At 41.3% G+C, this 215,111-nt stretch overlaps 4 protein-coding genes across 6 annotated transcripts; 2 read left to right on the top strand and 2 right to left on the bottom strand.

The window, feature by feature from the left end:
- Positions 1-39,894: 39,894 nt before the first annotated feature.
- On the bottom strand, positions 39,895-56,909 carry DDN (dendrin). Of its 2 annotated transcripts, none has more exons than XM_070740592.1 (2): positions 56,537-56,909; positions 39,895-42,504 (listed from the first exon to the last, which is right to left on the bottom strand). In XM_070740592.1, the coding sequence occupies exons 1-2, from the start codon at positions 56,542-56,544 to the stop codon at positions 40,704-40,706; spliced, it is 1,809 nt and encodes a 602-aa protein (XP_070596693.1). In that variant the 5' UTR covers positions 56,545-56,909; the 3' UTR covers positions 39,895-40,703. The 2 variants fall into 2 exon arrangements, with proteins under 2 accessions (XP_070596693.1, XP_070596694.1); XM_070740593.1 differs by lacking the exon at positions 56,537-56,909 and adding an exon at positions 55,302-55,358 and having other exon boundaries at positions 40,213-42,504.
- Positions 56,910-61,316: 4,407 nt separating this feature from the next.
- PRKAG1 (protein kinase AMP-activated non-catalytic subunit gamma 1) lies at positions 61,317-80,450 on the bottom strand. 2 transcript variants are annotated; one of them, XM_070740594.1, is made up of 12 exons: positions 80,315-80,450; positions 76,966-77,014; positions 75,277-75,383; positions 74,006-74,087; positions 73,403-73,461; positions 70,708-70,753; positions 70,453-70,507; positions 68,752-68,878; positions 68,428-68,593; positions 65,848-65,885; positions 63,729-63,875; positions 61,317-62,616 (listed from the first exon to the last, which is right to left on the bottom strand). In XM_070740594.1, exons 1-12 carry the CDS (start codon positions 80,321-80,323, stop codon positions 62,506-62,508), a joined length of 996 nt encoding a protein of 331 aa, XP_070596695.1. In that variant the 5' UTR covers positions 80,324-80,450; the 3' UTR covers positions 61,317-62,505. The 2 variants fall into 2 exon arrangements, with proteins under 2 accessions (XP_070596695.1, XP_070596696.1); XM_070740595.1 differs by lacking the exons at positions 61,317-62,616; positions 63,729-63,875; positions 65,848-65,885 and adding an exon at positions 66,411-66,679 and having other exon boundaries at positions 80,315-80,400.
- A 3,030-nt stretch (positions 80,451-83,480) lies between these two features.
- On the top strand, positions 83,481-101,334 carry INPP1 (inositol polyphosphate-1-phosphatase). Its single transcript, XM_070740591.1, has 6 exons — positions 83,481-83,710; positions 89,996-90,200; positions 91,319-91,379; positions 93,389-93,589; positions 94,444-94,618; positions 97,642-101,334. The coding sequence occupies exons 2-6, from the start codon at positions 89,997-89,999 to the stop codon at positions 98,135-98,137; spliced, it is 1,137 nt and encodes a 378-aa protein (XP_070596692.1). The 5' UTR covers positions 83,481-83,710; position 89,996; the 3' UTR covers positions 98,138-101,334.
- A 10,449-nt stretch (positions 101,335-111,783) lies between these two features.
- ESYT1 (extended synaptotagmin 1) lies at positions 111,784-214,545 on the top strand. Its single transcript, XM_070740590.1, has 31 exons — positions 111,784-112,219; positions 165,062-165,103; positions 165,189-165,323; positions 167,248-167,321; positions 170,074-170,146; positions 171,719-171,808; positions 173,132-173,187; positions 174,173-174,296; positions 174,383-174,559; positions 174,768-174,850; positions 175,514-175,562; positions 176,769-176,858; positions 180,264-180,356; positions 181,162-181,233; positions 182,575-182,661; positions 182,746-182,895; positions 184,150-184,302; positions 187,087-187,263; positions 188,695-188,777; positions 189,265-189,313; positions 190,019-190,108; positions 191,684-191,779; positions 193,507-193,578; positions 195,391-195,477; positions 197,824-197,967; positions 200,202-200,365; positions 202,729-202,827; positions 205,694-205,825; positions 208,439-208,541; positions 208,640-208,689; positions 212,662-214,545. Exons 1-31 carry the CDS (start codon positions 111,875-111,877, stop codon positions 212,693-212,695), a joined length of 3,273 nt encoding a protein of 1,090 aa, XP_070596691.1. The 5' UTR covers positions 111,784-111,874; the 3' UTR covers positions 212,696-214,545.
- The last annotated feature ends 566 nt before the right edge of the window (positions 214,546-215,111 follow it).

Here is a 215,111-nt window from a genome sequence, read left to right as displayed (position 1 = left end):
AATCAGGTACAACTCATTAATGACCATATTGCTTAGCAATGGAAGTTCTAGCCCCAATTGGAGTTTTAAGTCAAGGACTACCTGTAATCATGCCAATTAAGGAACTGGAAAAAGGATTTTAGATGCCAAGATTTCCTTTCTTTTTAAAGAAAATAATGATCGGAAAATGGTGAACCCTCATTTTCCCTAACTGTAGTATTTAAGTGTTTTTAAAAGCTTTCCACAATTTAACTCCCTCACTTTTGAAAAGAAAAAAAAGGGTGCATCTCCATCAAAATAGAATCTCGTGAGGAGGTGAGATGATATTCTTAGAAAAGAATCAAAAGTTTCAATGAGGCTTTGGGGTTTTCCCAGGTGGCTCCAGGCCTTACTGATCAAGTGTGGAAGACAGCTCAGAAGGAGATCAATTATCTAGCTCCTCCTTGGATTCGTTACAAGAGTTAATGATACAGCCATGCATGCGGAGAGCGATGCATAGGCAGCAACAACTGAGAGATTATTATCAAAGAAAATGAGGCCACCTGTGGTTGGGTGGGGCTGTGGTAATTAGTGAGGCTGCTATAAATAGCAGCCTGTGGGTTTGGCCATTGTGGAGGATTATCTGATCATTGTGTTTCGTGACTGCTTTACTGACTTGGACTTTTTGTGCGCTGATTTTTCCCCGCTCTGAAACTAAACCAGAGCAAAGTGTGTTTCACTTTGTGAAAGAAGAAGGACTGTAAATTGCCTCACAGTTGCAAGCTAAGTATCACAGAACTGATAAGGGACTTGTACAAATTACCAGTTTGTTTGGAGACGAGGGCTCTTTGCTATACCAAAAGAGGGCTTAGTTTAAGTGAATTTTCATTATAAAGCACATTGTTTTGAATTTTCAAACATGTGTGTGTCTGAAATTTGTACCTGTGAATTTTTGGGAGGATTCTACCAGAGAGCCCGACAGAACAAAACCTATAGTGTTTAAACACATTTAAACATACATTGTTAGTTTGTTTATATATTGCCAACCCCAACCAGTTATGCACATAGTACTAACAGCAGTGTTCCAATGGGTCTGAGGGGGTCTGAGGGGATGCCACAGAGAGGAGGGGGTCGGGCTGTTCTCTATGGCACCAGAAAGCCAAACAAGGAATAATGGTTGGAAGCTGACTAAGGAGAGATTCAAACACACTGGAAGTGAGGGGAAACTTTCTGATGGTGAGAGCGATCAACCAGTGGAAGTTGTGAGAGCCCCAACACTTGCGACCTTCAAGGGGAGATTGGACTGCCACCTGTCTCAAATGGTGTAGGAGCTCCTGTTTGAGTGAGAGGTTGGACTAGATGACCTGCAAGGTCCCTTCCAATTCTAATAAATAAACAAATAATAAATAATAATAAATAAAAAGAGTACAAAGTGGTTCTTTACCCCTATAAAGTTGTATCTATAGGGTGAGTGGTTGGATAAACCTTTTCCAAGAACATTTTTATTTTCTAATATGACCTAAATTGGCATTTTTTCCATGTAAGACTACTATTATTATTATTGCTGTTTTTGCACTCATCTCTGTTCACTCTCTGCAATTGACACTCAATGTGGTACAATGGTTTAATGTTGGCCTGATAGTGGGAAAACCCAGGTTTTCTTCTCCTTTCAAAATAAAGTGGGTAACTTTGGGCCAGTAACTTTCAGATAGGGACCATAATACGTAACGACAAGGATCCTATTGTCTGTAAACTGGTGATCAATGTACAATATGTGTGTGTAACTGGTGATCAGTGTGTGTGTGCATAATATTTGATATATCCAGTGGTAATTTTTTGCCAACCATGTGCACCTTTCTACATTATTAATTTTTAGGTGATGTACGAACTGAAGATAGTTTACCCAAACTAAGCCGGGGTGGGCTGCTGAGGGTTCGCAGGGGTTCGAAAGAACCTCTAGCTAAGATTCTGTGCAGTTCAGAGAATCCTCAGATCCCACTCCTGACTTGCCCCACCGACCCGCCCCCTCCTTGGAGCCCCACGCAGTTCATTTTGGATGCAGGTAAGTGCGGGGTGCATGTGAAGTATTGGGGAGGGTGAAAAACGGTCTGGCCGGAAGTTTGGGGAGGCCGGAAATGGTCTCATTTCTGACCTCCAGAGAGCCTCTGGAACCTGAGAAGTCTGTGTTCGCCCTCCCACCCTCAAGAAAAGCCTCCAAAGCCCCGGAAGAACAAAAATGTTCCCCCATCGTACAGGAGGCCAACTAGGCCCCGCCCACCATGGCCCCGCCCATCCAGTTACTGGTCATAGAACCCCTGCTATAATTTTTGAAGCCCACCCCAGACTAAGGCAATCTAATTAATGTCTATTCAGAACTTCGCAGTATTTTTATTTATTTATTTATTTATTTATTTATTTATTTATTTATTTATTTATTTATTTATTCATTCATTCATTCATTCATTCATTCATTCATTCATTTATTCATTGGATTTGTATGCCACCCCTCTCCGTGGACTTTCTGTGAAGCCTGGTGAGATTTCTACCTGTTTCAAAGTTCATTTGAGGTGATACACATGCTGTAGATAGAAACCTGGGCCTTCTAGAAGTTTATGAACTGCAGCTTCCATTGGAGTCCCACAATTAATTATCCTGGACTGAGCTGTTGAAAGTTGTGGTTCAGCAATGTCTCCAGGGCTGACCACCCCCGGGAAGGAGCAAAAAAATGTTCATGTCCAACATATTAGCTGCTTTCGTACTGTTTACAACCTTCTGTATCTGTTTTTGGTGTCTTGACGCTTTGCTTTATCTTCCACCTGGTTTTGGTAGCATTATTTATTGTCTCTTGGCTCCTGATACAGTAGGTTCTTGGGGTGAGAATAGAAAGGAGGATGCCCTGGCATCAGGCCGGGTTGAATTTAGTAGAAGGTAATTTTCTCAGCAGGGAATTGGAGGGGGAGGTTTGGACAGAAACTCATGAAAAAGCACCCATCCATCAGCTGCTTTCCTGGTCCCTATTTCAAGCAAGTGTTGACACTGAGAGAGACTCAAGACCGTATACAGAACTTGGTGCCCTATTTCCCATGAGATAAATATGCCCCAGTTTATACGTGTTCCCTTGAAACACAATTCTCTGTGTACACAGGTAATAAGCAGACAGCAAATAGGTCTGAGTGATAATTGAGTGATAATTGTTTCTAGGCAGTCTAAGTAGTCCTTGCCTTACAACCTCAATTGAGCCCAAAATTTCTGTCATTAAGCAAGAAATTGCTTAAATGGGTTTTGCCCCATTTTACAAACTTTCTAGCCACAGTTGTTAAGGGAATCCTAGTTGTGAAGTTAGTAACACGGTTGTTAAGTGAATCTGTTTTCCCCCATTGATTTCATTCGCCAGAATGAAATTGTGAGATGATTGTGAAGTTAGTTACTCGGTTGTTAAGCGAATCTGTTTCCCCCCATTGATTTCATTTGCCAGAAGGTTGCGTGGAACTCATTACCGGACTCAATAGTGTCAATCCCTAACCCCCAACATTTCTCCCTTAGACTATCCACGATTGACCTCTCCAGGTTTCTAAGAGGTCAGTAAGGGGCATACATAAATGCACTAGTGTGCCTTTCGTCCCCTGTCCAATTGTCTTTCCTTTCTCTCACTTATCATATATATTTTCTTCCTTCCATATATCTTCTCCTCTATTTTTACATATTATCTTTATATATATGACTTCATGTCTTTTCTCTTCCATATGTATTGTGTATTGGACAAATGTTTAAATAAAAAAATAAATAAAAATACATGATCCCAGGACACTGCAACCATCATAAATATGAATTAATTGCCAAGCATCCAAATTTTGATCCCCTGACCATGGGGATAGTCATTAAGTGTGGGAAATGGTCCTGAATCACTTTTTTTTCAGTGCCATTGTAATTTTGAATGGTCACAAAATGAATTATTGTAAGTCGAAGACTACCTGTAACAGCAAAAAAGCAAAAGAAAAGTCGGGACATTTAACAAATAGTAATATACATCGACTCCGAGCATGGGATCAATGCCAGATTATGAAAGCTTTCTGGAAGCCCAGGTGAGGAATCAAATTTCTGAACGATAAAAGATGGTGGCATTTCTGATCCAAGGAGTCCAAACAGCCACAGCTACTCACTTTTGTTGGGAGTGAGCTGGTCTGTTCTGCCCTAGCCAGAACTAAGTGATCATCCAGTCACAGAAGTAAAATAAATAAGTACTAAGGGACCCTTTTCCCCAACCTGGTCTTCTTCAGATGTGTTGGAATTGTAACTGCGGTATGAACAATTAAGGACTTCACTAAAGAGACTGAACTACTGCTTCAATTTTGAAGGAAATGTAAGAAAGAAGAAGAAAAAGAAAGGGCTAATTAACATCTTCTGAGTCTAGATATCTGTATTAGATGTGCACAAACATAAATATACATTGAGATTTAATCAAAGAGATTAACCTAGTGTTACAAAAAGAATTGGTTATCAAAAGTTTCCCCCATTTCTTTTCCATTTCTTAATGTTTGTTTGCTGGTTTGTTTGTTTGTTTGTTTGTTTGTTTGTTTGTTTGTTTGTTCAGTTATTCATTTATTCATTTATTTATTTATTTATTTGACTTTTTGCCGCCCTTTCTCTGGGGACTCAGGGCAGCTTTTCTTTTTCCTTTTTTTAAAGTTTTATTTATGGTTTTCAAATACATTAAAAAGAAAGAAACATCTCAATAATCTTTTGCAGATCCCTTACCGTTTTAAATACATTTTGTGAGTTATCATAACTTCACTGTAAGGTATAATCCCTTCAATTTGAGACAGAAATGTTGCTTTTCAGACTTTAATGATAAACTTATTAATTATTATGAGTTTACCATTCTGGTTAATTAATTTGACTCAAGTATTCAAGTGGCTTTTCCCACTTTTTTTGGGGGGGAGAGAACATGGATTTTAATGCTCAATGGATCATCCCAATGTTTGAAATCAGAAAGATAAAAGAACAGACATGAACTACCGTAATATATTGACCTGAAATTCTAAGAAGTCCTGTCCCAGCATAGCTGAAGAATGCCAGCTTGGAGAATGTTGACTTATAAAATAGCATGGTGAGCAGATGAACTTTGTTCAGGATTTCTATAAAAGGAGAAGGTGGAGGAGGAGAGTATTCCAAGAAATGAAAATAAGCTGTGACTCCTATTCTTAATTAAGTGATAAAAATATTCTGCTGAGGTCTTTTGATATTTTACGCAGCCACCTTTCAGGAAGCAATATTGCCAGCAACAATTTGGGAGGCTTATGGGAACCCTGACTTCCTATCAACACACAACAGAACAGCAATCTTGAAAGGGATGATGAGAACACAGGAGTTGCATCAGAGGGCAGGCAAAGTTGTGCCCGCCCACACCCACCAAATGCTACCCATCAAGATCCCACTCATTTTCTTTCCTGTTTCCCAGACGCTGACCCTCACAAGTGGCAAACAATTTGAGCATTGCTTGACTGCCTGGCAGCATGAAGCCTCCATTCCCACAGCACAGTCTGCTTCTCTGCCTCGACCTCTATGAACTATACAGGACTTCACCTGTATTTTGTTGTCTACACCAGTGTTTCCCAACCTTGACAAGTTGAAGACATTTGGACTTCAGCTCCCAGAATTCCCCAGCCAGTGAATGCTGGCTGGAGAATTCTGGGAGTTGCAGTCCAGATATCTTCAAGTTGCCAAGGTTAGGAAACACTGGTCTACACACCCTCCCTCCTGTATATTGGAATAGCACTTAAGGTTATAGGTGAATAGCCTTGGAAAGGGTAAGAACACACTTGGAATATTGATTCCAGTTTCTGTCGCCATTATATAATAAAGATGTTGAGACTCTAGAAAGAGTGCAGAGAAGAGCAAAAAAAAGATGATTGGGGACTGCAGGATAAAACATATGAAGAACGGTTGCAGCAATTGGGTGTGTCTACTTGAATTATCTAAAATAAATGAATGAATGCATGAAAAGAAGGGTGATAGAATAGCAGTGTTCAATCTATTCTTAAAGTAGGGGCTGCCGCCAGGGAAAGATAAAAAGCAACATGAGAAAATATTATTTTACTGAAAGAGTAGTAGATCCTTGGAACAAACTTCCAGCAGACGTGGTAGATAAATCCTCAGTAACTGAATTTAAACATGCCTGGGATAAACATATATCCATTGTAAGATAAAATACAGAAAATAGTATAAGGGCAGACTAGATGGACCATGAGGTATTTTTCTGCCGTCAAACTTCTATGTTTCTATGTTTCCATGGGCTGCCAAAATGGCTACTGCCACACTGTGGACGTGGCTTGTTTTGTGCATGTGGCTTGATGGTCATGTGATTGGGTGGGAGTGGCCTATCCATCAAGACGAGTTTTCAAATAGGTGCTTGGACTCTTTTTCAGTTGATTAAGTCACATTACTATCCACAAAAATGACAAATGAGAGCATTATTTATGAGGAGCACAGTAACTTTTTAAAGTTTTGTACTGAACCCACAAGGTTCAGTATGATAACAGATTAATAATAATTAATAATAATAATAATAAATAATAATAATAATAATTTATTAGACTTGTATGCCGCCCCTCTCCATGGACTACATTAGGCAAGTAGCTCAATTTTCTTTAATTGCTATAAAAGTTCAGTTCTAGATAATGATTAAAATATTAAAGTGTTTATGGGTAAAAACATACTATTTAATTATTTCCTATTTTAAAAGTAATTAAGGACCATACTAAGGTACTAGAGAAGGAAGGACAATAAGAAAAACTATTAACTATTCAATAAATAGTGCACAAACTTACTACACCCACTGTGTACCCCCAACCCCGTGGGGGCAGCAACCCATTACTGGCTGCCACAAAGAAGAGGGGGTCAATCTATTCTCCAAAGCCCCTGAGGGCAGGACAAGAAGCAATGGATGGAAATCAAGGAGAGAAGCAGCCTAGAACTAAGGAGAAATTTTCTGGCAATTAGAACAATTAATCAGTGGAATAACTTGCCTCCAGAAGTTGTGAGTCCTCAACACTGGAGGTTTTAAACTTAAAGAATAGATTGGATAACCATTTATCTGAAATGCATGGGGTTTGCTGTGTGAACAGGGGGTTGGACTAGAAGATCTCCAAGGTCTCTTCCAAGTCTGTCATTCTTTTATTTCTGAAATTAAAGAAATATCACCTGCATGTTTTTGTACCTTCCCAACCACTTTGTAGCCATGAGAACTGATAATCTGGAAGGAACGTACATATATTTTGAAGACACCAACTTAGGAGAAGCAGGACTTGAACCAAAGCAGGGCTCTTGGGAATCTGCTTCTCTATAAAGATGTGTTGCTCCCACACATGTGTCTATGTGCAGATGTCTTGTGCAGAGGAAAGCAAGAGATATTGCTGTTCGTTGATCTACTCTTAATGTATATCACTTGTCACCTTTTGTTACATTCTCAGACTGAAGCACATAGGCTTCAGTCAGGTCCTCCATTCTGGAGGGAATATACTGGCTGCTGATTGGCTAGAGTCCAAGGGTAGGCAATATGAACTTCAATTCCCAGAATTCCTGAGCTAGGCATGATTGGTTCAGGAATTCTGGTCCACAAGTCATAGAAACATAGAAACATAGAAGTCTGACGGCAGAAAAAGACCTCATGGTCCATCTCGTCTGCCCTTATACTATTTTCTGTATTTTATCTTAGGATGGATATATGTTTATCCCAGGCATGTTTAAATTCAGTTACTGTGGATTTATCTACCACGTCTGCTGGAAGTTTGTTCCAAGGATCTACTACTCTTTCAGTAAAATAATATTTTCTCGTGTTGCTTTTGATCTTTCCCCCAACTAACTTCAGATTGTGTCCCCTTGTTCTTGTGTTCACTTTCCTATTAAAAACACTTCCCTCCTGGACCTTATTTAACCCTTTAACATATTTAAATGTTTCGATCATGTCCCCCCTTTTCGTTCTGTCCTCCAGACTATACAGATTAAGTTCATTAAGTCTTTCCTGATACGTTTTATGCTTAAGACCTTCCACCATTCTTGTAGCCCGTCTTTGGACCCGACTTTACCTATCTTTGGGCTTAGACTGTCCGGCAACTCCTTAAAAAGGGGCTGGTTGTCAGACAGAGCCTTTGCTGAATTATAAATAGTTGTCAAATAAAGAGCTGTTATTTTAAAGTCACTTCTGTCTGCCTTTTCCATTCACCCTATTCAATACTTTGTTAATTCGTCATGGATTCTACCAAGTTAACCTGGGATTGGAGGTAATGAGAATCCTAAGAACTGAATCAAAGATCTCTTCCCATATTCACTTCACATAATGAATGGTCTCGGCATTTCTATCACAGAGGGAATGGCTAATAACAAATAAAGTCATTTGTGCATATTTATGGCATCTACAGAATGGTACAGAACAAGAAGGTATCCCATGTAGATCATAATAAGAAACATTGAGGGAAATGATTACACCAAATTGCATGTTGTGGGCAATGGGATCTTGCTTCGGGCACATTCAGCATTTATACAAGTTTGATGTTCCTTTTTTCTCTGCATTCTGAACACACACACACGAAACTAATGGTATCACAGCACCTCAACCCAGCATATTGTTGTGGTTAGCTCTGGCCCTGCTCCTGCCCCAAGGACTGTGGATGTGAGGGAGACATCCACATGCCGCAGGCCTGTTTTGCCCCTGGTGGAATCTGCTGATGAAGGCTCCTCTGACCAAGAAGACATGAGTGACAGGGAGGAGGAGAGTGGGGCAGACAGCTCAGAAGGAGATCAATTATCTAGCTCCTCCTTGGATTCAGAACAAGAGTTAATGATACAGCCACGCATGAGGAGAGCAATGCATAGGTAACAACAACTGAGAGATTATTATCAAAGAAAATGAGGCCACCTGTAGTTGGGTGTGGCTGTGGTAATTAGGGAGGCTGTTATAAATAGCAGCCTGTGGGTTTGGCCATTGTGGAGGATTATCTGATCATTGTGTTTCGTGACTGCTTTACTGACTTTGACTTTTTGTGTGCTGATTTTTCCCCGCTTTGAAACTAAACCAGAGCAAAGTGTGTGTCACTTTGTGAACGAAGAAGGACTGTGAATTGCCTCACACTGCAAGCTAAGTATCACAGAGCTGATAAGGGACTTGTACAAATTACCAGTTTGTTTGGAGACCAGTGCTCTTTGCTATACCAAAAGAGGTCTTGGTTTAAGTGAATTTTCATTATAAGGAACATTGTTTTGAATTTTCAAACGTGTGTGTGTCTGAAATTTGTACCTGTGAATTTTTGGGAGGATTCTACCAGAGAGCCCGACAGAACACATATTAAATCTTAATATTAAATATTAAATAGGGTTACTATATTTTTACAGACTTCAGTTATTTTTTAGCACAAACAAGACATAGGATTAATATCCAAACTCTTTTTAAAAATTCATTTAAATGACTTTAAGTGTAATATGAGGAAGAGACTTCTGTTCAACTGTAATCCTGTGGGAAATGACCTAGTATGAGACATTTGATCTTGAACAAACCTAACTCTCAACAAGGCAGAGAACATGGAAGCTGGCTTTTTGGCAAGTCTATCTTTTCTTTGTTGTTGAGTTTGTGGGTGAGAAATTGTGCTGTCCTATCTTGTAGAAGGTGACCCATGAAGGGAAAAACAAACACATCATCTTGCAACTCTATTTATGGCTTAGATAAAAGGTTTCAACCCCATAGAATAATGTTTGAGTGTTATATACAATTACAGGGTTTTCAAGGCATAAATTTGTATTTTGGCATAGTAAGATAGTCACCCAACAATGAATCACATCTTAGCATTCATTTTGATATAAAGACGAAATTAACTATACTATCCATTTAAAAATAGAGCACAAAGGCAACTAAGGATCTTGTTGCTCCTTGAAAAGACTAATGTATGACAGCAACTTCAGCTTTCATAGACTACAATTGACCATATCAGATGCAAGAAGTGGTACCTTCAGAGGTATACTGGAGGTGACATTATCCTCATAGTAGGCAAGACCTCCAAGCTAGATCAGGATCATGGCAAGGGAAGGTTTTTCTTCAGTATTTTTCCTTCTTTTTAATTTTTTTTACTTCTTTTTAATACAAAACCATTCCATCTTCCCTTAAACAGTGTGTCGTCTGGGTACAAGTATCTCTGTGCAAAAATTTACAAAAGTATTCATTACAATGATATTAATTCTCTTTTCCTACAATTATAGTATTGAACATAGTAAACCTATTCATTTCTCACTCTTAACATATCTTCTAATAAGAATATAATAATAATATTAAGCATAATAATCCTAATAGTCATAATAATAACAATCATCATATCGTTTACATTTCCATCTCAACATATTTTCAGTATTCAGTATTATTCAGTATAAACAACTCCCCCCGGAGATTAGAATCGCCCCTACTCTCCTTGCCTTCCGTAAGCTCCTTAAGACCCACCTTTGTCGTCAGGCATGGGGGAACTGAGACATCTCCCCCGGGCATATATAATTTATGAATGGTATGTCTGGATGTATGTTTGTTTAGAAAATGGGGTTTTTAAAATATTCTTAAACAGTAATTTAGATTTGTCATAAATTGTTTTTCACTTTGTTGTGAGCCGCCCCGAGTCTGCGGAGAGGGGGGGGCATACAAATCTAAATAATAAATAAATAAATAAATAAATAATTTTTTCAGTGAGCCCCTTTTTGCTCATCATTCCTAGAATTATCATTCCTCAGCCCTGTTATTTATTTCCAATTCTAATCAAGGTCATAGAGAGATTAAAGTTAAGATTTCTCATTTCATATCATGGTGCCAATCTGTCTTACCTAGCTGTGCTTGCTTTAACATTCCTTTGTTAGAACACACAACATTTAAAAAAATAATAATGTGTCTAGTCTGACTTTCAGCTGCTAAGTACTGGTATATCAATATGTGTTACAATAGAATAGAATAGAATTCTTTATTGACAATTGTGATTGTACACACAAGGAATCTGTCTATGGTGATCTGAATATAGCTGTGTAATTCAAGATATATAAATATCAGTTCATAGTCCTTCTAAAGAATAATTGGTGGACATGTCAAAAAGTGAAAGAATATGACTGGAAAAAAATGATAAAACAGCATATAGATTTGAAATCAGATACATGTTTGCTGGGCATTTTACCAAACAAGTGCATGTATTGACTGCAGCAAGAATAGTATTTGCAGAAAAATGGAAAAGTGAAGTGATCCCAACAGATAAAGATGTGATTAGAAAAATATTAGAATGTACAGAAATGGATAGGGTAATACAATTAAGGAAAAGAAAGAAACTTTATATTTTTTGACTTGGGATTTATTTTATCAATGACTGACTGACAAAAGCAGGAGCTACAAACAAAGAAATATATTGAAGGATCAGTGATATAATTAAGATATGTTAACTTGGTTAAACAAATAATATGGTTAGTATCAATAGTAATATACAGTGATCCCTCTATTATCGCGAGGGTTCCGTTCCAAGACCCCTCGCGATAATCGATTTTTCGAGATGTAGGGTTGCGGAAGTAAAAACACCATCTGCGCATGCGCGCCCTTTTTTCTATGGCCGCACATGCGTAGATGGTGGAGTTTGCGTTCCCCGCCGCCCACGCAAAGGGGAAACCCGATTTGGCTCCTCGCTGCTGCTGCGCTACCGAGCAGATCAGCTGCTGGGCGGCCGAAGGAACCTTCCCTGGGTCTTCCCGGCCGCCCACGCAAAGGGGAAACCCCGGCTCCTCGCTGATGTCCGCCGCTCGCCCGCCCGCCAGCAAGAGGGGGAAGACCCAGGGAAGGTTCCTTCGGCCGCCCAGCAGCTGATCTTCTCGGCGCAGCAGCAGCGAGCAGACGAAGATCGGGGTTTCCCAGCCGCCCACGCAAAGGGGAAACCCCGGCTCCTCGCTGATGCCCCCGCTCGCCCGCCCGCCGCCCGCCGCCCGCCAGCAAGAGGGGGAGAGATAGAGAAAGAGAGAGAAGGAAAGAAAGAGATGAGAGAGGGAGGAAGAGAGTGTGAGAGAGGAAGAAGCAAGATAGAGAAAGAGAGAGAGAAAGATGAGAAAGGAAGGAAGAGAGTGACGTCATCGGGTGGAAAAATCGCGATATAGCATTTCGCAAAGATCGAGATCGCGAAACTCGAGGGATCACTGTAATTGATATTAGTATCAATAGTAATATTAGTAATATTATATTAGTATCAATAGTAATATAATTGATATTAATACAATGAATATTGTTGTAAACATTTTGATTATTATTTCCTAAAAATGATTTTTACCCAGACAATACAGTAATCAGTGGAAATTGGAATGTTTGTATGTTATAAATAAAATAAAAACTTATTACCCCCCCCAAAAGAATTGTTTTTAAAGTTGCTGCAAAAAAATAGTTGTCCCTGAAAATCTTAAAACGTGGTTATATTTATATGTCTGAAATTATTTCATAATAAAAAAGAAGTAAATATTCACAGATTAAGAATTTCCTGTCTTCAAGAGTCAAAAAGTCAAAACTTTTTACAAGGCTTTTGTTACATCTTTTGCATGTTGGTTCTTGATCCTTTCAACCTATAGCAAGCTGACTGAGTGAGTCTCTGGTGTTTTTTCAAGCTTCACTGGGAAAGTCTTAGCAGAATTTGCTGTAGTAATACTTATCAGTTCTTTTGATTCTTCATGTCAAAGGTGCATGATCTGCAGGTGAGTTGCGTTAATTAAAAAAACATGATTTCTTGGGACAAACGTAAGAAAAGGAGGAGCTAAAAAAATTCTTTATGATTTGAAGATAATTTCTTCAGTGCAAGAACTCACAGGGAGGTCTGAACAGTTATTGTTCTGCAAAAGTATTAGCAAGATTTAGATGGATGGGCAGCTCACACAACTAAATAACATTCTGCAAAGAAAAAGACCAGTGGATGTCTCATGTCGAAATTTTCAAAGTTTGAAGCTACCACAGCAGGATTTTACCAAACATCTTTCATCAGAATATCTAAGTCATTTAAACTAACATAGCAACCCCCAGCTCAGGAATCGCTAGATGTTTTGGACTACATTTCCAGAAAATTTGTCCAGTGTAGGGGCCTCCACTGAGTAGATTTATGACTTTACACAATGAAGGTTATAGAGGATATAGTAGAGAAGAAATACGAGATATAGGAGAGACTATAGGACAGGGGACGGAAGGCACTCTAGTGCACTTTGTACTGCTTTAGATGTTGTTTCAATTTTATCGTACTACAGTTGTTATTTATTGCAGTTATTTTTATATATATATATATTTTTAATATTAGATTTGTTCCACTGCTATATTGTTTTTATTACTGTTGTGAGCCACCCCGAGTCTTCAGAGAGGGGCGACATACAAATCAAATCAAATCAAATCAAATCAAATCAAATCAAATCAAATAAATAAATAAATAAATAAATAAATAAATAAATAAATAAATAAATAAATGCATGGATATGGATATGGATAGGGATATGGATATGGATATGAATTTTGAATATAAATATAAATATAAATATAAATATAAATATAAATATAAATATAAATATAAATATAAATATAAATATAAATATAAATATAAATATAAATATAAATATAAATATAAATATAAATATAAATATAAATATAAATATAAATATAAATATAAATATAAATATAAATATAAATATAAATATAAATATAAATATAAATATAAATATATAAATAAATAAAATAAGTTGCAGTTGTTGTTTATTTCAGGAAAGCTCTGCATGGCTGTCCTATATGTGCAGGGGTAGAACGCAGTTCCACCGGCGGAAATGAAGATGTGCGCGCAGTTCCAGCTGATCAGCGGCTGTCACTTCCTGGATTACTGATCTTGGCTCTGCTCTCCATTTTTTCCCTGCTGTGTCTGCGCTCCTTGCTTTTTTCCTCTTTCTTCCTTCCTGGCCTCAGATGAGCTTCCCCTCCGGCCTCACGCGGCCACCTCCCACCTGAGGTGTAAGCAGAAGGCGTGAGTGGAAGCAGCGCTGGCAGCATTTATGCTTCTGGCAGCACCCATTCACCTAGCTACCCAGCCTGAGGTGGGGGGGTGACCCACCCAGCACAAGAAACACAAAGCAAATTGTCAGCCCAGTGAGCGGCACTGGTAAGGTTGCAAGTCAAGGACTTAACAGTTCACTTGAACGATGATGATCGTTCATGCCATTGGTCACATGGCCAGCAAGCCACTCCTACACAGTCACATGACCATTAAGCCACACCCACAAAATAAGCCACACCCACAGTGTGGCATTAAAATTTTGGCTGCCCATTACTGTCTTTGGAGAGGGGCAGCATACATATCTAATAAATTATTATTATTATTATTATTATTATTATTATTATTATTATTATTATTATATGTGCTCCAGGGTGGTTTCTAGCTTACCTTGCTGACAGTTCACTTTCTCCCAGACCACATGGCTGCGACTCAGGGGCGTGTGTGGGCGTGGTGCATGTGCACACATGCGCAGTGCAGAAAAATAAAAAAACATTTTAAAAAAGATGGCGACACATGCGCAGTGCTGGAAATGAGGTTTCTGTGCATACAGAGAAGGAAAAAAATCCCCCCCCAAAGAATAAAAAAGATGGTGGCATCCATGGACCAGCATTGACAGAACCAGTTTACCACCAGTTCAGAACTGGTCCGAACCAAGAAGAACACACCTCTTAGGTGCTAATATTACATGCCATAACTCTGTGCAGCTCGCAAAATAAGAGAAACCCAAGAAGAACCGTAAAACAAGCTTTCAAAAAAAAATCACCTTGCTAGGATATTTGATTACAATGTCCACAATTCCAGATCTAATATGTTATCCGAGCATTATAACAGTCCATCACTCTGGATTATTACACTACACGAAATTTGGTGTATAGCAAATACAGGAATAAACATGATCATCTGTGTGCAATTTTGAAATGCTTCCTGTAAGTGGGACTTATTTCAACTGGGAAATTGAATTTGAAAACTAATTGAAATTGGGAATTTGAAAGGTAATACGTTTGGAGGACACACAGCAAAAAGGGAATCCCACATGATTGAGGCAAATTGATGACATCGCTTCATCAGAATTGAGGGATATTCTAACTTTAAGACCACAGGTAGATGTCTTAATTTCTGAAATTGATATCTAAATTTGCCAAACTCTAAGGTGGTCTGATTAATGAATAATGCCCAGAAATAGGAGAGCTCCTACCCAGCCTCTGTTAAAATGATAAAAAGCTTGAATATATTCTAGTAAAATATTCAGAGGTTTACTAGTAACAACTAGTACTTATGGGATGGGATTGGCCAGTACACTTGCAAAGCTAGCCGAAATATATACATCATTAGCTCTCAAATACATGCATTATACTACAAGCAAGTAGTGACCCTTTTATTTGGTTACATTCTCTTCTTTCTGCTACTATATGTGTTGATGCAAAGATACATACAGTAGTTTCTATCTCTGAACTAATCTTTCTAATTCTACTAAGACACTACACTTTATAAATGTTTTTTCATAAAATCATGGTACTTTTTTATTTTATGAAGAACCAGCTTCTGCCAGTCATTTAGCACTAATTGCTAAATTGTTAGAAATGTGACAGCACTACAGAGGGTTAACATCATTGCCCAGAGAATCATTGTGTTCTGTCGAGCTCTCTGGTAGAATCCTCCCGAAAATTCACAGATACAAATTTCAGACACACACACGTTTGAAAATTCAAAACAATGTTCTTTATAATGAAAATTCAAATAAACTAAGCACTCTTTTTGTATAGCAAAGAGCACTCATCTCCAAACAAACTGGTAATTTGTACAAGTCCCTTATCAGTTCTGAGATACTTAGCTTGCAGCTGTGAGGTAATTCACAGTCCTTCTTTGTTCTGGTTTAGTTTCAAAGCGGGGGGAAATCAGCACACAAAGGTTGAAGTCAGCAAGGCAGGCACGAAACACAACGATCACATAATCCTCCACAATGGCCAAACCCACAGGCTGATATTTAAAGCAGCCTCACTAATTACCACAGCCCCACCCAACCACAGGTGGCCTCATTTTCTTTGATAATAATCTCTCAGTTGTTGCTGCCTATGCATCGCTCTCCACATGCGTGGCTGTATCATTAACTCTTGTTCCGAATCCAAGGAGGAGCTAGATAATTGATCTCCTTCTGAGCTGTCTGCCACACTCTCCTCCTCCCTGTCACTCATGTCTTCTTGGTCAGAGGAGCCTTCATCAGCAGTTCCACTGGGAGCAAAACAGGCCTGCGGCATGTGGATGTCTCCCCCACATCCACAGTCCTTGGGGCAGGAGCTGGGCCAGAGCTAACCACAACACATTGGTTGTTCTCTCCCTTTTTGGAAGAACTTTATAGTTCCCACTGCCTTAAGAAAGTTCAAAACATTCTTAAAGATCCATCTCATCCTGAGCACCTTTTTTTTTTTTGAACTACAGTATTACCATTTGGCAGGCGGTACAGGATAATAATCGCAAGAATAAATAGGCTGAAAAATGGCTTCTATCCCAGAACAATAACTATATTGAATTCTACTGTATAGTGCAATATTAATGCAACATCGGGTTTTCCGTTCAATTGTGCAGAATGTGTGTTTCTGTTTTATTTTTATAGTTATAATATACACTGAAGATGGCATTTAATTTCATTGTATGAGGTAAAATGGCAATAAAGTAATCTGAACTAAATTAAATGGGCTTATCCCTAACAGAGGAATACAATCACATATAGTGTTAGTACCATTTTATGATGCCTTGTAAGACCACACTTAGATTATTACACCATATATATATAGCTGAAGGGATTGGATACTGTAGCCCAGAGGATAATTCTCTGCCTTACAAGGCAAAGGTTGCAGGTTCAAGTCCCAGTGGGTATGGCGAACTGATGAGGCCAAAATAAGGCCGAAATAGATGTATCCTAGTCTCCCTTAATTTTCAAATTCAGCAAAAAAAATCTTATTTAACCCCTCCTGGGATTCCCCTACAGCATTGCAAAAACGCGGAAGTCCGGAGGTGGGGTTTTCTATGGAGGGGAGCTTCAGGGGAATCCCACCAGCACAAAAGCGGGAGACATTGTTTCGTCTTATGAACTTTTCACCTTACGAACCTCCTCCCGTAACCAATTAAGTTCGTAAGACAAGGCATCACTGTATAGGGGTGGCTCACAGAATAAATATAGAAACAAAGCGTACAAAGCAAATCTAATACATTAAAAAACTACAACTAAAAACCTTATATATTACTCAATCAAACAATCTAATTACACCATGCATCACATTTATTGGTCAGGGGGGCAAGATCTAATTGCCCCAGGCCTAGCGACATAGGTGAGTCTTAAGATTCTTACGGAAGGCGAGGAGGGTGGGGGCAGTATAAATCTCTGGGGGGAACTGATTCCAAAGGGCCAGGACCACCACAGAGAAGGCTCTTCCCCTAGGCCCCACTGGGACCTGGAGAAGGCCAACTCTGTGGGACCTAACCAGCCGCTGGGATTCGTGCGGCAGAAGGCAGTCCTCTAAGTAATCTGGTCCGATGCCATGAAGGGCTTTTTAGGTCACTTTGAAATATATATATATATATATATATACCAACACTTTGAAATATATATATATATATATATATATATATATATATATTTCAAAGTGTTGGTAATGACCTAAAAAGCCGGATAAGATGGAGTGGCTGTGGGTTTTGCCTCCCAAGGACAATTCCATCTGTCCTTCCATTACCCTGGGGGGGGGGAACTTTTGACCCCCTCAGAGAGGGTCCGCAACTTGGGCGTCCTCCTCGATCCACAGCTCACATTAGAGAAACATCTTTCAGCTGTTACGAGGGGGGCGTTTGCCCAGGTTCGCCTGGTGCACCAGTTGCGGCCCTATCTGGACCGGGACTCATTGCTCACAGTCACTCATGCCCTCATCACCTCGAGGTTCGACTACTGTAATGCTCTCTACATGGGGCTACCTTTGAAAAGTGTTCGGAAACTTCTGATCGTGCAGAATGCAGCTGCGAGAGCAGTCATGGACCTACCTAGGTATGCCCATGTTTCACCAACACTCCGCAGTCTGCATTGGTTGCCGATCAACTTCCGGTCACAATTCAAAGTGTTGGTTATGACCTTTAAAGCCCTTCATGGCACTGGACCAGAATATCTCCGAGACCGCCTGCTGCCGCACGAATCCCAGCGACCGATTAGGTCCCACAGAGTGGGCCTTCTCCGGGTCCCGTCAACTAAACAATGTCGGTTGGCGGGCCCCAGGGGAAGAGCCTTCTCTGTGGTGGCCCCGACCCTCTGGAACCAACTCCCCCCGGAGATTAGAACTTCCCCTACTCTCCTTGCCTTTCGTAAACTCCTTAAGACCCACCTGTGTCGTCAGGCATGGGGGAACTGAGACATCTCCCCCGGGCATATACAATTTATGAATGGTATGTGTGTATGTATGTGTGCTTAGAAAATGGGGTTTTTAAAATGTTTTTAGTAGGAATTTAGATTTGCTGAAATTGTTTTCTGTTATTCTGTTGTGAGCCGCCCCGAGTCTGCGGAGAGGGGTGGCATACAAATCTAAATAAATGAAATGAAATGAATGAAATGAAATGAAATGGTATAAACATGGTTATTAATACATGAATAAAGAGGGACATTGGGATAGGGATGGTAGGTACGTTGGTGCACTTATCTAAGGGGCTGCCACAAAGAATGGGTTGGGTGCTAACCTTTCCCCAAATGACCTGAAGGCAGGACAGAAGCAATGGAAACTAATCAAGGAGAGAACCAACCTAGAATTAAGAAGAAATTTCCTAGCAGTGAGAAGAATTAATCAGTGTAGTGACTTGCCTCCAAAAGCTTTGGAGGTTTTTAAAGAGAGATTAGGCAACTATTTGTCTGAAATGGTAAAGGGCAGTAAACCTATGGTCCCCTGGCACAGGCGGCATGCAGAGCCATGTCTAGTGGCACATGAGTCATTGCCCTAACTGAGCTCTAACATGCATGTGTATGCCAGCCAGCTGATTTTTGGCTCGCACAGAGGCCCTGGGAGGGTGTTTTTGGCTTTCAGAGAGCCTCAAAGGGGAGGGGGAGGGTGTTTTTACCCTCCTCGGGCTCCAGGGAAGCCTTTGGAGCCCGGGGGAGGGCAAAACACAAGCCTACTGGGCCCCACAGAAGTTGGGGAACAGGCCATTTCCAGTCTCGAGAGGGCCTCTGGGGGGTGGAGGAAGCTGTTTTTGCCCTCCCTAGACATTGAATTATGGGTGTGGGCACATGCTCAATAGTGCGCTCTTTTGGCAACCAAGGAAAAAAAGTTTGGCCATCACTGGTATAGGGTTTCCTCCCCATGCAAAGGATTGAGCTAGAAGACCTTCAAGGTCTCTTCCAATTCTGTTAGTCTGTTATTATTCATCCTGTGCCTTTTAATGGGAGATTGGTCTGCAAAAATCAGCAGCAGACCTTTTAATGGTGATTTTTAAAAAGTTCATCCGGCAGTAGTTACATAATATGTAAAGAGGATTGTGTGTTGTTAGTATGATTTATTGGGTTTAGGGATTTTCTTTCTTTCACTGTGAATTATTGATTATTATTTTATTTATTTATTTATTTTGTTGGTTGGTTTTTTGTTTGTTTGTTTATTTGTTTATTTATTTATTTGTTTGTTTATTTATTTATTTGTTTGTTTGTTTGTTTAGCCCAATACACAATGAGGGTTTTAGTGGGTATATATCTATATACACATAGTAAAATACATGATGAAGATTATAGAGGAGATACTCATAGTAAAATATATCTAAGAAAGAATAGAAAAGAAGGTATAGTAATAGAACATATCAATGAAAGAACAGAAGAAGAGATATAGGAATAGAAGAAAGGTATAGGAGATGTAGTTGCTATTTTTGTGTACCTTTTCTCTACTGGAACAACTTTGTGATGCTGAAATTTTCAAAACATTTAACAGTGTGCTGAATGTAATTTTTTAAAAATTACTTTTAAATTACAACTTTTATATTAGTGAAAACTGATAGTTTTATCCATTGAATATATCATGAAATAGTTTAACCCCCCCCCCAAAGTCTGGGGTTATCAATACACTTAATCTAGATTTAATCTGAAACCTTGAAGCACCAGTATGAGCCCAGCAGACATAAAATAAATATCAATAAATAGAAAAGACTTTTAAAACCCTTCAAATAAAACGATGCAGCAATATACTGTATTGCATACATCTGTATCACTTTGAGTTATATATGCTTGTATGCTTGGCATACTGTTTTGTTGTTGTGAGCCGCTCCGAGTCTCCGGAGAGGGGCGGCATACAAATCTAAATAATAATAATAATAATAATAATAATAATAATAATAATAATAATAATGTAGGAGAACAATAGAACAGGGGACGGAAGGCACTCTAGTGCACTTGTACTCGCCCCTTAATATGTATGATATATATGATATGTATTCATATTGGGGGAGGGATGCTCAGCCAATTTCATTGTACACCTGTTGTGCATTGAGAATAAAGGTTGGATTCAGGGGTGGGCTGCTAGCCGGAACACTAAATTGGGCTCGCCGCCACGGCTCATTAGTACTTGCAGGACCAGTGTGATTTTGCTTCCATACCTGTGGAGATAGCAAAATCACGCATGGAGTCACAGGTGCACCCGTGTTTTGGCAAGGTTTTTTTGCTTCTGCGCATGCTGAAACACGTGCACACCTGTGGCTCTGTGTGCAATTTTGCAGAAGCAAAATCGCGCTGGCCCTGCAAGCAGTCATGAGCCGCCGCTGCGAGCCCAATTTAGCGTTCCAGCTAGCAGCCCATCCTTGCTTGGATTGAATTGAATTGAAGTATAAGAACAGGACCATTGCAAGAAACATGCTTACAATAAATCCTGAACTCTCTGATTTTAAAAAATGGAAGTAGACGGTGCACCAGGGAGAAGCCCTCGAGTCAAGGTTGAGTCAACTGAGAAGCCCTCAAGGTTGAGTCAACTCAACCTTGAGTTGACGCTTTGTGAAAGATATTTGTGTCCATGGCTAATTGAATGTGGCTCCTTTAAGAAGCCAGGGGAGGCTGCTCTGTGGTTCTGAAACAGCGAGTGGGGCCTGTAATTTGGAGAGCCTTTGGCTGTCCCCTGAACCTAGAGCAGGGTGCATGAGAAGGGTAATGTAATGGCCATGAAGCTTTTGTTGTCCGTGGGCAGAGCCGCCCGTAAAAAAAGAGCCTGTGAGAAGCAATTGCAAGCTATATTTACTCTTATGATTCAGAACTCCCCCTGCCCTGCCTGGAATTTGTGACTTTACAGAGAACTTGTGCACCCATCTACAGAAGGGGCCATGGACCAGGACATGGAGTAGGCCCTCAGGATATCAAAAGAAAAGCCAGGAGGGTTTTGGGGGGTTTTTGGTCACCAGCTGGAAGGGAGGATGTTTGATTAAAAGAAAAAAAATGAAAGAAATTGTTAAATAGTGCTCTAAACCAGTGTTTCCCAACCTTGGCAACTTGAAGATATCTGGACTTCAACTCCCAGAATTCCCCAGCCAGCAACTGCTGGCTGGGGAATTCTGGGAGTTGAAGTCCAGATATCTTCAAGTTGCCAAGGTTGGGAAACACTGCTCTAAACAAGCACTAATGAACACCTGGGATGATGACAATGTTTACTAATAAGTACTTGGTCTAACCCAGAGATGCCAGCTCCCATTTCTAATTGTTCTTCAAGGGCTCCAGTAGGATTTGGACACCAAGAAATTTCTTTCTTTACAATTGTAGAGGATAGGAATCAAACCAGAAAACTGTGGGCTCTGTGGCAGAACATGAATAGCAATCCTATTTAGATTTATAGACTGCTTTTATAGCCCTCTCTAAACAGTTTACAGAATCAGCATATTGACCCCACAATCTGGGTTCTCATTTTACCCACCTCGGAAGGATGGAAGGCTGAGTCAACCTTGAGCCGGTGGTGAGATCTGAACTGCTGAGCTACAGCTAGCAGTTAGCTAAAGTAGCCTACAGTGCTGCACTCTAAGCACTGTGCCTAACAAGCAGTGAAGGGCTACCAAAAGTTTTACTACCACACTGTGGGCGTGGCTTATGCAGGACGCCCTGCATTTTCTTTCAACATCTTTCAGTGCAAATTGGGTGCTCTGGGGTGGAGCTCCATTTTCGCTACCCCACTGCGTGTCCCCCCCATCCAGGCAGCAGCCCACCTCTGCTAACAAGTCGCCCCATTCCAGCTGATTTCCATTTTTGAACCCAGAGTTATATATCTGCCTAGAAAAACTGTTTTAAAAAACCCAAAGTTAAGTTTCTTCAAATAGCTTTTTGAAATCCCTGACATTGTGATCACAACAGATCTGATACAGGGCAGGTTTAAGATAACAGCTGAGAGAGAGAGACCCATTTTTGATGAACAACATTTATGGCAGATGGCTACAGCAGTGGTGTTCCTGGCGTCCAAAGATACTTCACCATAAGAGCCCTTCACTCCTCTACTCGAAATAGAATACCCTACGAGACTAGACTTTCAATCCTGGGCCTAGAAAGCCTAGAGCTAAGATGCCTTAAACAAGATCTAAGTATTGCCCACAAGATCATATGCTGCAACGTCCTGCCTGTCGGCGACTACTTCAGCTTCAACCACAACAACACAAGAGCACACAACAGATTTAAACTTGATATTAACCGCTCCAAACTTGACTGTAAAAAATATGACTTCAGTAACCGAGTTGTCGAAGCGTGGAACTCATTACCGGACTCCATAGTGTCATCCCCAAACCCCCAACACTTTACCCTTAGATTATCTACGGTTGACCTATCCAGATTCCTTAGAGGTCAGTAAGGGGCGAGTACAAGTGCACTACAGTGCCTTCCTTCCCCTGTCCTATTGCTCTCCTATATCTCCTATTCCTTTCTTCTATTCCTATATCTCTTCTTCTATTCTTTCATTGATAGGTTCTATTCCTATAACTTCTCTTCTATTCTTTCTTAGATATATTTTACTATGAGTATCTCCTCTATAACCTTCATCATGTATTTTATTATGTGTATATAGATATATACCCACTAAAACCCTCATTGTGTATTGGACAAAATGAATGAATGAATGAATGAATGAATGAATGAATGAATGAATGAATGAATGAACGAACGAACGAACGAACGAACGAACAAACAAACAAACAAACAAACAAACAAACAAATCTCGCTCTGATGCGCATGCGCACACCAAAGTCACAGAGCTCTGCGGGCAGCGCACCGGTAGCTGCGGTAAGTGGAATCCGCCCCGATGGACAGGTACCATAATTTTTGACTTACCAGTTCATGTAGCGACCAAAGTTACAACAGCATTGAAAACTGACTTATGACAGGTCCTCACACTTACGACTGCCATAATATCCCCATAGTCACATGATCAGAATTCAGAGGGTTGGCAAACCAGCATGCATTTACAATGGTGGCAGCATCTTGGAGTCATGTAATTGCCCTTGGAAACCTTCCCATGTGGCTTCCAACAAGCCCAGTCAATGGGGAATGCTGGATTCAGTTTAACGACCATGCAATTCACTGAACAATTGCAGTGATTCACTTAACAACTGTGTCAAAAAGGTGATAAAAGTGGGCGTATTTCACTTAACAATGTGTTTAAGTAACTAAAATTCTGGCCCCAATTGTCCCTACCTCGAAAAATTGTGGTCCATACCTCTAGAGCACTGTTTCCCAACCTTGGCAACTTGAAGCTATCTGGACTTCAACTTCCAGAATTCCCCAGCCAGCATTCGCTGGCTGGGGAATTCTGGGAGTTGAAGTCCAAATATCTTCAAGTTGCCAAGGTTGGGAGACACTGCTCTAGAGTTCACATTATCTTCCCTGGAAAAATATTGATTGGAGATAAAATCAGAAAAGTGATCAATTTAGTATATTGCTTGACTTCATAAAAGGCTGTGCACAAATCTCCCAGCTCTGGCCAGTGTCAGGTCAGGACACACCCTTGGCATCATCATTCTTTGAGGGTCTACAGAGGCCTAAGACTGCAAACCAAAAATGTCCGATTTTCTTTTTCAACAAAGCCATTCCAGACTTTTTCTAAGCTCTTGGGTTTCTGACCAGCTTGGGCTTCGGGTGGTTTTTTTTTATTATGAACTCTTCAGACCTCCTGTTCGCTGGGATAATGACAGGGTCACTGATGGGAGGGGGAGGCCTGGCTGGTTTTAAATAATGTGCAAAATTGGCTGAGCTCTCAGTGCGGTTTGCTGTCTTTCTACGGGGGACTCCTTCCTGCTGGGACCCCCAGACAAGGAAGATGATTCAGCTGTGGTGGCTGTCCCTGGTGAGAAGTCGTTCACATCCCTTTACTTGATGACTCAGCCAGCAGAGCCCCATAACTGTAACCCCCTACACCCTCTCACCCCACCCTCCCTGGACATTTGTGCACCTGAAGCAATGAAGTCACACTTGCTGCTCTGGAGAGAATGAGGGAGAGGTGGAGGCAGGGGGATGCCGCCCTCTCCTGGAGGAAAACGGAAGGTCCAAGCAAAGATATATTTGAAAAACGCATGTTTTATTCAAACATTTGCTTTCTCTTTTTTTAAAAAAAAATCTTTATTAATTATTTGCATGTAAAAAACAGACAAAATCAAATACAATTACAAAAACAAACCAAAAAGAAAAAGAAAAAAGAAGAGGAAAGAAGAAAGAGAAAATGTGTACAGGAAAGGAAAAAAGAAAGAGAGAAAAAAAGAAAGAGACAGGCTCAACTAATATGTTGACTATCGTTATTAACACAGCCGTTAAGTAGCTATTTTGAGTAGCTGTTTTACATTTTATACATTTTTTAGCCAAAAGCAAATGATGAGGTTTTGTTTCAAAGAAAAACATTGAAGTAATGAACTACCTGATGCTTTCACCTTCCAATCTTCCAATAAGAGAGGATGGGATTTTATGCTGATTTTTGTTTTGGAGTGAAAGCTAGGGCTTCCATCCTCATATTGTTTCTTCATGCTAGTTTTCACTTCAGTTTGCTTCTTTTTCAATAAATCTAAATACTATAAAGCAACTATGATTGGTTCCTCCCCTTCAAGAAATGAATAAGTTCTGTCCTCTCTACGAACTCATTGAAGCCCACCTCTCAACATTAAACTGGAAAACTCTATTCTCTGAATGCTACACTACTGATGACCTCTACAACACATTCCTACTCGAAATGAAAATTATCATCAGACTTCATGTACCTCTAACATGTACCATAAACAAAAAAAATAACCTCCCCATCTCAATAAGAAAATTACAAACAAGAAAAAAATCTCTCTGGAGGAAAAACAAAAAAGGACAAGTTTCCAACTTCAAAAGCCGATATAAAAGCATTTGCAATCAAATAAAAGCAGAATGCCTTAACTACTACAGCAAACAAGAGGAAAACCTCCTACACACCAAATCTAATAGAGCTTTCTACAACTTTGTCAACAATAAACTCAAAGACTCTAGACCAATCCCACCTCTCAAAGGACCCAACAACAGAGAATACCATGATGATTCATCCAAAGCCAACCTCTTCAACTCTTTCTTTGGCTCTGTCTTTGTTAACAGCAATGGCTCATCCCCCAATTTCATCAATCGCACCTCAAACTCCCTCAATGATTTAACCCAAGTAGACTTCACTGAAGACCAAGTTGAAAAAGCATTACGTGACCTTAAACCTTCTCTATCAGTTGGACCAGATGGTCTATGTGCATACTTTCTAAAAAAGCTCTCTTCTGCCATAGCTGAACCACTAAGCATAATTTTTGAAAAATCCTTCAGAACCAGCACACTTCCTAAGCTATGGTCGAAAGCAATGGTCATCCCCATCTTCAAAAAAGGAGACCCCTCTCTTGTAGATAACTACAGACCAATTTCACTATGCTGCGTCCCATGCAAAGTCATGGAATCAATTATAAACAAATCAATTACTCTCCATTTAGAAACTAATAATTTGCTCTCTAATAAACAATTTGGTTTCAGAAAAAAACTATCCTGCAACCTGCAGCTCCTCCACTGCAAAAATATATGGACAACTCATCTAGATCAAGGGAAATCTACAGATGCAATTTATATTGACTTCTGCAAAGCCTTTGATTCAGTGGTCCATGACAAACTACTCCTAAAACTCAAATCCTATGGCATCTCAGGATCCCTCCACAGCTGGATTACAGCATTCCTATCAAACAGACAACAAGTGGTCAAAATAGGAAGCACCATATCCACCCCCGTCCCAGTTAAAAGCGGTGTTCCCCAAGGTAGTGTACTGGGACCAACGCTCTTCATTCTCTACATCAATGACCTTTGCGATTACATCACAAGCAACTGTGTCCTCTTTGCCGATGATGTAAAACTCTTCAACACCACCGATAACACAACTACTCTCCAAAAAGACCTTGACGCTGTTTCTGAGTGGTCTAACACATGGCAACTCCAAATCTCAACTAGCAAATGCTCTGTCCTACACATTGGGAAGAAGAACCTGAACTCCAAATACGAACTGAATAATCAAATTATCACAGATAATCCCCACTCGGTTAAAGACCTTGGTATACTAATAACAAAAGATTTAAGTGCCAAAGCCCACTGCAACAATATAGCCAAGAAGGCTTCAAGAGTTGTAAACCTAATCCTACGTAGCTTCTGCTCTGGCAATCTCACACTACTTACCAGAGCTTACAAAACTTTTGCCAGACCCATCCTCGAATACAGCTCATCTGTTTGGAACCCATATCGCATCTCAGACATTAACACCCTTGAAAATGTCCAAAGATACTTCACCAGAAGAGCCCTTCACTCCTCCACTCGAAATAGAATACCCTATGAGACTAGACTTTCAATCCTGGGCCTAGAAAGTTTAGAACTAAGACGCCTTAAACAAGATCTAAGTATTGCCCACAAGATCATATGCTGCAACGTCCTGCCTGTCGGCGACTACTTCAGCTTCAACCACAACAACACAAGAGCACACAACAGATTTAAACTTAATATTAACCGCTCCAAACTTGACAGTAAAAAATATGACTTCAGTAACCGAGTTGTCGAAGCATGGAACTCATTACCGGACTCCATAGTGTCATCCCCAAACCCCCAACACTTTACCCTTAGATTATCTACGGTTGACCTATCCAGATTCCTAAGAGGTCAGTAAGGGGCGAGTACAAGTGCACTAGAGTGCCTTCCGTCCCCTGTCCTATTGCTCTCCTATATCTCCTATATACCTTTCCTCTATTCCTATATCTCTTCTTCTATTCTTTCATTGATATATTCTATTCCTATATCTTCTTTTCTATTATTTCTTAGATATATTTTACTATGAGTATCTCCTCTATAACCTTCATCATGTATTTTACTATGTGTATATTGATATATACCCACTAAAACCCTCATTGTGTATTGGACTTTTATATCCTTTCTTTATACATAATAACTCATGTCTATCCTCTTCAATATGTATTGTGCATTGGACAAAATAAATAAATAAATAAATAAAATAAAATAAAGAGGAAACTTAACCAGAATAGAAACTTGGGTTTACAGATGAATTGAACATGAAATGACATATACCAGTAATCCACAACAAGGTGATGCATATTGTCACTGTGACCCTCCCTCTGTTGTACCACCAGAGCCATCAAAGAGATGCAAGTTATTTCAGCCACAGAAGAAATCTTCAGCTTTATTTTGTTGGCTTGTTTATTCATTTGTTTTATTACCTGTTCTGCCGGTGTGTTTCAACCGCCCGTAATTACAGGGTAATTAGTCCAGGAAGACACACACCACACGATAAAAGGAAAACCCAAAAGTTTTTATAAACAGAAAAACAGAAACAGCTCCCTTTTTAAATGTCAAAGGGATTTTCTGGTACACACAAGACACAGGTTAAATGCAACCCAATTGCTCACCCAATAACTGGGAACTTGAGTCCAATTCTAAAGTCCAGAGAGTCCACACACAATCTTGAACAGCACAAAAACCACGATTTTGACGAAACAATGAATCAGATAAACTGCCATGACGCTAAAACACCAGGCTGCACTTTTATCTGTAGCACTAATTACAGCAGCCCCACCCAACCACAGGTGGCCTCGTTTTCTCTTGTAATAATCCTTCAGTTGTTGTCTCCTATGCATCACTCTCGCATGCGTGGATGTGTCATTAATTCTTGTTCAGAATCCAGAGATGATACAGATGATTGATCTCCTCCTGGGCTGTCTGCCAAACTCCCCTCTTCCCTGTCACTCATGCTTCCTTGATCAGAGGAGGCTTCGTCGGCAGATTCCATCGGGAGCAAAATAGGCCTGCGGCATGTGGATGTCTCCCCCACATCCACATGCACATTCCTTGGGGCCGGAGCTGGGGCAGAGCTAACCACAACATTACCCAAATGAACATGTTATCTTATTCACCAGTGTTCTCTTCATTTATAATAATGTATTGTTGTTATTTTGAATACTGGGAGTTGTTGGTTTTTGGTTTTTCTTCTGGCCCCTTCTAAAATGTCTCCATGCTCATTTTCTACACTATTAGCAGTTTAAATTCAAAATTATACTTCCGAGAGAGGACTTTCCTTTCTTGGGGTCTGTTGTAAGATCAGGTGGCATTTTTATATTGTCCTCTTGGTACCTTATTTTATTTATTTTTTATTTTGTTTATTTATTTGTCAAACATGTATAGAATAGTAGTAGTTTGTATAAACATAAATAAAAAGTAACAATAAAAGAGGACAATAGGACATTAGGACAGGGGTGGTAGGCACAGAGGTGCACTTATGCACACCCCTTATAGACCTCTTAGAAACAGGGAGAGGTCCACTGTAGACAGTCTAAGTTCAGGTTTTGGGGTTTTGGGGAAGCAACCACAAATTCCAGACATTGATCAATCTGTTGCTGAAGTCCTATTTTCTGCAGTTGAGTTTGGAGTGGTTTACATTGAGTTTGAATCTATTGTGTGCTTGTGTATTGCTGCAGTTGAAGGTGAAGTAGTCATTAACAGGAAGGACATTTTGGTGGTATATGATTTTATGAACTACATTTAGATCAGATCAACGTAATTGTAAATTGTCTAATCCCAGTATTTCTTGCATCCCTTTGTTTCCCTCTTCTCTCCTTCTCTCTCTCTCTTTGTGTGTGTGTGTGTTTCCTGACTACCACAGCTCACAGAATATTGTTTCCATTGTCTTCTATGATACACCCCTCAGAAGGACTATCTGTGCTGCAGTTGCTAATTGAAGCAACTTTGCTTCTATAAAATATATCAAGGGAAGTTTTACATTAGATCCAGCACAATTTTTCTTTCATCCCATTGCAGTGTTTCCCAACCTAGGCAACTTTGAGATACTGTGGATTGCAAGTCCTAAGGTAGGATTGCAAGTCCTAAGGTAGTGATGGCGAATCTATGACACGGGTGTCACAGGTGGCCCGCAGAGCCATATCTGCTCGCACACAAGCCGTGGCCCTAGTTTAGCTGCAGCGCGCATGTGCGCACCTGGCAACTGATTTTGGGCTCATGCGGAGGCTCTGGAAGGGCATTTTCGCCTTCCGGAAGGTCTTGGAGGGACGGGAGATTTTCGCTCTCCCCAGGCTCTAGGGAAGCCTTTGGAGTCTAAGGAGGGTGAAAAACAGGCCTACTGGGCCCACCAGAAGTAAGGAAATGGGCCATTTCCAGCCTCCAGAGGGCCTCAGGCGGGAGCCATTTTTGCCCTCCCAGGCATTGAATTATGGGTGTGGGCATTCACACATGTGCAATAGTGTGCACGCATGCACTTTCGGCACTTGAGGAAAAAAACGTTCACCATCACTGTCCTAGAGTTTCCAGGGAATGTGGCCATTACCAAGAATTCCTTACTTTTCTACGAGTTGAAGTCCACAAATCGTAAAAGGGTCTTCTAGATCAGTGTTTCCCAACCTTGGCAACTTGAAGATATTTGGACTTCAACTCCCAGAATCCCCCAGCCAGCGAATGCTGGCTGGGGAATTCTGGGAGTTGAAGTCCAAATACAGTATCTTCAAGTTGCCAAGGTTGGGAAACACTGTTCTAGATTACGGCCCTGACGACTGCGTGCCCACTCCTTTTTTGGCACTTGGTGCTGAAAAGCTTCTCCATTACTGCTCTATAATATAAGTAGCCCTTGATCTTCGACCACAATTGAGCCCAAAATTTCTGTTCTTAAGTTGAGGCATTTGTTAAGTGAATTTTGCCCCATTTTATGACCTTCCTTGCCTCTGGCGAATCACCACAGTTGATAAATTAGTAACCAGATTATTAGGGGAATTTGGTATCTCACTTGATTTTGCAAGGTTGCAAAAGAGGATCACTTGACCTCGGGACACTGCAAACTTCATAAATATGAGTCAGGTGCCAAGCATCTGAATTTTGGTCACATGATGAGCTGGAAAGGTTGTACAGTAGTCCCTCGCCTATCGCTGGTGTTACGTTCCAGACCCGGCCGCGATAGGTGAAATCCGCGATGGGGAATTTCTCCTCCTTCCCAGCTCTTTCTACAACCCCAAGCACACCGCCGCCGCCGCCAACCACTAAGCGCGCCTCCAAAGACTGCCTTCTCGGCACTGGCGAGGTGGGTTAAACGAGGGGACGGGCCTCCGCCGGAGCTCAGTCCCCACCCCGCTCATCATTTGCCCAGCCACGGGCTGGTTGGCTTGTCCTGCCCTTCCAAACTTCTAAGCACCGTATCTGTGCCAACGCTGACTTCAAAACCCGCGATGAAGTGAAGCCGTGGTGGGTGAAGCGCGATATAGCAAGGGACTACTGTATCTGTAAAAAAAAGATCATGTCACCATTTTCAATGCCCTTGTAACTTTGGTCACTAAATACCCATGCTGAGTTACTTGACATTAGAAGTTGACAGGGTGAATTAGCACCAGGTTTGGGGATTTTCTATTTTCTTTTTTTGTCAGTAAGCAAACCACCCTCTTAGATAACTATTACAAGACCATTTCTTTAGTTTTTGTATCATTGCAGAGTGACGATCCTCCGTTCCGAATCTGTGCAGATTTACTACATTTGATGTTGTCCATTTAAGCAGTAAGGTTGTAAGGCTATAATTCTGGTCATTCAAACCTAATCAGGGAAAAAGACTTTCCTTTCCATCTGGGATTCTCTTTCTTCCTGGGGATTAATCTGAGAGAATATCAAAATATCCAGAGTGGCTTTGTTCACCCATCCAGATAAAAACTGAGGGAACGAATCAAAATAAATAAAATGAAATGAAATGAAATGAAATGAAATGAAATGAAATAATAAAATAAAATAATAAAATAAAATAAAATAAAATAATAAAATAAAATAAAATAAAATAAAATAAAATAAAATAAAATAAAATAAAATAAAATAAAATAAAATAAAATAAAATAAAATAAAATAAAATAAAATAAAATAAAATAAAATAAAATAAAATAAAATAAAATAAAATAAAATAAAATAAAATAAAATAAAATAAAATAAAATAAAATAAAATAAAATAAAATAAAATAAAATAAAATAAAATAAAATAAAATAAAATAAAATAAAATAAAATAAAATAAAATAAAATAAAATAAAATAAAATAAAATAAAATAAAATAAATAAAATAAAATAAATAATAAAATAAAATAAAATAAAATAATAATAAAAGTACATTAAAATACTATACAACAATAAAAAAATAAAATAAAACAATGTAATGGGATTATAATGTAATGTAAGGTAATGTAAATATAACATAACATTACATAACACAACATAATATAATATAATATAACATAATATAACAATACACAATACAATATGCAATGCAATACAATATATGTCTGGTCTGGTCTGGTCTGGTCTAATACGGTATGGTACAGTATGGCATAGCTTCCAGTAGTATTTATGTGAACAAAAAGCTTTTCACAGTCATTTCTCATCTTCCTAAGGTGCTATGCAGCCCACACCTGGCTTTCCCAAATTCACAGCAGGTGCCAGCTATGAATTCTGGGAATTGTAACCTGACAACGTATGAGAACATCAGCTAATCTTTTGGTGTGGGTACCATTCCAAGAATTGCATTGCAGACAGAAAAATAAGCACTGAAGACAGAGTACCATCCAGTGGCTAACCACAAAGAGTGCAGTTTGCAGAAGGTGCTAAGTTTTTGAGCGAACTTTTTCTATTTTTCTTGGTAAAATCCCATTTGAGTGACAAATTCACTCTTAGAGAGCAAAATGGACATCACCAATGGGTTTTGGAGCATTTTCTTCTCCAGGCATCCAGGCACGGTTGATTTTTAGAAACAGCAAACATAAGTACTTTTGTTTTCCATGGTTCAGAATTTTGTGCTTGTTATGGGGAAAAAAATAACCGTGACTTTGAGTTTTCCAGTTTAGATTGATAGATCTTTATTGAAATGACTTGTTCTTATTATTATGGAAAAACAAAAAACTGCGATTTAATGTTAATGCCGTATTCTACAGCAACAGAGAGAGTTGGAAGTCAATGCTTCTTTTTCTTTTCTTTTCTCTACCTTTCCTCACTTCTCTCTCTCCCTTTCACTGCTGTTTTATTTACTTTTGTATTTTGCATTTTGTAATACTTTATAATTTAATAAAAATGTTTGAACTGGGAAAAAAGATATTAAAAATAACAACTCATCACAATGTTGCCTCCGCGTCTGTTTTTGTGTTTGGGTTGAATACAATTTTTGGCCTCCTGGCCATTTGCTTCCCTGACTTTGGCATTCGGAATTTTCTTCTCCTGGTCCACAATATACTATTTTTGAAAAAGAGCAACCAGCATAATTTTTAAGCATGAAATTCCACTCCAAAAGTCTTACATCAGATGCCCATCTGGTGTTTGTTTCTGTGGTTGTGTTGAATAAGATTTTGGCCTCCTGGCAACACACATCCATGATCCTGGCATCCAGAACTTTTTACCCTGGGCATCTGATATGGTCAATTTGGTGGTGGCACAGTGGTTAGAATGCAGTATTGCAGGCTAATTCTGCCAACTGCCAACAAGTTGATTCTGAGTGGCTCAAGGTTGACTCAGCCTTCCAAGGTCGGTAAAATGAATCCACATTGTTGGGGGCAATATTCTAACTCTGTAAACCCGCTGAGAGAGGGCTGTAAAGCACTATGAAGCAGTATACAAGTCTACAGGCTCGTGCTATTTTTAAAAAGAGAAACCACCATTTTTAGGCATGAAAATAACACCCCATATGCCATTCTGGTGTCCATTTCTGCATTCGGGTTTGGGGGAAAAATTGCCCCCCTGCCCATTTGATTCCCCTGACCCTGGAATCAGGAATTTTCTACCCCAGGCATTGGAAACGCTTGTGTTTTTAAAATAGCAAGTAGCACCCCTTTTAAGCATGAAATTCTACCTCGAATCTCATTCTGGCATTCTTATTTCTATTTGGGTTGGGGGGAGGCAATTCACCTTCTGACAACCTCCAAATGCCTAGCCCCAGCATCATCAACTTTCTTTCATGGGGACTGTTGTGGTTAGATCGCAGCCAGGTCCATTGATAACAGACTTCGAGCCAGATGAACTGGGTCTGTCTGGGTATGGTCGGCCTGTGTGGCTGTCAGAGGAGTTGGACAGTGAGGAGAAGGGAGAAAAGGAGTGTGAGGGTCCTGCAGAGACTATAGAACTTCAAATTGGGACTTTGCCTGGGTCTGATGAGGAAAAGAAGGTGAGGAATCCTATCCTGGACTCAAGAGTGAGAAGGATGCGGGGGAGGCAAGAGCAGTTACACAGACTCAGAAGAAATACTTGAGTACAGCTGTGTGCAGTCTATAATCCCAGGGTGTATAAAAGGGGAAGAGATTGGGAGGTTCCTTTTGCAAAAAATCAACATTTGATCCTTCGAAGGAAAAGAGCACATAAAGAGTTTTTGCCCTTCATACAAATATATCTTTTTGTAGTTCTGAACAATTATAGGGTTAAGAAGCCTGTGAGTAATTTTGCTTTGGAGACTTTGTTTTGAAACCTTGCTTATCAGTTCTGCCACTCGCTTTGAATTTTGGCAGCTGAAGGACATTCCTTTGTTCTAATTTGTGTTTTTCAACAAACCTGGTTGTACAATAGACTATTTCATTTCAAACCTTGTGTCTGAGCCTTAATTGGAAGTTAATTGCTGCTCATTTGGAGTGTTAAACAGAACAGGAGCCAGATATGGTCGCTTTAAAAAAAACCATAAACCAGCAGCATTTTTAAGTATGAAAATCCACCCAGAATCTTGTCCTGGTGTCCTTTTTTGTACCCAGGTTCAACAAATGTTTGCCCTCTCGGCTACCCGCATCCATGATTCTGGCATCAGGAGTTTTCCTCTCCTGGCACCCAGTGAGGGGCTCCTATGGGTATGATCAGGTACGCAGTACCGGTAGCAAAATTTGGAGCTCCACCCAAGAACACCCAATTTGTACTGAAAGATATTGAAACAAAATGCATAAGCCATGCCCACAGAGTGGTAGTAAAAATTTTGGTAGCCCATCACTGCTGGCACCCTATATAGTTGATTTTTGTGGAAGGGAGAAAATATTTCTCCAAGGAAGATTCCCAATAAGTGCATTGTAGTTTGGATGAAAAGATGCCCTGCTTTATATGCTGGAATACAGTACATAAAGTTCACATAAAGTATTGCCCACAAGATCATATGCTGCAACGTCCTGCCTGTCGGCGACTACTTCAGCTTCAACCACAACAACACAAGAGCACACAACAGAGATTTAAACTTAATATTAAGCGCTCCAAACTTGACTGTAAAAAATATGACTTCAGTAACCGAGTTGTCGAAGCGTGGAACTCATTACCGGACTCCATAGTGTCATCCCCAAACCCCTAACACTTTACCCTTAGATTATCTACGGTTGACCTATCCAGATTCCTAAGAGGTCAGTAAAGGACGAGTACAAGTGCACTAGAGTGCCTTCCGTCCCCTGTCCTATTGCTCTCCTATATCTCCTATACCTTTCTTCTATTCCTATATCTCTTCTTCTATTCTTTCATTGATATGTTCTATTACTATATCTTCTTTTGTATTCTTTCATAGATATATTTTACTATGAGTATCTCCTTTATAACCTTCATCATGTATTTTACTATGTGTGTGTATATATATCTACGAAATCTATGAAATCTACAAAAACATATACAGTATATATATATGATAGAAAAACATCCCCAAAATATGAACAAGCGGGATGATACCTCCCGCCTACCAGACATCTGGAAACCAGCCCTCAAATGTAACCCAGCCATAAAAACAGAAACTAGACTCAGAACACATATTGCAAAACAATCAAGTAGCCTGCAAGCTCCAACTACTCAGGATATCACGCCTAATCAACAACCATTAACTAATCAGCATACTTCAGCTACATCAACGACCCCAGATGTTACCCCATTGACTCACCAGGAAGTTTCTACACAGCAGGCAATTGCTGAGCCATCAAACCACACCCAGCCACTAGTATTTATAGAAGGAAGGCAGCTTAGGTCTCGCAGTGTTCGCCTTAGAACAAGGACAGAAACACCAGCCTGAAGATGATGAGTGGGACCTCATCGAAACGTCGCCAGAAATTTCCAAATCCTACACGGGAAGAAACCCGAATATACCAAGACCGTCATATATACAGTGATCTCTTGAGTATCGCGAGGGTTACGTTCCAAGACCCCTCGCGATACTCGATTTTTCGCAATGTAGTGGTGCGGAAGTAAAAACACCATCTGCGCATGCGCGCCCCTTTTTCCATGGCCGCGCATGCGCAGATGGTGTTTTTACTTCCGCACCTGGGAAGACCCAGGGAAGGTTCCTTCCGCCGCCCAGCAGCTGAGGAGCCGCCTGCCTGCCCGCCTGCCCGCCGCTTTTCTGCCCGCCGCTTGTCCGCCGCTTGTCCGCCCGCCGCTTGTCCGCCCGCCACTTTTCCGCCCGCCGCTTGTCCGCCCGCCGCTTGTCCGCCCGCCGCTTGTCCGCCCGCCGCACGATCAGGGTTTCCCCGTTGCGTGGGCGGCGGGGAATTCTGGGAGTTGAAGACCCAGGGAAGGTTCCTTCGGCCGCCCAGCAGCTGATCTGCTCGGCAGCGCAGTAGCAGGGAGGAGCCGAAGAATTCCCCAGGCCAGACATAGAAACCAGCCAAATGAGGGTGGGATAACCCCACACGAGAAACAAGGGAACATACTGGAGCAATACGGAGGTAGAGGTGGAGGGGCACAATTTAAGTCTAACATAGAGGACAAGGGGGGATTAGAACAGTGTAGACCTAGGACGAGGACATGGGTAAAAAAATTGCAAGAGCAGACATGTACCACTATAGAAAGTAACAACGACAATGGGGGGAAGAAAGGAATACCAAACACCTCCGAAGCATTGCCTCACAACTCCACCCCCTCCCTTGGGGAGGGAAAAAGGCAACAGACACGAGTAAAAGCGGTAGATCTCCCTACAGCCAGCAGGATTAAGCCTCACAATTCCACCCCCTCCCTTGGGGAGGGAAAAAGGCAACAAACACGAGCAAAAGCGGTAGATCTCCCTTCACCCAGCAGGATTAAGCCCACAATTAGGCTTACCGCAGGGGGGAGGGAAGGGTGTGGCCCCGTGACGCGGGCAATGAGCAGACTGAGTAATGCTTTATAAAGATGTTTGTCTCCCACGGCATTTTAATACTCTGACGAAGTTAGCAGCACGCTAACGAAAGCTAAGTGGTTTTATTAAAGTTTCTATGCTGAAGTTCCAATCTTTGTGTTGTTGTAAATGGAATATGTAAATGTGTATATATATATATATATATATATATATATATATATATATATATATATATATATATGGGTTTTTTTTATGTCGGATCACCCTGGTATATTGAAGGAACGTCACAGCTCCTTTTTGCCTCTAGGCCCAACCCAGGACCATTTCAAGGCAGTTAATTTATTCATAGCCGACAACTATATTCTGTATGTATCAAATGTTTTTAGATGATTTTTTTTTTAAATTAAGGGAGACTATATATATACCCACTAAAACTGTCATTGTGTATTGGACAAAATAAATAAATAAATAAAAATAAATAAATTTGGAGGCAGCCCATATTCTGGTTCATTGTGGCCTGATCCTGCCCTTAAATTTGAATTGTAGGCCACCCAGAGTCACTTGGTTGAGTTGGGCGACTGTAGAAATTGAAATAAACAAATATATATCAATAAAGAAATGAAATGAAAAATTACATCATTTAGCCCCCAACAAACAAGTGACCAAACAAGAAAATATATTACCCAGTGTATTTGGTTGCACAGAATTTTATTACAGATATCTGTATTCAATTTTAAGAAGAGCAATACTTACAACACTCTCAAAGGCCTGTCACATACAGCTTGTGTAGCAATAACTCTATAGACACTGCAAAGCAGTAAAGGTCCTGACAGCATTTTTTTTTTTTTTTTGCCTCCTGCAAGTCTCTTAGCTACGTAATGAAAGTCGGCACCCACCTGAGCATCTCTGTGCCTTCCTGGGCTCTCTGTCGTCTTCTGCTAAGGCTGGGCTGGGAGCATCCTGAGAAGGCCAGTGTTTCAGGATATTACATTGAGGGCCATTATTCCTGTGGATTGTCCCTAGCATTCACCAATTGGAGGCTTACTATCTGGGGATGTATTGATTCCACTCTTAGCAGTTGTGCTACAAAACAAGCAGAATACTGAGGCGAGGACTCTGATACTTTCTTCTTCAGCGGAGCAGAGGGACACAGTTTGTTGCAATTTCTAACTATGATGTTGGTGGCAGGACCTCCAGAATTCCCAAACAGAAGAGCCAACATCTGGCTGGGACTTTGTCGAGTTGTTGCTCTAACCTATGAGAGATGGGGAGAAGATTGCAGTGGTGTCCCTGAGCTCCCAGCAAGGATGCAGGAAGCAAGATAGAAGTGTGGAGACAGTGGGTGCTTTAGAGAGGGAGTTGGGTTAGAAGAAAAGGGTCTAAATCAGTGATTATGACACTATGACTAGTGTTGGGCGAACCGAACCCGCACAATTCGGGTCCGTACCGAATTTTGCGGTGTTCGGCATGCCGAACCCGAACCCAATTTTTTAAAAAAATTCATGCTCCGGTTCAGCGTTCGTGCCGAGCACCGCGAAGTACCACCACCCGGCTGTCATCTGATGAGAAGAGGAGGAGGAGCCGGGCGACGGTGGCGGCTGAGGAAAGCGAACACCAGAGAGCTGTCGACCGGTCGGGAGGCTGGGAGGGAGGCACAAAAGGAGCTGGGAAATCCCACGGAGGGATTCCAGGGGCGGAGCTTTGACATCACGTATACCAGCAGGTTGCTAAGCACGCCAAGGTGATCAATTCCTGGATTCTGGGGGCAGCACTAGAATAATGGAGGGAGGATGGAATCCAGGAAGTGATCACCTTGGCGTGTTTAGCAACCTGCTGGTATATGTGACGTCAAAGCTCCGCCCCCGGAATCCCATCGTTTTTTATTTTTACGGATTTTTTATTTTTACTTATTTTTATTTTTACGAAAAAGGACGCCACAGCGGCCCCACAAGCAAAGGGAGGTCCTTTCATGTAATTTTTTTTTTTAATTTTTACGTGAAAGGACCTCCCTTTGCTTGCAGTACCGCTGCGGCGTCCTTTTTCGTAAAAATAAAAATAAATAAAAATTAAAAATCCGTAAAAATAAAAAATGATGGGATTCCAGGGGCAGAGCTTTGATGCCATGGAGCGTTCTGAGTTCAGGTTCGGGTTCAGCCGAACTTTGCGTGAAGTTCGTCCGAACTCGCCGAACCCGAATACCGTTGGGTTCGCCCATCACTAACTATGACATGTGTCAAAGGTGACACACCATGATGTTTTGGATGACACGCCAGCATTCATCAATGCCTCACAGCAAATATTCTCAAAAGCATGCCTTGTTCTTGGGCACATACCATCATATGTGGTGGATCTGTGGTAATGCAAAGAAGTTTTGGGGGGAAAATTCATAAATTGATAGAAAAGATGATTGAAAAGCATGCAGATTTTTAAACCTGAACTATTTTTACTAGGTGTAATATCAGGTAAATTTGATAAGAAAAGTATCAGGGTTGAAATTCAGCCGGTTCTTTCCAGATTATGCGTGCCGGTAGGGCCGACTGTGCGAAGCCCCACCTACCCCTGTGGATGTCCTAATGTCACTTTTTTTGTGACAATTTTCAGGCTCTGCATATGTGCGGAAGGCATAGCATATGCGCAGACGACGGTGCCCGAGAGCAAAATGAGAGCGCTGCGCACACATTTGCGAACCAGTATGGAAGGTAAGTGAATTTCACCCCTGAAAAGTATGTATTTAACATTGCAATGTCTTGACAGCAACATGGATTGTATCTGCACAATACTGGAAAAATGAAGAAACACCATGAGATGAAGAAATAATGAAGAATATACTAGGCAGAAATGGATAGACCGTCATTAAAAATGAAACAGAAAAATATATCATCAAACATGGAATCTATTTTATCAGTGGTTGGAAAAAAAGCTGGGCGATTAAGAATGGCCTTCTCTGTGGCGGCCCCGACCCTCTGGAACCAGCTCCCCCCAGAGATTAGAACTGTCCCCACCCTCCTTGCCTTTCGTAAAGTTCTTAAGACCCATCTCTGCCGTCAGGCATGGGGGAACTGAGACATCTCCCCCGGGCCTATACAGTTTATACATGATATGCTTGTGTGTAGGTTTGCTTTTAATAATGGGGTTTTCAGTGTTTTTTAAATTATTAGATTTGTTCTTACATTGTCTTTGTTATTGTGAGCCACCCCGAGTCTACAGAGAGGGGCGGCATACGAATCTATTAAATAATAATAATAATAATAATAATAATAATAATAATAATAATAGTTCAGCAAATTAAATACCCAAATAACACGATGTGTATTAAGCACTGAGAAATGTAATTAATAAAAAAGTAATTTTTACAAAAGCATGCTCTGTTCTCATGGCATTTTCTGTAGCTGTGGAGACCATGCAAAAATGGGCTGTGCCCTCACGTCCTCTCTAGAAATTGTGGGAAAACGGGATGTGCTTTTGTGCCATTTGGAAGGTTTCAGAAGCTGCAGAAGAGCATTTTCCGCAGCTGCTTCAAGAACGAATGCCTTGTCCCAACCCAAAGCAGCTTTTGATAGGCCGCAGAAGCCTATCAAACGAAAGAAAATACTGCCTGAAAATAAACAGACCATGAGAAATGCTGGGGCCGAAGGAACAATTGCACTGTCCCTGTTGGCTGGCATGCTTTGAGAAATGACACACAAGGCAAACTTTTTAAGTGGCAACAATTTCTCTAGTGGTGAAGTTGAGGCCTCTACTTCAGGTCCAGCCTTGGCACTGCTGCTGAGGGTGCTCTTCAGAATGGCCTAGATGGGTGGGGAGGAAACAGAGCAGGGGTGTCCAACTCAATTTAACTGTGAGATGCATTAAGGCTGTGGTTGACCTCGGGCAACTTGGTGGATATGGTCAACAGGGTAGGCGTAGCCAGCTTCACACCATTCCTCAAACAGTCTCCTCTTCGCGCTGGATAGACCAGGCCAAAGCCATGTGGGAAGGCCCCTTACATTTTCCAGTACGGGCTAGATTTGGTTCGAGGGCTGTGTGGTTGACACCCCTGAAATGTTGAATTTTTGACATGCAGAATCTGAAAAATCCGCTATCACTGATCTGTGTTGGAGTTTCGCTTCTCTCCCACCTTCATTCCTTGACTGGGTCCGACCCCTCCCTGCTTCCCCTTGAAGTCTGTGGCCTGAGCCTCCAGGCAAGAGTGGCATTTCCTGGAACTACTGTGGCATTGGAGCTGCTGCTGTCAAGACTGCTGCTGCTGCTGCTTCTGTACGTCAGCACCTCATGGTTCAACCTTTCTCCCCACGACGGTCGCTCGCAGCCGGCCTGGCCTTCCTTCTCCAGTTCCTCATCCGTGTCTGAATCTGGGGCTGTGTGCCGGCGGATCCTGGACATGGCTTTCTTCAGATCGCAAATATAGGAGGAGTGGCTTTGGGCAGAAATCCCCGGCTCTTCTTTCCTTGGTGGCAAGCCATCGGTTCTTGGACAAGGGGGCGTTGTAGACCTTCTCCCTTCCAGGTAAGGTGGCTCCTGCTTTGCAGGCCCAACCTGGGAACGGTTTGGTGTTGAAGGTCCAGGAGGTTTCCTAGGACTGCCTGGAGCAGAAGACACCCTCTTCATCTTCTCTCTTCCAGAACTGTCCCCGGGCATAGCGCCATTCTCCGATCTGGGGGTCCCGGGTGCCATAATCCCCTGCTCTGCCTCTGTGACTCCCAACTCGCCCAAGGGGAGGCCCAGTATGCGAGCAGCCCGTTCCTCCATTAAGGTAGGGCCTGGAGAGCCAGGAGAAGTGGGGTTTTTTATGCTACCTGCCTCTCCCTGGGCCAGATAGCAGACTTGCTCCATTCGGGGCGATGGAATGTAGTGAGCCTGGATCACCACACAAGTGGCATCAATTACAAACAGACCCCCATGCCTTTGAGGCAGGGGCTTGGACAAAGCTGGTTGACTCCCTGCATGTTTCCTGCAAGGGCTGGGTTTCTTCCACCTGGGGGAGAAGTCCTGGCAGCGTTTCTCTTTGGCGTTGTTCCCACCCCTCTTGGGTCCACACCAAGCAGCTGCATGGCTAAAGCCCCATCCAGCAGGAAGGGTGTATTGGGAAGGGTGGCAGGGCAGTGGCATGGCCTGGCTCCTTTTATTCACCAGAGGAAGGGTGTGGCTTCGGTGTTGGGGGCTAATGTCCCAGTCAGAGCCCGAACGGGATGGGAACTTGGCCTTCTCCGGCAGCATCCTTGGGCCATTCCAGGTTCTGGCTCCTGAGAGATAACTCCAGCTGCCTGGCATCTTAGCCTGCCACCTGCCTGCTTTTCTCCCAGGCGTGGGAGTCAAGGGCTCTGACTCACAGCCCGCTTCTCTCTCTCGGTATTTCTTAGCCACTCCAGTGTAGATAAGCTTCCCTGCTGAATCGGACTTGCCTGCCCGATGCTGGGGCTGTACTCTATGGTGGGAAGCCTCATAAGAGGGAGGAGCAAGGTAGGGTGGAGGATGGGGCCAGTTCTCCTTGCGTGGGCTCTGTTGTGCCCGCAGGCGCAAAAGCATGTGAGCTTCGTAGCTTGGGGGTGCCCTGGCAGGGAGCTCCCTCCTCTTCTTGGCACAGGCTCCTGGGTTCCATCTGCAGCTGACCAAAGAACCTCCAGGCCCTGGGCCTTTGGCATCACCACCCTGGATAGCGGGGTTGGCTCCCCAGCTCGTGTCCCTTTGGCAAACTGGATTGTACCCATTGTAGGAAGAGCTATGGTGCCGCGGGGACTTTGGGGAGGAAGCGGCCCTCTTCCCCCATCCCTTCCTTGAAAACCAATGGCCTTCCTGCTTCAGAGGGCCCCAGCCAGCTGGAAATTGAGGGTCATGCCAGTTGGTTGAATCCTGAAGCACGTGGAAACTGGGACAATGGTGGCGGGGTGAAAAGTCGGACATGAGTCGCTTCTCCAAGAGGCTGCAAAAAGACAAGAGAAAAAGACAATGAGACTCGAGCAGAAAGTCCATTAAAAAATTGACTATCTCGGCACCGCATAAAGTTGCTATCAAGCCTTCAAGGCAACATTGGCCCTATTTTTAACCCAACTCAGAATTGGTCCTTTTTCCTTTGTCACTGTTTTAGTTCAGCCCTTTACCCATGTGTCTGTTAAGAAGGAACAACAAAGTTAGAAACCATTTATTAGATCATTTATTACAGTGGTTCTCAACCTGGGGGTCGGGATCCCTTTGGGGATCAAATGACCGTTTCACAGGATTGCCTAAGACCATAGGTAAAGACAAATTTCCCATGGTGTTACTAACCAAAGCTTCTATTCTGGCACCTTGGAACATATTTTTACAATCTGACCAATCAGGTGTTTATAGTGGGGGTGTTCCTCTGACCTTCCTGCCAATCAGCTTAAAACTCTGTTGGGAGAATTGGTGCTAGACTTATGGTTGGGGGTCACCACAACATGAAGAAATGTATTAAGGGGTCACGGCATTAGAAAGGTTGAGAACCACTGTAAATTTAGATCAGCCATTACTTAAGCTTGCTCAGTGCTCAGTGCTCTGCCAACTTCATTCTAAGACGGTAAGCCAGAATTCCAGTTTTGCCTGTGAAGGTACCAAGCACTAAATCTGCCACTTTCTGTGTGCAAAGTAGATGTTCTATAATTGAGAATTACATTCAAGTCGAGTTAGAAACATAAAAACATAGAAGTCTGACAGCAGAAAAAGACCTCATGGTCCATCTAGTCTGCCCTTATACTATTTTCTGTATTTTATCTTAGGATGGATATATGTTTATCCCAGGCATGTTTAAATTCAGTTACTGTGGATTTATCTACCACATCTGCTGGAAGTTTGTTCCAAGGATCTACTACTCTTTCAGTAAAATAATATTTTCTCATGTTGCTTTTGATCTTTCCCCCAACTAACTTCAGATTGTGTCCCCTTGTTCTTGTGTTCACTTTCCTATTAAAAACACTTCCCTCCTGGACCTTATTTAACCCTTTAATATATTTAAATGTTTCGATCATGCCCCCCCTTTTCTTTCTGTCTTCCAGACTATACAGATTGAGTTCATTAAGTCTTTCCTGATACGTTTTATGCTTAAGACCTTCCACCATTCTTGTAGCCCGTCTTTGGACCCATTCAATTTTGTCAATATCTTTTTGTAGGTGAGGTCTCCAGAACTGAACACAGTATTCCAAATGTGGTCTCACCAGCATTCTATATAGCGGGATCATAATCTCCTTCTTCCTGCTTGTTATACCTCTAGCTATGCAGCCAAGCATCCTACTTGCTTTCCCTACCGCCTGACTTCACTGTTCACCCATTTTGAGACTGTCAGAAATCACTACCCCTAAATCCTTTTCTTCTGAAGTATTTGCTAACACAGAACTGCCAATACAATACTCAGATTGAGGATTCCTTTTCCCCAAGTGCATTATTTTACATTTGGAAACATTAAACTGCAGTTTCCATTGCTTTGACCATTTATCTAGTAAAGCTAAATCATTTACCATATTACAGACGCCTCCAGGAATATCAACCCTATTGCACACTTTAGAGTCATCGGCAAATAGGCAAACCTTCCCTATCAAACCTTCCCCTATGTCAGTTTTTCCACGTTGTCTTTAAAAACAAAAACTGATTATGGAGCATCAACTGATAGCCAGCACAGCACCCAGCTGGATTGCTGTATTTACAATTTTGACCAGAATTCCCTAACTTCCCTATTGCTCCATGTGTAACACCTTTTTATTTTATTTTATTTATTTATTTACCGTATTTATTTTGTCCAATACACAATGAAGGCTATAGAGGATAGACTCGTAGTAAAATATATCAAAGAAAGAAGAGAAGAGAAGATATAGGAATAAAATATATCAATGAAAGAATAGAAGAGAAGATATAGAAATAAAATATATCAATGAAAGAATAGAAGAATGCCATTGGAAATTATTATTTGATTATTTGAAACCTGAGTTTACAAACTTCTACATTTTCAAGAAGGGCTGATGGAGGAGGCCAATGAGCACATAAAAGAAAGTAATTCTAGACCTAACAATGTTGTATGCCGCTCCGAGTCTGCGGAGAGGGGCGACATACAAATCTAATTATTATTATTATTATTATTATTAATAATAATAATAATAATAATAATAATAATAATAATTTGCACCAATCCCAAGTCTTACAATCTCCATTCTCCATTGTTAATGTTCCATTGTTAATTAAACTGGTAAGCATGCAGAACCATGTTTTTAAGATACTCAACTTCCTTCAAATTGAACCATTATGCATAAATGTGAGTTTCTGAATTGACATTGATTGGTTGATTGATTGATTGATTGATTGATTGGATTTGTATGCCGCTCTTCTCCGAAGACTTGGGGCAGTTCACAACATATCAAAAAACCATAACAATACATCTGGATCCAATTAATGCAATTGAAAAAACCTAAAAGTTCTAATATAATTAAAAACATCCATTATTCACTCTGTGAATGGTAAATATCATGGTAAATACTAACATTTGCTGCAATAAAGTACTTTCTATTTCCATGACTTTCCCACACTGCAACCTTTGACTCCTATGGATAAACTGGCTGGAAATGAAGCTGGCTTAGGGGAAAAAAAACTTTTGGGATTCCCGCCTTTCCTCTGCTTTGACCCAGATGATGGCTAGTGTATTCTGTCTGGACCATGCTTACTGATGGATTCCTCTATTTTATTACTCCTTCCAGCTTGGCGCTGGGAAGCAAGCACCAAATGGCTTCATTTCCAGGAGGAAGACATAATAAACCTTTCATATGAGTCACCCTCCTTTGATTTCCCCTTATACTTAACACCTTTCCATCTGGTGCGTCTACCAATGAGGAAGGAAGAGAAGGGAAAAGAAAGCCAGCTTTATCATTCTTTTTGTCACTTGAGCTAAAAGAGAAATTTGGCAGAACTGTTGACAGTTTCAGCTGGTCCCAAAAGAAAAAAAGAAGAAGAAAAAAGATCCATGTTTTCACTGTTCCATCAATGAAATTGTTAAAAGGGGGGGGCAGTGTGGAAACAATGAGGAACTGTGGGGACCACAGTCAAAGAGGGAGGTATTCCTGCACTAGCAGATAGTCACCAATTGGAAGGGAGACATTGACCTAGATCAAAAGAAGGCACAGGTGGTGAACAGGACAGCCCACATAGATTGGCACAAGTTAAAAGCCATTGCTTTTGATCCAAAATAAGAATACTAGGGGGAAGCTCCCTTTGGATGGACTGTGGGTAGGTGGAAGCTGGCATTTTCTGTTTCCATCTTCTAATCACGGTTAATGGCCCCGTACCCTGGCTCAACCTGGCTGTGCACATCGGCCAGCAGGATGAATCCAGCTTCCCTGGACATCCTTTTGGATTGCAACATCAAGATAGTGGTGTAACAAATAATAATAATATGTCCCTTTTTCTTCAAAGCATTTTTTTTATACTTAGAATTCTTACAACTTATGGAAATCCATGATGACGATAGTAATAGTAACAAGGGGACACAATCTGAAGTTAGTTGGGGGAAAGATCAAAAGCAACATGAGAAAATATTATTTTACTGAAACAGTAGTAGATCCTTGGAACAAACTTCCAGCAGATGTGGTAGATAAATCCACAGTAACTGAATTTAAACATGCCTGGGATAAACATATATCCATCCTAAGATAAAATACAGAAAATAGTATAAGGGCAGACTAGATGGACCATGAGGTCTTTTTCTGCCGTCAATCTTCTATGTTTCTATGTTTCTATGTAATAATATTAGCAATGTTTGCAGAGAGCAGGAATAAAAGTAATGGTTTATTTAAGGTCATTCTATGTTGCCAGCAGAAGAGAAATTTGATTCGAGGATCCCTTGCCTCAAGTATTTGCCCTCCAGACAATTATGCCCAGTCACAATATTCATCCTCTTCCTAATCCAGCCTGTATGCTGTATAAGCATCATAGCTGTAGACTGCGATATTTTGGGTTTGTAGTGTATATACAGTACACACAGCATTTGTCATTAACCCTATCCTCTTAACCAAGGGTGTCAAACTAACGTTGTCATGTGACGTATTGGGACTTTTTCCCCCTTCACAAAAATGGGTGTGAGCCTGGGCAGGGTGTGAAGCATCTGGTCAATAGGCTGCGAGTTTGACAGCCCTGCCCTTGACCTTTCCTCTTTTACGTAGGAGTCCTAGGTAATCTTGTCCAGTCAGTGAAGCAGTGGAAGTGATGTGCCAGTGTCTGGAGGCTGTTGGGATCTGGATGGGTGTCAACAGACTCAAACTCAACCCTGATAAGACGGAGTGGCTGTGGGTTTTGCCTCCCAAGGACAATTTCATCTGCCCGTCCATTACCCTGGGGGGGGAATTACTAACCCCCTCAGAGAGGGTCCGCAACTTGGGCGTCCTCGATCCACAGCTCACATTAGAGAAACATCTTTCGGCTGTGGCGAGGGGGCGTTTGCCCAGGTTCGCCTGGTGCACCAGTTGCGGCCCTATCTGGACCGGGACTCACTGCTCACAGTCACTCATGCCCTCATCACCTCGAGGCTCGACTACTGTAACGCTCTCTACATGGGGCTACCTTTGAAAAGTGTTCGGAAACTTCAGATCGTGCAGAATGCAGCTGCGAGAGCAATCATGGGCTTCCCGAAATATGCCCATGTCACACCAACACTCCGCAGTCTGCATTGGTTGCTGATTAGTTTCCGGTCACAATTCAAAGTGTTGGTTATGACCTATAAAGCCCTTCATGGCACCGGGCCAGGTTATCTCCGGGACCACCTTCTTCCACACAAATCCCAGCGACCAATTAGGTCCCACAGAGTGGGCCTTCTCCGGGTCCTGTCAACTAAACAATGTCGTTTGGCGGGACCCAGGGGAAGAGCCTTCTCTGTGGCGGCCCCGGCCCTCTGGAACCAACTCCCCCCCAGAGATTAGAATAGCCCCCACCCTTCTTGCCTTTCGTAAGCTTCTTAAAACCCACCTCTGTCGTCAGGCATGGGGGAACTGAAATATTCTTTCCCCCTAGGCCTCTACAATTTATGTATGGTATGTTTGTATGTATGATTGGTTTTAAAACAAGGGGTTTTAGCTGTTTTAGTATTGGATTGTCGCATGTTGTTTTTACCACTGTTGTTAGCCGCCCCGAGTCTACGGAGAGGGGCAGCATACAAATCCAATCAATCAATAAATAAACAAATAAACAAATAATCCCTTCTTCTATCAGTCCACCCCTGTGTTTCACCAACTTCTTCAGTTCTCCTGACTTCCGTCCATCTCTCATATGCCACACAACTCAGCAGCTGCGCGTTTCAGTCTAAACACCAACACTCTTCTGTCATTAGAGCTGCCCCGGCTTAAAAAGAGCACTTGGCAACTAGCTGGTAGGAGGGATGAGCTAAATTTAATGCCTGTATTGATTCACACGACTGTGCCATCGTTTTAAATCTCCTTTGGCGTTTTTGAATGAGGTGATTCAGGAGGCATTACCCAATGCTGGGATGGGAAATAATCCTCAAGTTCAATTGTTGCTATTTATTTCATCCGCAGATCTTTCTGCAAAAATGGTTTGCTGGTCTTGAATCTCCCCATTGAATCTTAGCGTTGCCAGCCTGCAGAAGGCAAAGGATCGAAGGCTTGATCGAAGACTGTTTGCCAAACAGTGATTTGAATCTGAGTCCACCTCCCTTTTCCAGCCCCGTGCATTTCCCATGCCCCTCTACTCTAGGAATCAGCTCTGGATGAAGTGAAACAATACAAAAGAGTGCGTCTGAACAGGTGTAGAACAAAACCTTTCTCCCTTTTCTGCATCACTTTATGTAGTTGCACCATGGATTTAAGCAAGCTAGAGTTTACAGTTTTCATTTATGATTTAAAAATAATAATATCCGGGCCGTCAGGAATTTTTTTTTTTAAAAAAAACCCTGCTCCAGACCCCAACCACCAGTAAAAACCTACATAATAAGAGCAGTTGTTCTCCGGCACAGTTGCACAGCTGTAGGGTAGCAGTTAAAAAGATGTGCTATGAGCTCACAAGCCCTCAGTTCAAATGCCAACCCAGCTTTAGCCTGTTTTTATTCTCTCGGTTCTCAGTCCTTAATCTATACTGCTTTGCCTTTTCTAATGTTGTACACATAAAGTTATTCAGGAAAGGGCTAGATGGGTGACACTTGGCCAATGAAGAATTCCATTATGTTAGAAATGGAATAAAGAATTGTGTTCTGTTTTGTTATTCTATTCTCTCCTTTCTATTCTATTCTATTCTCTACTTTCTATTCTATTCCCTACTTTCTATTCTACTTTATTTTATTCTATTCTCTACATTCTATTCTATTCTATACATTCTATTCTGTTCTATTCTGTTCTGTTCTATTCTATACATTCTATTCTATTCTATTCTATTCTATTCTATACATTCTATTCTACTTTATTTTATTCTACTCTCTACATCCTTTTCTATTCTATACATTCTATTCTACTTTATTTTATTCTATTCTCTACATTCTATTCTCTACATTCTATTCTATTCTATACATTCTATTCTATTCTATTCTATTCTCTACATTCTGTCCTATTCTCTTCTCTACATTCTATTCTCTACATTCTATTCTATTCTATTCTATACATTCTATTCTACTTTATTTTATTCTACTCTCTACATCCTTTTCTATTCTATACATTCTATTCTACTTTATTTTATTCTATTCTATACATTCTATTCTCTACATTCTATTCTATTCTATACATTCTATTCTATTCTATTCTCTACATTCTGTCCTATTCTCTTCTCTACATTCTATTATCTACATTCTATTCTATTCTCTACATTCTATTCTATTCTATTCTATTCTATACATTCTATTCTACTTTATTTTATTCTATTCTCTACATTTTATTCTATACATTCTATTCTATTCTATTCTATTCTATACATTCTATTCTATTCTATTCTAATTCTATTCCCTTCTTAGTATCTCATTATTGGACTCATGTTATCATCCCTTACTCCCATCTGAGCAAACCCTCTGGTCAGATCAGCCCAACCTCTCTGCCTTCCTGGCAAGTTCGCAGAGCCCCCTGCTGTTCAGCCACTTCCCTCCCCAAGATTTTAGCACTCACGTGTACTGCCCAGCCACACTGTGGTACATCGAGGGGGCCCAGTAGCCTTGCCTAGTCCACGCCCCTGGCTCCATGATACTCCGACTAGAACAAGAGACTGCGTTAAATTCAACCAGGAGCAGGTTTTGCCTCTCGCAGACTTGAAGCCGCCTGGCATCTCCCTGATTCAAGCACTCAAACATCATCTTAGTTGCCGGGACATGTAGCAACGGCACGAGCCTGCAGCCGTACCACACGAGGAAAGCTGAGAGTGCATCACACCCACACAGCACATGGCAGTCAAGTTGCCTGTACACACGCATGGAGAGGAAGAAAGAGGGAGGGAGGGGGGCAGATTTGCCATCAGCAGCAACAGCAGCAGCATCTAAGGTCACGGAGAAAGCAGGATGCTTGGGGACAGAGAGCTACAGGTGGAGAGAGAGAGAGAGAGAGATACAGCACAAACGTGCATAACTCAAAGGCGGTTAGGAAACAAACTACATCCAGTGAGAAATTTTGACATGGCTTACAGGCTGTTCCATACAAAGATAGCACCTCTCCTATCACAAGCTGCTGCAAAAGCAGTTACACAGCAACGGCTACCCAAGATAGTGCAAGGGCATACTACACATAGAGAAAAGCTCTCTTTCCTCTAGGGGTTGAAGGGGCACAGAAGGATTGCACAAAGAGCTCGGTACTCAATCCAGCACCCATCCTGGTGCTCCTTCCTTTGTGTGGTTCATTTACGAGCCTTCTGGAAACTCTTTGAATTACAATATAGTACAGTCTCTCCAGTGGTTCCTGCTTTTCTTTAATTATGGGTTAAATGACAGCTAATGGGCAAAGCATTTTAGTCAACTGTATATGTGCTGTCAGAGCAGTTTATTTATTTATTGATTGATTGATTGATTGATTGGATTTGTATGCCTCCCCTTTCCAGAGACTCGGGGCGGCTAACAGCAATAACAAGACAGCATACAATAATAATCCAATACTAAGAACGATTAAAAACCCATTATTATAAAAACCAAACATACATACAGACATACCATGCATAAAATTGTAAGGGCCTAGGGGGAAAGAGTATCTCAATTCCCCCATGCCTGGCGGCAGAGGTGGGTTTTAAGAAGCTTACGAAAGGCAAGGAGGGTGGGGCCAATTCTGATCTCTGGGGGGAGTTGGTTCCAGAGGGCCGGGGCCGCCACAGAGAAGGCTCTTCCCCTGGGTCCCACCAAGCGGCATTGTTTAGTTGACGGGACCCAGAGAAGACCCACTCTGTGGGACCTAACTGGTCGCTGGGATTCATGCAGCAGAAGGCGGTCCCTGAGATAATTGTATTTGAACCTTGAAAATACAGATTTTAACCTTGTTTTTGAGTTTGGTCTTGTGTGTATTTATTGGCGGTCATCATCATAGCCTCTGATTTTGCTTTATCCAGTCACCTTTGACCAGCAATTAAGATGGGTGGTCTTTGAATGCCGTTGCAGAAAATAACCCTTCAGTTAGAGCAGTGGTTCTCAACTTTTCGAATGCCGCGACCCCTTAATACAGTTCCTCATGTTGTAGTGACCCCTAACCAGGGGTGGGCTACTGCCCGGACAGGGAGGTAACACAGTGGGGTAGTGGAAATGAGGTTTACCCCAGAGCACCTAATTTGCACTGAAAGATGTTGAAAGAAAATGCAGGGCATCCTGCATAAGCAACGCCCACTGTGTGGTTGTAAAAAGTTTGGTAGCTCTTCACTGCCCCTAACCATAAGTCTAGCGCCAATTCTCCCAACAGAGCTTTAAGCTGATTGGCAGGAAGGTCAGAGGGACACCCCCGCTATAAATGCCTGATTGGTTGGATTGTAAAAATATGTTCCAAGGCACCATAATAGAAGCTTTAGTTCCTAACACCATGGGAATTTTTTCTTTTATCTTAGGCAAACCATGTGAAACAGTCGTTCAATCCACAAAGGGGTCCTGACCCCTAGGTTGAGAACCACTGAGTTAAAATCCCATGGGGCAAGTCTAGAACGTCCTAGGGCCTTGCCATATTGCTATCCACAACAAGTTCTCAGTACTTGTTTCACCTTTCATGCTGTTCTTTATGCGGTAGCAACAGAATGCCTTCCTGTAGGAAGCAACAATCATGCATCTTGGATGTGTGGTGCTTCCTTAGAGAGAAAGGCAATAGATTTGTGTGTTTATCAGGTAAAAGATTCCACAGGAAACTGAAGATTTATGTTGGATCCCTGGATAACTTGTTCTACTTTGTGCTAAGCAATTGATTTACTGCTCTGGATATGATAAAGATGGATGGATGGATGGATGGATGGATGGATGGATGGATGGATGGATGGATGGATGGATGGATGGATGGATAGATGGAGGCGTGGGTGAGAAAGTGGGTGGGTGGAGAGAGAGTGAGGAAATAGGAGAGGGAGAGATCTTATGAATGAAGGCAAATATACATGACCCAGTATAAAGTTGCAAGGTCCAATCTGGGTTGGTCACCAGAACCAGAGGCTTTGTCTTCCAAGCTTTTGGATTCATCCTGGAGGTCATCTTAAGGGAACTTCTCTATACTGGAATATGTGCTTTGGGCTATTCTACAAGTCGAAATTATGTTGTGCCTTCCTATTGTTGATTGGCCCATTGATGACTGGCAATTGCCTCTTGTTTACTTGTGCTGCCAAGCCCTTGGCTCCTAAGTAACTGATGAGCTGGTAGTCAATGAACACTTCTGTTATCTGACAAGAGGCCCATATCCCAGGCTTCAATCTGAGGAGAGAGCTAATGCTGATGAAGATAGGTTGAGGGTGCATCATAGTATTTGTCTGCAGACTAAAAATATATATCTTTATCCAGCTCAGAATTCTGAATTGGAATATATTACATATGAAAAGACTCATATATATATATATTTTTAAACCCACCACAATTAGAGTCTCTGACATTTGTAATCCAGCCTTATGTTCTCCTTTTTTTATTTTTATATGCCCTATTTTATTTTTTATATGCCTTATTTTAGAAAGCAATGGGAAGACCAAAGAAAAGCAATGGTCACTTCTATTTACTTTTCCATTTCCCGAACTTTCTGGTAAGTGACGGCATTTGGCTGCAAAGAAAATATTAATAGAACCAATAGGAAGAAGGGAAGGTCCACTCAGAAAGATCTCGTGGACAGTATCTTGAAAAGAGCTTCAAAAACTAAAACTGGAGTCCACTATATATTTCACCCATGACAAAGCAAGAAAAAAGATGACATGAGCATCGTCTCTCTGCACTGTCTTAAGGTGTGCCTAATCATGTAGGAGAGAAGTCCCAAAACAGAGCTTTTCCAGGCAAGGGCTGCCTTACAGAGCTGCTGTAAGGCCTGGACTTTGCAGGCAGCTTGGCCTAGGCCCGACCCATGTTGACAAACCTATGGCACGCATGCCACAGGTGGCACACAGAGCCATACCTGAGGGCACGTGAGGTGTTGCCCTATATCAGCTTCATAAGTCAGCATGTGTGCACAGGCCAACTGATTTTCAGCATTCTGGAGGCCAGCAGGAGGCAGTTTTTGCACTCCCCAGGCTTCAGGAAAGTCTCCTGAAGCCTGGGGAGGATGAAAAACATCCCACTGGGCCTACTGGAAGTTTGTTTCCGAACTTCTGGTAGGCCTGTTGGGCCTGTTTTTCCCCATCCACAAGCTCTGGAGGTTTTCCTGAAGCGTGGGGAAGGCGAAAAACAGCCCAAAGGGCCTATCGGAAGTCCGGAGGCTTCAGTGAGGCCTGCACACGTGTGGGAAGGGCATCATGTGGGGGTTGTGCATGCGTGCGTGGGGGTGATGACGTTGCGTTAGGGGTGTGGCCATGCGCAACCTTTTGGCACCCGAACAAAAAACAGTTCGCCATCACGGGCCTAGTCAAATTCTGTCAGCCTTTCCCTCAGCTGAGAGAAGAACGAGCTGGAAAGGAACTCGGGTCGTACCAAAGCTTTGTTCCTTGTCCACACCCTGAGCTGGGTTATGCTCATTGGGTTGTTGGCAACAGGAGTCTGGAGCCTGGCCCCATCTCTCCCTTTCTGTCCCGACTCCCTTGTTGCTCTCGTTCTCAAGAAGAAAGCGTTCACCCTTCACTCCCAGGTAAATGCAATTGTTTCTTTTCCACCCCCACCCTCCAAAATTCCTCAGTAAATAAGAGACTTCAGCACAACTCCCACACCAGCTCCAAGTGAAACCTAGCAACTGAGCGCCAGCATGGCAACTGCATTGGCAACAGACGGCAACAACGGGAGTGGTTAGCAGAACTGCCACTGACACAAAACCCTCTGATTATAGGGGGTGGGGACTGGGGGAAGTGATTGAGGCTTGGCAACGTTTGTTCCCATATCACTGTTTTCAAAAGGCCGATGACGGAGACTCCAGGTGCAGAGGTCCTGGTGCTAATTATTGCAGCGTGGTGTACAGAATGCTTATAGGTCACATAATGATCCCGAAAGGTCGGTCATTATGATTTTTATGTAAATTGGAATTGCTAAGATGAGCTTGACATAGATAGGAGGCAGAGCGTAGCTTCTTGAATACCTTAATGCCATTAGAGTGATGGCAGGGAGATTTGATGCTTTCCTCTATGCAGTCGAGTAACACACAGGTGCACTTTGATCAGTGATGGGCTACCAACATTTTTACTACCACACTGTGGGCATGGCTTATGCATTTTGTTTCAACATCTTTCAGTGCAAATTGGGTGCTCTGGGGTGGAGCTTCAAATTTTGCTACCGGAACTGCGTTCCTGACCGTTCCGATAGGAGCCCATCACTGACTTTGATGCTTTCCTCTTATGTTTCTTCTGCATTTGTACACATCACTTGGAAAGCAGAGGGCAAGTTGTCTGTTTGTGTGTGTGTGTGTGTGGAAGGCGGGGCACTTAGAATGAAAGAGTTGGCAACAAGCTACTGCAATCTCTCCCCCAAGGATACACTGAAGGAATATAATATAATATAATATAATATAATATAATATAATATAATATAATATAATATAATATAATGCAATGGAATGCAATGGAACAGAATAGAATGTAGAATGGAATAAAATAGAGAATAGAATAGAATGTACAATAGAATAGAATATAGAATAGAATGTAGAATAGAAGAGAATAGAATATAGAAGAGAATAGAATATAGAATAGAAAAGAATATAGAATTGAATAGAATGTAGACTAAAATAGAAAAGAAAATGGAATAGAACAGAACAGAATAGAAAATAGAACAGAATATCGAATAGAATAAAAAATAGAATAGAATAGAATGGAATAGGATAGAAAATAGTATAGAATAGAATAGCAGAGTTGGAAGGGATCTTGGAGGTCTTGTAGTCCAACCCCCTGCTTATGCATGAAACTCTATACAACTTCAGACAAATGGTTATGCTTTTAAAAAATTTCCAGTTTATCTTGATAATTCTTTAACTGGCTTTTCCTCAGTACAAAAGGACGGTTTCATTTTTTGGAGAATAATACTGCTGATGGATAGACCGGAGGTGTGAGCCCCTTTGCATAATTATTTTCCAATATACTTTTGGGTTTGAAAGAATAAAACTGCATTTCTGGGCCTGTAAAAACCATCATCAGTCCCAAAAACAAAGCGATCATGTAATTTTCCTGGCACAGAGAGCTCACCTGTTATATCTGTAATCAGATCTTTTTTACTTCTGTGTTAAACTTGTCAACCTTCCAAAACCTGACAGGAAAAGATGGACAGGACACTTTAATGCTGGGAAAAGCGCTGAGATGAAAAATGAATGGATAAAGAAACAATTGCTAGTATTCTTGCTTTCCCAGCACAGATGAATATGTAGATGTTTTACATTGTCAGACCAAGGACAAATATCTAAAACCAGCTTTCATAATGTAATTAAACAGGGGACAAAACCACACAACCTTTTAAATGAGCAATTTAGTCCCAGACAACCTGGTGAAGAAATAGAGCCTGTTTGATGCAGTGGTTAAGAGGGCGGCCTAGAAACCAGGAGATTGTGAGTTCAATGTCTCCTTTTGGCAAGAAAACCAATTAAATTACTTTGGGCCAGTCACTCCCTCTCATTCCACATCACCTCACAGGGTTGTTGTTGTTGAGGGGAAAATAGAAAGAGGAAGAAATATTATGCATGTTTGCCACCTTGAGTTACTTATAAAATAATACAAGTAATGTATATAGTGATATACACTGCGCAAAAAAAAATAAAGGGAACACTTAAACAACATGATATAAGTCCAAGTAAATCAAACTTCTGTGAAATCAAAATGTCCACTTAGGAAGCAGCACTGATTGACAATTCCACATGTTGTGCACATTCAGCTTTGTAGGGAACAAAGTATTCAATGAGAATATTTCATTCATTCAGATTTTGGATGTGTTATTTGAGTGTTCCCTTTATTTATTTTTTGGAGCAGTATATATTGTAGATCAGTTCACTCTGATTCTCTGTTGGATAAATCAAGTACAGTAAATCAACATCACCCCTCCCTCCCTTCTGTCTCTCTCTCCCTGCCTCCCTCCCTCTCATACACACACACACATACACACTCCGACATCAACACAGAAATTCTTTTTTTAATTGTTTTTAAATTTTCAAATTTTTATGTTACAAACAACAATAAAACATGACAAAGTGTCAAAACAATAATTACAGTTATATAATAAATCGTTTTTGATTCCCAGGGCATTGGATTCATAAGAGATTATACAATTCCATTACGAAAAATTCCTTTCATCAGATATAAAGATTCATACATTTCTGCAAACATACAAAACATACCATATATTTGAACTATAGTCCTACCAGAGTCTTTTAACAAATGCAGCATGTGTTTCTCCTGTGATCCACATTCAGAAACAGGAAATGCAAACCTACCTCCACATCCATACCTGCGGGATGAAAATATTTTGGTACTATACGTCTTCCAGAGTTTGCAACAGGGCTACTGCTTGTTATGTTCTATTGGCTTTGAATCCCTGCTGGCATCCCCCTTTCTTTTTTTTAATCCAGGGTTCCCACTTCCGCCCAGTCCTTTTGCCCTACTTGAGATAGTTGAAATCAGCAACCCAGAAGCTCCTGGCCACCCACCTGCTCCTCCATCAGTCCAGTTCTGCCTTCTATTAGCAACGGATAGAGAATATTTAAAGCCCAAATTGTCCCAACCCAGGGGGTGCAGCCTTAACCATTCTCTGCTCGTCCTACTCCCACCCTGTGGGGAATGTGCTGCATCAACACTAGTGTGTGTGTGGGGAGGTGGGGGAGCGAAGACCAAAAGTAATTGAATGATGGTAGAATAGACTCAGACTATTGGGATACAATGCAGTTCCAGGCTGTCCTCCACATATTAGTTAGGGGAAAGATCAAAAGCAACGTGAGAAACTATTATTTCACTGAAAGAGTAGTAGATCCTTGGAACAAACTTCCAGCAGACGTGGTAGATAAATCCACAGTAAATGAATTTAAACATGCCTGGGATAAACATATATCCATCCTAAGATAAAATACAGAAAATAGTATAAGGGCAGACTAGATGGACCATGAGGTCTTTTTCTGCCGTCAGTCTTCTATGTTTCTATGTTTCTATTTTCTTGTGGTCAAACAACCTGCTCACCAGTCATCTTCCAATACAGGCTCTGGCAGCATTCATTCCTCCCGGTTGTGATTCAACATATAGTGCAGTGGTTCTCAACCTTTCTAATGCCGCAACTCCTTAATACAGTTTCTCATGCTTTGGTGACCTCCAACCATAAGTCTAGCGCCACTTCTCCCAACAGAGCTTTAAGCTGATTGGCAGGAAGGTCAGAGGGACACTCCCACTGTAAACACACGATTGGTCAGATTGTAAAAATATGTTCCAAGGCGCCAGTAGAGAAGCTTTAGTTCCTAACACCATGGGAAATTTGTCTTTTCTCGTGGACATAGCCGACCCTTGTGAAACGGTTGTTTGAACCCCAAAGGGCTCCCGACCCCCAGGTTGAGAACCACTGGTGTAGTGCAAGAGCAGTGTGTTGGACTCAGATGGAGATCCAGGTTCAAATTCTCCACTGGACGATGAAGTTCATTGGGTGATACTGGATCACCTATCAACTCACACTCAAGTACCCTGCAAACTAAGGAGACAGGGGCATGATTGAAGTTAAGAGGTTAAGATTCATGATTGGTTCACAACGCACTGTTTTCCCACCTGGATATCTAATGCTGCAAGTGGCTATATAGATGAAGCCCTTTCCTCTGGTTTGGGGGCACATTCCCCAAGAGATTGCAGAGCTATGTAGGTCCCAGCCAATACAAAACGTTATACTCTACCTATTGATCAAAGATCTTTCAAGAACTTTAGGCATTCAGTAATTTTGCCATAACTCAAGGTTACAAATTCTGGGCAAAAGAACCATCGGAAAATCATAAGAGCCACGGTGGCACAGTGGGTGGAGTGCAGTACTGCAGGCCACTAAAGCTGACTGCTAGATCTGCAGGTCAGCGGTTCAAATCTCACCACCGGCTCAAGGTTGACTCAGCCTTCCATCCTTCCCAGGTGGGTAAAATGAGGACCCGGATTGTGGGGGCAATATGCTGGCTCTGTTAAAAAGTGCTATTGCTAATATGTTGTAAGCCGCCCTGAGTCTAAGGAGAAGAATGGCATTAAAAAAAATAATAATAAAATGGACTAGAGGAGAAACAGAGATTCCATTGTCTCAAGAAATGAACAGAACCAATGCTACCCTGTTTCTCTGAAAATAAGACCCAACCGGAAAATAAGCCGTAGCATGATTTTTCAGGATGGTCATAATATAAACCCTACCTCCCCCACCCCAAATATGCCCCAGTTAAGATCATCAACCAGACTGATGCAATTAGTATCGTATTTCCCCAAAAAATAAGATCTATCCAGAAAATAAGGCCTAATGCATCTTTTGCAGCAAAAAATAATATAAGACCTGGTCTTATTTATTTTCGGGGAAACACGGTATATATTCAGCAACCTTTATGCCCCATCATATCAGAATGGTAGCCCATTAAGAGTTCATTCCTTTTCCAAAACCAGCCAGTTCAGCAGTCACCAGCTCTTTTACTCAGGTTGTGACCCACCACATAAGCATAATTTCCTAATAGCCTCAAGTAAGCCACAATTAATTTCAAAAGAGCTTTCTTGGTATCTGTTGTGGTTAGCTCTGGCCCAACTCCTGCCCCAAGGACTGTGGATGTGGGGGAGACATCCACATGCTGCAACCCTGTTTCCCCCCCCCCCCCCGGTGGAATCTGTTGATGAAGGCTCCTCTCACCAAGAAGACATGAGTGACAGGGAGGGGAGTGTGGCAGACAGCTCAGAAGGAGATCAATTATCTAGCTCCTCCTTGGATTCAGAACAAGAGTTAATGATACAGCCACGCATGCGGAGAGCGATGCATAGGCAACAACAACTGAGAGATTATTATCAAAGAAAATGAGGCCACCTATGGTTGGGTGGGGCTATGGTAATTAGTGAGGCTGCTATAAATAGCAGCCTGTGGGTTTGGCTATTGTGGAGGATTATCTGATCGTTGTGTTTCGTACTGCTTTACTGACTTTGACCTTTTGTGTGCTGATTTTTCCCCACTTTGAAACTAAACCAGAGCAAAGTGTGTTTCACTTTGTGCCTCACAGCTGCAAGCTAAGTATCACAGAACTGATAAGGGAGTTGTACAAATTACCAGTTTGTTTGGAGAGGAGTGCTCTTTGCTATACCAAAAGAGGTCTTAGGTTAAGGGAATTTTTATTATAAAGAACATTGTTTTGAATTTTCAAACGTGTGTGTGTCTGAAATTTGTACCTGTGAATTTTTGGGAGGAGTCTACCAGAGAGCCCGACAGAACAGTATCCTTCTTTCTTTACTGAGAGAGCTCGTCTGTAGTATTGGCTGTAGTATTGGCTTATTCAGTGGTGGGCCACTCCATTCCCATGGGCCTATCTTGCTCATCGGCCATCTCCTCTTGCTAGCATTCTGACCCATGGCTCCAGCTAAGTGCCTGAGGATTTCTGCCTTTTAAAAAAAATCACAGGCAGAACAAATAGGCATCTAGTAACTGGGCTGGCTCAGCACATTCCTGGCCATAGGGACGCTGGGGAGGACAGAGGAGGGACTGGGACAGAGACGCCAATTAAGGCTTTGGAAGTCAATGCAGGGGTGGGGGGACTAGTCACTTTGGCAAGACTGGGGCTCAAACAAGAACATGGAAAAATATGCAGCTTGGAAGACTGTGGCCTACAAGAACTACCATTTCCAAATGGAGGAGAAAACCCTTGAATCTCCGGCCTTTAAACTGAAGTCACAGGCCAAGTTGATATAAGCAGCGAAGTAGTCAGCCATTTCTCTCCATTTTGGAGCGCACAACATATAACAGAAGTGGCATTTCAGGGACATTAGAGCATAGGTTTCCAACCTTGTTGAACTAATAAGTACATTTTTAATTTTGAGAATATATATTCCAAAGGACTGCAGGGTGCTGGAGAGAAAACTGCATGTATAAATATGTGTGTATGTATGTGACTATATGTATACAGTACTGTATATCTGTGTGTTTGTATATCTATAGTGCAAAAATGCAAATGTAATATGAAAGACTCAATAATCATAGAAGTGAAGTAGCAACAGAGAAGCTGCTATCGGAAGGAATTTGTCATTAAACTGGATATGCTCTTGAGAAATATTGATATACACTCCTTGAGAAATACTGATGTCAAAGATGCAAAAAATCAAACTCTTGAATACAGACATAAAGATTATATGGTGTTCTTATATGCATAGCAGCAGAGTAGTAGTGGGTTCTAAAATGCTTTACTACCGGCTCGCGCTACGCTTCTGCACACCCCAGGCGGGTGGGCGGAGCCTCTCAGCACCGGCACTAACAGTTCTTAGAACCAGGAGCAACCCACCGCTGCTGCAGGGGTACAACAGCAATGTCTCAAAATTAAAATTTGGGGAAGTGAAATTATAGAGAAAACATACCAATCCAGACCAAATGATACGTGTTGGTCATGACCTTTAAAGCCCTACATGGCATTGGACCAGATTACCTCCAGAACCGCCTGCTACCGCACAAATCCCAGCAACCGATAAGGTCCCAGAGTTGGCCTTCTCCAGGTCCCATCGACTAAACAATGTCATTTGGCGGGGCCCAGGGGAAGAGCCATCTCTGTGGCGGCCCCAGCCCTCTGGAACCAACTCCCCCCAGAGATTAGAACTGCCCCCACCCTCCCTGTCTTTCGTAAACTACTCGAGACTCACTTATACCACCAGGCATGGGGGAGTTGAGATATTCCTTCTCACTAGGCCATTACAAGTTATGCATGGTATGTTTGTGTATATATTTGGTTTTATAATAAGGGTTTTTAGTTGTTTTATTATTGGATTGTTACATGTTGTTTTTATCATTGTTGTTAGCCGCCCCGAGTCTACGGAGAGGGGCGGCATACAAATCCAATAAATTATTATTATTATTATTATTATTATTATTATTATTATTATTACTATTATTGTTATTGTTGTTGTTGTTCTGAAATAACAATGAATTAAGCTGATGTGCAAAATAATTTTGGATCTTTGAGGTCAGAATACTGTAATCTTCCTCTCCTTTCTACAATGCTTGCCAAGATCCATTCATTATTCAGAAAATGCTGGTTAAAATTTCAGATTGATCTTTTATTAAGTACAGACTCTCAAAAATGTAGTAAATAATAAAAGGAAGGCTTTTCGGGGTTAAGGTTAACTCCTGTCCACGGACTTGAAATAATTAACAAACATTCTTAAAGTGACCTAAAAGAATTCTTGAAAGCTTTCCCCTTGAAAGTAAAAATATGGACAGAGGAATAGAGATAGGGGATACAACTTTACAAAAATATATATTGTACAATTTACCTGGAGAGGAAAGCAATATAGGAATGTGCAAAAGAGATAGCATTCTTGGCAAGGCAATATCTTTACAATGGGGAAAGACAAACTTTAGTAAAGAACAGGCCCTGGTTTTCCAAAAAATAAATAAATAAATTGTGTTGCAAAGAAGATCAAAATGTTTCCAGGCAGGATCATTTCCGGCTTTGGTTCTTTCACAGGGAAGTATTAAAAGAAGACAAATGAAGCCTCTCCCTGCACAGATCAGCAAATTCAAACGGTGCAGGAAGCCAAACAGTATCACAGGATGGTGTGATATACTGGCCCCAAAAGGGATTTTTAGCTCCAGTGATGCAATTGGTTCCATTTGGAACGTCTAAAATAAAGTTTAGCTCTTCTGCAAGGTAGGGCACTATGACCAATGGGAGCTGGGCAGCATAAAAGATGCCTTATCAGAAAGGGAGAAAGTCATGGATGGACATTGCAGGCGATACTTGGATAGTTTCTCACTCATTTACCTACATTGCTTAGATGCACATGACATGCAAAGGATGTGCAAACCAAATAATGGAAGAACTGTCACGGACTGCACTTCTGCTTTCACTGAAACTCAGAATAAGATTCCCCAAATATCTATATTCTGGATATTTTACCGTTTTGAGTACATGTCCACACCTGGTTATGACACACTCCCCCAGGAAATCTGACACACGCTCTTCCCATCCCAAAATGGCCAGTGTTATCTAAACTGAGGCTACATCCAGAGTACAAAATCAGTGTTTCTAAATCAAAGGAACAGCAGGAGGCCTTGAAGATTCAGGAAACCCAAGATTTGAAGAGGGGAGATGCCGTGAGAACGAACTCCGTGAAGGTTAACCCGTCAGCGGACCACGTGGCCTCCTTTACGATGCAGCTGCTTGGCCAAAAGAGTGATAAAGGAAAGACAGCTGTGTCGTATTTCAGGCCCAAATGAGTTGATTCAGCCCTCTTGCTGCTGACCCCCCGGCAGCATTAGCGTTTGCAGAATATCAGAGAGGGAGACGATGCCCTTCACCACGTCGTTTTCGTCTACCACAACCAGCCGATGAACCTGTTGGTTACAAAAGGTTTTGTGAGGGGCTATTTTACACAATGAAGAATTTGGTGGTCATTCATTCATTCATTGGATTTGTATGCCGCCCCTCTCCGCAGACTCGGGGCGGCTAACAACAATGATAAAAAGCAACATGTAACAATCCAATTTAATAAAACAACTAAAAACCCTTATTATAAAAACCAAACATACACACAAACATACCATACATAACTTGTAATGGCCTAGGGGAAGGAATATCCTAACTCCCCCATGCCTGGTGAAAAAAGGTGGGTATAGAGTAATTTGCGAAAGACAAGGAGGGTGGGGGCCGTTCTAATCTCTCGGGGGAGTTGATTCCAGAGGGCCGGGGCCACCACAGAGAAGTCTCTTCCCCTGGGGCCCGCCAAACGACATTGTTTGGTCCACGGGACCCGGAGAAGGCCAACTCTGTGGGACCTTATCGGCCGCTGGGATTCGTGCGGTAGAAGGCGGTTCCGGATGTATTCTGGCCCAATGCCATATAGGGCTTTAAAGGTCATTACCAACACTATCATCCCAGGATGATAGCCTGATACAATTGTCTAGAGTAGACCAGTGGTTCCCAACCTTTTTTTGCCTATGCCCCACCTAAACACCTCTAAACCCCTGATTCCCCCTCCCCCCTATTTTACTATTCAAAAAGTGAACTTTATATTCACACCGAGGAAGCCTAAAAGGTCATTAACTTGTTTTAAACAAGGTTCAATTGCCCCCTGTGAGGTGTGGGCCCCACGTTGAGAACCACTGGTCTAAACCCCAGATGAACCACAATAATCTCTCATCCCAAATTTTCCCAATCTTCTTTCTTAGGTGATTCAAAAGCTTCCCAGGTTTTTCTGTGGAAATGAAAATTCCCCTCCTTCAGTTAGTATGACTATGGTATTATGCCGTAGTCACATAACAAATACAAACTTACTAGGGCTACGTCAGAGTTTTAATTAGAGAGAGTAAAGCAATGTAGAGACTGACTTTCAAAACAGCTGAAAGTACTGTATTTTATAAGCACCTCTGGCTCCATCTTGCTATAAGAACATTCCCTTCCTTTGTTGAATTTAGCCAAATGACAGAAGGGGAGTGACTGGACTTACCTCAGCCTCTACTAGTCTGTTGATTATTGTCTCCAAAGTCTCGTGTTTGTAACATTTGAGCACACCCTCAAAGTACTGTGAGCGATGCTTCAATGCCTTGGTCACCGATATATCCAGATTATTGTAGGTTTTCTCTGCTGCCAGATTCTGGTGATAGAGAGATTAAGGTGAAAAGATCTGGTAGCACAGCTGGCTTTCACTGACTCCAACATTTTTTCTCTCCACACACCTGCATTGATGAGCTTGAATAGATCAAATGTGCTTAATGTCTACAAAGAGAAGCTGCTTAAACCCAGTAATGTTTTTATTATTTATTTTATTTTTATTTATTTATTTTATTGGATTTGTATGCCGCCCCTCTCCGAGGACTCAGGGCAGCTCATAGCATATACAAAAAAACAAGAATACAGTGTTCCCTCAATTTTCGCGGGAGATGTGTTCCAAGACCGCCCGCGAAAGTCAAATTTCCACGAAGTAGAGATACAGAAGTAAATACACTATTTTTGGCTATGAACAGTATCACAAGCCATCCCTTAACACTTTAAACCCCTAAATTGCAATTTCCCATTCCCTTAGCAACCATTTAGATTATTACTCAACAGGGTTATTTATTAAAGTTTATTTTAAAAAATATTTATTAAAGGCGGACAAGTTTGGCGATGACATATGACGTCATCGGGCGGGAAAAACCGTGGTATAGGGGAAAAAAACACGAAGTATTTTTAAATTAATATTTTTGAGAAACCGTGGTATAGACTTTTCGCGAAGTTTGAACCCGCGAAAATCGAGGGAACACTGTAATAGCAATCCAGCTGGTTTTACTAATACATTAAAAACAATCTTTAAAATTCTAATTAAAAGAAAAAAGCATTAATATCATTCATTCAACAATCATTCAACAATCACAAAGTGTTAATACCATTTCTCAGCTGTCACAGCAAATATTTCCATCATATGAATAACGTGCAATCAATTATCAGCCAATATTTGCGCTACCACATCCTAAAGGACTGGGTCATGTCCTAGTGAAATTTTAGAATTTTCTCAAGGGGTAGAAATACAAAGGACAGAACCATAAGCATTATATCAAATCTTAAATGATCCCAGCTTTATACTACAAATTAAATGAAGAGGACACCAGTATTAAACCCTGTCTCATTTTCTTTCCGGTTCCAAACACAATCAAATCTCATTAGTTGGATTTATCCAGATAGGATAACAGAAATTGTGTGAAATTTCATATGGAAAAAAAATCACATGATTGCTACTGCATTTATGATTCCAATTCACTCTTCCTTTTCCCCACTTCCCTGAATGTTTGTTCTGGCACTACAATAATTAGCAAGAAGGAAATTAGTGCTTGTAATTACATTCATTGGAGAAAGATTTAACAAGAGTAAGCAGGCATACGATGGGAATACAGTACACCAGCACCAACTGCTTCTTTTTTATGTGTATTCATTGTGTGCTTGCTTACTCTCCTGTAATCCCTTCCTCTCCAATCCCTCTGCTCTGTGAGAGAGGAAAGGGAAAAAAATAGGTCAAGCATAGGAAAAAACTGCCTAATTAGATTGCTTGCTTATCAGTCTCTCTGCTCTGCATGGAGATGGTGGTGGAGTAACAGGGCTGGGCATAGGACATATACTAACTGACTGTAATAAACACATGAGTAAAGGAGAGATGCTGTGAAGGTCATAAAATTGCGCCTTGGTCTCAAAATTATTTTTTTCAGCACTGTTCAGTAAGTCAGGTCTACTTATATAACTAAGGCTACCTGATCTCTTAGACTCCAAGCCATTAAACCAGGGCAGTTCCATAGGGCCATCGCTTCTATACCCAATATTATACCAGTTTCTACTCAAAGACATGGATATGTTTTCCAATATTAAACCTCTAACATATTTTTAGGCCACGACAATATAAATATTTACATAAATATCTATCCGCTGACAAGGTGAGGGTAGCAAATTAATTAAATTTCTCAATTTAGCTTTCAAGTTGGATTTAAGATAACTTAAGCTTAAGGTAAAGTTTAATTTTTTTTAAAAAAGAAAGTGGATAAGCCAAAATAGCACATTTTATTCCTAATGTTGTAAACAGTTTTTACAGAAATACTCACAATAACATCAAACTTGGAGTAAATATCCACAACCCGGCCTGAAAAACAGTGAAAAGACGAAGTTCAGTATTATGTACAGTGATCCCTCGATTTTCGCGGCTTCAAACTTCGCGAAACGCTATACCACGTTTTTTAAAAAAATATTGATTAAAAAATACTCCACGGTATTTATCTATCATTTCTCTCTCTCTTCCTTCCACTCTTCTCTCTCTCTCTTTCTTCCTCTCTCTCACTCTCTTCCTTCCTTTCTCATCTCTTTCTTTCTTTCCTTCTCTCTCTCTATCTCTCCCCCTCTCCCCGGGCGAGCGGCGGGCAGGTCCATATCCATATCAGTGGTCTGCCAACTGGCTTGGAAGCGCAACGCGTGCGCAGTAGGTAAAACAGCTGTTTTCACCCCTTCTCTTCCGCCCGTTCTTAGGCTTCCCTTCAACTTCCGAAAGGTCCTTTAAAGGGCCAGCAAAGCTTTAAATAAAAGATTTAAAAAATGGAGACTAAAATCAATTGTCTCCCTCTCCCTCTCCCTGGCCGTCACGGTCCTCCACTCTTCCCTTCTCCGACTCACCCGACTCACTCCCGACTCACTCCAGGCAGCGCGGCTCAGTTGTAAATAGTAGCCGCCATTCCTCCGTGTCTCCGCCAGCCCGACTCCAGGGCAAGTTCGTGGCCAAACGTAATGGAGCCGTCGGGGGCTGGAGTCGGAAAAGCCGGTGTCTTAGAAGAGGCAGGTGAGACCGGACCCTGCAGGCGATCACCGCCAGTGTCGGTAGCAGCGATTTTACCTGCCAGAGGAAGTGGCCGGCGGGCGGGCGGGCGAGCGGCGAGGCCGGAGGCGCTGGGGGGGGGGGGGGGTCAGCATTAAAAACAACCATTGCCAGCCTCCGAACTTTTGTCGCTCCCCGCCTCCACCATCTGCGCATGCGCGGCCATGGAAAAAAAGGGCGCGCATGTGCAGATGGTGTTTTTACTTCCGCGCCGCTACATCGCGGCATATCGATTTTCGCGGGAGGTCTTGGAACGTAACCCCCGCGAAAATCGAGGGCTCACTGTATAGCCTTCTAGCTAAGATCAGGAACTATGTACTTAAATTGGAAGAAATTGGAAAAAAACTTCCTTCTACAATGCAGAGATACAACGTATTTTTCAGCGTAGCAGACGCACCTTTTTGCCCCACAAAAGAGGGTGAAAACTTCGGTGCATTTTATACACTGAATGTAGGCCCACCCAGCCACCCCCATCCTTTTGACTCTGGTTCCCAGCAATTTACCTCCTTGCAGCAAACAGAACAGAGCCTGTTAAGCCAAGCAACTCATTAGCAGCTTCCTGGCCCCTCAGCTGATTTGAGGCTGGGCCACCTGCTAAACTGAAAGTGAAACTAGCTGCAAGAAGGCAAATAGCTGGGAGAGAGAGACAGATTATTTTCTGCTGAACTGGATGCAAGGAGGTAAGTCAACAATATAAATGTCTGTTTTTAAAGTCTGCTTTATTATTATTTATGGCAACAAAATGAAAAGGCTTTTTAAAGTAAATGATTGATGTGAAGAGGCCCAATGGTATTGTATCTTCTTTTAAATAGCAGAGAATATACTTCCAGAAAGCCACATCAATTTTAACAGGATCTGTAAAAGTATAATCTGAAATGTAGCAGTGTCCAGTTTAATATTAAGATAAGGCAGTTGGGTTAAACCCTGACTTAGTCATGTTTGGAGTAGATCTATTTAAATAATTGGGGGGAGTTAGCATGACTACATTTAAGAAAACTTCCTGGCATTAACATACTGCCATAATGTACATTTCTCCAATTCTTTGCTGTTTCTATGGGTCAGGCACACATGCACAGAAATACACAGCAAACAGTGTATATCATCTGTGCTGTTTGCTGGGAGGCAAAATTGCTGGGAGGCAGAATTTTTTCCCCTTGTTTTTCTCCCCCAAAACTAACATGCATCTTATATTCCAGGGCGTCTTATAGTCCGAAAAATACGGTAAGTGAGCTCATCACTTTGCCTCATGGACAGAACAAGGCAGTAGCTTGATATATTTGAAACTGGGTATATTTAACTACAAGGGTCCGCCCCCCTCTCCCCACTGGTCCATGCACTGCCGCCGGTCCATAGCATGCCAGAAACTGGGCCACACAAACAAGCAAAGCCCCATCTACGGAATGCAGGCAGCATGTGAAACCGCATCCCCTCCGGTCCGCAGAAAAATCTTTCTTCACGGAACCATTCCCTGGTACCCAAAAGTTTGGGGGCCACTGCTATACTAAATCAATGGGTTACAGAGTCTCATCAATTAACCAACACATATTCAAAAGAAAAATAATATGGGATTACTACATAGGGGTAAAACTAATCTCCTAATTTCCCATCTAGGGCAGTCCACAAGAAAACATATTGCTAAATTTAGTTGGGAAGCCTGGGATAATGGGAATCTGTGAGACACCAAGCTACAGAATTTTATTTCAGAGAGAGTTCTTTATTAATTGCCGTTTGTCTGTAGTGCCCTTCACTAATAAAACCAATAGCATTTGAACTCTATCGTCTTAGATGCCTTCATTTAATCCACAATGCTGTTTCTCACCTGATTCATCTACCACAGGCAATGCAGAGACCCGATGCTGTACAAAGATGCCCAGCGCAACATAGACAGGCGTATTGGTCTGCACTTTTGCAATGTTGTCATAAGTACCAATCTTCAACTCTTCTAGGGTTCTGGTCATGAATTCTGGCTTAGGGAACTCAGCAATCTGTGGGACCACAAGAGGGAGATTCTAGCACCACGATGAAGCTTTGTGGGTATAAGTAAAACGGCATCTCACATCTACACAACAAAGCAATGGTCCACAGAAAGGGGACACATGCATAACGGGAAAAGCCAAGCTGGCTTGCACTGAGAAGTACTCACAAACAGCTTGAGGAATTTGAGGATGCGCTTGTGTGTTAGGATGTACAGAGTGTTGCCTGACTCAGGGTCAATGACAGGTAGCCGGTGGATCTTGTTTTGAATCAAAGAAGTCACAGCATCGAACAGGCTTTACAAGAGAAGAAGGAGGAGCATATCAAAACTAAGAAGACACTCAGATGTCTACTTAATCCCCTTAACTCTACAAAGGATGTCTCTAAAGCTTTAAAGCGTATATCAGGGTCGCCTAGAAAGTAATGCAACCCATTTTTTTTCTCAGCCTACAGTAATGGTACGAATGCGAAACTTTAGATATACATTATTTGAATTGTCAGGAGTGTCTGTGCCATTTCGAAACACTGCTGCAGCTACACTATCTGTCTGAAATGCACTCCTGACAACTCAAATAATATATATCTAAAATTTCGCATTTGAACCATTGCTGTAGGCTGGAAAAAAATGTGGTGCATTACTTTCTGGGCGACCCTCATAAGATAGCAACAAACGCCACTCTTTCATAAAGAGAGACAAGACTAAACTTCTGGTCCAATTTGCAAAAGAGATAATACAGGTAGTCCTTGATTTACGACCGCAATTGAGATCAAAATTTCTGTTGTTGAGTGAGACATTTGTTAAGCAAGTTTTGCCCCATTTTACAACCTTTCTTGCCACGTTTCTTAAGTGAAGCACTGCAGATGGTAAATTAGTAGCACAGTTAAGTGAATGAAATAAATAAAATGTTAAATATTAAGTGGATAAATGAAATCATAATAACTTGGCACAAGCTGCCCAAAATACAAGGGACAGGATCAAACTGTCCCTTCGCCTTTCCTTTGCTTAACTGACAAAACATTAAGAGATGAAAATTTAAATTGACTGCGACAGTATTAAGGGCATGATAGCTAGAGGGAAAACCCTGTGATGTTGCCCTTCCTTCTGGGACCTAAGCATGTGCGTATTTTCCTTAATAGTTAATCCAGGGCTGAGAAGAGATCGTCCATGCATAGGCCAGGAGTTACTGAAAGACTGAAAGAGTGGTTAAACTGGTAATGCCTCCAGAAAACGAGAAGCTTTCAGCGAAGCAGTGGAAGTGATGTGCCGGTGCCTGGAGGCTGTTGGGGCTGGATGGGTGTCAACAGACTCAAACTCAACCCAGACAAGACGGAGTGGCTGTGGATTCTGCCTCCCAAGGACAATTCCATCTGTCCATCCATTACCCTGCCTGTCGTCTGGCAGGACCCAGGGGAAGAGCCTTCTCTGTGGCGACCCCGGCCCTCTGAAACCAACTCCTCCCAGAGATCAGAATTGCCCCCACCCTCCTCGCCTTTTGTAAGCTCCTTAAAACCCATATCTGTCGTCAGGCATGGGGGAATTGAGATATTCCCTTCCCCCTAGGCTTATACAATTTATGCATGGTATGTTTATGCGTATGTTCATTTTTTAAATAAGGGTCTTTTAATAATTTTAAATATTAGATTTGTTACATGTTGTTTCATTATTGTTGTTAGCCGCCCCGATTCTACGGAGAGGGGCGACATACAAATCTAATGAATGAATGAATGAATGAATGAATGAATGAATGAATGAATGAATGAATGAATGAATGAATGAATAAGTTGGGAAGATGGCAAGACGCATATTAGCGGCACTTCAAAAATGCAAAAGCAAATTAGTGGACAATCCTACGTGAGTGGGGTCGCCTACCTGGCATCAGGTGAAATGCAGACCAAGGGCTTGAAGGAGTCCTGCAGATAGACTTCTGCAAGAGAAAGGAAAGATCGTTCAGGTGTGTCCCTTTAAAAAGAGAAAATATACAAGTACACCCTGGATGACTTGAGGGTCCCCCTCTTGGTGACAGCCCAAGGGCTGTCAATTCTGGTGTACAATCAGATGCCTAGGAGGGAAAAGGGCTTCCAATATCTGGAAAAATACCCAGCATAACAACCCTTCGGCCATTACCTCGCCATGTTTCAATCTTGTGCTCTTCCAGCTCATAAATCTGCACCTGGGATACACAAAAAAAAGTATTAGGGCTATGTGCAATGAATAACCTCCATCCATGCTGGTCAGTGTGTGCTCTGGCTGGCTGAGGATGGAACTGAATCCTCCACATGCCATACAGTAGGTGTCAACCGTGGCAGGATCAGGGACATGTTCCAACCAAGTGGGGCAGAAGTGGTTCTGAAACCTGGGGGTCGGGACCCTTTTGGGGGTCAAATGACTGTTTCACAGATTCCTGCCTAAGACAAATTTCACATGGTGTTAGGAACTAAAGCTTCTATTCTGGTGCCTTAGAACATATTTTTACAATCCGACCAATCAGGTTTTTATAGTGGGAGTGTCCCTCTGACCTTCCTGCCAATCAGCTTAAAGCTCTGTTGGGAGAATTGGCGCTAGACTTATGGTTGGGGAGTCACCACAACATGAAGAACTGTATTAAGGGGTCGCGGCATTAGAAAGGTTGAGAACCACTGGAGTAAGGCTTTGGCCCCAAAGAATGTGAAAGCAGCCTCTCTTCAACAATGATTGCAAGACAAGCCATAAGCTTCTCCCAGTTCTTTCCCAAATCCAGGTTTCAGTGGTCGCGGTTAGCATATCTGTCACATAACTAAGGCATTTGGGCCACAATAATCTGCATCTTGGACGGTGGGAGATTGAGAAAAAAGACGAGTGCTCTTGTATCTCAATACTCCACCTATAGGAAGTCCTCAACTTGCGACCACAATTGAGTCCCAAATGTACGTGGATAAGTGAGAAATGTGTTGAGAGTTTTGTCCCGCTTTACGAATTTCCTTGCCAATTCTTAAATGAGTAAGGAAGTTGTTGAGTGAATCTGGTTTCCCCATTGACTTGACCTGTCCAGAAGGCCGCAAAAAGTGAATCGCATGACCCCGGGACACTGCGACCATCATAAATGTGAATCAGTTATCAAGCATTCCAATGTAAATCATGCGACCATAGGGATGCTGCAATGGTCATAGGTATGAAAAATGGTAATAAAGCCACTTTTTCAGTGCTGTTGTAAGTTCGGTCACTAAATGAACTGCTGTAAATTGAGGAGGCGGCATACAAATCTAATAAATTATTATTAATTATTAATTATTATTACTACTACTACCTGTACTTTGATTCACTGCCACCCCTGTTATTTACTCTCTTTGTTTCCCTACCCTGGAAACCCTTGTACTGTCACGGCTGGATGAAGCCCCATTAATATACAGTAGTCCCTCGCTATACCGCGCTTCACCTACTGCGGCTTCACTTCATCGCGGGTTTTCAAGAAATATTAATGAGAAAAATCATTTGTGGATCTTCGCTGGTTCGCGGGTTTCTGAGGAAGTCGATCAGCAGATTTAAACAGCCCGCCGAACTCGATCGGCAGGTTTTTCAAAAAAAAAAATCTAAAATTGTAAATACTGTATTTAAAATAAATACTGTGTGGGAAGGGTTTATAAACACTTAAAACAATGAAAACTTACCAAACAATTACAATATAAATACAGTGATCCCTCGATTTTCGCGATCTCGATCTTCGCGAAACGCTATATCGCGATTTTTCCACCCGATGACGTCACTCTCTTCCTTCCTTTCTCATCTTTCTTTCTTTCTCTCTTTCTCTCTCTTGCTTCTTCCTCTCTCACACTCTCTTCCTCCCTCTCTCATCTCTTTCTTTCCTTCTCTCTCTTTCTCTATCTCTCCCCCTCTTGCTGGCGGGCGGCGGGCGGGCGACCGGGGGCATCAGCGAGGAGCCGGGGTTTCCCCTTTGCGTGGGCGACTGGGAAACCCCGATCTTCGTCTGCTCGCTGCTGCTGCGCCGAGCAGATCAGCTGCTGGGAGGCCGAAGGAACCTTCCCTGGGTCTTCCCCCTCTTGCTGGCGGGCGGGCGAGCGGCGGGCATCAGCGAGGAGCCGGGATTTCCCCTTTGCGTGGGCGGCTGGGAAGACCCAGGGAAGGTTCCTTCGGCCGCCCAGCAGCTGATCTGCTCGGTAGCGCAGCAGCAGCGAGGAGCCGAATCGGGGTTTCCCCTTTGCGTGGGCAGCGGGGAACGCAAACTCCACCATCTACGCATGCGCGGCCATAGAAAAAAAAGGGCGCGCATACGCAGATGGTGTTTTTACTTCCGCAACCCTACATCGCGAAAAATCGATTATCGTGAGGGGTCTTGGAACGGAACCCTCGCGATAATAGAGGGATCACTGTACTTAAATAAGTACTATCAGTCGATAAAATCCCCATCGCGGATTTCACCTATCGCGGCCGGGTCTGGAACGTAACACCAGCGATAGGTGAGGGACTACTGTATTACCACTTGCGAAATAAAATTCACTCTCTGCATTAGATGTTTCACCTGTATACTGTATATTGTTTTTTTCCCCTTTACCACAGAAAATTAGAAATAAACTCTTGCAATACTCAGATGGGCAAGATTTCATAGTTTTGTTAAGGACCTTGTTCAACCAAGAAAAAATTTAAATTAATTATTTCTATTAATTGGATTAGAAGTGTTTTATATATTGTATTTTTTATTGAAATGTTATAAGCCGCCCTGAGTCCACGGAGAAGAGCGGCATATAAATCCAATTCATAAATAAAATAAATAAGATCTCCTTTAATGAAGTCAGTAGGGGATAACCATGTTCCAAGGGCAACTTACCAGGGCCGATTTATAGTACCGATGAAGGATGTTAATAAAGTCTGTGATTGTCAGCATTCCTGTGAGGAGATAAAAAGGCATGTGAAGAGGTCACCCTAGACCCAGGATGGCAAACCTATAGCATACATGCCACAGGTGGCATGCAGAGCCATATCTGAGGGCGTGCAAGGCGTTGCCCTGTCAGCTGGTTTTTGGCTTTCTGGAGGGTAGGAAGAGGCTGTTTTTGTCTCCCCAGGCTTCAGGAAAGCCTCCGGAGCCTGTGTGTGGCAAAAATTGGACCCAAAGGGCCTACAGGAAGTTCAGAAATAAACTTCTTATAGGCCCGTTGAGCTGTTTTCGCCCTCCCCAGGTTTCAGGAAAGCCTCTGGGGCCTGTGAATGGTGAAAAATGGCCCAATGGGCCTACCGGAGGCCCAGAGGCTACAGTGAGGCCTGCACGCAAGCACAGGGGGCAGTGAGGGGGTTGTGCACGCATGGATGGGGGGTGGGCATTGCATTATGGGTGTGGACACCCCGGGCCCTTTTGGCACCAAACAAAAAAAGGTTTGGCACCTCATTGGGATGAAGAAGTCAGGATAGGAAAAGGAAGCAAGGAGGCCCTTACCCACAAAGCTTTGCTTTTTGCTGTCCCATAGTGGAGCAGCCCGCACGCCATTGGTCACCAACGCGAAGAAGGCTTTCTTCACCTAGAAGCCACACAAATATGTTGTTATGACACAGCATTGGTTCATTTCCAGAGGAAAAAGTTACAGTAGCTTCCCGAGTCTGGTTCCCCTAAAAACTCTTGGGTTTCATTGCCAAAATCCCAACTTAAATCTAGGCAGTTTTTAGGATTATGGAAGTCACTATATATCAGTGTAGAAGATATGAAATAGCAAAATCACAAAGAAAGATCAGGAACAAGAACCTCACATTTTTACAAGAATTTCAGAGGGGTACTTTTGCAGTGCTTTCGCGTTCACTTTGTCAGCTATGGAAAGGTTAAGCAACACATACAAAAGACTGCACTACTGCTGCTGTGAAAATTTTATTTTGCATTTGTTTGTTACAATTTAAATCCCTCACTAAAAGGATTTGAGAGGGGTCTGCTGGTCTGGTCTGCTCCAGAGATTATCCTGCTCAAGAGCAGAGCAGCATTTTTAATCCATAAAATAGAGATTAAATGATTTAGTGTAGAATCTCATTTAGATATTGAGCATGTTTGCATGTTTATTTAAATGAAACATACAAACAAGCTTAGCATCTAAATGAGACATCATATTTACTGGAATCAAATTCATACTTAAATTCATAATGGTCACTGGAGAGGGGCAGCATATAAGTCCAATTAATAAATAAGTAACTTATGCCTTAATTATAATATGATTGAATTTACACTTTGTGCTAGAATGTAATCTGGTTTAGCGAGTTTTGGTTTATGAACTTAATCAGCTGTGATTGATTTAATAAAATGCAGTTTAATAAAACATGGTAATATAATTTGCAAACCAAGTCAGTAGTCCTATTCTGCCTAAAAGTAGATCCCAACCCTTATATATCAGTTTCAAAATTTAAAATTCTATTACTAAATTTAATGAGGTTTATCGCCTTTTGAAAAGTGACATTTGTCAAACCACTGATATCCACAACTTTGCACTCAAGATGCTAGAGGTTCTATGACCCTGGGGCATGTACACAACATACAAATCCTCAGAAAATTTTCCAATACATTTTTATATACTTTTCTACCTACTCACAGATGCAGAGATTCTCCTTCTATCTGTTGGTAGCCCCATTTTACTTTTTGTCAGTTAAAGGAAATGAAGGTTTATCCAGGAATCCCAACTCCGCAGAAGCTGCTACTGCTACTGCCCATCAAACCAGGTTGCTACTCACCTGCAGAGAGGTATCAAATACAACCAGCTTGGAGCTTGTTGGAATAAGGTCGTAACAGCGATGTGACTTCATGAAGCAGGTGTAGATGCCATTGTTGGAGTCGCCATCTGTTTGAGGGAGACAAAGGGAACTACAAGATACCCCTTAACAAAATAACATCAGAGCAGAAACATTCATGCTCCTAAGAAGCTTAAATATATCAGAAAACCATATTATATACACTCTATATCAGTGATGGCGAACCTATGGCACAGGTGTCAGAGGTGGCACGCGAAGCCATATCTGCTGGCACACGAGCCGTTGCCCTAGCTCAGCTCCAACGTGTATGTGTGTGTCAGCCAGCTGATTTTTGGCTCGCATAGAGGCTCTGGGAGGGCATTTTTGGCTTCCAAAGAGCTTCGGGGGGGATGGGGGAGGGTGTTTTTTACCTTCCCCCACCTCCACGGAGGGCAAAACACAAGCCTATTGGTCCCACCAGAAATTGGGAAGCAGGCAGTTTCCAGCCTCCAAGGGATGGGGGAAGCTGTTTTCGCCCTCCCCATGCATTGAATTATGGGTGTGGGCACTCACCCATGTGTGATAATGTGTGCATGCGGTCTTTCGGCACCCAAGGGAAAAAAGGTTCGCCATCACTGCTCTATATGCTTCCTTAAAAAAAAAAATCCAATCTTTTAACATCAAGGATATATCTAAGCACTTTGCACAACCCTCTGCTATTTGCTCAATGAAATCTAATATCTTTCAGAAACAAACAAAAGAATTGAAGCTTCATTCCAAGTGTTGCAACTTCAGTTCTCTCCTGTGCTTAACTTTCAGCAGAAATTTCCCTTTCAATTCCCAAGATTGCCTTCAATGCTATAAGAAATAAATTAGTTTCTTTATTTAGAAGATGAGTCTTCGGATACCTACGCTATCCTTTCTGCTTCTGGAAAATAACTCACTAGGATCAGGCAGTAGGGAAAGCAAGTAGGATGCTTGGCTGCATAGCTAGAGGTATAACAAGCAGGAAGAGGGAGATTATGATCCCGCTATATAGAATGCTGGTGAGACCACATTTGGAATATTGTGTTCAGTTCTGGAGACCTCACCTACAAAAAGATATTGACAAAATTGAACGGGTCCAAAGATGGGCTACAAGAATGGTGGAAGGTCTTAAGCATAAAACGTATCAGGAAAGACTTAATGAACTCAATCTGTATAGTCTGGAGGACAGAAGGAAAAGGGGGGACATGATCGAAACATTTAAATATGTTAAAGGGTTAAATAAGGTTCAGGAGGGAAGTGTTTTTAATAGGAAAGTGAACACAAGAACAAGGGGACACAATCTGAAGTTAGTTGGGGGAAAGATCAAAAGCAACATGAGAAAATATTATTTTACTGAAAGAGTAGTAGATCCTTGGAACAAACTTCCAGCAGACGTGGTAGATAAATCCACAGTAACTGAATTTAAACATGCCTGGGATAAACACATATCCATCCTAAGATAAAATACAGGAAATAGTATAAGGGCAGACTAGATGGACCAGGAGGTCTTTTTCTGCCGTCAGACTTCTATGTTTCTATACACAAAACTTTACAAAAGATAAGAGTCTGTTGCAAAAGAAAGTGGACCTCCAAGATCAGAATCCATCAATTTACTTGATAAACTAAGCAAAATCTGCCACAAACCAGTCTTTGTGCCTCACTCACCTTCTGATAAGGGCAGTTTTTTCTCCAACCCACACTCAGGTATTGCACCCTAAAAAAATAGAGAAAGAAATCAAGGAGATGCAACGTCTTGGGATATAATCCCTGCAACATTGAATGCTGATAGTTCCTTGAAATGTAATATATAATAATTAGGAAAGCCAGCAAGTTAAAAAATCTTATTAGCAAACATTTCTTGATTCATTAATTGATTAAATCTGAATGTAATTGTAGATGAAGAGCTTTGGAAATAACCTAATCAAGGTTGACTGGGCCTTCCAGCCTTCCAACATGGGTAAAATTAGGACCCAGATTGTTGGGGCAATAAGCTGATTCCATAAACTGCTTATAGTAGGCTGTAAAAAGACTATGATGTGGTATATAAGTCTAAGTGCTATTGCTAATATAATTTTAGTATATTAAAAGGGAATTGCTTCCTAAAACAGAGGGGAAACTGCCTTGTCAAAGCTGAATTGGTATGAATCTCTCTCCGTCTTCTGTTTTTCTCTTTCCCCACTCTCTCCAGGGTGTCCAGGGGTAAAGCATTTTGAAATTCCCTGATATTTCCCCGTAACTTGCGATCGACTTAAGGCACAGTCGTAGATTGACGTCATACCAAACGGCTAAGCCGTGGAGAAATATCGGTAGCTGAGGAAGCAAGTTGTTGCCACAGTTATGCTCATTTTTGCTTGATTCTGCCAGGCAGTGCGGTCAGTGTTTTTTTTTAACACGATTTCCCCCTGACTTTTAAGCATTTTAATACAATTTGGGTTTCCCCCCGATTTATTCCGTTTTTTTCACGAATTCCCTGAAAATTTCCTGATATTTCCCAAACCGCCGATTTCCCTCATAATTCCCTGATTTCTCTGTCTTCCAGGTTTGCTGGACACCCTGTCCCTTCTTCCATCTTCTCTTTCTTTTTTTCTCCCCCTTCTCTCTGTCATTTGTTTCCCTTTCTTTTCCCTGTCTCTCTCTCCTTCTCTCTCTCTCTCATTTCTCTTTTTCCTCTCATTCTCTCCCTCCATCATTTTCTAATTTCTCTTCCTCCTTTTCTCCCCTTTTCTCTCTCTCTTTCCCTCATTTTTCTCTTTTTCCTCTTCCTCCTTTTTCTTTTTCTCTCCCCCTTCTCTCACAGCCAGCATACAATTTCATGCAGTGTCTGAAATATAAAGATAAGCCTTCTTTTCCAAATTCCAATATTTTTATTGAACCTCAGCTAGTCTTCTAGAAACTGCTACCCTTTAGACAAGATGGACTTGAAGTCATAAACTGAATATATACATACTGGTAAGTACCACACAATATGGTTTATTACTTTTAGTTTAACATAGAGACTATAAAACTGCACATCATGATCCCTTGAGCCTGGAAGACACATTAAATTAGAGGATGATAATGTCTATTATCACTTCAACTTCTCTATTTGTGCTAGGTCAGCGTTGCCTATTGACATAAATTTTCATTTATAAAGGGTCATTTTTGTATTTTTTTAATGTCAACAAGAGATTCCTTAAGGTATCCTTACTTATAATCCTCATAGTATCATCAGGATATCTGAGGTTAACATTTCTTCAAGCAATTTTAATTTCAATGTCTAATTTTTCTCATGATACACTCTACATGTAAGATAAATAAGTAAGTCAACAGCATAAAATATAATATTTCTCTATTCTCTATAAGCTTTCTCTATTTTGAAACATTTGGGTGCTCCTTATTCCATTCTAGCTGTTGCTTCATGGTCATCATACAAATGGTTTGATGAGCTGATGAAATGGCCTGATACTTTCATGTTTTTAAGGTTTATCACAATGTATTGTGGTCTATACAGTCAAAAGCCTTTGCATACCAGTTAAGCAGAACTAGCCATCCATTTGAAACTTTCTTGCCCTTTCTATTATCAGTTGAGAATTAGCAATAGGATCTTCTTATGCCTCTGCCTCTTCTGAATTCAAGGGATACAGTAATCTGGTAATTTTCATCCCATGTATTGTTGAATTTTGGATTGCAAAATCTTGAGGATTATTTTAAGGAGCATGCACGAGAAGTGCAAACATTCAATAGTTTGAGCATTTTTAACGCAACCCTTGTTTGACATTAGAAATTAGTATAAGCAATTTTTTCCAGTCCTTTGAATTTTCTATGCAATTTACAAAACCACACACAGCATTTTGCAACATTTTGTATGCCGCCCCGAGTCTTCGGATAGGGGCGGCATACAAATCTAATAAATTATTATTATTAAACAATTATTCTGGTATTTCATTAACAGGCTGATAGTATGCACATGCAGTGTTGTTCTTAATTTTTTTCCTACAACTCAAAAATGTCTGGCTGTAGTTCTATGACCACTTTATGATTTTTCCATACAATTATTTTATATAATGGCACCATCTCTTCCAGCATCAACCTCTCCCATATTTGCAATGCTGTATTAGTGTTAATCCATACCATAAACAGCACATATTTATAAATTTCTAATTATGGAACACAAAGAGGGCCAGTCTCAAAAACAAAACCCAGATTTTTGCAATCTGCAGTTTATCCTTTCTATTAAAAGTAAGGTTTAAATTTTTTTTAAAATTTACAATGAACAGTTTTATTTTTTAAGACTGAGTTCTAGGATGCTTTGCTTGATCCTTAAATTAAAATTTAAAGTGAGTAAGATACTTTTGTTTAAAGAGATTACTACACAGGAAAGCATGGCCTCCTAATGTGATCAAGAATTGCTCCTTTTTAAATGTAGGATAAATTATATATACGCCATCAGCATGGTAAGGCAATGTCAAGTAACAAAACAACTTGATGACCTGCCTCAGAAGGAACAGAGAAAAACATACAAGTTTAGCTTAAGTTATAAATTTGTCCCTTCTCTCACAATTTTAAGCAAACCCCTCTTGCTTACAGTTCTTTTATCATGGGATAACATTAACTTACTGTGCTATATCTTCTAATAATTATATATAATATGGGAAAGGGGTTTTATCACTTAAGATTAGGGCTATAAAATCACAAATGCATATGCAGTTCTATATGTATTTTATGTAATATGTTTTTTAGACTCTGTAAAAAAACGGCCCACCATTTATTTAAATGCAATCAACGCTTACAGAAAAATCTGGGCTAATTTGCTAGCTCTATTCAAAGGTATAGTGTACAAAGCAATACATTCACTATTATAAATGCTAAGGTTTATAATACCTATCTGAACTCAACCCTCAATAATCCCAATAAAATATATATTGCGGTACCGCCTGTTCTCATTAAGAAAGAAGAGACTCACAAAGGAAACACTCTCCGCTACAGGGAACAACTAAAACTCTTCCCCCAGGCTCCACCATCCTTTTTCACTTACCGCCTCCATTACTGTATTGCTGCCTCCCCGCGCCGAACTCAGAGAAAGGGAGGCTCCCTTCTCCCCCCTCCCTCCCCCACGTTGCCGTTCCCAGCATGAAGCTGAACTTCCGACTTGAAGCCCAACTGCCCTCAGTTCCGCCAATAAAGGCGATGACGCAACCGGAAGTGGCCGCAAGGAAAGTTGACTTAGTGTTTTGCGTGGGAAGATTGGCATTTTTGTGTGTGCAATGTCGCGTCCTCGAGAGGGCTGACAACTGCTTATTAGAATGGTGTTAAAACAAGGGGACGCCTACAAGCGCCTCAACACAACTTCTTTTCCAAGCTCATTTGAAAAGAAATTGAATTGGCAGACTTGGTTTTATTTTGTTTTGATCATTCGATATTGGTATTGAAAAGGCACGCGTGAGCTTTCCTATTAAAAAAGATTCAGTAAGAAAGGTCTTGATAACAGCCTTGACTTCTCTAAGTGCTTCACATTTCGTTTCTTAAAATGCTATGATGCTTTTAGGCTTCATTATTCAATGAGTGTCAAAAGCTATTAGGAAAATTTCCAATTTCAAATAATATAACTCTCAGTATAGCAAGGAACTTTTTATAATTCTTGATGTAGTAAAAGGACAGGCAGATTGCTTGGTACCCTGCATGTTTAGTTTTAACATATCATCTAAGTCAGAAAATATAGTAGCGGTCATCCAAAAAATAGCTGCTGGCAAGTTTCATTTTTGTCTATTTTTCTATTTGCACATAAATTGGGATTGACAACCACTACTTTGTTGCCACTTCCGTTCTCACTGCTTACCCCATTAAATTCCCGTGAAAATACAAACTGAAGCTGTTTGTTTATAAGCCAGATGGTCTCTATTGAATTGCAACTCATGTGTTCTACTATAACATATTGTTCACTTTTTGAATTGTGTGTTCTACTATAACACACAATTCAAAAAGCGGGAAAGGCTGGAATTCAGCAACCTCACAGCCAATGAGACAATTGTCGATGTTGATACAAATACGGTTGGGAAGCTTTCTCCGAAATAAACCTGCAGATTACCTGACTTTACAAGCGGTGCACCCAGGGGTGGGCTACTGCCTGGACCGGGAGGTGGGGGGACGCAGTGGGGTAGCAAAAATGGAGCTCCACCCCAGAGTACACAATTTGCATTGAAAGATGTTGAAAGAAAATACAGGTCGTCCTGCATAAGCCACGCCCATGGTGTGGTAGTAAAAATTTGGGTAGCCCTTCACTGAGTGCACCCTATCATGACAGAGAAATACTGTAGATTAAAGAATTAACTTTAGAGTCTTGGCCCACAGAAAGTCTGCTCTGTTGCTTTTTAGATAATTTCTTACTTATCAGCCTAGAAAATGTGGGGTTTCTTCCCCAAACCCCCAAAATGACATCACCCCATTCGAAAGAGGTCTGTAAGGGGCGTGCATAAGCACACCATTGTGCCTACCATCAGTAATGGGCAGCCAAAATTTTTACTGCCACACTGTGGGTGTGGTTTATTTTGTGGGTGTGGCTTGGTGGTCATGTGACTGGGTAGGAGTGGCTTGCTGGCCATGTGACCAGGTGGGAGTGGCTTGAACGATCATCCTTGTTCAAGTGAACTGTTAAGTCCTGAACGTACAATCTCACCAGTGTCGCTCGCTGGGGTGACAATTTGCTTTGCGTTTCCTACGCTCTCCTTCCTGGGTCACTCCCTGCCTCAGGTTGGGTAGCTAGGCGAGTGGGTGCCAATCAGCTGTTGAGAAAAGATGGGGGAGGAAATGGGCCCCCTGCAACTCCTGCCAGTGCTGGTCCCCCTGCCGCTTTCTGAGTAGGAGGATGGGAGGGTGGAATGGTCAGCTGGAGCTGGGCACACAGCTTAATTTATATTGTGAGCTGCCCCAAGTCCTTGGAGAGGGGCGGCATACAAATCCAATAAATAAATAAATTTCCACTGGTGGAACTGCCCACCCCTGCCTACCATCCCTGTCCTACTGCCCTCATTTATCTGTATTTACTTTGTTTATGTTTACACCAATACCTGCTATCTTACATATGTTCTGATAGATGGATGGATGGATGGATGCAGTGATGGGCTCCTACGGGTACGGTCAGGTACACAGTGTAGCAAAATTTTGGTCAGGTGCACAGTACCGGTAGCAAAATTTTGATTTTTTTTTTTCTTTTTTCCCCCTTCTGGGCTCTGGGTATGTTTTTCCTATCACAGTAAATGAGGTTGCATGTGTATAAATTTTGAAGAGCTGTGCGTGCGTGTGTTTACATACACTTTATATAGTAGATAATAAGGGGTGAGCTACTGCCTGGACGGGAGGAATGCAGTGGGGTAGCAAAAATAGAGCTCTACCCCAGAGCACCCAATTTGCAACTGAAAGATATTAAAACAAAATGCATAAGCCACACCTACAGTGTGGTAGGATGGATGGATGGATGGATGGATGGATGGATGGATGATAGATAGATAGATAGATAGATAGATAGATAGATAGATAGATAGATAGATAGATAGATAGATAGATACCTACCTACCTACCTACCTACCTACATACATACATACATAGATACGTAGATACATAGATACATAGATACATAGATAGATACATAGATAGATAGATAGATAGATAGATAGATAGATAGATAGATAGATAGATAGACACATACATACATACATACATACATACATACATACATACATACATACATACAGATATAAAATAAAATAAAATAAAATAGTGGGCCTTATAGTATATTGTATATGTAGGATATGGTAGCCATATATCAGAAACAGACTGATAGCAATCCAGCAAATCGGATTAGGTCGCATTTTTTCCCGGATCTGCATTTTAATTCATCAGATGTGGTTATACGGATATAGACCACACAATACAGATCTGATGAAATATGCTGCAGTCAATGAAAGCCTGTGTCTTTAGGCTGCTTACGTTGGCGTGAGAGAAGACAGCGGCTGCTGAATGGGCGTGCTGAATGCCCCTTTCATTTCGGCGCTGGTGGGAACGGGATGGTTCCGGCTGAAGATATTTCGGTGAAGATTTGAGTCGCAAATAGGAAATACAAACGCAAACAAGGAAGGAGTGAATCTGAGCGTTGCGTCGCCGCCGGTTTCCACGCCCACGAGCGCCACTAAGAATTACACCAAGTCGGACAGATTGGAGGATCCGCCTCCTCGCTTAGACACACAACGCTTAAGACACACAATCAATGAGTTTGCTGTGCCATCCAAGGTCTCTTTTTGCTCCGGAACGGACGTGGCAAAAAAAGCCCAACAACCACCACCTACGTCCAGCTCGTTCGGCGGGGAAGCAAGGAAAAGGGCGTGTGGTTTGGTCGGATTGATTCCCCTCCGGCTGATCGGAGCTTCATAGCGGACGCGTGAGTCAAGGACTGGCCTCGGCTCCCGTTGGGTGGCAGATCGTTTCAGCGCCCGGCTCGGAGGCGGCCAAGCGGGGCAAAACGACGCGCCCTTCGATCTCTGAGCAGGCTGAGATGGTGGCGTTAGGGTGGCTTGGCCCGTGGGGCTGAGGGAAGGCGCTTCTGGCTCCCCCCGAATGCGCAGAGCGGGTTCTGTTGGATTGCGCGTGTTCTCTGCTCCAGGCGCAGAGATGGTGGGGCGCTGCCCTGGGGAGGATTAGGCAGGGAAATGTGATGCGTGAGAAAGGAGCCTCTCCCGTGCCTTTCTGGCATCTCGGCTTCCTGCTGCTTTGCTGACCTAAATCTACGCGAAAAGCTCAGTCAGGATTCCTCAAAGATGCTTTAGGACCGGGGTCTCAAACTAAATTTACCCGGGGGACGCTGGAGGTAGAGTCTGGGTGAGGCTGGGCGGCATCAGGTTTTCCATAAGAATTGCTCTTACAAAAAACATTCCCATGTTATCAAATGTCTTTATTTTTTCATCTTATTTTGGGTTCAAAAATAAAAATAAATTAACAAATTCATAAGAAAAAAAATCAATTAGTAATTAATAAATAAAATGAAAATGATCATAATCATAATTATAATCATAACCATAATCATAATACAGCAGATATAGAAGACTGAAGAAACCACATTCAGCTCCACACACAACACTGAAAAGTCCCATTCGTATCAAACTCGGGACGCGCTAACATTAAACTTTGATATTGAGGTGGAGGCCGCAAACTATTGTCCCAAGGGCCGCAGTTGGCCCACGGGCTGCAAGTTTGAGACCCCTGCTTTAGGAGGTCGCATGGACCTTCAGAGCTGATCTTCCCCCTTTCTCTGCTGCGGTGGAGCACCATTACTGTGTGGGTCTTCCTTTGCTTGCATCTAGCCCACAACACAGATCCCTGCTAGCTTTTTTAATTTATTTGTATTTAATTTATTTATTTGTTTGTTTGTTTGTTTATTTGTTTGTTTATTTTGTTTAGTACATAATGTAGGTATGTGAAGATATAATAATATTAATATACATGAATAAAAATATTAGAAAAACATTAGAAATAATAATATTCATATACATGATGCTAGTAAAACATAAAAAGACATTAGAACAGGGGACGGAAGGAATCTGGAGAGGTCAACGGTGGACAGTCTAAGGGTAAAATTTTGGGGGTTAGGAGATGGCACTACAGAGTTTGGTAGTGAGTTCCATGCTTCAACCACTCGATTACTAAAGTCATACTTCTTACAGTCGAATTTGGAGCAGTTGACATTAAGTTTGAATCTGTTGCGTGCTCGTGTGTTGTTGAGGTTGAAGCTGAAGTAGTCGTTGACAGGAAGGATGTTGCAGCATATGATTTTATGGGCTATGCTTAGATCATGTTTATGGCAACGTAATTCTAAGCTTTCTAAACCCAGGATTGTAAGTCTAGTTCCTTTGGCCCAAGAGAGGAAAAGGGAATGTGTTGGCAGTCCTTTCTTCTGGTGTCAAAATATTGTGGCCCCACCTAGGTTGTAGTCTTAGTTGGGGGGGTGCAGTGAAGGGCTACCAAAATTTTTACGCAGGATGCTATGCATTTTCTTTCATCTTTCAGTGCAAATTGGGTGCTCTGGGGTGGAGCTCCATTTTCGCTACCCCACTGCGTTCCCCTGGGGGGGGGGGGGGGGGGGGGGGGGGGGGGGGGGGGGGGGGGGGGTGTTATAAAGTCAGCATCCACCCACCCTCCTACCGTAGAGAATGAAACATTTTTGGGGATATTAAAAGGGCAGGATACAATATTTCCCTAAAGGAGAAATGGAGAAAAAAAATCTTAAGAGAGGCAGAAAGCAGCACCAGTCTCCCTGCCCCCAAGCAGTATATGCGTGTTAGTTCTGTTCACCAATAAACAGAATATTTCTTTCCAATCAGCCTCCATTTTATTTCCGGCTTGGAACTGGACTTGGATTTTTTTTTTCCAACAGCGGGTTACTGAACATGTAGTCTGTCCACACCAAGTTTTAAAAAATTGACCTACAGGAATTTGTGGTTGCTGTGCACTGGCTAGAGACGGAGGTAGAAATAGAGAGACTATTCAGATCTTCATTCTCAACCAAGAAGCTGAGTGGGTGGCCTTCAGCTAGTTACTGTCCACTGGCCGTTCTTTCTTTACATGGTTATTGAGTCCAATGACAGCGTTGGGCTGCTTAGGGAGAAAAGGACGGTGAGATAAATATAGATATCAAAAATGAGGAGACAGAGTTAAGCCATAATACCATGCTTCCCAAATTTGGGGCCACCGAGACATGTTGGGTTTCAAGGCCTATAATCTGCATCCAGACAGCAGGACTAAAGGAATGGGCTATAGAGCTATCTCAAGTTCCCTAGCAGCTACAAAAATCTCTGCAATCTCAAGTGAATCATCCAGGGTATAATAGCCAGGGAAACCAGTTTGGTAGGACATTTCTTTCTCTTGTCCCTCCTTTCTTTTTATTTGAGATGTAGACTTTTGAAAGCCACCAATCAAGTCAGGTAGAAAAGCCAAGAATTTTGAACTAAGGGATTTTGAACCCAAGAGTTAGTACTGAGTAGCAGCAAAAAGATTGAATTCTCAGCAAAAATCAGTTTTCAGTTGTTCTAATCTTTCTTTTAGATGAAAACAGAAGAATATAAATGCAGTTATTAAACAAAGCTTCAAAAGTCTTATCAGCTGAGGGCAAATCAACCAGAGATTAACAATAGATTTCTTCTGTGCCCCTCTTTTTAATAGATAGATTCGTTTTGCTATTATATACTGTATTTACAAAGCTAGAAAAAAAATACAATAATTAAAAAATAAATCACTATACTCTGTAAATCTTACTTCCTTTCCCCATCAAACTGAGAAGCTGAGCGCTTCAACATGAATCTACTAGCTGATTATTCGGAGTTGCCCAAGTATTTATCTCAATCCTGTATTAGACAGGGAAAGGAATGTGACCTCTCTGTTGTTGTTTTCTCAGTGCCCTTCTGACATCCAAAGAATGCCAGAGCCGGGTGGACAGGGTCCAGGCGCCTGGAAAAATGAACTCCTGCACTCAGTGGAAAGCTGAATTCATGGAATGTATTATGAAGGCAGGGTCTAACATCAGGACCACCTTACCCTTATGGAAAACACATAATTTGGGGTTAACAGATAATGTCCCCAACTCTGAAATCCTTCTAGCCTTCTGGTTGGTGATTGCAACCAAGGACAGGACTTTGAAGGAGAGCTTTCTCAGATACAATGGCCAAAGGCTTGAATTTTGCTTTCATGAGTGTCTTGAAGATCTTATTCAAATCCCAGCTATGGAACATGTGGGCAGCTGGGGGATTCAGAAACACTTCCCTCTGCCACTACCAGTTTTACCATTTCCTCAAACTGGGACTGGAACATAAATCTCTGAGCTGGCCCATATTGTGCCTCTTCCACCCCTGCTGAAATAGGCTGGGTCTCCTCTCTGGCCTCCATCCCTGGCTCAATGTGGTTGGGAGAGTCCCATCCTTCACGCAATGAGTTGGGGCGAAGGACGATCCTGGGAACATGGTCCGAAGCTGTGAGGCACGGGTGGATGATCCGCTTAGGCCGTGATGCACTCAATCAAAGGCCTCCTAATTAGGCTTCCTTCACTACAAAACTTCACTTTCACTTGGCCTACTGTGTGAGGGAGGCCTAGGCCTATGTTGGGGCAAAGGACGATTCTGGGAACACAGGCCGAAGCTGTTCCCTGTGAGATTGGGCTGATGTAGTGAGGTGGTGGTGGGGAATCATCCACTTAGGCCCTTGCACACTTAATGAAAGCCCTCTGTACTGGCCTAATCAGGTTGCCTTCACTTCATAGGCCTACTGTGTTCGGGAGGCCTAGACCTTAAAGCGCATATGCAAGATAGGGAGAGTAAAGTTAGGCTCAGTGCATCGAACATGACCATTGTTCTGAAAGGACACCCCTAGGGGTGCTAGCAGTGTCTTACTCACACAGTATTTTTTGGCAGATAGTAAGTCATATGTATACCAAGTTTGGTTGGAATTGCTCGAGGCATTCCAGAATTATTCTAGAACGTACATACATACAGCCATTTATAGATGGATGGATGGATCAATGGATGGATGGAAGGAAGGAAGATAGGTTATTGTTCCTTTATTTTCAATTGGAATTTTTTTCCTAAAACTATTTTGTATTTTTTCTTAGTTTGCATTAAAGAATTAGGGTTTATATAGAATTTAGGGTTTTTTAATTATATTAATTGGATTAGATGTTTTTATATATGTTGTGAGCTGCCCCGAGTCCTCAGAGAGGGACAGCATACAAATCCAATCAATCAATCAATCAATCAATCAATAATAATTGGACCAGACTATTTACGGGACCGTCTCCTCCCTCATACCTCGCTGCGACCAGTAAGGGCCCACAGAGTCGGACTTCTCCAGGTTCCATCCACCAAACAATGTCAATTGGCAGGACCTTGGGGAAGAGCCTTCTCTGTGGTGGCTCTGACCCTGTGGAATCAACTGCCCCCAGAAATTTGCATTATCTCCTCCCTATAAGTCTTCTAGAAAGCCGTCAAGACTTGGCTTTCCCGGCCGGCTTGGAATTAGGATTGACTGTTAGTATGCATGGTTTCTTTTTATGATATAGTAGTTTTTATGGTATTGTAGATTTTATCAATGTTTTATTACTCTTTTTTACTTGTATTGTATTTATAAATGTTGCTAGCCGCTCAGTCTGTTTCGGAGTGAACGGCATATAAATGCAATAAATAAATAAATAAAATAAATAAAGACTAAATTAATAATAAATCTATTGCCTCATCTATCCTGGGCAACAAACAAAATTGTCAACATTTTACCTTCAAAGAACATTTTTCTTTGATGGTGATGGTGATAACATTTATCTTCTTGAAAGCAGTATAAAATTGATCTACCACTACTTTTTTCCAGGATGATTGTCCAGTTTCCAAATATATCCTGATAATTTTCAATCCAAGGTCTAATAAGTTTTGACCCTGCTCAGGTTTTAGGGGTCAGGGGAAAAGATCAGCCAGAAAGGGCTGGATCAGTAGTGGGTTCTAAAACTCTTTACTATTGGTTTGTGCATGTACAGATGTGTCCCAGGTTATGCCTCCTCCTACTAGTGCTACCAGTTCTTAAAATCGGGCCGAACCAGGAGCAACCCACCACTGGGCTGGATGCTGCCACCTGTTAGGTCTCTTTTTTCTAGTTAAAATATTTTGTTTGTAAAATGTATTGGCCACCCCATCTTACTTCAGACAACTCTAGGCACTTTAGCAATCATAATTTGTTCTTTTATTAATTTTAAAATAGTGACAAGAAACGTCTGATAGTTCACATGCAATTTCCTGTTGTAATCCCAGCATTGCAGCACACAAACTCTTGGAATAATTGCTTACCTCTTCACCCACCCACCCCCATAGTGTTCCTCAGTTAGTGTTGTGGTTGGCTCTAGTCCAGCTCCTGCCCCAGGGAATGGGGAGGTGGATGTAGGGGAAAATTCAACATGTCACAGGCCTGTGTTATTGCCGACAGAATCAGTTCAGAATTTAGTTTCCTCTGACGAAGCAGAAGATGGGAGTGACTCGGCAGAGGAGGGCTTGGCACACAGCCAAGGCAGTCAGTCTTCCTTATCTTCTATAGCTTCAGATGATGACATTTTGGACCCATGCAAGCGCAGAATTATGCATAGAAGAGAACAAGTAAGAACATATTACAGGAAACAAGGGAGGCCACCTGTGTTTGGGTGGGGCTCCAGTAATTAGGGCTGCTGCTATAAATAGCAGCATGTGGGTTTGGCCATTGTGGAAGAGTATCTGATCGCAGTTCTTCAGGAATCGTGCCTTGGCTTTGTTTGTTGATTTTTCACATCTTTGAAACCAACGCAGAACAAAGTGTGTAGGTGTTTCACTTCGTGGAAGAAGAAGGGGTGTGAAGTTTCTCCACAGCTGCTGGCTAAGTACTTAATGACTGCTTAAGGGAAATTGTACAGACTACCTGGTTGTGTTGGGAAGAGTGCTCTTTGCAATACAAAAAGAGTGCTTAGTTTATTTTGACTTTTGTGATAAAGAACTTTGTTTTGAATTTTCAAACATGTGTGTGTGTGTGTGTGTGTGTGTGTGTGTGTGTCTGAAATTTGTACCCTTGAATTTTCGGGAGGCTCCTATCAGAGAGCCCGGCAGAACAGTTAGTATAGGAGTTTTTGTGCATTTTCCCACCTAATCTTTTCCCTTTCTCTTTTCTCTGTTTACAGTATGACAGCTCTTCTGAGGAGCCTGCTAGCTGCCTCAGAGAAAGCTGCCTGCATTGCCCAGCTATGCCGCCAAGAAGAGGCCCTCTTCAGCCTACTCATCGAGGAGAAGAGAGGTGCAGACAAGAATAAGAAGTTCTTGCAGGACTTCAAGACACTGGCAGATGTGCTAATCCAAGAAGTTATTAAGCATGACGTGGGAAAAGAGGTAGCTGCTTGGAGAAGAGTTCTTGTATAGTGAGAGACATAATAAGGTGAAGATTGGGCTGTATTCTAGAGGATTTAAACTCTTTTCCTCTCCAGTGTCACTCAAAGGGGTTTTTCTCCTTGCTCTAAACTCTTATACAGTGTTCCCTCGCTTTTCGGGGGGATGCGTTCCGAGAAAGCCCGCGAAAGTTGAATTTCTGCGAAGTAGAGATGCGGAAGTAAATACACTATTTTTGGCTATGAACGGTATCACAAGCCTTCCCTTAACACTTTAAATCCCTAAATTGCAATTTCCCATTCCCTTAGCAACCATTCAGATTATTACTCATCATGTTTATTTATTAAAGTTTATTAAAAAAAAATATTTATTAAAGGCAGACGAAAGTTTGGCGATGACATATGACGTCATCGGGTGAGAAAAACCGTGGTATAGGGAAAAAACCCGCAAAGTATTTTTTAATTAATATTTTTGAAAAACCGTGGCATAGACTTTCCGTGAAGTTCGAACCCACGAAAATCGAGGGAACACTGTATTCTAAAGTGTTATATTCTAAAGATAAATAGTAATAGAAAGGAATAGCTGAACCTACTGCAAAAGTAGGAGCAGATAGGAACTGAGAATGGACCTTGATCTATCACCCGTTTGAATAATATACTGTATTCAGTTGTTTACGGTTGAGTGCAAGAGCTGTTCTCATGTATCTCAAACTCTTCACATATCATTTCTCACTTCTCAAATAGCCATGTAAAGTTGGCCTGTGTTATTATTCTTACAGCAGGGTGGAGGCAGTAAAGGCTTAGTGATGCTGATTACCTTAAGAGAATATTAAACTCATGGTTGAGCTGAAATGGTTGTAGCTGAAATTGTTATTTTTCAGTCCTCATTCACTTCAAAGTGAGCTGCCAGGAGTAGGACTCAAAACTACCTGGGCCTGATGTGACATTCAGCTGTCTCCTTCTCATCCAGAGGATCAACCTGAAATGGGACACTTAGAATTAGTGAAGCCAGAATAGCCATAACTTGTATCAGGCTTGTCAGCTTGGTTAAAGTTTACTTTCCTCTTCCCCCCCCTTCAGTTTCATTTTTCTTTCCTTACTCTTTCTCACTCATGTTCACAGTTTCCCGAACTACAAGATCACATTTGTGGCGAGGAGTCCAACAAATTTGAAAATGGCCTTGGTGAGTAATCAACACAGGGAAGAGAAAATACCAGCATATTCTCTAAAATAACTTTCCCTAACTGGACTCCTTCCAAATGGGTGGGATTAAAATTTCCTCCTGGCACAGTGGCTAAGAATTTTGTGTGTCCTTGCCCCATTAACTCTATTGGGAGCTAGATAGGGCCAGACTGCCTATCTGACATGCTTGGTCCTCTTTTTGATTTATCAAGTCATTCTCCCGCTTCCAACTCCGTTTTCTTCAGTGAACTATTTCCATCACCTGTCCTAGGCTTACTCTGATAGCCTCTTGGAAGCTTTGTCCCTGTTGAAAATTGCAGAAAATTGCAGAGAGACTTGGGGAAATTATTTTAGAAGACTTTCCATTTCAGGAAGAGCACTGAACTAGACATAATAGGAGCTGTATATAAAGGAGGAACATGCCATAAAATGCTAGCTGTCATATTCAATATGCAATCAAATATCTGATGCCAGGATTTTTTCCCCTCTTCTAATTCATGGCCGTTTCCTTTGTAAGGCAAACTTTCATATGAATTAAATTGCTACAACACCCATTATTCACTCACAGAGAATGTCTCTAATCTCTGTATTGGATGGGATAATTGTTAGTAGGAAGGTAATATTTTCAGAGTGCGCCAAGCTGCAGAGATTGCAAAGCGCAAGCCTCCTGTAGGTTTTAATTTTGCTCTGCAGTGGAGGAAATGATCAATAAATTAGGGTTTTTTTTACTACTAAGAAATCCTTCATCTCCCTTCTTTTAGGAGTTTGTCAGAAGAGCAGAAATTCTGCATGCTGTTACATCTGATTATCCCATTACTATTTTTTTAAAGTGCCATCTCAAAAAAACCTAAAGATAAATATTATTGATGTAAACCATCCTGGGTGTCGGGTGCGAAAAACCAGGACCACACGTTCAGTTCCAGTTAAGCGGATTTATTGCTCATGCCTAGTCAACTAACTATCAGCACTAAATTGCTGCTAGATAAGAATTCAATAGGGGTTGAACTTCAACTGCTTGAGGAAACCTAACAAATCCAGGTTGATTCCTCTCACTCCACCCCCCGCCCCAGGCTCTGGCTGTTCTTCTACATTGGGCTATTTAACCTGTGTGTAAATTGAAATTGACTAGCTAAAAGCATATATGAGGACCCGGATTGTGGGGGCAATATGCTGGCTCTGTTAAAAAGTGCTATTGCTAACATGTTGTAAGCTGCCCTGAGTCTAAGGAGAAGGGCGGCATTAAAAAAATCAAATAAATAAATAAATAAATAAATAAATAAATCCTACATCTCATCCTGTCTTTATCTTTCTCACACTTACTACAGTGTGGGTAGTAGTAGCACAGACTGGTGGAAAAGGACAAGCCATATCTCAAAATCCCAGCGACCAGTTAGTGGGCCTTCTCCGGGTCCCGTCAACTAAACAATGTTGAGTCTTCGGAGAGGGGCAGCATACAAATCCAAATAATAAATAAATAAAGAAATAAATAATAAAAGAGTCTTCTCTGTGGCGGCCCCGGCCCTCTGGAACCAACTCCCCCCAGAGATTAGAATAGCCCCACCCTTCTTTCCTTTCGTAAGTTCCTTAAAACCCACCTCTGTCATCAGGTATGGGGGAACTGAGATATTCTTTCCCCCTAGGCTTCTACAATTTATGTATGGTATATTTGTATGTATGATTGGTTTTTAAAATAAGGGTTTTTAGCTGTTTTAGTATTGGATTGTCGCATGTTGTTTTTACCACTGTTGTTAGCCACCCTGAGTCTACAGAGAGGGGCGGCATACAAATCCAATAAATGAATGAATGAATGAATGAATAAATAAATAAATAAATAAAAGAAACTTCTCCATCATTATGGGCTGTCTTAGAGAGCCTCTGATAAGACGTGTGTCATTAAAATAATTCTCATTGCTTGCCTAATATAGAAGACTGAGAATAAATGTGAAAGACCCCCTTGATCAGTAGAGGGGGCCCCCTTCAACAGTCTCTTAACTTTATTTGTCTTTGCAGGCGAGATTGTAGTGGTGCGGGTTTGCCCCACCCAACAGGAAACTGCTGCCCTGCTGCAGAAAGTCCTGGATCGGAAACAGACGGCAGCTGAATTGTTGGCAGCTGCTGTTCATCAGGAAATGGTGCTTTCGGACCCAGCACTGGACAATGTGGATGTGACCATCTCCACAGAGAGCTTGGCTGTATGGATTGACCCCATAGGTAAATAGAATGGCAGATGAAGGTTGGGCATTGGAAGTCATTTACATACAGTCTTTCCCTAGTTTTGTCTACAGGTAGTCCTCTATTTACAATCACAATCGAGCCCAACATTTCTGTTGCTAAGCAACACAGTTGTTATTATTTAGATAAATATGAGTCAATTGCCAAGCACCGAATTTTAATCACTTGACCACGAGGATGCTGCACGAGGATGTTAATAGGAAAGTGAACACAAGAACAAGGGGACACAATCTGAAGTTAGTTGGGGGAAAGATCAGAAGCAACGTGAGAAAATATTATTTTACTGAAAGAGTAGTAGATCCTTGGAACAAACTTCCAGCAGATGTGGTTGGTAAATCCACAGTAACTGAATTTAAACATGCCTGGGATAAACATAGATCCATTGTAAGATAAAATACAGGAAATAGTATAAGGGCAGACTAGATGGACCATGAGGTCTTTTTCTGCTGTCAGTCTTCTATGTTTCTATGTTTCTAACAATCATAAGGGTGAAAAACAGTCACAAGTCACATTTTTCAGTGGCATTATAATTTTGAAGGGTCACTAAATGAACTGTTGTAAGTTGAGGACTACCTACATATGGCGTAGACTGGATTACATAAAGGAAAGTTGAGCACTGTCACATCCAGTCTTGTTCCTTAGCAATAGGGATATTCTCCTGTCTTTCTAGGAGTCTTTTCCTAGCCTGTACCCAGTATACATTTATCAGGAATTGAGTTGATACTATTTTTAAAGTCTGTTCCAGTGGGCAGCACTCTGACATCTATTATTCCGATGCTAAGTCTTGCTGAAGGAATGAAGGAATTCTCCCTTTCTTACTTCCCTCTTTTCAGATTCGACTAACCAGTACATTCGAGGGTGTGGCAGTGTGAAGCCTGTGAATGGCATCTATCCATCTGGACTTCACTCAGCGCTTGTGCTGATAGGAGTATACAACCGTCATTCGGGTGAGCCCGTCCTTGGCATCATCAATGAGCCTTTCTTCCAGGAGGAACTAACAGCACACAGGTAACAATAACACTGTGGGTCAGTATTGCCTACAATGTACCAGGCTGGCTCTCCCACCAATTATGTGGAAGTGATGTGCCGGTGCCTGGAGGCTGTTGGGGTCTGGATGGGTGTCAACAGACTCAAACTCAACCCGGATAAGACGGAGTGGCTGTGGGTCCTGCCTCCCAGGGACAATTCCATCTGTCCGTCCATAACCCTGGGGGGGGGATTATTGACCCCCTCAGAGAGGGTCCGCAACTTGGGCATCCTCCTCGATCCACAGCTCACATTAGAGGACCATCTTTCAGCTGTGGCGAGGGGGGCGTTTGCCCAGGTTCGCCTGGTGCACCAGTTGCGGCCCTATCTGGACCGGGACTCACTGCTCACAGTCACTCATGCCCTCATCACCTCGAGGTTCGACTACTGTAATGCTCTCTACATGGGGCTACCTTTGAAAAGTGTTCGGAAACTTCAGATCGTGCAGAATGCAGCTGCGAGAGCAGTCATGGGCCTACCTAGGTATGCCCATGTCACACCAACACTCCGCAGTCTGCATTGGTTGCTGATCAATTTCCGGGCACAATTCAAAGTGTTGGTTATGACCTATAAAGCCCTTCATGGCATCGGACCAGAATACCTCCGGGACCGCCTTCTTCCGCACGAATCCCAGCGACCGGTTAGGTCCCACAGAGTTGGTCTTCTCCGGGTCCCGTCGACTAAACAATGTCATTTGGCGGGACCCAGGGGAAGAGCCTTCTCTGTGGTGGCCCCGACCCTCTGGAACCAGCTCCCCCCAGAGATAAGAACTGCCCCCACCCTCTTTGCCTTTCATAAAGTTCTTAAGACCCATCTCTGCCGTCAAGCATGGGGGAACTGACACATCTCCCCCGGGCCTATACAGTTTATACATGGAATGTTTGTGTGTGTGTTTGCTTTTAATAATGGGGTTTTTAGTGTTTTTTAAATTATTAGATTTGTTTTTACATTGTTCTTGTTATTGTTGTGAGCCGCCCCGAGTCTACGGAGAGGGGCGGCATACAAATCTAATAAATAAATAAATAAATTATGAAGGGTTTCGCCCTGGATTTTTTCCCCTTTCCTTTTATGGTACATGGACATGAATGGAGATGAACGATGAAGCAGGCAGAAGAGGGCCGAGGGCTGTGATGGAGAACTTATGGCGTGCATGCCTCAGGTGGCACGTGGACCCACAAGTTCAGCTTGAGCCTAGTTTGAGAAACTGAGTTGAGAAAATGCTTCCTACATGTCCCTCCTTAGTTTATACAAAGATAAAAGGCAGAAGGAGGGGAGCATATTGAGACATGGAAAACTTTCTTGCTATAGCTGTGACAATGAGAGCAGTCCTATGTGGCATTGGTTTCATAGTCTGATATATATACTGGTACAAAGTTACATGGTTGTTCTATAGTTGCTACTCCTAAGGAGCAGCCCAGGCTTTGCCATAGGTATCACATATAAAAAAGCCAAATCAAGTCTTAGCATCTGGCTGACTGTGTGACCAACCATAATAATTTTACTGTTTTGAGAAAAAGCCTTGAAGGAGTAGAAGAAAATGACTGAAGTGGCTGTCAGTACTGTATTGCACAAGGATAATCCAGTGATTGGAAGAAGCTATGCTTCTGCCACAAAAATCAGTGGTTATAAAAATACTTTACTGAATGGTTCCTGTATTGTTCCCTTTTCCAACTAAGCAAAAGCATTGTGCCATATGGACTGCCACCTCCATCAATATTACCTCTTCAACCCCCTCAAGGCTTTTTCTCAAAACAGTAAAACCATTATGGTTGGTCGCACAATGAAAGGATGTTACGACTGGATTGGGCATTTTTATCCAACTATCGAAGCCTCTCCAGGGATCTGGCATAGGGAGCTGTTGTTATTTGATGATGTTAAAAGTATTGCCACAGGATGTAAGCTGTTTCAAGTAAAACTGCCTTTTGCAATTGACCGATGGTGATTTTCTCTGTGCGGATGATGTTCCAGTGGTGCTCCAGTTGTTTTGTGATTTCACCCAAAAAGCTTATTATTGTTGATGCCTGTCTTTGCTTTCTTTATATTATTCTGCCTATCTCTCCCTCTCTCTCTCTCTCTCTCTCTCTCTCTCTGTATGTGTGTATGTACTGTATATATAGTGTATATATATATATGTAGGTAGGTAGGTAGGTAGGTAGATAGACAGACAGACAGACAGATAGCTGATGAGGCCAAAATAAGGCCGAAATAGATCTATCCTAGTCTCCCTTAATTTTCAAATTCAGCAAAAGACATATGACACACACACACGTTTTTGCTGAATTTGAAAATTAAGAGAGACTAGGATAGATCTATTTCAGCCTACTTTTGGCCTCATCAGCTAGCCATACCTTCACTGGGACTTGAACTTGCAACCTTTGCCTTGTAAGGCAGAGAATTAACCTCTAGGCTACAGTATCCAATCCCCTCAGCTCTGTACCAGGGAAGGGTTACATGTTTTCTGTGTCGAATCACCCTGGTATATTGAAGGAACATCACAGCTCCTTTTTTGCCTCTCAGCCCAACCCAGGGCCATTTCCAAGGCAGTTACCTAATTTATTCATAGCCGACAAACTATATTCTGTAGGTGTCACATGTTTTTGCTGAATTTGAAAATTAAGGGAGACTAGGATAGATCCATTTCGGCCTTATTTTGGCCTCATATATGTATGTTTTTGTGTATATATATGATAAGAGCTAAATAGCTTGAAATAGATCTAGTCTATTTCTATAGACCTAGATTAGTCTCCCTTCATTTTCATTATCAGCAAAAATATCTCTCTCTCTCTCTCTCACACACACACACACACACACACACATACAAATAAATAAACTCAAGGTGACAAACATACCTAATACCCCTGTCTCCTACTTTCCCCAAAGCAGCAATCCTGTGAGGTAGGTTGGGCTGAGAAAGAGTGACTGCTGTTTCGCCTCTGTCTTCTCAATGTTGTGTAATGGTGGGCGTGTTTCTTAGCAAAGCTACCCTGACTCTTTCTCTTTGGCAGGTGGCAGAGCAAATACCATTGGGGCATTTCCTATGGAAGCACCAAGCTAAGCTCGCTGAGCCAACCCCAGCAGCAGCCTTCCCCCTGCGTGGTGCTGAGCAGCAGTGAGACCACCATGTTGCAGAAAGCGCTGGCCCCTCTATACGGTGAGAAGCTCTGCTTTGCTTCAGGTGCTGGCTACAAGATGCTCTGCGTCGCCCTCGGCCTTGCCGATGCTTATGTGCTTTCGGAAGGCAGCACCTTCAAGTGGGACTCGTGTGGCCCCCATGCCATTCTGCGTGCCCTCGGGGGAGGCATCGTTGATCTTTCAGCAGCCTTGCGGCTTTGGCGTGCTGGGCAACACAAGAATTTGCCTGAACTGACCTATAACAAGCCCATAGAGGGCGCTGTGGGTGCTGAATGCTGGGCAAATCAAGGAGGGCTTATAGCCTACGTCTGCCACAAACATCTCGAGGCTGTGATGGTCACACTAGCAAATGCAACACATACTTTCTAAAACAGCCCCATCAGTGCAAATGAGTGGGAGCATTTACCTACGTATGAGGGGAGGAAGGCAGTCTCTAAGTGAGGAAGGATAAGATTCTTAATTTTTTTTAATGGACCGATCAAATGTTTATGGTGGCAGCATGGCAGGATAGGAATGGCACAAATGTCGTACTTTTTGGCTTCTTGCTTTTCCATGCCAACTGCATCTATAAAATTTCCACTTCTCACGCAGAGCGCGCAGTAGGGGAAGTATTTCTTAAATTGTTCCCCTTCTTGGTGTATCCTTTTAAAAACAATTTCTAAATTGTTCTTCTTGGTGTATCATTTTTCTTGTGTGGATAATGTGCATCATAAATACGCAGCAAACATGCATTAGGACCATTGAATAATCTCTGTTTAGGCATCCTTCATATTTAGCATGGGATACAGCTCAAGGCTTCTTGCTGCTGCTTTCTGAATTGGCACAGTTTTTGCAAGGCTTTTGATGCACAGACCTGGAGCCTTGATGGTGCCATGGTTAAAGTGCAGTATTGTAGGCAAACTCTTCCCATAGCTTGGAGTTCAATCCTAATGGGGGTCAAGGTTGACTCGGCCTTCTATCCTTCCGAGGTTGAAAAAATGAGGATCTAGATTGTTGGAGTCAGTATGCAAATAATGTTTTTACTTTATTTGCAGAGAGTGCTGTAAAGCAGTGACTTTCAACCTTTTTTGAGCTGCGGCACATTTTTTACATTTACAAAATCCTGGGGCACCAACCAAAATGACACAAAATGACACCCTAAGACACTCTCCTCTCTTTTTCCATCCTTGTCTCTTCCCCACCCTTGTGTGTGTGTGTGTGTGTGTGTGTGTGTTTTTGTATACACACTCTTGAACCATTTCCAAAAACAGGTGAGGGCTGGAGTTTTTTTCTCTCTTATTCTTTGGGTGCTTTTTATCATATGCTTTAAATCAAGAGTCACTTCTCTCTCTCTCTTGTTTCTCTCTCTTTCCTCTCATTCTCTGTCTCAATCATTTTCTCATTTCTCTTTTTTCCTCCCCTTTTTGCTCATTTCTCTCTCTCTCCCTCCCTTCCTCTCCTTTTTTCTCTCTCTCTCTCTCTCTTTCTTTCTTTCTCTCTTGCTTTCTTTCTCTCTCTCTCTTGCTTTCTTTCTCTCTCACACTCTCTCTCTCTTTCTCTCTCTCTTGCTTTCTTTCTCTCTCTCACTCACTCTCACTCTCTCTCTCAGCAAAAAGTTGCGAGACCGGAACCTGAGCTTCCTTCTTCGCGGCACACCTGACCATGTCTCGCGGCACACTGGTTGAAAAACACTGCTGTAAAGTACTATTGGGCAGTATATAAGCCTAAATGCTGCTATTATTAAATAGCAGCAAAGCATATTCTGACAATATCGTCAATCTGTCTTGACCTTTGGGCCCGAAGAGGCCCGGTTTGTTTATCTGTTGTATTTAGAGAGCCAGTAATTCTACAAAGATGCTTGGCTGCCAACTATCATTAACTGCCAGTTCTTCAGTGTAGTCTGGCTGCCACTTGTTGCTAGTCTTTGGTTCACACTACTGTGCTATCAAGGGGGAGCCACAAGGAGGCAAACTAGCATCACATACACCAAGAATTTACACCTGCCCATTGTCTGATTTTTTTTTCCAACATAGACCACCCTGTCCTTGAATTGCTGGGTGGACTGGTCATGTAACATTTGAACTACTATAAGTCCATGTATTTGCCATACGCTAAATAAAGCAGCAAAGCAAACATAGGTTGAGCTGTAAGGACTCTGGGATTTATGATCCGGCTTCATGTTTAGAAGAAGGGTTAATTAGCCTCTGGATCGCTTTTAACAGTCTGAGGAGTCACTACTGTTAACTTTATTTAACTTAAAGGCATTTTTCTTTAGAGAAAACTTGAGAATTTTAGTTCTCTGGAAGGGGACCTTGAATGGGATCTCTTAATAGGGAGGCTCTGGGGGAAAGGTCTATAGGATAGGAATATAAATAAAATTGCTATATATATGAACATATACTTGGGAAATTTTCTCCCAGGCCACTACACTATGAATTTATAATCTATCTGTTGCAATCAGGTGTGATGGAAATTCTTTAAAATTAATCAAAGCAATTGCCTGGTGGTCTTGTATTATACATGTTAAATATATTTTTAAACAAATACTCCTTAGAAATAAAATATATTCTGCAAGTGACAAAAGAAACATTAAGTCTTTGTTCAGAGAGGAAGAGAAGGAGGCAGGCCAACATTTCTTTATTGCCATCCATACTTCCTTGGCATCTAACTAACTCTTATAAACAAAAACTATAAACCCTTAAATTCAGGTATTGGGATTATATTAATTAAATGAAAGTTAAATCAAATTAGATTTAATGTAGACAGTTATTTAAAATTAGAAATGGACTATGAATCATCATTACAATATACTGATTTTGTAAAGTATATTTTCACTTTTTATAAAGAACGTATAGTGATTATTTTAAATAGTGGAATATATCTAAGATTGAAATTGTACAGATCATTTTCAGAAATATATTTTTTTCCAGACATTTTATCTGGTATATTAGATAGCTAGTATAATATTGTAATAAACAATTTTTGAAAATATTAAGTACTGACTTAGTTTCTATTATGGTAATTATTTTTAAATTGTTTATGTTAGGATAGCCATTAAAAAGTCATTAGCAAAATACTCCATTAGCTGAGCTGCTTTTTAAATAATAATAAATTAATAAACAGTATATAATTACAGGAAAAAGAGTCTAGTTATCCTCCACAGCTACGGCTGCCATCATCAATGCACCTTTATGACTCGACTTAAGAATGATATCAGCTTCACACTGGCCCTGATTTAATCATAGTTTGTCTAAGAAATTGAAGTAATGCAAAAAATGTTTGTGTCCCAGAAAGAATTGGTATAGAATACTGCTGAGGCTACAGTTTTAAGAAGCAGTTCTCCCAGAATGAAAGAGAAATCTCAACATCCCCACTCTATATTATTTAAACAAGAGACAGATAGAAGCCAGGTCTCCTGCCAAAAAGGAGGCACAGTATATTAATTGCTTGAAGGCAGTGGAGGACAGTCAGTGAGATAAATCAATGCATATCTAAATATTGGGGCTGGTTTGGGGAAAAATAGCAATTGCCAAAATTCTTTTGTAATGACATTACTGTTTCTTATATAATAAACTAATTTAACTGCAGTTCGTGAGTCTTGGTATCCTTATATATTTGATTCTTTAGTTGTGAATGTGAAGGTAAGTGTACTTTTGTGTGTGGAGAAACCAAATGGTTTGCAGCAAATGTTAGGTAGATTATATGATGCAACAAGGGATACAGAACTGAACATTATTGTATCAAACTCCCAAGCAGTTATGTTTGACAGGGAAAATGGAGAGAATAATTCCAAGTCATAAATAAATGGCAGAACCTCTCCCTTTTCCTGAGACTGTGCTTATATTGGTAGAATTTTTCATTAAATATAAGAAAATGGGTACAAATTCTGGTAGAAAAGTAGTAGGTAATATGGCCATATTTGTTGAAAGAAATGGTTTTGTATAAAAGCATATTTCTGCCCAGTTTGTTATATGCAGTGAGTGTTGAGTATGTCAGACTAAATATTGATTTCTTTGGTTTATATAAAGGCAGCATACACAATGTTCTCACTTCCTATTTTCTCCATAACAAGAACCCTGTGAGATGAGTTGGCTGAGAAAGAGTGATTGGCCCAAAATAATCTAGTAGGCTTTCCATGTTTAAGGGAACTTATTAACCCCAACACCAAAAAAATTGGTGGTACAACCAAATGGTTGCAAAAAAAATAAAAATCGCAAGTTGAATCAGTTGGAATGAAGTTGTAATTCATGAAGGACATGTGGTTCAGCAAGAAGAGATTGAGTCCAGAGTGCACAGGGCCTGAATGAATAAGTTAGGACTAAAAAAGAAGTAGAATGGGGTATCTTAATAATAATAATAATAATTTATTAGATTTGTATGCCGCCCCTCTCCGAAGACTCGGGGTGGCTCACAACAGTAATAAAAACAGTATAACAATGGAACAAATCTAATAATAAAAATTATATAAAAAACCCCAACTGTTAAAAACCATACAACACATACATACCAAACATAAAATATAAGAAAGCCTGGGGGAGATGTCTTAGTTCCCCCATGCTTGGCGATATAGGTGGGTCTTGAGTAACTTGCGAAAGACAAGGAGGGTGGGGGCTGTTATAATCTCCGGGGGGAGTTGATTCCAGAGGGCCGGGGCCCCCACAGAGAAGGCTCTTCCCCTGAGGCCCACCAAACAACATTGTTTGGTCAACGAGACCCGGAGAAGGCCAACTCTGTGGAACCTTATCGGCCGCTGGGATTCGTGCGGTAGAAGGCGGTTCCGGAAATATTCTGGACCAATGCCATGAAGGGCTTTAAAGGTTGTTACCAACACTTACAGAAATAATTAATGAAGATTAAATCATAACAAAAAGCAAAGTAATCAGGAAGGGAAAGGCTATGTGTTGTGATTTATGGAAATACTGAGAAGATGAAAAACAGTGAAAATTAAAAATAAAAAAAGGTTGTGTAGGAAGCAGATCGAAACATGATGGATGGAAGCAAGAATAGCTTGCAGGGATTTAAAGGCATGGAACAGAATCATAATGTTGGTTTAAACTGGATTTATTTATTCATTCATTCATTCAATTTACGTAACTACTAATCATACATTCGTAACTGGGTGACTTAAAATTAAAACAATAACAAAACATCCAAAAAATAAAAAGAGCCAAACAAGCAATACAATTTAAAACAAAATAATACTCAAGCTACAACAACAATTGAACCCAAAATTTATACTGCAAAGTGAAACATTTGTTAAGTGAGTTTTGCCCCATTTTATGACTTTTCTTGCCACCGTTAGCAAGTGAACCATTGTATTGTTAAGTTAATAACCCGGTTGTAAAGTGAATCAGGTTTCCCCATTGACTTTGCTTGTCAGAAGGTCACAAAAGGGGATCTCGTGCCTCCCCAGGACACTGCAACCATCATAAATATGAACCAGTTGCCAAGCACCCAAATTTTGATCATGTGACCGTGGGGATGCATTCACACGGTTGTGTGAAAAAAGGCCATAAGTCACTTTTTTTCAGTGCCGTTGTAACTTTGAATAGTTATTAAATCAACTGTTGTAAGTCGAAGACTACCTGTACAGTCACCGGGTGGGTGGCCACATTCATTCAAGAAGAGTACGGCCATTTTATGGGCTTCATATTGCTTTCTGATTTTCTGGCCAGGAAGTTGGAAAAGCCTGAAGGCTTTCCAAGAAAGGCCATCAAGGTCAGAGCCAGGGGTGGGTGGTGGTCTTTGTTTGCATCCTACCTTTCTTATTTTTACAAATAACTCAAAGTGGCAAACATATCCAATACACCTTCCTCCTCCCATTTTCCCCACAGTAACTCTATTATTATTATTATTGTTGTTGTTGTTGTTGTTGTTATTATTATGTCAGTACAACACAGCAAACGAGATCACTATGCTGGATTTCGTATTTCATCACCAGTCGGGCGCTTCCCAGGCACCTAGGACTGCGTGATGTAGCGGTGAATTATGTTTGCCGATCCCAGTAAAGCGGCCTTTTGCAATTGACAGATGGAGATTTTGTCAATTCTGATGGTTTTCAAATGTCCGCTGAGATCCTTTGGCACTGCGTCCAGCGTGCCATGTACTACTGGGACCACTTTCACTGGCTTATGCCAGAGTCGTTGCAGCTCGATTTTTAGATCTTCGTATTTTACTAATTTCTCTAGCTGCTTCTCCTCAATTCTGCTGTCTCCTGGGATTGCGATGTCGATGATCCATACTTTCTTTTTCTCCACGATGACAATGTCTGGTGTGCTATGCTTCAGAATTCGGTCAGTCTGAAGTTGGAAGTCCCACAGTAGTTTTGCTTGCTAATTTTCGACCACTTTTTCGGGCTTATGATCCCACCAGTTCTTTGCCACTGGTAAATGGTAGTTTTGGTACAAGTTCCAGTGGATCATCTGTGCCACAGCATCATGTCTATGCTTGTAGTCAGTCTGTGCGATCTTTTTGTAGCAGCTGAGTATGTGATTGTTTCATCTGTTTCTTTACAGAGTCTGCAATTTGGATCATCTGTTGATTATTATTATTATTATTATTATTATTATTATTATTATTATTATTATTATTATTCTGTTTCATAATGTTCATTTCTTGTGCTGACTCTTTCTAGCTCTTTTTCGGTGAGTAAAGTGTTGCTTGTCTTGAAAAGCAAGTTAAGGGTAGTCATGTCGTTATTTTGATATAGTACAACATCCTTTCCTTTTAGAAGTAGCTTGCGCACTTTGCCTTTAGATGGCACTAAAATTCTTTCAGGTTGAGTGCAAACTGAGCAGCAGCTGAACTGAAGGTTTCTCAGGGTTTCCTCCATCATTTAATATCTCATATACTGTAGAGCTGGCTTGATTCCAACTTTACTACTGCATGAAAAGGGAAGCTGTAAACAGGAAAGTAGATGCAGTCCGCTCTGCTGGATAAAATTATAGAGAACATTTGTTTATAAAAATACACTTAACGGGCAGTGCAAAGCGAGACGACTTGCTTTTTTACAGAAGGGATGCTAGATGGGAGTGGATATGTATTTTTAGCATTTAGTACATTAAAAGTCTCAAGCCCTTTGTAAAAATACATATTAGTGTAAATAGCAATTTCAATAAGATTAGGGACTTCGGAACGACAAGCTTATAGGTCAATTGAGAAGTTAAACAGCAGCAAACCATTTCTGGATTTTAGCCAGAGAAACATTATGGGCATGAAACTACTAGATGTTAAGGTAATTTGACTACCTTACTGTATTCCAATTGTGTCTTGTGATTAAAACACTAGGCTAGAAGCTGAGGGACCATCAGTTCTAGTCCCGTCTTAGACATAAAAGCCAGCTGGTGACTTTGGGCCAGTCCTCTTCTCTCGGCCCAATTCACCTCATAGAAACATAGAAGACTGACAGCAGAAAAAGACCTCATGGTCCATCTAGTCTGCCCTTATACTATTTCCTGTATTTTTATCTTAGGATGGATATATGTTTATCCCAGGCATGTTTAAATTCAGTTACTGTGAATTTACCAACCACGTCTGCTGGAAGTTTGTTCCAAGGATCTACTACTCTTTCAGTAAAATAATATTTTCTCATGTTGCTTTTGATCTTTCCCCCAACTAACTTCAGATTGTGTCCCCTTGTTCTTGTCTTCACTTTCATATTAAAAACACTTCCCTCCTGAACCTTATTTAACCCTTTGACATATTTAAACGTTTCAGTCATGCCCCCCCCTTTCCTTGTGTCCTCCAGACTATACAGATTGAGTTCATTAAGTCTTTCCTGATACGTTTTATGCTTAAGATCTTCCACCATTCTTGTAGCCCGTCTTTGGACCCGTTCAATTTTTTCAATATCTTTTTGTAGGTGAGGTCTCCAGAACTGAACACAGTATTCCAAATGTGGTCTCACCAGCGCTCTATATAGCGGGATCACAATTTCCCTCTTCCTGCTTGTTATACCTCTAGCTATGCAGCCAAGCATCCTACTTGCTTTTCCTCCCACCCGACCACACTGCTCACCCATTTTGAGACTGTCAGAAATCACTACCCCTAAATCCTTCTCTTCTGAAGTTTTTGCTAACACAGAACTGCCAATACAATACTCAGATTGAGGATTCCTTTTCCCCAAGTGCATTATTTTACATTTGGAAACATTAAACTTATTATTTTACATTAAACATTAAACCTCATAGGGTTGTTGTTTTTTGGGGGGAAATAGGAGGAAGGAGCACCGTGAATTACTTATAATTAATGATATAATATATGACAATGAATGAATGAATGAATGAATGAATGAATGAATGAATGAATGAATGAATGAATAATTAAATAAATAAATAATAGTCAGTCTACCTGTCTTGGAAGAAATTATACAAAATTGCTTCACTGGCACAGTCTTTTTGGCTAAAATGTTGCTTTAAAATATAGACCATAAACAATGTGCCTGTAGTTTCAAGTGATAGCTGTTCAATATCCTGGCAGACAAACTGCTTTGTGCTCTTTTTAAGAGCAATTCTGGCAGCCCCAGATGAGAACATTGGAAGCGAGGATTGCTGGCAAAGAGTGTCTGCAAAAGCTCAGCTAATGCAGATTAATTGTCTTACGAAAGACTGTGTACAAAGGTAGACAACATGTAGCTGGTAAATACATTATCTGTACGGCATCTGGATTGATGTTGTTTTTAGGAGATGAGAGAAAGGGAGAGATTCTGAACAGCTTAGACAGTGATCAGGAGAAAAGAGGCAAATTTAAGTAATAATACAAAGGCCAATGCTGTAGAGAACATATTTTCAAAATGTTTCAAATCTCATTTCAGAAAGCAAATATATTTCATACAAATTAGCAGGAACTGAAGCATAATTCATATTAAGCTTGCATTGGGTATTCAATGGATCACATGAATTAGTTTTCTAGTCTCAGAATTGAACCAAAAAGTTGCTCTCATTTAGCATTTCCTGCAGTATTCATAATACCCTCTATAGAAAATGAAATTTTGTCATTTAGGGTATGAGAGAGAGTATTTTAAAGCCATATACTCAGTTTCTGTATAAAAGTGAATGATATACTGCAGGATCCAAACTGCGTCAGTACCAGAACCAGAGATTTTGTCTTCTGAGCTTTTGGACTCATGCTAGAATCCATGAGTTAGTTTTCTATCTATGAATTTAATTTTGAAAATTGTTTAAGAAATCAGTATAAAACTACAAGATCGTCCACTGCTAAAATAGAACCCGAATTCACAGGGAGGAAAGGCAATTATGTTTCACTTGTTTCTGTCTTTCCATCATTGAGGAAGGAAGCAGGAAATAGCATTCTGTATTAACTGTTGGGTTTTACTTAAATATCTAGTTTTATTTATTTATTATTTTTATGGGTCAGTTTTGGAGCAACCCTCAAGACATTTCAAGAAGGAGAAAAGCCAGAGGGTTGCTTAGTAGAATTCCTCATATATGGCTCTTATTCTCAGTGACAGTGTGTTTGAGGCAGGGGTGGGTTCCACTTACCTTCGCCATCGGTTTGCATTGCGACCTTTTGCGCACCCGCTCTGCTCACCCACACATGAGTGTTCCTTCCTGCAATTTGGCTTCCGCACATGCTCAGTAGCTGAAATCAGCCCGAAACACAGCTGAGGAGCTGATCAGCTGTGCTTCAATAAAAGTAAGTTTAAACCCAGGAATGGGAGGGGGGGCACTTTTACAAGAAAGCAGAACAGGAAGAACCTTCAAAACAGTAAAAAAATTCACACACACACAAAAGAAGATTAGATTAGATTAGATTTATTGGATTTATATGCCGCCCCTCTCTGCAGACTCGGGGCGGCTCACAACAATAGTAAAAAACAGTACATAGTGACAAATCCAATGCCCACCAATCCAATTACAATTTTAAGTTAAGAAATTCATAAAACAATCCCAATATATATAAATATATATATATATATAAGCACACAATCAATCAAATGGCAAAACAACATGACCAAGGGAGAGATGTTTTAGTTCCCCCATGCCTGACTGCAGAGGTGGGTTTTAAGGACTTTACAAAAGGCAGGGAGGGTGGGGGCAATCCTAATCTCGGGGTAGCTGGTTCCAGAGGGTCGGAGCCACCACAGAGAAGGCTCTTCCCCTGGGTCCCGCCAGACGACATCGTTTAGTCGACGGGACCCGAAGAAGGCCGACTCTGTGGGACCTAACCGGTCGCTGGGATTCGTGGGACCTAAGCGGTCGCTGGGATTCATGGTGATGGATCGGCACCAGCCGATCCAGTTCAGTGATGTCACCAGCAGGTTTCTACCGATTCGGGCGATCCGGGCAGAACTGGGAGGAACCCACCCCTGCTTTGAGGGCAATATGGGACATATAAAACACTCCATAAGAACAGTGAACTGTGAAGTTTCAAAGCTTTAGTTGTTTATTAAATTGACAATTTTCAAACAGGGAGAAAATATTTTCCCCTCCTTCATTATTTTATTTATACAGTAGCGGTCTTTAACAAGCACAGTTTTGCCATTTCATCTGGGCTGGCTTTTAAAAATCCATGTAGACTATTGCCTTTATTATAAATTAGGTTCCCTAAAGTTAAGTTCTCTAAATTAAGTTCTATAAACAGCTTGCCTCCAGAAGTTGTGGTTGCTTCATCAATGGAGGTTTTTAACAAGAGACTGGAGAATTACTAGTCTGAAATGGTACAGGCCAGGGTCTCCTCCTGCTTGAGCAGGGGTTGGACTAGAAGACCTTCAAGGTCTCTTCAGGCTCTTTTCTGAATGATTGAAAGCAGAGCAGGAGAAAAATGTGCTACCAATCCTTGCTGATAATTAGGACTGTTTGTGTCATATACAAAGCACTCTTTTGAGGATCCTTGAAAGTAATGGAAGTTTGTATGTGTGCTTCAGTAACTAAGAGACAAGTAAAATAATATAGTAATTAAATATGAGGTAGTGGGAAAGATGGGAAAACTGTAGCCAGAGTTGCAAATAAATTAAAGCTTGAGAAAGACTAAATTGTTACAATATTTTGCTAATTTCATATCCGTTCAGTCCTGGAGCCTACAGCAAGACTGTTAGAGTTGGGATGCTAGACACGCAGACAATAAAATGCAATCAGACAAATGGATATTAGTCTATCTTCGTAAGCTTTCTTTTGGTAAGACAGTGTTATGAATCCAGAGATGATGTCAGAAATGATAGAGTGAATTAACTCAAAAAATAGCATAATGGATTGGATATACTTGGATAATGTTCAGCATCTTAAAAAGAAATGTCCTAAAGTTTAAAAAATTGAGCAATATTTTAATCAAACTATTAGTTTCAGAATTGAACCAAAAAGTTGCTCTCATTAAGCATTTCCTGCAGTATTCATAATACCCTCTATAGAAAATGAAATTTTGTAATTTAGGGCATGAGAGGGAGTATTTTAAAGCCATATACTCAGTTTCTGTACAAAAGTGAATGATATACTGCAGGATCCAAACTGCGTCAGTACCAGAACCAGAGATTTTGTCTTCTGAGCTTTTGGACTCATGCTAGAATCCATTTTCAGGGAACGTCTCTCTAGCTGTACTGTGTATGGTATGTATAGTGTTTGTTATAAGTGGCTTTTATAATGTTGCTTGGAGTGTGTTGATGGCTGGCTTTTAAGTCGTTAGTTGCCCAGCTCTCACCTTCTAAGTACTTACCAGTAATAGGCTAGTAGTAAATCAGTACTCCTATTCACTGATGAGAAGCCTGTTTCTCAGGCGTCAATCACTTCCCTGGCTGTTTTTTTTCCTGCTTGTCCAACAATCTTTGTTAGCCACAAAATTGAATGTGTTTCCTTGTTGTGTGGCTACAATGAGTTCGGATCTCCTCATTTGACCACTGTGTTGTGTTGTCGCAATCTGGTAGTTTTCTTACAGAATACTGTAAGAATATGCAACTGAAGTATAAAGTAATCTTTATGTTTACTGGAACAACATTTCTGAAAAATTGTATTAGGAATCAAACATAGTAAAGCATATAAGTAGAAGAGGTAGTACCTGTAGGATGCTTAAGAATGAGTCCATTTGTAAGAAGACTGAAATGTAAAGAGAAATGAAGCTTTCAACACAACAAATAACAAGCAATGGCTGAAACACACACACACACAGAAATACAGGAACAGAGTTCTAGAATAGCCAAGTCAAAGCTTGAATCAAAATTTCAAGACACTGTGGGGTGATTTCATGCAGGTACTGCATCCAGGAAACCCTTCAAGTATTGCCCAGTTCAAAAAATATTATGTGGAAAAATGGAGAGAGGGAATCATCTCAGCAGATGCCAGAGAATAGTAGATGCACCTGCTTGAGGTTATTTCTGCCAAAGGGAGCAGTACCTGGTACTAGAGCCAAAGATCTACTGTTTTCATAGTGGTAGAAAGAAATGACATATTTGTTCATTTGTGATTGCAAGACATTTTTGTCATACTTGTTTAAATCACATCACCTTTATATCTTGTTTGAATGAAGATAAAATATTGGTATATTCGCAAAAAAAACCCCACCTTTAAGCAGGATGCATTCTTTTTCACATGACTGTATATACCTCCCCTTTAATTAATAAAATGATCTATATTACCAAATGTCAGGATTTTTTTCCAAATGATATTGAGTTTATGAAACTTTAACACCAGTGTTTTATTTAGCAGATTAGATTAAGATTTTAGTCATTTGTCCCTTCTTTCTTTTCTGTCGATTTTTAAAAACAATACCTGCCAAATAGTCTTGTCTAAAGCTGGTTTGAATAAACAGTTAATGAAATCAATTCTACCATTACAGATAATAGAGCCGGAGTTGTGCAGTGGTTAGAGTGCAGCACTGCAGGCTACTTCAGCTAACTGCTAGCTGTAGTTCAGCAGTTGAAATCTTACCATATATCATCACAGGCTCACGGTTGACTCAACCTTCCATCCTCCCAAGGTGAATAAAATGAGGACCCAGATTTTTAGGGGCAATACACTGATTCTGTAAACCACTTAGAGAGGGCTGTAAAAGCACTATGAAGAGGTATATAAGTCTAAATGCTAATAAAATATATTTCCAGAATGAACTGGGCAAATTTTGACAATTTCTGAAAAAATGTTTAGCGTAATCTGCTTTTAGGGAGGGATGGATTCAAGGATTAATTTTCTTATATAATTCGGTAATGGAACGACTGGCTGTCACAAAATCCTGTCCACTGTTCTGACCAATTCTTACAAATCTTTAAATATTTTGATGGTTGTTATTCTTCCAGTTTTATCTCCTATAATTAGTGATCGGGCATTGTTGGAACAAGAATTGCTGAGTCCCCTAGAATTCAGGGGTCTCCAACCTTGGCAACTTTAAGTCCCGAGGACTTCAACTCCCAGAAATCCCCAGCCAGTCTTTGCTGGCTGGGGAATTCTGGGAGTTGAAGTCCTCCAGGCTTAAAGTTGCCAAGGTTGGAGACCCCGTCCTATATTATCTACTAATTATACTGCACTAATTATATTGTACTGCTGGTTTAATGAACCTGGATTTGTTCGCAATTTGGGATGATTCTTGGAAATGCACGAATGACAAGAAAAAGACTAGTCCGTGAAGAAAATTAAGTGGGGGAGAAAAATAGGATATTTTTTTTAAACAATACGTAAGAATAATAAAGCAATGCGTCTCTCCTCGACTTCCCGCCCCTAAACTACAAATTTGGAGTGAGGCAAAGCTTGACACGCCCCTCGTCCCGCCCGCCCAAACCAGCAGTCAACCAATCAACAGTTACATTACCTGAGGGACTCCGCCCCCCTCCAGCGCTCAAGCCAAGTCAGAACTACTGTAAAGAAAGCCGTTGCTTAGTTCCGTTACCTCGGAACGCTCGCCGGCCAATCAGGACGAAGAGGGGCGGAGCTTTCTGGTTCTGCCGTCTTTTCCTCCGGGAAGCCGGGCTAATCAAATCCCGCCGGTCCCTCGGTTTATTGCCGCCTTAAGCTCCACCCCCGGGGGTCTACTCCTCCAATCCGCTGGCGCGGAGGGGGCGTTGTTTCGACTACGGCCCGCCTCCTCGATCCATGACTGCAACAGCCGCGGGACTTCAGGAGCGGTTGAGTTTAGCCGCAGTGCCAGCCCGGTGCTCTCCGAGTGCTCCGGTCGGTCCTGGGAAGCACCATGGAGCGGGGCACGGAGCAAGAAGCTGCGCCGGCCGATCCGATCCCGTCCAGTTCGGGATCGCGGTTGCCGGGCGGCTTCAGCTCCGCGGAAGCCTTGACGGCGCTCGGCGCGATCGGACGGCGGTTGCTGTGGCTGCTGCCCGTCTATCTGGCCGGCCGGGCGGGGCTCAGCGTGGGCTTCGTGGTCGCCGGCGTGGCCCTTTACATGGGCTGGCGGAGCCGGCGGCTGAGCAAGGAGCGCTCGTTGCACACCGCCGGGCAGCTCCTGGGCGACGAAGAGGTGACGGTGAAGAGCGCCGTGGATCTGGGCCGAAGCTTGGGTCGGAACGAGCTGCCTGCCTGGGTAAGAGTGCCGCGCCCCTGCCCGAAAAAATTGGGTGCGTTGTAGAGGAATCCCCGTCTAGTAGATATAGGCAGATGTAGGGTCCCCTGCTTGGGCAGGGGGTTGGTCTAGATCAGTGTTTCCCAACCTTGGCAACTTGAAGCTTTCTGGACTTCAACTCCCAGAATTTCCCAGCCAGCGAATGCTGGCTGGGGAATTCTGGGAGTTGATATCCAGATAGCTTCAAGTTGCCAAGGTTGAGAAACACTGGTCTAGATTACCTACAAGGTCCCTTCCAACTATGTTAGTAAAATCCTCCCCGGACGAGCATCAAAGCGCTTTACCAGGCAGGAGCTGGGATTGAATTCCGAGCAAAAACAAAACAAAACATGAGACTACTTCCCCATGTGCGGCATCCTCTTAAATTAGGAAGCGCATCCTGATATGTACTTATGTATGATTTCAATTCTCTCTTCCCCGGGAAAGAAGAGTTTTTGGCCTATTTTTTTTTCTTTCTTTTAGCTCAGTCTAGGCTGATGTTCCAGGGCAGCTGAAGAAAAGAAAGGAATCCACCCAAAAAGTTACTTGCTGCCCTCAGGCTTGTAAGCCTGTTGTAAAGGAATGGCTGCAGCCGCAGAGTTGAGTGGGTGGAGGGAACCCCACTAGCATCTGTGAGATAATGATATTACAGAAATCTCTCTCCAAGAATGTTTAAGATAACCCTCAAAGTCTTGGTTATTCATGCATATATGCATTGATTCGGTTATTGCTGAAACACCCACCCACCCCGCAAAAAAAGGGGGGAAGGAGGAAAGAAATCTGATTTTGTAAAAAATACTGTATGTGGTTTGGAGGCTCTGTAAGTACCGGTAGATCCATCTTACTTTTATTATAAATAAGGGAGCACACAATGGATTCTTTGAGGTGGGGTTTCACCCTTTTATCAAGCTCTGCGTCTTCTTCAGTGAACTGATATTTAGCATATACAGTAATCCCTCGCTACTTCGCTGTTCATCTTTTGTGGATTCGCTGCTTCACAGGTTTTCAAAGGGGGCTGAAATCCATTAAATCCATTAAAAATTCATAAAATTCTTCTACAGTACTGCTGTACTCTATTAAAGAAACTGGTAGGATATCACATGTAGTTCCAGCTGAGAAACACTATAGAATGACTGTTTAATGCAAAGGGTGGGTTTTAAAAGTCCAAATACTCGTTAAATACATTTAAAAAAATCTTTCCTCTACTTCACGGAAATGTGTTTTTCACGGGTGGTCTTGGAATGCATCCCCTGCGAAAAACGAGGGATCACTGTATACTGGGGCTCTATAATATTTGGGATTGGTATGTGTACTAGAAAAATGTGGATGCGCTGAGAAAATGGAAGACGAGGAGGGTGTCCATTCATTAAAAAAACCCAAACACCTGACATAATCCGTTACACATAATCAGTTGACCAAAATGTGACTTGCCAGCCCTTTCTTCCAGAACTCTCCCGGCCACTTTTTTCCTTTACTTGTATAGTTGAGCACATTCCCAAAGAGACCACTGGACTGTTGCTGTCAACCATCTTTATTTTCTAGGAAAAACATTTGGGGCCCCAAGATGTTCTTGGAAATAAATCTGATGCTGGGGGATGATTCCACTTTTTAAATTGAAGGTAAAATGTCTGGAAGGTTGGTGGACACTAAGGGAGAGGTTTGTGGTACGTTGTAGCCTCCAGGCAAACAAGATTCACGGGTTCTGGGTTTCTGGGCTTGATTCTTGGGTTTCTGGCTCCTTTCAAACTTGATTAGCAGAAAAATCACCGCCTCTTGATGCATGGATCTTTTCACTTTGGTCAGTGTATAAATCTAATCATGTGGCTATAAAATGTCTTCTCCAAGCTATTTCTGCCTTCCCTTTTGCCTTATTACTCTCCAGTATGCTCTGCTGATGCAAATAGGCTTGAGCTAGTTCGCCGAAAAGTTGTGTGCCTACAAGCACATGGGTTTGTTTATTTATTTATTTATTTATTAAATTTGTATGCCGCCCCTCTCCGTAGACTCAGGGCGGCTCACAGCAACAATAAAACAATGTAGAACAAATCTAATAATTTAAGAAACACTAAAAACCCATTATTAAAAGCAAACATACACACAAACAAACATACCATGCGTAAACTGTATAGGCCCGGGGGAGATGTCTCAATTCCCCCATGCCTGACGGCAGAGGTGGGTTTTAAGGAGTTTACGAAAGGCGAGGAGGGTGGGGGCAGTTCTAATCTCTGGGGGGAGCTTGTTCCAGAGGGTCGGGGCCGCCACAGAGAAGGCTCTTCCCTTGGGTCCCACGCATGCACAGCTTCCGCTGCATAGCGAGGCTCGAACAAGCACCCTTTCAGGGATCTCCGGAGCAGCGTCTGCTTCTCTCCGCACTGTAGTCCCATCTGGAAAGCATTACAGCTGAGAGAAGTAGCATTCAATATGGCCGCTGCTTCTCTGTGCCGCAGCACTTTCCGGATGGGACTGAGAGGAAAATGGTGGCTCACAGCTGCTAAATTGCACAAGATGCTTTCCCAGCCAGAGCAACAGTGGAGAAAAGCAGCTGCCGACCTGGAGAGCACATGGAGCATTTCTGCGAGCAACTGAGGCTTGGCTAGGGACAGAAAAAGCTTTCCATGTGGGACTCTTACAGGTGAGGAGAACCATCTAGTCTATTCCCAACTGCCACTCCCTTCTGGCTGTAGTTTGAGGCCACAGGAGGCTGTCAGCATGCAGGTGGAGGCCTGGGGCAAGGCCAGAGCAGGGGAATGACACGTTCCCCGACCCGTCTGAAACAAGCGGGTTGAGGCTCTGGAGCAAGGCTGGAGTTGGGGAATGGTATGTTCCCTGATCCGGCCGAAGCAAATGGCAAGCGGGCAGAGTCTCCGGAGCAAGGCTGGAGAGCATGTTTCCCAGCCAGGGCAAATGGCGAATGTGCAAGAGGCCTGGGACAAGCCCGGAGCAGGGGAATGGCATATTCCCTGACCCTGCCAAGGGTTAGGGTTAGCGATAAGCCAGTGACCAGGTGGGCAGGCTCAGGGCCCGCAAGAGGTGGTATTGGCCGGTTCTCTGAACTACACAAAATTTCCACTACTAGTTCCTCCGAACCAGTTCAAACCAGCTGGACACCACCTCTGGCTAGTTCATATGCTACATGAAATTTCTGCTGAACTCTCTTACAGTTTTGTTGTTCAGCTTAGAACATAACCACATTATAAGACTATGGCATATATGCATGCTTTTATTGTTCTTTTCAGTAATAGGAATCTCCGTCTAAGTAGCAGTAGCTCCGGTATCAACTCTGATTTATTTTTCTTGTTGTCCTTTCAGCAAATCTTTAGACCAGCCTTCTCCAAACCAATGAGTTCCATATGCTTTGGTCTTCAATTCCCAGAATTCTCAGTCAGGATAGACCAGGAATTTTGGGAACTGGAGTCATCAGCCTGGCATTTTCCTTGTTGGTTGCTCTGTCTATGCTGGAAAAATTAAATGTTATATGTTGGTGAAAAGGAAAAACAAACATCCTGTGAATTGTTTGGGAGATGCATGCAAGCTCCTTTGCAGACCAGTTGCTGCATTTTCCTTGGATTCATATCCTTTAATGCCATTTGTTCTAATTTTCTGCCTCCCAAATTCCCTTTTTTTTTAACTTCACAAACTCTTTCATCTTTGGGAGGCTGTTGAAAGCATTTGGAATTTTCAGGACATGTTGCTGTGGGCACTCCCAGGAAAAGCTGCCTTGCTGCAAAACAGCTGCCATGTTGTGTGCACAGTCAGTCTCTTAAGGTACTACTTAGAAGAGGGTCAACTAGCAAGTTCATTCATCCTCAAGCAGCCCCTCTTCTAACTCTGCTAACCTCTGTCTTTTGGTGGGCGAAAGAAACAGACTCAGTTCCAAACAATACACAGTAACCCACAGTTTGCATTTCTATACGTTACCGATGAAGTGGTAAAAATAAGTCTATATGCTGATGCTTTACTTTGCAGCATAGCAGCTTTCTGTTTAACATTTTATATTCCCCAAAAGGTAGAGTGCAACAGAAATAAATTGATGTTTAGGAGTATAATGCTGCCTCTATCTTTTTCTAATTCTAACCATCGTGTTAGATAGTTTCCATATTTGCTATCGCTACAGTTTCCTGTTAGCATCCTGTTTATCTTGAGAAAACTTCATATGATTTTTTTCTGTTGTTTTTTTTATGCACAGTGCTTTTCTAAAATGTATCAGCATCTTGAAGTTGCCTTCTGGATTTCTGACTGTTACTTTTCTTAGCTTTTCCTTTGTATATGCTACAAAGAATTTGAACAGGTACAAGCAATTAGGCCTGGCAAGACTTTTCAGAATAGGGTAAAACACTATACATAGTTTTTTCGGCAAAACTTTCTTTGATTTGGTGATATCCTATAATTAAACAAGGGTTGGGGGGTTTTTTGTGGCTCCAAAATGCTGCCCAAGATGCAACAAATCAAAATAGATTTTGCGTGTACCGACTGCAGCTAGCATCATATTTGCGCAACAGTGGAAAAGGGAAGTCAGCCCTACCGATGAAAATGTGATTTAAACAAAATACTAGATAGGATAGGCTAACACTTACAATTAAGAAAAAGGAAGAAACTGAATATTTTTTGATTTGGGACTTATTTTATCAATGGTTAGTGGATAAAAACAAGAGTTAGAAACAGGGAATTATAAGGAAAGAATCAGTTATATGAAGGATGTATGTTAAAGTGGGTAGACAAAAATCATTGTTATTATTATTACTGTTATTATTATAGAATCAATACTAATATAGTGAACACTGTTGCAAATATTTTGATTACTATTTCCTAAAATTATTTGTACCCAGACAACAGACTGTTTAATATGAAAATGGCATTTTTGTATGTTATAAAATAAAAAAAAACTTGATTTACAAAAAAACAAAACAAAATGCTGCCCAAGGACAGATCCTTCAGAGATAAAAAGGAATGGTTAATTAATTTGTGTACAGTCTATTTGTTTTAGTAGGACTCCTTGTCTAAAGTGTTCATTGAATGGAACGGTGTGTAGATTTGAGTGCTGGTACACTGTCTGCTAGATATGCAAAATACCCCATTAAACAGTAATTCTATTGTACTTTGCATTTGAGAACTTTTCTAGGATGAATTCATGGATTATTACATTTCTTATGCCTCAGGTTTCTTACAATGTAGATTGTTGCCTCTTCAGCAAATATCTAACAAGGGGAGAGACTGATGGAATGCAGTAGCATATTTCTGCACTGACTGTCCTGACGTGAAATGTGAATTTGCCCTTTACACCGATACATCTTAGAAGATATTCCAAATCTTGTGAGATATAAGCCAAGAGTCAACAGTTCTAAAGACAGGGGTGTCAATTCTTTCTATAAACAACTGCCACTCAGCACATGAAATCGACTGTTACGAGATGTTGGAAAGGCAGGCAGAATAAACCACAGGCTTATTTATACTGACTTGGATGAAAGAAAGAACTGCATTTTTACTCTGACAGAGGACAATCCCCTGTTAAATGCATCTTGCCAGTTCAGCTTGCAATAAAAATCCTTATCTAGATCTATTCTCAATTTAAGCCTCGCCACGCAAAATTGGGAGTTGGAGATGCAGAGCCAATTGTTGATTTGGGGAGCCTGTATTTATTTTGCAGAGATTGTACTGCTGCAAGGCACGCAATCCTTGGTAAATCTTCAGATATGGAACAGTCTATAACTGGGTATGGTTTAATTGAGCCATAAATTGGCTGAAATGCATGCTGACGTCTTTTAAATTGGCCCCCTTGCCATAGAAATTGTAAATAATCTTCCCATCCAGAATGATTCTTCTCATCAATAATGATAATTGTTGCAGTCGTATGTTTAGCAGAATGGCTGGGTTCACACATGGTGCCAAGCTGCAATATTGCATTATGTTTTTTTGAGTTATCATATTGTGTGGACCCAGCTATGGTGCTTTTATAAACCATGGTTAGAATTTCTTTTACTGCAAACTCAGTTAAATGTAGCTCGTTTAATAGATCACGACTAGTCACACTCTAGTTTAATACCAGATCTGCAAATTATAATGTGAAGATCCCCTGTGGAATTTATGTACAAGTCAAATATGTGATGCCCTCATTCTCTTCTTTACGTCTTTACAGCTAGCTCTTCCTTGTACCTTCTGGATCTCCTCTGTTAACAGCCTCCTTGCATTCCAACCATCCCAATTTTGTATTCAGAAATAATCTCACATGAATACAGTATCTCCTTGCTAATTGATCTATACGATAGAGAGAGTGGGGGGGGGAGAGAATTGGACGGAGATATGGAGTGTTTAAATCTGGTGAATCCAGAGATGATGAGCCTTCCCCAACTCCTGTTATTGAACAGGTTAACATTAATCGATTGGAAGAAAATAGGGGAAGTCCCTTATTATAAAAGGATCGCCTTTGCAAGAGATATAAATCCTGATTGTGCATGGCTAAGCGCTCATCTGTCCCTCTGGCATGATACCCTCCTAAGCCTGTGTGAGTCTAACTTCATCTTTGCTGGTCTCAGAGTGGTGAGGCCTATCTGCCACCACCAGCAAAGTCCATTTTAAGTGCTTTTTGTTTGGTTTACCAATACTTTGGCCTTTGAGACAGAAAACCAAGACTGTGAAAATAGTTCAGTTGGACAAGTTCAAGAAAATGCTCAGAAGGCACTCTACCTAGGCTTCAGAATTTTGTCTCATTCTCAGCCATCCCCTTTTGTTGGTGATGGGACAACCTGCCCTCTTTGGCTGCAATTGTTTTGTTTTGCAAACTGAGCTATTTTGCCTTAGTCCCTGGGGAGATAAGAGGGAGTCTTGTGTTCCCTTTCTCCTATATAGGAAAGAGGTTAGAATTCTTCAATTTTGGCCAACAAATATAGTCCTTCTTGAAGTATTTCAACCAGATTGTCTTCTGTGAAGATCATTCCCCTGGGTCTCAAGGGGAAAAAGTTGAGTGTGGGTTTGTAGCCTTGTGAAGGGATTACGGAGACATAGTAGGGGAAATTTTGGGAAATATGTGTCTAGAGCAGGGAAAGGATCTCATGTGTTAATTGCATGTATCTGAGAAAAGTTGTACATACATACTCATGTGTTGATAAGGATGCCCCAGAAGCCTATTCTGGTACCTATGAAAGGCTGATTTCTCCTAATTATTTAGATCTTGCCTGTTGTGATTCAGCCTGAGGCTCCTCAGGGACCGGCTGCGTCTCTGCTGGATCCATGCCCAGAGGAGGGGGACAGTGAACAGGAGGGGGAAGACCAGGCAGACGGGGGAGAGGAAAGTCAGGAAGAGGAGGAGGGAGAGCAGCCTGAGAGCCCGGGGGGGCTCTCCCCAGCTAGTAGCCTGGACTCATTGGATGAAGAAGCACAGGCTATAATTGACATGAGACAGCGACGTGCAGCTCAGATACGGGACCAATTAGAAAGGTATTTGCATCACTGAATTGGCAACAGCTGGGTTTGGGTGTGATTCTCCTCAGCAGGGTTTAAAAGGCAGGCCCGCCCTTGCAGCCTTGTGGAGCGTTATCAACTGGAAGTTCTGTGACCCTGCTTCGCTTCTCGGCGTCTCTGATCTTGGCTTGTGGCCTAGAAGTCTGGAAGACTTGGGGGAGGCGTGGGTTTGTTATCTCCAGCGTTGTTTTTGACAGCAAGAATCCTGTTTTATTTCATGGCCTTCGTGAAACCTCTGTGAAGTTCCAGCGTGTTCCTGTCTGTAAGGACAGTTTCTGTTACCTGTGTTTGCTTTGAATTATATAAACTGCCTTTGCTTTTTACCAGTGTGTCTGGATTCTCTTTTTGGTTGGTGTTGGCTTCAGAACATTGCCTAAAAATTCTTCTAAGATCTGCATTCCAGCTGCTGCAACAAACAGGGAAATGAAATACCATCTCAGAAATGAATTGTGGCTGAGCAATAGCAATAGGGTCATCTTATAGGAATGCAAAGACAGCAGCAGTTGTGGGCTGTAAGAAAGGGCTGTATGTCCAAACTTCTAGGCCAATGAGCTCACAGCAACTTAAGAGTATCCTTTGCCTTAGAATGCTAAAACAGAGTGTGTGTGTTTGGAGGTGAGGGTGGCTGGCGGTAACTCTTGTTCTTATTGCCGAAGCCAGAGCAGAGGCTGCCTTGTGTTTAGATTTCCCATTTTGCCCTCTAGCCTAAACCTTGTATCATAAAAATCCAGAATTTGTATCCTTCTGTGCTTGGTTTATCAGAGTTTGATGCATAAAGCAGAACCAGAAACACACATAGATAACAGATTCAGTTGGCTTCATTCATTCTTTATAAACATGATAATATATATACTGCTCAAAAAAATAAAGGGGACACTCAAATAACACATCCTAGATCTGAATGAATGAAATATTCTCATTGAATACTTTGTTCTGTACAAAGTTGAATGTGCACAACAGCATGTGAAATTGATTGTCAATCAGTGTTGCTTCCTAAGTGGACAGTTTGATTTCACAGAAGTTTGATTTACTTAGAGTTATATTCTGTTGTTTAAGTGTTCCCTTTATTTTTTTGAGCAGTATATATACAATATTACAAGTAGATATTACTTCTTCAATGTAGCAACAGTTACAAGGAATTTCATTTCCAGCAGCAGACAAGCTTTCAGTTCAGTGTAGACAAGAGAGGACAGAGTGGGCTGAGCCACGCCCAGCCTTCTAGCTTCAGTTTGGATTCTCTGCACAGACTCAAGTTTGTTTAGCTCCCATTGGCTGACTTAGTTGCTATGCCTTTTCATGGGCTGACCTTGTTACCATTGGCTCTCCCAGTTCATAAATATCTTAACATGGTTTAGTTTTGCTTTGTTAAAAAAAATAAAGGCAGACCCAAGCTCCGGTTTCTGGATTTTCAAGCTCCGATTTTTAGTTTTCACTGGACTTTACAGATCACCCTCAGTTATTGACAGATAGTAGAGTTTGGTGACTAAAGCTATATTATTTATTGATTTGATTTGATTTGATTTGATTTGTATGCCGCCCCTCTCCATAGACTCAGGGCGGCTAACAACAATAATAAAAACAGCATATAATCTAATATTTAAAATAACTAAAAAAAACTTTATTAAAAACCAAACAAGCACACACACAAACATACCATGTATAAATTGTATAGGCCTAGGGAGAAAGGATATCTCAGTTCCCCCATGTCTGACTACAGAGGTGGGTTTTAAGGAGCTTACAAAAGGCGAGGAGGGTGGGGGCAATTCTGATCTCTGGGGGGAGCTGGTTCCAGAGGGCCGGGGCCGCCACAGAGAAGGCTCTTCCCCTGGGTCCCGCCAATATTGCTGTAAAGTGTAATGCTATCTGCGACTGCACTACTTAGCTACAATAGCTCCAGCACTTCCAGTTGCTGTTGTTAAGAAGAGATCCGGGGGTCACCATTTGTGATCTCCTTCCAGCTTCTTCTCTGACTTTGTTTCTTGGAAGCCGGCAGTGAAGGCTGCAAATGGCGGTCCTGTAACCCAAGGGATGTTGCAATGGCTGGAACTTTGAGGACTCCTCATAAGTAGCACTTGTTCAGCAAGAACCACCTGTACTTTCCATAACTATAAAGATTAAACAACTAATCTTTAAATGGTCTTTAACAGTGATTTTCAACCTTTTTGAGCCACGGCACATTTTTTACATTTACAAAACCATGGGGCACATTGAGGGGGGGGGCCTAAAAAAAGTTTGGACAAAAAAATTCTCTCTCTTCCTCCCTTTCGCTCTATTTCTCTCTCCCTCTTTCTCTCCCTCTTTTTTTCTCTCTCCATCCCTCTTTCTTTCTCTTTTCCATCTTTCCTCTTTTTTGCTCTCTTTCTCTCTCCCTCCCTACTTCCCTCTATGTCTTTCTCTCTCCCACCTTCCCTCCCTCTTTCTTTCTCTCTCTTGCTCTCTCTCTCTTGCTTTCTTTCTCTCTTGTTCTCTTTCTTTCTTTCTCTTTCTTGCTTTCTCTCTTGTTTTCTTTCTCTCTCTGAGCTTTGCGGCACACCTGACCATGTCTCGCGGCACACTGGTTGAAAAACACTGGTCTTTAAGATGCTCAAATGTTCAGTTGCAATACAGACATTTTCCTCCTTTTATTTTGGAAATTATGGAAACGAAGATTATCTGCTGACTATGATAACAGAGACTGAAAAAGATCATGGGGGGAATCAGCTGATATAAGCTGTTAAAACCACAGTGCCTTGGGGAATATATTAAGTACAGTTTGCAGCACAGCTTGAGAATACAGTGGTACCTCGAGATACGAGTTTAATTTGTTCCGGACCTGGGCTCTTAAGTCGAGCAGCTCTTATCTCGAACGACTTTTCCCCATAGGAATTAATGTAAATAATTTTAATTGGTTCCAGCCCTCAAAAAACTCACAAAGTTAGTCTAAATTATGCAGAAAGACATGTTTTTAATGAAGAAATGTACATGTACATATAAATGAATAATGAAGTTTCTTTCACTTAACTTGTAAACTTTCTTAAACTTTTAAATTTACATATGTTCAACTTCTCTGCCACCCAATCCTGTAGGACAGAGGTCCCCAACCCTTTTTGCACCAGGGACCGGCTTTAAGCGATCAAGAGAGGAATGGGTGAATGAATGGACGGAGGGTGGGAAGGAAGGAAGGAAAGAGGGAAGGGACAGGAACAGAGGAAGGAAGCAAGGAAACTTATGAAAGGGGAGAGTAAGAGAGGAATGAGTGAAGGGAGGGAGGGAGGGAAGAAGGTGGGAAGGAGAAAGAAAAGAAGAAATAGAGGAAGGGAAGCTAAAAGAGAGAAAGAAAAAGAGCAAGAAAAAAAGCTGCAAGCACCCCCCCGAGCCCCCCAGGCCGGCTGCAACCTTTTAAAACACGCGCGCCGCTTCGCAGCTGTTTCCTGAAGCCGAACACGGAAGTTAGCGTTTGGCGTCAGGAGACAGCTCCTTGGCGCTTGTATCTCGAATTTGGGCTTGTAAGTAGAACAAAAATATCTCTCCCCTCCCAGCTCTTATCTCGAGTTGCTCTTAAGTAGAGCAGCTCTTATGTCGGGGTTCCACTGTAGTTTAAATTTGCGCCCGTGGCTTTTCATAGAAATAAATTCTCTACTCTAAGTTCCAGATAACCTCTGTTTAAATTGCCTTGAAAATTTATTGCATTTAAAATTTCTGTCATGCAAGGTACCTAACAAACCTGGAAAACAGGGAAATCAGGAAATTATCAGGGAAATTGGCGGTTCAGGAAAAGTCAGGGAATTATGAGAGAATTCATGAAAAAACAGAATAAATGAGGGGGGGGGAAACAAACTGTATTAAAATGTTTAAAAGTTAGGGGAAAATCATATTTTTAAAAACGGATCATGCTGCCTGGCAGAGTCAAGCAAAAATGAGCATAACTGTGGCAAGAACTTGCGTCCTCAGCTACCGATATTTCTCTACGGCTTAGCCATTTGGTATGACGTCATCTATGACTGCACCTTAACTACATAGCAAGTTACAGGGAAATGTCAGGGAATTTCAAAATGCTTTCCCCCTGACACCCTGTTATGAATCTATCTGCCAACACATTTCAGTTGCGCAGTGCCCTCTGTTTTTAGTTTCTTAGTTAAGAAGAACAAAGAATTAAGAACATGGTAAAGGCAAGAGAAGTACAAAATTAGCACATTCATTTGAGACGGTGAAATATATTTATTTATTTATTTATTTATTATTTATTTATTTATTTATTCTTTGTCCAATATACAATACATATGGAAGAGAATAGACATTAGATTTTTAATCATCAATACCAAATTACTATTGTACACTGTTTTATTGTCGCTGTTAGCCGCCCCGAGTCTCTGGAGAGGGGCGGCATACAAATCCAACAAATAAATAAATAAATAAATAAATAAAGATAGAAAGATAGAAAGATAGAAAGATAGAAAGATAGAAAGATAGAAAGTGAAAAAGAAGAGAAGTAGATGGGAGGGAGAGAATATATATGATATAAGAGATAGGGAGAGAATATATATGATATATAATATATATAGTGAGAGAGAGAGAGAGAGAGTGATAAGGAGAGAATATATATGATATATGATATAAGGAAAGGCAATTGAACAGGGGACGATAGGCACATCAGTGCACTTATATACGCTCTTATATTTAATTTGCTCTTTTATAACTGACAGAAGGGAAACAAACCTAGCATAATAATTGAGAATCTTATTTTTTAAATGAATCTCTAGAACAGAGGTCCCCAAACTTGACAACTTTAAGACTTATGGACTTCAACTCCCAGAATTCTCCAGCCAGCTGTGCTTAAGCTAGAGGAGTATGTGGAAAAGGGCATAAATGAATCTCCTTTAAAAGTACACAAATCAAATCCTGTAGAAATACCTTCAGAGAAAAGGAGTTTACTTTTATCTTTTAAAACAATGTATTCTCATCCTCACTTTTTGGCAAGTTGATTGCCTGTGTGTAATTTGGGATTGGGGGTGGGGAAAAGACTGCACATATAATACGATGTGGAAAAAACCAATCCACTGCTTGCCATAAATGGAGAGTTTTTCTTTCCCTCGTCCTTCTGCCTGATGACATCAAGCGACTGAGTTTGCACTCCATCCCCTGAACTGCTGTTCTTGGTTTGTTTCCTTGGCAGAATGCCCTAGCTTGCAATTGCAACATCTGGCATCTTCAAATCACTTACACAGAAAGTATTGTTTTAATACCCAAATGTTGTAAGTGATTTGATTGTAGCCAAACAGTCTTTCAAAAAGGACGGGAAACTGCCTTAAAACTGTCAGATCATGGATGGATCCAACTCAATGTTATTTATTATGATTGACTCTTCTGGATTCCTCTTTTACCAGCTTTGCATCATCCTCTTTAGCCACAGATACCAAGGACTGAATGTGTGGGACCTTTTGCATACGAAACTTGGTAACTTCTCAGAGAGCCTGGCAATTAGGTGGCCTATATCATTTTTTTCATAGTACAAGACACATCTTTTTACCCCCCCAAAAGAGGTTGAAAACTTGGATGCATCATATACACCAAATATAGTCCCACCCACCCAGCCTCCCCCACCCTTTGGCCTCTGCCTCCCAGCAATTTGCCTCCATGCAGCAAACAGAACAGAGCCTGTTAAGCCAAGGTATTCATTATCAACTTCCCGACCCTCAGCTGACTGAGATGCCAAAATAAAAATAAAACTAAAGTGCAGCTTTAGCTGCAAGGAGGCAAATTGGGAGTGAGAGGCAGAATTAGCAGTGCTAATCAGTTGCTGAATCTGGATGCAAAGAGTTAAGTTTTTTAAAGACTGCTTTATTATTGTTCTAGACAATTTAACAAAATGAAGAAGCTTTTTAAAATAAATGCTTGATCTGAAGAGACCCAGTGCTATTGTATCTTCTTTTAAATAATAGAGAATAATATATACTTCCAGAAAGCCACATCAGTTTTAAAGATCTGTATAAGTATAATCTGAATGTAACAGTGTCCTGTTTTAGTATTAAGATAATTCAGCTGAGTTAAACCCTGACTTAGTCATGTTTGGAGTAGATTTATTTAAATAATTGGGAGGAGTTAGTGTGATTACATTTAAGAAAACTTTCTGCCATTAATATACTGACATAATGTACATCCTTTGCTATTTCTATGCGCCAGGCACACATGCACAGAAATACACAGAAAAAAGTGTACATCATCTATGCTGTTTGGCAAATTGCTGGCCGGCAGAGGCCTATTTTTCTTGTTTTCTTCCCTCAAAACTAAGGTGCGTCTTATACTCTGAAAATACGGTACATTTTAATAATCAGAAGTAGAATGCAGCCTGGATGTGAAAAAAATAAGAAAAAAAGAAGCTGAAATGAAATAAACGGTGTAGAGAAGAGGGCAAGGAAAATCAAGAATAGGTCAGCACCAGAGGAAGATGAGCAGTATAGTTTTAATTGATCCGCACCCACTCATTGTCAATCAATTTAACAATATGTTGCAAGGAGATGAAATTGAGATTGATTAACATTAGCAAAATTTACCTGATAGTGAAAATTCCAACAAAAGGGGCAGCACCAGGCAACTAAGTCCAATTACCTGCTTACCGACCTCTTTTAGATTACTAATTGGTGTGTTAGCTGATGCAGTCAAACAGCATTTAGTTGAAAACAAGCTCTTTCCATCTGAGCAGAAACTAAGGAACAAAATATCCACTCTTAATTACCAAAGGACTTTGGAAAATTGCAAGAGAAGGAAGAGGAACTTGAATGTAGGTTGGAATGATTACAATAAAGCATTTGATTTGCTGCCACATGATTGGCTGATTTAACGGCCTAGAAATAACAAGCGCCAGTAGAAGCTTTGCACAAAAATCAGTGGCACAATGGAAGATAGAGTTGCTGATCAATGGTGATAGATTGGATTAGGTTAATATCAAGAGAGAAATCTTTCAGGGAGACTCCCATTACCACTGTTGTCATTGCATTGATTTCTTTGCCAACAGTACTGAACAAATCAGACCATGGCTAGCAGACATTGAAAAATCTTAGACATAGAAGACTATTGACTCTGGAGGGACTTGACCTACAAGTGGGCTGGTATGGCTTTTTTGTGGTATAGAAGAAGCAAGGTACATTGTTCCTTTCAAAGATATTACAGAAGAAATGCACTGTTGTTAGTATGGGAGAAAATTAGAGAACAATATCACTTGAGGATTCCAGTTTGGCTTTCAATAATGGAAGCACTGGTTCACTCAAATGTTATTAAAATGGGATGGTAGTATGTCACAAAGAATCTGAAGAAACAGTGGACCACACAGAAGATGGCACAGACTGACTACAAAGTAGCAACAGTGGTAAGTTGGAATGTCCACAATAAATACCATTTGCCTGCAAGCAAGAGTTGGTGGAAATAACAAGATATACAAAGCAATAGAAAATGAAGAAGTTAAAGCGTTCCAGGACTTTAAAATTCAAACACTTGCCACATAACATCCCAGTCTTAACAACTGCCCCCCCACCAAAAAAAAAGACACACAAAAAAAAAGACACACCAGAAAAAACAACAACACCCAAGATAATGAACACTGCAATCTCTGGAGATAGCAGAAGAGAAAGAAAACGTATGAGTTTCAACTCCTAGATTTCCCCAGACAGGATGCTGGCTAGGGAATTCTGGAAGTTGAAGTCTACCTATCTGAAAGTTGCTGAGGTTGAGAAAAACTGAATTCCATAGACAATGCTGATGCACTTTGCTATGGATTATAATTGTTGCAGTTTTCGTGATAAACAAGCAAAAAGTATTAGCATTTTTTTAGACTCATATATTTTGTGATCGTATGAAGAGACGAGAAGAAAGACTATTGTTTTAGTCCATAGAATTAGTATCCAGCCTCAAAAGTAATATCCTTGAGCTAAAGTTGTATTGTCGATGAAAGTAATATCCTTGAGCTAAAGTTGTATTTTTTACAGTGAAGTTTGGATTCTTATAGTGAATTGGAAGAAAGTTTTGAAAAGCAAGAACTTCTCAAAATGTATGAGGGAAATGAAAGATTTCCAAGTACATGTACAAATGTTTATAACAGGATATTTGTTGTAACATTTTTATGGATGCCCAGTTGAACATTGCAACTCTTGAGTGGCTTATAGCAAACAAACAAGCCAAAAAGAATCATTTCAGTTCAAACCAGACTATCATTAATAGTCACCAGGGTCACACTCAAATGAGAACTCTGTGCATCCTGAGCACAATGCCCAAGGAAATAGCCAGGTTTTTATGGCCTTTTTGAAGCGCAACAGGGGTGCAACCACTCTTGCAGAAGTGGGGTATGGAGAACAACCTTGGAGGATGGAGAGGACACCATGTGTTCCTACTCTCATTTCTGAGCCAATCCGGGTTACAATGGTCAAATATTGACAGCCACTGAAATACCACGGAGGGTCATAATAGATAGATTGATGCTATCAAAGTCTGCTAAGGGCAGTCAACAAGCACAGCCAAGGGAAAGTTGGAAGCAGGACAAAAATCACCAAATCCAACTAATGCATTGGTCACTGCAGTACTCCCTCTCCAGAGGATTTCAATCAACAGTGTTAAGGATCCTCTTCACTTCCTTAAGACTAGCAGGCTCAAACTCCTCCCAGATACAAGATCGTGGCTTAGTCAACTGCATGTGATTTGCAAAACTGACATTCGGTTCAATACAAAGCCAAGCAACTTTATCCACCAAGTGTCAGGAGCATTCCTTACAGTGATCCTGCAAAATCTTCCCTGGATCTAAATGTCTATGGAGATCTCAGTCCTCCAGGTCAGTTCCCCTGGATCTTTCCTCTCTAGAAGAGATCAAATTACCCTAAACAAAGCTTTTGGCTGATACTCAAAAGAGTAGAGAAATAGTCACTTCTATTGCCATGAATTACATCTGAAAGAAAGGCTTTTAACCAGTATCCAGTTGGAGACTCCTTTTCCTGCAGGTATCGCTTGGCTATTTCCTTCTCTGGAGATTCTCTGGAACGAAACTATGGTAGCTGTGCTTGCAGAGAGAGATTATTGCACAGGACAACCCAATATAGATATTAGCTTATCTGTGTATACCTGCATATGCCTAACTTATTCAACATATTTAATAATGTCCACATCAGTCAATAATCTGAAAGAATAAGAGATTACCATGTTTTGAGAAACTTTTGCTAGATACCTGGGGGCTGTTCTTACACAAAATTAGGCATGTAGATATTGTTTAGGTGTTGCCTAACAGGATTAAAAGTTTATTTCCTGATTGGCATACCAGGTATGAACTTTAAAAAAGCAGGATAAAAAGAATGTTGAGATGTTTGAGCTTTGATGATGGAAAAGGTACCTGAAAATGCTATAGATAGCCAAGAAAACAAACAAATGGATCATTGAACAAATGAACCCAGAGTTCTCTCTCAACGCACAAATGATCAGGCTCAAATGATCCTACTTCAGAGTCTTAGCTCTCTGAAAAAGACTTTAATACTGGTAAAAAGAAAGAGAAAATGCTGGCAAAAATAGAAAGGAAGAAAAGACGACAGCTAGCAGCAAGATGAATGGACTCAATTATAGGGGCTATGGATGCACCTTTGGGAGATTTTACTTTATTTTATTGTTTTGTTTTATTTCAGTTTTTTGGTCAGGCATGTATTAGATAGCAGATGTAGGTATAAACATGGTTATTATCTTATTATGCATAAGATTTGACTGGTTTTTATATAGATGGGTTTTATCAGGGTTATTTTTAGAGATTATATTCGACTTCTTTTATTGCTTGTATCTTTTTGTATTATATTATGTTGTAAGCTGCCCAGAGTCCTTCGGGATTGGGTGGCATAGAAGTCGAATGAATGAATGAATGAACAAACGAATGAATGAATGAATATTAATATATGAAATGGATATGAAAAAAAGGGGACATTAGGACAGGAATAGTAGGCATATTGGTGTGCTTATGCACGCCCCTAAGCTGAGATCCTCCCACCCCTGAGAAAATGTATGTCGTCACCAAGGGTGAAATGTTACCAGTTCGGTCCGGTCCGGGTGTATCTGTAGCGGTGACTGCTGGTGGTTCTGAGAACCAGTAGCGGCTGCAGCATGAGGCTCCACCCACCCACCCAGATGTTGCCATTTTCTTTTCTTTTTAACTTTCTGCACATGTGCAGAGGGTGAAAAAGCGCACGCATGAGTGGAGCGAGGGTGAAAAAGCACACACATACGCGAGTGGGGCTAGCACAAAGCACGCATTTCCAAACCGCTTGCAAAGATAAGTAGATTTCACCGTCGGTAGTCACCAAAAGTTGACACCGATCCATCTGCACATTATTAAAAGTAATCAGGACTATAATCTCTGTATTGTAAAATCTGAAAGAATAGTAAAAGAGAAGCTGTTACGTTGGTTTTCTACATCCTAGTCTTCATTGACAAGCCCAACAGCAGTGGAATATGGAGATTTCTTCTCTCTGACTCACTCAGTACCCACTCTGTTTTCTTTTGTATGGGAACTGTTGTTGCTTTGTTCCCTTCGCAGCCACACAGCTTAAGATTGGTGGGTGTAACATTTTGGGTCCGTGCCAAAAGAGAATTCCTCTAAATATAAACTAGTCTAGCACCTTCCTGCTGTGTTGATTCCTTTTGAGTAGGATATTTCAGTTTTGCATTTCTGCCAAGTTGGCTAAAAGAAACACGCCTTTTGATTATAACTTCTTTATAAAATTAAAAGCTCCAGCCAGGGTAGTCCAACAATTAATTGGAGGGCACTTGATTGGCAATTTCTTTTCTAGATTTTCCTGGTGCCCTGTGCTGCACAGTGGACTCTTTCCTCAGAAACATTGAATGGAAATCTTACATCCATTTGATTGCATAATTTATCTTGTAGGTTTAAAGCCATGTAAGTTTAATTATTTCCATAACGTTGCCACACTGTTTCTTTATCATATATAGGAGCCACCCATCTCCTTCCTGGAGTGAACCTGGGTGATATTGAGTTGAGATATTCCTTCCCCCTAGGCCATTACAAGTTATGCATGGTATGTTTGTTTGTATGTTTGGTTTTATTATAAGGGTTTTTAGTTGTTTTATTATTGGATTGTCACATGCTGCTTTTATCATTGTTGTTAGCCGCCCTGAGTCTACGGAGAGGGACGGCATACAAATCCAATAAATATTACTACTACTATTATTATTATTATTATTATTATTATTATTATTTACCAATAGGTACCAAAAAAACCCCATGCCTATGTACTGTATAACTATTATAATAAAAGCAGTTAAAAATGGCAATAAAATAATTAAAAGTAAAATGATAAAGTAGGAGCTTCAAGGTGTTAACCAGCGCCATGGCTGGGTGCTCTTCTGTGGACCTCTTCTGTGGAGTCTTGCCATTTGGGGAGAACGTTTCATATAGGGTGAGGGCAATGGCAGACCCTGCCAATCAGAATTCTTTAACTGACTGAGTAGGATGCCTGACTAAGTAGACCAATGTAACGGAGCAAAAACAGCTCCATAGGTAATCTAGCATGTAGGGCTTTCAAAGTCATAAGCAGTACCTTGAATTGGACCTGGAAGCAAACCGGCACCGTGCAGCAGAGGTGTTAAATGTGCCATTTTGGGGGTGCTCAAGATTGCTTGCGCAACTGCATTCTACACCAGCTTGCAGATACTTTTCAAGGGTAGAACTCATGTCGAGCACATTGCAATAGTTCAGACGGAATGTGCCCAGGGTGTCAGTGACTTCATAGAAGGAATCAAAGGTGGCGTATAAATGTGATTATAATCCACATGAATGATAACAGCTTCAGAATTTAGGCCAACCAATTGCCAAATGTATCATCTACTGAAGCATTCCTACTAGTTGAATATTGTCTTGTTGCCCTTTATACTGAGTGTTTTCCTTTAAAAGAGAATATTTGCACTGAATCTCATTACTTGAGCTAAGGAACATTTTTGGCAACTTCCAAATATGCTAAAGTTTATTAGGTTTTAGCTTAGTGCGATGCATAAATCCACTGTGATTGCAAAACTACTGTTGATAACTTAGTTTTGTGTGAATCTAATATTACAAAATACTCAGCAAAATAAATTAAGGTTACAAAGAACGATGTAGAAACTCAGCTTAGCTATCTAATGGTCAACTTAACATTTAGCCTGAGTATTCTTTTTTCTGAATTTGCAGGCATCTTGTTTTTATTTTTGTAATACTGCATGATTTTTATATTGCCACATTCCCAAAGGACTCCGTTGGATCTAGAGGCAGCAGAAGAAAATTGATTCCTCCCACTTAAACTCCATCTCTTTGCTGATATTGCTGACTCACATTCTCACCTGGCTTTTGGGCCCCAAGAAGAAAGACTATCTTGTTGCCCTATATGCACATTAAAATAATGTAACAAAGATTTAGATTTCAGCTTGAAAGCATAAACAGTGATCCCTCTATTATCGCGAGGGTTCCGTTCCAAGACCCCTCGCGATAATCGATTTTTCGCGATGTAGGGTTACGGAAGTAAAAACACCATCTGCGCATGCGCGCCCTTTTTTTCTATGGCCGCGCATGCGTAGATGGTGGAGTTTGCGTTCCCCGCCGCCCACGCAAAGGGGAAACCCCGATTCGGCTCCTCGCTGCTGCTGCGCTACCGAGCAGATCAGCTGCTGGGCGGCCAAAGGAACCTTCCCTGGGTCTTCCCCCTCTTGCTGGCGGGCGGGCGAGCGGCGGGCATCAGCGAGGAGCCGGGGTTTCCCCTTTGTGTGGGCGGCCGGGAAGACCCAGGTTGGGGCTTCGGGGGGGTGCTGGGAAGCCCCCCAGGCAGGCTGCGACCTTTTAAAACAGCCGCGCCGCTTCCCAGCTGAGTCCTGAAGCCAAACGCGGAAGTGGGGTTTTTTTAAATTAATTTTTTTTGTTAAATCGCGATACATTGATCCCCCGGGTATCACGATCCCGATCATTGCGAACGGGCTAAATCGCGATTTTTCAACCCGGAAGTCAAAACACCATCTGCGCATGCGCGCCCTTTTTTTCTATGGGCACGCATGCGTAGATGGCGCCGGGCAGATCAGCTGCTGGGCGGCTTCCCTGGGTCTTCCCCCTCTTGCTGGCGGGAGGGCGAGCGGCGGGCATCAGCGAGGAGTTTCCCCACCGCCCACGCAAACTCCTCGCTGCCGCTCGCCCGCCCTTCGCCCGCCCACGCCGTTCGCTCGCGCCGCTTCCCAGCTGAGTCCTGAAGCGAATTGGCTTCAGGACTCAGCTGGGAAGCGGCGCGAGCGAGCGGCGCGAGCGAACAGCTTGTCCGCCGCCTGCCTGCCCGCGCGCCCGCGGCTCGCCTGCCCTTCGCCCGCCCATGCCGTTCGCTCGCGCCGCTTCCCAGCTGAGTCCTGAAGCGAATTGGCTTCAGGACTCAGCTGGGAAGCGGCGCGAGCGAGCGGCGTGGGCGGGCGAAGGGCGGGCGAGCGGCAGCGAGGAGTTTGCGTGGGCGGTGGGGAAACCCCAGCGCCGCTTCCCAGCTGAGTCCCCTTCCCAGGAACCCCAATCTTCGGCTCCTCGCTAGCGCTGCGGAAGTAAAAACACCATCTGCGCATGCTACTTTGCGAAAACCCGATCATTGCTAGGGGTCCTGGAACGGAACCCTCGCAATGATCGGGGGATCACTGTATAGCGTTTCGCGAAGATCGAGATCGCGAAACTCGAGGGATCACTGTAAAGGTAGAGAAGGGGAGAGAGGAGAAGTTGCTCTGGCCCTGGAGTCCGCATCCCGTTTGCTCTATAATTTTATCTCTTTCAAAGGCCAAAATGGGAAGGATGAAAATGAAAAAGCCATGTTCAATTTCTTTGTCTACTAAGCACTGAAAAAGACCAGTTGATCAACCTGTTAGATAGCCCTTCTTAATCCTAAGTCAGATTTTCATCAGTAATGCAAGAATATGATTTTGTCGCATCCTTTATCCTTGACCTTGAAAACAACATATTCATAATTTGGTCATTATTCAAAAGATTATTTTGTTCAATATATGGTTAGGAATTCAGAATCATGGCCTGAATCCAGAGAAAGGAATGCCTTATTGGAGTATTTTTAGTATCCATTATTTAGTGCTAGCTGGCTTTTGAAATTGGGTTTTCTGTTAAAGTAATCACTAAAGTAGATTTCAGAGAAAAAAATAACACAGTAAAACAAAACAGTGCAATGAACTAAATAAATCAAATGCTCCGATCTAGTGATCTCAGGTTGAGAGCTGGGGCATCCAGTTAGCAAAACACAGGTGGAAGACACCGACTAAAGAAGAGATCCCAAGGCAGCAGTACTTTTGCTTTATGGAAAAAAATAAAATAAAATAGGAGACACTTATTATGCTTTAGTTCAAATTAATGAAGCTTAAGCTGGCCATAATTGATGCACCACTGATTTAATTGAGATTTAGACGCTTAACTTTCATTCAGCTGATTCTATAAATATCCAGTTGAAAATAATTGGATTTGACGTCTGGGTGCAGGTAGTCCTCGAAATAATCAGAATTTGGACCAGAATTTCCATTGCTATAAGTGAGACATTTTTTATTTATTTTATTTATTTATTTATTGGATTTGTATGCCGCCCCTCTCCGCAGACTCGGGGCGGCTAACAACAATGAACTATAAAGCCCTTCATGGCACCGGACCAGATTATCTCAGGGACCGCCTTCTGCTGCACGAATCCCAGCGACCAGTTAGGTCCCACAGAGTGGATCTTCTCCGGGTCCCGTCAACTAAAGAATGTCGCTTGGCGGGACCCAGGGGAAGAGCCTTCTCTGTGGCGGCCCCGGCCCTCTGGAACCAACTCCCCCCAGAGATTAGAATTGCCCCCACCCTCCTTGCCTTTCGTAAGCTGCTTAAAACCCACCTCTGCCGTCAGGCATGGGGGAATTGAGACCCTCTTCCCCCTGGGCCTTTACAATTCTATGCATGGTATGTATGTATGTATGTTTGGTTTTTTTTAATATTAATGGGCTTTTAATTATTTCTAACATCAGACTACTATTGTACACTGCTTTATTGTTGCTGTTAGCCACCCCGAGTCTCCGGAGAGGGGCGGCATACAAATCCAATAAATAAATAAATAAATGATAAAAACAGCATGTACCAATCCAATAATAAAACAACTAAAAACCCTAAAAACCAAACATACACACAAACATACCATGCATAAGTGAGCTGTTCCCAATGTTGCAATCTTTTCTGCTATGATCATTAAGTGAATTGCATGTTGTTATTAAGCAAATTGGGTTTCTCCCATGGACTTCGTTGGAAGCCAGCTAGGAAAGTTGCAAATGTTGATTGTGTGACACCTTGATACTGCAACTGTGATCCTGTGCCCATTGGTATGCCTGTGACAGTCATATGACTATAGCAAGGACCAAAGAACTGATGGATATGTGCTCTGGACGGCTGCTCCTTGCAAGGAAACCATTGGCAGCAGTATTCCACGGTTTGATCACCAGAGGATGATGGGATTAGCCATTTTGCTCACAACCCTAACCCTAAGGACACTAAATTTGCAAATTTTGCTTTCTAATCACTTTGGAAATTGCTCTTAAGCTACTTATAAACTATCAGAATGACAAGATTGAAAATCACTTATTCAACCAAGATAGGTTGATTTAGAAGTAATTTAGAAGTTAATATTTGAAGCTTAATATCCTAAACCAGAGGTCGGCAACCTTAAACCCTTAAAGAATCATTTGGACCCATTTCCCATAGAAAAGAAAACACTGGGAGTCACAAAACTCTTCCCATGCCTGATTATTTCCTCAGCGACCACGAAGCTAGCATATATAGAAACATAGAAGACTGACGGCAGAAAAAGACCTCATGGTCCATCTAGTCTGCCCTTATACTATTTCCTGTATTTTATCTTACAATGGATATATGTTTATCCCAGGCATGTTTAAATTTGGTTACTGTGGATTTACCAACCACGTCTGCTGGAAGTTTGTTCCAAGGATCTACTACTCTTTCAGTAAAATAATATTTTCTCATGTTGCCTTTGATCTTTCCCCCAACTAACTTCAGATTGTGTCCCCTTGTTCTTGTGTTCACTTTCCTGTTAAAAACACTTCCCTCCTGAACCCTATTTAACCCTTTAACATATTTAAATGTTTCGATCATGTCCCCCCTTTTCCTTCTGTCCTCCAGACTATACAGATTGAGTTCATTAAGTTTTTCCTGATACGTTTTATGCTTAAGACCTTCCACCATTCTTGTAGCCCGTCTTTGGACCTGTTCAATTTTGTCAATATCTTTTTGTAGGTGAGGTCTCCAGAACTGAACACAGTACTCCAAATGTGGTCTCACCAGCGCTCTATATAAGGGGATCACAATCTCCCTCTTCCTGCTTGTTATACCTCTAGCTACGCAGCCAAGCATCCTACTTGCCTTTCCTACCGCCTGACCACACTGCTCACCCATTTTGAGACTGTCAGAAATCACTACCCCTAAATCCTTCTCTTCTGAAGTTTTTGCTAACACAGAACTGCCAATGCAATACTCAGATTGAGGATTCCTTTTCCCCAAGTGCATTATTTTACATTTGGAAACATTAAACTGCAGTTTCCATTGCTTTGACCATTTATCTAGTAACGCTAAATCATTTACCATATTACAGACCCCTCCAAGAATATCAACCCTATTGCACACTTTAGAGTCATCGGCAAATAGGCAAACCTTCCCTACCAAACCTTCCCCTATGTCACTCACAAACATATTAAAAAGAATAGGACCCAGAACAGACCCTTGTGGCACACCGCTTGTAACCTGTCTCTGCTCAGAATACTCGCCATTAACAATAGCTCTCTGATGTCTATGCTTCAGCCAGCTTGAAATCCACTGAACTATCCAGGGATTAAGTCCAATCTTCACTAATTTATCTATCAGCTCTTTCTGTGGAACCGTATCAAAGGCTTTGCTGAAGTCCAGATAGGCAATATCCACGGCACCACCTTGATCCAACACCTTTGTGACATAGTCAAAGAACTCAATGAGATTAGTCTGACATGATTTGCCTTCAGTAAAGCCATGCTGATTTGGGTCCAATAAGTTATTGTTTTTTAGATGCTGATTTATCCTCTTTTTGAGTAGAGTCTCCATCATTTTAACTACAACTGATGTCAAGCTAACTGGCCTGTAGTTACCAACTTCTTCTCTACTGCCCTTCTTGTGGATAGGCACAACACTGGCCATTCTCCAATCCTCAGGAACATCTCCTGTTAACAGGGATTGGTTAAACAAATCAGTCAGGGGGGTAGCAATGACAGATCTGAGTTCTTTAAGAACTCTGGGGTGGATGCCATCTGGACCCATTGCCTTATTTATCTTTAATCTTTCAAGTTCTTCTAAGACATCGGCTTCTAAGATCACTGGAGCTGAATCCGTACAGCTGGAAGCAATGCTATATCCCTCTATAGTATTATTTTGTAAGGTGTCTTTTGAGAAAACTGAACAGAAGTAGCTATTGAAATGGTCAGCGATCTCCTTATTCCCATCAATGCATGTATTATTCCCGGTACTAAGCTTTGTGATGCTGCAGTTTTTCTTCTTCCTATCACTAATATATCTGAAGAAGGTTTTATCCCCCTTCTTTACAGATTTTGCTATTTCTTCCTCTTTTGAGGCTTTAGCAGCATATATTATCTGTTTCGCCTCCTTCTGTCTCATTTTATACACTTCTCTATCAGCTATACTTCCAGACTCTTTATACCTCCTATAGGCAGCCTTTTTTTCATTGACTATAGCCCTTACATCATTGCTAAACCATAGCAGTTTCTTCTTCCTTTTACCTTTAGTTACTTGCTTTACATAAAGTCTTGTGGCTCTTAAGATGGCCTTTTTTAATACAGTCCACTGGGTGCTCGCTCCTGCCATTTTATCCCTCCCCTTTAATTCATTATTTAAATATTCCCCCATTGCATTAACATTTTTTTTTCTGAAATCCAATACTTTGGTTGCAGTATAGGATTGCTCACAATCAATTTTTACATCAAACCACAAACATAGATGGTCACTGCAACCTAAATTTTCTCCCACCTTGACCTCTGAAACCCAATTCCCATTTGTAAAAACTAAATCTAGAATATTCTCCCCTCTAGTTGGTGTCTTAACTAGCTGTGCCATAGCTGCTCCTGTAAAGGCCTCTACTATATTCTTACTTTTGCATGTAAGGGCACTGGGGATATTCCAGTCAACATCAGGCATGTTGAAATCACCCATAACCATAATATCTCCCTTTACTGCCATTAGGGTAATCTCATCCACCATCTTGTTGTCATGTTCCTCAGATTGCCCTGGAGGCCTATAGATCACCCCAATTCTAATGACAGAACCGTCTTTATTTTGCATGCAAATCCAGAGGGTCTCCAGATCTTTACATGTATTTTGAATTAGTGTTGTTTTTAGACTTTCTTTAACATAAATGGCTACTCCACCTCCCCTTCTCTCTATTTTATCCTTCCTATACAGTGTATATCCTGGTATGGATATTTCCCATTCATTAGAATCCTTAAACCATGTCTCAGTTATGGCAACCAGATCCAAATTATCTCTAGATATTATGGCCATTAACTCACAGAGCTTGTTGCTCAAGCTTCGAGCATTCGTGTACATTACCCGAAGAACATTATTTTCATTATTAGTTTGCCCCTTATCATCAACAACTACATCTATTTTATTTACAGCTCCCTTTTCATAAGCTTCCAGAAACTGATTTATCCTCATTGGTCGGGGACAGAAATCCTCCACATCTGGTACATCTCTGTCCCCTTTACCTAGTTTAAATGCCTGTCCAAAAAAGTTCTGAATTCCTCACCGAGCACCTGGGTACCTCTGTATGATGGATGCAAACCATCCCTCTTAAACAACTCCCTATTAGACCATCTACTGACATCATGACTTACATAACCAAAACCTTCAGCTTTACACCACTGCCTTAACCACACATTAAACTCTCTGATACAACTTGTTTTACCCTCCTGGCCACAAACCGGTAACACCTCTGAGAAAGTCACTGAATCAGTATAGTATATAGTTGTACAGTACAGTATATAGTTGAATTAAAGATTCTGTTTTCTTCTGAAAGTTTACTTTTCTTGGATTTATCCACAGTTGGCCTAATGGGGGTTGAAAAGCACAATAAATTGTGTGCTGGTGGGTGCCACACATTGACAATTGTGACACATATTTTGAACGACAGGGATGAAAGACCCACATGCATCTCCAGAGCCGCAGGTTGCTGGACCCTGTCCTAAACCCTAAGTAGATATGTTAATGTCTAATGCTACCTATATACAGTATTTACTCTCTTTTTTTTAATTTAGGAGAGCAAATATTTCTATAAGCACAAGCTTAGCAGGCTTGGAAGCAACCATGCAAGTTCTTGGTTTTTGGCTCTGTATCCATATAATACAGAATTAAAAGCACAATCCAGCCTTTATAACTCATCTTCATTGCCTGCAGTAAACATTGAAAATCCAAATATTTACATCTGATTATGTTAATCTGCTGTCAGATATGTTCATTATTTTGGGTTGCATCTAGCAGCACTGCTTGGTTCTTGGAAGGGCTTCCAATCCTATGCAGATCTCCATTAATGAAAAAGAAAAGACAATATATTTATCAAATGTATTGGCTTGCAGTTTTTCTTCCTCCCTTCTTCAACGATTGTGCATGTCCTAAATTTGCTGCAGAGGCTCCCTGAAAACAGCATTAAGGAAACATAGGAAGCCAAAGAGGTGGTGGGAGGGGGGATTAATGAAAATAGCCATTGGTTTTAATGCAGTACTAGTCTTTGCAATGATTTTGGAAGAGAAACACCGATGGGGAGAAAAGAGCTTGTGCATTGAATCTGTTACTGGGATGAGATGTAACAATTCATTGTAAATTGCAATAGAGCTGAGGTGGCGCAGGAGGTAGAGTGCAGTACTGCAGGCCACTAAAGCTGACTGTAGATCAGCGGTTCAAATCTCGCCACCAGCTCAAGGTTGACTCAGCCTTCCATCCTTCCGAGGTGGGTAAAATGAGGACCCGGGTTGTGGGGGGCAATATGCTGGCTCTGTTAAAAAGTGCTATTGCTAACAAGTTGTAAGCCACCCTGAGTCTAAGGAGAAGGGCGGTATAAATAAATAAAATCAATCAAATGAAAAAATTAATCCTTTTTTAAAAAACTACCTACTTGTTAGTCATAGTCATTTTAAGGCCACATAGTCAGTGATTATAGAACCATTCAAGAACAGTTAAATAATTTTAAATAATTTTCTTTCTATTAGGATTCTTACCATTTAAGACCTACTGAAAAAAAGACCGCTCCCCAAATTTGCAAAAGTTGAACCCTCAGTGCAATCTTTTGGTATACCTTCTGCCGAGTTTGGGTTGTGTGGTGATACTGGCATTGCTTTTTCCAACAATATCTATGGAAATTGTGAGACTATGGGAGACTTGTTGGGATCCTCATGTCAAGGTTGGTCATGATCAACTTTGCCTGTAAAATAACTTTCCCCCAAATTTCTGCCTGGCTCATACGTCTCATGGGCTGCATTTTGGCTGTGATTTCATGAAACTTAACCACAAGACTGAATTAATGCAGTGCGTCTACCTTCTCTTTTAATGGCATAGTTATGCAATGCTTTCCATGTTTTGTTTACAATGCAGCATGTCACAATGCAGATGTTAGTTCACACAAGTCATACCCAAGCGATAGCTACTTTCTGTGCTGACACCCTGGTATGGTTTAAAATAGCACCGCCTTGTCCTTCATTTTATTTTTTGGGACAGTTCATTTCCCTTTTTCAGAAGCTGATTACTCTTCTGCCTCCCACTTTCCCTCTGGCTGCTTGTGGCCTCAGCCTCTTGTTTAATTAGATCACAGGGTATTTTGTATGTTAATGCTCTGAAATGACTAAACTCCCCTACCTTTGCTGCTCATTTGATTTTGCTGGTCTCTGTGGTAACCAATTTCTATTTGAATGACTCTGACGCAGTCTCTAGGACCAGGGACGGGCCATCTGCAGTGTGCGTAGCCCATGGGACAATCTCTGTTTTTTTTAAAGCAGTTTTGATTAAACATTTTTCACCTTTAAAAACAGAAAACAACAAACATAAACAGAAAAAATAGAAGAACAAAAACTAAGACAAACATAACAATATAGGGTAGTTTTACAGCCATCTGTATCAGTATATATATTCTGTTTTTATAATTCGTTCTTCAACATTGCCTTCCTATCAGTTGTAACAATTATAATAATATAATCACAATTATGACAATACTAATTATTGAATAATTTGGTAACTTTGATTAATGTGTAGTCACTATTAATTTAAAACTCCTATTTTTTAAATTTGGCTTCTGTTTTCTAACCACTTATATATTCTATTCCATACTTTGTAATAGTCCAAATCTTCCCTTTCTTTTAACTCCATAGTAATTTTGTCCATTTCTACACATTCAAATATCTTTCTGATTAGAATAGAATTACTATTTCCTCTGAGCTAATGTAGATTATAAAATATTTGCAACACTTACGGAGGAACAACTTTAAAAATATTAAAACAAATCATTCATATAGACCAAAATAGATTCCTTCCCAATTGGTAAATAAAGCACAGTACAATAATTATATTAAATGCACTTAAATATTATGAAGCCCACCAAGATAAACAATTTGCTTTAGTTTTGGTTGATGCACAAAAAGCTTTTGATAATTTAAATTGGCAATTTCCTAATACAAAATTGGATATGATGAAATTTGGAGGAAAATTTAATAAAATATACCGGCACTCAAATCAAACAGCAAAGATATTATTAAATGGAGAAACAACTGGAAAAAATGAATGTAAATAAAGGGGTCAAACAAGGGTGCCCTATATCACCTTTATTATTCATACTTTCATTATAAGTCTTAATCAACCAAGTCAGAGAAAATCGATATATACAAGGGCTGAGAACTAGGAAAGAAGAATGCAAACTGCAGGCATTCGCTGACAATAAGGCGTTTATAGTGGAAGACTCTTTGGAAACAAGAAGTGTATTGGTTTGAAAATTACAAGAATTTGGAAAGATTGCTAGATTGAAAATAAATAGAATTTCTGTTTCCTCTGAGGGTGTATTGGCCTGTTTCCAATTTTGTGTGAAAGTGATTCTTGAAGCAGTTAATATGTGTACAGTAGTGCAAACTTTTGTTCATTTTCAAATCTAGCATTCCTAGTAAAAATGGGTCTGGTTTCAGTTCTATCTATTGTTCTATAATCTCCTCCAGTCATTTTTTGATTGTATGCTAGTATTTCCTTGTTTTGGGGCACGTCCACCACATATGGTGGAAAGTTCCTGACTTGTAACCGCATCTCCAACATTTTGGGGTTAAATTTGAGAACATTTTGGCTACTCTCGCTGGTACACTCTCTGATCATGACTGCTGGGAACCTGGGCCACAGTTTCTTACAATTCTGAGTTGGCATTAGATTTTCATCATGCTTTCTGTTCATGAGCTCAGTAGTATGTGTCTCCTTTTTCCTCGTGTAACAACACTGTGAGGAAATTAGGGTTGGGGCAATGTAACAGGCCTCCAAAAACTCCCTTTTACAATCTTGTAATCCCTCAATTTAGGCATGGGATCAGGGTGACTGATGAATGCTCTTCCCGACACTCTGTGCCTTAGGAGAGAAATATCTGCTGCTACCTAGGATTGAACTGTCAACCTTTCAAATGGGAGGCGAGTGTCTTCACCATTAGGCTTTTGTGGCTGAGGTAATATTAGTACCTCTATCTCACCACATTGGCTCTCAACATTACAACTCTTGGAGACATTAATGACAAAAAGGTTGCCTATAACTGCAGGATAGTGCCATGATTGGAGATTGGATGGATGGTGGATGAGACTCAGCTGTCCCACTTAGGGAAAGAATCAAGATGATTTTAGGACCATTCACTATTTTATTTACTTTCTTTATAAATGTATGCAATACCTGTTCTAATGGCTCTAAGCAATTTACCAAATTACTTTTATTGCATATAAAAAATTCTGAAAGCCTTTTTTAAAAGCTAATATTAAAAGTCATAAAATATAAGCAATATCTAGGTTGAAGCCCCTTCCTAATCTTTAATAGGGGCAAACAGCATCCCCCCCCCCATAGTAGCCTCCCATCCCTGAAACAGAAGTTGCAGTTGAAATGTAGGTACCAGGAAATGCTGAATGTATCCAATGGAAGAAAGAAGAGAGCAAGGTCCTGCAGATCAGTGTTTCCCAACCAGTGTGCCGTGGCACACTAGTGTGCCGCGAGACATGGTCAGGTGTGCCGCGAAGAAGGAAGCTCAGCTTCTGGTCTCGCAACTTTTTGCTGAGAGTGCGAAGAGCAAAAAGTTGTGAGACCGGAAGCTGAGCTTCCTTCTTTGTGCCTTCCACGTTTTCCGGCAGCTGCAGCGCCCCGCCCGGAGCAAAAAAGAGAGGAACGAAGGGAGAAACAAAGAGGGATGGAGAGAGAGAGGGGAAAAAAGAGGAAGGAAGGAAGAGAGAGAAAGAGGGAGAGAGAAATAAAGCGAAAGGGAGGAAGGGAGAGATTTTTTTTGTCCAAACTTTTTTTAGCGCTCCCCCCCCCCCGCTCAATGTTCCCCAGGATTTTGTAAATGTGAATAATGTGCCGCGGCTCAAAAAAGGTTGGGAAACACTGCTGCAGATCATTTTGGTCTAAAACTGTGGCTGGTCTTCTTCAGAAGTTTGTTATGAAGATAAAAAGAAGTCTGGGGAATAAAGAGGATTTTCTTCAATTCTTAAAAGAATGATAAAAATATATTTAAATCTCATACGTGTTGTGGTTAGCTCTGACCCTGATCCTGCCCCAAGGATTCTGGATGTGGGGGAGACATCCACATGCTGCAGGCCTGTTTTGCCCCCGGTGGAATTTGCTGATGAAGGCTCCTCTGACCAAGAAGACATGAGTGACAGAGAGGAGGAGAGTGTGGCCGACAGCTCAGAAGGAGATCAATGATCTAGCTCCTCTTCGGATTCAGAACAAGAGTTAATGATACAGCCACGCATGCGGAGAGCAATGCATAGGCAACAACAACTGAGAGATTATTATCAAAGAAAATGAGGCCACCTGTGGTTGGGTGGGGCTGTGGTAATTAGTGAGGCTGCTATAAATAACAGCCTGTGGGTTTGGCCATTGTGGAGGATTATCTGATCCTTGTGCTTCGTGACTGCTTTACTGACTTTAACTTTTTGTGTGCTGATTTTTCCCCACTTTGAAACTAAACCAGAGCAAAGTTTGTTTCACTTTGTGAAAGAAGAAGGACTGTGAATTGCCTCACAGCTGCAAGCTAAGTATCACAGAACTAATAAGGGACTTGTACAAATTACCAGTTTGTTTGGAGACGAGTGCTCTTTGCTATACCAAAAGAGGGCTTAGTGTAAGTGAATTTTCATTATAAAGAACATTGTTTTGAAGTTTCAAATGTGTATGTGTCTGAAATTTGTACCTGTGAATTTTTGGGAGGATTCTACCAGAGAGCCCGACAGAACAATACAGTTGTTAAGAAATGGAAAGTATGTGTGCGCGCACTCAGGTGTGCGAAGAAATTGGAACAGGACGCTATCAGACAAAAAGGTTCTATTGTAATTGTTATTGTTGTTTTTTTTTAAAACAGGATACATAGACTTATGAACAAGGCTTACATTAGGAATTGGCATCCTTAAGCATCATAAAGGGCTTAGAACTTTGGAAGGAGTTTATTGCTGACAACGTGCCAGAAACCCTTCACTCTTCCCCTTGATTGTTCTCAGTTGAAAACGGCATCTAGGAATTTGAGTAGTGTGACAAAAGAAAGAAAGAAAAATATTCCTGCTTGGGCAGCTGTCTTCTCTGATCCGTTCTGGAAGAGCAAGCAAACAGACTGAGGATATAGATCCACTGTTTAATTTTGCCCTTGGCTGCTCTCAGATTTGGGTTTTGTATTAAATTCTGGCATATAAATTTAATAAATGGATAGAATCATCCTATGTCACAATTTAAGAGGGTTGAATCTCCCTCCCTTGGTTTGTTTTTTTTTTACTTTAGGAAAATATATAATTCACATCTTTAAAAAGGAGATAAAATAAATTATTCCATTATTTATTAATTATTAAAATAGAGGCTGGATTCAGCTCAGTAGGCAGTGCAGAACACATTGTCAAATGAAATGGTCTAGGACTTTAGGGCCGCTCAGAGCAAGGAAGAAACCAGGTAAGTGATTAGAATCTTTTTCAGGAAGCTTCGCAAAACCATTAAACTGCAGAATCTTATTTAGACAATTCATGTGTGCAAATGCCTCATTATCAGCTTGATGAATCAATCTGATTCTTTGGGTGCTTCTGTTTCCTCTTGATTTTCCTCAGTGAGTTTGTTGATGTGTGCAAAATAAGGACTTCCTATGGCAATGTTTCCCAACCTTGGCAACTTGGAGATATCTGGACTTCAACTCCCAGAATTCCCCAGCCAGCATTCGCTGGCTGGGGAATTCTGGGAGTTGAAGTCCAAATACAGTGTTCCCTCGATTTTCGCGGGTTCGAACTTCGCGAATAGCCTATACCACGGTTTTTCAAAAAAATTAATTAAAAAATACTTTGCAAGTTTTTTTTCTATACGGTTTTTCCTGCCCAATGACATCATACGTCATCGCCAAACTAATAATTTTTGCAAATAAATAACAAAAAATAATTATTATTGTTAATAAATAATTATGTTTATAAATATCAGGATCACTAAGTGTCTTATTCAATGGTGAGTACCAGTAATAATGGTGAGTAAATGGTTGTTAAGGGAATGGGAAATGGTAATTTAGGGGTTTAAAGTATTAAGGGAAGGCTTGTGATATTGTCCACAGCCAAAAATGGTGTATTTATTTCCGCATCTCTACTTCGCGGAAATTCAACTTTTGCGGGCGGTCTCGGAACGCATCCCCCATGAAAATAGAGGGAACACTGTATTGTCAAGTTACCAAGGTTGGGAAACACTGTCCTATAGCCAGCATTGCAGTCCTACAATTAATATCACCTTCCATCATTGTCTATTAAGGAAAATCAGCTTTGGGATTCTAGATAAAGGGCTGATCTTGAAATGGAGGTCAGGCACCAGGTAGAAAGAAAGAGGGAGGTGTCCATTTCTCTGACCTCAGGAAAAGACCATGAGGTATGAAAACTACTTTTGAGGAGACACCTACCACAATCATAAAAAAAAAACCCCACATCTGGGTGCAGTTGCGTTGCTTTCTAACAAAGAGGTAGGAACTCTGTAGATCTCAAGGTAAGGATCAGAGGCAGCCCTAGCGGGGAAGGGTGCTGGGTATTGTGATTCAGTAACCTTTGAAAAGCTGCAAGCTTTTCTTACTTGAGATCAATTAATCAATGAACAAAATCCATTTGCTGCCTTCATGAACTCCAAGCAGCTTATTGCCAGCACAATAAAACAATAAAATAACAGCTGAACAACTCAAGTACTCAAGAATTTAACTCATAAAAAACTCAGCAATTAGTAACATCCATAATTTGGAGGGGGGGAAATATGTATTCCCTGAAAATTCTGCAATAAAGCAATGTTTTTGCTCTTCGGAGAGTCATCCCAGTGTCAGCAGACAGAATATTTCAGAGGGTGGGACAATCACGGAGGGCTGATTTCTGTGCCCCCCCCCCAGTTTTTCTCTCTGCTTGTTTGTATGGGATGAGTTGATTGTGATTGGAATTGAATGTCCCCAGTGCCCATAGAGCCCAAACCATGTAGATTTGTCAATGTGATATCCAGCATTTTGATTTGTACCTAGAAACAAACTCTAGCCAATACAGCTCCATAATAAAGGTTATGTAACACAGCTGTATGGTGATAGTTCTTATTTTTTTAAGCAAGTGGGCAGATCTTTTTGGCACTTGCTGTAGTTTCCAAATCATCTTCAAGGACAGGTTCACATAGAGAAATAACCACAGTTATACAACAAGTTACAATCTGTTTATCCACAGAACTGTGAATTCTAGCCAGAGGTCATAAACCTGCTAGTATTTGCTTGTGTTGAATTGTCCTTCATTGAATTAGACACAAATCAAAAGCTTCCAATATTTTCAGAGGCTGGAAATGAGCGTTCAAGTCACTGAATTCTAGAAAACCTCGAAAAATATCTGCAGTTTTAGACCCAGGATTAATTAGGTCCACGGGAGTTTAAAATTGTACGCCTCCGCACCTCAAAACTTCAGACTCAAAAGTGAGCTCAGGCCTGAGGATTATAATTGGAGTCCAGGATTACAACTATGGGATCTGGGGAAAGTGAAATAAGGAAAATTATTTATTCTTAAGATTGATTTCTAGAGCTATCAACCCCATTTGCTAGAGAAGAGCTGTATGAAAAAAAAGCTCACAAATCATATAGAAGTTTCAGATCAGACTATTATAAAGGCAGTAATCTTCCCCATGAGTGATGTGTGGTGCCTTATTTTTATCCTTTGGCTTCTAAATTCAAACATTCTCTGACAAACACATAACTTTGGCTTTATTGGAGCTGGAGATGAAGAGCAGGGCAATCTTCTGGAGAGTCTATACGTGCATTGTTTTACCCAGCAGTTGATAACAATGTCCCATGTCAATGAGGATGAATCTGTGGCACGCATGGTGTTGCCCTATGTCAGCTCCAGTGTGCATGCATGCTCTGGGCAGCTGATTTTCAGCCTTGTTTTTGGCTGTTTTTGCGCTCCCCAGGCTTCAGAAAAGCCTCCTAAAGTCTGGGGATGGCGAAAAACGGCCCAATTGCACAACCGGAAGTTCATTTCCAAACTTCTGGTTGGGTCGTTGGCCCTTTTTTTGGCCATCCCCAGGTTTCAGGAGGCTTTCCTGAACCCTGGGGAAAGCGAAAAACAGCTCAATGGGCTTACTGAAATGGACTTAATGTGCGCATGCATGGGGGCAAGGGCGTTGCATTATGGGTGTGGGCACACACATGTGCGCTATCACGCACACTTACACCCTTTTGGCACCCAAACCAGAAAAGGTTTGCCGCCACTGTCCTTTAAAAAAAAAAAAACTTTATTAATTTTTCATAAAAAAACATACAGACACACAAACATTTAAAAAACATAATAGGGGTTGCAATTGCCCCTCTCTTCTTGAAGTCAATTTTTAATACAGAAAAAAGAATATATTCTTAAATCATTAAATCAACATATTAATCTAGATGAAAAGAAGAATTTTATTTACACATTCTAATAATCATAAAATTAAGTTAATAAAAAAAGAAAAACCGAAAAATTCTAATATCATTTTAGTATATTCGTTCATTTCTCATGACATTTAATTTTAATTTTAATATTTGTCTATCCACTTATAAACTTTATTCCAAATGATATAAAATTCAGATTCTTCTTGGTCATTCAGCCTTCTTGTCATCATATCCATCTCTGCATAATCCAATTTTTTTTAAACTACATCTTCTTTTTTGGGGACATTTTCCCCTTTCCAGTTTTCTGCATAAACTATCCTGGCCGCTGTTAAAATATGTACAACTAAATAAAAATAATATTTTTTATATTTCTGCTTAGTTATGCCTAAAAGGTAAAATTCTGGGGGGTTTTCTATCTCTTGTAGTGTAATGTCTTTTAACATTTTTTCTATCGTTTTCCAATATATCTTAACTTTATTGCAGGTCCACCATTGATGATAATAGGAACCTATTTCATTTTTACATTTCCAACAATTTGGGGAAGTGTTTGGGAACATCTTGGCAATCCTATTTGGGGGGAGGTGCCACCTATAAAACATCTTGATTTGGTTTTCTTTTAAAGAAACTGATTTCCAATTTGTAATCCATACTTTCTCCCATGTCTCTACGTCAAAATCTAAATTTTTTACACCAATTTATCATATTATCTTTGAGAGTCAAGTCTATATTTTTATATTCAATCATATATTTATATGCTTTCCCTATTAATTTCTTTGGATTTGTAGTTAATAAACTACCTAAAAGTTTTTTGCTCTTATTAGATATATATGTTTTACTGTCTCTTTGAAATTTCAACTGCATCTGTATATATTGCCACTGTCCTATGTTTATAATCCGAGACCTAACATTTCTACCGAAATTACCAAATTGAAGTTCTGCAGAAATCCTCCTTGCATTGTTTTTGAAAGAACAGCAGCTTGTGCAAAAAGAGTTACTTATGTGGTGTTTGCAGAGGAAAGTTGCGTGAGGAATTAATACCTCTGTCTTTTAGCAAAGGACATTGCAGCATGATCGGAGGCCACTTGTTTAATTGTTTTTCAGTCCTTTTGATCTTAGGTGATTTATCTCCCTTCCCCCGCTTAATATTCACGAAGCTTCTGAAAATAAACCTTCTGCAGTATTCAAGGGGAGAGGACCTGGCCCTCTTCCACCCCACCCACCCACCCCCTGCGCACGATCTCATTCAAATGCTTTTTTTTTTTTCCATAAAGTCACACTGTCAATATTTGGTGTCCTCTCCCCCTGGGGATTTTGAATCTTTTCAACCATGCTCGCAAGAGGAATATGCCCAGGTTGCAAATATGATGACAATTTAAAAAATGCAGCAGTGAGCAATTGTCTCATTGTCCTTTTCCTTATTTCCAGCCCAGTAGAAAGTTAATTCTTTATGGTCAATGAAAGGTGAAGCTGTGCGGGTGAGCTGGCTGAAGCAAACATCCCAGAAAGTGCATGCTCTTTTAAAAGAAACAGTAAAGGTCTAAAATAGTGCAGCTATTTTAGAGAACTGCGGTTGTATCAAATGCTTGTGACTACTGTATTCACGAGCTGTTTTGCAATGATGTAAATCTTGGGTTTTTTTGCCCTTGATGCTTTTCACCCCGTCTTAATTTTTTTACCCTTGCAACAAGAGAAGCAAACAGCTGCTGAGAAAGGGCCTCTTGCTTAGGGAGATAGGAGATCCGAAGTTCCTCTTGAATCTTGGCCAAAGGTTCGCATTTTTCTTCTACTGAGCTGTTATTGTTAAAAGGCCAGAAAGAAACGATTATAGACGCATGGATGGTAGCTGGGTGGAAAAAAACCTGTCTCCCTTTGGCACTCAGAGCTGGGCACAAACCTAACCTGTTGACTGCAGTCTTATGTTTGGCGCCCTTCTTGCATGGTGGAAGGTCTTAAGCATAAAACGTATCAGGAAAGACTTAATGAACTCAATCTGTATAGACTGGAGGACAGAAGGAAAAGGGGGGACATGATCGAAACATTTAAATATGTCAAAGGGTTAAATAAGGTCCAGGAGGGAAGTGTTTTTAATAGGAAAGTGAACACAAGAACAAGGGGACACAATCTGAAGTTAGTTGGGGGGAAGATCAAAAGCAACGTTAGAAAATATTATTTTTCTGAAAGAGTAGTAGATCCTTGGAACAAACTTCCAGCAGACGTGGTTGGTAAATCCACAGTAACTGAATTTAAACATGTCTGGGATAAACATATATCCATTGTAAGATAAAATAGTATAAGGGCAGACTAGATGGACCATGAGGTCTTTTTCTGCCGTCAGTCTATGTTTCTATGTTTCTATTATCACCACCTGAAGCTTCAGTGAAACATAGAGCAGGGGTCCCCAAACTTGGCAACTTTAAGAGTTGTGGACTTCAACTCCCAGAATTCTCCAACCAGCTACACTGGCCAGAGAATTCTGGGAGTTGAAGTCCACAAGTCTTAAAGTTGCCAAGCTTGAAAACCTCTGACACAGAGCCTTTTTAGGGGAGGGGAGAATCAGAGACCTTCCTGACTATTTTTGTCCTGGCTTTCCTCTCATATTGGGGGGGTTGATGGGATTTTTATATTGTAATTTTTAATGTAAGCCACACAGAGCTCCTATGTGTGAGCCGGTCAGCCATTAACATCAGTTTAATACATAAATAAATAACATTAGAGAGAACAAGTTGATCTTGAGACACTTTTACACTTCTAGAAACAGTTTGCCTGGAAAGGACCATATTTGGAAGAGTGTTTTGTTCGTGATGGGAAAATGCAGGCAAAAAGTTGTATTTCTTTATTTTTTCTTTTCTTTTTTGCTGGCTCAGAAATTCTGGGAGTTGAAATCCACAAGTCATAAAGGGACCATCATTCCCCACTTTTTCACTAAAAAAGGTAAAGCTCCAGAGGCCTGGAGCAAGAGAAACTGTTCTACATGAACTGCGAAAATAATAGCAAGTACTGTACTGCTAAATGGTTGGAGTTACCCCAGACATGAGATGTTGTGGTTAGCTCTGGTCCTGCCCCTGCCCCAAGGACTGTGGATGTGGAGGAGACATCCACATGCTGCAGGCCTGTTTTGCCGCCCCCCGCCCCGTGGAATCTTCTGATGAAGGCTCCTCTGACCAAGAAGACATGAGTGACAGGGAGGAGGAGGGTGGGGCAGACAGCTCAGAAGGAGATCAATTATCTAGCTCCTCCTTGGATTCAGAACAAGAGTTAATGATACAGCCACGCATGCGGAGAGCGATGCATAGGCAACAACAACTGAGAGATTATCAAAGAAAATGAGGCCACCTGTGGTTGGGTGGGTCGGTGGTAATTAGTGAGGCTGCTATAAAGAGCAGCCTGTGGGTTTGGCCATTGTGGAGGATTATCTGATCGTTGTGTTTCATGACTGCTTTACTGACTTTGACATTTTGTGTGCTGATTTTTCCCCACTTTGAAACTAAACCAGAGCAAAGTGTGTTTCACTTTGTGAAAGAAGAAGGACTGTGAATTACCTCACAGCTGCAAGCTAAGTATAACAGAACTGATAAGGGACTTGTACAAATTACCAGTTTGTTTGGAGACGAGTGCTCTTTGCCATACCAAAAGAGGGCTTCGTTTAAGTGAATTTTCATTATAAAGAACATTGTTTTGAATTTTCAAACGTGTGTGTGTCTGAAATTTGTACCTGTGAATTTTTGGGTGGAGTGTACCAGAGAGCCCGACAGAACAGTGAGGGGGAAATCTATGGGCGAAGATGCAGACTACTTTGTTCCAACATTCAAGTTATCTTTAAATAATAAGTAATTGTTACAGTTAAACTTCGCTTTGAGTTCTACCTTCCTTTGTCATAGAAACATAGAAACATAGAAGTCTGACGGCAGAAAAAGACCTCATGGTCCATCTAGTCTGCCCTTATACTATTTTCTGTATTTTATCTTAGGATGGATATATGTTTATCCCAGGCATGTTTAAATTCAGTTACTGTGGATTTATCTACCACGTCTGCTGGAAGTTTGTTCCAAGGATCTACTACTCTTTCAGTAAAATAATATTTTCTCATGTTGCTTTTGATCTTTCCCCCAACTAACTTCAGATTGTGTCCCCTTGTTCTTGTGTTCACTTTCCTATTAAAAACACTTCCCTCCTGAACCTTATTTAACCCTTTAACATATTTAAATGTTTCGATCATGTCCCCCCTTTTCCTTCTGTCCTCCAGACTATACAGATTGAGTTCATTAAGTCTTTCCTGATACGTTTTATGCTTAAGACCTTCCACCATTCTTGTAGCCCGTCTTTGGACCCGTTCAATTTTGTCAATATCTTTTTGTAGGTGAGGTCTCCAGAACTGAACACAGTATTCCAAATGTGGTCTCACCAGCATTCTATATAGCGGGATCACAATCTCCCTCTTCCTGCTTGTTATACCTCTAGCTATGCAGCCAAGCATCCTACTTGCTTTCCCTACCGCCTGACTGCACTGTTCACCCATTTTGAGACTGTCAGAAATCACTACCCCTAAATCCTTTTCTTCTGAAGTATTTGCTAATACTGTACAGAACTGCCAATACAATACTCAGATTGAGGATTCCTTTTCCCCAAGTGCATTATTTTACATTTGTCAGTGTGTGCTAGTTAAGTCTGACTATCTTTTGCTGCTTTTGCACAGGAGAATATTCTGTATAATTTCAGACTATTTTTCTGAAGATTTATCTTTACTTTTCTCATTGAAAAGTAAAATTTAGCTCACTAACTGAAAATTTAGCTCACTAAGTTTGATTTTGTTTATTTCTTGTGGGATGGATTCGTCTCCCAATGGAGGAAGGAAGTGCCAAAATCAGTAGTGATGTGCCTCTAAGCTGTGGGCCCAGAAGGATACATTCTAGAAAGTACTGTATTTCATTTTTCATATGTTTACCTTTTATTAGCCACAACGCTAGGACAGGTTTGGAAGCCTTATTTCTTCCAGACTTGGTTTAGGAAAAGCATATTCTGGGAAGCAAGCAGTAGCAGCAAGAACAACTAGACAACTGCTATATACTGTTCTGCCGGGCTCTCTGGTAGGAGCCTCCCAAAAATTCAAGGGTACAAATTTCAGTCACACACATGTTTGAAAATTCAAAACAATGTTCTTTATCACAAAATTCAAAATAAACTAAGCACTCTTTTTGCATTGCAAAGAGCACTCATCCCAAAACAACCGGGTAGTCTGTACAATTTCCCTTAAGCAGGCATTAAGTACTTAGCTAGCAGCTGTGAAGAAACTTCACACCCCTTCTTCTTCCAACGAAGTGAGACACACACACACACATTGCTCTGCTTTGGTTTCAAAGGCGTGAAAAATCAACAAACTCCAGAAAACAGCAACACAGCATTCCTGAAGAACTGCGATCAGATACTCTTCCACAACGGCCAAACCCACACGCTGCTATTTATAGCAGCAGCCCTAATTACTGGAGCCCCACCCAACCACAGGTGGCATCTCTTATCTCCTGTAATATGTCCTTACTTGGTCTCTTGTACGCATAACTCTGCGCTTGCGTGGGTCCAAGACGTCTTCATCCGAATCAATGGAAGATAAGGGAGATTGACTGCCGGCTGTGTGCCAAGCCCCCCTCTTCCAAGTCACTCCCACCTTCTTTTTCGTCCGAGGAAACTAAACTCTGAACTGACTCTGTCGGCAATAACATAGGTCTATGACATGTTGAAGTTTCCCCTGCATCCACCTCCACATTTTCTGGAGCAGGAGTTTGGCCACAGCCAACCACAACATATACCAAGGCAAAAACAAGGGGCCAGATGTTTAGAACTTGAGGGCTTTGGGAAAAGGATATTTGAAACCTCCTGCCCTTCAATCTATGGGAACACTACTTTGCTATTACTTCAATGGAAGCAACTATCGCTTAATATTTTGAACCCAACCTATGCGAGGTTTCTGCCATGTTCAGGGAGCTTTGCAATAAGAACAGAAAAACATGGGTACTCAAGAACTATTATGCATCTATTTTATTTGTATAGGTTCTAATAAGCTATTATTTATTTCTACAAACTGACCAAGAAATACAATAGCACTGTGAATTTCTGTCATTGCTAGGAATCATTCCTCTGATAAATTGAATCGCCAATAATTGAATGATTGGGTATATTTTAGATTGAGTTATTTCATGTAGTCCTAATATGGGCCATCTATTTTTAAGGGAAGTTGGAAAGTGATGAATCCAAGTCTTTTGGAAAGTATGAGTAATAATTTCTCATGTAGTGATTTTTTTTAAAAAAATGCATGGCCCTGGCTTTTTTTCCTCTTAAAAGACTAAGAGGAATTTTAATACTCCACAGTCAAAAAGTCACCTAAGGATCAAGTGAGGAGATGAATACAGTAACTCATAAATTCTTAATTTTGGTTACGTTTCTAACTGGTATTGCTTTTGAAGTTCTTTGGATACCATACTAAGCCAAAACTCTTCTGAGTTCTACCTTTTTATTTATCTTTTGTGGTTTATAATGCTGTAAGCCTCCCAGAATCATTTTGAAGCAAGATGGATGGCAAAATACATTTAATCATAAATAAATAAAATTATTCACAATAAATTTGCTAACCTGCTCTTCTATTGCTTTGGCTTAGCCTCATCCACTGGCAACAGCCACGGTATTAATCACAAGTTTCTTTTCTCTCAAAACCAGGAGGCTGGTTTTCAAACTAGAATTGAAAGCTGGTTTCACAGATATAATATCCCAACCTTGTCTTCTAGTAATTTCTGTTTTGCTTAAATCAGTGTTTCCCAGAAGAATGCTTTCACATCGCTAGGGAATTATGGGAGTTGTAGTGTTGACCTAGCTGTGATCAGAAGGCCAGGGCTCACTAGAAGTTTGTGCTTTCTCCCTCTGCGAAAAGATGCCAGCTGTCCTTAGAAGGCAATGTTGGCTCTAGAGTTCTTGCCAGCGCTCTGTGAGCAGGACTTGAACTTTTTAAAAAATCACTCTAATGGAAAATTAATTCCAAGCTATTGGGCCAGAATAAAAGGTAAATATTGATAGTATATCAGCCATATGGCAGCTGAATCTTTGAGGCACGATCCCTGACTTCCAAGGCCGCACTGTGTTGTATAAGTAGCACATGGTATGAGTATCAGCTAATTTTTTTTTTTTAGGTTTTTTTTTAACAGTGCCCACATATACATCAATAAATATACCATAAACCATATCAAACTTTACATACTATCCAATAAACAATTAACAAACATCCTAATCTTGCACCTTTTATAATCTTGTTACCTGTCTGTTTTCCCATAATACTTCATGTCACTCCCTTCTCTCTATCTCCTTCTCTTCACCTCAGTTGTTCTCAACCTTTCTAATGCCGCGACCCCTTAATACAGTTCCTCATATTGTGGTGACCCCCAACCATAAGTCTAGAACCAATTCTCCCAACAGAGCTTTAAGCCGCCTGAGTCTACGGATCAAATAAATGAGCGAGCGAGCAAGCAAGCAAGCAAGCAAGCAAGGAAGGAAGCAAGCAAGGAAGCAAGCAAGCAAGCAAGCAAGCAAGCAAGCAAGCAAGCAAGCAAGCAAGCAAGGCCAGGCCAGGCCAGGCCAGGCCAGGCCAAGCCAAGCCAAGCCAAGCCAAGCCAAGCCAAGCCAGCAAGCAGCTAGCTAGCTGATTGGGAGGAAGGTAGGAGGGACACCCCCACTGTAAAGGCCTTTTTGCCACAGTTGTTAAATGAATCACTGGAGTTGTTAGGTTAATAACAGAGTTGTTTAATTAAACTGGTTTCCCATTTACTTTGCTTGTCACAAAAGTGGATCACGCTGCAACTGTCATAAATATGAATCAGTTGCTGAGCATTCAAATGTTTATCATATGACCATGAGGATGCTGCAGTGGTCAAAAGTATGAAAAACAGTCATAAGTCACTTTTCTCAGTGCCTTTGTAACTTCGAACTGTCACTAAAAAACTTTTATAAATTGAGGACTACCTGTACTAAATCAAGAGGCAGAAAAACCCCATCCATTTATGCAAAAGAGAGTAGCTTCCATTTATAGAGCATATATGAGTGGAAGAAAGAGATGTCAAATGCCTGTCAGATGTAATATTTCAGTGCAAAAATCTATTTCATATTCATATTTCTATTTCCCAAAGCAGCATATAAATTTAACAAATAAATGAAATCAGGATCCATTTCCTATAAGAAGCTGTTTGATCTTTGTAATTAATTCCGAACTCTTATTGTAAAAGTTTCAATATTTCAATGTTACCTGGGCTTTTAGTCCTCTTATAACATTTAGAATCAACATCTTATTTAGCTTTTTGCTGTTTAGAAACATAGAAACATAGAAGTCTGACGGCAGAAAAAGACCTCATGGTCCATCTAGTCTGCCCTTATACTATTTTCTGTATTTTATCTTAGGATGGATATATGTTTATCCCAGGCATATTTAAATTCAGTTACTGTGGATTTATCTACCACGTCTGCTGGAAGTTTGTTCCAAGGATCTACTACTCTTTCAGTCAAATAATATTTTCTCACGTTGCTTTTGATCTTTCCCCCAACTAACTTCAGATTGTGTCCCCTTGTTCTTGTGCTCACTTTCCTATTAAAAACACTTCCCCCCTGGACCTTATTTAACCCTTTAACATATTTAAATGTTTCGATCATGTCCCCCCTTTTCCTTCTGTCCTCCAGACTATACAGATGGAGTTCATTAAGTCTTTCCTGGGACCCGTTCAATTTTGTCAATATCTTAGGTGAGGTCTCCAGAACTGAACACAGTATTCCAAATGTGGTCTCACCAGCGCTCTGTACAGCGGGATCACGATCTCCCTCCTCCTGCTTGTTATACCTCTAGCTATGCAGCCAAGCATCCTACTTGCTTTCCCTACCGTTTATTTCAGATTCTTTAACTAGTAAACTTTATGATGCATTCTTCTTTTGTACTGGATTGGAGAATGTTCAGGATCACCTATCATTTTTGAAGTTGTCATTCTGAAGGTGTCTAATAGGTTAGACGTATAGTTAACGAGCAGTTTTCAAAAATAGTTAGAACGTGAGGTTTGCGAACTCATGTCCTTTAGAACAGGAGTCTCCGGATGGATGTGAGGAGGTTCCTGCTGCAGTCAGACAAGACATCCTTGAATCTGTTGGTTGCTATGGTACTTCAACCACATTAAGTCAGCTGTGGCAAACCAGGTGCAGCAGAGAAATGCTGACACATAAGTGAGTGGGAGCAGATGATGGACATCTGCATAAAAGCCCCAGGGAACTTAGATTTTGCCACTACCATTTCCTACAGCCAAGCTCTCTGCTGATACCAGCTCGCCCTGTTTCTTTTCCTTGAGGCATTCTGGATTAAATATTTCAAAAATAAACACAGTCATTTCTTCTGAACATAAATACATTAGGATGCTGCATATTCTTGGCTTGCGTAGTTCCGTAAAACTGTTTGTGTGGACCTTAATGATATATAATGCAAATCTGAGCAAACAAATGATGCCAAGGTTTGCTTGTCATTTATTTCATAAATAAACTGCGTTAATGTATGAAGTGCTGGCGTATAATTTATGCAGCACAACATATCATCTAGGAAATTGCAAAGAACCCCAGAACCCAACAATGGATAAAAATCAAAATAGCATGGATGAAGTAATGCTTCTTTAACAATATCAGCATTCATCTTAAATTTGCCAACAGGTCGCAGAATGACCTCCCAAGCTTCAGAAGAATGTTCTAAGTAGATGAATAGACATGGAACATCTTGCACTAGATCAATGGTGCTCAACCTTTCTAATGCCACGACCCCTTAATCCTCATGTTGTGGTGACCCCCAACCATAAGTCCAGCACTAATTCTCTCAACAGAGCTTTAAACTGATTGGCAGGAAAATCAGGGAGACACCCCCACTGTAAACGGCTGATTGGTCGGATTGTAAAAATATATTCCAAGGCACCAGAATAGAAGCTTTAGTTCGGAACATCATGGGAAATTTGTCTTTTCCCATGGTCTTAGCTGACCCCTGTGAAACGGTCGTTTGACCCCCAAAGGGGTCCCGACCCCCAAGTTGAGAACTACTGCACTAGATAGTAAAAGGTAAAGGTTTCCCTGTTCAGTCATGTCTCACCGTAGGGCATGGTGCTTATCTCTGGTTTTTGGCTTGTGTTATCTGAAGACATTTTTCATGGTCATGTGCCCAGAATAACTATATGCCAAGGGGCATGGAATACTGTCATCTTCCCACCAAAATGGTACCTATTTATCTACTTGCATTTGCACACTTTCAAACTACTAGTGGGCAGGAACTAGGACAAAGAGCTCAACCCATCGCTCAGTGCCTTGATCTCAAACTTGAGTTGTCATCTTTCCAGCTGACAGGCTCGGCATATTTAACCTTTGAGCCATTGTGCCCCTCTGCATTAGATGGTATCCTTGCCCAAATGAAGCAATGTCTTCCTACAAGTAAGAATATCATATTGTTAAGCATGGAGGTGACAGTGCTATGATGACTAGGAAATGTTTTGTATCGGGAGAATATTAGTCTTCTGATTGCCAACTGAACTGAAGCTCAGATAGGTCATTCAAGAAGATAACAATTCTAGAAAGTATAGAATGAATGGAGAGGGGGGGGAAAACAAATTTGATTTGGGTTTGCAAGTCAAACCCATATTTAACGCCCATAGAAGTGTTGTGTCAGAACCAGAAACAAAAAATTCATGCCAGATAAACACCCAAGCATTACTAAATTGTAACCTGTAGCAGTTCTCCATGGAGGAATGGTTCAGAATTGAGAAATAAAAAATAAGGCAGGAAGTTTGTGGTTGTAATAATTCCAACTAAAAGTAGTGTCATCATTTCTGAATGTAAGAGAGAGAATATTTTTTCACACTGACACATCTTATGCTTCATGATTTTGTTCATGAAATGGATGAAACCAGCCTCAAATACCCATATTATTTATTCACCCACCCAGACTGCTTTTCTCCATCTGTAGGAGTCACGTAAATGATGTTATCAATCAGAAAAGAAAGAATTTGGAAAAATGTGTCAGATTTTGAATACTATTCCACAAACCTAAATATCTATATTGCTTCTTGCTGACTGAATAAAATAGCTTCCAACTAAACCATTTCTCAAATTACCTTTTTTTTAATCTGCAAAAGTGGAAGGAAAAAACTTACCTTGCTTGATCTTCTTTTCCAGAAGCATAAGTTAGAATAATATCTATGATTCCTGAGCCTAAAGCAGTGTTTCCTAACCTTGTCAACTTGAAGATATTTGGACTTCAACTCCCAGAATTCCCCAGCCAGCATTCGCTGGCTGGGGAAATATCTCCAAGTTGCTAAGGTTGGGAAACACAGGCCTAAAGCATTACCACTCATTCTAGACCCACAATCTTTATTGAGCAATTTCATCTGCTGCCAAGATCTCATCACTGTAATTATTTAAAACAATCAACTAAATTGACTTGAAAGGAGTGACATGGCAAAGGACTTAAGAGCAAACTAAGTGATTATATAAAATGGCAAAAGAATGGGGAAGGCATGTTGCGTTATTATTAATGATAAAAGACAAGAATTCCTGTTGAGTTCTCTGCAATCATTTTGAGATTTCTCTAAATGAATCATTTCTTACTCAAGCGTTTCTTCATAGTATCAGATAATTCCAAAAACTATTTTAGGGGCTTCTGGGTGTAATTTTTCTGATATTAGGAAAAGGGGGTGTAAACAGTGCTTAGTTAGCACTTATAGAAATATATAAATTATCTCCAGGACCGCCTTCTGCCGCACTAATCCCAGCGAACAGTTAGGTCCCACAGAGTGGGCCTTCTTCGAGTCCCATCAACTAAACAATGTCATTTGACGGGACCCAGGGGAAGAGCCTTCTCTGTGGCGGCCCTGGCCCTCTGGAACCAGCTCCCCCCAGGGATTAGAATTGCCCCCACCCTCCTCGCCTTTCGTAAGCTCCTTAAAACCCACCTCTGCCGTCAGGCATGGGGGAACTGAGATATTCCTTCCCCGTAGGCCTTACAATTTATGCATGGTATGTTTGCATGTATGTTTCGTTTTATAATAAGGGTTTTTTAGTTGTTTTAGTATTGGATTGTTACATGTTGTTTTTGTCATTGTTGTTGGCCGCCCCGAGTCTTCGGAGAGGGGTGGCATACAAATCCAATAAATAACAACAACAACAACAACAACAACAACAATAATAATAATAATAAAATGCACACTACCTTAGGATGGAGAGGAGGGTAAATATGAAAAATTCCCCATCGTAGTTAATACAGAATATACATACAAGTCTTTCTGATACTGATTCAACCCCAGACTACCACAATGTTTTAGTCTAGCTTCAGCAGAGGTTGTTTCTTTTCAAGTTCTTCGAAGGGACGTTTTTAGCTTGTCCTGTGACATTTTAGTTACTACATCCCAAAATAACACATTCACGCCACTTTGGAAATGGGTCATATTGTTCTGTTAAGTTTGAAACACTGTGAATTAGAAGTTGTTACCCTTTTAATGCCTTATATTTGGAGCAAAGGGCAGGGTGAAGAATTATGTTCCTCGCTATGCAGAAAACTCACTTTCAGTGGAGTTGAATTTTGAGGGACTGAGTAAGATTGCAGTTCAAATTCTTATCTTAATAGTTCCTGGGTCTACAGATTTTTAGATTATCAGGGATACCCTATCTTCTCCATTTACATTCCTAGAAAAATGCTCATGTGTGTGGGAAGAGTTGAGTGCAGAGAGACGAAAACCAAGGGTGGCAATTTATGATGGCATCACTTAGGACGAGTGTTGTCAGTTTAAAAACCTTGCTGATAAAAGTCATACATAAACAAAAGTCAATGAAAAGCATATCCAGAATTGAGGTTGTGCAATGACAACTGCCTTGAAAACCTTTAACCTTCTAGCATTTTGGAAATGCAATCAAAAGTAGGGAAATAAAAACAATGCCTAATAGAAGATATGAAAAGGTGGCTGGTGGGTAACACTACCCAAAAAGATACACATACTCTATTACGGTTTCTAAGTTATTCCCTTTCCGGTGTTGGGCAAAGTACAATAATACCGCAGTAAGCCAAAGAAATTAAGGCATGAGTTTAAAAAACACAATCATTAAATACCATTTACAGAAATACCATTTTTTAATCACCCCATAGCTTTCTATCGTTGCAAACTATCCATTCATACATCCTTTCAGATATTGTTTTTTAGTTCTTTATAATTGTCACCTCTCTCTTTTTTCAGGATCTCATTAACTGTCCAATCATGGTCTTTTCCTGTTCATTCCTTTCAGCCTTCCTTATGTTTGTGTTTGACTAAGTCCTTATTCATTCTGCCTCTGTGGCCTCAACATTCCTCTTTTGTACTGAGTGTTCCCTTTTCAGTTCAGTTCATTTTCACTCAGTACCTGCCTATACAGTCTGGATCCAGACTTGTTTATCACATATACTTAAGTATCTTAAGTTTAAGCTCATCTGTTTGGAACCCATATCGCATCTCAGACATCAACACCCTTGAAAATGTCCAAAGATACTTCACCAGAAGAGCCCTTCACTCCTCCACTCAAAACAGAATACCCTACGAGACTAGACTTTCAATCCTGGGCCTAGAAAGCTTAGAACTAAGACACCTTAAACAAGATCTGAGTATTGCCCACAAGATCATATGCTGCAACGTCCTGCCTGTCGGCGGCTACTTCAGCTTCAACCACAACAACACAAGAGCACACAACAGATTTAAACTTAATATTAACCGCTCCAAACTTGACTGTAAAAAATATGACTTCAGTAACCGAGTTGTTGAAGCGTGGAACTCATTTCCGGACTCCATAGTGTCACCCCCAAACCCCCAACACTTTACCCTTAGATTATCTACGGTTGACCTATCCAGATTCCTAAGAGGTCAGTAAGGGGCGAGTACAAGTGCACTAGAGTGCCTTCCATCCCCTGTCCTATTGCTCTCCTATATCTCCTATACCTTTCTTCTATTCCTATATCTCTTCTTCTATTCTTTCATTGATATGTTCTATTACTATACCTTCTTTTCTATTATTTCTTAAATATATAACTCCTCTATAACCTTCATCATGTATTTTACTATGTGTATATAGATATATACCCACTAAAACCCTCATTGTGTATTGGAATAAATAAATAAATAAATAGCTTATTAGAAATGGAGTCAGCTCACTTTTCCATTTCTCTTGACAACCTTCATTTGAGATAACCAAGTGGGTTGAAGTATGCTTTTATACACAAATATTCTTGCTTTTTCATCAAACATAAGAGCAATAGTGACACTGTGGTTAAAATGCAGTATTGCAGGCTAATTTTGCTGACTGCAAGCAGTTCGACCCTGACCAGCTCAAGGTTGACTCAGCCTTTCCATCCTTCCGAGATTAGTAAAACAAAGACCCAGATTGTTGGGGGCAATATGCTGACTCTGTAAACTGCTTAGAGAGAGCTATAAAGATCCTCACAACAAACAGACCACAGAAACTCATTGCCCTTCTGTTACCATTTGTGAGTCTTTACATTGCTCTGTTCTCTATTGTTCACCTTTATTAAATTTCCATCAACAAATCCTCTGGTTTCTTTGCTATTCATACATAACTTTCAATCATTCACTCTGTTTTTCCTATGCATTTACTGTAAGGTTGTTAAAATGTTTCATCTGACAAGCGTGGAGTTTCACCCTCCACCACAAGAGTTCTGAAACTATATCATAATGAATTTAAAATTAACCATGTTACGGGGTGGAAAATTTTATACTCCACATAAATATCATATATTAAGTAAAACAAAACTGTATGATTTAATAAAATAAAAACTTCCAACCAAAACTAAAAGCAACTTTCTTAAATAGGAAGATTGAGCTTATTTTTGCTTAACTCCCAAAACCTGGTTTTTGTTTCTGAGAGGGATGCTCTTGTTTTTCATTCCACATTTACCATTTTTCAGGACTTACTCTAAATGTAGTAAAATCTGGTTTGCAGTAATAGAATTGTGGAAATGGAATCAATATGGACATAGACTTCTCAATTCCTTGAGCCACAATTGTGGGAGAGGTTGAATTGAGATTTTTATTTCCAAACAATTGTCAGAGGAAACATTTTTTAAAAAATCCTTCTCTTTGGTACTACTGAGTTTATTAACTATCATGTTCTCATACATGTGTTGATGAATTTGACTAAAATGTATACATCTACAGGCATTCCAAAGACTACTAATTTATTACTAAATGTCCCCCTGTCAAGATAACAAAAGACTCAGAAATATTTCAAAAAGGAAATTGAAGTCAGATAATATTTTTTCTGATATTCAATGTCAGGTTATCATATACATTGCAGAAATGAGAGTATACACCATTTTAATTGTGTTAAAAACCCCATCTACAAAATACAATAAGTAAGCTTTAATCAAACCTGTCATCAAGATCTTTGACAAGGTCAAGTTTTCAGTAGATATATTTTATAAAATAGATATAAAAATCATTTCAAAACAATATTTTGCAACACAGATAATGGAAAGCAAGCTGTGGTTGGCAATTCACAGCATTCTCATGCCTTTGCTAAAACAAGAAGGCGATACAAAACCATTTTATAAGTTTGAGGTTGATAATCATGCTAGACACAACTTTAAAAAAAGATTAATAATTCCCCTCTCTTCCCTGCCCTGTGTTATTCACAACACCCCAATTGCAACTCCCAGTTGGAGAGCACCTTAACCTTGAAGAATTGATTTCTGAGGATTTGATTAATCGTACCTTCCTCTCCTAAATCTCTCTCTCTTTTTTGCAGTCATGTCACATATAGCTTTGAGACTTTTAACTAATATTGGAAGAGTCCTGTTATTCTGCATAAAGTAGCAAATTATGTTCCATCTACCATCAACAAGATTTCTATGGAATGAGAAGGAGGGGCCATGTTCAATGCCTGCATGCTAAAATGTTAGAAAAGATCAGCTGGGGTTTTTTTTCCATGTCATCGGTCATTGCACCTTTGACACAACATCTCTTGCAGTATCTCGAGGTCCCAGCCTTCTCCCGTCTCAGCAAACAGTTGAAAGAGCACAATGCAGAAATAAATTGCTTCACCCAACAGCTGATGCATTGAAGATTGATGACTAAGAAACACTCTTTCTACATTCCAAGGAACTCAACCCCACATTCTTGATCCTGTTGGAATGTTGTTACTCATCCTAGGCTTAATTATATCTTTGAACGATAACTCTATTGCTTTGTTTGGGAGTCTGAAGGACCTGGGTCTTTGCAAAGGTTCAGCCCTTTGCACATCGTAGTTTGAGTTATGCATGTTAAGCAGATCATGAGTATGATGTTAGGCCCAGAGTTTTAGCAGCATAATATTAGGTTGATTTATTCAGAAGGAAGCCCCACTGAAATCAATGGAATTTATTCCCAGAGAAGCACACTGAGAAATTGCAAGCATTAAAGCTTCAGATTAGAACAAAAAGGAATAATTTGTCATGGGCTGGAACAATAAATGGGGTTTGCATAACTTATAAATACAGCTGGAGAGTTTATTTATTTATTAAATTTGTATGCCACCCCTCTCCGCAGACTCGGGGCGGCTGACAGCAGCAACAGAAAAACAGTGTAAAATACAAATTCAATAATTAGAAAGCTAAAAACCCATAATTAAAAAAAAAACAAAAAACATTCACACAACATACCATACATAAACAGTATAGGCCTTGGGAAGATATTTCAGTTCCCCCATGCCTGATGACAGAGGTGGGTCTTAAGGAGTTTGCAAAAGGCAAGGAGGGTGGGGGCTATTCTAATCTCAGGGGGGAGCTGGTTCCAGAGGGTCGGGGCCGCCACAGAGAAGGCTCTTCCCCTGGGACCCGCCAAACGACATTGTTTGGTCGACGGGACCCAGAGTTAGAAGAAGCATGCCAATCTGCTACTAAATTCTGATACCCTCTTTTTAAAAGTGATGGGAATATTTGGTTCATCCTCCACATTTACCTAAATCTCTCTTCTTCGCAGCCATTCATGAAAGTTGCCAAGTTTCTTTGCTGACACATCTCAAGGCCAAGTGCATATATTTGAATGTGCATATTTGTGGTTTTCAGTGTAGCCAGGATCCCATAGCAGGCGTGTTGTCTTAACTTGCCTAAATCAATTTCTACTTCTTTTCTTTCTAGGTCAGTTTTCCAGACGTCGAGAAAGCTGAATGGCTCAATAAGGTGAGAAGCAATTAGCTCAGTTCCTTCCCTGGCAAGTCATGGTTGTGTGAAAATACTGACATGAATGATTTTAACTCTGCGACAGATTCTGGCCCAGGCTTGGCCCTTCTTTGGCGAATACATGGAGAAGCTTTTGGTAGAAAATATTGCCCCAAATATACGCGCTTCTAACACCCATTTGCAGACCTTCACCTTCAGCAAGATTGACATGGGAGCAAAGGTAATTAATGGTCAGCAGAATAATTGATCAAAACATTGGGTGGAAAGTCAGGCATCATAATGACTGTTAGTATACTGTATGTCAGTGTTTCCCAACCTTGGCAACTTTAAGATATTTGGACTTCAACTCCCAGAATTCCCCAGCCAGCGAATGCTGGCTGGGGAATTCTGGGAGTTGAAGTCCAGATATCTTCAAATTGCCACGGTTGGGAAACACTGCTGTATGTAACTATGTTGGATGTTGCAATACAGAAGCTAACAATGTAAATTTACGACTATATCTTTAAGAGTCATTTGCTAGTTGGCCATAAGAGGGAGCCAGCGATGTTTATATTTGCTGTGTGTATATTTTGTTGTGTGCGAGAATAATAATAATAATAATAATAATAATAATAATAATTATTATTATTATTATTATTATTATTATTATTTATTAGACTTGTATGCCGCCCCTCTCCGAGGACTCGGAGCGGCTCACAACAAATAATATTAAAAACAGTTATGAAAAAACCATTATAAAAAAGCAGTCATTATTATTATTATTATTATTATTATTATTATTATTATTATTATTATTATTATTTATTAGATTTGTATGCCACCCCTCTCCAAAGACTCCAGACAAACCATGCATAAAATAAAACAGCTAGGGGTATATCAATTTCCCCAAGCCTGGCGACATAGGTGGGTTTTCAAGAGCTAGCGGAAGGCAAGGAGGGTGGGGGCAGTCCTGATCTCTGGGGGGAGTTGGTTCCAGATGGCCGGGGCCGCCACAGAGAAGGCTCTTCCCCTGCGTCTCGCCAGACGACATTGCTTCGTCGATGGGACCCGGAAAAGGCCCACTCTGTGGGACCTAATCGGTCACTGGGATTCATGCAGCAGAAGGCGGTTTACAAACCTGGTTTGTAAACCATTATTAGGATTATATGTGTATGATATTGGACTGTGCAACTACTATTGCTTATTTGTCTATTTGTATATAATAATATTGTTCTATTTTGTACTAAGTCTGATTCATTGACTGACTAACCCACATTGCTACAGTTCCCCTGCTTAAAGTTTGTTGAAGGTTTATTACCTAGTCATTCTAACAATTACTGTATCCCCCATCCTTGCCTGTTTCCCTTTGTCAAGAGTAGTAGATGTATCACATTGCATTGCATTGTTGTATGGTTTTAATGATGGGATTTTTATGTGTTTTTAATATATTGGACTTGTGACATTGTATTCTGTTGTGAGCCGCTCCGAGTCCTCGGAGAGGGGCGGCATACAAATCTAATAAATTATTATTATTATTATTATTATTATTATTATTATTATTATTTTGAATGGCAGGTTGGGAACTGGTCTTCAGAAAGTAGTAAGAGTTACTCTAAAGGGAGATATAGTGTTCCCTCGATTTTCGCGGGGGATGCGTTCCAAGACCTCCTGCAAAAGTCGAATTTCGTGAAGTAGAGATGCGGAAGTAAATACACTATTTTTGGCTATGAACAGTATCACAAACCTTCCCGTAACACTTTAAACTCCTAAATTGCGATTTCCTTAGCAACCATTTAGATTATTACTCACCATGTTTATTTATTAAAGTTTATTAAAAAAAAATATTTATTAAAGGCAGACGAAAGTTTGGCGATGTCATATGATATCATCAGGCGGGGAAAACCGTGATATAGGGAAAAAACCCACAAAGTATTTTTTAATTAATATTTTTGAAAAACCGTGGTATAGACTTTTCGCAAAGTTAGAACCCGCGAAAATCGAGGGAACACTGTACAACAAAAAATCCTTTGAATTCAATACAAAAATCAATTAAATGGTTGCCTCTGTATACACACTGAAACGTTGCTCGGGATGGATGGGAATGAAGGCTTGTATGTCTAGATACACAATCACTTATTTAGAGGCAATGCTGCTTTTGTTTCTAGCCCCTCAAAGTCATTGGAGTCAAAGTCCACACAGGCATGAACAAGAAGCAAATCTTGCTGGATTTAAACATCAGGTGAGTTGGTTTTCCTGCTAGCTGTCAACTTTGTTTGAGTTGAAACTGAGAAAAATGATTGTCTTTTATGCAATGAATGGTGAATCAGGATGATAAACTGGATTTTGGCAGCTGGGCACACAGCAGTGACAGCGCCCTCTTCCCTGGAAGAAAAACACACCTTAACAGCACACTTTGTCCTAATGGAGAAAAACGGACACTGCGGAGGGAAAAATTAACTTCCTGTTCTGGAACAACACCATTCTGGCATCTTCCCTTTCTTCCATCAGAGACAAGCTGAGTTGTGGGTCCCATGAGTGTATTGCATCTTTTTCCCCCTTTATATGATTGCTGTGAGATGCCCAGAATCACTGAAAGTTAGCTACTGTACAGGTTTAATAAATTATTATGGTTGGTTGCACAGTCAACCAGCTTTTTAGACTGGATTTTTATCCACCTATTAAGTTCTTTCTAAGGACCTGGGATAGACAGATGTTGCTGCTGCTGTTGTTGCTAAATCTTCAGTTGGATTCACAATCTGGGACTAGTAAAAACATAACCATTCAGGTCCCAACCAAGGACCTAAGATGGTGATTGTTATTGTTATTACTACTATTACGATGATGATGATGATGAACAGACAGTACTATTTCTCTGTGCAGTAATTGCATTCCCCTTTGCAATTACTGGTCACTAGATATCTATATACTGTATGTGGGGGATGGGACTTTTTGCCTCTGCCAGTTGGATGAAGCTCTTTCCTCCGCAGCAGCTGATCGGCCGCTGCCTTCTCTCCCTCGCCCAAAGGCCCCTAGCTCTTCTCCCCAGCCCTTTGGTCCCAAAAATCCAAATTCAGCCACAGCCTTTTGGCCACATAGGACACTTCGCCACCAACCAATCAGAACAGTTGTTACAAAATGCTACTTTTGGAAGGAAAGAATGGGGCAATTTGCTCTTTCATACACACACACACCAGTTGAATGATAGAGAGGAAAGGGACCTCAGTGGCCATCTAGTCTGACCCCCCCTTCTCATTCAGGAGACTTACAGAATGATAGAGATGGAAGGGGCCACAGTGGCCATCTAGTCTGACCCCCCATTCTCATTCAGGAGTCTTACAGAGTGATAGAGAGGGAAGGGACCTCAGTGGCCATCTAGTCTGACCCCCCCTTCTCATTCAGGAGGCTTACAGAATGATAGACAGGGAAGGGGCTAAATGTCCTAAACCCTGTATGTGGTCCTAGCTGAATGAGTAACTGGGACTTGCAATTCCATTGCCTGGCCACCTGGTTCAAAGCGCTGCATCGGATGCGAATTTATGACAACAGTTGTAGCATTCTCCCTTGCTGTCGTTAGGCTAATCCCACACAGTCACATTGTCCCCCAGCCATGTGATTACCATTTGTGAACTCCTGCCAGCTTTCCAGGAGATTTTGCTTGTGGTTACCTGGCAGCGAAGGTTGCAAATTGCCATCATGTGGCCAAAGGATGCTACAATATTGTAATTTGCAGGCTGGTTGCCAAGCACCAAAATCGCAATCGTGCAACTGCTGGGACATTACAATGGCTACAACTAAAAGGTACCATCGTAGCTCTCACCCATTTATTTATTTATTTATTTTATTTATTTAATTTATTTAATTTATTTAATTTATTTATTTTATTTATTTTATTTATTTATTTATTTATTTATTTATTTATTTATTTATTTATTTATTTATTTATTTATTTTGTCCAATACACAATGAGGGTTTTAGTGGGTATATACCTATATACACATAGTAAAATACATGATGAAGGTTATAGAAGAGATACTCATAGTAAAATATATCTAAGAAAGAATAGAAAAAAAGATATAGTAATAGAACATATCAATGAAAGAATAGAAGAAGAGATATAGGAATAGAAGAAAGGTATAGGAGATATAGGAGAGCAATAGGACAGGGGACGGAAGGCACTCTAGTGCACTTGTACTCGCCCCTTACTGATCTCTTAGGAATCTGGATAGGTCAACCGTGGATAATCTAAGGGTAAAGTGTTGGGGGTTTGGTGATGACACTATGAGTTCCACGCTTCGACAACTCGGTTACTGAAGTCATATTTTTTACAGTCAAGTTTGGAGCGGTTAATATTAAGTTTAAATCTGTTGTGTGCTCTTGTGTTGTTGCGGTTGAAGCTGAAGTAGTCGCCGACAGGCAGGACGTTGCAGCATATGATCTTGTGGGCAATACTTAGATCATGCTTAAGGCGTCTTAGTTCTAAACTTTCTAGGCCCAGGATTGAAAGCCCACCCACTCCTCGTCCAGCACTATCATAATTCCAAGTAGTCACTGAATGAATTATGGTTATTCAACAATATATATAGTATAGTATGCAAACTATGTTCAAGTGACAGTTATGGCGGGGGAAATAAAAATAGGAAAGCACTGATCCTCTGAAAAAAGCTGCTCAGATGGATAGAGTTGAAGGAGATACTGTTTGCTAGACCTGCGGTCCCCAAACATTTCGGTTCCAGCAACCATTTACATTCTCAAAATGATTGAGGACCACAAAGTGCTTCAGTTATGAGGGCTATATCTATCAATTTTAGAAATCAAAACCGAGAATTTTAAGCTATTCAGCTGACTTCTCAAACCCCGTGAAAGGACCCTCCACACATCCTTAGACCACACTTTGAGAATCACTGCTCTTGACTTTGTGTTGACCCCTTGTGTAGTCTTACTCCTTTGGTCCCCATATTGTTATTTTTCTCAATCTTTTCCTTCTGTGACAGCTACGTGGGTGATGTCCAGATTGACGTGGAAGTGAAGAAATTTTTCTGCAAAGCAGGAGTGAAAGGCATGCAGGTAAAGTAGACTAGGACTGAGATCTAAATCCTGGTCAAAATTAGCCTTTCTTCCAGGGAATTAGGAAAATCTACTCGCACCAGATTGAGAAAGGCAAATCTGCAAACTATACAGTCTCTTATTTCAGGTTTTTAAGATTAAATAAATCACATTCCTTCTATGAACCTGATGTTCTCTAATCAATAATAATTGATACATAATTAATAATTCCTGCTCAGGATGATCTTGAGCAGAAGATATCTCTAAATTAGTTCTTGGGGATGGCATTTACATTTCTGAAAATAGTTCCCTATCAGAATTCTGCCATTTGCAGAATAATGCAGGAGACCTTTACTTGGGCAACACACTGTGTTATTCCCAGCAATCCCATCTTGCCTTTCTTCCTGTTGGATTTTTATTTTATTTTTTAAAAAAAACCATCTCTGCCCATCTGGTGTCTTTTCACCAATCTTTGAATGGCAGCCAACAAATTCTGGGCATTCGAGAAGGGATTCCTCAGCTGTGTTGAACTCTTTAGAGCAGTGTTTCCCAACCTTGGCAACTTGAAGATATCTGGACTTCAACTCCCAGAATACCCCAGCCAGCGAATGCTGGCTGGGGAATTCTGGGAGTTGAAGTCCAGATATCTTCAAGTTGCCAGGGTTGGGAAACACTGCTTTAGAGCAATGTTTTCCCAACTCATCTACTTTAAGGTATGTGAACAACTATCCCCAGAATTTCTCAGTCAATCCTGAGAGTTGAAATCCACTCATCTTGAGGTTGAGAAACAGTGATTTAACAGTGAGGGTAAAAATTAAGCCAAATAGTTTTGAGCATTGGAAGGCAAAACTGACTGGTGATATTTCATTGATACCATTAATGATAATAATAATAATAATTATTATTATTATTATTATTATTATTATTATTATTATTATTATTATGTCAATACAAAACAGCAAACGAGATCACTATGCTGGATTTCGTATTTCATCACCAGTCGGGCTCTTCCCAAGCACCTAGGACTGCGTGATGTAGCGGGGAATTATGTTTGCCGATCCCAGTAAAGCAGCCTTTTGCAATTGACAGATGGAGATTTTGTCAATTCCGATGGTTTTTAAATGTCCACTGAGATCCTTTGGCACTGCGCCCAGCGTGCCAAGTACCACTGGGATCACTTTCACTGGCTTATGCCAGAGTTGTTGCATAATTATTAATTATAAATAATAATAATAATAATAATTATTATTATTATTATTAATTAGATTTTTGTGCCGCCCTTCTCCGAGGACTTGGAGTGGCTCATAACAACAATACACCATGTACAAATCTAATGTTAAAAACAATTTAAAACCCTTATTATAAAAAGAAAAACAATCATACAATCTAACAGACCATACATAAACCATAATAGCTAGGAGTATAGCTTCAGTTGAAAAAAAGAGGCTCAAATGTTGACCTACCCTGTGACATTGTGCCCCCTCCTGTTCATCAAAGTGAACCAAATCTTTGTTGACAGGGAAGGACTATTATCCTATTTCTTGCTTCAGAGCTCAGGAATTGTGAATCTCATGCTTCTCATTTCCCTTATAGCTACATGGCATGTTGAGAGTCATTCTGGAACCCCTCATCGGAGACGTCCCAATTGTAGGAGCTCTTACCCTGTTCTTCATTCGTCGGCCAGTAAGTATTCTGGAATATTCCTGGTGTTTTCCCAAACTGCCAGTCAATTGTTGTTATTGTTTCACGCCCATCTCAAATTTGTGATATTGGCCAACTCAAGCAGTTAAAGCAGAAACAAAAACAATAAACAAAATACAGATAAAACAACAAATGATATAAAATTATTAAAACCAATTAAAACCAACTTACAATCCGGACATCACAATCCGTACAAGTATCTTGCAGATTCAACAAACTGCTAGATCCCCAATGATAATTCAATAGCTCCAGATCTTTTCACAAAGGCAGTAGTGTAGGGGCCAATCCAACCTCCACGGAATGGTGTTCCAAAAGGTACGTGCTAAATACAAACCGCAAGGAATAGACAAAATTATTTTAAAAAGAAATCTCTAAAGAAGAAACAAAAACATGCAGGGCGTATAGTGATACATTACTAATCTACAGTATGTTAATATATTATTGATTCATCGGTTGTTGGTAACATCAATTTTGTAGTCCACTATATCAGTGTTTCCCAACCTTGGCAACTTGAAGATATCTGGACTTCAACTCCCAGAATTCCCCAGCCAGCATTCGCTGGCTGGGGAATTCTGGGAGTTGAAGTCCAAATATCTTCAAGTTGCCTAGGTTGGGAAACACTGCACTATATAGTTGGAGCCATCTGTCTTTGCATTGCTGAACAATACATTGTTTAGTTGCAAATAAAGTATAGAAAATCTATGTTCTTTGTCTAGCTGTTAATTACCTTTGATAGGAATAAACTTCAAAAGAATATCAACACCTGAAAATGTTGAATGTCAAACTTGAATTAACACAGAACATCTTTTCCCAAGTGTTAGACTCTGTAGAAACATATAATAAAATAAAGCAAGGGGTGTTAAACTCGAGGCCTATGGGCTGAATCCAGCTTGTGGGGTGCTTAGATCTGGCCCAGGGGGCTGGTCTGGAAACAACAAAGGACTGACCTGCATTGCCTCTGCCAGCAAAAACAGTTCTTGGGATGGCGGCCTGCGGCCTTCCCGAGTTCCATTTTTACTGGTAGGGAGCTTGGGAGCCCATTTTCACTGGCAGAGCATTCAGGCCACCACTGGCACCCGCAACACGAGTGATGTCAACCTGGCCATGCCCCCTGACCACGCCCACTCCCCAGCTCTCACGATGTCAAACACAACCATGATACGGCCCTCAGTTAAATTGTTTGACACCCCTGAAATAAAGCATTGTGAACAGATTGTTGCATTACCTTCAATCTCGATTATTTCATTGCCATCAGCCCTCTACAATAGATCTACTACTAACTTCTACATTGCACGTTTTTTCCAGGCTCTGGACATTAATTGGACAGGAATGACCAATCTATTGGACATCCCTGGACTGAGGTAAATTTATAGTGGCTCTAACTTTCTGAAAGATTAGAAGAGAAGCACAAGAAGGAAATGAACATAACTGTTTTGGAAAGACCTAGCAGTGTATTGGCCAAAACTGCTTGGGAAGGCATCTTCTCTGAGCCCAGGTTGAAGCCTGCTGTGGAGCTAAAATGTGTAAGAGAGCCGAGATTAGCAAGATTTTACAGGCTGAAGGAAAAACTTAAAAGAAGAGGAAAATTGAGTTCGTTGAAAGGGAGTACAGTGGTACCTCATCTTACGAACGCCTCTTCTAATGAACTTTTCAAGATACGAACCCAGTGTTTAAGATTTTTTTGCCTCTTCTTCCGAACTATTTTCACCTTACGAACCCAAGCAGCTGCTGCTGGGATGAAGGGGTTTCTTTCTCCCCCCCCCTTTTTTTGAAGAAAGAAAAGGGAGGGGCGGCTTGCAGGGGGAAAGACTTTGGAGAGAACAGCATGCTTGCAGAGGCACTGAAAGGGTGTCATTTGAAGAAAGAAAAGGGAGGGGCGGCTTGCAGGGGGAAAGACTTTGCAGAGAACAGCATGCTTGCAGAGGCACTGAAAGGGTGTCTTTTGAAGAAAGAAAAGGGAGAGGCGCCCCCCTTGCCTTTCTTCCTTCCCACTCACCCTTTAGCCTAGCCTTGCTTCTTCCACCCACCCCCTTTAGCTGCTCCTCCCTGCCCTCTGTTCGCCTCCCTTCTAAAGTTTGGGATTTTCCTGAAGGATTTGCACGCATTATTTGCTTTTACATTGATTCCTATGGGAAACATTGTTTCATCTTACGAACTTTTCACCTTACGAACCTCCTCCTGGAACCAATTAAGTTCGTATCATGAGGTACCACTGTATTCTGAAAGCGGAACGGCATTGAGAGATGTTTGAGGACGTTATGTTTGCAGGAGGCAACTTGTTGAGAGAGCATGATTAGCAGATCAGTAAGAAGTAGCGTGACCGTCAGGATCTGTTTTCCTCAACAGCTCACTGTCTGACACCATGATCATGGACGCCATTGCCTCTTTCTTGGTTCTCCCCAATCGCTTGCTCATCCCACTGATCCCTGATCTCCATGAAGCAGCTGAACTCCGTTGCCCAATTCCCAGGGTAAGGCAAAATTACTGGTTGGTGAGATGAACGTTACTGCTTGGTGAGTTAGAGTGGTGGACAATTATCTTCTTTCTCCCTGCCAGGGCATTGTCCGTGTATATCTAATGGAAGCTAAGAACGTGCAGTCCAAGGATAAGTACATTAAAGGGATGATTGAAGGCAAGTCAGACCCATATGCCATTGTGCGCGTTGGAACCCAGGTCTTCACCAGCAAAGTCATTGATGAAGACCTCAACCCCAAGTGGAATGAAATGTATGAGGTAAATTATCTGCCAGATAAGGTGGCGTCATTTAAATATAAATGTTTAGGGTTGCTACGGGTCGTGTCTAATCTCCCTTCTTATCTTAGCTTTTCCATTCCATGCAATACAACTATCATTGCTTTCCTTTCTGTGTTGGAAGAAGCTCTCCTATCGCCAACACAATTAGTGGTACCTGCTCTGACTCTCCACCTCACTGTCCCTACAGTTTGTTGTACACGAGGTACCAGGGCAGGAACTGGAGGTGGAGCTGTTTGACAAAGACCCCGATCAGGATGACTTCTTGGGCAGGTGAGAAGCTGGGTGGGGGCTTGGTTTCAAGTCCAATTGAAACCTAGTTGAATGATGGTGGGTTGGAAACTGGAACTTCACTGCTGGAGATGATTGGGACAGTGTTGGGGGAAAAAATAGAAATACCAGTGTTCCCTCGATTTTCGCGGAGGATGCGTTCCGAGACCGCCCGCGAATGTCAAATTTCCACGAAGTAGATATGCGGAAGTAAATACACTATTTTTGGCTATGAACAGTATTACAAGCCTTCCCTTAACACTTTAAACCCCTAAATTACAATTTCCCATTCCCTTAGCAACCATTTAGATTATTACTCACCATGTTTATTTATTAAAGTTTATTAAAAAAAATATTTATTAAAGGCGGACGAAAGTTTGGCGATGACATATGACATCATCAGGCGAGAAAAACCGTGGGATGGGGGGAAACCACGAAGTATTTTTTAATTAGTATTTTTGAAAAACCGTGGTATAGACTTTTCGTGAAGTTCGAATCCGTGAAAATCGAGGAAACACTATAGTTAAAAATCCAGGCTAAAGATCAGTAGCTCCAGCCCCAGCTCAAGAAGCTGGATATAAGAGAGCTGCATAAATCTGAGCCTATTCATTAAAATCCTAGAATTGGTGGATATGTCCTTTATCAGAATCCTCTTTCTTTTCTCAGGATGAAGCTGGACTTTGGGGAGGTGTACAGGGCTCGCGTGTTAGAGGAGGTGAGCACTGAGGATTCATACCTGGAACCAACTGTAGGGTGGTTAAATCCAACTGGCAGGGTACAGTCATAAATAGACTCTTCAGCTAAATGAAAACAAGGACGACTATAAAGGCTCTTGGGAGGGAGGCAGAGAATAGGATGGTAGCAGTGAAGGGCTACCAAAATTTTTACTACCACACTGTGGGTGTGGCTTATGCAGGATGCCCTGCATTTTCTTTCATCTTTTAATGCAAATTAGGTGTTCTGGGGTGGAGCCCCATTTTTGTTACCCCACTGGGTTTCCCTCCCCTCCCCGGTCCGGGTAGTAGCCCACCCCTGGATGGTAGAGAGATTTTCCCGGATGAAATGGTGATCAGTAAGATTTTAGAATGTGCTGAAATGGAATTAAAAGAAAAAGAGGAATCGGACTACTATAGAATTTGGAATAGATTTTACAATTGGATAGAAATTAGGACTCAAAGAAAGAAACAGAAAAAAACTAAAACCTGAATGATAAAATATTTACACATATATGAAAGTATAAATTAAATTATTAATGGCAAAAACATGTACCAACCTAAATAGTGAAGTAGGAAAATAGTATCTATATACATTGACATGAAATAGTATAAAATATATTGTATAGTGTTTTTAATGTTTATATTTGCATGTATTCTGTATTTGTTCAATTTGATTTTTGTCATTATTTTTTACTTATATTTATTTTTGTTTGGGTTTTTTTGTGTTTGTATTTGTGTTTTTTAACATTGGAAAATTAATAAAGGCTATTAAAAAAAAGTATGGTAAAGAGATTTTAAAAGTGTCATAGAACTTTTGTATGTGTGTAACAACGTGCATACCTTACAAAAGCAAAAAGGTACAACTTGATGGTCCAGAACTATAAAAAGACACAAAACGCTCTTCAAATGTTGCAAACAAATTGTCATTTTAATAGGTGGAAACTCCTAAACAAAGGGAAGATATTCCAGTTAACTGTATTGACTTCATTTAAAGCAAAATTAACTTTTCTCTTTGTCCCATCTACAGAGTGTAGCCCTATTACATCACCCAAGATCAGAGTTTGGTTTTTCAACCTCCCCCAATTTAAAAAAAAAAAGAGTTATTGCATCTCTGTGCTATAGGAACAAATCTCCGTTGGTAAATATTAAAGGTTTTCCTGTCCATAGAGAATTACTAATTTCCTTTCCATTTGCTTTCCGCACAGTGGTTCCCGTTACAAGATGGGGGCCAAGCTCGTGTGCATTTGCGCCTGGAATGGCATAAACTCATGTCAGATGTTTCCAATTTGGATAAGGTGAGTGAAAACACTTAGAGAACAAATATGTGGTTTAATGGTGTTTTGGGGAGTGACAATATCTGAGACATTCCAAGTTAATGCCCCGATAGGCAAAGGACTCTAGAGTCTTGGTTTACTTGAGTTTCTTTTTACTTGGAGAAGCCAAAGTTTCCCAAATCTCAAAGCTTCAAATTAGACTTTTAGAGGAAACTTTCCTTAGAGAAATACACTGTTCAAAAAAATAAACGGATGACTTAAACCAGTGATTTTCAACCTTTTTTGAGCTGCGGCACATTTTTTATATTTACAAAATCCTGCGGCACACCACCAACCAAAATGACACAAAATGACACCCTAAGACACTCTCCTCTCTTTTTCCATCCCTGTATCCTCCCCACCCTTGTGTGTATGTGTGTGTGTGTGTGTGTATACAGTGGTACCTCAAGATACGAACCCCTCGTCTTACGAACAACTCGTGATACGAACCCGGGGTTCAGAAAAATTTTGCCTCTTCTTACGAACTTTTTTCGAGTTACAAACCGGCATTCGGAGACAGCTGGGAAGCCGCGCAGCTGTTTTAAAAGGTGACAACCGGGCGGCGGGGCTTCCCAGCAGCCTCCCGAACGCCGGTTCGTAACTCGAAAAAAGTTCGTAAGAAGAGACAAAATTTTTCTGAACCCCGGGTTCGGTTCGGGAGGTTGCTGGGAAGCCCCCCAGCCCGGCTGCGACCTTTTAAAACAGCCGCACAGCTTCCCAGCTGTCTCCGAACGACGAACGCGGAAGTTCAGCTTTGGCGTTCGGCTTCGGGAGACAGCTGGGAAGCCGCGTGGCTGTTTTAAAAGGTCACAGCCGCGCTGGGGGGCTTCCCTCCCATCCCGAACCCCGAACCCAGAAGTTCGGCAAAAGTTCGGGGTTCGGGGGGGGGGGAAGTCCCCCAGCCCGGCTGTGACCTTTTAAAACAGCCGCGCGGCTTCCCAGCTGTCTCCCGAAGCCGAACGCCAAAGCCGAACTTCCGCGTTCGGCGTTCGGAGACAGCTGGGAAGCCGCGCGGCTGTTTTAAAAGGTCACAGCCGGGCTGGGGGGCTTTCCAGCAGCCTCCAAACGCCAAACACGGAAGTTTGGGTTTGGGGTTTGGCTTCGGGAGACGGCTGGGAAGCCGCGCGGCCATTTTAAAAGGTCACAGCCGGGCTGGGGGGGAAGCCCCCCAGCCCAGCTGTGACATTTTAAAACAGCCGCGCGGCTTCCCAGCCGTCTCCCGAAGCCAAACCCCAAACCCAAACTTCCGCGTTTGGCGTTTGGAGGCTGCTGGAAAGCCGAGCGGCTGTTTTAAAAGGTGACAGCCGGGCTGGGGGGCTTTCCAGCAGCCTCCAAACGCCAAACGCGGAAGTTTGGGTTTGGCGTTTGGCTTCGGGAGACGGCTGGGAAGCCGCGCGGCCATTTTAAAAGGTCACAGCTGGGCTGGGGGGGTTGCTGGGAAGCCCCCCAGCCCGGCTGTGACATTTTAAAACAGCCGCGCGGCTTCCCAGCCGTCTCCCGAAGCCGAACGCCAAACCCAAACTTCCGCGTTTGGCATTCAGAGGCTGCTGGGAAGCCGCACGGCTGTTTTAAAAGGTCACAGCCGGGCTAGGGGGGTTGCTGGGAAGCCCCCCAGCCTGGCTGGGAAGCCGCGCGGCTGTTTTAAAAGGTCACAGCCGGGCGGCAGGGGTTTTTTTTGGTTGCATGGATTAATTGACTTTACATTGTTTCCTATGGGAAACAATGTTTCGTCTTACGAACCTTTCGTGTTACGAACCTCCACTGTACACACTTTTGAACCATTTCCTAAAACAGGTGAGGGCTGGGTTTTTCTCTCTCTTATTCTTTGGGTGCTTTTTATCATATGTTTTAAATCAAGAGTCACTTCTCTCTCTCTTTTGTTTCTCTCTCTTTCCTCTCATTCTCTGTCTCAATCATTTGCTCATTTCTCTCTCTCCCCTCCTCTCCTTTTCTCTCTCTCTCTTGCTTTCTTTCTCTCTCTTTCTCTCTCTCTTGCCTTCTTTCTCTCACTCTTGCTTTCTCTCTCTTTCTCTCTTTTCTTTCTCTTGCTTTCTCTCACACACACACTCTTTCTTTCTCTCTCTTTCTTTCTCTCTCTCTCTCACTCTCTGAACAAAAAGTTGCGAAACTGGAACCTGAGCTTCCTTCTTTGCGGCACACCTGACCATGTCTCGCGGCACACTAGTGTGCCATGGCACACTGGTTGAAAAACACTGACTAAAAAAACACAATATAACTCCAAGTAAATCAAACTTCTGTGAAAGCAAACTGTCCACTTAGGAAGCAACACAGATTGACAATCAATTTCACATGCTGTTGTGCACATTCAACTTTGTACAGAACAAAGTATTAAATGAGAATATTTCATTCATTCAGATCTAGGATGTATTATTTGAGTGGTCCCTTTATTTTTTTTGAGTAGTATATAATATTATGAAATTCTAGATAAGATTCTGGATTAAATTTGGACCATGAATTGCAAATTGACATATATTTTAATTATTTCCACAATGCAAGCAGAGTTCTGTGGCTTGGAAGGCGTGATGGGAAAAGAACGGGAGAATTGAGGGAATAATCTCAGAAGATTGCCCTGATCTAAACTGATGTGAGGATGAGCACAACTTTAGAAGAAAGTTTAAAATGAAAAATGGCTTGTAAACATCTTCTGTTGTTAAAGCTACATTGAGAGCCATAGTTGGGTCTCTTCGGTGAGATGGGAGCTAGGGTGTAGGACAGTGTTTCCCAACCTTTGTCAACTTGAAGATATTTGGACTTCAACTCCCAGAATTCCCCAGCCAGCATTCGCTGGCTGGGGGATTCTGGGATTTGAAGTCCAAATATCTCCAAGTTGCCAAGGTTGGGAAACACTGGTGTAGGGCAGTGATGGTGAACCTTTTTTTCCTCAGGTGCCAAAAGTACATGCACATATGCTATTGCACATGCACAAGTGCCCACACCCATAATTCAGTGTCTGTGGAGGGTGAAAATGGCTTCCCCGCCCCCCCCCCCCCCGGAGGCCCTCTGGAGGCCAGAAATGGCCTGTTTCCTTATTTCTGGTGGGCCCAGTTGGCCTGTTTTTCACCCTCCCCAGGCTCCAGAGACTTCCCTAGAGCCTGGGGAAAGTGAAAATGCCTGTCCCCCCAAGGCCCTTTGGAAGCCTCATCCCCCTCGAGCCTCCACATGAGCCGAAAATCAGCTGACCAGCACGCGCATATGGGCTGTAGCTAAACTAGGGCCACGGCTTGTGTGCCAGCAGATATGGCTGTGCATGCCACCTGTGGCATGCGTGCATAGGTTTGCCAGCGCTGGAATAGGATATAGATATGCTAGGTGATGTGTTAAAAAACCCTAGCTAATGCTGATTTATTTCTTATATGTTGTTTGAAGGTCCTTCAGTGGAACAAAACTATCTCCACGAAGCCAGATCCTCCGTCAGCAGCTATCTTGATGATATATTTAGACCGAGCACAAGACTTACCAGTGAGTAGTCACAAGATAACATCTCTTCCACAATAGGTTCTTTTATTTCACCAAGATCCATTTTTTTAAATATGAAATAGGGTAGAGCATGGATGTGAGTTTGAAGTTGATAAGTTTGTCCTATCCCCAAAATTTGAAACTATGGGAATTGCAATGGTTGGGAATGCATGGGCAGAGTGATGGGGCAAAGCAGCCAGAAGGAAATGTGTGTGTGTTTTTAAAAACCACTTAATTATACATCTAATTCATATACCACCTCCATCATTTTGGATTCTAGGTATTTTATTGATAATTTTTTTAAAATGTTCATAAACGTAGAGACATAGAAAGAAAATTGACGGCAGAAAAAGACCTCCTGGTCCATCTAGTCTGCCCTTCTACTATTTCCTGTATTTTATCTTAGGGTGGATCTATGTTTATCCCAGGCATGTTTAAATTTAGTTACTGTGGATTTATTTATTTATTTATTCATTTATTCATTCATTCATTCATTCATTCATTCATTTATTTATTTATTTATTGGTTAGATTTGTATGCCACCCCTCTCTGCTGGAAGTTTGTTCCAAGCATCTAATATTTTCTCACATTGCTTCTGATCTTTCCCCCAACTAACCTGAGTAGGTGAGAAGACATAAGGCCTACTCACCTACCTTGTTTTCCCCAAAATGAGATGTACCCTGAAAATAACCACTGGCCTGATTTTTAAGTTGGTTCCTAATATAAGCCCTACCCCAAAATAAGCCCTAGTTAAAGATCGTCAATCAGCTGGGGAATACTGTCATTTATCTCCTCTTACTTTACTCAGCTGAAGAAATCTAGTAAGGAGCCCAATCCTATGGTCCAGCTATCAGTTCAGGATGTCACTTGGGAGAGCCGGGTAAGGATTATTTTTTTCCTAGTTGCCTTCCATTTGTAGCCAATGGATGTACTGTATGCATGTGAAAGTACTGGTAGCACTTTGTAGATTTACAAGGTGAAATGCATCTTGCCTCATTTACTTCCAATTGTAACATCTCACAGAAACAGTGCATAGGTGGACTGAATTCAGAACAGGTAGCAGCTTCTTTTGGAGGACTTCAGACAAGTTTGAATTTTAGCATGATATTTGGGTGCCAGGTTGCTCCCTCCTCTGTTTCACATAGTGACAGTAAAGCAGGACAAAGAGGATGAGTGAGCACTAAAAACTAAATCTTGTGAACATTGAAAGAACTGGCAGTATTTGGCTTTGAGAAGAGTGAGCTAAGAAAGATACGATAATGCTATTCAAATGCCAGAAATTATATTATGCAGAAGAAGATCAAGACCCATTAATTGTGGAATGCTGAGTAAAAGACACACCTTAGTTTTTGGGGAGGGAAATAGAGGGGGGGGGGAATCTACCTACCAGGTATTCATCTGGCTAGTGTCCTTAGTCTGGTCAGCTTCAGCACATTATTTTATCCCCAGGTTAGGGCTTAAAAAACATTCAGAGAGAGTAACAGTGAAAGAGCTTGCAAGCAGGGAAGAGCTGGGAACATCGTTAGCACCTGGTTGGGCTGGAAAGAAACTTATTTGGAGCAAGTTAGAGCAATGGAAAAAATCCTACAAGCACTTAGGACTTGGAAAACATTTTTTGCAGAGAGAAACAAAGAAAGAGCCTGTAAGAAAAGAGCTTGCTTTAATTGTCATATTTAATGGCATCAAATAATTAGATTTTCTTTGGTGTTAGATTTGAATAGTTTCCATGATGATAATTACAATTAATTGTAAACAACCTTTAAAGATTTTGTTATTAAATAATCACTTATGATTTTGTTATGATTAAATAAGCATTTATAATTTTGTTATATTAAATACCGGTAGGTGTATTTCATATTAATAAAATGGAAGTTCCCTGATCCTTATTTTCCAAATGTATTTATATATATTTTTTTAAAAATCGTATTAGTGATCTGCAGGATTTAAAATTATGACCTTGGTGGTCCTTGAAGTCCAAAAGGTTGGGGACCCCTGCTATAGTAGAGAAAGCTGTTTGTCAAAAGATCTAATTCCCAATACAAAAGATCTAATGCTTTTTCTAACTCTACCTAAAGAGGGCAGTAGTATTCCATTAGTACTGTATTACATTACATTGTAATTTATTTCCTTCCTTCCTTCCTTCCTTCCTTCCTTCCTTCCTTCCTTCCCTCCCTCCCTCCCTCCCTCCCTCTTTCTTTCTTTCTTTCTTTTCCCCTGCTAGGTTGTCCATAACACTGTCTCCCCTGTCTGGGAGGATGCCTTTCGCTTTTTCCTGCAAGACCCAACTGTCCAGGACATTGACATACAGGTAAGGTTCCTATTCTCTTCCAAACCCATCCAGCCACTTTCAGCACAAAAGCAGCTGCGGAAATTCTTCTTTTTGATTCCATAGATCAAAGATGACAACCGTCAGACCACTCTGGGCTCCATCACCATCCACTTGTCCCGCCTTTTAAGTGCTGATAATCTGACCTTGGACCAGTGGTTCCAGCTGGAAAATTCTGGACCCAACAGCCGTATCTACATGAAACTTATTATGCGGGTAAAAAGCTTTGGGTTAAGGGTGGGTTAGGACTTGGGAAATGATACAAAGGTTTCCTTTTCATCTTCAGTTTTAGCTCTTTGTAAAAATGTAGTACGTACACCAACTTGTAAAATCCACAAAGCAGTTTATTTCAAAAATGAGTTGGAAAAAAACAGACTCTCTGTTTTTTCCAACTCATTTTTGAGTTGGAAAAATGTTAGTTTCTCTTTTGAGGGGGAATCTCATTTTTTGTTTGTTTAGCAATAGCATTTAGACTAATATGCTGCTTCACAGTGTTCTACAGCCCTGCCTGAGTGGTTTACAGATATATAGGAATGGAGGGAGGGAGGGAGGGAGGAAGGAGCAATAGCAATAAGACTTATATACTGCTTTGTAGTGCTTTACAGCCCTCTCTGAGCAGTTTTCAGAATCTGCCTCTTGCCCCCAACAATCTGGGTCCTCATTTTACCCACCTCGGAAGGATGGAAGGCTGAGTCAACCTTGAGCTGGTGGTGAGATTTGTACTGCCAAATTGCAGGCAGGCAGCAGCCAGCATCAATGACAAGTCCAAGGTTGGGCCTGGCAAGAAATGGAGTCTATTTACACAAATCTGGAAACCAGAGGCTAAATAAATACATCTATTGATAGATTTATAACATTGGGACCTTGTCGAAACGTCGCCAGAAATTTCCAAATCCTACACGGGAAGAAACCCGAATATACCAAGACCATCATACCTGTACCCGTGAAAATCTACGAAAACATTTATAACATTATTTCTACAAATCAGACTTTGGTGATAAAGAGCTGTATTCAAGGTCTTTGGGATATCTCAAGTGTTTAGCAAACCTACCACTTTAGCCATGAGCTAGAATCATGCATTGAAGATCTCTGAAGATCTCTTTTGAATCTTCATGTCTGGAAATAAACTCCTATTGATCTTAGTCCAGCTTTGTCTGGCTCCATGGTTCACTCAGCTGTGAGAGACAAGAATGTCTCTTCAATAAAGGTTTTCAAGCAAGGACTGGAAAACCACATTTTTCAGAACTATTAGCATTTATTTCTAATATGCATTCTTGTACTAATAGTGGTTTGGATTTGATTGTTAAAATGACTTCTCCTCATTCCATAATTTGATGTGTCCAGGTTTGCAATAGGCAGCTACCGCTAATGAGAGACAGATACTGCAATCTCATTATTGGGTTGAGGGTCAGCAGTTCCTCAGCTTCTCTTTGCTTGGGTGCCTATCCTGATTTTCCATAATTTCTTTAGATATTATATCTGGATGCCCCTGAAGTCTGTTTCAATACCAGACCAAATCCTCCTGGAAATCTGAATGTCACAGAGAGTCCCCATCTTGGTAGCAGTGTTGATGCGCCTTCTCGGCCTACCAAGGCCAGTCCAGATGCTACTTTTGGTACTGAGGTAAGACCTACACATTCCCCCCATCCAACCTTAATAGTCAGTCATACCTTTTGGTAAGATAGTGGGCCTTCTAAGGCAGTGCTCCCCAAACGTTTTGGCACTAGGGACTGGTTTTGTGAAAGACAATTTTTCCATGGACCGGTCACCTCCAACTATGTACCCTGGTTCCCATCACGCCACGGATCAGTACCAGTCCCTGGACTGGGGTTTGGAGACCCCTGTTCTATATTCAGAGACAGACCAGATTTGGTGTTCTTTATGGATGTTAATGATGTTAATGAGCTAAACATATGTAACTTGGTCATAAGATCATACAGACATTGAAGAACAAGCAAATCTTAAACTTGTCAAAGTGACATATCAGCTTTCTTTTTAAAAAGGAGAGTATGAAATTCCCTCCTTAAGTCTTGCTATTTTTACAGAAAATGTGGACAAAGGTTTAATCATCATAAGTCCAATTATTCTATTCATGTTGTGATACACACACACCACAAAGCCTCTTCTTAACTGATCCCAAAATAACTTAACCCAGCTGCCATGAAAACATAAATAGTTTTGCTGATAGTCAAAATTAAGAACATAAGCTTCCTGTAGTCATTTGGATGGCACTTTGGGATCTGGCTAAAATTCTTCTAGTCCAGCTTCCTGTTTTCACAGCGACCAGGCAGAACTCTCCAAGAAGCCCTAAAAATAACAGCTCTCCCCAACATGTCTGCTCTCTAAACTTGTTCCCAGAATTCCCTTGCCCGCTTGGTTGTTGCTAAGAATCCTGGGGGTTGAAGTCCACATAACTGGAAGAACTCAGTCACGTATTCAGACTAGTTATCTGTCTCTGAATATGAAAGACAGTGGAGAAAGTAACTGTTATTTGCAATTGTCTTTTGATAGTTATGATAACACAAATAAGCAGCCTTATTTGTTTGTTTGTTTAACTGTGATTTTAAATTAATAAATACCATATATTAAATTAAATTAATATTTAGATTTACCATATCAATATTTATTCACAATATGCATGAGTATAAAGGAAATTACTCTTAATTAAGATTTATATATCAATATTTATTTATAATAGTTATCATAGGTATAAATGAAATTATTCTAATCAGATTTATATAACAGCCACTTCACTGTCTAAGAAGTGACTGAGCAGTATGCAAGTAAACATTGATCCAGATAAAAATCAATACAAAAGTGAACTAAGTTTAAAAGGCCAAGAGAAAATGGCCTCTAGCCACCAGCCACCCTGAGTGTTATGTCTCATTCTTAGGTCCCTTGGCTAATTGACAAAGACAAGTCTCAACAGTCTTTTGGGGAGTGAACTTATTAGTCAAGACCATTTTTAGAAAGGCAAAACAAATAAAAGGAAACAATATACGTAGTAGTAACTCTGTTCACTGCAATAGAATTTCCAAATCTGTTTGAAAGTAGATTTTTTCAAAAAAAATTCAAATCACAGTTTGTTCCATTTTACAGATCATAAACCATCTTTGTTAATGTGTTACAGTATTTTTAACCTATTACATTCAGTAATATACATTATACATTACACATTTATTATCTAATATTTATTACAATTCCTAAGTGATAAATAAAGATATTTACAAGGTATCTGTAGTTTGTTTCAGTTGTACTGTTACTTCATATTATATTATTTCTATATTCTCTTTTGAATCCATTCATGCCATTTGTACCATGTTCTTTTTGATTCATTGATTTTATTTCCCTTAATTGAGTTAGTAATTTCGTCCATTTCCACAGAAGTATATATTTTATCTATTATTAAATTTTGAAAGTAGATTTTTACCATAGTTGTACGTTGGAAGTTTCTTGCTGGTCATGTGCAACAAGTAGTTTATTTAATATTTAATCCAGGATGCAGTCTGCAATCTCAGATAAATCTGAAATTTGTGTGATGCGTAATACATCCCTACATGTTTTCCACATAAGAAATAGTGATTTCAAGTTATAATATACTGTATTTGTAATCAGAGAAACAGATTTGAGGGAGTGGAAAGGGGGAGATAGATGGGCTGGCTCTTAAGCACTGTAATTCCAGTGCTTAATCAGAGATTTACACCTTCCTGACTGCTGTGCTCCCATTATAGTTTGCTAGATAAAGACCTGGGAAGCTGCATCTCTGATTAGGGTCTGATGGTCTTGTTTTTGCCTTTTATCACTGCTTCAGATTCTGCTTCACTACAATTGCTGTGCTTTTTATTCCATTGTGTTTTACCATTCTGAAGTGGGGGAAGGGAGAATACGGATCTTAATAAATAGAATAGTGATCATACTTTTAAGAAATTGTATCATACATTTTAGACATAACATCAAAATAGATCAGAGAAAGAAACCAATGGAATATTGTAACAGCCACCCAACAGAACTTTTAGGTCTGAATGTGCTTATTCTACTCTAGTGTTGTGGGAATTGAGAGGCCTGTCCTCATTTACTCAAGCAAATTTCCTGAAATGGGTTCAAGCCTTGTTAAACTGGCTGTTCCCTTGGTAGCAACTCTTTCTTCCTGTACTCCAAGGCCATCTCTTTGTCCTTTTTGCTGTCGACCAAATTCTGTCTGATTTTAGGAAAATTAAATGATCTGGGCATTCAGAATCTTAATTGAGTCTCTTCCTTATTCCATCCTGCTTAAAGAGAGTTGGATTGTTTTGATTAAAACTGGGAAGATTTACAAAATCCATGGAAACCAGACTAAACCCCGTTGTGTTGGTTGATGGTGTGAATAGATCTGGGATGCCAACTGTGTCTCCTCTCACTGAATTCCAGAGTGTAATTCGCATTCACGTGCTGGAAGCGGAGAACCTGATTGCCAAGGATAATTTCATGGGTGGGATGATCAAGGGCAAGTCAGACCCATATGTCAAGGTGCGCTTGGGAGGCCAGAAGTTTCGCACCCGAGTCATCAAAGAAGACCTTAATCCTCGCTGGAGCGAGATCTATGAGGTGAGTATACCAGTGGTGAAATCCTTTTTTTTTTTTTACTATCGGTTCTATGGGCGTGGCAGGTTAAGGATACTGCAAAATCCCCATTCCTACTCCTGGGAGAAGGATATTACAAAATCTCCATTCCAACCCCCGCTCTGGAGACAACCAGTGGTGGTATTTGCTGGTTCTCCGAACTACTCAAAATTTCTGGTACCAGTTCTCCACAACCTGTCAGAACTTGTGGGATTTTACCCCTATACACCCCATCTGCTTCCATGCATATATTAAAACTATCCGCCTTGACCTCTTATCATTGATTCCTCAAAGAGTTGGAGTTGATGGGGAAATAACAATCATACTATTTTTAGGACTATATATTTGTACTGTATCTGAGCTCCTATCTGGGCAATAGAAACTAGATAAAATATTCTTTTTCAAATATTTATTCACTAGATTTGTAGGTCGCCCTTCTCCTCGTGGACTCAGGGCTGACTGAATATTGGTCAAGTTTGATTTATTTTATTTATTTATTTTTATTTATTTATTTGTCATACAAATATAGTATTGTACTGTAGTATGTTTAACATAATATAAGTATAAAGTAGAGAGAGAAGAGATAAAAAAGACATTAGGACAGGAACAGTAGGCACAATGGTGCACTTATGCATGCCCCTTACAGACCTCTTAGAAAAGGGGAGAGATCAACTGTAGACAATCTAAGGTTGAAGATTTTGGGATTGGGGGAAGAAACAATGGAGTCCGGTAGTGAATTCCAGGCGTTGACCACTCTATTGCTGAAATCGTATTTTCTGCAGTCCAGTTTGAAGCGATTTACATTTAGTTTGTATCTATTGCATGCTCTTGTATTGTTGTTGTTAAAGGTGAAGTAGTCGCTAACAGGGAGTACATTGTGATGTATGATTTTATGAACAACAGTTAAATCATTTTGGAGGCGGCGTAGCTGTAAATTTCTGAAACAAATCACACCTGAAGTATCTTTTTCAGCAATCAAATAGTAAAGGAGTCTATTTCTGACTCAATGTTCATTTGAATATATTTAGAACAAATCCAAACAGAACAAAGGAGAAAAAAATCAAATAATGGTTGGTTTAGGGATTGGTTTTGGAAATATTTCACTTCCAGCTGCTAGAAACATACTCTTTGTTGTTTCTTTATTTTATTTTACTGGATAGATATGCCTAACCATTTAATTAACTAAACGAATGACTAAATCTTAACCCTTTCTCTTTGCAAAGAAGTAGGGCCAATTTCCAGGATATGAGGTTCCACCTCCTAGCTTTTTCATTGTTTGTTTAATACATTGAATCATTTGAGAGCTGGAATCAGAGCAAATCTTAGCTTTCACCCCTACTTCATTAAAGACTCCTTCTTCGATCACTGCTACCGCTTTTCTTCTTCTGTCCAACAGCCCACTCTTTTTCCCCCTAGGTCATTGTGAGTAACATCCCAGGACAGGAAGTAGAGTTCGACTTGTACGATAAAGATGTCGACAGAGATGATTTCCTGGGGAGGTAGGTTTAGAGCCAAGAAAAACTTTGGACCAAAAAAAAAAAGGGCCATTGCTCCCTCATTCTGAATGGGAAGCCAAAGAAGGCACTTAAATATCCCAGATTCTGCATGGAATAGAAGAAGGTTTATTACATCTCCCTATTCCTTTCCTAAAGATTTAATCTCACAACCAGATTTGTCTATTCTTATACTTATTCCTTTTGGCAGAGAAAGCTAGCTCTGGGGAGTTAGGCCTCTGACTCAGCTCCCAGTAAGGTTACTGACTTATAATGTATTTTTTATAATGTTTTATAATGTATTTTTAAATTAGTTTTTTCAATTTTTTAACATTAGATTTGTATCTATATTGTATTGCTGTTGTGTGGTGAGCCGCCCTGAGTCTACAGAGAGGGGCGGCATACAAATCTAATAAATTATTATTATATTATTAGGAAGTAGGAGGAAGGAAGACCTTTCTTTAATGCTTGTGACTCTTGTAACTTCCCCCAGGTGCAAGATCCCTCTGAAGCATGTGCTGATCAACAAGTTCGTGGATGAGGTAAGATTGTGTGGTGGAAGCAGATAAGGAATTGGGCTGGGACTGAGGAGACCCATGTTCACGTCCACCGTTAGATGTGAGGAGACTAAGGAAACCCAGGTTCACGTTTGCCTTTAGACATTGTACCACTTGCTCTGTCTCAGCCCAATTTGCCTTGCAAGGGTGTTCTTGTCTCAATAGAAGGAAAGAAGATTCCCATGGGAATCACCTGGAGGTCTTAAAGGAAGTGTATAAATCTGACCAAGAACTAAATAAAAGGAGACTCTCTGTGGCGGCCCCGGCCCTCTGGAACCAACTCCCCCCAGAGATTAGAATTGCCCCCACCCTCCTTGTCTTTCGTGAACAACTTAAAACCCACCTCTGCCGCCAGGCATGGGGGAACTGAGATCCTCTTTCCCCCTAGGCCTTTACAATTTTATGCATGGTATGTTTGTATGTATGTTTGGTTTTTTATATTAAGGGGTTTTTAATCGTTTTTAGTATTGGATTATTATTGTACGCTGTTTTATGATTGCTGTTAGCTGCCCCGAGTCTTCGGAGAGGGGCGGCATATAAATCCAATAAATAAATAAATAAATAATGGCAGTGGGGACATGCTGATAGAATGGAATGGAATAGAATAGAATTTTATTGGCCAAGGGTGATTGGAAACACAAGGAATTTGTCTTGATCAGCCACCACACTCTTATCTCCTTCCTGTTGCAGTGGCTCCCCTTAGAAGAGGTGAAATCAGGACGCCTCCACGTGAAACTGGAGTGCCTGCCCCCGATACCCAGTGCCGCAGAGCTGGAGCAGGTAATGGAGGCTTTCAGAAAGAGAATGCCATGTGAGGTTGGCTGGAATTGGGAGGTGGAGAAGAAAACTCTTCATTTTTAAAGAGGTTAAACTATTCGGATGTAATAACAACAGCAATGACATTCCTGCCATTTATGGTTCATTCTCTGATTTTCTTATCTAGGAGAATCTAGGAGGACTAGGGGAGACATGATAGCAATATTCCGATATCTCAGGGGCTACCTCTGGTCTTTCATATTCCATCAAATATTTATATATTTTTGATATTACTTTTTCTTCCGGGCCTGTCAGTAATTTATCTAGTGGTTGGGTAGTTCTTTCTATACCTGTTAGTTCCATATCCTTTTTATATCTAGCTTTAATTTGTAGATATGTCCACCAATCTATATTTATGTTTTGTATTATTAATTCTTCCCTGATTTTAAGTTTACAGTTTGTATCTAATATTTCTTTATATTTGATCTTTTTTGTCATTTCTATTGTATTTGGGTAGATAAGAGCTTCCATTGTGGATATCCAATTTGGTGTTTTTATATAATGTTTATGTCTTATCTCTTTCCATGTTTTAAGTAAGGATTGTCTAATTAGATGTCTATTAAAGTATTTTGGTGTTTTGTCTCCTATGTCCCATAGATAAGCATGCCAACCTTTCTCTAAATCATGGCCTTCCAATTGTAAAATTCATTTGTTATCAAGATTGATCCATTCTTTTATCCACATCAATGAGGCTGCTTTATAATACATTTTCCAATCTGGCATTCTGAATCCCCCTCTGTTTTTTATAACTTGTAGGTCTATTATCTTTATCCTCAATTTTTTACCTTGCCATATGAATTTAGATATTATTTTATTTAATTCAGTAAAAAATTTAGAGTTTATTGGAATGGTTTGAAATAGGTATAGAAATTTCGGAAGTGTGCTCAATACTGGAAGTTTTTAAGAAGATGGATAACCATTGGTCTGAAGTAGTGTAGGGTTTCCTGCCCAAGCAGGGAGTTGGACTAGAAGACCTCTAAGGTCCCTTCCAACTCTGTTGTTATTATAACAAATCAGCATGTTGTGAAAGGGTGGGTTTATTTTTTTCTCTTCTTCATTTGGTGGGTTATGAAAAGCATGGTGGAAACTAGAATCAGAGGTGGTTTGTATCTGAACACAGTATCTGAAAACCTTCATAGGAAATCAACAAAACTGTCTTCTTCTTTGGCTTTGCTTGTTTTGCTATCACTGTGATCAAAGCCAGGCAGCTGAGGAACGCTGAGCTTTGAGGGAGATTATGGGTCACCCGCAGGCCTTAAACTCTGAAGTTGGGTGGAAGTGTTCTCACAATCACCTCCATGGCTTTGATGGTGGGTGAAGTTGAGCAACCACTTAGCATGTTCTCCTGCATATGAAAAGGGCTATTTTGTGATGAGCCCATTGCATGATATGAGCTACCAAGATGTTGCATAATAATTGTTGCATTGAAAGAAACAGGTGGAAGAAAGAAGCCCATCCACCGATTTTCTTAACAAATGTCCTCTAATGGTGGGTGATAAAATACTTATTATTATCCTAACATTTGATCACCTCTTCCAGGTTCTGAGAGTAAACAGCTTGATCCAGACCCCAAAGAGTGAGGAACTGTCTTCTGCCCTCCTCTCTGTCTTCCTTGACAGAGCAACTGAATTGCCAGTGAGTACCAGGAAACTGTTTCTCCGTCCATTAGATTCCTCTTAGTTCTGGGAGTGGCTATTGCAGCTAAATAATCCATGACCAGGAACTCAGAGCTGCTGATGTCATCTGAGCAATACAGTGGGGAAAAACACTAGTAGAAATGAGTTTGGAACATTGTTTTTCATGGGCCAGGAAAACTTGAATTCGGCGCTCACCCAGCCATTGATTCAGAGCCTAACTCCATGATGGTGAATCTATGGCCCGCGGGCACTGGCCAGCTGATTTCAGCTTTGGAAAAGGACGTTTTAGCCCTCTGAAGGCTTCAGGAGGCTCCAAAAGAGCCAGGGTGGCACAATGGTTAGAGTGCAGTACTGAGGGCTACTTCACAGCCTGTAGGCAGCTACAACTTCCCAAAATTTCATTTTCTTGGGAAATCCTGGATTTTAGACATATTCTTCTGTAAGTTAGCCCTGTGCTGTTCCCAGAGACAGAAATAGTTGAAACAGGCAAGCATAATATCCTTTAAATGCAAACGTGCCCCCCTTCTTCCCTTATGCTGAACAGATTAGAGCAATACTTTTCCAAGGCAGTAACTGGGGGAAAGAAGTGGTGGGGATTTCTTTTCTCTTATTCTTAAGGCTTCAGAAGGCAGTAACATAGCATGCAGCACCCTCAGGATGAAAATTTAAGGCTTCAGGTCATCAGGAAAAGAGTTATAAGACCTTGCTATTAAGTTTTAACTTTCTTGCTATTAAGAGGGAGGTTTAATCCTTCTTTAGTAGGCTGATTACTACTTTAAGGCAGCAGTGATTGCTTTAAAGGCTTGCAGCTGTGCCAGGGGACATGAATTTCTTCTCTATTTACTGCCTCTTTTTACTGTTTCTTTTTTCAGCCTCTTTTACAACCTCTTTTTACTATTTCTTTTTACAACCTCTTTTTACTGTTCTGGTACAAGCTCAACTTTTCCCCTTCAGATAACTCAGCACAAAGAGATATCACAGATCATTTTATTACAGGAATTCTCACAACAACTCACAGTTATGATGCAATTCTTCTGCAGTATAATCTTTCCCATTGTGCAGGTAAAAAGAGGTTGAATTGACCCAGGCTCTAGGTGGAGCATCTACATGCGGGCTAGCTTAGAGAAAGAGTGAAGACAAAGACCCTCTGGAATGTTCTCTCCAATTACTCCTCATCCTGAGTCAGAGCCAATAGGAATACACAAATGTGGTCACATGTAAAACTACATTACCCAGAGTGCAATTTCACTACATTTCCCCTAATGCAATATCTTAAAGAGACATGCCTAAATACAGTCCAACTATCTATGTCTCTGGGGACAGCACAAGTCCATTTGAGGTACCTGGGTTGAAAAATTGTTACCTTCTGATGAACCATTTTGCCCAGTTAAAGGTCATAATAGCAAGAGTGTTAGTAGTATATAGATGGAGTATTGCATAGGTGGTAGTAAATTATGTTATTTATCAAGTATACTCATATAATAGCAATTCTTCCACTTCAATTCCCATGACTCCCCAATCCACGCAGTGTCAATTCTACATGCAAATATTTCTCTTCTGCTGCCCGCGTGGCGGAATACTCCTGAAATATCAGAGAGATACCAAACTAAAATCAACCACGTGTTTCTGTGCCCACCCACTGCACAAAGGTCTTTGTAAATGAGGCATCCTGTGAATATCTTTAATAGCAGAATATCAGTCGCTTTCTCTTTCCCATTTTGCCAGCTCCGGAAGGGATCGAAGCCACCAAGTCCTTACATCAGCCTGTCTGTCCGTGGTATCTCCTATAAGACGAAGGTAATGACAAGGGGAAGAAGGAAACAAGAAGGCTGAAAGTGGGTAGTAAATCATGGCTTTAGAATAGAGTGTGGGTGTAGGGAATACATCCAGGGACTCCTTTTCAGCTTTTCAGTACAATGTTGAGTGAACAGTGGTGGATTTAAAATAGAAGCCAAGCAGCATTGTTAACGGTAACAAATAATATGCTATTATTCAGCTTAGGGATTTATGATCAGTTCCAGAAGCAGTCTGGCCTGTTCTTTCATTATCCATTTTTGGCCCACTCTTCCCTCATTTTTCCTTTTAGCTACTAGTTCAGAGGAGGGGAACATACTGCAGTTAGCAGGCAGTTGCTAATTTACTACTTTCATTAGGAAACTCTCAAGTGATTTTTCGCCTCTCTTTCCTTGGAGAGGACTAAGAAATATGGTAAAGTGAAAGTGAAGGGAGAAGAAAAAGGAAGCTTCAATATGAGAGGATTTGTGGCAAAGCCAGTGTTTGTACATATGAACAGATGTGCAAACACATACATACATACATACACACACACACCTTTTTATATAGATATTCCTATGTAACTACATGGGGCTACCTTTGAAAAGTGTTCGGAAACTTCAGATCGTGCAGAATGCAGCTGCGAGAGCAATCATGGACTTTCCCAAATATGCCCATGTTACACCAACACTCCGCAGTCTGCATTGGTTGACAATCAGTTTCCGGTCACAATTCAAAGTGTTGGTTATGACCTATAAAGCCCTTCATGGCACCGGACCAGATTATCTCAGGGACCACCTTCTGCCGCACGAATTCCAGTGACCAGTTAGGTCCCACAGAGTTGGCCTTCTCCAGGTCCCGTCAACTAAACAATGTCGCTTGGCAGGACCCAGGGGAAGAGTCTTCTCTGTGGTGGCCCCAGCCCTCTGGAACCAACTCCCCCCAGAGATTAGAATTGCCCCCACCCTCCTTTCGTAAGCTGCTTAAAACCCACCTCTGCCACCAGGCATGGGGGAATTGAGATACTCTTTCCCCCTAGGCCTTTACAATTTTATGCATGGTATGTCTGTATGTATGATTGGTTTTTATAATAATGGGTTTTTAACTGTTTTTAGTATTGGATTATTATTATATGCTGTTTTATTATTGTTGTCAGCCGCCCCGAGTCTGCGGACAGGGGTGGCATACAAATCCAATAAATAAATGAATGAATGAATGAATGAATAAATATAAAAATAAAAATAATAATAAACTTGGAGGAGAATGTTTTCCAGCAATAGAGCCATAAAAGATTGGATCTCAGCTTCCATATTAAATATGTAAAGCAATTGGTTGTTGGTTCCAAAAATAAATGAAATAGGGCTGACTCAAATTGGTTATCATAAATATATATGTTAAATGCATTGGAAGGGCAGAAGAACCAGTGATGGTGAGGAAAGGGAATGGCCAAAACTCCGGATTTTACCATAGGGATTAGCACTATCCTCAGTGAACGATTGCAGAAGATTTTTTTTTTTTTTTAAAGAAATATTTGGAAACTCCACTATGCAATTGATCATTTTTAATTAAGGATTGATGGGCTTTTCATATAAGATTACTTAACCATGAAAGAAAAGTGTTATATCAAAGAGAAAAACAGCTCTGTCTCCTTCTACAAGACAGACATATTCTGGAATATTGCCACGTTTGATCAGTCTTGATTATCTGTCCATGCTTCGTTGAGTTATAGCTTACTTCTTTTTTCTTTTGACTGGATGTCATATTCTGTGCACATTCTTAAGCCACCTTTCTCTTCTGTTGTATTTTTTTAAATGTGAGGCTTGTTTCTGCCCTTAGGTCTGTCCTCAGACAGCAGAACCAGAGTGGGATGAAGCTTTCTCCTTCCTTATTAAGAGGCCCCACGGAGAATCCTTAGAGTTGCATGTAAGTGTCCTGGGCGCATCTTCCCCGCATCTTCCTCTTCTGCTTCACCATCCACATGTGCCAAACCCAAACAGTAGGAACTCCCATTTACTTGATTATCCTACCCCTGGATTATTACAAAAGAAATAGCAATTTTAATCAAATATAGAGAATTAGGAGAATTTAAGGAAATAAAAACCACAGCACTGGAAAGTGCTCAAGCGGTGATGGTATTAGGATGGAAAGATTCTACAAAATGGACATTACAAAATTGGTACTGGTATATGGTGGATCACATACATTTTGAAATTATGGAAATAAGACTAAATAATTTTGATAAGAATAAATTGGAGAAGCTGATGGTGCGATGGAACAAGGTAAAAGATTATATGTTAAGTAGAATCTGTGATGTAAATATGAAAAATAAATTGCAATCACTCTTTTAGTAATACTAGAACAAGATAGAGCCAAGGAATAATAGATAAACAATTAAATTTTTTTGGAATCCTCTTGTATGGGTGGTGGGGGTGATGGGGGGGTGTTGTTGTTAGGTGATGGGCACATGCACTGTGCACTGTTATATGTCTGTTGTATGTAAACTATTAAAAAACCAATAAAAATTTATTATTTAAAAAAAAAAACTTGATTATCCTACCGAAGAGAACTTTTGGCTCCTTTGATTTGATAGCGGGAATTGAAACTTCAAACTTGGAAACTGAGTTGTTGAAACACTGTGGTTGTGGCATTCTACCTACCACAACAGGTGGATTGTTCTGAACATACTTCTGTTATAGATGGGAAAATTGGTAATTAGCCTTCATTAACTTTCTGATAAATTTAAGGATGATCAGAATATAACTTCTTTCAGTGGCACCCTGCCTTGAATTCTTAACATGTAGTACCTTCAACAATTATTTTTCCGAACTGGCTACGATATTAATGAAATTTAAAAAAATATTTTGATGCCTGTGAAAAAAGGACATTAATGAAAGCAATTAATTTTTTTTGGAAACAGAATGGCTAAAATTGAGGTAGCATGTGATTTATTTACATGCATTTGGAAGAAATGCCAAAAATTATATGCAGCTCTGCTAGCCTTTATGGTGCTACAGTATATAGGAAGGCTATAGTGCATAATACAATGGTACCTCTACTTACAAACTTAATTCATTCCGTGAAAAGGTTCTTAAGTAGAAAAGTTTATAAGAAGAAGCAATTTTTCCCATAGGAATCAATGTAAAAGCAAATCATGTGTGCGATTGGGGAAACCACATTGAGGGTGGAGGCCTTGTTTCCTCCCAGGAGATTCCTAGAGAGGCCCTGTGGAGGCTTCTCCCCACCTTTTCCAGCCCCGTTTCCTCCCAGGAGATTCTTAGAGAGGCCCCACGGAGGCTTCTCCCTGCCTTTTCCGGCCCCGTTTCCTCCCAGGAGATTCCTAGTGAGGCCCTGTGGAGGCTTCTCCCCACCTTTTCCAGCCCCGTTTCCTCCCAGGAGATTCCTAGAGAGGCCCTGTGGAGGCTTCTCCCCACCTTTTCCGGCCCCGTTTCCTCCCAGGAGATTCTTAGAGAGGCCCCACGGAGGCTTCTCCCTGCCTTTTCCGGCCCCGTTTCCTCCCAGGAGATTCCTAGAGAGGCCCTGTGGAGGCTTCTCCCCACCTTTTCCGGCCCCGTTTCCTCCCAGGAGATTCTTAGAGAGGCCCCACGGAGGCTTCTCCCTGCCTTTTCCGGTTACAGTTTTGGAGGCTCAGGTTTGTAAGTGGAAAATGGTTCTTGAGAAGAGGCAAAAAAATATTGAACACATGGTTCTTATCTAGAAAAGTTTGTAAGTAGAGATACCACTGTAGTTTAGATTTGCAAGGCTTTCATCAAATTCCCTAGAGTGGGAAGCTTCGCTGAACTGGCTCATCTTTACCCTTGTGCCAAAATCCTCAAAACAAGCTAATCTTTGAATCTTTGAATTGGGAGAGGAGATGTGTCTTTCACGACCACATTTCTTTTCCCACAGGATTTTTTTTAATAGGCAAGGAGAATATCTCTTTGCAGCTTGAAGGAAAGGGAGTGGAGATTCAACTATATCTTCTCAGAAGCTCTGCTCCTTATCTTACAGGGAGGGCAGCCTCTTTCCAATTCAAAAGCCTGGAAGCTAGGAGAGGATTCCTTCTTGGATGTATACCTTCTGCCTCTCTATGCGTAGACCAGACCTGGGCACTGTACAGCCCATGGGTCACATTTGGTCCTTCAGCTATCCCTTTCTGGCCTTGGTGGGAGCAGGATGGTGTCTCTCCACAGTCGTCCCAGTTTTTCATGAGGCTCCTTGGGAAAATGAATTGTCCACCTGGTACAGACGGTTGCCATCTGTTTTTTTCAGGTGAAGGATGATGGGCACAGCCTGGGTGCGCTATCGCTCCCACTGTCGCAACTGCTAGCTGCCGAAGAGCTCATCCTAGACCGCTGGTTCCAACTCAACAACTCTGGTCCTGCTAGCCAGATCTTGATGCGAGTACAGCTTGGGGTAAGTGGCTGTGATGGTCGGTGGGAGTGGCCTTGGGAGGCAGGAGGAAGACCCGTAGCCATGGCAACGGTTCGATAAGAGGCAGCTCAGTCTACATAGGGGTGGGAAAAGTGTGAGAAACGCTTAGAAAGGACCTTCCTTAGTTTTCAAGAGACTAAAAAGAGAGGAGGGTGAATAAATGCTTTGAGACTTAAATGTTAACCATACATTTAACCATGGTGGCCCAGTGGTTAGAATGCAGTATTGCAAGCTAACTCACTATTCACTGCCAGGAGTTCGATCCTATTAACTCAGCCTTCCATCCTTCCGAAGTTGGTAAAATGAGGACGCAGATTGTTGGGGACAATATGCTGACTCTGTAAACCGCCTAGAGAGGAGGGCTGTAGAAAGCTACGAAGCGGGATAGAAGTCTAAGTGCTATTGCTAAGTGCTACAATAACAATAATGCTGAGGCTCCAATTGCACTTCTTGTCTGGACTACTTCAAAGGTCGAAGAGTGGGGTTGCAGAGAGAAGCCAGTCTGGACTATGGCAGAGCAGGCGCTCCCAAACTATGAAGCAGACTTCTTGTCCCGACAAAAATCCCTTTTTTATTAAGTTACTGTGAATTCTTCTCATTCACATCCAGCAAAGTCTTTCAAGGATAAATTTACAGTCACAGACTTCATCTGGCTTGGAGAGTTCAAGTTCAAAAGTTGTCAAGAAGTCTCTGAGAATCACGAACCAATTAAGTGAATTAATTTTCTCCTGCAAACTCCTCTCCCTTTTCGCTCCTCTTTCATTCCCTATGACGGGTCATTCATCATCCACCTATGGCCTTATTACAAAGTCAACCCTTGTTCCTCAGCTGTTCCTTTCATCTGGGCAGCTCTGTGCATGTGAACACTGGGAAAAGTTTCCAGCTGTGAATTTGCCTCACTGATGTCTGACTCCAAAGGCAACTGATAACTGTCAGGCTGCCCTGGTCCTATCTCTGCCTCCAATGCATAGCAATCGTCCGAGCCTTCCCCAGATTCCAGGACTGGCCTATCTTCCTCCACAGCCATCTCCCTGTCTGAATCTGCTGCCAACTCTACTGACTGCTGGCGGGCCACAATACAGTGTTCCCTTGATTTTTGCGGGTTCAAACTTCGCGAATGGCCTGTACCACGGTTTTTCAAAAAATATTAATTAAAAAATACTTCGCAGGGTTTTTTTCTATACCACGGTTTTTCCCACCCGATGACATCATAAATCATCGCCAAAGTAATAATTTTTGCAAATAAATGTTGTGATTCCGTCTGAGGCTCCTCAGGGAACGGCTGAACCTCTGCCGGCTCCATGCTCAGAGGGGGAGGATGAGGAACAGGAGGAGGAAGCCCAGGCAGACAGGGAGGAGGAATATCAGGCCGAGGGAGAGGGAGAACAGCCTGAGTCCCCCGGGGTGGAGCTCTCCCCAGCAAGCAGCCTGGAGTCCTTGGATGAAAATGCACAAGCCATCATCGATCTCAGGCAGAGAAGAGCAGCACAATGAAGGGGACAATTAGCCAGGTATTTCCAGCCCTAAATAGGCAACAGCTGGGTTTGGGTGTGGTTCTCCCCAGAAAGGCTGAAAAGGCAGACCCATCCTTCCTGTATTGTGGAGTATTATCTTTGGGAGTCCTGGGACCTGGCTGTGATCTTTGGCGTCTCTGATTCTGGCTTGTGGCCTTGAAGGCTGAAACCTTGGGGGGAAAGGCGTGGGTCTTATTCTCTAGAGTGGTGTGTGTGCCAGCAAGAAGTCTGCTGTATTGTCTGGCCGTCAGGACTCTGCTGTGAAGCCTCATAGCCTGCCTGTTGGGAAGAACAGTTTTTTCTCTGTGTTTATTTGTCAAACTATAAAGTGCCTTTGCTTTTACCAGCGTGTCTGGCTGTTTTTTCCAGTTGGTGTTGAAGTCTGGGGGCACCCAGACAGAACAATAAATAACAAAAAATAATTATTATTGTTAATAAATAATTATGTTTATAAAGTGTCTTATTCAATGGTGAGTACCAGTAATAATGGTGAGTAAAGGGTTGTTAAGGGAATAGGAAATGGTAATTTAGGGGTTTAAAGTGTTAAGGGAAGGCTTGTGATACTGTTCATAGCCAAAAATAGTGTATTTACTTCCACAACTCTACTTCGCGGAAATTCGACTTTCGCGGGAGGTCTCGGAACGCATCCCCCGCGAAAATCGAGGGAACACTGTACTAAGCACCTTGCTCTCAATTCTACAGCTTCTGATTTCTCAGCACTCGGGGGTGGAGGCTTTCCATGCTGCAGCAGGGGACGAATATGAGGAGAGTTCCCAGAAGGGGTCAGAGACCGAGCTGTATATCAGAGAGGATGGAGACTCTGGCACCCCGCAAGAGCTGCGACAGCGGATCCCCCACACCAACAGGTAAGGAGCAGCCGCGAGTTGATGTCCAAGAAGCAAAAACACACTGAAATCCCACAAGGGGATTTCATGAGGGGGTCCTCGCTCGCGCTATTTCAGCAATTCTTTGCTTCCGTGCATGCATGGAAGCAAAGAATTGCCAAAATCTTCTGCGTGCAAATGTCCCCTCATGAGATTATGCTTCTGCGCATGAGCAGGAAGCAAAAAAGCCAAAAAAATCAGAAAAAAGATGGCGCCCCCCGACAGACGGGCACTGGAGCGGTCGCACGCAAATGGCGCAATCTGGCAGCCGCCACCAGATTGGAGTGGCCTACCACACCAGTAGCAACCCACCACTGGTAAGGAGGACTCCTTGCACAGGATACAGAATCCTTGCAGATAAGTGAGATGATTCCTCTTTGGATCAAGTGCTCTGCCCTCTCTTCTTGCCAAGTATTCTGAATCTGAAGAAATTCTCTTCTTCTCTCCAGATAATTTCTTGAGACACTGCTGTGGTAGTCCGCTGCAGCTCCAAATAAATGAAGCATACGCTACTCTGGGTTACCATCCAGTTCATGAGATGCTAGTAATGGCTGGAAACCAGTAAAATATGTGTGTCTCTGTGTGTGCGCACATGTGTGTATACACACATACACACATTCCCTGGCTTCTCCCCACAATTGCATTATTATTATTATTATTATTATTATTATTATTATTATTATCATCATCATCATCATCATCATTTATTAGAGTTGTATGCTGCCCTTCTCTGAACTTAGTGGTGCAGTGGTTAGAATGCAATATTGCAGGCTAATTCTGCCAACTGCCAGCAGTTTGATTCTCACCAGGCTCAAGGTTGACTCAGCCTTCCATCCTTCCAAGGTGGGTAAAATGAGGACCCAGATTGTTAGGGTCAATATGCTGACTCCGCAAACCGCTTAGAGAGGGTTTGTTTGTAAAGCACTGTAAAGCAGTATATAAGTCTAAATGCTATTGCTATTTCTATTTCTGCTGTAAGAAATCAACAGCTTCTTGTTTGAGATTCTTCTGATCACTACCTAGAGACTACAAGTATTATATAGCAGTAGAATTTATATACCACTTCACAGTGCTTTACAGCCCTCTCTAAGCGGTCTGCAGAGAGTCAGCCTATTACCCCCAACAATCTGGGTCCCCATTTTACCAACCTTGGAAGGATGGAAGGCTGAGTCAACCTTGAACCTCCTGATATTCAATTAGCCAAACTGCTGGCAGCCGGTGATCAGCAGAAGTAGCTTGCAGCACTGCACTCTAACCACTGCGCCAACATTTGTAAATAAATAAATAAATTTCATTACTTGAAATAAAATTGGCAGTCCCTAAGCAAGAGATTGGTTTGTGTGTATCCCTGGGCATCTGTAGATGCACCTGTTACCCTTGTTCTTCCTCCGAGCCTCTGAAGCAGCCTTCAGGGGCAAAAAGGCTGCCCTGTTGTCGAATCAATGCTGAGTGTGAGAGCCTGAAAAAGTAATTCCTCCCTTGAAATTCTGGTTTTCCCCTGATTTTCAGTCCTAAATGTCTCCTCACGCCTCTGGCTGTTGTGTTCTCAGATAATTCTCTATTTATTCTTCTATAATTTCTCTATTAATTCTTCTTCTTCTGTGATGTTGTGCCCATCTCCCCTGAGGAAACTCTTTAGTGGGGAGGGGAAACTGAAAGCTGACCCCCCCTCACCCCTCGGTGAAATCCAGTCAGGGTCAACAGAACCTAGGACACAGAAGGCAGTGCACTGTGGGCTTTTGAATAACCTCTTGTTAATGCAGATCGGTTGAGTGGAGCTTTTTACCAGAAAGGGAGAGACAACGCTTGCTGTTTATGTACGTAATAATTTGATGCTTTAAAAGGTGAGCTCTCTTCTGCTGTCTTGCCTTGCAGCACATTGCTCAGCTGGGCTTTGGGAATCCCAGCAAGTTTACTCCTCCCCCACCCCCGCAGTCCTCAGAATTGCAGAAAACATTCTGGCTTTCGCTTTCGGCCCTCCTCATAGCTGCCTTACGTAGGCCGCCACTGCGACCTGCCACCATTCTCATCGCCGATGCAGTCTGTTGCCTCAGTTCTACATTTCTCGTGCCACGTGAAGGACAAACCCTCCTGCCTTTATGCCCCCTCCCTCCCTCCCTCCCTTCCCACCATCCGATTGATTCCGATCTTTCAAATGGCACCTTCCCGTCCATCTCTCCGTTGCCCTCAGTGTTCCTTATGGATGCATTATGTCTCTCAAGCTGCATGTGCTACTAAGGGGTGTAATAATACTCCCCCTTTTCCTCACGCCAGACCCAGGGCTGGTTTTCCCCCCCTACAGTCTCTGTAATATTGCTCTGCCCTTCTGTCTTTCTGCCCTGCAGTAATTTGGAGCTAGCAGACACGCCTCTGGGACAGCTGCACATGACTGTGTGGTACAACATGGATGCGAGGAAACTTATCGTGATCATTCATGCCTGCAGGTAACAAACATGGGATCTGTCTGTCTGTCTGTCCGTCCGTCCGTCCGTCCGTCCGTCCATCCATCCATCATCTATCCATCTATCCATCTATCTATCTATCTGATTTCCATGCCACCCCTCTCCAAAGACTCAGGGTGGCTTACAACATCCAGTGATACCCTGTCTTACGAACTTAATTGCTTCCGAGATGAGGTTCGTAAGGTGAAAGGTTTGTAAGATGAAACAATGTTTCCCATAGGAATCAATGGAAAAGCAAATACAAAACTCACCTCTGGACTTCCTTGTTTTTGCGATGCTGCGATTTCACTGAGGTTCCCCTCGCTGGGATTCCACTCGCTGGGATTCCCTTCATTTTTGCTGGCACTGCTTTGAATCCCAGGGAGGGGAGCCTCAGGGGAATCCCAGCAATGCAAAAACAGGCACTTTGCTGGCAATGAAAGTCCGGAGGTGGGATTTGCCAGCGAGGGGAGCCTCAGCGAAATCACAGCATTGCAAAAACACAGAAGTCCGGAGGTGGGGTTTCCCAGGGAGGGGAGCCTCAGGGAAATCCCAGCAGTGCAAAATGGGTGCTTCGCTGGCAACGGAAGTCCGGAGGTGGGGTTTCCCAGCAAGGAGAGCCTTCGGCTGGCAACGGAAGTCTGGAGGTGGGGCATCCCAGCTGCGGCGGCTTGGATTCGTAAGGTGAAAATAGTTTGAAAGAAGAGGCAAAAAAATCTTAAACACCGGGTTCGTATCTCGAAAAGTTCGTATGAAGAGGTGTTTGTAAAATGAGGCATCACTGTATAATAAAAAACAATAAAATACAATGACAAATCCAATTAATTAACTAAATAACTAAGCTAAAATCCCTAATTTAAAAAAAAATCAATCGTACACATTCAGACCTCAGTCATACGTAAGATTCATCGGCCAGGGGGCCTCGGATTTAATTGCTCCAAGCCTGGCGACATAAATGAGTCTTAAGACTCTTACGTTTGAGGAAAGGGGGAACAAACAGTGAATTTGGTATCACACACACACACCCCGAACGATTATTTAAGATTTTTTCCTATAGCTAAAGAACGCTGAGATCATTCTAAACCATCATTTTGGATGACTTTTCCCCCTAATTGCAGGCATTGTTTGCTCTGTTTTGATGACTGCCTTCAGGATACTGCCTGCAAGTAATCTGTGGAGAGTCTCAGTCATCTAGATCGTGGTTGTCTCAAAGGTGCTTTTTCAAAAGGCAAACTAGACTGGATTTTTTCTTTCTTTGAGGAAAAAGAACAAAACATTTCGCCTCTCATTTGAGATGCATCGTCAGTTGTGATGGCAGGGGAGGGGTGGGCATGGTGAGGGGGGTGGAAGGATAGATTGTGACCACGTAGCGGCAGGGTGGGGGTGGGGAGGTGGGAGGAAGGGAAGGGTGCATTTCTTTGCAGTCCTCCGGTCCGTTAGCTCTCTCCCTGAGGCCACTTAGAGGTTTATCTTTGCTTTCAGGCTCACCTGAATCAAGAGTGCAATAGGTTGAGGGATCTTCTTGGAACTGTTGTGCTGCAAGGGCTGTTTGGTAGACTGAGGATGGGTGGTGTCTGTTGAGAGAGAGCTGTTTGGTGTTAACATAAATGACCTCGTTTACTCCTCTGTCAAAGCAACGTTCCTCTCTATGCCATATGTTCAGTTCTGGAGACCTCACCTACAAAAAGATATTGACGAAATTGAACTGGTCCAAAGAAAGGCTGCAAGAATGGTGGAAGGTCTTAAGCATAAAACGTATCAGGAAAGACTTAATGAACTCTCTGGAGGACAGAAGGAAAAGGGGGGACATGATTGAAACATTTAAATATGTTAAAGGGTTAAATAAGGTTCAGGAGGGAAGTGTTTTTAATAGGAAAGTGAACACAAGAACAAGGGGACACAATCTGAAGTTAGTTGGGGGAAAGATTAGAAGTAATGTGAGAAAATATTATTTTACTGAAAGAGTAGTAGATCCTTGGGACAAACTTCCAGCAGACGTGGTTGGTAAATCCACAGTAACTGAATTTAAACATGCCTGGGATAAACATATATCCGTTGTAAGATAAAATACAGGAAATAGTATAAGGGCAGACTAGATGGACCATGAGGTCTTTTTCTGCCGTCAGTCTTCTATGTTTCTATGTTTCTATGTGGACTTTGCCGTCTTCAAAAGACTATTAGTAGATATCTAATACTTTCCACCAACGGATTCTATAGGAACGTTATAAAAAAAAATTAGTAAATCCTTCTGAAGGCAGATTATTACATCTGAGGTGATTCTGAGGACAATATACACAGGCATATCTTAGAGTGCGCTCTGGAAGAACAGTTGTGTATGAATATTGTGGTGGGCCGCCATCAACTCAGAAGAGATGGCATATGTTTTTTTTTTTAAGCAAATGATAAAATTGATGGATGAGGAGGGAAGGGGCTTGTTTTATTAAATAACTGTGGTTTCCTCTTGTTTGGGTGGTTGATTTTCTTTACCAAGCTTATCTTGAAATGATTCCTAGCTATTTATTTTCTAAACCAGAAGTTTCCATCAACCTTTCCAGCTCAGTGGACCAAAAGAAATGGGAGCAGCCATGGGTGGGGGGAATGGTTTTGTGTGTGTGCCTCTTTCACAAATTGATTGATTGATTGATTGATTGGATTTGTATGCCGCCCCTCTCCGTGGACTCGGGGCAGCTAACAACAGTGATAAAAACAGCAGCTTCACTCACGCTCACCCACCCCTTCCGTGGCCCGGTTTCTGAATGGGCTGCAGCCCAGCACCGGGCTGCGGGCTGGAGGTTGGAGACCCCTGTTCTAAACCATTTAGACACATTACTTGCTTTTCAAAGAGCCATTTCCTTTCACTACATTTCAGAAACCTCAAGTCCAATGGCAGGGATGTTCCTGATCCCTATGTCTCTTTGATCCTGCTGCCGGACAAATCTCGTGTCACCAAGAAAAAGACTACTGTACGGAAGAAAACTCTGAATCCCGAGTTCAATGAGAAGTAAGGGAAATTGGCACATATTACCATGTATGGTGGACGTGTTTAGTGGCAAAAGAATACTGGAATAAAGTAGAGAAATGGATAAATGAAATAACAAAGGAGAAGATTAAAAAATCTCCTGAATTTTTCTTATTAGGTATTTCAAATATTAAGTATAAAAAATAAATTTATTATTTAATAATACATATATTGGTTGCGGCAAGAATTACATTTGCGCAGAAATGGAAAGATAAGGAAATACCAAAGGACACAGAAGTTTATAAAAAAATTATGGAATGTGCAGAATTAGATATGATGACAAAACGCTTGAATAATCAAGTAGAAACAGAATATTATAAAATATGGAATAAATTGAATGGTGGGATTTTAAAAATAATATTACAAGTTAAACTAACAAGAATTTATAACTTTTTAAACTTATAGTTTTGAAATTTTATAAGTTAGAATTTAACAGTTTAAAAAAGGTTTACAGTAGAATAAATTTAGACGTTATTTGCTATATTATATGTTTTTGAATAAGTATTTTACAGACAAAGTAATTAATTAACATATAGAGTCAAATTTAATAAATATCTAATATAAATGTATGTTATTTTTCTATTGATTTGACTATAGTTAGGTTTTTATTTTTTGTAGTAGTTAGACTTCTAAGATAAGCGGAGCAATGGCAGCTCCTTGAGTGTTCAATGTTGTGTGTCTTTGTTTGTCCTTTTAAAAAAATTCAATAAAAATATATTTTTTTAAAAAAAAAAGAAGTAAGGGAGAAATATGCGAGATGGGGTAGGCTCGAAAAGGCCACCTTTGATACTAGAAAGAAAACATATTAGGGATCTGGGAACCTCACTAACATAAACTGATCCTTTCAATCGATTTGCCCATTTTTAATTAGGGCAACATTTGCTACTTCTTGCATTTTTTAAAGTGTTCATACATTGAAGGAGTTAAGCCATGATTGGAGCATGAATTCACATTTAATTAATTCATGCAAAATAAATGTTACTCTGGGTTTCTGTTCATCAAGTTACTGATAGAAATTTCCATTTTTTTCGGAGTGTAAGACACACCAGAGTCTTTGGGGAGAAAAATAGGGGAGGAGGGATTCTGCCTACCAGGTATTCATCTGGCTAGTCCCTAATCTGGTCAGTTGCAGCATGTTAGTTGGCTCACTGGTTTTGACGTTGGGGCTATGCTTCTAAAGCAAAGCTGATTGTCAGAGGGAGCAGCAATTAGAAAAGCAGGCAAAGCATGGAAGATCACCTAGCTCATGTTGGGGCTGAAAAGCAGCTTCAAAAGCATAGAGGCGTCTGTAATGTGGCAAATGATTTAGCTTTACTAGATAAATGGCCCAAGCAATGGAAACTGCAGTTTAATGTTTCCAAATGTAAAATAATGCACTTGGGGAAAAGAAATCCTCAATCTGAGTATTGTATTGGCAGCTCTGTGTTAGCAAATCTTCAGAAGAGAAGGATTAAGGGGTAGGGATTTCTGACAGTCTCAAAATGGGTGAACAGTGCGGTCAGGCAGTAGGGAATGCTTGGCTGCATAGCTAGAGGTATAACAAGCAGGAAGAGGGAGATTGTGATCCCACTGTATAGAGCGCTGGTGAGACCACATTTGGAATACTGTGTTCAGTTCTGGAGACCTCACCTAGAAAAAGATATTGATAAACTTGAACGGGTCCAAAGATGGGATACAAAAATGGTGGAAGGTCTTAAGCATAAAACTTATCAAGGAAAACTTCATGAACTCAATCTGTATAGAAGGGAAAGGGGGGACATGATCGAAACATTTAAATATGTTAAAGGGTTAAATAAGGTCCAGGAGGGAAGTGTTTCTAATAGGAAAGTGAACACAAGAACAAGGGGGCACAATCTGAGGTTAGTTGGGGGAAAGATCAGAAGCAATGTGAGAAAATATTATTTTACTGAAATAGTAGATGCTTGGAACAAACTTCCAGCAGATGTGGTTGGTAAATCCACAGTAACTGAATTTAAACATGCCTGGGATAAACATATATCCATTGTAAGATAAAATACAGGAAATAGTATAAGGGCAGACTAGATGGACCATGAGGTCTTTTTCTGCCGTCAGTCTTCTATGTTTCTATGGAGAAAGCTCCATAGAAACAGGCAATGCACCGAAGGAGTAAGAAAAGGCAGCAACTGTTCCAGGTAGCCATTTTGGGCACCACGTGTCAAGCATTTGGAGGCTGAAAACGCAACGCACGTAGCCCCAAAACACCAACCCTTGTTGTTGGCAATCTCTGCAGCCAGGAAGAGGATGCACAGAGGCCGAAGGGCGGGGTCCGGTAGGTGGGCGGGGCTACCTTCGGCGTATAAAATGCATCCCAATTTTCAGCCTCTTTTGGGAGGGAAAAAGTGTGTCTTATATTCTGAAAAATATGGTAGGTGCCATAGTCCAATCAGAATACAGGGAAATGCACCCTGAGGCAACAATTCTGAGGTAAACATTAGAGGTAAATTTGTTATTCACCTTTTATTTCGCTCATTACACCTCTAAGCCATCCAAAAGGTGCCTAGGGTCATTAAGGGTTTTCAAAGGCTTCTTCAGAAAAGCAGTAACTGCCCAACCAACGCTTTGGTCTTGTCACAGGTTTGAATGGGACCTCTCCCTGGAAGAAGCCCAGCGGAGGAAGCTGGAGGCCTATGTTAAAAACAGTGTCTCTTTTGTGTCCCGAGGAGAGCCAATTGGAAAGGTATGGAAGGCGGCCCTTGCTGGGCTTGCGCCTTTAAATAGCCGTCTTGCCAGCCGAATTCCAAGCGTGTGACTTTTCTTTCTTTGTTTCTCCTCCAGATACACATTGACCTCTCCCAAACGGACCTCACGCAAGGTGCTGCCCAGTGGTAAGTACAGGAGGAGAACAAGTAACAAGTAACATCTTGAATAAAGGCTAACACAATCCCAATTCTATATCACTTGTTGGATCTAAGATGGGTGACCTGGTGGAAAACTGGTCTTGTAAGAGCTGCATGGTTTGGGATTTTTGGTTTTCCCCACATGTGTCCTCTTGGAAATGGGGAGTTTTGAGGAGCTCATTTTATTATGCAGAGTCTTATGAAAAAAACGTCCACCCTAAAAGCTTGTAGTGATGGAGTCTCATTCTGTAACAACTCAGCTGGGAAACCCTTGAGAATTACATCCTCTAAGCTGCCATCTGTTGAGAGTTGTAAGATTGAAGCAAATGTCTAGTAGTTCATCCAGGTCAAGGCTGTCCCCAAAGGTGCTTTTTTTGAAACAGCAAGTGGAAATTTCTCGATTTTTCTTGAAGCCGTTTCACTTCTGATCCAAGAAGCTTCATCAGTTCTGAGTAGTAAGAAATAGAAAAGATTTTATACACTTTGCAGTCAGCCAATCATTAAAACTCTGAGGGTCCTTTAAGCCAGGGGTCCCCAACCTTTTGGACCTCAGGGACCACTACATTTATAATTTTAAATCCCGTGGACCACTAATATGAATCTAGCGCGTCGCTTGCTGAAGGGCCTGGACTCCCAGTGATGGGATGGGGTCCTTCAGGCTTTCTCTCTCTCTCTCTCTCTCTCCCTGTCTCTCTCTCTCTCCCTCTCTCTCTCCCCTTCTCTCTTTCTCTCTCTTTCCCCCTTTTTCTTTCTCCCCGTCTCTCTCCCCCCACTCGTTTTCTCTCCCCATCTCTCTCTCTCCTCCCTCTCTTTCTCTCCCCATCTCTCTCTCCCCCCCCCACTCTTTCTCTCTCGCCGTCTCTCTCTCTCCCCCTCTCTCTTTCTCTCTCTCTCCCCATCTCTCTCTCTCTCTCTCTCTCTCTCCCCTTCTCTCTTTCTCTCTCTTTCCCCCTTTTTCTCTCTCCCCGTCTCTCTCCCCCCACTCTTTCTCTCTCCCTGTCTCTCTCTCTCCCCTTCTCTCTTTCTCTCTCTGCCCCTTTTTCTCTCCGTCTCTCTCTCTCCCCCACTCTATCACTCTCCCCCTCTGTCTTTCTCTCTCTCTCCCTGTCTCTCTCTCTCTCCCCCCTTCTCTCTTTCTCTCTCTCTCTCCCCTTCTCTCTTTCTCTCTCTCTCCCCCCCACTCTTTCTCTCTCCCCCTCTCTCTTTCTCTCTCTCTCCCCCGTCTCTCTCTCCCCCTCTCTCTCCCCCTCTCTCTTTCTCTCTCTCACTCTTTCTGATTCTCCTGCGCTCTCTGGGTCTTGTATCTTCTTCAGCCTTTGTTGATGCTGGACGTTTCACTCCCGCCCTGGAATTTGGAGCAAATCTCCATCCCCTACCCTTCCTTTCTCAGGAGGGGAGGGCAAGGGGTCGACCAGCCATTGGTGGGTTTAGCCAACAGGAAGCCACAGCAGGGAGAAGAACGAGTCACAGGTTGCCAACACCCGTTGCTTCAGGCCGCCTGTGCCGCCATCCCTCCTCTTGCACCATTACCTCATTCTGCCCAGCAAGGGCTGCGCTGCAAAGTTGCAAGTTTCATGTAACTTCCTCTATGACGGAGATTTCCAACCCCACCATGAGCTGTCTGGCTGTTCCCATATTCCAGAGCTCTAGTCACAGGACCGGCCATTAGTCATCCCAAAGCAGCTCCTCCACCTGGGTGCGCCGCGAACCACCAAAATTTCCTCACGGACCACCGGTTGGTGGCCTGTGCTTTAAGCCACCTGGGAGAATAATCTATGTCCTCAGGTGGCTCATGTCTTCCCAATGACCCTCAGAATGTTAATGACTAAGCTGACTGCAAAAATTATAAATCCTTTCTATTCCCCCACCAGTTAATTAGAAGTGAAGAAGCTTCTTGGGTGAGAAGTGAAATGTCTTCAAGAAAAACCAAGAAAGTCCCGTTGCTATTTTATTTTAAAAAAAGCAAATTGGGACAAGATTGAAACAACTCTAAGAATGGGTCATGCTTTCTCTCCCTCACATCCTATTCTCTGGGACCTTAATGCTACAGGAGAAGAGATACTAACCAGGAGGAGTTGGATTAAACCTAGTAGGGAGATAGGTTCACAGGCCGTGATCTTGCTCTGAAATGGAACCGGAGAGTAGATAGAAAAGTATTTTGTGGATCCTCTATGGAGGATGCATGCGTCAGACACCTATCCAAAAGGGATTTGTTTTTGTTTTTTTGGACTCCCATCCTGAGCTATTTTCCAGAGTTTTTCCTCTCTCAACAACTTGATTCCCATCCATTCCATTATGAATGGGCTCTTTAGATTTAAAAAAAAACATTCTCACATGCCAAGGCCAAGCTGGGCATTCTTGTTCCTTTTTAATTTTTGTCAGTTGTGATAAGAATGAAGGTTGCACTGAGTCAACCCAAAAGCTTCTCCAGTCTGGTCTTCCATCCTCGTCATGTTATGTGTGGGAAGGCCACAAGTGGAACATAAAGCTACTTTTGGTGCAGCAGTTTCATAGTAACTCTCAGTAGATCCAGCCAATCTGCCACCAGCTAAAACAATGCCGAAATTCACATTAAATCTGAATTCTGTGAACGGAGCAAAATAAACTCCACGACCATCCTCATTCTTTAGCATTGTAGCCACCTGCAGTGTCCAAAAACAGGAACTGTCCTGGCACTGGAGAAAAAACATGATGAGAAAAATGATGGGCAATCATCGGCTTACTTACCAACATTTCAATAATGTTAGATGCTGGTGGCCATGGTGTCAAGAAGGAAGTGTCAGAAAATAAAAATGATCGTTGCAGCAGATGGATTGGAACCCATCCCTTTCGTAAAGGTCACCATGCCACGACAGTCATTTTTGTTTTGTTCTGTTTTTTGACCCTGCTGCAGAAGATGTTGGTGGTGGGGAAGGGCCTCCTTGCCAAGTAGGGAATGTTGAAAAAGTAGGGCTATTTTGACCACCCTTCCCTATATAAGGGGGCAAGAGAAATGCAAAATATCAACATATAGTTCCAAGGAAAGGGAGATGAACTGTAGGGACGGCAATGTCATATATCAGCGATGGGGAGCCTATTTCGGCTTGGGTGCCAAAAGGGTGCACACAGGGTAGCATGCTGACGGTACAACTGGGGTGTATGTCAGAGGTGGTAGTCAGTAAGTTTTGACCAGTTCTGGAGAACCAGTAGCAGAAATTTTGAGTAGTTCAGAGAACCGGTAAATACCGCCCCTGAGTGAGCCCGCCCTCATCTATTCTCTGCCTCCTGAATCCCAGCTAATTGGGAGGAAATGGGGGGTTTGCAGTAACCTTCCCTTGTCATGCCCACCAAGTCAAGCCACACCCATCAAGCCCTGACACCAAGCCAAGCCACGCCCATCAAGCCATGCCCAACAAGCCAAGCCACACCTAACAAGCCATGCCCAACAAGCCACACCACGCCCATGAAGCCATGCCCAACAAGACAAGCCACACCCATCATGCCCTGATATCAAGCCAAGCCACGCCCATCAAGCCATGCCCACCAAGCCAAGCCACACCCATCAAGCCCTGACACCAAGCCAAGCCACACCCAGCAAGCCATGCCCACCAAACCAAGCCACGCCCAGCAAGCCATGCCCAACAAGCCAAGCCATGCCCATCAAGCCATGCCCAACAAGCCACGCCCACAGAACCGTTAGTAAAAAAAAATTGAATCACACCACTGGTTGTGTGTGCGTGCGAGAGAGACTTCAGAACTTTGAATCCAGGTCACCCAGGTAGGACTGTTGTAACTTTGAGCAGTTGCTAAGTGACCGGTCATAAACTGAGGACTACCTGCATTTCCATACATAAGAATGTGGGAGAATGAGAAGCAGAAAATCTGTTTTCTCGGGCAACTTGGTTTACAACTTGAGATGGCTTTCTGGGGGTTACTTCTTCTTCTCCCAGACATCATAAATAGGCTTTGCTTATCTTGCAGGTACGACTTAAAAGACGACAAAAGCAGCTCCTAGTCTCCACAGTGCCTCCGCGATTCAAGGACTTGAGCTGGCATGAAGACAACCCCCCTGCCGCCACCACCACCACCACTGCTGCCGCCATCCTTCACTGCAAGGCTCCGGGCTCATCTTCCGCTGGATGGCTTTTTTCAGTGTCTTTGCTTTCTTAGGCAATCGTAGAATTGCATTTCTTAAACCTCCTTTTTTTACGTGTGAAACCAATAGGGGTAGAGAAATCACCCCAGTTGGATTATTTTTTAATTGCTATTTTGAAGGGAAGATGGACAAAGATTCACATTCTGCATCCACTTTGCATGCTTCTCTTGGCACTGAAAACCATGCGCTGCCTTTTCTCGTGACCAAAGAAATGGGCCTTTTTCATGTTTGTTTTCTCTCTGTTGGGACTGGTGTTTTCCTTCTAGCTGCCTTGGGAGCTGTGCCTTTCAGCGGCTAAAAAGATCAAGGACTGAACTGAAGTCAGGGCATTAGGTGAAAAGATACAAGGAAGACAACCTGGAGTGGCCAAGTATTTTTCTCCTTGAAGATAATAATGAAATAATGAAAACAAAGGTTTTCAAATAGGGCCACAGGTGTCTTCAAAGAGGAGACCGATCAGTTATTTAGAAAGGGTGATAAAGGAGACTGCAGTTCTGTCCTAATTCTCTTGGCTGGGCTCTCAAAGGCTATTTTCTGCAGCAAGGGAATGAAAAAGTGGACAAACGCAGAGGCCAAACATTTATTATTTGACATGTTTATGTTTTTCCCACATTGGGGGGAATCCACGCCTGAGCATTGGGCATTTAGCTGATACTCCAAGACGGAGTTATCCCATCCCATCTCTTTGCAAATCCTCACGTACCTACGATAGCAGGGGATTATTTCGCCATGCCTTTCTCGTTCTTTCTGCATCTGAATTTTTAAAAATCGAATCCGTTTTCTTCTTGGCTTGTTCCACTCTGTCCAGCCGATCCCAAAAAGGGACAGGTTGCTTTCTTTATGGATGCCGTGGCTTTCGTTGCTGTTTTTAATATGAATGTTGTTTGGTGCCTTCTTGCATTCTGGTCTTCGATCTGGTGTGGAGAGCAACGCTCTCCAGCCACACCAAGTTCTAGGACGGTGTGCATGCTGTAGCAAGGGAATTCTTCAATCTGCACTCCAAAACAGATTTTACAAAGCCTGCCTACCTATATTTGCATGATCTGCATTTTGATGACTTACAAACTACTTTGTACAGTAAGGAGGAAAAACAAATCAGTACAGAAAACCATGAGGAGGTGATGCTTCAAGGAGCCACCAAAAAATCACAAGAAATGAGATGTCCAGAAAAGACTTGTGCTGATTTCCAGATTATATGGCATGGTTTTTCTTAGCTAGCATGGATAAATTTTTTCAGATTTGCTACTGGGCTTTCCATATATGTAAAACTAAATCATTTTACCTCCCTTCACTGATAAATCACTGTTTGAAAATTTGCAACACTGGGCCATATTACAGTGCCATAGTTCATGGGCAGGGAGGGCAGCTGAGCTGAATTCCTCTTTTAAAAGAAAGCCAACTATTTTTACCCCAGTCACCCAACCATCCTCCTCCGGTGGGGAAAATGTATGTGCAGCCTGCTCCTGGCGTGACTTAGCAGCCGCATTGCGGTTGGGTTTTAATGGAAGTTTCTTTTTTTGTTACGAAAAGGAACATAACCGCATGTTATGTTCCGGATGGATTTTAAAGATCATGCTCGTTGGAGGCCTTGGAAGCCAAACCCCAGTAAGATGCCTCCGAGGGTCGAAGTTGAATTCTTCTCCTGTGGTGGGTCTTTCTGCTCTGGAAAGCAAACCTTTATTGCACTCCGACAATAAAGGTTTGAATTTTTTTTAAAAAGAAAGTGGACGTCCCAAAGCATTTCCTTGGCTCTGCTACCTTGATGTTCCACAGTCTGTTCCACTGATTCACTCCCGGTTACTCCCACATATACACTCCGTCAAATCAGAAGTGGGTTTCGGCTGGTTTGGACCAGTTCAGGCGGAACCGGTAGTAGCGGCCTGCGGGTGGGCGCACGCTCACATTTTTTGGTGCTTGGGCGAACCGGTAGGTCAATTATGTGAAGCTCACCTCTGGTCAAGTTCCCAATCGCTCTCCGTGCATTTGTTCTATTCACACGCCGTTGCCTCTCATCTCTAACCTAAGACCGCTCCTTTGTAATTTATAAATAGATTTTTAAAAATTGCCTATATCTCTTTGTACAATCATAGCGAATGTATCGGACGCAACAAATACGCCTCTCCGCTGGGTCTGGTGGAGCTGCTGCCCCCACAGGTTTGCTGGCAGAGTCTGCCCGTCGGGGGGTTTGAATCGCCCACTGCCTTCCATGCCAAAGCAAGCTTGCTGTCTTCTTCAAGCAGGCTTTGACCATGCAAGTGTGTTGCTGGTTATTTGT

Source organism: Erythrolamprus reginae, chromosome 2, assembly GCF_031021105.1.
Source record: "Erythrolamprus reginae isolate rEryReg1 chromosome 2, rEryReg1.hap1, whole genome shotgun sequence".
Lineage (NCBI taxonomy): Eukaryota > Metazoa > Chordata > Lepidosauria > Squamata > Dipsadidae > Erythrolamprus > Erythrolamprus reginae.
Note: the sequence above shows the minus strand (reverse complement) of the source record. Positions and strands in the feature narration are given on the sequence as shown.

What these genes read in the sequence shown, in the direction of transcription:
- PRKAG1 (XM_070740594.1), bottom strand. An exon ending in CAAAAAGCAAAGCTTTGTGG is followed by an intron (nt 73,462 to 74,005) that starts GTAAGGGCCTCC and finishes ATCTCCTCACAG; the next exon opens with GAATGCTGACAATCACAGAC. An exon ending in GGTACTATAAATCGGCCCTG is followed by an intron (nt 70,754 to 73,402) that starts GTAAGTTGCCCT and finishes TGTGTATCCCAG; the next exon opens with GTGCAGATTTATGAGCTGGA.
- INPP1 (XM_070740591.1), top strand. Translation starts at nt 89,997, where the DNA reads ATGACAGCTCTTCTGAGGAGCCTGCTAGCTGCCTCAGAGAAAGCTGCC. An exon ending in TGTATGGATTGACCCCATAG is followed by an intron (nt 93,590 to 94,443) that starts GTAAATAGAATG and finishes CCCTCTTTTCAG; the next exon opens with ATTCGACTAACCAGTACATT. An exon ending in GAGGAACTAACAGCACACAG is followed by an intron (nt 94,619 to 97,641) that starts GTAACAATAACA and finishes TCTCTTTGGCAG; the next exon opens with GTGGCAGAGCAAATACCATT.
- ESYT1 (XM_070740590.1), top strand. Translation starts at nt 111,875, where the DNA reads ATGGAGCGGGGCACGGAGCAAGAAGCTGCGCCGGCCGATCCGATCCCG. An exon ending in ATGTTTCCAATTTGGATAAG is followed by an intron (nt 176,859 to 180,263) that starts GTGAGTGAAAAC and finishes TGTTGTTTGAAG; the next exon opens with GTCCTTCAGTGGAACAAAAC. An exon ending in ACCGAGCACAAGACTTACCA is followed by an intron (nt 180,357 to 181,161) that starts GTGAGTAGTCAC and finishes TACTTTACTCAG; the next exon opens with CTGAAGAAATCTAGTAAGGA.